Here is a 255448-nt window from a genome sequence, read left to right on the forward strand (position 1 = left end):
TGCTGGTGGGTCTGGGGTTTGAGTACTGCTTGGGGTGCTTTGTGATGGACTGGTGTCCTGTCCTGGGTGTGTCCCCTCCCCCTCCAGCCTTGCACCCTGTGCTGCTGGGTTAGGCTCTGGCTTGCTGCAACCCTGCTTGGGACAAGCAGTTTCAGTCAGTGTGTGTATCAGACTGTGCTATTTGATAACACAGTGCTACATGATGTCTTGCTTTTAAGCAAGCGGCTCACTTTTGAAGGTGCTGGACGCAGAAATGCCTGAAAAGGGAACCAACAATACCAAAGACCACACCAGGCTGTTGGTAAAGCACACGAATGCGAGTGCTGACCCGGACACCGATACACCCCGACACAGCCAGATGGAGCTGTCTCTCAAGAAAACTGTGTGTTGACTGGAAGTCCTGACATATCACCCTTCAGCCTGGTTAAGATATTAGAACTTCAAAGTTAAACTGAATTCTTTTCTAACCATTGGGTTCTTGGCAGGATACTTTGCATTTTTTTAATACAATAATAAAAACCAGAACAAGACGAGCAGGAAAAAATAGTAACACTTGTTGTAATGTAACATTGCTAAATAAAATGAGCATAAAGGTATGGTAGGAATGAAAAGAAAGGGCAGAACAGAAAAAAACATCTCCTAGTTCTATCTGGAGTTATACCTCCAAGGGACTGTAATCAAACTGAAGACCCCAGATGAGGCCTGAAGCAAGGTAGATTACTGTAGATTACTGTAGCTCTGACTACCTTTAGACACAGAGAAAGATTACAAGGCTACACTCTTATTTGCATTGCTAAATGTTAGTTGAGATTTTCTTTTTTATTGACAAAAGAAGTCTGCCAAGGCCTGGAGATGCTTTAGATGAAGCTCTGGGATGAGCAATTGACAGATACCCGAAACACCAGGTGATTTGACATGCCAATTCAAAAAATTGCTTTAGAAAAGCATTTAAGATCTGAACATCTTCACCCCCCAGAAGTCAGTTAGCATGATGATGGGCCTGCCTCTGGACAGCCAGTGTGGTAGAGGGGTTGGCGCTGCACCTGAACACCATCCGAGAGTCGCAGACAATGACAAAGCCTGGTGAATCATGATGGTGTCACTGTGTCAATGCCTTGGATTGAGGGAGAAAGTTCAATTAAAACTTTACATCAGAAATGTTTTATAATTATAACTGACCTCAGAGAAGAAATGAGACAAAAAAATGTAAGTTTGTAAAAAAAAAAAAAGCAATGAGCAGTTTAAGAGCACTAGGTTCCCAGTGGCAGACTGTATACCATAGTTAATATTGCAAAATGCCAGACGCAGGGCAAGCGGTTAAAGAACTCCATTTTTGACTTGCATTCACTCAGTCTCAATGAATAATGCATTTAACTAAGACAGAGCAATTTCCGCAAGCTACAATTAGCACAGCCAAAGCGAAACATTGTAATATTTATAAGTTATTTTGTAGCAATGCCACTTTACAAAGACAATGTATTTAAGAAAAGAACATATTTTCAAAAGGATGAAAGCTTAATTAAAAAACAAAAAAATGCTTTCACATTAATTTCATTCATCCAACTCTGAGGATTTGACCTATTTATACAGCTGGGTATTTTCATTTGGGTAATTCAGGATTTGCATTGTACAAAAGAATACTGTACCAGTAGTAGGGAGTGCTGCTCATACCCGAAGCCTTCAAATTTCAGGTCCATATCCGTTAACCACTACATTACCCGCTGCGCCAATTTTTTTGTTGCAATATGTTTTATTACGATATTTTCTTGCAATATTTTTATTTAACATTGAGCACAGACGTTTTGCATACCATCAATAGCTAATGCCCCCAGTTTCCAGCTTTTTCATTACTTTGACTCACAATAATTTTCAGTTAATATGTTTTTGCAGTTAAAAATGTCTCGTAATGATAGATACCGTATATCTTGTAAAGTGTAAAGAACATATTTTTATTCAGATCAGTATTATACCCTGTATTTCAAAAGACAACAGTAAGGGCCTGAATGTGACAGAGTTACAGCACGAAAGGTCAAACTTTCCATAATTTCAGATCAGCCACAGATCAGATTGGAGATAGCAAAAGGTAAGAAAAGATACGATACTTTATTGTCATTGTATCCAATACAATGAAATTTTGTGTGGTATCCCTCAGAAAACAGCAGCAGAAGATGGACTCGGGTCATCTTATTCACGTTAGATTGATCACAAGCCTATTGGGCAGTACAGCAGTACGTATACCCTAACCAACATGACTCAGAAGACAGCTTTGCACACACAGATTGCGTTGTAAATATTAAATTAAATATTACTTTAAAATTAATACAAGTTAAATTCTCATATCAATTGTGAAAAGGGTAACCTAGCATCCAAATTCTGTTTTGCATTCCTATTTATTATTCAGGAACAGTAACATGGTGCATTGTTGAAAATGAAAGGATCATTGTTAGAAAACACCTTGCGATGGACTGGCGTCTTGTCCTGGGGGTGTTCCCTCCCCCTTCGGCCTTGCGCCCTGTGTTGCCGGGTAGGCTTCGGCTTGCCGCGACCCCACTCGGGACAAGCGGTTGTTGACAATGATTGACTGATTGATGGACTGATTGATTGTTAAAAAATAGTGACATGGCTTAAATTATGCTCCAATACATCAAAAGCACAAGAAACTTGACACGGCTCAAATACTACATTTAAGACTCCAATGGAATTAGATCACCATTATGTAAATCTTTAAGTATGAGATAAAATTGTCAAACATGAATATTTTCTAGTAACTTTAGTTTCAGTACAGGCAGTCCCCAGGTTACGAATCTCCAACTTACGTACAACCTGTAGTTACGACCACCCCCCCCACCCCCGTAAAGCCTGTTATATTAAAAATTCAAGCTACATACAGTGTAAGTGAATGGTAATAACAAATGAGCGCTACTTTGCAACATGCATCAAAACATTGCGTGTCTAAGGCGGTTTGTTGGCTTGTGGGCGTGTGAGCCCGAGGGAAGACAAAGACTTCCTTCTTTTCAGACGGACCACATTGCTGTTAAGTGTCTCGTGTGTGTTACTGTATTTGGCTTGAATTTTTTTTTTGTTTTTAACTTCCTAACCATGGCACCAAAGCATAAATGTGATGCAAGTGATGGTGATGCATCAAAGAATAGGAAAATAATCACAACTGAAACTAAAGTTGAAATAAGGCGATCAGAAAAAGGTGAAAAGCCGATGAAGATTAGGGTACAGTCGGTCGATGATCAGGACAATTTACAGGACAGAGCGAAAATAATGGCGCATGTAATGGCTCTGTCCCGATGAAATCTACAATTATCTGACTTGCGTAGAAATTTGATTTAAGAGACAGGCTTAGGAACGGAACTCGTTCGTAATCCAGGGACTGCTTGTATTACAGCACACATTTGGGAGGGAATATGCTAGCCTCACCTATACCACTGCATAACGGATATAGATGGCTTTGTTGTTAAAATATAAATAGACAGGCTGGTTGAAATGTGGTTAAATAGAAAAGTGACGTAAATCCTTAAAGATATAAAACATAGTTGACCACAGACTTCAGCTTCAAGGATTTAAATGATCAGTTGTAATTAACACTTGCTCTAATGACATTCCTACAACAGGCTTTAAGAGAAATTATGACAGCAAAACTAGAATTTCAGGCATATCACAAGATCACTTCTGCTCCAAAGCTTGTATTGAACTGCTGCCACGTGTTTATGTAGTTAACTTTTTGGCACTTGTGAACCCTGCTCTCCAGATAATACCACAACTTTCTCAAGCCTGCTGTGTCTCTGTGCTGCGCATGCGCAGGCCGTCTGAGTCACGCGAAAGCCGCGTCACCATAAACGACATCACTCCACCTTGGGAAAACAGTAAACAGTTTCGAACAACATGGAATTCTAAAAAGTTGTACAACTTATAAATGAAAGCAAAAATCAGATAATTAAACTAAGAAAAAATACAGCCACATGCATCTTGCGATTAAATTGCTTCTCGCTGACAGGGAAGTAAAATTGGACGCGTGGGGATTATTTTGGCGTTGCGGCGGCGGAGGAGGACGGCAGCGAGAGGAGTGGCAAGGCGTCCAAGATGGCGGCGCCCTGTGGAGTGCAGCTATTCTAATGGGTAAACAGGTATATTTAATTAATGCGTTTCGTGTTAACGCTTTATATTTTGCCAGACAGAGCAAATTCAGAGGTTTTCCCATTGTCTCTTTTAATGCGTTTATTATTGTTGCAAAGACAAGAGTTACCTTGATTTATAACCACCTTTGCCTTGAGTGGAGCCAGGATAGCATCGAACTGCAAAAACAAGTTGGGTGAGGTTGCAACTAACCATGTTGGTTATTGTGTCAATACGGTGTATATATTTTAAAATAATTTCTCTGCTTCTCACGCCTTGCGTCGGCTGTGTGTTGGTGTGTATCCATGGCTTACCAATTGCAAACAAACTAGTAACTAGGCACTTATCAAATGAAAGAAAAACTCACTAAAACTTTGTTGCTGAGTGACTGGAGGGTATTTACTTGTAGCTTTAGCATCACTACGAAGTTTGTGATTCTTAATAGGAAGGTTTTGCTGTTTGGATGGGTTAGAATGACTATAGCTAAAGTCTAAGTGAGTTTGCTTTGAAATTAAAGCAAATTGGTCATAATAGCTGCTTTGTCTTTATGTTAAAACATGTTTAAGATACCACTAGTGTAGAAATGCATTTCTTCCCTCCTTATGAACCCAGACCTGTTACAAGTGAGAGGTCAGTTGCTGGCTTAACCGAGAGTTTTCTTTTTATCAAGTCATTTATGACGAGGACTGTGTGGATAATGGTTTCTACACACATTTTTCTGCAGAAAAGTTTCCAAAGCAACCTATAAAATTACTCTTTTGGAAGTGGAGCCTTTTACATAGAGTGAGTGCCTGTGCACATTAATAACCATTATCGGTTATACCTGATGATGAGGTGTAAACTGACCTGACCTCAGCAGTTATGTGTTTGAAATGCAGCACTTGCTTGTTCTGTTTGTTGCAAACTGCATTAGATTGCATGTATATTGCAGATAAAACCATTCCAACATCTGATAATGTTGGGAGAAACTCTCTATCTGCATCATGCTGACAAGAACTGCGTTTTGGAGGGGTGTGCAACATAGGATCTTTTAGGCCATTTCAGAAGCCTTAAGTGCTTTCACCCTCTGTTTCATATAAGTTCAGTACTAATTAACATTAGTATTTTAAAGCTGTCGGGACTCCTGCCATGTGCCGTTATATATGAGCACCTGGGCCATAAGGACAGTCAAATTCAAGCTGTTTGGGTCCTATGGTTTTATCAACTTTAATTGTGATACAGAGGAGGGGTCTGTAGTGTGTCTTTATTGCCAGCCCTGTTGGCCATTAATGTTTCCGTGGTTGTGTTTATCAAGTACATGATTGAAGCATTTGAAGTTCCCTCTCAGAGAAAGCTGACCAACTTGTTCGGATTGTAGTCTGCCAGGGCAAGGAATGTACAGATAGGACTAATACTCTGCGTGTGAATTTATGTATAGCAGGGCCCCAGCCTTTTTTGAGCCAGTTATTAAATACTAAGAGACCTCAGCCTTTTCAGGTATCACTTGGATGCATTTAAAATTGTCTTCTAAAATGTGTATGAAAATTGTTTAAATGTTTTCTCGTCTACCATAAATATCCCTGTGTCCATCCAGTTTCTGTCGTTTAGTTTTTTTTTCTTTTTCTCTCAGTGGTTTCATTGATCTATGAAGCTTCCAGGAATTTGGTTTCATTCTCTGAGCTGTATAAGCATCAATGACCTTTAATATTAATGTGCTTGAATACATTTTTGGTTGAACAATTTACTTCATAAATGCAGGAACTCATTTGCATATAAAAATGCGTTTACCTCCAAAATGATAAGTTTATATGTTTGATCCTTCTGTAGATGTATTCAAAAGAGAACTGCTGGAAGTTAGTGAAGGGTGCCACTGTTGCAGTGTGCAACACAAAGGCTCAGTTCTGCCCCTTATGTAAGCTGTACTGTCAGAGTCCAGGAGGTTTTAGCTAGATCTTCGCTCAATGCATTATTTAAAACGGGTGAGGGGGACCGTTTGGTAAATCAGTCGAGTTGCTTAAGACATGCTTTTTGCAGGGGGCACGGTGGCGCAGCGGGTTTGGCCGGTTCCTGCTCTGATGGGTCTGGGGTTCAAGTCCAGCTTGGGGCACCCTGTGACAGACTGGCGTCCCCTCCCCCTCTTGCTTTGTACCCTGTGTTGCCAGGCTAGGCTCCGGTTTGCCACAACCCTGCTTGGGACAGTCAATATGTGTGATACTTTTTGCATGTTTAATTCTTTAAAGTTGTTGCTCTTACACTTAGTGCATAGGTCAGAGGTTTTGTTATTTTTTGCGGTCATGCTCATAAGCTGAGGTAAATTTATTTTTCTGACATTCAGGTTCAGTGGCTTAACTGTAACCCATTCTTTTGTTTTTGTAAAATCACAATTTAACATTGGTATCTTGACATGGTCTTCAGCGGGTTTATATATTTACTGTTCAATTTAGATGTCAACAGTGATTAATATTCAGCATTTCATTATTCTGGAATGTGTAGAGCTCAAATTTGCAACAAACCTTTGGACACAATAGTAAGACATTGGAGTTGGAGTGTGAATTGCTTTACTACAGATGGGTACTAATAATCAGTATATAGGATATCCTTTGTGTAAAGCTGTCTCTCTTTGAAGAAAATAGTCGTGCACACCTACAGATTGGCAATACTGTCGTTGTAGCCTATGAACCAAGTGTGTTGTATGATTCAAGTCATAATCTTTCCTGGGTATGAGCTACATTTCCTCTCCCAGCAGTGATGCCTGGCCCTGGGACCTCGCCCCAGCCAGACAGGACACTGTGAGACCCCATCCCCACCCCCTTTCCTGTGACGACACAGGCCTTTCCTCCCACCCCTGGGAGCCATGGCTCGGGAACAGTCCAGTATTGGGGAACTCCTTCCTCTCCTGGATTCCTCAGATTTGCACCAACTGGATGAGGTCAAGGGCTTAATTAATGAGCAGCTCAGCACAGGTCAGCCTTCCTCACATCCCCCTTTTTAGCATGGCTTACAGTTCACTCACAGACCAACACACACAGCACAAAATACTTTGACCATGATGTAAATGTGGAGACTTAACATAGTTAGACACCATTTTGCAATATTCATTTTCCCAAATGCTTTTTTCCAAAGTGAAGTGCAAAAGTATATAAAAGCTATACACAGCTATATGTATACAAAATGTACACAGTGCACAAAAGCGTGTTGCATTTTTCAATAATCCTCCTTCACTACATGATATAGTTCTGCTCTCTGCTTTACATAGTAGGGGCTCTGCACCTTTTAGCTAATTTCAGTGACGTACAGGCATTTCCAGATATGTTTTTTTAATGTAGATTTTGCTCAATGTTTATGTGAATTTCTGAAGGTTACAATAGCAGTTTGCATGCTCAGATTTGATCCTGCAGTCTTTGCTCATAATTCTAGTACATTAACTACTGGACTTCCTTATCCCCACAATGTCTTCTGAGGGTTTTTTATATATATATATTTTTTTTAATGCTGTACTTTTCTCTTTATGTGGAAGAGCGTGGTTCTGCTCTACTGAACAGCCTGGTGGACTATTACCTGGAGACCAGCTCCTCCCAGGCTCTGAGTATCCTGTCTTCAGTGAGGGAGCCCCATGACAAGGTGATACACCATCAGCAACAGCTGGCTGTACTGCACCTCCTTCACATCACCTGAGCAAGTGCCTGAAGTAACTGATGGGTTTGTCACCCAGTTCCTGTAAAACAAACGTTTTTGACATGTTCATTTCTGTTTATTTGTTCACTGATCTTACCATGAAAGAACAGATTCTTCTGTGAAATGGAAAAGCTCTGTGTCTGTTAAATTTAAAGAATGGTTTGTGGTTGAAACAGCCACCTTTTCCACAGACTTGTAGTGGTGTTTTGTGTTCTTCTCTAGCACCTCCTGGACAAGATGAGCGAGTGTATGACCAAGCAGTCCTGTCGGCTGCACACGCTCACCCTGCTGGGCCATGTTGTCCGTAGACAGCCCCCCTGGATCCACAAGATCTCCAGATTCTCCCTTCTGCCCTCGCTGCTCAAATGCCTCAAGGTAAGTTGTGGAAGTCATGGTACAGTAGGACTCTGGCTGCATGAACTTAAGATTGCATTCATTACACTGCTTACTTTGCCATAATTTTTTCCATTTGCAGAGTTTAAACAGAAAATTGATATTTTTTCCAAAACTTTAATGTTCTCATTCCTTGGTGTTTCCTGTAGAAGCACTTGTTGCCATGACAGTGTTTTGATTAGAGAGCTGCTTTACTGGCTGTTCATTGCATTTCTTTTCACGTGGCCTAAACAGACAGACTCCGATGTGGTCATGCTCATAACTGGAGTCCTGGTCTTGGTCACCTTGCTGCCCGTAATACCACAGGTCAGCAAACAGCACCTTCATGAATTCTTCGACATCTTTGGACGGCTGGCAGCCTGGAACCCTAAAAATGCAGGTTTGCCACTCAAATGGTGAACATGGAAGTATAACATCATACATAGCCTATGTGGTGTTGCCTAAATATTCTGTAGCATGTTGGCAAATTTCCTTGCTGTGCACATGCATCAAACAAATGTTAATACTGCATTATCATAGGTGTTTGCAGTGTCAGTATTGCATTCAATATTACAATGTCAGTTTTTCAATAAATCATTCAGCCCTTTTATAGCAAGGAAAAAGAGGTTTGCGTATGTAGTCCATGTAATGAAGCTAGTATTAAGAAAGGAATTACACACTTTAATTCAATTTTATCTGCCAAGCTAGCAGCATTCTGATCTTTTATCTCTCTGACCCTTTCTTCGTTGACCACGCACAGGACATGTGCCAGAAGTGTTCCTGATCCACCTCCATGCCAGCGTGTATTCTCTTTTTCACCGGCTCTATGGCATGTACCCATGCAACTTTGTCTCCTACCTGCGCTCTCATTACAGCACAAAGGAGAACATGGACACATTTGAGGAAGTAGTTAAGGTACACACTGGATTTGTAGCACAGTAAGATGTTGCATGACTGAGTTTGTTTCATGAAGGATGGTGGTCAATGTCAGTGGTATTGAAATTCAGCTTTATAAAACTGCTTCCTGACACTTTCTCTTTAAAAGGAGAATGGATAATGTTGCTGATCTTTACTCTGAATGTATTTTCCATGTGTGTTTCCTTGGTAGCCAATGCTACAACATGTTCGGATTCACCCTGAATTGGTGTCTGGGACCAAGGACCATGAGTTAGACCCCACTAGGTAGCAGGTTGTTTTCTCTAGAATAGTTTACAATGATCAATGTGCATCTCAACTAGTTAAATAGTATTTTCCTTCCTGGTTCTTCCCTGCTACAGATGGAAGAGGTATGAGATCCATGACATTGTCATTGAATGTGCCAAAGTGTCTCTGGACCCCAAGGAGGCATCCTGCGAGGAGGATTACTCCACTGTGCCAGAGCATTTTTTGTCCCATCTGCAACTCCGCCCCCTAGAATGCACTGCAAGCTCCTTTACTGACCTGCACAGCAGCTACGGTCAGACCTGTTCATCATGTATTATTTGCATAGATGGAGCTGTAGCCTTGCGATCAAAGGATCTGGGTTCAAATCCCCATTCCTACAGTAATACCCTTGAGCAAATTACCCTGAATTGCTCTAGTAAGAATTACTCAGCTGTGTAAAAGGGTAACTGATTGATTGTAAATGGCTTACAATATAAATGTTACATTCCAAGTTGCCTTGGACAAAGGTGTCACCTAAATAATTATTAGTAATTAACTGCTTTAACAATTTTTTTCCTTCAATTTCTGTATCACTACTTATAGATTAAAATATACAAAAACATCATTTTTAATACACTAAGTTTGTTTCAATGCAATGGTATTTTTACCCTAAATTTTACTTCCACAACGGGTGGAAAAAGTTGATACAAGATCACCGGTCACCTTTGTTTTTCCTGTTTCAGCCAGTTGCAGATTTTAATTTTTTTTTTTTTTTAAATTTTAACCAATGAAGTCCCATTACAACATAGTTGCTGCACATCTTTCAGGCTAGTGCAAACTGGTATAAGGACATTTCCACAAAGTCAAAACATTAGAAATGCACTTCATAAACATTTAAGATTCCCTTTGGAATTTTTCACTGATTCTGTGTGCTTGCTCTCATGAGTTTTTCCAGTGCTGTTTAAATACCTCACTCCCCTCTAATGGCATCTCAAAGGTTAAAAACTCCTTAAAATGCTTAAAAGCAGACAAAGCAGTGTAAAACCAAGCTAAAATATGCTCCTCACCTGATTCAGGAAAGGAGTCTTGTAATATTAATTCAGAAAGTGAAATGGAACATTAACAGGCAAAGCTCTTCAAAATAAAAACCACTCAGCTGCAAAGACCAGCTCTGCAGGAATAGGTTAAAACAATGGTTTTCTTCAAAACAGAGATGTAAAGAGCCTAAGATTCCACCACTTTCCACTGTTGTTGGTAAGGAGTTTCCCCAGCAGGGGGAAAAAAACCTCCATACTTGTTTGTTCAGCTAGTGTTCCAACCACATTTAAGATATGAGTATCTATGAGCTGAATAGTCAATGCACTGGACAAGTGGTTATTCCTGCAATGGACTGGCATCCTGTTAAGGGTGTACCCTTACTAGGCAGCTTGAAAATCTTTGTTTTGCTAGTTTTTTTTTGCGCATCCCCCCCCCCCCCCCCCCCCCCCCCAAAAAAAGAAATTATTGTAGTTCAACCCCCTCACAACAAAAAAAAATCTCCTGACAAGGGGAGTTTACAGACCAAATTGACCTCATTAAGTGAGCAATGGCTATACTGGTGGAAAAAATGGTTGGTTTTGTTTTTACTCTCTCCTTCCTCAGGGAGCTGCTCTTCAACCCCCTTCTTAACTCCCCGCCAACCTTTCCCGTTACCTCTAACCAGCTCGCAGCCCACCTACCGTAGCCCTCAGAGCACCCTTTGGCAGGTACAGCCACAATCATAATTTATCTTCTCAAATCATAACTTATACATCCCTAGTGTTATTTCTTTAAATGACTCTCCTGTCATGTTTTTGTTTTGTGTAGAGAAGTATTGCATAACTTAGTCCCGGTAAGTATGCATTGTATAAGTGCAGTTTTTCAGTCATTGTCATTTGAAAATTCTTGGAAGTGGTTTTTAAATATTTCCACAGAGAGAGTTTACTTTACCAAAGGTCTGTTTTGATTCAGTTTGTGTGTGGCAAAAATTTTCTTGTAGTATGTAGCTACAAATAAGTTTTAAAATTGAGTACCTTTACCAAACTTTTTGTAAAATTTTTGAAAATGGTACACTGTTGGGTTCCTTTCTGCACAGCATAGAGCTATGGCCCAGAGTTACCCCTTTTTTTTTTTTAAAAAAAGTAATTTTGGAAGACTTGCTTTTGATGCAGAGAAGTTGATGCACAATCTTATATAATGAAAGCTGCATAGGCGTGACCCCTTTTGTTATAAACTAATCTTCACTAAATGACAATGAGTTACTTGGTGTGGTTAAAACAATTGAGTCAGAAAATATGCGAAAAGTCACTTATAGTGAAACTAGTTATCAGGAGTTATTTAATGTCCATTATGCAGACCAATGCTCAGTATTTCTACATTCGTTTCCCTTTTACATCTTTCTGCTCCTTTGTTTCTTGTGGGATCAAGACTCGGAATCAGAATGGTGAAGTGGGCTCTTCCTGTGTAGTGAAGGACATCATCTGGAGCCCCTCCTCTGTCTGCAGCATGACCACACCCCCTTCCTCACGCGGCATATCCCCTGTCTCTGAGCTTTCTCATAGTGCCCCTCACTTTCTGAGTCGTGTCCACACTTCGTTGGGTGAGCTCTCCTTTGGTCACTTCGGTGAATGTGTGTGTGTGAGGAAGTGAGATTCTAGCCACTATTGTCCCCACCACCTATGTTCTTGGGGGTCTTCTCGCAGCAGGTGGGAAACGCACCCCATCCTCCAGCACCCCTGGTACATCTTCCTCCACTCCAACTTTTTCTGAAGATTATGTACACATTTCTCTGCCCACCAGCACATCAACCCCTCCGTGCAAGGTACTGAAAAGGTTTTGCTTATAAAAGTCAGTGTGTGCAGAAGAGTGTTTAGTTCACTACAGTTTCCTGAAGGGATTATCTGAGTGCTGCTCTTGAGAGCTGCAGTGTAGCAAGCTCTAACCATGAGGGCTCATGCTTCTGGCAGAGTTTCAGCATTCCCTGTTCTAAAGCCTCTGGTTCATCTGCAGGATACCCGGCCCACAGAACATGTCAAGCCCAGCATGGTACGACAGGAGCCAGTCAGTGAGCTGGAAAGGAACAAAGCTGAGCTGTCCCATGCTGGAGGTCTGCAGCAGAGTGCATGTTTACTCCTACTGAGATTCCATGTTCTAATCAGAGTTTTGTCTGCTTCTGCATGAAATGCAGAGCAGAAAATATGGCTCTTGTGTATTGTGGGTGATTCCAACTACAGTCCTGAGGGTCAGTTCTAGTAGTATGTGTTTTCTTCCCCCTCCTCCTGCTCTCTGAACCACAGTAAACAAATTAGTTTTAATTGGGTAAGTAACTGGCTGTTTAGAACAAACTTCTGAACTCAGCCCTTTGGGACCATGGGGTTTTTTTAAAAAACCCTTATGTGAAAACTGGTGTATAGATTTCTCAGAGCTGCAAGTCAGTACAGTCCATCTAGGATCATACCCATTTTCAGATCCACACACCTCTACCTTCTTACTTTCAGATAGTGAGAGTTCAAAGGCTATGACCCTGCCAGAGTTGTCCATTTTCATCAGGAAACAGGAACTGGAGCAGCATGAGCACACAGAGAAGGAACAGGAAGAGGGTGAGTAGCAAAGACCTGGAGGAGTCTGGATGTAGGGCATCTTTGTAGTGGGTGGATTTCAGTGCCTGTGGAACTGACTTGCAGAGCTGTAAATTCTCCCACTAAATGAACAGTTGCAGAAGCTGTCGCCAGTATTTGTGCTGCTAGTATTTTCAGTCCTTCCTTTGTACTGTATCACAATCTATGTTGCTTTCTCTAGATGCCATCAGGGAGGAGTTGCGAAAGATAGCAGAGGAGCAGCAGGATCTCTCAGCTCTCTGTGGGTTTCACTCTCCATTTTGCCATGCCACTGAGACACTGACCGAGAAGCAGGAAAAGGTGCTCGTTGGCTCAACTCCAAACCTCCACAGTGAGCCATATCAGGCTGTGTCTACGCCAGACCAGACTGCCAGGCCAGTTCTGGGCACTAGTGCAAGGACCCTGGAGCAGCAGATGTTCACCCCCATTGACCACACCCCCTCAAGACATATCCGTCTCAGCCCGTTAGTCCCAGATGAAGAGATTTCTGGCCTGGCCAAGCATGGTTTTTGCCCCCTCAGCACCTGCAGGGAGGCAGCCCCAGCCTATGAGGATCTCTTTGGCCCGGCACTTCCGAGGGCAGCATCTCTGTTTGTGGCAAAGAAGACTTCTGAAGCAAGGTGGGCAGCTTCTACAGAGATGGAAGAGAAGGAGAGTGAAGGTGTGGCTGCTGCATCCCCACTAGAGGTGCTTGATCGCCTTATTCAGCAGGGCAGTGATGCTCACGACAAGGTGCTGAGGAGGTGAGCTGGAGAACTGTACTCTTTTCTCCCTCCCCCCCATGTGTTGGTGGAACTGGGTCAGCACTCTAGGCTCATGCCTGCAGAGGTTGGGTGGAACAGCAGTCTTTGTCCAGATTTCCCACATTGCTGCCAAAAAAATGTTTATTTACATCTTACAAGGTTCACAACCCAAAAGCATGGGCACTTTTGAAGTATGTATCTGACTATTTCCCCACAAATATTGTCTTGCAAAAGGCAGAACTATAGCATGTCGTGCTTTAAAGATGAAATTTAAATGCAACAAGGTGTTGAGGAGAGGTATGTATAATCTCCATCTTTGTGGAGAAACTAAGTACCATATGGATGCCGGTGTAAGGGACTTCATCTACATTAGTGTACATTTTATTTTTTATTGTCCGTCAGACTCCTTTCAAATGTCTCTTTACTTCTTTGCAGATTACCTTTGCCTAGCAAGTCAGCTGACTGGACGCACTTTGGAGGTAAACAACAGAATATTAAAACAAAAGGTATTGCAAAATTTGTGAAAAGCACATTTACTTTGAGAAGTGTAAATGTATTAATATGCAAATTTACACGTGGTGATGTAAAATTTAAGTTTTCACTCTGAAGGGTTTTTGAAAAGGTTTTTTGGTATATTTAAATCGTCACAAAATGTATTCCCTGTGTAAACTGCATATCTGAATGAGTGTCGTCTTTCAGCCTCGCCTTTCCTGGCCACTTTCTCCTTGATTCTCCACCTTGTCTTCTTGCATGAGTTGAACCTCTTCCTTGTGTCGCCAGCAGGCTCCACTCCTCCTGATGAGCTGCACACCCTGCGTAGTCAGCTACTCCTGCTGCACAACCAGGTGCTATATGAGCGCTACAAGAGAGAGCAGCATGCCATCCGCAACCGTAGGCTGCTGAGGCGGATCATCAATGCCACAGCACTGGAGGAGCAGAATAACGCAATGGTATACCTGGCTAATGTGGAACTACTTCATAACAATAGGGTACCATGTTGCAGCCTCTTCGGCATTGGTTAGAGTTGTTTCATTTCAGTTGTTGAAAAAATTTTTTTTCTTTCATTTCTTGAGAGATTTTGTACTTGTTGGGGACAGTCAACTGCAGAGGAAATGGTCCCAGTAGTGAACCACTGTGATGTTGATGTCAAGCTCTGACTTGAGTGTGTCATTGTTCCTTTGTTCTCCTTGTGCAGAAGGACCAACTGAAGCTGCAGGATATTGAAATCCAGTCCCTTCAAGTGAGCTTGCAGGAGGAGCAGCAGTGCTACAGGCAGCTGTGGGAAGACAGGGAGTCTGCAGTGATGCAACTGCGCAGCCAGATCCTCCAGCTGCAGCAGGGCCGTGATGAGTACTATACCAAGTATCAAGAGCTGCAGGTACGCATCGCATGTCTGAACAAATGCACTCGCCTACATTTTGTGTGTGTACCTACCTACACCTGCGTATGGGTTTAAATTTCATTCTGTGAACTGCACCCAAATGAAGTTTCTTTGAAACCCCACTGCATCAAAACTTGCAACTTTTTTTTTTTTTTTTTTTTTTTGCGCACCTTTGTTTAAGCACCATGTCACTTTTTAAATAGCAGTTTAAGTTCTTAGGTATATCCTCATTATGACAAGTCCTCTCAAGGTTAGAAAAATGTGTATACAAATCCCACTACTTGAAAAGCTGCTGCCTCCAAATCTGGTCCAAAGGAATTAAGGTTTTCATTTTGTCTTGCATCTAAGGTCACAAAGTATAACTTCAATGTAAATATGTTTATGATGGCTGATTTAAACAGGCTTGCTGCAGCTCTGATTAACTTTTGACATGTATTCAGAGCAAACTGCTGGAGTCTCAGAAGAGGATGGGTGAGTTGGAGGCCAAGCTCCAGAAGGCCAATAACAAGATTTGCAACACAGGGCACCAGCTGAGCCAGTTGTCCATCAAGGTGAGGTCTATTGGCCAGGTCCAAGGTACAGCTGTTAAGCCTTAGCTGATCTTCAATAGATCCTGAAGACATAGCATTTTTTGTGAAAAGTTTGAATTTTCACAAAAACTGTTTCTGGGGATCAAATGAAAGTCACCTTTTGCATGTGTTTTCAAACTATGTAGTAGTCCAGATCAGAACAGTTACTGCATGATTTCTACATTGGCTCTGCTGTTAACCCAGTTTGATAAAGGTTAAGTATACTCCTTCAGGAAGCTGTTTGTTTATTACCCTAACTTTGTACTTTATCAGTCACTGGGTTGCTCTGAATTGATAAAGTACAAACTTGAGGTACTTAAATCAACGTTCTGATAGAGCATACTTGTTGCGTTTTGTTAAATTTTATTTTAAGCCTAATTTGCATCTTATATTAAAACTATGCATTTTAAGCTGGGTTCTATGAGGCTACTGGGTAAAAAGTGTGTGTGTGTGTGTGTGTGTGTGTGTGTTCACACTTTCTGTATACTAGCTGACCAACAGCGAGACCCTCCAGCAGCAGATGGGCTTCCTGAACAAACAGCTGGTGCTGCTGAGTGAAGTCAACAAGTTATGTGTGGAAGAGCTGCAACACGTGGACCCTGTAAGCAGCAAGGTAAAGACCGTGAGGGTCAGGGGCTTTCAGCAGGAGCTGGAGCTGTGGAAAGAGGGCACAGCAGTCTGGCAGATGTGAGTGTGTCTCTAATATGGCTTGCCAGCTTTGGTGTGTTGAAGGGACTGTGTATCCTATCTTACATTTATAGCTATTTGCTTAGATGCTTTTCTCTAAAGTGACTACAATGGATACTATTTAGTATTAGTAGCCCACACACCTTATTCATCAAGGTGACTTACACTGCTAGATACACTAATTACACTGGGTCACTCATCCATACATCAGTGGAACACACACACACACACACACACTCTCTCTCTGTGTCACTCACACACTATGGGGGAACCTGAACAGCATGTCTTTGGACTGTGGGAGGAAACCAGAACACCTGGAGGAAACCCTCGCAGACAGGGGGAGAACATGCAAACTCCACACAGACTGAGCAGGGATTGAACCCCCATTCTCTCACACCACTCAGGTGCTGTGAGACAGCAGCACGACTCACTGTACCACCGTGCCACCCAATCTTGGGCATAAATGATGAACAGCTGGCGCAGGATAGTTGGTTTTTAATCGGAGTCGTCTTTGTTCTTGTCCAAAGTGTTAATACACAAATTCTAACAATGGAATTCTATAGTTATTTCAATCACTGTTTATTTTGAGTTGTTGATTGCATTAAATTTTGACTGTGCGTTAATATCTGGTGTGAATGCTGTCTGTGGCCCAGGAGGTGGACATGCTCCAGGTGTCTGCAGAAAAGGAACTGGAGAAGTTGCGGCAGAGCCTGACACAGCAGAGCCAGAGGTTGGATGCAGCACATCAGCGCATTGGGGAGCTAGAGGCACAGCTTATCAAGAAGGAGCACCTAATTGCAGAACAGAAGCTGTTCCTTGAAGACGTCAAGAGTCAGGCCAAGTAGGTCTATAGTTCTGACAGCCATAAAGTTCAGGGCAGGGTTTTATGATAAATATTTTGTCCTTTAGATTGAAACATGCGGAGTGTTTTATGTTCATTGCACTTTTGTGGGGCTAAAGGCATCTAACCATTGTTTGTATGTCCTATCTGTCAGGGAGCAGCTGCAAGCCTCAGAGAGTAGGTACCAGGCCCAAAAGCAAGTCTCCCAGATGCTACAGGCAGAGCTACTCCAGCTCTACAGCAAGCTGGAGCTTGAAAATCCTGTTGGTGGAAGTTTACCAACAGGTGGCACTCCTGAGTCATGCAAGCTCACTGACTCTAGGTGAATTTTTTTTTTTTTTTTTTTTTTTTTTTTTTTTTTTTTTTTCCCCAAAGAAATCCGAACTTTGTTTTGTTCCGGGGACAGGGGCAACCGCTATTAGTCAGTGAATTACTGCTGAATTTCCTTTAATGGGTTTTATTAAAGGCTATCTGTATACAATATTGCTTTATAGGCATTTCTTTTCCTTGTCTATTCCAGGCCAGACAGTGACTGCAGTCTATTGCAAAGAGGACAAGTGATAGAAGGCACCCAAGGTACAACAGGTGCTTCATCTGTGCCTCCAACAGACACTGGTTGCACTTTACCCACTGGGAGACTCCAGACCAGAACAGCAGCAAACATCAGTGATTGCCCACAGTCACCTGCAGCCCCACTGGAGTCATCCCCATCCCACCTGCCATTTCTCATGTCACGGCCCTCTGGCACCCCTCTGGCTGTGGGCTCTTACCCCAGTGCCAAAAGCTTCCTGGGATTGCACTCCAGGGAGCTGTTTCGCAACAAGAGCGAGAGTCATTGCGAAGAGGGATTTCAACCCTTGGCGGGGCTTTCCCAAGGCCTGAAGACTAAGTGTGTGGAACCCACAGAGGACATCCCCATGACTTGTTCCCTTCCAGGTATCATCCCTGCACAGGCCACAGTGGCCAACCAGATCCAGCCGGATGCAGAGCAAAGTGCCATAAGCGAGTGGGATTCAGGGTCCGAGCCTGGCAGTGCCAGGCAGAGACAGGAACGGCTGAAAATCATGGACTACAATGATCTCCATTAGTATGGAGATGCAGGTAGTGAAGAGGGCTGCAAGCCAAGAAGGAAGTAGTGAACTCATTTTCTCATTCCGTGAGTGGGCAGCAGGACTTCAGTTGAGTGTGTGCGCGTGCGCGCTCTAGGAAAGCAAAACAAAACGGTTTCTCAGAAAAACTGAAACATGCAGAGCAGATGTCCCCTACATGTTCTGTTTAGGTATTTAAAGATGTCTCATACAATGGTTCACTGTGTTGCAAAAGGGCTGCAGTCATAAGGCAGACACAAAAGGTTGAACTCTTCGCACTGCGTGATAGGCATATGATATCTCGCACTAAGTTTCATCTACAAGTTCATTTTTCTTTTGTCTTCCCTTCCCCCACTGGTGGAAATTCTCAACTGGGACACCTAAAGGTGAAAAATGTGTTGATCTGAATTTAATATAATGTAACAAATATATTTAAGCCCCAACGTAGTTTTAAGATGTGAGTAATGCATCTGGTTGTATGGTCTGTTCAAGTTCTAATAAATCCAAGCTCCAGACTGAGGTGCTCATCACATATATTTTAAACCTTTTTTTGCACCCTCAACTTTTTTTAGGATCCTTTTTTTTTCTCCTTCCTGGTGCTTAATACAATCTTTCTGCAGGGATTCAAAGAATAAGCCACAAGTGCAATGTATTTCACATGAGTTTTGTAAGATGAAAATGGTCACAGATTGGATATGGGTGATTTTTAAAAATTAAATGACTGAAGGATAAAGATTTAGCTTTCCTTTTGCTGCATGTTGAAGAACCCATTGCGGTGTTTAACAAAATTTTTGAACCATTTGATTCAGTTGGTCATTCCGCCCCCAAAAGCTTAACAGTGCCTCATATTTTAACATTGCATATCTGAAGGCCTGATGAAGTTCTTCCGCTTTGGTCTTAAATTTGACAGTGTGTGGTCATGATATGCTAAGAAATGTGTGAAGAATAGAGTAGCATGTGTTGGCCTGGGATAATTTCTTATGGGCAAACCACAAAAGTGAAAATTAAGACTACATATTTTGAAACTTAGTGTAACGGTCTCTTTTTACCAAAATCTTATTTCAGTATAGGGCATGCTATAAGATTTCTTAGAAGCAATGTCTGAATTGTTTACACAGTGGTCTGAAAGTATTTGAAATGATCAATAATGAATGCACTACACTGTGGAAGTACGTATTCCTAGTAGCTAGGTTAAATTAAGATTTCTACAGCCTATAATTAGTCTGTTTTGATGCAGTGAGAATGACTAAGTGCCATGAGTCTCAACGTGTGGTACTTGACTGCTTGTTTGGCCACATGCTACCTTTTCTGTATCTCTACACAGTGATCTCACAGTAAATTGCCCAGTCCTGTATTTTGACAATTAAGGATTTTTTTGGGGAGAAATTCCAGATAATTTAAAGAGCTATTAAGGAAATATCATACTCATGACACCCACAGCCTTTTTTTTTTTTTTTTGTATAAAACATCCCTTTTTCATGCAGTAGCCCAGAGAAACTTGTATTGACTTTTTTTTTTCCCCATCCCTCCCCCCCCCTTCCTCTCTAGACATCAATGAAGCATCCAAACTTTAAATAGTCCTGATTTAAAAATTTGCCTATTTTATGCTGTCTTTACAAAAGGGATGTTGCCTGGTATGGAGCTGTTTTATAATGAGAACTTTAAATGGAGTGAACCCCTCATTCTAGCTACTGAACCCTTTGTAATTCTAGTTTTTCTGTTCACTTTTCCCCTGCTCACACCTGTGTCTTTGTTATGAAGTGAACTATGAAAGTACAGATGTCCCTTTAAGAACTAAAATAAAGCTGTGTCAGATATCATTCAGCCCTTAATCTTTTTCTGAAATAGACCCAACAATTCTTAAGTGTCAAAGTTCATAATTAAACTTCCTTGTCACTCCCCCCCTCACCCCCCGAAGAGTATTTATTAATTCAGCTTGACAAACCTGTAAAAATTTGTATTTGTGTTTAATAGATTTAAAGGGAAAAAAGCAGTATTCCATAATCGTTAGATTAAAATATTCTTTTCTTAATACAAATCCTGTTGTCCACTGAACGTTTGCGGTTATACAGTCTGCCTTTCTATTCTAAGCATGCACAACAATTCACTTTTAATGCCAATAGAACTATGGTGAACCAAGGGACTATGGTACGGTACAATCTGAAATGATCATTAATGGGGATTCCTTCATGGGTGTGGCATAGTGAGTTCTGAACATTCTAGTTCTGAAAGCAGTTGCTTGTGTTTAACTGTGAATGATAAATAAAATAATCCAATGTTTTGCACTTGGTTTTTTCTTTTGGTATCTTTATTTTCCATTATTGCATTGTCATCTTTGATTTTTGTATTTTGGTTTGGCTGATAAATGGGTATTGGTTAAAGTGTTTTTTTATTCTGGAGCCATGATTCCTAATTTATTTACAATTCTTAGTTCACACTAGAGTGTGAACAGTCAGTAACTGTAAAGTTCCCTACTTCTAGCCTGTTATGAACAAATGAAAGAGGTTGAGAAATACTTTTAAATGAATGCCTATAAGAAAAACACATTTTGTGTCCAAGAATATGGTAGTTGTCACTATTACAAGGTTGCAAGTTTGCTTTTCTCAAGCACAAATAATACACTTATATCAACAATAGTAAATACACTTGGACTTAAACGGAATGACAAATTACTGGTCTGTTTCACTCTCACAGCTACAGCTTCTTTAACATTACATGCAAGGTAGCTCATGAAATAAAGCAATCATGAATGTAATAATCACATTTACATAAAATATGTAGAACTTTAGATCCTTGTTCGTCCTGGTGGTCTCCAGGCTGGTTTGCCCATGTGCCATCTTCCTAGCCTTTTGCTAACAGGTTTACTTGAATGATCACACTTGTTCCCTGTAGCTGTGGCTTCATCAGACACTTTCTCTCTTTCAAAGCTGCCAGAATGTTGCTGAGATGCAGTCTTTAGAAATTCAGATTTTGGGGTGCTGGCATGGATATCCTCCCAGTATTGGACAGTGTTGGAGCTGGCTGCCTTTGTCAGATGTTCCAGTGCTAAAGGAATCAGGCTCACCACTCCACCATAGTAGTTTCTCGCCTCATTGCAACTCAGCCGGTTCACCTCATCATGCAGGTAACTGCAAGTGAGAGAGGATCATGTATGTTTAAACCTTGATAAGTGTCTTTTGTAATGTTTTACACTTAATTGGCTCATCCAAAGCAGTTTCCAGCTCAGACCATTTATGACATCAAGGTGAATATTTTTATAAGAAAAGAGCAGTTCTTAAGGGAGGCATGCTGGCACAGCGGATAGCAATAATGCCTTACAGCGTCATTGCTGTAAGTTTGGAAGTATGTTCAAATCTGGCTCAGTATGTGTGGAGTTCTCCCCATCTTTGCATATGTTTCTTCTGGGTGCTCTGCTTTACCCCTAGGTGTAAATGGGGTAGCTGATGGAATAGCAGTTGGAGCTGCTGCCTTTGGACCCAAAGGTTGCAGGTTTGAGTCGCACCTCCAGCTGTAGTACCCTTGAGCAAGGTACTTGCCCTAAATTGCTCCATTAAAATTTCCAAGCTGTATAAATAAAGTTGCTTTGGAAAGAAGTGTCTGCTAAATTTTAGTAAATGCTTTTCTCCAAAGCAACTTCCAATGAACTCTGTGTAGTGTTATCAGCCCCCACACCTTATTCACCAAGGTGACTTACACTGCTAGATACACTATGGGGGAACCTGAACAGCATGTCTTTGGACTGTGGGAGGAAACCCACACAGATAGAGGGAGAACATGCAAACTCTACACAGACTGAGCAGGGATCAATCCCATATACTCCCGCACCATCCAGGCACTGTGAGACAGCAGCACTTCTCTCTGTGCCACTGTGCCATAAATTAATGGCTGAGTCATTAGCTGGTAAAGGATTGGTCCCCCATCCAGGGTGTGTCCTGCCTACCATCCTATGCTTCTGGGATAGACTCTGAACCACTGTAAGCCTGCTGAAGATGAGTGAGAAAGAAAATGAATCAGTTCAATCAGCTGAACAGGCAACCTTCCTTATTCACTATCCTATCTTCTACTCATGTAACAGGTGGAAGTTTTGTCGCCATGAGAGCATGTAATTTAACCCCATGAACCAATTAACTTTCACCCACCTAGCCCGAAGCTTGCTGATGTCAAAGCTGGGCCTGAGAAGTGCCTTGCATGCTTCCAGGCTGCTGCCAGCAGACTTGCTCCCTTGGGCTGCCAAAAGTTGCAGTAGCTCATCGAGTTCACCCACAATCTCCAGGAAGAGTGAGAAAATGCGGTGATCTGTAACATTACTGCAGTGGTGGTCCATGTAAGCCTGAACCTGTGGAAAAACAATGGATGGCAATCCTTTGCAAAGGTCCACATTTTTTAAAAAAAAAAAACAACATGAGACGCATGGTTGAAGACACCACCCCGCACCTGTGCAACAGAAGAGACTGGCTGGGTCTTGTGGCGCGCATGCTCCCGTGATCTCTCCAGAGCAGCAACGAAGATGAACTGCTGCTGCTTGAAGATCTTCACCTTGTGCTGGATGACCCTCAGCTTCTCCTTCACCTCCTCAGCCATGCCCATGGTGAACCAGTTCAGCTCAATCACACACTCCTGAACCCTTTAATGTGAGAAATCATACTTTTCTTTGCTGGTAAAATGTGTAATAAATACTAATATGAAGAGTGAATGAGATGAAAGGTCATTCGATTCTCCGAGAATTATACACGTTATTCCGGATCGAGTGAGTTCCACATTAAGCGCCACTGTTGTTTACCGTCGCTAGGCAGCGAGACGTGGCCTGGCAACGGTGAAACCCTTCGCCTGGCGGACAAATAAAGCGCCGGAAACCTGTTGCCCTTTCCTCAGAAGAGCCTTGCGCGAAAACTACAGCGAAAGAGCGGTTATGACGGTAAATGTGCGAAATGGCGCGCGGACTTGACACACGTCACGAGACGTTCGTTGGCAGCGCCGTGTTGTTAGAAACCCGCCCGTAACCCTCATAGCGCTAATAATGGTCTTTTTTGTGACCTTATCGTCAGTTACCCGACACATTGTGTCTAACGTCTCAGTCAGTGTCTAATGTCCTACCTTGACGTAAAGAAAACATTGAAAAAAACTGAAACCTAAAGAAAGTTGCATATACAACTGTTATGTATTGTACTAGTACGACTAATAAAATAAATATCGGTAGCCGACGAGTTGTTATGTTTATATTTTTTCCTGATTATGCTCCTATTTTTCTCTAATAAATACAGACGTGCTGAGCCGAAGACGAATTCCGGCTGAGTTTCTCCTCCTGTCACACTCTGTAACTCACGGTGAAGAAAAAGACGACGTTTGCTGTGATGGACGGGGCCGCGGAGCGCGTGAGGATCCCGCCAGAAATGGCACTTTATGCGGAGAAACATGAAATATTTGATTTGCTTCAGGTGAAAGAAATAACACGCAAGCTAACGAACTTCTACAAGTCAGAATTGTTCCACCTTTAACTTCTCTTCAACGTCTATTCACATTCGTTCGCTTAGCAACGTTGCCGTCTCGTCCATAGATTTACCTCAGCTGAGGTACTTATAAAATATTAAATAATCAAATAATGGTGGTTCTGGATTCGAATCTCAACCCTACTTGTACGCTGGATAAGGTATCCTGAACTGATGCAGTAAGAATACCCAGCTGTGTAAATACTAGGTGTATCATTGATTGTAAAGATGATAATGATATATCCAACACTGTAAGTAAGCCTGGAGAAAGTGTGAGGTAAAGATCAGCAATAATGTTTAAAAAAAATAAATAAAAATCCTGAAGAGATGCAGAGTTCATGCAGCTGTGTGCTTTTTTTTCCTGTAGTGCATGGTGAGGAGCCTCATGGTGGACAAGCCAGAAGAGCCCATTGAGTACCTGATCGAGCTGCTCAGCAGAGGCCGAACGGAGGGTGAGCTCAAATCCCGCCATTCCACACACTGTGTACACTGCACATTTCCCTCAGCGCGCCTTCTTTTCTGAGAATCGCATCCCGAAAGGGATTACATTTCATAATAGTCTGCTACATATAGAGTCTGTTAAGAAACCACTATGACTGTAAGTTTCTGTATGAATTTACATTTATTTATTTAGCAGATGCTTTTCTCCAAAGCAGTTTCCAATGAACTCTATGTAGTGTTATGAGCCCACACACCTTATTCACTAAGGTGACTTACACTGCTAGATACACTACTTACACTGGGTCACTCATCCATACATCAGTGGAACACACACACATTCTCTCTGTGACTCAAACACTATGGGGGAACCTGAACAGCATGTCTTTGGACTGTGGGAGGAAACCAGAGCATCCAGAAGAAACCCACACAGACACGGGGAGAACATGAAAACTCCACACAGACTGAGCAGGGATCAAACCCATGTCCTCTCGCACCACCCAGGCGCTATGAGACAGCAGCACTACTCACTGTGCCACCATGCCACCCAAAGCAACTTCTAGTGTTAAGCTACTTACAGTAAGTACCTTCCTCAGTGGCGCTACAGCTGAAGGCGAGATTGTAACCTGTAACCTTTGGGTCCAAAGGCAGCATCTCTAACCACTACAATACCAGGTGAATTTAAAGACTTGTCCACAGTCTGAGAAACACATATCATGGGGCTGGGGGTCTTCCTGAAAGTCGGAGCCTTGAACCAAAAGGGAAAGATCTGGTTGGACCGAGTTTGATGAAAACTTTTTACACTTCTGGGGAGTAGCTGAGAGATTACACTGTTACCAGACATGATAGTTTTGGTAAAATGGTATCAAAAATGGGATGGGTAAGATAATAGCAACAGAACAGTTATCGTGTGGTGGTGTGGTGGGTTCAGCTGGTGCCTGCTGTATGGTGGGTGTGCAGTTTGAGCCCTGCTTGGGGTGCCTTGCGACAGACTGGTGTCCTGGGTGTGTCCCTTTGACCTTCCGCCCTGTGTTGCTGGCTCTGGCTAGCTGCAACCCCGCTTGGGACAAGCAGTTGTTGATGGATGGAAAACAGTTATGCATAGATGTAAAAAGGGGAGTACATATCCTGGCAGTTTCAATCGCACCTATGTATACTACACCGAGCACTATTACTAGCCTTTTTCAAGCCGCCAATAGCTGACCAGTTGTTAGCCACCTGCTATAAGAGCTCTAAACTTGAAGTAGTGAAATCCCAATTAGAAAGGTAGCTGCACAAGGGAGTCTTTGAAATTTGAGTACCCATTAGCAGAATGTGTCAACAGTAAGAGAATTCTGACTCTCAGAGCTTTAATACATGAGTTTATAAAGCTCTCCAAGACAGCTAGTAGTTTGAGACAAAAATAATTCAGGTCTGCATTTCAGGTATATTAAAACTGCGAAACCGTTTAATGTGACAAGGGGAACAGTGTCACAAATCATGATCACAAATAACAAACAAGGAAAAACTGAAGCAGAAAAAGTGCGCAAGTTGGAGCTTTCCAGGAGGGACAGGCAGGCACTTAGCAGGATGGTTACTGGAAAATAGCAGCCTTGGAAGTCAGCACAACACTGAATAAATGCAAAGCTGGTACATGTGCTAGGGATGGCGGCACTGTGGTGCAGCAGATAATGCTGCTGCTTCAAAATGCTGTGCAGTCCCAGGTGTAGGTTTGAATCTAGTTCAGGGTGAGTGGACTTTGCGTGTTCTCCCAGTGTTTATAGTTTAAAGGCATGCATAGAAGACAGAAGACAGCAATGGAAAAATCACCATCCAACTCAGTGGCTCTTACCCCTCCTCCCCATGCTGTTCAGAAACCATGTGTATCCAAGAGCAATATGCAGAAATGTAAGCTGGAGTCAAATAAGCTGCCTGTTACTATCTTCACTATCTGGATAGCTTTATGTGTGAAGAAAATCAACATTGTCTGTTGTCAAACACACCGAATATGAGAGTGGAATGGGCAGGTATTTAACTTTCTCTGTCCAATGTTAGTTTTGTATACCAAGCAAGGAAACTATTTTAGGACATCAGATACTTTCTGTGGTAAGAACACAGTTTCCTTGCATTGCTCCCATATTCAAAGACCGCAAAAACCAAGTGTGAAATGCTGAACAGATTCAACACTGGTTTCATGAGCACCACCACAATAAAGAAAAATGCGTTTTCATAGCCTCTCCAATCACCAAATTTTAATATACACATAGATAATGGGAAACTATGGAGCCCAGTGTGCAAAAGTAAATTTCCACTTCCTTCATCCCACAAAAGATGAAGGGTTTCCATTATATCACTGTCATTATTCCAATACAACCCTGCAATGGACTGGCATCCCGTCCAGGATGTAACCACCCCTGTTCAGCCTTGCGTCTGGTGATTATGGGATGGGCTCCAGACCTCTGCAACCCTGACCAGGACATGTGGTTACTAAAGATGAATGGATGTAAAATCCCAATATAGACAATTGAAGACCTGCAGGGGGATTGTAAGGAACATTTTATCTTGCTTTGTAAACCTCCATGTATGTTCCACTATTTTCACAGTGAACAGCTTTGGAATAGCTGACTGTAGTAACACCACATGACCACTAGATGGCAATGTGCCTCTAAATAAGTCTATAAAGTCTATAGAGGAGCTCTCTGGCTCAACGCTGAAGCCCCAGCAGTGAAAACTATAGTAATTCACACCATCAGTGTCCTCAAAAGGCACATTTACCTTCATGTCAGACACTAAGCAATACTAAGTAATTTATTTCAATTCTCACTCTAGCCAGTAACTGAACTAAGATTAAACTTGATATAACTAATTCACAATAAAATTCTACATTCAGCTGCTGAAATACTTGACTTTTGATAAGTCTGAATTTGGCTTGAAAGAAACAGTTACACTTTAGTTGCCAGAAACATTTATGAAGTTATTTTCAGATTTTCAGTTAAAATGTGTGCCTTAGTTTTTGATACCTGTGTTTGTTGATAATATTGAATGTCTTACCTCTGCATTTATTGGAAACACTTTTATCCATAACTGAAGAGACAGGTTATAAAATAGTGAAAGAAAAAACACAGTTTGCACTATTTTTTTTCCCATTTATCATTTTTAACTCCCATGAGACTTGTGCAACATATCTTTAGATAAATAAGATTTATTGTGTAATACTGGGGGGGCGCGGTGGTGCAGCGGGCATGGCTTGGGTGCCGTACGACGGACTGGCTTGTTGTGCTGGCTGTGTCCCCTTCTCCAGCCTCGTGCTCTGTGTTGCCGGGTTAGGCTCTGGTTCGCTGCAACCCCGCTTGGGATGAGTGGCTTCAGACAGTGTGTGTGTGTGTGTGTGTGTGTGTGTGTGTGTGTGTGTGTGTGTGTGTGTGTTTGTAACACTGTACAAACACTTTCAGTAACTGCACTGTGGTATGTTTCTCAGTTATGCTCTTTCTATGAATACATACATTGTTTCTTTACGTTGTTGCTACATAGAAGAAACTGCCTTTACACAGCCACTACTCCTGTATTGTATGTAAATGTTTGTGTACCTTTTTTTAAAAAAAAAAAAAAAAAAGAAAAAAAGTAGCAAGGTGATCAGGATTCGTCAGTTCTGAGTTTTATGCACCTACTCGTGTGATGAACATCGGTGCATAAAGTGTAAAGAAACAAACTAGATTTACTTAAGAATCTCATGTCTGCAACTATGTTTCTCTTTCTCCTAATGTAATGCACGAATTGTTTTTTCTCTGAAATGTACCTCACTTCGGAGAAAAGCATCTGCTAAATGAATAAATGTAAATGTAGACTGGAAATATGGTGTCAAAATAAATTAAAACAACTTAGAACATTAAACACGTAACTTCATATTCTCATATTTTCTTCAATCTGTGAATTTTGAAAAAAAATGTTAGAGAGTCTCACTGCAGTTATAGTTCTCAGACAAAAAGAAAATCTAGCTTGAGAATGTCCATTTTTTATGGATAGTTATTATTCCTTTTCAGTTCCCCGGATTATGGTGTTGGGTCCTCCAGCATCAGGGAAAAGGACAATCGTGAGTATAATTTAACTTATCGTATAAGTTATCAAAAGGGTGCATATGTACTTAGTGACTAAGTCAAAGACTATGATTAATTTACAAGCGCATTCCAAGTGGTCAGAGAATTGATGTAAAATAATTGGGCATCAAGGGAATTCAGACTAATTTGTGATTTTGAGTGTTCTTGAGAATTGGATCTTGACACAAATGTAAAATTACTCTTCAGATTTCTCAAAGAAATGTATGAATTTTACATGTCTGTTATGAAAAGGAATTCATTTTCTCTTTCTACTTTAAAAAATATTTGGTAAAGTGATAACAGTTGATATAGTTATGTGGTTGCAGGAAGGGAGTTTCTCTTTGAGGATAATGTTTTGTCAGGGGAGGTGTGTATTTTAAGAAATATCTCTTAAATCTAATTTTTAGTGAACATTTTTAATGGAATGCTTTGGTAGTATACACGCCTACATGGTGTTTTTGTAGCTGAAGATTTGTAATGAAGATTCAAAAGATGAACAAATATGAATGCATACTGTAAAATAATGAAACTCTTAAGAAATGTTAAAAAGATAGCTAATGGAGCAGTCCCACAATAACATAATGTACTTTATATTTGGGTTTTTGTACATAACCTTAAAAATACCGCTTTTTCCCAGCGCGCATTCTTGTCATGTAGCTGTGCGGATAGACAGAAACAATGGATTCGTCTATTCTTCTATTCTGCATTTTATGCACCTACTCGTCTGATGAACATTGGTACATAAAGTGGAAAGAAACAAACTAAGTTTACTTAAGAATCACACGTCTGCAACTATGTCTCTCTTTCTCCTAATGAAATGCACAAATTGTATTTTCTCTGAGATGTAGGTCGCTTTGGAGAAAAGCATCTGCTGAATGAGTAAATGTAAATGTAAAATACAATGGTTACCAGCCTAACAGAAGTTGTCAAGGAAATGGCAACAAAATGCTGACAGCTGGTAGCATAGCATAGTTAGAGCTGCTGCCTTTGGACCCAAAGGTCGCAGGTTCATTTCCCACCTCTAGCTGTATAGTGCCCTTGAGCAAGGTACTTACTCTGAATTGCTCCTGTAAAATAATCCTGCTATATAAATGGGTAAATAATTGTAAGTAACATAATATTGTAAGTTGCTTTAGAGAGCTAGCGTGCACCATACTTGGGCCCTGCAGCCAAAGCTGCGATTAACACCCCTACTCTGCTGCTCCAGGCCGTCCAGCTGTGTGAGCACACCAAAGCCGTTCACATCACTGCCAGCAATGTGTTGAAGGAGGACACGAGACTGACCAGGGAGGCAAGGCACCTCAGAGACATCCAAAAGGTGAGGGCATACATGGGCCACAAAAACACACTCGAGCAGATTTACATGTCCTACAGGGATGCAAGCTAGACACCCACAAAGTGACATGCATACCTGGATGCGCCAGTGCATCTGTGTGATCCAAAAACAGTCTTTTCTTTTAGCCCTTTTAAAATTCTTTGAGCAATTATCAAGTTGGTTTGTTTAGTTAACTCTTTCTAGTCTTGATGTTGTTTTCACTGTATACACTTTTAACAAACTGTTCTTGGCAGAACTACACAAAAGCATGTCATTGTGTAATTGTGTATGGAAGCAGTTTTACGTTAGTTTTAAAGGTTGAAATGGGCGTTGACTCACACTGTAAGAAAAGTGCAAATACTGTGTTTGATTTCACTCTGCTTTGGCAAACGCTACAGAGAATACAAAACTTTTTTAGTAAGCATGCTTCCTGACAATCTTGAAAATTATTTAATTTGTCCTCATTAAAAGCTTAAAATGCATAAATAAATAATGGTTAAGTAGAAGATGTTTTCTTTTTTATCTGGCTGTATGTAAAATATGCTAAAGTAGACTTGATAAGTATTCTTTATAAAGCCTGTTTATACATTTGCCCTCCCCCAGTTTCTAATGTAGACAGTTAGATCAAGCTGAACATTGGCTGCTGATGAGGAGAAAAGAGGCTTGTTTAGTTGGACCTTTGAGAGGAGAGACACTGCAATTTAATGAGGGCGGTGTTGCACTCCATACTTTGAATCTGTACGGAAGCACAGCCAGAAAAAAGTGAGAAGAATCTGGAAATGCCAATCCCTGCGGTTTAATTATTTTAATTATCATCCACTGTCTGAGTTTTTTTTAAAAAAGGGCCATTAAAAGATGCCGATTTGGGGTAATCTGATTAAAAACTCTGATGGAAAGAAAGATGAAAGGCCATGAATGTCAGAGTTAATCAGCCAGGCTGAAATTGACATTTGTGATATAGAACTTTAATGGATTTTTTCCGCACTTTATGAATAGAACAGTTCTTTATGCTTTTTTGTGCTGTTTTTATACCTGTCACTGATACCTCTAATTCTTAAAGAATTTGATAAAATGCGAGAAAGATGCTTTAGTTTGGAGAATCCTTTCTGCCTGGTGTATGCTCTTTGTGTTTGGGAAGGGACCTTTTTGGTCAGTTATGGACCAGTTTATATCAGGTTATATATAAAACCTAAATGTTTTTTAAACAAGATTCTGTTGGAATTGCATGTAAATGCAGGATGTTGTTATATTTAATACATCTGCACAAGTACTTTAAAGTACAGGACTGACAAAATTGAATTTAATGGAGAGTTATTAAATGACACAGTAGCGAAGTACAGACTGATTTGAGAGTGGTGTAAAGTCTGTGAATGAGAGGTGCGCTGTGAGGAGAGGGAGCGATGTGAAGCGACAGGGAGAGTTCCGGCCGCCGGCTCCTTTCTCAAGGTGATACTTCAAAGCGGGCCTGGCAGCCGACACTGAGCCCCCTCTCTCCCATCTCGCCCTGCCCCACTCCACCTCAGACACGCTCTGTGCACCCCACTGAGCACGGTCAGCGCCAAGATCCACGTCGCCGACCCTGTGGGACCGCCTGTCAAAACAAACCCTTCACCCCTAATATAGAAAATCCCACTCACGTTACCCAATAAAGCTTGCACACCCGAGTTGCTGTATTTTACACTGGTGTGTGTGTGTGTGTGTGTGTGTGCGCAGTAATCTGTTCCCATGTGTAGGGAGGCAAAGAAGGGTATGATGGCAGGGGGTGCAGAAAGAGGAATTTCTTTTGATGTGAGAATATGAATATTAAAATTCTAATGTCCCCTCTTTTCTTATTTGACCCCCCCTCCACCCTCCGTTGCACTCTATCTCTTGCCCTTCCATTAGGAAATCCCTTGTGAGCTCTGGATCAAGCTGATTCAACAATGCCTCTCAAAGGTGGATTGCATCAGACAAGTAAGGTCTCTTTTGTCTTTTCAAACCCTTAACCGTAAATTACATTACACTCTCAAAGACAAACATATGCAAACAAGCACATGTAATTACATCATTGTTTTGAAGTTCAGTCACAAACACTGGTTTGTCTAACATCCTGCTTATTTCGGAGTAGAGATAGGTTGAAAAGACATGATGAGTGTTTCTCTTCATCAGTTTGAGGTGTAACGCTGATGTCTGAGGTTTATGTGCCCTCTTTTTTTTGTGCAAGGAAATGTGCAATCATCCATCCATCTATCCATATCAGTGTTGCTCTAATTTTTGTGTGACACCATCTGGTCTTGTTTTACATTATCAGCTGAGAAGCAAGTTAAAACTGTGGAGACAATAAATTGGATTCATCTTGCTAAGGGGAAGCACATTTAACCAGTCAGGGTATGTCAGAAGGTTGGAGGAGCAGGTGGAAGTTCTTCATTGGTCTCTGTTTTATAGCTGTTGTGCTCTTGATCTAACTGACCCTCCTTTTCATACTAATTGCATGTATTAATACTAAATTACTTGTAATTAATAGGAGGAAGGAATATTTAAATATATACAATTATTTGAGTTCTGGTTCTTTAGGTGTAATAGCAGCTGTTACACATCAAATATCTGTCAAAGTGGCTTAGATGTTTGTTTTGGTTCATATTTTGTTCTGAGTAATTGTACAGTATAATATTTTATGAGGAAACTGATGTCAGTAAAAAAAGTTCTTTGTGACAACAGTATTTGTGAGTGTGGTAAGCATTTGTGAGGAATCAGGTATTGCAGGTGTTAAGAGCTGTGCAATCGAAAGGCCTGAGATCAAGTCTCCACTCCTGCTGTTCTTAGTCTGAACTGGTACAGTAAAAAATACAAGGCTGTGTAAATTGGTAAATAATTGTAAGTTGTTTAGTACAGAAACATGGGAGGGAAGGGTACATTATGAGATGTACATCGCTTTGGAGAAAAGCATCTACTAAATGAATACATGTAATGAATAAACATAACATTTTAAGTTTCTTCGGACAAAGGTGTCTGATAAATAACAGTTACATGAAACCATATAGGGTGTGTTGTTGGTGTTCAAAGCAGTGTGTCTGTGGTCTTGTGCTGACAGAAGAGAGCAGTGTCCTGGTGACAGAGGTAAGAAGTAGCGTGGGAATGGTACACTGTTTGTTATTCATTCACTGGCCAGCACTCAGCACTTGGAAAGGTGCTTTTTATTTATCGTCAGGAGAGCTTGGCTGTCGACTTTTCAGCAGACAGAAGGGCAAGCAGAGGAAGAGAGTGTGCATATGCTAATATACCAGCTGAACGATGATCAAAGAGTGCAACAAGCCAAGCCCTGCTGCTTTGCCTCGGGGCTAACAGTGGGCTTCAGCGGTCATGGGAGCCTATAATGGAAGTAAACACATAGTTAGAAAACCAATATGTCAAATCTGGGTTCTGTTTGGGAGGGAGGGTGATACGTGGGTGTAGAGTCACCTAGAGCCTGGGTTGCCCATTGGTGGAGATATTAGTGGAGGATATTTTCTTTGTTACCATGTAAGACGTTCTACAAATATTTCTTCACACCTCTTTTGGTAAAATCACTGAACTGGATCTACCTGCTACTTTTCTGTTACCCTAAAATTACCTATCTGGACCCACCCCTGAAAGATATGATGTCAAAATGATGGCGGCAAAAATTTTTTTTTCTGTGAGAACTACACAGGTGGTCCTTCACTTACGACGGGACCATTCCAGTGACCCCGTGTTTACTTAACTTTGTTGTTTGTTGAAAATGTCCTTATGCTGTATAACATGAACCGCAAGGATATGTAAACAATTAACATGCATGGCTATGTTGTCTATATATCAGGACTTTGGTATATGTCACTATTGCACAAATTTTTCACGTTAAAATACTGACTGAGACCCTAACAATAATAATGTGTCCTCATACTTCATGATGTGTCATGCATGCTACTACACTTTGGACATTGGGATAGAAAAACGAACCTGTGAACTTGCATATGCTGCAGGATGGCGGTAACCTTGGGAAGTAAACTAGTTTCAATTTCAAGATGAGCAGAATTAGAAGCAACGCGTGCATTTTTTTATTTGATCGGTTTGTGTATGTTTTCTTTAATAGGCCCAGTTGCATATGTACACCTGCATTCCCTGTGGGGCACCTACCCCTGTCCCAGAGGATCGAGTCCATTTCTGATGAACATGATGACTCTTTGAGAGGTTCCTCAAGCTGCCATTGCCCCTCCTCCACCTCCCACTGATCGTAGCAGCAGTGTCACAGAAATACCCCACACTGATTCCTCCATAGCAAAAAAAGCAAGTCTTTCATCCTGCCATCTTACTCCACAATTAATATGCCTGCAATCAAAACACACAGCATCAATTTTCTTGATGGGTATCTTCTTTCTGAAGTGTCAGCTTCTGTGTTGCTAGAGAAAAAAATATGTATTTCATTAAACTGAAAGCAGCTTTTTTTCCTTTCTAAACTCTGCAAATTGCTTTGCTTGAGCTGAATAAATTACTAAACTTTTTCACTTGGCATCCTTTAACTCTCACCTTTTAAGCTTAGTAGTTTATGATTATTATTTCCTTTAATCTGGTAATGGATGTTTATCCCCTCAGGCTAAGTGTCTGATGATATTTATCAATTTATTTCTTGTTAATGTAGATAAATGCAGGGAATTCAGCCTGGAATAGAGGCTATTTCTCTGTAGCTGCAGGGCGCTTTCACCCACCAGACAAAGCTGCTCAGACTGCTTCAGCTTCAGGCGGAAGTCGCTCCGTCAGAGACGAGGGCTCCTTCATCTCGTAGGCTGCCTTCTCGTGTGCATGTTAGTGTGCTAACAAGTGAGTGATTGACACATCGCATCAGAGCCTGTGTCAAGACTCCTCGGCTTAATTACTGCGCCGTTAGCATACCTGCGTGCGTGCGTGCGTGTGTGTGAGTGTGTATGTGTATGTGTATGCGCATGCGCACTGATACGCGTTCTCTGTCTACCTGTTCTTCAAATTAAACAACTTTGAATGTTAATCATTTGTAATCTAGGTCGCTGGGTTCATCTGTCTGGCAGCACTTTCCCAACTTTTATGTCTCTTTTCCTCTCTCATGAGGCTCCTGTTTGTAAAACTTTGGACTGGTATTCTATCGGGAAATCACAGAGGGGAAAAAAATGAGAGGAAGTATTATAATGAACTAAGCAGTAAAGTGAAATAACAACTACATTAATACTGAGGTAGACTCAAATTAGGAAGAACTTAATAAAAAATAGCAAGGGACTTGTGTCAGTCACTCGTCTAATGAGATTTTACATAAAACAGTGCTTTGAGGTAGTGAAGGCTGTCTGTAATTCTATTTTTAAGTTGGAAAAATATGCTTATTGGTACACAGTTGTGCGTAGTGCAAACAAGAGCTTAAATTTTTTTTTTACATTTATGAACACTGCCTACAGTCACACATATATACAACACACAACATACAGTTTATACATGTGGATGTATGTGTGTGTATGGTTAAATATACATACACATATGTATACACAAATTTGACAAACACAGAAGATTCTTGTTTTTCCCGTTTTAGAATTTTTATAACCATTTACCTTAAGATTTTACATTTGAACTCATTATATTAGCATTATTCAGTGTAAAGTATTATATAATATCTTTACGGTCAAAATACACAATGAATTCTATTAATTCTCTTTTTACTGTCATTCTTTTAGAAAAAGGAGACAAGCTGGTTTTGCCTAAAGCGGCACTTTTGTTAGCTGTTTTTTTTGAGACACTTTGTTATCAAAACACTTCACTGAACTTCTAAATGATGCAGTGCAAAAATGTATTAATATTTTATTATACAGGCCAAATCAAAAACAGGACAAAATTTTGCGTATCCTATTTGGATTTCTTTAAAAAAGAGTAGATTTTGTGATTTAAATTTATACTCTGGATAATTCTTTTTGTATATTTTTTTTTGCCCGTGGTAATTTTTCCCCTTGCCTGTATGCCTCCCTGTATTCTGGTTTGCAATTACTGCATGGAGACATTGTTCACGGAGAGAAAAAGGTTGAAATTGAATAACAGGGAAAGAAGGCTCCTCAGAGACCGCCCATGGAGGACATGCCTTTTTAATAGAAAAAACACACAGACAATGATGAGCTGATTAGCGGCAGGGTGACTAATTGCCTAATTGTGGAGTGGAAAGGGGGGCCGCAGCAGGCCGTGGGTCTGGGCTCACAGCTCTCTGCGCAGGAGGAGCAGCAGGCTGCACGGGGATCTCTTCAGCTTGTCGAGCGCTACTCCCCGTGGCCTTGCCAGCCTGCTGTTCAGCGCCCTGCGACATCTGCTCCACGCATGTCCCTCCTGTGATACGGCCCCCCGCTGCAGATGTTACAGTCTCCAGGTCCTGTCTGAGCTGAGGGCCGTGGGCCCTTTTGATGTGTGATGAAACGGAGTGGAGTGAGCCACTGTGGGCTCTGGAGGCTGAAGGGCTATGGGTGTGTGTGTGTGTGTGTGTGTGCTCGCATGGGTCAGTTAGAGCTTGGGATCATGGCTATGATTCATTAGAATTTCACGTAGGCCTGGGCTCCGTGCCATGACTCGCCACTTTGACACCACATTTTGGGGTGGGCTTTTTCAAGAGAGCACAACAGAGGTACAGAGATCAGACCCCAAATTCTTGATTCACACTGATGCTCCTGTTCACTAGCGCATTTAAATGCTCATGCTGACCTCTCTCCTCCTCTCTTCTCCTCCCCCCCTCCGTTTTCCTTCTAAATCTAGATCACTGGCTCTGACTGATTCTGTGACCCTTAATGTTATCATAACCATGCACACCACTGTACTGCTTACATGCACTGCTACTACACATTCACTATTTAATAGTTCCTTTCTCACCTCCTCGCAGTCATACATTGCATACAAATCTCCACACGTATCTTGTAGCTGCTGTAACATTTTGAATACTAATAGGGCATAGCTCTTTCTCTTTCTCAATCTGAAGATGGGCTTTCATAGTACTAATAATTGGGACGCTAGGGAGCTAGATTATAAGAATTACCCAGCAACGATTATAACACCCTGTAGCTCTGAGAGGATGACCACTTGGATGCAGGGTGCTCACTCTTACACACTATAGCATTGTCAACATTTCTAAGTCCCTCTTTACCTGGTTTCTTATTAAGGCAGGTCAGTGCCTTGTGCATATGTGACATATTGCAGCCCCCCCAGGCACAGTGTGGGCAGCTCCAGTGTGGAGGGAAATGTGCACTGGGAAAGTAAGTGGGAGACAGCTGTGGGGGATCAGGTAAAGCAGTGGATAGGTTAACAGCTCAAGATCAAAGCAGAAAACAAAGGCAGATTTCAAACAGGCCGCGGAGGCTGAGCAACCAACCCGCTATTCCTCTGATAATACTTAGATCTATAAATGTTTGTTTTAGATATTTATTTATTTCTAAGATTATTCATTGCAATAATAAGTTGGCCCTAACAAGCACTTGAGGGAAATGGTTTCTTTGCCTTCCTTCTCTTTTTTTTTTTACTTTCCCGCTCCATTGCGCAGTAAGCTCTGGGATTTGGGGGACTATTAGAGAGAATTTCTTTTATTTGTAGCTAATGAATGATATGCATTCTGTATTCCTTCTTCTTATGTTCTTTTTATGGCTAAGTGAGAATTGAGAATAGGAACTGGAAAATTAGGCACATTTTCAAGGCTTTATTAATTTAACCCTCCGCAAGCCATGCTGTGTGCAAATCTGAAACTTCAAGCTGTTTCTTCCTCATATTTCTTTCCTTAGTTATCATAGAGTCCAACTGTAAATAAAAAAAATACGTATACCATACATTTATTATTTTAATGTGTGATTGTAAGGAGGAAAAATGAAATGATCCTAAGGATATAATGTAGGTGTATTTGGTTTTTTTTTTTTTTTTTTTTGCAGCTATGTATGGTTAATGCATAATTACAGTGTTTTTTCCACAAAAGCATGTTCATGTTATATTTTTAACCTTGCCGATATAGTGTTTACTTATTTTTGTTGCTTTAGTTAATTCCCTCCTTTTTGCTTTTTTTTAACACTCATTTTATTTTTATTTTTGCAAGAAGCTGTGCTTTTATAATTATAGAAAGCAACTTATTTTTGTTGCTTTAGTTAATTCCCTCCTTTTTGCTTTTTTTTAACACTCATTTTATTTTTATTTTTGCAAGAAGCTGTGCTTTTATAATTATAGAAAGCAGAGAAAATGTATTTTAGGTGCTGCGTTCTTACCCTCTGTCAACCCAGGGTACTTAACAAATTTCTTATTGTTGCATCCCCACAATTCACTGCTGTAGCATTCCTGCACAAATGTTTATGATGTACATTGTGTACAGAAGGATGTACAATCGGGTTTGCCAGAGCTGCTCTTTCACAGCTATAGGTTCTTGGCTTTTGTTTGATGCCCATCCTTGATACCTTGTAGATGCTTCAATACTTTTATTTAGATGGTCACCAAGCCTTGTATTTCAGACACTAACCTCTCGTTTCTGTCAAACCTACGGCATTGATGTTGCAGTCACCACTGGCCTACTAGCCTTCTAAAATTTACCAAGTAACCGTTTACATAACCTATTGGAAATTATTACACCCCTTTTGTGTGCTGATATTGTTAGTGTGTCCACACTCCGTACTGCATCTACAGGGCTGGGTGCTGGAGGGGATACCCCATACTCGACAAGAGGCCTTGCTCTTACAGGAAGTTGGCATCTTCCCCGAACACGTAGGTAGGGGCCATACACCCCATCACTGTCCCCTGTGTCTTACAACTGCCTAAATTTTCAGGAAGGTTCCCCACAATGCTCTGCCTGAACTGTAAATGTTTTCTTAATGTCCACTATTCTTTGTCAAATTTTAAAGAGCATAACTGCAGCTGTCGCTTACTACACTTCAGTTTTTTCTAAACTGACTTAGTTTTCTTTTTCAAGTGACCCTGTGACACTGCTTTTTAGAAACAAGAATTCAGTTACTGCAGGAATATATTTTTGTGTGACAAAGGGACTTCTTCATCTCTCTCAGTGATGTTGGAGGCTCCTGATGAAATCCTGATTAAGAGGAGCCTGGCTAAGAGAATGGATCCAGCCTCAGAAGGTAAAAACCTGGGTCCTGTCAGTAACAAGATGGCGGTCTTTTCCAAGAGGATGTAGAAGCCAGAGACTAGCTTGTATCGCCCTTGTATGCTTAAAGTACACCCTTGTTATAATGCATTTCATTATTACCAACCCTCTGAAATATTGAACATTTTTGCTGAATCCCAACTAAGGTTCTGTATAAAAAAAGTCCTTTGGGTATAGCAAAGCCTGGCTATAATGAACAAAAGCCTTGGGTCCCAGCAGATTTGTTATGGTGAGGTTGTGCTGTATCCTATAATTGCCATCTCAGTTTCCATTGTTCAAGTGTCTCACTTTGCCTGTTTCTGTAGATGGCTGCACATAGTCTCAGTATATCAGAAATGAAAATATTTCTTTTCTATGAGCTCCTCAGGTATATGGAGATTTAAAAATACAAATTCATACCAGCAATAAACAAAGCAATACCCACAGTCAGATTATGACACATTATGACAGTACAGCAGTTTTGTAGTTTCATTGACTCATATTTTCTACCCCACCCTTCTCGTTTCATCTCCCCTTGTCATGTTCTGGAGCCCAGTGGATATGAAGTTAGAGCAGCAGCAGGGGTTTCTATCAGAAGACGACATTGCCTCCCAGCTAATAAAGTACCACCAGGAGGCACACGCCTTGCAGAGGACGTACAAGAACTGTCTTAAGGTTGTTAAATCTGACCAATCCCAGGATGAGGTGTTTGCACAAGGTAAAGTTGTTGTTGTACCTGGATGTTGAGTAACATGGAGTTAGTAAAAAAATAAATAAATAAAAAATGCACACACACACACACACACACACACACACACACACACAGAAACTAGCAGCCTGTCATTTTAGAGATATTGTCTTATGTAAGAAGACAAAGGCGTAAGAAGACGTAATTGAGTGCCAGGTACAACTGCCAAACTTCACAAGCATCAGCAAGCCTCTTTCGCCAGGTTTGCAGCACCATCTGTTGGTGGGAGGCCAGTGTTGCGGTAGGCCCACTGGGAGGCCAGATTTACCCTCCTTGTCAGCCTTCCTGACGGCTGAGGGGGATTGCCCAAGGCAGAGCCACAGGCAAGGAGCGCCCCGTGTGGCCCTCCACTAGGATGAACAGTCGTCAACAAGGCCATTAGAGCCATCTGAATACAACCTGTCTCTGTATTATTCTGCCTCACTTGACAAAATAATTCTGTCACTTGTTCCGCTCTCGTCTCCGCTGTTATAAGATTAGACAGGTGTTGGCTCTAGAATCTTTAGGTGTATAGTTCTATAATGCTAGCTGTGCTATATTCCTGAATTTCCATCTGTGGTCAAATCTCAGGTGTATGATTTTCTTAGTGGGTGCTTTGTCAGTTTTCCTGTGCGTCAGGGATTCCTTTTGGTCGACTGTAAATCCTAACAGGTTTCAGTCACTTTTTGCTTTTTGTTTTTTGTGGTTACAGTGTCATTCCTGTTATGCTCAGTTGAAAGGTGTAAAAGAAATTATGATGGGTGTCATTTTGCTTTTTTCATTATCTGACATCAGTACCCTCGCTCCTTTAATGGATATAATTTAGGCTGAATGGAAATGCAGGACTCCAACAGGCTCTGCATGAGAATCAGCTGTGGATTGCACTTTAGAGAATCACAAGGGCAAATGTGTAATTTTTTTTTAGAAAATTTGTGTTTTGGGGTTTGAGACGCAAATGTGAGGTTTGGGGGTATGCTGTAATAGCTTAATTTATAATTAATAACGTGATTTCCTTGATTGCCTTAAACAGAGGGAATAAAAATATTCGTGGATATTTTTTAGAATTAAGTATTCATGGATCTTGATTGAAATACAAATTGTGATAAAACTGTCTCCTTGAATATTGATTATAGCTAATTAAAAATGCACTTTGAAGTTGACATTACTTACAACTTCAGATTCACCTATTTTATTTTATTTTATTTTATTTTATTTTATTTTCCATGTTGATCATTTATCACTGCTTTTGGTTTGGCATACCACTTAGCTGTAAAGAGCATGGAAACGGAGTCATTAGTTCTAATTAGGCTGTGGTTAATTACTGTACATTAGACTACTAAACCCATCATATTGAATAACGGCATTGTTGTGGCGAAACCCAACTGAAAACAGCTGTTGGCTTCCTTGAGAGGGTCACGCTACAAACAAATGCTCCCACGGACCTGAGAGGCCAGGGCTCATGATTTATTGATCTCTTCTTTAACTTCCAGATTAGCCAGCCACATGTATTATGTCAGCAGCTAGGATTTTGGAGGCTCATGCACACCTTACGAACACTGATTTATTTCTTGTTCATTTTCTCATTTCCGTATTTGCTTGCTAGCTTCCCTGGCTGCCTTTACATTTTCAGACACTGCACTGATAAGCATCCCCATTTACAGTGAAATGAGGAACACTTGTTTTGTCCTGAGCTTTGTTGCATTCTGCAGGCCCTTTTTTTTCTTGTTTTTTTGGACTCTGCAAAATGGGAATGGGATGTGAAAATGTTTGTCAGAAATTATTTTGGTAAGGAGTAGCAAAAATAGAAATTGGCAAACTACAATCTGCTTTTGATGCTTTTTTGTTTGCTTTTGACATGGAAAATTATACAGACACATAATATTTTGCCCTCAGAGAACTGCCTTTTTTCCTTGTAATAAAGAGGAGGAAGGCAAAAGCAGTTCACTGCTGAGATCGTGGAAAAAAGAAGAGAAGCTGCAGCTTGTTGCTGTTCTAACAGATGTGGAGCTGAACAAATGTACAGCTTTAAAATGAAGTAGATCGTCTTCAGTGAGCTGAGACTCATGCCTGTTCTGTTAGAACATCACCGGGCACTGCAATTTCATCAATCAGGGAGACTGCTTCTACAGGCAGCCTGCGGATGCATTTCTGACAGGAGCTATAGTTACCCCATGCTCATTTACTCTTCATTACTCTTCATTGTTAATTTTACAGCATTTAACTTTGATTATACTGATGTTATCTGTTTGCACAGTGCTGAGCCATGTCCAGTGCAAGCCTCGGTCCATGGCCCCCCACACACCCAGGGTCCTCCTCTTTGGGCCCCCAGGCTCTGGGAAGAGTCTGCAGGCTGCATTGATCGCTCAGAAGTACAACCTTGTCAACAGTGAGCTCTCAATTACATTGATATTATGTCTCTCTTACTGTCTCTCTGTCCTCCCACAGCTATTTCTCCCTGTAGCCAGCTTCTCCACTGTTCTCTGCTGATAAACTGTTGCACTGTGCTACTTTGTTGTTTTGAATGTCTTTTCAGTTTTATTTTCCTTTTGTACATATCTTCATCATTTACGTTTCTTAGTTGTTCCATATTATTTACAGTTTGTTAGCCCAGCTCTTTCCCCCATTCCCCACCCTCTATCTTCCTCTTCTCTGAAAAGAGAGAGAGATTATGCCATATTGCAGCTTGGTTGCTGCAGTATCTCAAAGGACAGGTGGACAATGATGAAACTAGTTAATATTACATATCATGCCTCCGCAAATGTCATGCTTACAATTAATTCCCTACTTTCGGTTTCATATATTTAAAAAACACAAAGCCCATTTAGACTTTATTCTGACTTTATCATTTATTCAAAAACTATAGATTTTATTTTGAGTCTCAGAGGTTTGGAGATCATTGTCCAAAATTGTGCCAATTATTTTTATTCTCCTTCATTTTCTTGTGTATCAGCTACCTTTTTTGTTACTCTAGTCTGGTAACAAGTGTAGAATGTATTTTTTCCTATTCTGTTTACTTTCACAGTCTGAAAGGTTACATTACATATTCTGTTTATTTAAACTTTTATATCCTACTTTCACTCAATCTTAACCTCTCTCTCTTTTATTCCCTTGTAGTTTGCTGTGGAGAGCTTCTGAGGGCAGTTTCTGCAGACGAGACAAGTATGGGAGAACTCATTAAACCTTACCTAGCATCTGGAGAGCCAGGTATATCTGCAAGGGGAGTCAGGCCGGGTGGCAGAAAGGGAAGTGCTTGGGGAGTGAGCACTGGAGGAGATCATTGTATGGAGAGATAAGAATGTGTTGTTTTCTTAACATCAGCTGAGAGCCTTCTGATACCCTAACTTTACTAAGTAGTGGATTGCTGAGGAGTTTTTTTGTATTACAGCGAATATGAAAAACCATATGGTTCCCATCTCAATTTGAACCTAAAGTACATACCGTTTTAGGTAATGGTCTTGATAACTGACCTAAAATGCTATAGTCCTCACTGATCTCAGCTATTCAGTGCTTTATTCAGTGCTCCACCAATGAAAAATTCACAGTTGCTAAAGCCGCTTGTCCCAAGCGGGGTCGCGGTGAGCCGGAGCCTAACCCAGCAACACAGGGCGCAAGGCTGGAGAGGACACACTCAGGACAGGATGACAGTCCATCACAAGGTACCCCAAGCGGGACTGGAACCCCAGACCCTCCAGAGAGCAGGACCTGGCCAAACCCACTGTGCCACTGCGCCTCCTCTCCAGTGAAAAATCTCAAAAATAAGATTTGAAAACAAAATTAACCAACTGATGCAGAAATCCATACATGTAATGATCTATGAGATTAATCACATTACTGTCCACTTTTATAGAAGGTAAAATCTTATTTTTAGTAGCTACCTATTTAGGGCTTTGTGTGTCTTTTGTAAGATTTCCAAATAGATACTGCTGTTTGTCTGCAGATAAATGTTAAACTGCTGATTTCTCATTTTATGGGAAAATGGCTATTTTATGTAAAGCATAAAAAATAATCATGTATTTACATAACAGGTTATAGGAGCATTCTTCTTGTGCCCCTGCTTCCTTCTTGAAGGCATCTGTTTCCAGGCATTCACATATTCTCAAAGTTCCATAACTGCTTGACTAGCACTTTAAGTGAAGTAGCCAAGAAGCTTTCATTTTATATCCAAATTAGCTCATGGGATGGCAAACCTGATGTTTAGAACCAGCATTTTGTGCATTCTTAACAGTTAGCCCTTTAGGCTCCTTGTTTCCCTGCTTTACATGACATCACAGCTTCGGTGTAAGCAGCATTGCAGGGGGCCAGAGTTGCTTAGTGTCTGTAGAGGCAGTGGGCAGAGCATGTGACCAAATGACAGTGTCTCTATACTGATGAAATAATAATGAACAGCTTTGGCATGGTTGTAATTTGCACATGAAAATCGGCGCTACTTGCTTCTCCCCATTGAATGTACCGCAGATGACAATCCTTCCTCTCAGTCTACATGTTAATGACTAGTCAAGGCTTCCCTCTCTGATATTCTGTAGCTGGGAAAGAGCGGCGTTTTTGTCTTGTTTTGTTTTTGTTTATGTTTATTTTAAAGTTTATGTTTTAATCATGCAGCTTCCTTTTTTGTATGTACTATGGTAAAGCAAATTTTTTTCATTGGAATTCAGTTTCCTGAAAGTAAACATTTGGTTACAGAATAAGTGCTGTTTCCTCTCGACCCCACACTTTCATATTGTGCAGCTCACATTAGTATTTTTCATACAAATATATTCACTAAATGAGAAATAGAATTCACTAATTAACATGGAATATTTTACCATCTTGTTTGATGTCATTTTTATCATTGTGATCACAGTAATATGCATTGTAAATGCAGTTTTCAAAGTCAGTCCATAGTAAAAATAAATATGGCTTTGATGTAGCAGCCAATGGGGTCAGTCAGCATAGGCATCTCTAGTCAATAGGGTAACTGTAGCTTATATGGCACAACTTGTAGAATAAAAATACCATAGATTATTAAATAAAAATAGCCATGAGTTACTTATATATAGACTTTCAAATAATTGGCATGGAGTGTGTATATACACACACACTCATTTCCCATTATTTACTTTCCCGATACTCGATTTTTCACGTTTGTTTATTAACTGGTCTTTATTTTCACTTAACCAGTCTGCAACATTCTGTCCAGTCCTGCAACACTGAGTTGCATTGAGGGAACCGGGTACCTGCACTCTAAGCTGTGTTTGTATCCTCTATTATTCACCATTGCACTTTAATTTAGTATTTATTCATGTATTTAAATGTGGGATAGCCTTCATCTTACTCAAGCCAGTCAATGCACACTATCACAATAAGCTTACTGTATGAAATAATTATTTTTTAAAACATATTTTTATACATTAGACCCTTCATGTTCACCCATCATGAGAATTTTTAGGAATAGTCCATTTTTACCCTATAGACCTTGAAGACCTTAAAATATCGCAACTATAAAATAACATCTTTAATATTTGCATTTATTTACGTTAGCATAGAAGAAAAAGGAAGCTATAAAATTATAAAATATATTATAAAATTCATTGTTCTCACCTCTGTTCTAAATAATGATGTTGTTTATACATCGGCAATGTTTGCTGCCATAATCATATGCGTGATTCAAAAAAGCTTTGCAGACAAATGTGATTCAGAAAAGCTTCACATTAAGCAATAAATTAATTACAAAATATATAAAGCCCATTTTTCAGAACAAACAGTGAAAAAGTAAAACTATTTTTAAAAAACACAAACATGAAGGGCTAAGTGTATAATGTTGTCATTCTCCATCCAAAACAGCAATATTTCACAAATAAGCAAAAATGTTTCAATGAATACTCTTCATTAAACCACAGATTTCTCATCTGTATTGTATACATCTCACAGATTTCTCCCATTCCAGGCATTCTGGTACCCCTGTCATGATCAGACCCTTTCACCCACATAATGTAAGGCTTTCGCAGCAGAGATGAGTAGATGAGGAGGAGGACTTGTGGAAGGAAGGAGCGAAGTACTGTGTTATCCTGTAGTCCTTGGTCACCGCCAGTGTGCTCAAGCAAACAAAGTCGCCCCTGAGACCCCTCAGCTCTACCACAGGTGCCAATCACCTGGTGTGTCCGGGGTCTTAGTGTGTGCCACTAGCCTTAAGCAACTTTTTATTAATTTAATAAACATCCCTCAGAGACCTGCCACTCTGTGGTGTGCACTGCTGTCTTGCCTCAGACACATGTGAAGCTGAACTTTAATGAGAGGCCTGAATGCAGAGGCACAGAAAGACACTCAGGTACACAGAAGAAATGAGGTGCAACTCTAGAACTGGACAGAGCCAAACTGTACCCAGGGAGAGCCTTAGTGGTTTCTGAACCCTGAACTCCGAACTCAACGTAAGGTCAGCCTTTCCCAAAGCCCATGAGTCTGAGGGGGACACTGGCTGATGTGCCCGGCTGTGAAAATTCATTTGAACAGTATTATATGATACACAACTGACACTACATGTCATTGTAAACAAATTTCCACGTATCTCTTTGTTACCTAAAAGCTCTCCAGAGATAATATTAGCAGATGTTTTTACATGCGCTTTTATATCCTCTTTGATTAACACTTAATTCAAAGGACCTTTAAAGAGGCACATCCTTTCGTGTCAATGAAAGGAAGTACAACACACAGTAATTCTTATGCAAGATGGAACTTCACTGAACCTCCAAGGGCTTAAACAATGAAAGAACAAAGGGATGGACAAGATGATAATCTGTCAGTGGGTTATTAAAATATAATGGTAAAGAGTAATTAAACCATTACAATAGAGCCAAACAACAGCAAATATATGCCACAAGATCATTTTTTAAAAATTTGTTTTGCAGTCATTATAAGAAAATTAGCTTTACTGTAATTTATGTGTATTATAATTAAGGAGGAACAATTCAGAAAAATAAGTAGAACTTTATGGGGAATCTTTGAGAGACCAGTCTTAAGAGTTGTAGACCTTTAGGCTGGCTAGTAGCTGAAAGTAAGAAAAAAACAGTTGAGATTCAGGGTACTAACAATTAAAGTCCTTCCTACACAGGGGAGCCAAGTTGGCTTAAGTGTGAAACACACTAAAACATTGCCTGCATACCTGTAATAAGATACCTATCTATCAATCATGTCGCCACATTGCTGGATGTATTTATGGATTCATATTATCGAAAAATGTTATGCGCAAAAAACAGAAATAAATTTTGACTGAGTTCTGTCTCACTTGGGTGTTGAAACAGTAGCAGCGGGCGGTTCTGAGGGACCTGACAGTGTTGTTTGAAGGCCCTTCGTTCTCTGTCTTCCTCCCTTTCACGCTCCCTCCCTCCCTCCTTGCCAGTGTCAGCGCGAGTTGCAGGGAGAGGAGCTCTGCCTTAAATAATTTACAAGTTGATTAATAGACTCACAAGGGTATAATTAGGCAGGGGAGAGACAGTGGCTACTGTAACCAGTACAGTGCTTTGGGGATTTGGAGAGCAGGATTATTAAGGAAATAGAAAGATAGTGTTGCGAATAGAGGCGGCGTGGGGGAAGAGTAAGGAACCCTTTCCAGAGCCCATGGTGTTTGAAGGCGCCTCGGCAGGAGCAGAGAGCCCCGCTTTGTTTGATGTGGAAATTGGACAGTTTGAATCCGTCTCCGTTAATTTTTCACAAGCTTCAGGCACCCCCTGGGTGCTGCTCACTTTCCTTCTAGAAAATGAATTATTTTCTCCTTCACCGCCATTCTTCCCCCTTGTTTTTATTATACCTCTCCTTCCATATTATATATTTCTGCCCCTCTGCTGACTGAATTTTCTGTTTGTAAAGAGCCACTGACCCTCCCATGTTCCGCAGTCCCTTTTCCAGCATTCAGTTTTCTTATGGAGCCTATAAGGGTGCAATTTGTTGCATTTATTTACAACATTAACGCACAGTAGTAAACTTTTAAAGTAAATGTGTGTTTAAATGAATAAGACTGCCCTGGTTTTTCTTTTTTGAAGGTTATTGATTTCATTAAGCATTTGTGTGTATAGTGATGTGGTGCCAATGTGGTGTGGTGTGTGGTGTTAATGGGCCAGGGGTAATAGGACCATCATATGATGGAGCAAATATGTAACAAAACTTCGCCCAAGATCCAGCTCATGTATGCTGTAGATGTTCATGCACCGTTACTTTATGATCATCCCCAGATAAGTCTTTACACAACCGCTACTCCTGTTTTGTATGTAAATGTTTGTGTATCTTATTTTTTTTTTTTTAAAATTGTAGGAAGGTTATCAGGATTCTTCTATCCTGCGTTTTATGCACCTACTCAAGCGATAAACATCGGTGCATCAAGTGGAAAGTAACAAACTAGGTTTACTTAAGAATCACATCTCTGCAACTATGTCTTTCCTAATGTAATTCACAAATTTATATTTTCGCTGAGATGTACATCGTTTTGGAGAAAAGCGTCTGTTAAATGAGTAAATGTAAATGTAAAACTTTATCTAACCCTTTGCTGTAAAAGTTTCATTGTTTTCATACGTTTTCCCGTGTATCTACATTTATTGTTTCGCATTCTCTCACCCATTTGATTTCAGACCATCTCCATTCCCAAAAATAGTAAAAAAATACTAAAGATGACGTACTGAAATGAGTCCAGTGTGTCTGTAGATGTAAGCTGGTTGTTGTAGTGAATGTCTACCTGTGTACAGGCTTGTCACCTTTAATTAATTCTCTGGTTCTTTCTGTTTTCTGCTGTCTTGTGTTTCGCAGATGCTGCACCCTGTGTCAAAATGTTCCTTGACTCAGAAAAACCTAAAATCTCTGTTTGTTCAAGCTGATGCATTTTGGAATTCAATTCCATTTTGTGGCACCACATGACCTGAAAAGAAGGAAATTGAATTCACAAGAACCTGATCTCAAATTTTTGACTGTGTTTGCGACTGTGTGTTATCAGACTGCGGAGAATGTATTCATTTAACAGGAGGCAGAAAATAATCTTTTTTCTTTTCTCTGTCTTTGATGAAATTATAAAAAGGACCAAGACAAATATGTTTGTCTGTGTGGGCACGTGTCTTTGTGTATGCTGTGGCGCGCTTGTGGTGAATGTGTGTCTGTGTGTGAGGCTCGGTGTAATTGATTGCTCACTTTGAAATCTCTAGGTAGTGATTTTTCACCAGCCAAGCAGCCTGTGCCCTGCCCTCCCTCCTCTATTACTCCCCACCGCCAGATGGAACCAGAGCAGCCAGTAACCGTAGTGCTGATTTATTTATCTCCGCCAAAGCAGACCAATGAGGGGAAAAAAAGGATGGGGGGTTTGACAACTGGGGTAGCAGGGTTTATGCAATTCAGCTGGTGCTCTAATTAAAAGTGCACGTGGCACCTTTGATGTCTGTCAGATGAGACTCCAGGACTCTCAACAGTTTCCTCCCAGATAATCCTATGGCAGGTGCACTCAGTTCTTTTTGTGATCAAACTTTAATTTGTTTTCTTCTGTTTTTAATGCAAGCCATTCACACAAAGAATACCTAAATTCTGAGCTGTTTTTGTCAGACATCTCTCCATTTAAGGACATTTGAGGAAGCAAATGCATTTCGAGAAATACGGCGTGACGTGATGGCACGGGCATCAACTACCCCCTACTGCCCAAATAAAGTAAATAAATAAATGAATAACCACAGGTGCTGTCTACAAACTGAAGAGGAGAGAGAATAAGTCTTTGGTTTTGAGGACGAATGAGATTTCTCTTCCAGTTCGAGGTCTATGCCACTGATGTGGTTTCCCTGTGGCTCTTCCAGTGCCCGACAGCATGGTGCTCCAGATTATGACAGAGCGACTCAGCAGGCTGGACTGCACCGCCCGTGGCTGGGTGCTGCATGGATTCCCCCGCGACATCAAACAAGCCAAGATGCTCTATGAGGCCAACTTCATCCCCAGCAGGTACCTTCAGAATGGCCCAGCATGCATCATGTACAATACAACAGCTCCCACACCTCTGTCAGTCAGACTCATTTCTGATTATCAGGGCTGTGGCCACACCCAGCTTCTCATGGCTTTTGCATAGTGTTAGAAGTAAAGCTCTGAATCCTGGTCAACAGACGAATGTCTCTGTACCTGAGACCAAGCCAGCGCTTGGCTTTCCATAACATGGTAAAGGGAACAGCAGGTAGCATAGCGGTTTGTGCCACTTCCTTGTACCAGGATTTGAATCTTCCCATCCAATTTATTCCCCTTCAGCCAAAGTACTTGTAATGAAGTGCTCAGTGAAAATTACCCTGCTGTATAAATCAGTAAAAAATTGAAAGTAGCTTGTTATACAAACCTAATGTTGTAAGTTTTCTTGGACAAAGGTGTAAGCTAAATATATACATGTAAATGTAATCATGACTCCTTAACACGTAACCGTCTTACCCAGTGAAGCACAAGCATGGAAAAGAAATGAGACCCTGAGTTTAATCCTGAAAAAACAGAGTATCAAACTGTTTTATGCAGTGTACAGTTTACATTTCCATTTCCATTTACATTTAAGTTAAGTGAAACTTGTTATAAACCAAGAGAAATTGTTACAACACAAAGGTGTTGCTACATGCTTAAAATACTTTGAATACAAACAGTTCACCAGATCTGACCCACCTTATTAATTCTACCTTTGTATTAATATTGTGCTGACAGTTTTATTCCTTTGTATTTTTTATGTTACGGCATCTATGTAAGCATTTCGAGCTTTTTAGTTTACCTGTTTATATGGCTAGGCACTGTATTCAAGTATCTTTCTTGGGTACGATAATACTTCATTCCACCTGATAAGAACTAGTGTTTTTTGCTTTGTTCTGTTCTGTGTTTAGTGGGACAATATAAAACCCTTTATAGAAGTGCATTTATATGGTTCTCTCTATATTATGCTCAGTGTGCAGAAATATCGACCTAGTGCATGAGATACCTTAGATGGAACCATTAAACACAATACCCCATCCGGAAAAAAATGCCAAATCCAAAGGATGACTTATAAAGACTACATTACATGTGGAACCTCTCATGACTGCTTGGTGCTTTCTGCCAGCATGAAGACAATCACAGTCATAAAACAGGCAGTCAGTCCCATCATAGCTCTAATTGGATTCTGGGTAGATGTGAAATTATTGTCCCACAGGGATCATTGTAGACGAGCAAGTGCAAACAAATCACTCTCAAGCACACCTGCTAAAAAATATGAGGAAAACAAAGTGTGGAAGAATAACACATCCATTGCAGCAAAGAATGCTCCGTGAGAGACGGTAGGCTCTTTGCTAAGAGTATGTGTCCAAATAAACTAAACACGACAGTAGTTCAGATGTGGTAAAACCTGTTCTGCTGAAACACCTTTTATATGAAGTGCTTGAGATGTGTTGTATTAAAATTTTGGTTTATTGTTGTGATATTATAGGGGGTGCGGTGGCGCCGTGGGTTGGACCGCAGTCCTGCTCTCCGGTGGGTCTGGGGTTCGAGTCCCGCTTGGGGTGCCTTGTGATGGACTGGCATCCCGTCCTGGGTATGTCCCCTCCCCCTCCGGCCTTATGCCCTGTGTTGCCGGGTTAAGCTCCGGCTCCCCGTGACCCCGTATGGGACAAGCGGTTCTGAAAATGTGTGTGTGTGTGTGTGTGTGTGTGTGTGTGTGTGTGTGTGTGTTGTGATATTATTGTTTCCTTTTTTGGGTATTTGTTAGGAGACATTTGATAAAATTTTTAGCACCTCATGAAAATTTTCCCAAACAGAAATGGGTTTGTGTTCTTACCAAAGTGTTAATTATTTTTTATATCTTTGATGTTACTGTTACTGAACTTTAGACTTTGTTGGTGCTTCCATGCCAGAGTGCAATGATCCTAGCCATCAAGGACTCTATTTCCAATTGTGATGGTCAGAGCTGAGATTTAGACCAGCGGAAAGACAATTACTTTCTTAGGAAGAAAGCTGCCCTCCTAGGAAGGAAGTCTCTCTCCTTCTGGTTCTCATTCCTGTTCGTTCCTCGTTTGGAAGAGTTAGCAAAGACAGAAGGATTTATATTGTGAAGGAGCAGCAGCAGTTGGAGAGTAAAGTATGAAAGTGCGCAGGGGTTAATTACTCTATTACTGGGCAGCTCAGCTAGGAGCTGTTTAAACATGGTGGTGTCAGCGGGGGATTAGGTCTCATTACACCAGATAAAGTAACACCAGCACCCCCATCCACTGCCTTTTACTGCACGTTTGTTAAGCGTGCTGAAGAATATTCATACAGCACAGCACCAGAGGAAGCGGGAACAAGAGATGAGAGGGAAGAAGCTACAAGAAGGGGATTCTTGAGGCTTAGCGCTCTTGATCTGTCACATCATCACCTGAGCTCGGCAAGACTGCAATTATCCCAAATACATGAGTACAGGTAGACTCAGATCTCTGACTCAGATTACCCTAAAGCATACCATCCCCCTGGGGATCTGATGGCACTCTCAGATTATGCAGCCCATTGCTTATGAGCAGTGTTGGGTGCTGTGTGGAAACAGGTATGAGGTCATCAGCAAAAGCAGCTTCCAGGATATTTAATATTGTTTGTCCCCATTTAAACCTATCAGTTTTCACAGGCCAGTAGGCTATGGACTTTCTCCAGTCTTTACCGTTTTAACTCCAGGTCTTTAAAACACATTATTCCTCTTCAGTATGACTGAGTGCCACATGAGAAAAGACAGTAGTGATTCCCCTCTGAATTGGTCTGAAGTAGGGCTCTTTTCATACATCCTTTTCTCAGAATGATGAGTAAATTTCAGTTGGAGACTAAGCATATGTCCCAGTCTATGTGATTGTGGTCTTGGATGGTAATGTTTAAATAGAACCTGATGAGAGGGACATACCAGTAAATCACAGCAGACTGCAGAGTAGATCATGTTTGACTAGTTGTGGAACCCTTTCAGTTTTAAATTCAAATAGCTTTAATGAAGGGATCCGTGGCGAGTCCGAGTCTGTGTCATAGATACTTATTTTACTGATATCCTGTACTAAGCTATTTATTCCGGTTAGTCATGATAAAATTGTCATACCTTTGGATATGGCTATTAAGTTACTTCCACAATATGGATTTTGAGCAGTTTTTCTCAATTGTTTTTAATCAAATCGAAAGTTTTTCACTCACTCTCTCACCCCCTTTTGCTAACCACTTGTCCTGCTTATGGTTGTCATAGTGCGAAGCCTGTCCCTGGGCACAAGGCCTGGTGGAGGGGTACACCCCAGACAGAACACCAATCCTTAGCAGTTGAAAGTTTCTATAAAGTCAAAATATATGGTATACATACCCCTGGGGCATTTGAATCTTTTAGTTACCCTTAAAAAGAGTCAGAGTTTACAATGTAATATAATTAAGAATCAGTTATGACTGAAATTATCCACCCTATTGCAAAATGTAGACTAAGGAGCGCCATCAAGAGGCAATCACACTGTCTAAGAGTATAGACACAGTTTTCCAGCTGTGTCTTTCACTATAGTTGTGATTCAACTCCATTACATGGGATGTATTCATCAGATACATTTACATTGCATACATTGATTTACCAGACACTTTTCGCCAAAGAACTCTATGTAGTGTTATCAGCTCATACACCTTATTCACCAAGGTGACTTACACTGCTAGATACACTACTTACACTGGGTCACTCATCCATACATCAGCGGAGCACACACTCTCTGTCACTCATGCGATGGGTGAACCTGAACAGCATGTCTTTGGACTGTGGGAGGAAACCCACACCGATAGAACATGCAAATTCCAGACAGACTGAGCAGGCATTGAACCCATGTCCTCTTGCACCACCCGGGTGCTGGGAGACAGCAGTGCTACTCACTGTGCCACCATGCCCCCCAATAACACTGATAACACTGTGGCTTCATGAGCTGGATGAAAAAAATGTTTACACAACACTGTTCACCTCCTTAACTATGTCTTCTATTTCTTACCTTAATACTCCATTAAAGTTACTAAAGTAATTGATGGTTCATATTCCATCAAGCAGAGACTTCACTCATTCCAAGGGCAGACATGGAGAGAATGAACTAGGGTTTAATAAGAAGTTAATAGAAAACAATCATCATCCAGAAATATCAGTGGCAGTTGAAAAGTATTGTCAGTTGGATAATAGTGGGATTCACTCAGATTTTTAAGAGCCATAATAAATAATAACAAAGCACATGATAGTTAATCCCAAGACTGCTTTGGTTTCTGGTATGTTGCTTGTTGGGGAATGAGATTTTAAAAATCACATCTTCATGCAGATCAAACATAATAAGTGTTACCTATAAGAACCTTCAAGTGCAGACTGATGTCTTCACTATTATAGTTTCTTTTCTATTAATTCCTAAAACACAAAAATTGTGGTAAGAATTTCAAACTCAATTATACATTTGCATGAATTATTGTACTTATTGAAGACAGTGCAACACATTTAAATTCCATTCCTTAATCGTTGCATATTTTATAGCTAGAATGCCATGAAATTCGTATTATCAACATCTGTAGGTTTCAGCATCTTTTCACGGAACAATAGTTCTCTGAAAAAGATCTGAGAAGTTCTTGGGGTTTACAGTTAATAACATGTGAGAGGATGGATGACATGTTTTTCTTTTGGATTTCATATACAAAGTTCCATTTTACAGTTATGTATTTGAAACCCTCTGAAACCTGCAGAGCGTGTAACATAAAAATGTGTATTTTAGCTGTATGTCTTTTGAGTGTCACTCAGTGTGTTTGCTATTTCCACTTTTTATCACTTTCCTTTTTTACCTGTAAACTGATTGTTAGTGTTCATTGAACTTACGTGGATCAATTTTGAGAAATGAATAGATAACTTAGCATAAAGGGTTATCAAAATCAAGTTCACAAAAACAGATAAACATGCAGGTACTTTATTTCTTAGCGGCATTTGTGGTTACTACGGAAGGAAAATCACTGGGGGGTGCTGATCCTACCTGTTTTCACAGTAGCACTTCTACAAATATAGGTAGACTTGTTATTGATTAATATGAAATTATTCATGAGGGTCACTGTTTGATTCTAGTTTCTTTCAGTGGTTCTATTATATCACAGAAGAAAATCAATAACACCATCTGGATCTGAGTGCACTGAGCAGGGACACATTAATATTGAAAGTGTGCAGGTCAGATCTCTCTATGGGATTCGCTCAGCTTATCCGCTCCAATCACACAGATCTTGTCTACACTGTGTGGCCATAGTCCGTCAGCACTGAAACCACAAGAACGCAAGCTTAAAACTGCCCTTGCTGAGCGCGGTGTAGAGAAAAGAGCTCTCTTTGCAAATGGCATGTGATGTGCTTTTCAGATTGGTAAAACTGCACAGGAGGAGGCTTTTTTCACAATGTGATGCCATTGACAAGTCCAAAAAGAATAAGCATTTTGTTTTACTGCCATTAAGTGCTGTAATCGTTTTATACAGGATAATTATTTTCCTCATCTATGTAATAGATGAATTATCTTATGTGTCAGAGAGGGGTGGAACTCTTGTTTTGATTACAGGTGAGCTGGATGGTCACCTGTACCTCAGAATTATTCGTATTTTAGATACATTAGATACGTTATGTTCATCTTTTGGACCCTCACCATCTGTTATTAACAGCATTTAGAAATGTTGGTTAATAGCAAGAGTGCCCTCTTATACTGGCATCCGGAAAAGCTCAATTACTCTGTAAACAGCCTCTGGCGTTGAAGCTAATAGCAAGAGACCTCATTTACATAACATTATCTTAATTGAGCTGGAGGCCCATGGCTGGACCTAGCGTGAAAAAATGGAGAGATAATGTTACTGATGGGATGGTGATGGTCGAATGGCAACAATTTACCTGACAGATTTATTAATTAACAGCTATCCAGTTACACAGGCTTTAGAACAGATAAGTCAGTCATTGACGCAGTGGCATGCTAGTGCAATTGCTTTTAATGGGGTGCCTTTCACAAGGTCGGAACTATGAGCCGGCACACGCTGCAGGGACTCATCTGGATCCCTTTCCCCGTTTCCTAGAAGGGTTCCTCTGACTGTCCCAATGACATGCCTGGCACATTCAGTATAACAAGACCTTTGTCACAGCATCTGCTTTTTAAGAAAGAGCAGTAGGCTGTATTCAAATCGGGGAGAAGATGCCAGAGTTGGGACTAAATAACGACTTTGTTATTGACTATGATTTGGATAGTATTAGGCTGACATGAAATACATGGTTAACAGGGGCTCGGTAGTTCAATGGAAGGTGGGCGCTCAAAAAAATTGTTACAGACACAAATAGTGTTGTTTTCCTTTTTTACTTTCACTTTTTTCATTTGACAAACTAATGTGTCGTAACAGCGAACACTGATATTTCAATCCCATTCTTGACCCTTTCTTTTTCTCTGCATCTCATTCATTTTCTTTTTCCATCTCCTCCCCTTTGTGTTTGAGGTTGTCGTTAAGCTGAAAGATTCAGTTCCATGCAGTTCTATGGACTAGGAGGGGACTGGAGTAACTTAGACTTTGGTCAGGAATGATCACAGTGACTTGGGAGAGTTGTCTACTGTTTATGGAACAGCTGCATCTATTCCCCTGGTTCTAAATAACTGTGAAAGAGAAAAGTCAAATGTAATATTTCTTTGGTCCTAAGCAGACATGGAAACCATGAGATTAATGGGTCCAAAAAAGATGTGTTTTCAAACCTTTATTGAATACTTGACAGGGATTCTGCAGTTCTGAGGGAGAGGGGGCGCTTATCCTGGCAAATCAGAGCCAAAACCAAGAGCTTACTGACTTTCAATTTTGTACCTCTCATGACTGGATGGTGGAGGAAAATAGCACTCTTGCTGTGGTGTAAGGAATGGTCAGGATCATTTCAATTTCTTTTCAAACAACATAAAAATTGGTTCATAAAGTCCTAAGCAAGTTACTGTTTAAATGTGTCACTAAAATAATTTAGAAAGATGACTGAAATATTTATCATCTTTCATGTTAAAATGTTCTAGGCAAATGGACATGCAGAATTCATTTGCAGTTCAAACAGTAACAGTAAAATAACATGGAAATCCCATATTTAAATCCAAATGCAATTTTTTTTTTTGCAATTGCTACAACTGCTTGTCCCAAGTGGGGTCACGGAGAGCCAGAGCCTACCCAGCAACACAGGGCACAAGGTCGAAGGGAGAGGGGACACAACCGTGGACGGGATGCCAGTCCACCGCAAGTCACCCCAAGCGTGGCTCGAACCCCGGACCCACCACAGAACAGGCACACACCAAACCCGCCACACCACTGTGCACCCCCTTAAATTCAAATGCTCTGACTTTATTTTTTTAGAAATTCAGTTCCTATGACATGTTTGCTTTTTTGGACAATGTCGCTTGACTGCTTTGAAATGCTCCGTTTTACTTTGTATGGTCAGTGTATTAGTGATAAGTGTTTGCTGTTAATGAATGTGTAGTGTCTGCTGGGAAGTACTAGGCCAATACAGATTCAGTTTCCTAGTGGTAATCCAGCCTTTGGCCCCACTTCACCAGGCATTGCCTTAATAAGGGGTAACTGTGGTGTGTGCGCCCCCTTACTCATCCCCTGACTGCCGTCATCTCTCTCTCCAGCCCCGCCTGCTGCCAGTCTTTAACTATACTCCAGCTTGGCTGGTCTTCTGCTTGTTACAGCCGCAACACGAGTGCAGACAATCAAAGTCTTTGGGAACAATGAAATATGCATGGGCATCCGTGACAGGCAGATAAAGCAGGGCAATTAGCCACGTAATACTAGAGAGTTGTGGGCAATCGTCAGGTTCATCCGTCCTCTGGTCTCTCTCGCTCTCTCTGCCTCTCTCCACTTGCATAGTACTCTCCTGCTCTCTATTAGTTAAATGTATCTTGTGTGTCCGCTCCCCATCAAATCAAGCAACACTTCCTCTAATTGGCTTATAAATAATACAACAGGGCCTGCATTATAATTTAATCAGCGGTAAACATTGGAGGGGCCTTCTGTAAAGAATCTATCCCTCATTAATTTCTTAATTTGGGTAGATGGAACGGGAGGGAAAAGAAGGAGAGGACGGGTGGGGGGGAGATTAACAGAGCATTTCGGATTCACCTTAGCCAATGAGGCACAGGTAAAAAAGCACGAGGGGGGAAAGTGCCTCCGGCACACTGAATTGAAGTCGGTGCCCCCCACTACTCACTCACACGGACACATCTCCGGCAGCAGCGGTGTCACTTCATGCAGTGGTCATTGCTGAGAGACGACAGACTGCTGCAAGTTATCACATGTCAGTTGTCTAAAAATCAAACTGTTGAGTAAACCTCAGCCGGTGTAAATGAATTCCTTTCATGCAACCCCCCAACTATAACACACCATAACGCACATACGGCACCCCCCAACAACCCGGCAGTCCCCTTCCTCATCATCTTTTTTCCTATCAGCTTTATGAATATTTCATAATAAGGCATAAATATTAATTCTAATAGCTTTGCACAGTAGTTATTATTTATTTTTAAGACAAATATTCATTAAAATTTCAGGATATTCTTTCTCTTGAAATAATTACATATGCTCACACTGCAGTTATGGGGTTACCTAAAAAACCAAATATAAACATTTATGCTGTGAAAACACTGGAAGCGCAGAAATCCCCAGAGTTGCAGTGCTACATTTAGGTCTTTTTAAGAAGCCAGTCAGCTGTCATTCAAACATGCCTCAACATAAAGGACCGGAAAACAAGGATATAGCAGTCAAAATATACAAACAGATTGAAAGTCTAAAACAATTGTAACTATAACTAATTATGTTATAATCAATTAATAATTAAGAATAAATACTGTCAGTTCTGAATACAGTCCTGTCGTTTATAATCCACAACTTATATTTGTTTTTGAGCTCTTGCGAAGTAATTTTGGTTTTAAAGTTTGAATGAGATCACAGTGAGAATGCACTTCAAGTGATGTCCAAACAGCCCACATTAGAGGCAACAGCAGCAGTCAGATTACTCCTCCTGACCATCACATAAGAGCCACCCCATGTCGAGCATCTTTTGTCTTGCAGCATAAGCCTTTCGTGTTCATGTAGCCACCTATACATGGAGTGATATACTCTTGCTCTGCTAATTATTTCAGCTTATATGATATTTAGCCATGAAGATTATTGTTCTCAAAGGATATTTTGCAGCTTGTACCATGCATGTATGGTATATAGGTGTTTGAAGCCAGACTCTTTATTGTTAAAAGGAACATATTAAAGCTGACCTTGAAATGATGAGGTTCTTCCTCCTTTACGGTCTAAATATAAAATAGTGGCAAGTGTCATCTCAGTCTTTGCCATCTCTCATCTTTGGGGAAAAGAAAAATGAAAAGACGTTGAAGTGTCTCATGAAAGATTTTCTTATGACGTCTTATGAAAGATTCTCAGAAAACCAAAGGTATTCCCATACTGCTATGACGTACTTTGTGTTTAACATTGTCATTATTAAAGAAATTTTGCTCTTGTTTGGACTCAACATCATGTTCTACATGAAGAAAGAAAAAAACAGGACTCTGGAATATTTTTTGTTTCTTCTGATGTGTCCAGGAAACTCACATGAATCTTCTCTTGGGCCTGAATATGATGGTAGCCAAATCCTACTGGACAGAGCCATCAAGCAGGATATATTGCAGGAACAGCCATGACTAACTGCATATAAATTATTTTTTGTGCCTGATCAATGGTTAAATTAAAATGCCCATCATACATTAAGCAATCTATTATAATTACTCACGAGGCTTAGTCGACTAAAGGATGATTTTTGGTGGGACACTGAAGGGGCAACTGATGACAGACTGATTCTGGGAAATGTGAAAACATGACACCTTTGCTTGACCATGATGTTTTACAGTGTTCCTGTACTTGAAAGCAACCCGGTTTATGCCATTTAGAGTTTTGGTTACAGGAAGACTCACTTCTCACTCCTTAAAGAGTATTGTATTAAAACAGTATTGTTTAGCTCTTTGTTTTAGTTGAAATAAAGATGCTGAGGAAACTACATACAATGAGGTCTTTGTATCTTGGAGATGTTAGGGATGTACAACTGGCACATAGCCTCACTGATTGTTTTGATGTCTCTCTTTCTTCAGGGTCTTTTTCCTGGAGGTGACTGATGAAGTTGCAAGTGAAGTAGTTACTTTAAGGGCAGTCGATCCCATCACTGGTGAGAGGTAAGCAATCATACTGTGATGTGTCCGACTTGTATGTAATGTCAGCATACTATACCTCTCCCTGGTTTTCCCATTATGTGCTTATGGATGGTTCATCTTTGCTTCCTCTAGGTACCATTCATTGTATAAACCAGCCCCCAGCCCAGAAATAGAAGCCCGTTTGCAGCACAACCCACGGGACTCAGAGGACCGGCTGCGGAGCCAACTGAAACAATACTCGGCCAGTGTCCCGGCTTTGAAGGCCATGTACCCTGGCGCTCTGAGCATCAACGTTGACCAGGACCCCCACGCTGTGTTTGAGACCCTGGAGAGCTGGCTAGTACAGCGTGTGACCACCGCAGGACTGCCTGGTGTTGTGATGGATGTCAAGGAGGGAGGAAGCTTGTAACTTGTACATAACATAATGCACTGCAGACCACATTACAGTTAGCCCTGAAGAGTTTTTTTATACGGATCAATTCTCTACATGCTTCTGTGTGGGCATGTAGAGAGGGCAGCTGGTGCCTTTAGACCCAAAGGTTACAGGTTTGATTCCCCCTCCTGCTGTAGTACCCTTAAGCAAGATACTTACTGTAATTTACTCCAGTAAAATTACCCAGAAGTATAAACAGGGAAATAATTGTAAGGGACTTGCATTGTAAGTCACTTTGAAAAACAAGATCAGCAAACTGAATAAGTGTATGTGGATTACACTGGCTTTTATGTTACAAATTTTCATAGATACATCTAATTTATTTGGTTAGTTGTATTTTTTTTTTTTAACTATTCTCTTCACTTTTCTAAAATTTCTGTCTGTAGTGGAGTTGATGTAATCTGTGTTTACTAACTGAGCTGAGAGATGTCATTAAAACAAAGTTAATAAAGTAAAAATAAGTGTTTTTATTAGAGGCTTATTTCATAATTGTTAACAGAACAGACACATTTTGACACAACTGACCTCATAAATAAATTTGGGACATCTTAAGCTTTATTGTCTTAGTACAGTGACCAGATTTATGAACAAAAATTACAAACAGACTCCTGCTCCCAATTTTAAGTGGAGTAGCCAGTGTGTTTTAATTTTGTACAAGGTTAAATTAGTCTTTTCCAATTTTGGCTTGTTTCACATAGTTTAAGGTTTATTTTGTTTATTTTATGTCTGTAAATCTGACATGCAGTGCCCCTTGAGAGTATGTAAACCATCTAGGGATGGTCATTATTCTTCTATGAAATGTTAAAATAAACTTATAAAATGAATAATTATGAGTTACATTACATGTAATTATTTAGCAGATGCTTTTCTCCAAAGCGACTTCCAATGAACTCTTATGTAGTGTTACCAGCCCACACACCTTATTCACCAAGGTGACTTACACTGCTAGATACACTACTTAACACACCTGAGTCTACTAACCTACTTGGTTTGACCAATGTAACTTGGGGTTCACTTATTTTTGCAGCTGCCCTACTTTCCACTGCGCACAATTTCCTCTAAAGCAACATACGGAATCCGGGGTCATTACACACCTCTTGTGACAGATAAAGAGTTTTTCATTAAATAATCATTTAGGGGTAAAACTGAAGGACACAAGGGTTTTCCAAACTTTCAAGTAGAATTAAGGGTCTGAATATGTCTTTGTCTGATTGGCACGATACATTACTCATTTTTTTTGTCCACTCCACTTCATTAATCGATACATTTTTCTTGCCAGTTTAAAGTATAACGTTCAACATGAAAACAATTGCAAGCTAAGTGTGTGCACTATGTGGTGATCTGTTACAGAAGTGAGCAGGACAGAGTCTTATTTCTCTAGACCACTTTATAATTCCCCATCGTCTCACAGCAGCCAGTAAACATCAGGGAATAGGCAAAAAAAGGCCCCTATTCTGCATACACACAAAGCCCCTTGACCCACTCCTGTCACGGGGCAGACAGGATGCTCGTTAATTCTGAGTTTGTTTAATTAATGTAGCAGTAAAATACAGTCTGTTTGGGCCTGTGTGCAGGGAGGTATTAGTTGCGCTTCAGTGGCCACACGCCGAGAACGAGCAACGCGCTGGTTATTGACATCTCCTGCTGGCGTTCCTCTCACTTGCTAGGCCGTCACGGGTCAATGGCTCTCTTCCATTGGGACAAGCGAGCTAAGTATAACAGTTAGGAAAAACATGTTAACAGACACATTTTAAAACTCCCCTCAGATGCATCTCCATGACAGTCCAAGACTGACTTAATTACAGCATACGCAGTCTGGGACACGAAGCTCTTTTGCATACTCCAACATGGGTAAATGTATCTTCATTAAAGAGAGGAGGGGGAGGGTGTTACGTTTATGAAAGTTTAGCCATTTCCCCCCCCCAACTCTCTTTATATTTACAGTCTCGATTTCCCTTGCCTGTTCAGATCCCGGATTCACTGATTTATTTAGTAGGCAGGGCTTGGTATCAATGTGGGGAATTGCATGTTTGATAATTATATGGAATAAAACGTAGTAATGGGGTAAACCTGAAAAAAGATATCACTGTCAACATGTGAGAAAATTAAGTTGATAATTACAGAAGAATTGTGTTTCCTCAATCCACATATAAAATGGGTTTAGAAATTCAGGGTAGCCATACTGAATCATTTTAGATTTTAAAGAGCTTTTAGAACCCTAAAAAGAATTTAACAAGACAAATTTAATACTGTCAAATGAAGAAAATTGTTAAAGTGCCATACAGCAATACTGTACCTTAAATCTGCTCCATGTCTATTTTGGGGAGACTTTACATATGAAAGACAAGTATGTTCAATGTCTATTTATAAATTGATCACAAAATAAAATAATTTCTGCTGTATTACTCATATTTAACACAAGTAGTAAACATGGGCAAAAGGAACCCCTGATAATTTAACAAACAATTTCAAACAGTGCCTTGGCAGACAGCATCACTGACATTGTAGTTGAAAGGTTGAACGTCAAACCAGGGACACTTGAAATCACAGATGTTCATTTTTGATAATGACACGGAATCGCATATAATTAACTATAAAATTGTGGAGAGCGGAATGTTTGCTAGGAGACCATGAGCATCCTGGAAGAGTCACAATAATGCTCTGCGTTATGCATATGGTGCTGGACTACAGAAATGGGCATCATCTAGTGTGATGTATATTTAGTTTCTAAACTGCTGTGCTCTACAGTAGGCATCCAGGTTCAAGTACCCACCTCACCATACTAGCCCTCTGCAGCACAGAGGACAGGGGAACGAAAGGTGTCCCCTTTAACTCTGTGGGTGAGATGACTGGGGACCTCTTCCCTTCATTGCCACAGCAGCGGTCAGCCAGGCACCTAGAGGGCTGAGGTAAACTGGAGGAATACTACGCTCACCGCCAAGCATCTTCGTTACACAAGAGAAGCGTACAGCCCACTTAGTAAAAACCGGGCAGCTGACAAAGGGCACAACCGTGGAGCCGTTCCTGCGTTCGTCCGCCCAGAGTTACCTTACGTGTGCGTATCAACGGAAATATAAGGTTTCAATTAAGTGGCGTAATAATGGTGGGAAAAAAAAAATGGCAAAAAGTCTCATTGAATAATTATATTTTTAAATTGTCCGTGAAATTCAAGTTCAGTCTTATGTGTTGCGCATGATGCCGTGTGTGGCTAAGTTGATACACGCTATAAGTAACGACTGCATACGAATAGCCGATACTGACAAGAATAACTTTTAAAGCACAATGATTTTGAAGGGTCTCTTTGGAGTAAAATGGAATTATTTACTGGAAGGATGCAAATCAAATTAGTACAGGACACATTTACATTACGACCGTCCCACCGAAAAGGCAACGCTCTTTAGCCGGGGCTTCGAGAAGGCAACGATGTAGCCATCCAAATGAGGTATCACCGTTTGAATTCCACAGCACTCCTTGCCCCTTTGGCCCTAAGCGGAAAGAGAGCTCCCCTCTCTGCCTGCTGTCAAGAGTGTAAGTGGAAACAGAGCAAATGAACACACATGATGGGGACGCCCAGGATCACAGCAGGTCTCCAAAGTGTCCCCGGCTCTTTGATCAGCCGCGGTTCACCTCCGTGTTGGGCAGCAGCGGCCAGGGGAATATGTGTCACGTGGTTGGGGAAGATCTTGCCCAACCCTTGTTCTCAAAAAAGGGTTAATCATATTTAACAATATGCACTCTAACCCCATTAATTAAAATTAGTTTCACATCTGCCAGCAGGGTCTGTCCCTCATTACTGTGGAATCTTATTAGAGGGCATACCCTTGGGATGGCCGCAGCATACTTTTTTTTTTTTTTTTTTATTCCCCGTCTCTAGCCTCATCTATATGAAGTCCTTGTCTTAGTTCTTCAAGTGAACGGTTGCATGACTAAGGAAGTGCCTGTTCAACACAAAATTTTCTCAAGCCAATTAAGTCAAATGTGCATTTAAATAATTTGGCACTTGAAAATTACAGTTATCAAAGGCATACAGACAAGAAAGACAACTTTTTTTTTTTTTTTTGCAAATGTGAAAATAGGGGTAGAAGAAGAAATAAAGACGGGGGGAGGGGTGAGCTTACTTTGTTCTGGCCATCAACCCCAAAAAAATTATACAGTAACAAAGACTTGAGGTGAAGATGAGCCAAGTGTCCATTTCCAGGGTTAGTGAAATTCTGTACATTAAGAAAAAGGCTCTGTAGTATTTATCTCACAGTCTTCCTCAAAATGAGGAAAGATCCTAAAACTCAATAATAAAATTCATAATAAAAAGCATAACTACATTTACATAATAAAGTGTACTGTCCGTGGAGTCTAGATAGGCTTGTGTCACGATGCCTGAGACGATGCAGCCGTAGCGTGGTACGCGAGCTGGCTAGAAGAGAGGCGAGTCACAGAAGGTACAAGGCCCCTGCAATATGCGCTTGATCCAGTCTGGGTCTGGGAAAGGTTAGAGACAAGAATTTCAGTTAGTTGTGCCTTCCTGACTTAGTACCAGGAAGAGAAAAAAAAGAAAAGAAAAAAAAACTGCTCGTCTCCACAAACTTAAGTGCTTCAAGAACATCCATCCAAGGAAAACTAAGTCAATTAATTATCCGCTTCCTGCTTTTACAGAGCATTTGAATTTAGTGACGCTGCAAACAGCAATCCAAACACTTTTGACACAATGAAAGCTCGTCCTTTACAATCTGAAAGCCTGCCTTGGAGCACAGAGGATTAGCTCCCTACCGCTCCCAGTTCAAACAGGCATCAAACGGAGGTAGCGCCAAAGCCGTAGGAGGGGAGGAGGATGCGCACCTTCAGGCACGGGGTGTCTGGCAATGCTGTCTTGCAGAAGGCAGCGTCTGAACGTGAGCGTTTGACAGGCCTGGTATGACAGCACGCACCTAGAAGAGAGAGCGCACACTTCACACTCGCGGTATCATTGGAGCTGTAAAAGAGCATAAAGCACCTGACTACAGAGCACAGGGGGTGGGGGCTGAAGGGGCGGTGGGGGGGCTGGAAATATCAAGGGTGGGAAAAAAGTGAAAGAGAAGCGAGATCCTGCACAGCCATTAATACACATTACAAACAAACAAAAAACAAGACATCTGGCGTCAAAATGCTGCAGGTTCCTGATCATCTGAAATGTGAACAAAGCCTGTAGACGACTGCAGTTGTGTGTGTTCCAACACTTAAACGACAAGCATGAGAGAATGGGAAGGAGAGAGGCGGCAAAGTCTGGAAAAGGGGCAAAAAATAAGAACCGAAATAATACAGCAAAGCAGCAGATGAAGCAGATGAACAGTTTACCGGCTGAAAAATAAGTGGGCAACATATGCATCCAGCTGATTATAACAAAAGCAATTACAGTCACACTGTACAAAAAAAAAAAATGCATAAATAATTTAATTGGCGCTTTGACACATTTCTAACAGATAGAAGCACCAAATCCTGATAATTAATTTCCCTGCCTTGACTGCTTCGTTATTTTGGCCGCTCATATCAAACTAAGTTTCTGGCACAGTGCACGTTTGTCGCCTCTGCTGTCCAGTAGTGAAGTATATATCATTTAAATATTTGTATTGCATGAACATAGGCCAAAAATTGGTAAAGAACACATGGAGTTTTGAGCAATCACAAAGCTGCCAACATGTAGAAATTAATTTTCTTCTGAAGCGCCGGAGAGAAAATGTCACATGTGGCCATTCAGGAACCGACTGTCCTGGACTGTAACTCTTACCTGAACTAATGATTTCCTTAAATCAAATGATAAGGTTTCGCTACCAGTTATGAAGTTATTCAGCAAGCGCACAACAGGCCTGGGCCACATCTGGAATTCCTGCTATAAAAGACCACAACGTACCACAACGGTTAGAGTTGTCACTTCAAAAGGTCATGTGTTTGAATCCCTACTCCTGCTATAGTACCTGCTGTGAATTTATACAGTAATACTGTAAAACCCCTATTTAACGCCCCCGGGGCATTACATTTTCCAAAAGGGGGCGTTTATTAGAGGTCATATGGACTGCAATTACCCCAGATATGATTCTGAAGTCTTTCAAAAAAGTGCGGGATAACAGCAGCCGTGGATGGGTGAGAGGACCACTTGTTCGGACAACTTTCAGACGGCGAAAGCGAAGAATCGGTGGCAGACTTCAATGGTTTTGACCCAGATGAACTTCACGTGAGTGAAATGTGCTTGAGAACGTTGCCGGGGGTAGTACTGGTCTTGCCGGGTGTGAAATTTCGGACTCTGAATCTGACCACTCGCATGCGACGGATGTCGGGGAGGTGTCGGATTACGACAGTCCCGGACATAAAAAACCAGCGGACTATCTTTGTTGTTTACAGTGTGTAAATGTGTTAATACGGTTAAACAGTTGTCAATGTCAGTGTTTTTCACGGAAGTTTGACATGTTCACATAGTTATTAATGTGTTTGTGGATTGTTTCATGTTATGGACTACGGAAGAGAATGCGATTTAAAACTTGGTACTGGTAAGTTTTTCCCCCCCCCATACTTTTCTGCCAACTCGAAAAAAAATATACCGGTATTTTCAAAAATGGGTGGGGGCGTTAATTAGGGATTTTACGGTACTCTCCTGTATAAATGTTTAAATCATTGTAAGTAATACAGGAACCCAGCAGAGTTGCCTTGGTCAAAGGTGTCAGCTAATTTATGGTTATTAATAAGAATAATAATAATGAGGTCACTTAGCAAACCCCTTGGTGTTTCACAGAGAATAACCAGGGCAGTAATAACAGCGTAAAAGTGTTTATAACCGTTGAGGATGCAAGTGAGGGAGAGGTACCTTAGCCACATGTGTCCGTTGCTACACACTGCTTGTCTGCGGTCAGTGAAAGGAAGCACCTCCTTGCAAAGACTGCAGTATTCTGGAAAGGTCTGCTTGTTCATCTTCTTTAAGATGTGTCCAATGAGGACCTAAGAAAGAAAAAGATCTCAAATGTCACCTTAAAACACACAAGCTCTTCGGGCACATCACATGCCGTCTTGGACCCAGCCAGGTCTTGCAGAGCGCAGTTGGACAAATTCTCATGAACCCACTCACATCCACCATACCAAGTCAACAAACGTCTCGGTCCAGTTTCTCACAATCATCTCAGACGCACCATTGGAACCAGGTGTGTCTTTAACATCCCAGCATCCCCGAGAACTACTCGGACCTTAACCATTTCAAGCAATTCCATTACCCTCCCCTCACTGCTTCGTGGTTCAACACCTGCTCCTATACTTTCTTCCTTTTCTGAAACTGACCCTAACCCCACCAAAGAGAAGAGGCCCAAATTTTCTGAGCCGTTTCATCGATTAACGGCGTGCTCATACCGATTACGCTCAATACGCTTTACGTTTATTTTTGTTGCAAAAAAACCAACACCAGAACGGTACAGGAGTCTTGAAATATGTTGTGCAGTCACTTTTTGAATCATGCTTGAACTTACAGTTAATTATTCTCTAATTACGATTTGGCTGTAGGCTCTTGACACTCATTTGCTGGAAGAGCAGCCTTACCCTGGCAGCCCGGTCCTCATAGGTGGGGTCACTCATAAGGAAGTCACACACACCACGGGTGGGGATGCTGGTATTCTGAGTGATCCAGGTGTGCAGGTAAACCTCCCCCAGCACCCTCTTCATATGCTCACGTGTCAGGTGAGACTCCACCGCCTCAATCCAAGCAATGACCTCACTCATCTGCTCCTCCGAGGCCTCGCTCTCGGCACCCCGTAGTAGTCCCGTTCCCTCCGACGTCCCGGCGGCGGAGTCTTCTCCGTCCTCCTCGCTGTCCTCATCCACAACGAACACCTTGATGTCATCGTGCGACGGCAGCCAACGTGCCCCCGCTGGGGGTTTCTGCAGAGACTGGTACAACACGCGGAACAGGAAGAGCTTGAAACGCCACAGGTAGGTGGAACCCGTGCTGTGCACTTTGTCGTCCAGTTCCTCCAGTAACATGGGGGGGATTCGCCTGTCACGCAGCACCTTCCAGCGCACCAGATCCAGCAGGTCCGTCTGCTTGAACAGATTTTGGATAGCGGACTCCAGCAGCTCGGCCGCCGCGTCGTCCGGAGTCTTAAGCGTGACGAACTGCACCTGATACGTCCGAGCGACCAGATGCTGGCCGTTAGTCACCCCCTCCGTGGTGACCATGGCCAGATAAGCCCCGTTCGGGCTGACGGCAATTCCATGCGTCCTGCAGCCCTCCACACCCCTGGGCAAGTTGATTTGCTCCTGTTTGAACATGACAGCCACGTCGGTGAATATTGGCGTGAGCTTCTTGACGACGCCGTTCGCCGAACACGTGAAAATGGAGCCCCCGTAGCGACTGGCGGTCATGGAAGTGATGGGCGTGCAGTGCAGTCCGGTGACGTGCGAGTTGTGCACGTTCAGGCCGGCCTTGGTTATGAGCAGAAGGCACCAGAAGAGGTGGCAGCCGCGCGCCGCGACCACCAGGCTGCAGTTGCACTTCTGGTACGGGTGGAAGAGCGAGACGCACTTGATGTTGTGCACCGGGATCTGGTCCGTCTCCTGCCACAGCACCACGGGCTGCCTCAGGGTGAAATAGCCCTTGACGGCCTTGACGTTGACGGGAAGGATCTTGACGGGCCCCACCGAGCTGCCCACGATCAGGCCGTTCATCCTTCGCCCGCTGTGCTCGTACTCCCACCAAGCGAGCACGCTGGGCGCGGATACGCCCGACTGGATGGTGTTGCACGAGAGCACCGAGTCTCTGCCCTGGAAGGGAAGTTTAAACTGCCAGATGGCCAAGTCCCCGTTCTCCATGAGCACGGCGAGCAGAACCGTACCCACATCTTTGCACTCGTTGTTCTTCTGGACCTGCTGCGTGGAGCACATGCTGGACCACTCCATGCGCACGGGGTTCTGCATGCGACGGCGCCGCTGCAGCTCCGACGCGTCCTCCGCCGAGCCCGACGCCGAGCAGTTCTTCTCTTCCAGCATCTCGCGGTACAGCTCGGTGAGGTCCGCCAAAGCCACCCACTGCAGCCGGTTCAGATTCCCGTAGACGGTGAGGCGGCCGTCTAAAGTGAGCGAGGCGAGCAGGCAGCGGCCGTTGGCGTCGCAGCCCAAAGGAGACCAGCTGGTGTACCTGAAGCCAGTCTGGGGCAGCTGGCCTCCGGCACCGGGATTTCTGTCCCCATCCTTGTCACTGGACAGTTTTCCCTCATCCTCCAGTCCGTCTTCGTCCAGGCCCACCTTAGCGAAGGGCAGATTGAAAGAGAATAGAAATGCAAGAAAAAGGTTAGAAACATCTCAGACACACTCAGCCACTGGTGAAGTTACAAAGATCTGCAACAACAATACATATACACACACACACACACACACAGACTGTCTCTCTAGCAAGTCAGATCGCGTACCGTGAGCTCACACACACCGTCCGGCACGGGGATGGAGGTCCACTGCATGATGAGCTCCTGGCTGCAGCTGTGCACGTCGCACAGAATCTCCATTAGAGAGATGTTACTGGTGCTGGAGGCCGACAGCCGGTGGTCTTCAGACCACGAAAGCGGCTCCAAGCCGCTCACCGGACTGGGAAGCTTCACCGCCGGCTCCCTCTTCACGATGGGTCCCTGTCCGAGCCAAGGGTCTGACTCGTGCTCGGACTCGGTGCCGGGTTCGGCCTCGTCTCCGTCGGTGGAGCGCCGCGGGCTCGAAGCCGCCATTTCCATTGGAACATAAGAACGAACGCATCCAGGAAGTTGCGTCACGGTGGGCGGGACCTCGCTGCTCCTCGCGAGGGCACGAGACGGCGGGCGCCGTACTAGTCAGTAAGTGGCCGTTCGCTTTTCCGTCTGATCGAAGGAGTTACGTGGAGTGAAAAAATGGTATTTTGCGCGACACGCGGACGGCTCTGTTCACTGATATGCTCCATGTATTTGAAATACTGCTGTTAGACCCCACTGGAAACCTCAGTGAGCCTCATGTTACTGCTGTGTGGTGGCTAAGGCTAAGATGATCATCATGTGTGGGGAACTACTGGACCATGATAAGTGTCCACAGACTGTCCACGGCACTGTATGCGAAATGATACCGTTGTCACGCAGATATGGTGATTTAAGGAGGCCCGGGGCACATGGCCAGCGCTCGCACGTGCGGTGCAGTTGTGTGTGTGTGTGTGACTGCCTCCTCCATCCGGTTCCTACTTACACACGTTCACGGGAATCCCGCACGTCTGGGTTTCCGTTCTCTACCCTCAGCTCTCTCCTGTGTGTCAGCTTGTACAGGTCTCGAGCTCTTTGTTTGTGTGAATATTTAGACATCATTCATTCTGTTGAAATATTACCGATATCAGACCCCCCCCCCAATCGCCGCTCACCGACGTATCATCATGTGTGTTTTTACAGGAAAATGTCCGAAGACACGTTGATTCTGAATGTGGCGACAGTCCCATCGTTCCACTCGGGGAAGCGGCCGAGGACACCATACAAACCTTCAGACAAATGGGTACTTTACACACTTTCATCACATTATTCGACTAGCGTATTATATATTATTAGTCCTAAAAAGCTCGTTCATGATGTAAATTGCATAACTTGCAGCTATAATTATATTGCTGTGGTGTATCTTCTCTGGAATGTCTGCTAAGATCGAAGACTGCGATACATTGGTATTTTTTTGAGTGTCGTAAAAGCGGAAAACTTGAGATAATATATGAGGGAGTTGTGCGAATGTCGGTTGGGGGCGGAGCCGAGTGCGTGGGGGCGGAGCCGAGTGCGTGGGGGCGGGGTCAACTGTGTAGGGGGGGCGTGGTCCGTCGTTTGATTGACAGTAGCCACGCGCGACTTTTTGGTTACTGTTGGGGCAGGAGGGTTCCTCGTAAATCCCTGCCGGGGAATTCGCGCACGCAGCGTCTGAGCACGTTATCTGGCCACGCTTGTGTGAAATACAGCTTCCCTGACCTAATTATTCAACTTAGCCGTGACGCTGATTGTGTCTGAAGTATTACGTCAAGCAGGAGGGTGCGCACGTGCGCGCGTTCGAATGGAGCGGCGTGGCGCGCGCGGGGTCCGGCCGCAGGCAGCGTCTCTTTGAGCTCTTTTCCATCGCTGGGGATACAGATATACATTTACATTACTTACTGTCCAGTACAGTATTGCCCTGTGACCACGTGAGCAATAGGTGTCCAAGCTGTGTTACAGCACAAATAATAATTTAGCCTGAAAGCTTTCGTGATACGTTTCAACAATGTATCTGGCTGTTATTTTCATGTTTTTGCGTTAAATGTAGCTGCTTGGACATGCACAGTTTTTGTGTTACTAGTCTTTACTTTAATTTTGCCATAAGTACAGAGAGAGATGATTTGTTTACGCAGGATCCACTTGCTGAAACCACACTGCCCCTGCTCTACGTTTTACGAAACGTCCTTCCCCCGGTATCCTGCACATGCTTGCGAGTTTTGATCACTCCTACTAGTGTAGACTGTAGTCCAGTTTTGCCACCTTTGGGATGGACATTACTCAGCAACACACCTTTTAGCAGCGTTTCCCAAGTCCCGACTTCTCTTGTACCCGCAACAGCAAAACTCCCTCTGTTTTCGTTTCTATGATTCTTGTTGCTTCCTGGATTTATTGGGGCCAGTGCAAATGTATAACATAGAGACAGCTGGTAGTTAGTGGCAGGGGCGTAGCTACATGGTGGCCACGGATGGCCAGTGCCCCCCCTGACTGAAGCTTGGCCACCCCTGTTGTGCGAAACACTCTGACCACGCTGACGGGTGACTTTTTTTCGTCGCTCAAACTTGTAAGACGCGCACAGTGTGCGGCGCTATTAGGCTGAAGAGCTGCGAACCGCCCGCACGGCGCAAACCTCTGTGTAGGAGGGAGGAGTAGGAGCGGGAAAATTCAATTTCGGTACCGTTACTGCAGCCAAGCCCAGCGCAAGTGCGCAACGCAAAGGGATACGGTGTTCAGGAGGGTAAAATCAGTATACGCTTATATTATGAGCCTGTCACTGTTTTTTGTAAGTAGCTATTCAAATTAATAATAATAAAAGTGTTTCTTGATAGGTGTGTTTGTCTGAAAACTGTGTAGAGAGCATGCAAAGGAAAGTACTTTGCTTTTTTTTTTTTTTTTTTTACAGATTGAGGGCCATACCCACACACACACACACACACACACACACACACACTTTCTGAACCGCTTGTCCCATACGGGGTCAAGGGGAACCGGAGCCTAACCCGGCAACACAGGGCCAGAGGGGGAGGGGACACACCCAGGATGGGATGCTAGTCCGTCACAAGGCACCCCAAGCAGGACTCGAACCCCAGACCCACCAGAGAGCAGGACCCGGTCAACCCCGCTGCGCCACTGTGCCCCCCCTTAGACCCTCTTAGGCTTTTCCTTTTCCTCTTCCTCACCCTGGCCAACGGACACTCACCCCTTATATTCCGTGTGAGCCCCCATAGCAGTTGAACACTTAAATCACATTTTACCCACAATTCTCAACTATTTACAATAAACCCATTTTCCCACTCAAATATGGCACTTCCCAGTAATGCAGGTCGTTGCAATACATTGTTACATTCTAAGATGGAAAAATATTTGTTGTACTGTTATTCCCACACAGTGGGTGGTATATGATTAGGGCTGGAGTTGAGATACTGTACAATAATACTACGAAAACCTTTATTTTTCAGCTTTGAGATGTGTCCCATTTGTATAAATTATGAAGTGAACTGAGGCTTGCCATATCTATAAAACAGTTCTAACATGGATATTACACCATCCTGTAGGGGGCGATATACAGTTTTGTTTATTAAGACATAAGTTCTCAGGTTTTTAAAAAAATGTACTGTATATAACATTATTAACAGGTATTCAGTCATTCAGCATTTGTTTGATTATTGAAAATTATAACTGCCACTAACTTCAGTAAGTCATCTCACCAATTTTTTAAACATAAATTCATGTTATATACCTCTCTCAAGTGTGCAGAAGCAATATCCTCCCAGGGACTTCAGTGTTGATCATATTGGTCAGATTTCATTTAAAAATTGCTCCTGCAGTTGCATGTGATTTTCGTAATTCATTTTACAGCAATTACATAATATAGCAATAATAAACCAGTAGGTAGCAGAAGTGTAGAAGCATTCAGGGTTTTGTTTGGAGCTGCTGCCTCTGGACTCAGAGGTCCTAGGTTCAAATTTCACTTGTTTCTGTAGCACCTTTGAGCAAGGTACTTACTCTAAATTGCTCCAGTAAAAAAAAAAAAAAAAAAAAAATATACAGCTGTATAAATGGGTAAGGCATTGTAGGGAGCTTAATATTAAGTCACACTAAAGACAAGCGTCAGCTGTTATGAATGAATGTGAAAATGTCTGGGTAACGTGTGGCTTAATCCTTTTCCTTGAAAATTAAAGCTGCTATATTGGACATTTGTATTTGCAATCCTGCTTGCTTATTAATTTTTTTTGCCATTTCCAACTCCATCCATCCATCCATCCATCTTCCTCCGCTATCCGGGGCCGGGTCGCGAGGGCAGCAGTCCGAGCAGAGTCCTCCAGACTTCCCTCTCCCCGCACACCTCCTCCAGTTCCTCTGGGGAAACCCCAAGGCGTTCCCAGGCCAGCCGGGAGACGTAGTCTCTCCAACGTGTCCTGGGTCTGCCCCGAGGCCTCCTCCCAGTGGGACATGCCCGGAACACCTCCCCAGGGATGCGTCCAGGAGGCATCCGGAACAGATGCCCGAGCCACCTCAACTGGCTCCTCTCGATGCGGAGGAGCAGCGGCTCTACTCCGAGCTCCTCCCGGGTGGCTAAGCTCCTCACCCTATCCCTAAGGGTGCGCCCAGCCACTCTGCGGAGGAAACTCATTTCTGCCGCTTGTATCCGCGATCTCATTCTTTCGGTCATGATCCAGAGTTCATGACCATAGGTGAGGGTAGGAACGTAGATTGACCGGTAAATTGAGAGCTTCTCCTTACGACTCAGCTCCCTCTCCACCACAACAGACCGGTACAATGACCGCATTACTGTGGGCGCCGCACCGATCCGTCCGTCAACCTGCCGCTCCATTTTCCCCTCACTCATGAACAAGACCCCGAGATACTTAAACTCCTCCACTTGAGGGAGCAACTCCCCCCTAACCCGGAGGGGGCAATCCACCTTTTTCCGACTGAGAACCATGGTCTCGGATTTGGAGGTGCCATTTCCATCTCATATTGTGATATGAATTGTGTCATAGTGCCATGTGCTACTAACAAATTTGTAAGCTGTTCTTGTTGTACTTTTCAGAGGTGAATTTGCCTGCGTGGTTCTAAACTAGCCATTGTATGTGACCTTTTTTTTTTTTTTTTTCCAGAAAAAGAGAAAAGCTCAGAAAAGAAAAGCAGCACAGCTAACGCCAAAGGGTCCTTCTGCCAAAAAGGTGGCACACATCCCTGAGAACACCTCTGATCATGTCCACCAGACCCTACAACATGATCGAGCCCCCAAACTCACTACCAAGGACAAAGACATCAGCAAAGGGACTTTACCAGTTTCAGCCAGGAAGCCAGGGAGTACAGAGAAACCCAGCTCAAAATCAGAAGGAACCCCAGAACTCCATAAGAAGAGCCAGCAAGAAGACAGAAAAGGAGAGGATAGGCCTTTCATCAAGACCTCTTCCCTGTTCAAAAATAACCCAGATATCCCAGACATTCACAAGTAGGTTGTTTAATGCATATTAATTTATATCCAACTGCTTAGTCATCACTGAATTCCAGAGCAAGATTTAAACTGCTGGATATTTTTTACTGGAGATGAACTAAACATTAAGGTTTAGGCTAAATGCTGAGCTCAAGGGTGTTACAGCAGGACATCTCCAGGGACTCAAACCAATAACCTTCAGGTTGCAAGTCCATGGGATTACTCATTAAGCTACCTGCTGCCCAAAAACAGGCTGTAAATACAGTGGCCAGGCCGTCAGAAGATCTTTAATAGTCCTGCACCAGGCCTGCTCGTCGGCTGTGCAGCAGAAGGAGCAGTCCTTTCTGTTTGCTGATTGTTGAAATAATTTTAGACAATCCCAGTTATTTGGGGAAGATTATTTTGGAATCTTCCAGGAGGAGGTGCTGGGAGGGAGGAGGAATGCTGTTGATACCATGTGGATTTCGTTACCTTCTGTTGCTGGCTCTGACTTCAGGCCTGCGGTGACCCAGCTGAAGGAGACAATGTTCACAAGTGACTCCTTTGCAGATCTGGAGCTACATCCACATTTGGTGAGTGATGCACTGCTTCTCTCCCCTTGCTGTCTGAGGGAGTTCAGCACAGGTTTTCAGTACAGGTCTGGTTGACAGTTTCTGTCATTAGTAGTACGAGGGTTTAATCCGCTATGCTGTTCCTTAAAGGTGTAATCCTTCATTTTCTCTTCCCACTTTTTGTTCCTTCCTTTTTGGATTTCACAGTTACTGAGCTCATTTACATTTGGTAATTTGGCTGGCACTTTTCTTCAAAGCAACTTACAATGTTAAGATATCTATAATTATTTACCCATTTACAGTAAACAGCTGGGACTTTTTTTTACTGGAGCAATTTTTGGGGTATATACCTTGCTCAGGGGTACTACAGCTGGAGGTGAGATTCGAACCTGCAACCTTTTGGTCCAAAAGCAGAAGCTCCAACCACTATGTCACCAGCTGCCTCCTGTATTTCAAGCTATTTATTTATCAGAAATGCACAGTTGTTATTAATGCCTGTGTAAAGAGAATTAATGTCAAAGATATATTGGCATACTGAAACTGCTATTTGCTTAGAGGCAAATCTAAATGCAATGTAGTGAAGAATTTATTATCAGTACTTAAAGTATTACAGTATTAAAAGTTTTATGTAATAATGCTGGGAAAACATATGCAAGAAAATTGTTTGCTCACTTACAGAAAGACTTTAAAGTATCTATCCTCCAAATACATACAAACTGAAAGATATTGCCAGTATAAAGTAAGCAAAGTACCAACTCATAAACTGAAATGTTAAAATTGTTATTGTTTGTCGAGAAGATGAACAATATGCTTACTATAGCTAAAGGACACTAGTGCTTTACTATGGTAGTTTCATCTAATTCTTTATTTCACTTTACATAATTCCTTGCTCATTGTCTGTCTTTTGGCTCCCTTCCCAGGTGTCTACTCTTAACAATGTCTTGAAGGTGACGAGTATGACAAGGTACATTATTACTCCATGAAGCATTATGTAAACCTGTTCCGTATGAAATTTTGTCCTGTTCAGTTATTCTGGGAACACAGAAATAAAGTAGCACGCTTTAGCTTATGTGCATCACACAACTGTGTGTTTTGGATCATCAACTGGAAATTGTTTTATAAAGGTTGACCACTGATGGAAATAACCTAGTTCATTTTAACCAAATTTCCACCTTCCTGCTCGGCTTGCTTACCTGCAGTGTCCAGAAACGGACCATTCCTGTACTCCTGGCTGGAAGGGACGCGGTGGTGCGCTCCCAGACTGGCTCAGGTAGGTTTGGACCATACCGAGATTAATCCAGGGGTTGTGCAGATTTTTCATCTCTGATCATTGCTCCCAGTAGTTAATCTTTTCCTGCTTCAGAAAAAGGCAAACAGGAAGGAAAATACTGTTTAAAATTATTTGACGTCAGAGGAGGATTGTTCTTTGTTCTTTCCCTCTTTGTGCTGTTCTAGGCAAGACCTTGGCTTATGGGATTCCACTGGTTCAGTCTCTACAGGCAATACAGCCAAAAATCAAGGTAAGGCAGTCCTTTGAATTAAATGTACGTGTGCCTCTTGTGTGTTCTCGTGCGCTGTTGGTTTGAGCACAGTCTGTTTATTCAAACTTCGTGATGAACGCGACGCATTATTAACCATTCTTACGTATAGTAGTGGTCTACCTCTGAAGTCCCCCCCCCACCTGACATTCAGCATCTGTTGATGCCAAACTCAGTCTTATTAACAGTAGGTAATTTAAGAACTGTGGGGCGGGGGGACAGATGATCGTTTCTGTTGACTGCGTCTTTCCATACTAGTGAGCCACAATGCAAAAGGCTCCTTGTTGCAGGGAGAAGAGAACACTACTTTGATTAAACCGAACAGCAGTATCAGCTCTGCCCAAGTAACCAGAGACACCCAGACCTGCTCGCTGGACGAGCAGCAAGAAAACAATGCTTTTAAAAGGCTTGAATTATTCACCTGCCCCATGTCTTTTGTATGTTTTTTATAAATAGTGACAGTGCATCACTAAATAAAGCTAAATACCCAGTGGGGCTGGATTGGCGGGCTGTAATAAAGAACACTGACAGATCTATTGTCGTCTCCTGAAGCAGCCTGTCCCCAGTGAAGCAGCGTTGAAGTACTGACAGCTGTCTGGCCCACCGAAAGGCAGACAAGCCTGCGTCGCTTGCGTCTGCTCTGAGGCCTTGCAGTGAGCTTTAACCCAAATGAAGAGATGGCGCGTTTTCATGTCAGCACAATTGTTGCACGGCTGAGCTGAGATTCGCAAACAAATAGGAATAACACGCATCAAAAAATATTTGTAGAATAAATCATTTTTTGCACAATGTTATTTTCTTTTGCCGCTAATCTAATTAATAAATGAATGAAGGCATTATGTCGCATTGTTAATGATCCATGTAGGCTATTAATATTTTAGAAATGTGTAGCGTATCACTTTTTTTTTCCCCCTGTTGTTTTTTTTTCTAGCGAGCAGACGGTCCATTTGCAGTCATTGTTGTCCCCACCAGAGAGGTATGAGAATTGGGAATGATCTTACCCTCCCCCTTTGCATTTCTGTTGCACATTTCAGAAGACACAACTGGACAGCACCTAATTTCAGCACGCAAAAGTCTTTGAAATGATTCTTACAATTTTTGTAATTGGTTCCTGGGGAAGGTTTTCTCCTCATTTATTAATATGTTGGGAACACTAGGAACACTATACCTAAAGGCACCATCTGTACATATTATTGGTGTTCCTTCCTTTATTTGAAGCCCCAGCATTGCAAGCACAGTGTTCAGTGTGTCATGCTTTTTTCTTTGTGCAGGGGCACTAGGTGGTCTAGCAGGATGTTAGTGTATGTTCCCTTATGACAGAATGCAGTGGGTTTGCTGCCCACAGCTCATGAGTTTATCGTTGTGTTCTGTAGCTGCTTCTTTAACGTTCATTCATTCCTTCCTGAACACTTAACAGCTAGCACAACAGAGCTTTCAGATCATCCAGAAGCTACTGAAGGTGAGCCTGCATGTTGTGCCCATCTCAGTGACTTGGTTAGATCTGGCTTTAGACCAGGATTTCCCTTCTGTTTTGGACCATCGAATGTTTTTGTCTCATTTTATCCATCTTTGTTCTTGTGGGGTGTTTTTGTGCTGGACCAGCCCTTCACATGGATTGTACCTGGAGTTCTGATGGGTGGGGAGAAAAGGAAATCGGAGAAAGCCAGGTCAGGTCCATCACTGGATGAATTTCAAAATGGTTTCGCTATATAGCACTTGGTCTCCACTAAACTTTGTTTCACGCTGTAACTAATACAGGTATGTTCATGTCATTTTCAGTGAACGCATGTTGTGTTTTTACATATCAAACTGAACTCATAACGAATTATTGGGCTCAGGTTACGCAAGGGGATCAACATCCTGATTGCCACGCCAGGCCGACTGGTCGACCACATCAATAACACCCTGAGTATTGCCTTCAGTGCTGTCCGCTGGCTTGTGCTAGATGAGGCAGACAGGTAGGTTCATGCCCCCAGGCTCTGCTCATGCTCCTTGTGATGCCATTGCTATGTAATTACACACAGCTTCATTAGCAACTTGACCTTCACTTCTGACGATCACCACTAGCATCAGAGTAGTCATTACCATGCTGGGCATATTTGCATATCAAGGAAGACCTTATCTGGTAAATAAACGGTTTACCACTTATGCATAACATTTTTTGGTGTCTTGCAGAAAGATGCAGAACACAAATGTTTTAGGTCTGTTCCATTAGTTGTAGAGTCTTTGAGCTGCAGTGACTGTGTGTCTGAACAGAACTCTGGACCTGGGGTTTGAAAAGGACCTGACGGTGATCCTGAACGCCATCAACACCACCAGCCCATGCAGGCAGAATGTGTTGCTGTCCGCCACACTTACTGAAGGCAAGTTGTCTTGGCGACTCTCGTGAAGGGTCGGTGCACGTGCCGGCTCCTACATCAAAGCCTTCCCAAGGGCTAATTTGTTCATGAGCTTCCCTGTAGGTTTGTTGCCTCCTCTCTTCACTATCCTCCCAGCTTGTTGTGTTCAAAATGGCACTTTGTTGTCAGATGGCTGTATGCGACGCTAATGTGCATTTCGTCAGACCTCTCCGGGGATCATCTGGCATGCACCTTTTCTTTTTTGATTTACTGGGATATGTGACCATAGAGAAATTCTCGGAAGCCTTTGTTGCTGCAGAACATGCAGTTGTTTTAAAAAGAGCCTGTTGGTATTCATGATAATGGCGAGGATGATGGTGATAGCAGCGATAGGGGTTTGTGCACCTTTGCGAGAGTGAACAGGCTCTCCTGCTGGCAGCTCCCCAGCAGCCTGGGGAGGACTACTAGTGCCCTCCAGGCTCCCAAGTCAGGGATTACAAGTGGTTACTACCTGTGCAGCGTGCTGTTAGCTGGGCATGCCTGATAGGCAGAGCTCTCCATCAGAGCGGGAGTGTGTTTCCGCGCTCAATACTTGCTCAGGGGCACTGAGGTTCGGGCAAGAGCTGGGACTTGCCCACAGAGACACCTCAATTTGCCTTCAGCAAGAAGGCAACGATTTTCTATGGGCAAGATAAACAACCTTCAGAAGACTATGCTTTAGAGTACTGTGGGTAAAGACCCCTGACGGTGCACGCTCCTTCTAAGAGACACAACAATTATCTCTTTTTGTCTCGCATTCTTTCTCAGAATTCTGCTGATTGCTTTGTTTGCTTGTGTTTTTGTTTTCCGATCGTGGGGGACACAGGTGTCTCAAGACTGGCTGGGATCAGCGTAAGGGACCCGGTCAGCATCCACGTGGGTGAGGGTACGGAGGAGTGTGCCGCTGCGGTGCCACAGGCCTCAGGCATACCTCATGGCTTTGCCGTTCCTGAGAAGCTCAAGCAGTACATGGTATTGGTGCCCAGCAAGCTGCGACTGGTGTGCCTGGGAGCGTTCATCTTGGGAAAGGCCAAGGTGGGAGATGTCCACAGTCACCCAGCTCTCTGTGTGCATTAGTATTTACTGTGTGCATTATTGGTGTTTACAATCAGAATGTTGTAAAGGCAGTGTTTTGTGAGTTTGTGTCAGAATATTTTAAGCATATAAAAACCGTTGATTTCTACCCTGGTGAAGAAACTGAATAAGACGGCAGAAGTTGGTTAAATTTTTGCCAGTCAAATTTTATTTTGTTTTATTTTCCTCTGTTTCCCAGTTTGAAAAAGGCCACAAGCTTATTGTGTTCCTGTCAAGCTGCGAAGCTGTGGAGTTCCTGCTGGCACTCTTCACCACAGTTCTGTGCAAGGAAGAAGACCTCTCTCCCTCATCCAGTCAGCCAGCGCCTCTCCTCTTCTACCAACTGCACGGCAACATGATGCAGGAGGTGAGTGTTTCTTTGTATGTACTTGTGTGTTTGGAGGGTGGTTTGAGATTTAGTGTGTCGCATGGGCAGCGTGGTCCGACTTACCACTGCTGAACCCACCGGTAGCTCCATGTGAGTACAGTTGCGGTTGGCTGGGTGCAAACGAGGTCTGGGAGTCCTGTTCTGCCAGCTGTTGGTAAGCAGGCCGTGCCCGGTGGCGGTGCCAAGGGAGGGCCGGTGGCTCAAGGACCAGGCCTCCAGTCACCCTTGCCTCGGGAGCACTAATGGGCCTGGACCAGGCCTGGCCATATGGCACTTCTGGGAGGCTGACCCAGGAGGCTGGCACATGCCGCTGGCCCCTTCTCCTTTGATATTGGAGAGGACGGGTCCGAATCAGGCCTGCCACATCGGGCAGCGAGGCGGCGTTATGGATGTGTTTGCTAATGGGACAGCGCAGGCCAGGCCTGGGATTTCTGCTCCAGTGAAGGGGTCTGCAGGAGATGTACAGCTGTTCCAGTTCGGAGCAGATTGCTCTTCACTAGTGCTGATACAGTTCATTGTGTGGCTGTTCTCCTCGCAGGGGGCATGCATCTTGTGGTCGTAATTGAATGTGCTTGAACAGTAACACCTTTAGTACAAATTTAGTTTTATTTTATTTAAATAGCACTGCTTTTTGATTTAACACAATGGAAAAATTATTGCAAGTGTTGCTGTTATGTGATTTGAAATGTGCTCTGTGTTCTAATCGCTACAGTCCATATGGTGTAAACCCTAACACCTTTGTGCACATCGAAAGTCCATGTTTGTGTGTGTGAGAGTGAGATTTGCTCTTAGTTCTAACCACTGACATACTGATTTTAAGTTATACACATTTTTATAGCTACATATGTGTTGCTGAGGCAAATTGGGTTATGGACTAGGTTTTACAGTTCTCCTGGGAATTTAACTATTAATATTTATCATAAGCTCCTTATCCTTAACTCCTACACCACCTGCTGTCACATTATTTGTTTCCAATTTTTATGGTAGAACAGTGTTAACAGGTACAAAGTTCAACTAAAATGATTATTGTATCGACTAGTTTGTATACTGGTCATATTCCTTTAAGATCATAGGGACTTGATGGTCTTTGACAGCTGTAATTTAGTCTTTTGAGTGTTTTTATTCATTGATATTTTTCAAAGAGATGTTAAATGCCAAGAAAGTCAGAACACAACTATCAAGGTAAATTTTTAGATTTTATTTGAAAATTTTTAAATGATACAGCTAAGTATATCAACAGTACTAAAGAACTTCAAGTCTGACTAAAAGGAAAATGTCTCCAGGATGATGTTTTAAGCACAAAGACTTGTTTGTATGGTTCAGGAACTCACACTACAAATTGTAACAGCATGAATGTTTGTCACAAGGGGATATAACCATGACAGCAATGGCATCATCACACATGCTTGTTGTAAGATCTTCATTCTTCATCGCGGCGATGCTCCTTTTTCCTATAGGAACGAATGGAGGTGTTCAAGGAATTTTCTCAGTGCAAGACTGGCATTCTCCTTTGCACGGTGAGTTTGCTCTAAAAAAAAAAAAAAAAAAGAGTGGGGGGCTGGGAAGGCAACAAAATCAAAACTGAGAGGACGTCCTTTCAGTGTAGGTCAAGGAAAAGGTGGTTGCCAGAATCCATCAGATGATGGCGCCATGTGAGGACCAGCGTGGTCCTGCGCAGGGGATGGGGTGCACGGGGGTAGCATTCTCCCACACCCTGGCACATGGCCCTGCTGGCTCCTCATCTAGCCCATACAGCCTTTGCTTTTTACGGCGTGCTCCTACGGGTGCTCGAAGGCTGCGCTGAAATCCCACACTAATACAATATGCTCTTCATCTGCCACTAAGAATGATGCCTTAAGATTAACACAAAGTCTTAAGTCATTTGTACAGCATCCACTGAAGTACAGTTAACATGGAAACCCCACAACGGAAGGAAGAAAATTTAGTATACATACCAGCATAGGGTAAGTATTCATTATGGCACTTAGACATTCGTACTGAAAACATTTTTAAAAAAATGCAGGCCTGGTGTGAACAAGTCATACTCTCCACAGCCTGAAAGTGGAACAAAGTCCCTGGCTGGCCCTTGTTCTTTGCCCTCCCCCAAAGTCCCCCTTTCACTAGTGACAGCTGCCGTGAAACAAACTCGCGGAGTAGAGGAATGATGTGTCAGTGAAAGGTCCTTTAGCGTGTGCTACTAATCTGTCACATGCGGCTTGTTTACCGCTCGCCCGCTCGCCCACTGGCCGTCACTGCAGCCGCACTGTAATGGCGACAGATGCTGACCCACACAAGTGTGAATCTTCCTGTTTTTTTTTTTTTTTTTTCCCCTGCCACCAACTTGTAAATTACAGTTTTCGAGAAAAATTAGACCTGATAAAAACCCTTCAGAGCTCCCTCGTTGTCACCTGGCCGCAGCGTGAACAATTGGAGGTTTGTTGGCGTTGATCTAACTTGGCACTAAGGTTTCATGAAAAAAAAAAAGTCTTCTTTCCTTCTAGCCTTTGTACATCGAGGTTGAGCTGGGAAAAGCTGGGGCCATTAGTCTTTCTTGAGAGATTTGGTGTTTTCACCCACTCTTACAGGTCTTACCTCACCTTGCAACAGTTAGGAGCACAACAGATATGTGTACAAACAGCTTTAACTTCACATATTACTAGCAAATGCTTGTTGCACAGAGTGTTTGTCGCTGTGCATGGTAACCCGTCCTGGATGATTCAAACGTGAAAATATATTCATTAATTTTTTAGGTTAATTCTAAATTGCATTCATTCATACATATTTGGAAACACCTCAGGGTTGCAGTGCTGTCTCTCTTTTGGAATCCACACATACAGGTAAGAACAATTAAGATTTGCCAGTTAATGCGAAACACATCTTTGGATTGCCGGAGGGAATCGGAGCATCAGAGTACATTGTGAAAAGTTATATATGTGTTAAGTATTTACCTAGAAGTTGTATCAAGACTTATGGTGGTTTTGTAGGAGCAGATTAGCCTGGAACTTAATCCGGTTTCACACTGAGAAAGTCATGAGTAAGAGGACTAAACTGAACTCTTTGAGATGCCTTGTGATTCGCTGCTTGTTGAAGGTTTTGTCAAGTCATCGGATATTACGGTAAAAGCTTCAGCACAGCAGGTTTTGTACCGGTAACCAGTGAGCAACGTCCTCATTGGATTGGTGCTATTCATCACGACAGTTGGTATGCCATGAGTCTGTGTTGCAAAAAAATAAGCAAATGTAGCAAAATTGCTGCATGCTGCTCTACCTCTCTCCTTTTTTCATGCTTGGGTTATAAAATGTACCATCAGTGCCATCATATTTTTTTTCCCATTGCATGTTAAGACACTGGTATTTGTAAATTTTGCATATTTTTACCTTTAGACAAATGTAAACATATTTGCTCTTTTGCTGGTGCTTTTATTAAGAATGATTTATGTAGAAAATATGCTTACATGTTCCCCATTTTTGTAGCTTGATATTTATAGTGAAGAGATTTGCGTTACGCATGTTGTTAAAGTGTGCTGGCGCATGTGAGGGTTGTAGTACTTTATGGGTTGTGTTACCAGCTGTCCTAAGACATAGAGATGAAGTAAGGTTGTATTTGTTCCTGCGAATGCTGTCTTAACATGCGGGCCACTGTATTATGATCATGCAGCAGGCTTCTTCCTCCTAAGCCCACGCTCTCCCTGTCCTCCTTCCATTGACTCCTTGTGAGCTTTTCCCCAGCCTAGGCTATGTTCCCACAGGACATCGAGCCCCCGGGACGTTGGGTTCGGCCCCCCGCCCCCACTCCCCAGTGCTTTGACATCTGTGGAAGTGCTGCTCGCATTGCAGAACCTGCCACTGTAAGGCACGCTCACCAAAATGTAGCAGTTGCCTCTTTAAGTAATTCACCTAATGCAAAAGGTCGCACAGCTAGTTCTTGTCATCATCCCTCTGTCTTCCTCCTGCTCCTGCTTCCTGGCCACCTGAGCCAATCGCCTTCCATTCTCACCTCCTTCGCCACCCATTTTGGTTTGCAATCTGTCGCCCAGGCACTGGGGGGCGCCACCCTGCTGCCAGTCTTCTGCTCGGCACCGTAATGACTTCTGGCAGTCCTGGAAGCGTGATGAAAGGCAAAAAGTGAAGCGGTGATATGATGGGGTAGTTTAACACCCTCCCGTTCTGCCCCCACCTCGTTCCCCCTTCACCCTCGTGTCTGGTCCAGTCGCTTTGCAAGATCCTTCAGTGAATAAATGAGTCGTTTTAATCCGACTGACAAGCTGGCATTGCCCAGGCCTGCCCTCCATCTGCACAAGCGGCCAGCGCAGCAGCAGACCCCAGGCAGCCTGACGCGCCAATCCAAGACTCGGCTTATCCTGGCTGCAGCTTCAGGGACAGAAGGGTTAGAGCTCCATGCAGCAGCTCCTTCACTCCACCAAGAGCTATTTATACAAAGCAGAGATTACCATCCACAAACTAATAAATGACCACAAGGAATATGCACAGCACGTAGCGCTTTCCTGCGATGGGTCTTTGCGCTTCAGTCTGCGCTGGCTCGCGTGCGGTTCATGTTAAACCGGCCTGTGCAAATAGTGGAGAAAAGTTAATGATTTTGTCGTTTATTACAGACATTTTACTTGACAGACTGTCAGTCTCCGTTGAAAGCGGCAGTTGCCACTGAATATGTCAAGGCCTCTGTCTCAGTGCTCTGTGTGTTTGACTCTTTGCTTTGAAGGACGTGGCTGCGAGAGGGCTGGATCTGCCTCAGGTGACCTGGATAGTGCAGGTGAGCTTTTCCATCAGTCACCTAATCTTCATAACCCAGCCTGGTTTAAGCCATCTGAGCCTAGTCGCTTCGCATTTCGGACTGAGAGACGTAAAGAGCTCGTGACATTGCCATATGGGTATATTAAACGACAAATGAGTAGCAGGCAGTATTAGCAAAGTCTGGAGAATATTACATTTGCTTACATGAAGTTCAGTGAAATTTCTTTTCTCTGCATCCCTGCATAATTGAAGCTCACCAATTTAACCTTGCTCATCCCTCTGTGTGTGTGTGTGTGTGTGTGTGTGTGTGTGTGTGTGTGTGTGTGCATGCACGCATTACACAGTACAACCCCCCAGCGTCTCCTGCAGAGTACGTGCACCGTGTGGGTCGCACTGCTCGAATCGGAGCTCAAGGCAGCAGCCTCCTCTTCCTCACTCCTTCTGAGACGGCTTACATCAACGTGTTGGCAGATCACAACATCAGGTCAGCTGACGACCTCACCACACACCTCCCTTTCAGGGTCTCTCTTCCGTTTAGTTCATTGATTGATATACAGTTGCAGTCATCACGTCCATAACCGCAAGGGTTAATTGTACTCGGTGTGTAATACGGCTTCGTAGTACTGTGATCTTCTCGCAAAACGCAGAAACGGGAGATGTAGTGAAGCCACATCGCCGATGGGCACTGTTTTCAGAGGGCCGTGGCATCGTGTGAAGCTCCCATTTCCTTCTGCCTTCTCGCTTCCTGTTCTGGCTCCTGTTTTGGCCTCCACTGCTGTGTAAGAGCGCAGTGGCTAGGTTGGCTGATCAGTGTCATTCGGTGGCACACAGTGCCTAATTAAGCACAAGCGCAGCAGTTTACGTAAGGGCCCCTCGCCGCCCCCTTCATCAGAGTCTCTGGTGCCATCGCGGGTGGGAGAAGTATTTCGCAGGCACTCCGCTCTGCTTCAGGCTCTGTTTGCTGCTCCCTGCACCCGTCGCTCTGTTTATAGGTCCCCCGCGGACCCCATTGCGGAACAGGAGGTTATGGCTGTTTGATCCAACGGTGCTAAAGCTGTGCCCGTTATCTGCTGTCAGCTCGCTAGTTTTTGATTTTGTGTATTCATACGAGAGAGACTATGAGAGAGAGAGAGCTGTTTTTACCCTTTTGGGTAAAATACATTGAGCTATTCTTAATGTTTCTTTACACATTTTCACCGATATGCATTTTTTTGTTGTAGTAAAAGTGAGACAGTACACAAAACTTGGAATACAGTAAAATAGAGAGCTACGGTAAAATGCGGAGAAATCACAATACGGGCACAATGCAATATGTTCCAGGAAAAAAAATTAACAGATGTATTATATTACCAGCATGCCTTGCATCATTATTTCAGTTGAATTAAAAGGGCAGTTAAATGTTGCAATTTTAAAAGGCCCCTGGACTATTGGGCAAATATGGCTCCCTCTGGTTACACCATTTGGCAATGATGACTCCAGAATTTTTAGTCTACAGAATGAATGATTGTAGTAGACCTATAATTTATTGTGTTGTACTGCTGAAATTATTACAGCAGCAATGGAAAAAAATTGAACGATGCAGTATTGTGATGACCTTGTAGTGTGTTAAGAGCAGCGTTCACCAACTGCGTACCTATAGCCATCAGTGTAAAACAGCTAAAGTTCAGGAAGACTGAATCCTTGTGTCGAGAGGAGTCGTTTCAGGGGCACCTCTGAGTTTAAGGCATAAACTTAGTGTGCTGCTTTTTCACATATGATGGCACTCACAAATATAGAATTGACATCGGTTCTTTAGAATAGTCTGCTTAAATGTAGCCTAATCGCCTGGAGAATTAAGGCCTCTCACAGGCAAGACATTTATGTGTTAAATCAGAGTTGTGTTTTTTTTTTTATATGTGTGTGTGTATATATATAGCAATCTCTTCTACGTTTCCATTTGGCAGTTTCTTTTTTTTTTCTTTTTCCATACCCCCATCACCATCCTAGCATCAGAATACACAGCTGAAGTGCTGTGCCCTATAAATGTGCAAAGTTGGGTGTTTGTCACTGTCCAGTTTGTTGCTCACTTACAAATTAACTTGTAAATTTACTAAGCTTAATTTTTCTGATGAGGGCAGGAAATGTGCAACTGTTTCTGGTTGTAACATAAAGTAATGACGCCTTACATCAAAAAGTCAGGGTATTACTGGTTTTCAAACCATTAAATTAATTTTTAAAAAATCAACATTTTTATAACAAATTCATTAAGTTCAAGTATCTCTTAATCTGATAAAATGGTTAGTTTCCCATATTTTATGCCCCTTTGTTATTGTCAATATTTTTTCCCTTTCTTGCGGTTTACATGGTACATTTCACCTCGCTTATACTTTAAGTCTTTTTTTATGTTACTTTATGTACAGTATGTTTTATGTGGAAATAACACTCCATCATTTTAGTATGCTCAGCAGTTACAATTTGGCAAGGTCAAAAGGGTTCTCAAATAAAATATGTAATAAATATCGCTTTTATCGCTTTGTTCTGAGAGAACCCTGGTTGACCATTTTCCTCCAAATGCCACGAAATATCTAACGAATAAGTTAACATATCAAAACGTGTTGTGGGTGCTTCTACATTTTAAACAAGAACACTACGGGGAGACCATTTCGAAGTGAAATTAACAAATCTGGGTGTGTACGGTGATGCTGCTGTGGCTTCCGAAAATGCGTAGCGTGACGGGTACAATAGAAAACGAGTTCTTTGTAAGTATGCCACCTTTATTTTTTTATTAGAAATAAATAGTTAAGCGCAGAAAGCTTGTTATCCCCCTGTTCAATTATGCACTTCGCTGCCCTTGTAATGTGTTCCTATGGCCCGTCTTTCCAGTACTGTTCTGGTGCCCTTCAGCGTTGCATCCTCTGAGAGGGTCACTGCAGTCCTGCGCGTGTCCCTTTCTCACTGCTCCGGTCTGTGGCTATTGGAGGTTGTTTCTAGCCCCTGGGGTTACAGCCTCTTGGAGTTACTGGCCCCTGGGTTACAGGCACAGGTGTTTTTAGTTCTCTCTCCAAGCGGGCAGCGGGTGGGAGACTCGTTCCAGTAGGGCCATCCTGTCTCCTCCATCCCCCACCAGGGCACGGAACCTCCGGCCTTGGCCTCGGGGTTGCCGGTGGGGCTGGACGGCCCAGCCGCTAGTCCTCTGCGGTACTTTTGGAAGGTGATCCAGTCTGCCTGGCCATCTCTCCAAACGAGCGGCGGAGAACAGACCTGATGAATTGCCGAAGAGATGCGGAGCGGCAGCCGTCGAGCGGCCCCTGTGAGCGCCGTCACGCAGGATTGCCGTCTGCCTCCGTGACAGGGAAAATCGAGGAGACAGCACTGACAACTTCATTTAACTCTAGAAGTACAGCACCACTCCACTCTGGATAATTGATAATGCTGCCAGTTCCACCACTTCAGAAGGGGGTGGACGAATACTCCAGAGTAAAGGGTTCCAACCCTCCCATTATACTTGTGCTGCCTCTTGCTGAAGCTTGAATCCCCTATACCGAGTCCTAATAAGCCATTATTTTATTAATCATATTTTCTCTTCTAAGCGTTGATTATAGCAGAAGTGAGGTTTTGTCTTTAACGTATGAACAGAGTGCCAGAGTCTCATCGCTCATCTGCCAGGAGCGTGGCTGAGTGGCAGCAGGGAGCAGCTGCTTTGTTTCCTACAGGAGCGTCTATCAGTTGCAACACATTAATTACCTAATTGCCACTCCGAGCAAAACTCATGACGATATATTTTCTTACGGGTTTAAAGAATAAATAGGGAGAAATAATTGGGTTGCCACAATGCTGTTTCTCGTATTTGTGTACATGGACAAAGCTGTGACCTGAAAGTGATGTGTTAAGAGTTCTTTGTGGTGCTTATTGCTTCTGCCTGTTGGTTACAGCATGTCAGAGATGAAGGTGCAGGATATTTTGGCCAACCTCATGTTGGATGACCAATTCAAAGGCAGGGGGAAGTGGGGCAACAAGGTAAGGAACAACACTGTTTACTCTTAATATAATAGCACTCAGTTAATAAAGGCATTTAACTGAAGATGTTGGACTTCCATTTAACAGCACAAATAATTTCACAAAGGATATTTGTATGTAGGACAGTTTGTAAATTCCCTTTAGGTAGAATTGAATAGGAGCCCCAAATTTTGCTACTAAAATTGAAAAATTTTCATCTTGGAAGAATTGATTTAAAAATCTTGCTTAATTGTAAAGAAAACATTTTATTAAGAAATTTAAGATCTGCTGCCTTGTTTTTCATGTAAACCTCATATAATGTCATTATCATTCCATGTCCTTGAAATGTTGCAACTTTGTAGGTAACATTTTCCAACTGTTAGTCTATGCAGTGGATAGTATGTGTTTGTTCCCTTTACAAATTTCAGTCTGGGTAATAAGTTTCGTTTTCAATCAATAAAGTATAAATTTGTGTGCTGTGCTTGTATAATCTTTACGTGTTAACAGTAATACATTGAAATACACTGATTTACATATTATTTTGTTTTCCCTTCATTGTCCATATGTATCTATATCTAAAAATAATTTGTTTTGTCTTGCCTAAGGGCTCCAAAACCACTAGCATCAACCCTGCTTTAGGACAAATTCACAGTCAACAATTGCCAGCGTGTGGTGTGTTAAGTCTTGGACAAGTAAACATTTGGCATCACATTCATACATCAGGAGACACTCTGCATGTGTAAACACTGAGCACTACCTGCTCCATTTGAGTATTTATTCAGATCTTTATTTAAATAAATTGCACAAAGTCTTAAGAGTCTCTCTACAATTCTGAAACCCAAGTGTATCAGGAAGGTTTTTACACCAAAAAGCTGGTAAAGCCATTCTTATGCCAATTTAATTGGGTTACACATTACCCTACGGTTAATGTAGTTACTGGTCTTTTTTGACATGTTGACCGTGGTGATGTTTTTAATAGAATGTTGCAGTGTGTTATTTCAAGATTATGTTCAGAATCTGTTCTAAGATAACATGTGCACTCTGTGTGTGCATTAGAACATCATAGCGGCGAGCGCCATACCTCGAAAAAGGACGTCCTCCAAAGCGTCAGCTAGCCCTAATCCTCCTTTAATTTCCTTTTCGTACTCACAGTGGGGATTTCTAATGCCTGCCGATGGCTGTATTGCAGCCCAGGAGTCAGGGTGTCAGTGAGGGGATTATAGTGAGTCCAGAGAGAAAGCGTATACAGTAACAAGACGGAACACAAGCGTCGCTTTACCTTTCACGTGCCAAACAACCCCATAACCCTCCGTCAATTCACATCCGTTGTATTGTATGTGATCACCTGCAGGAAGGTAAATGTATTTGTAGAAGTTACACGTCACCATACAGATGGTCCTTTCTGCATTTTTCTAAATTAGTCAAATCAATTGCATTTATATTTGTCTGGCAACCTTTCCACTATGACTGCCCCCGAATGCAAAAAAAAAAAAAAAAAAAAAAAACTTTACCTAAACTCTGAATCCTTAGTCTAGTCATCAATATTAAACAGCTCTGCCATATAGCATGTGTACGCATGTCTGTGCAGTCCTTTCTTGTTTATTTGTACGTCGTGCCATTTATGTGTGACTAGAAGGTCATAGGTTCGGATGCCAACGGGGTCACTGGTGTTTTCCCAGTAGAATTCATGAATAAAGAAAATGAAGTGCAGAAGTGTGTGTGTGTGTGTGTGTGTGTGTGTGTGTGTGTGTGTGTGTGTGCGTGCTGAAAAAAGATAGCCCTGCGTGAGGGAATTTGCTAAACAAATAAATAATGTGATGAATAATGTAATGTGCGGAAATGGCTAGATGGAGAGGGCTGCGCTCCCCTGTTTTGACAGATGGAACCTTTCGAGGGTAGCTGGCACCCTTCTCTGTTTATAAGCACCAGCAAAGTGTATTTTTGAATGTGCTAGCTTACTGTAGTGTGCATAATTAATGAGTGCCGATGGTAGAAATAATTAGCCGAAAGCTTGTTCACTTGTATTTCCTAGTTTTTTCGGTGATAATTGGAGCTGAATGTTGTTTTTGAGCATATTTTTAGTGAAATGCAAGATTTTTCCTGCCCCCCCCCATGAAGTTCTGAACTTGACTCTGAATTTTATACTGTTTATGTTTGCACGCAAGGTGGGACGGCATGTTTGTTCTTGCCATTCTGAAACACAAGTAACTTGGGATATAATTGCCTCAGTGGAACATGTCCCTTACTGGCCTACCCACCCCCACCACACACACACACACACACACACACACACACTCTCTCTCTTCCTATATGCTGCTTATTTTGAGTCTCATAATATTGAAAGGATTAGCCTTGTGACCTCCTACAGTTTCATTTTATTCTTGTTAGAACCTTATTAAAATTATTTCTTCAAGTGTGTGTGTGCATGTGTGTGCTTGTGTATGAGCGTGATTTGAAGTCGGTTATTTTGTGTCTAGGCTGTGCAGTTTCCCCCCCCCCCCCCAACATTCTCTTTCTCTGCATGCAGAAGTCTGCAGGGGCCATTGAGCAGGAAGTACGAGAAAGAGCCACGGTGTTGCAGACCGAATTTGAGAATGCTGTTCATGCCAACAAAAATTCTGTCCAATCTGCCAAGAAAGGTTTGCTCTCACCAGTGTTACCTTTGTTTAATCCAATTAATATGAATCATTCTAACATATGGTGTACAAATTGTAACATTTTCCAGATTTTAGGAGAAATGTTCTACCTTAGAGTAAGTTTCAATGGAGTATGGTCCTAAAGGTTTTCTCCCCAGAGTTAAGGTATTTATTTTTGCCCACATTTCATATATAGAATGTAAAACATATATAATTTATTTAAAATAAATAATTTTGTTTTGTCACAGCTCAGCCAGATAATTCCTGTAATGATAGTAATGTAGAGTAACATGTCTTGCAGTAACAGTCCTATACACCATACTACAGACTACACTTGGACCATGCATTATGTTGGATAGCTGCAGATTCCATAACCTTCCATCTTGTTCCAACAGATTGTGATCGGTGCCTCAATGAAGCAATAATGTTTGGTTTTTTTGCTGCTTATAGCACAGTTTTCTTTCCTCCTGGTTCCGGAAATATGAAATGTATAATGAGCGACATTATCCTGAAGATGTAGCTGTGTCCCAGGCCATGTAATGTGATGGGTAGCAGTGGCATTACTAGGGTTGGCGTCACCCAGTGCGGTAACTCATGGTGTGTCCCCCAATGGACCTCCTCCCATACCAGACCATACAGAATCCTTAGTAATGTTTTTTTGTACTAATGTTACTCATAAATTGTAATTCCCGTATTTCACTGAATGTAGTGGCTATAGTAGGGACATAAACAACTAACCAACCAATGTTTACAGCCGCTTGTCCTGAGCAGGGTCGCGGTGAGCCAGAACCTAACCCAGCAGCACGGCGCAAGGCCGAAGGAGGGGCGGACACACCCAGGATGGGATGCCAGTCCGCCGCAAGGCACCCCAAGCAGGGCTCGAACCCCAGACCTGCCACAAAGCGAGCACGGGCCAAACCTGCTGCACCACTGTGCCCCTACATAAACAACTAGCAAAATTAAAATTTTACGTTTAAATTACAATATCATATGCACAGCCTAACTGAACTGAAGACTTTGTCATTGTACTGCTGTGCAATACAACGAAATTATAGTGGTACTCCCTGAGTTCTTTATACAACAATATAAAACACAAACACTTAAGTATAAAAATAGAAAATGAAATAGTTTAAACAGATAATACAGTAAATAAATAGATAATACAGTATAATACAATAAAAATCAGGCCATGTTCAACTGTTTCACAGCTCTGCGGAAGAAGCTGTTTTTCTTTCTTGTGTGTGAGTGAATTGTTGTGTATCGCCTTGCAGAGGGACCAGTTTAAAGAGGTCGTTTGCAGGGTGAGCGGAGTATGTACGTTTACATAGTTTCATGTGGTTAAAGTGAAAATTCTGTAAGAAACCAATAGAATTTGAAGTAAAAACGTTTAAGAACTACATCAAAATTATGTTTATTTTAACATTATTGATATAAGTTCACAAATAGTAATTACCACAGTATTGTAGCTAAAACACGGGAAAATTTCATGCAATCACTGACTATTAAAACACCAGAAGCAACGAAAATAACAGCACGTGCAAACGGAACCACGTGATTCGAAGCGTCATTGTAATTGGGTAATAATGACAGCTCTGAGCAGAGCGCATTAGAAGGTTCAAAAAGTAAATGAGCATAGAGTTTTAGCCTTGTAGGTATATTGATACATGTAAGCTGGGCTTACGAAAAATGTTTTTGTTGTTATAACTAACTGCAGGGATTTATTAAAAAGAAAAAACAATACATTTCTGCTGAAACACTGCACAAAAATTTTATAGAAAATTATTTTGGTGTCACCCCCTCTGAAGGCGTCACCCGGTGCGGTCCTCACCCCTCTAGTGATGCAACTGGTCAGTGGCACAATGGCACAGCGGGTAGCGCTGATGCCTCACGCCTGTGACCTGCAGCTTTGGACATGGGTTCAAATCTGGCTTGGTCTGTGTGGAGTGTTCCTATGGGTTTCCTCCAGATGCTTTATTGTCATCTCACATTCTGAAGACATGTTTCAAGTGGATTCCTGATCCTAAATTGCCCCTATTGTGTCTGTGTGTGTAAATTAATTACTGTATAAACGAATGAATGATTGTAGACAGTTCAGTGTGGTGTAAGGTGCCTTTGACAAAAGTGTCAGCTAAATGCAAATTAATATATTGTTTAGAATTTGGAATGCTCTCTGCTGTGTAAATCCAGACATAAGGCGGGCACGGTGGTGCTCCACGTTCTTCTTTAGTCCCTGAGCTGAGCTGGTGCCTGTCTTTCCCCTCGCCCCCAGAGACAAAGCCCAGTCCCCCCACCATGACCCAGGTGCCGTTTGGTCAAAGTGTCATTATTACAGTTCGTAAACACTGCTGTCTTGTGTAAGCACATGAAGTCTGATCAAACCGATATTAACCTACAAGTTAAAACCACCTCTCCCTCTGCATAGAAAAAGTCATCATTCATTTGCTCGCTGGGAACATGGAGCCAATGCAAAGCTTATACCAAGGAAAGATAAAGTACCAAGAAGTGCTCACACCGCACTGTGTGTAATGCCTTTGCGGTGAACATTTGTACATCGGAGATGAAGATTGTGAGGTTAACTGGATGTGACTTGGCCGAGAATGCTGTCTGTGGTCGGGAGCGTAGCCAGTTCGCACATTTTGATGCTCAGTCGGAAGAAATTTCATTCAGCTGCAACAATGTGGTTTTCTTGACACAGATTTCTGCCGCTGGCCCTTTGCATAGTGGTCTCAGTAAAAGTCAGTGTTAGCTTGCAAAGGTGCGCTTCATAGCTGAGGATTGTCTTCTCTCTGAGAATGGCCATGAAGTCTCGGAGCAGATGAGCCGAGGGAAAAGTGTAGCCTCGCCTCGCTGCTTGGCCCCGGGAGCCTCTATGTCAGGCCCAGCATCGAGGCACCCTGCCCCTGGTGTTCTCAGTCTCTCAGTGGTCACGGTGGTGCCATGATGGAGTGGAGCTGGGAATACATTTAAACTCTTTAACAGTTTTTAACTCTTTCTGAAGAAAGGTGCGGCATCTTCGTGCTCTTGATATAATCATCAGCAACACACTGCAGCTTATAAAAATACTCCCCAAAATCTTCAATTTCCAGATTTCAAATATTTTAAGTTTTATTTTGAAAAGGCCTCCATGGCGGCATAATATTTAGTGCTAATGGCTCGTAACATTCTTCCCGTGTTTGTGTGGGTTTTGTCCAGGTGGTTTCCTCCCGCAATCCAAAGACATTTGTTTTAGCTGAACTGGTGACTCTAAATTAACTGTAGTGTGTGTGTGAGATTCTCCTGCTTCTGAGATATGCTTCAGACCGCCACAACCTTGCACTGGACAAGCATGTACTGATACAGGATGGGCGTTTGGTTTAAAAGCTGTAAACGTAGCATTTTTCATGACTCCAAAGTCTTCAGTAGCCTTCTAACAGTTTATCCATATTATGTGTCTTGATGGTGTTCTATAAAAAATACACTTTCGACCTTCATAACTCTCACCCTTGTTATGTATTTGAGGGCAGTAAAGTTAGTTTCTTTTAATGAGTTTGATCTTTTCTGTAGATTTTTGCCGTTTACTTTGCCTCCGTGTTTCACTGTGTGCAGCTTTGCAGTCCTTCCTGCGGGCCTACACCACCTACCCTGCCGGCCTGAAGCGCATTTTCCACATTCGCAGCCTGCACTTGGGCCACGCAGCCAAGAGTTTCGGACTGAGGGACGCGCCGCAAGGTCTGAGCACAGCTGCGGGGGGGTCGCAGAAAAGCCGGAAGGACGCTCCCAGGAAGACGTGGTAAGTCTGGGAAGGGGTGTGCTCTTGCCTACCAGGCGCAGGAGTTTTCCCTGCATCATCCACATGATGTAAAGTCTGTCGTGTCCATAAGGCCATTTTACTTGTATGCCAGTGTTCCTACGAGCAAGGGGCTAGAATGCGTCTTCCATAGTCATTCCCCCGACTTTCTGCAGCTAGTAGGGAAAGTTCCTGAGCCCTTTCCCGGAATCTCCTGCAGCTGCCAGCTTATTCAGACTGTTTCAAGAGGGCCGGTAACTCAAGGCACATGCAGAAATGTCTCAACCACGTGTCATGTGGTCACTGTAGGGTTTTCCTCCTCTTTCTGCACTTCTACCCCTTCTTGCTATGTGGCACCCCACCCCCAACTCTGAGAGGCAGTGACCTCCTCAGGCTCACCTGGCCCGGCGAGGGAGCATAATTGTAGGTAATCTTCATCGTACCTGCCGTAAGGCCTGTTATATAATGTATATGTTCTGATCGCATGCGTCTCTTATCTTGTGGTCTACCCTACTCCCTTGTCCTCACCTCCTCGGGCAAGGAGGAAGGGAGACATTTATGATTCTTTTCACTCTTCTGTTATTCCAACTAGATCTTGTTCTTTAGCATCTCCCTGTCTACAGTTTTCCATCATCTACTTTTCTATGAATCTCCTTGTCCTTCTAATTTTGGAATATCCTCACCGTAGGTCTGCTGTCCTGCTCTTCTGTGTCTCCTGTCCAAACACAGCCAGCAGTGCAGCTGGCCAGTGCTCGTTGGAAGGGGTGATGTTTGGTTGTCAGGAGGCTTGGCTAGTGTCCAACAGGGAGCCTGCTCTCTGGAGCAGGTTGAAGAGCCAGGGACAAGCAAGAGGAGATCCAACCTCACCCCACATTGCTTGGTCTAGCTCCTATTTGGCAACCAAAAACCATAAAGTTCCACACATTCATGTATGTTTTTTTTTTAATGGCTTTACATTGATACTCGTACCAATTATTTGTCTTTTTAATTTGGATTTGAGCAGACATGCTCTTTTCGTCAGATATTTTGCCTTCTGAGCTTCTAGTAGTTTAAATATTGAACACGTCAGTTGATGGGCGCTGAGGATCTCACATGATGGCCTCACTGAGTTCTCCCTTAAGGCTATGTGAAGGGGATACTGCTGAATGTTCTAGCAAGGGAGGGTAGTGTTTCATGGATACATATCTGTTGTAGGCGGTTGATCGGTTGCTAGGTGTCACTCTGTAATGAGTCTGCCACTGGACTTGCAGCCCCCCTTCGATTGCAGTTATTAGTGGACGTCTGGAGTGCCCCCAGGGGTCAGCGTGCAAGTCTTGACCTGGCCGCTGTTACCACCGCCTTCTTCCAGACTAGGTTCACTGCGCTTAGAGGGTCCATGTGCTCTGCAGGGAGGGGTCCGAGCGACACCTTTCTCCCCAAAATTAGCCCAGCAGTTGTCTGGAACACAAGTTCATGTAAGGAGCGCTGTAGGGCACTGTCACTGCAGGAGGCAGCAAGCGGAGAATTGCCAGCCCTAAATGAAAGTGGTAGCAAAACCACCCTGCTTCAGGTCCTTGGGAGTACTCGCACTCTCCTCATCACTGCCACTTACAGCGTTCTTTCTGTTCCTTTGCATTTCTCCACTGGCTTCCCATGCAGCCACTTCTTGTGGTGATTTCATCACTAAGGACTTTTCTTTGTCTTTGCTTCCCCCCCACCCACAATTCCCACAATCTCACCCACTTTCTCTTTGCTTAATAAAAGACGGGCATAAAAGCAGACGTGTACAAGCAATAACTGAGGAAAGATGTCTCATCCAGTTATGGGGACCCTTACAAGTCAAAGTAGTTTAGCTGTTCTACATGGCAAATGCAATTTAATTGATAACCATTTGAAGTCGCTTCCTCTTTTATTCTGTTACATATAGTCAAGCCGCTGGATCTTCATTCTTATTGCCACTGCTAACAAACGTCAACAAAGGAGAATGAAAGCACCCTTTTCTCCTTTCAGGGGCTGGGAAAGCAGCCACGTATTTTTCTTGCATTGCTTCAGTTCCATAAATCAGCGCTCTGATCTCTCCAGCAGAGTGTCTGCTGCTGACTCTTCCCTTTCTTCGGGACTTACGTGGAGAGGAAATTTTCAGTATCATTTCTCCAGTAATGAATTGCATATTAGTGCTTGAGATGCTTGACTGTTTCCGTGCCTGTTCTGCAAGTGAATTGGTCATCTTCTGCTTTCAAACACATACCAAGACTTTACCAGCCAGCAGTGGCTCATTTTATGCCTGCTTCCTTCGAGCTCCCTGCAGTCCTGTAACTTTATTGCCCTGCGCCTCTGTCTGTTGCACAATCCTCTCATTAGCTTTGGGTGACAGCTGTAGCTCATGCTCTAAGGTTCTCGGGTCCAGCTCAGTGGCCTGGCTGTCGGCGAAGCCCTGGGGCATTCCATGGCAAGTACAGAGTCAAAATATGGTCACTCACTTGTCACGCTCAGTGTGTCAGTTGATGGTCACTTGACCTTAGTGGCCCACCATTCGTACTGCGCTTCCAGTCATCCGCCCCTATGGCTTCACCCCCTGGCCAGTGCAGTATTGATCGCTAGAGGCAGTATGTGTGGTGTTTTTTTTTTTTTTCTTTTCTTTTCTTTAAAAAAAAAAAAAAAACACTGATAATTGGCCTGCTGACCTGGATTAAAGTCTGCAAATGGAGCCCTGGGGGCAGACGAATAACAGTGCCCATGTCCCCGAGGGGCACGTGAAGGGACAAATGTTGCAGTGGAGCAGGAGTGAGGTGTGCGAGGTGATGTCGCTCAGCTAATGTGACAGGAATTGCGACAAAGGTTATAGTCAGGTTGTCGGCTCAATGCTCCAGTAATGGGGCTGCACGTGTACTCCACCCTTGCTCCACCCAGGGCCTCCTGTGCATTCATCTTTGTAACTCCACTGTGATGCCTGCTGTGATATGTCCTGAGGGTCTGTTGAAAGGCACTCTCTCACACAGCTGGACTGTGACACCCAAGCTGTCAGCACATTGCCCAGGACTGAGCTTGCTCTTCTGTCAGTGGAGACTTCATTATCAACGTCTGTGCCATGAACTCTCCTGGTCCAGGCACACACCCTTTAATGAGCTAATTACACCCAGCAAGACATAATCAAAATCAGGGACACGTGAACACATCTTCTTCATGTGCAAGTCGTACACACACCCTCGGCACAATAGCACTGTAAATAACTGTGTACCACCACACTCTCTTCACATAGCGAGGTTTTCTCTCAGTCATTGGGTGGCCAAAAATGCTAAACTCCCGTTTTCCCCCTGTTGTTTTTAGTTCTAAAGGCTGAATTGGTAAGAATCCCTGTATTATATTTTTGAATGATCACTTAGCTTATATTTGCTAAGAACGAAAGATGTTTTTATGTGCCGTGTCACTAAAGCAACCCGATCGCATGACAAAACCGTAAACTATTTATGCTTGTAACATAGATTATTTATGTTTAACTACACTGTATTCTACAGCCAGAGGTACTACCAATACACATAAATTTCTGGTCAGTGAACACTGCCCTGATCCCTTGTGCTTTAAATGAAAAATTAAATACATATTTATCTTTTAAAAAGTATCAAACCATACACACATTCAGAAATGATTGGGGAGATGGAGTTGCCATAAAAGAAGGCTGTGGAAGAGTGTGCGCACATGTACCTCCCAGCCGCCAGGGGTTCCTCTAGAGTCCTGAGGGTATTAGAGACACAAATCTGGTTTACAGGGTTTGTTGGTTGGTGTCATTGCATTGGGTAAATGACTCATGTTCCTCATGCTCTTGGTTCCTCCAGGCTCCTCAAGGGAGGTTTGTTGTGGGGGAGAAGTGGGATGTGAGCAGATCTTATTCATCAGCCCCCAGGAGTTATAGATTAGATAAAGGAAACCTGCCTTATATTGTCTCCATCCACAGGGGGTATGTCTGTTATTACCTGCTGAGGGAATCCTTTTCACAGTGCCTTTCCTTCATGGGCCCTTCCTTTTCTTCCTTTCTCCCCATTTGTCTTGATATAGTCCTTTGACAATCATTAATTGTCAGCCGGAGCCGGTCACCCTGACACTCAGTTCAGTGTGTAATTCTCTTTCGTTGGGCAGCTGATTGCTGGATGCTCATTTCCTCACCCCTTCTATTCCTTCCTCATGTTTTCAGGCCAGGCAGAGATTTTTATGCACAGAAAAGAGCCTTAGGGAAGTCGCTCTTGACTGACTCGGGTCATTTAACTCACCACGCTGAACCATCCGTCCGTTTTGCAGCCCTTCCAAGACGCTGAGCCGTAAGGAGCGAGCGGCGAGCCTCCTGCACTCTGAGTATGCGAGCGGACTGGAGGGCATCTCCGCTCCCAGGAAGAAGAAGCCGAAGCAGATGGAGGAAGGGACGCAGAGGGTCAGCTAGCAGCCAGCCAAAAGCACCTCTGCCCTGTTCAACCGCAGGTGGAGCCAGGGGTCAAACACGTCACTGCGCGAGCGCTCTGAACAGGGCTGCGGCGTGCTCACCTTGACCTCGTCAGCTCATCCACGTACCAGACTTTGAGCGCTCTCACCACAGCCAGAATCATGGCAGCGCTGGAATCAATGGCCTGTCGGGGTTGTCTTCTGGTATACCATTTCTGTTGGGCTGTTGCTTAATGATGGCTATTCTCCAGGGAAACTGGGGTACATTAGACTATGTTGTATCTCTGAAATGATATGCTGAATACCAAAACGCATTCAGATCTCACAAAACTTGTTTCTGTTCTTCAGACGTTTAGTTACACAGAGAATGTCCGTTAGCCTTGTCTGTGGTTTTACTCATGTATCGAGGGTCTGTGGATTTGCACGGCAGACATTGTGCCAGGTGGGCTTGACTGCACATTGTGAGTCCGCAGGCTGTGTTTGCTGATGTTGATCACATGCAGTTTGCTTAATACCTTTTGTGTCTCCCCCCGCTCCGTTCTACAGTGGATATTGTCTGCATGGACTGTTTAGCCATTGCTAAACCTTTCTGCATCTTAAAGAAGTCGTCTCCCCCCCCCCCCCCCGTTTCTCACAGTCAACAATTAGCAGGCAAAAACAACATTAAGAAATGTGTACTATTCAATGTTGACAAGGTAAATAATATTCTAATGGTGATGGCTGTGTTCCTACTGCCTTCCACTGAAACAATGAAAATCATAACTGATTACAGAAATGTAAAATTGTTTACTACAGCATGTTTAATGGGCACTGGAATGACAGCGTAAACTGTTCTACCCCTTTCAACAAACCAGACAACAAGAAAGCTTGTTTCCCATTTGTTAAGCTCCCGAGAGATTGTGTCATATTTTTCTCATCCAGGAATAATTTGCATTGTTTTTAAAACTAAGAATTTTTGTTAGTTTGCAAGTTTTTTTTTTTTCTGTCATAACGAATATTATGAAACTTGAAATTTCTGAGCCTAAATCAAATTATTTCAATTTAGTACATTTTAAATGAGTTTTTTTTTTATTTTAATAGAAAAATATATGTATAAATGGTCTTACTAGAATGCAGTGCAATTGAACACAGAATTCATATTTATTTGGTTGTGCTTTCTCCGATTTGGATAGTACAGGCACAATTTAAAAGAAAAAAAAATAGGTTAAAGATGTCACAGGTAACTCGCTCATATGCTGCAGAAGTTTCTAACATTTGGAAAGCAGCGTATTAGAGAATAGAACATCCTGTGAAGTGTCCCCTTGTTTACATGGGCAGCCTAGATACTATGTCCTCTTATCTTTACTGTGATCACTGACATGGAGAGTAAACATCGGCTGCTTTGCAGTATACACTAGTGAGTCCAATGGTTAGAAGACCAGATTAAGGTTTACTCTGCTAAATCCAGAGGCCAAACTCTAGGAACATCCCGTCGCCAAGTGCATCTTGCTCTGGTGCCCGCGTCCTGGTGCCAACGAATGGTATGTCTTCAGAAGCGCTACCCTGCCAGAGCGCGCAGATCTGTGTTCTGAGTAATAGGTTTCCTGCGGTTTGATGAGCTCTGTAGCTTTCCATTCGAAAAAGTGCGTTCGTGCCGGAGTTTAATGAGTGCGCGGTGAGCTGAGTTCTGCTGGGCTAGCAATGTAAAAGTCTCCCCCTGGTTTCAGTGGCCTGACTTGGGGCTTCAACCCTCTACATTAGATTCACCTTCTGAAAATACTGGATGGCAGCCTCTAATATGTATCTGACAATGGTTTCACACCTCTCTTAATTTCTTCAGCGCTCGGCTGCTCTCTAGGACAGACGCTCTTTGGTCAAACTGCAGTGGGGGAAATAGGAACAGACAGTAACTGCTGATCACATGTTGGAGATGTTCTCATTGTGTCCAAACCCACGAGAGAACCAATGTAATTTGCAGGGCGCAGAGCACCAGCTAATATCCCCCCTCGGCCCTGTGTGCACATGTGCGCTGCAAAGTCGTCTGTCATCACACTCTTCGTCCGTCGCGATTTCTGTTTGCTTATCTGCTTTAAGGAGTCGGTCTGGGAATTATTCTCCCTTTTTCCCACGCAGCCTGGCTATCCGAGCCCTATGAAATACACACATGATTTCTGGATACTGATGACTGCTGATCGTTTCTTGATCGAGGAACTCTGCTAAAGTATTTCTTTTGCTTTCCACTCTGATTGCGCATTTTTTCCAAGAAATGCCATTAACGGAGTATAAAGCCATTAATGTACCCCGCGCAGACGCTGCTGCTGCTGTTTGAAGAGCTCTTCCTAATGAGGCTTGTTGGGATCGCTGCGCTGCGCTGCGCTCTTCTGAAATTGCTCTGTTGTGTAATTTGTGATATAGTAAAGGATTAAATCGCGTTGCTCCTTTTTTGGGGTCCTGTGAAAGAACACGGGCGTTTTTTTTTTTTTTTTTCTCTCTTTTTTTTTTGCGCGGACGCTCTCGGTCCGCCGTGCAAATTGCCCTTTGATTGACTCCTAATTCGACGTGAAGGCTGTTTTGTTTGGTTTTATTCCGAATCAATGAGATTAATGAGAGTCACTGATCCTCGGGCTCTCAGTCTCCCCGTGTTGTGTTTTGTTTGCCGGCGGCTCAGCGCGGCTCTGCGCGCACTTCATTAAGGCTGAGCCAGCCGCAATCCGCCCCGTGATCCCGGGTTCGAGCCGCTCTCCTTTCACATGCAAAAACCACCAATAACCCCGCTCATTCTCATTAATACCGAGAGGCAGTCATCCTCGCCGGCAGTGGACACAAATCCCTTTGATTGTGTCATTTTTCTGGTCCGAAGGAATACAAAAAAAAAAAAAAACGATACGCATTTTTTTTTTTTTTTGTTCAGCAGTATTTTATACGTGTGTGACTGCAGCTGAAATTGTTTATTTTATACAAAAGTGGATTTGATTGTGCGTTTATGGGGAATACGGCAAAAAGAGAGAGAAGTGAAGTACAACAGCAGGGGGCGCAGTGGTTAGAGCTCACAGTCTGCAGCTCTTCCGTTCCAGTCCCAAAATACCCTGCTCTTTCAGTGGGCAAATCACTGCGACCTCATTAGCGAACACTGTCGGCTAAATAAAGGTTGTTGATGATGACGACGATGATGGGTGCTGCTGGTGGAGGTGCAGTACCGACGATGGCTGGACAGCGCGGGCACTGGAGGCTGCAGGGACCGCGGGAACATGTGCGGGGCGAGGGCAGCAGCGGGGGGCAGCGATCATTCCCATCTATCGACTTCCCATTAAAAACCATTAATGTCTTTTGTTTAATCGCTCGAAAGCCTTTCATTTAGCTCTGTCAGCTTGACTCCTCAAGCCCAGATAGGAGGGCCTGATAGTGGGGCTCAGAGCACAGGCTAGGGGCGTCCTGCCGCACCGCCGACCAGCTGTCCCCCCCTCCTGATCCGGCCCGCTGCGGGTCCTGTCCGGCCACCAGCTGCTGGAGCCGTTGGCCAAGAGCGTCGAGGACACGGGTGCGAGAGAGAGCGTGCGAAGAGGTGGAGGCCATCCATCCCCAAACGGCGCAGTTTGAGGCACTTAAACAATTAGAGATCCATTAATATTTCATCGAGGAAATGTCTATGAAAGGAAGAAAAAAAAAAAAAAAAAACCCGAATAAAATGGCATAATTAAGCCAAATTCATTTTCTAAATGCATTGATTGTCAGTGCGCGATTGACTGCTTTATGGAAACTGTGCTGTTTGCGAAGTCGCTCAATTAACGGTGAAACAAAACTTGTGTCTTTACTCGCAGCTCTTCAGACGCGTTTAGTGGCGTTCGGCCGCCGATTACAATAAAATTGCAGTTTCAAAAATGTGCGGAATGCACGTCTTTCCAGTCGCCTCATAATCTGGATCCCATTTTTGACGTTTTGTGAAATTGCTACGATAATTAAAAGGGTATAAAGGAGTTTTTTCGTTTTTCGGGGTTTGTTCAAATGTATTTACAGTTGTTCATATTTATAGCGCCTATTAGGGTAAATACACGTCGATTTTTCTCTTTACGGGATGAATCCGACGCCCTTTGTTCTCGGTTATGCCTTGAAGTGGTACTAAAATTAATAGTTGGTATTAGAAATGATGAGCACGTTTCCTTTCCTTTGTTACCCTCTTTCCGTTATGTAGAACAGTCCATAACTTGTCGCAATATAAATAGTCAGTTGTGAACTTGAAGAACTCGCAACTAAATTTGAAATGGAATATAAATCGAGTATTTTGAACTGAGAGGAGAAAAAAAAAAAAACAGAAAAACGATACTTTCTGAAAGTGATAATTCTGTAACTCTACGTGAAACTTACGGTTTAAAATAACGACTTCTTGTATACAGTATTTTTTAACAACTTGTACCATTATTATATTACACTGACTAATACGTGTAGTGTAATAATATTATTAAGCAGTGATGTGATAAGTAAGAAACTTTAACACGATTTGCCCATTTAAGCAGCATGATGATGGTGTTCCGACCGTTTCAATTCAGATTAAGTACTTTGATCTGGGCTGCTTGTGTAGAAGTATTTTTAACAAACTGTGTTATTAAAAAAAAAAAAAAAAAAACGTTTTTTGAGGTAATTACTATTTTAGCTGAACGTTATTCAATGTGTTCTTTAATGACCGCTTCTTGACGATTTTTAGTTATTAGTCCGGCGCTGAACGGACTCGCGCTCCTGTCCTGTCCAGCTCTAGCGAGCGACCATAAAAGGAGTAGCGCGAGCTGTGCGAGGAGCGCTCCGGTTTCCGACGTCCTTTTCACGGCGTTGACGAGGCCACATCCGGGGCGGGTTTCGCCCGAGCGCAAACGATCGCACCCTGTAACTTTTCCGCACTCACTCGCTCATAACCCCACAGGTGCCTCCTGGTGTTCGGCGTCTTTCACGACACCTCCCATTTCCTTCGCGTTTGTCTATGAAAGAGTTTCATTCGTGCCTTGTGTGTTTTAAAGACGCTCTGGCTTCTCCGCATTTTGGCTTCAGACGATGAAAGGTGACACGTTGATGCGTGTCGGGGGTGGAGGGACGCGGAATAATATCCAGGAAAAGAGGAGCAGTTTCACAGTCAGAGGAGTCAGACTAAGCGCATCTGGCAGCCAAGGAGGAGAGGGAGCTGCTGGAACGAACGGTGTGTGTGTGTGTGTGTGTGTGTGTGTGTGAGAGCGATGTGACCCGCGACACACCTGCTGTTTCCACAGCACGCGGGCCATCCTTGCTATTCCAGTTTTCTCATAACAGCCATCGCGAACGAAATTAACACGCATGATGGAAGTTGGTGAACTAAAGCCACACGGAAACGATCTCCCCCCCCCACTCAAAACGTCCTTTTAACTGCAAAGTATCGGTTATACATCGTCGTGCGCGGCTTACTTAACCTGGAATGGGTTGCAAAATAAAGTTCTAGAAAATAAAACGGCAATTAAATGGCTTTTATTGGCAGATGACTTTTTTTTTTGCTTCTCTCAACTTTTGCAATTGAAGAAGCCTAATAATCCAAATGAGACACTGGACAATGATTCTGCTTCCGCTATAGTCAGTTTATTATTTTTGGGGGAATACAGTTATAAAACAGTCCTGTGTGTGTGTGTGTGTACCTGTTTACATGACTTGTCCTCCATCCTTTCAGCCCAACGAACAATTAAAAAGACAGAATATGCAATGCCGAGAAAGCGACCCGAAATCAGGATTTCTCTCTTGATATAACTGACTTTATTTACAGTGATTTATATGTCTGTAGAACATAAAGTCTGTACATTCTTTTAAAAATTACGTTAAAGATATTATAAGATGTACTTTTGGCTTTTTGATCATGTAAAACCGGGAGAAATGTGCGTTACTGTTTATTTGAATCACGTAGGCTTTGTTAGTACAGGTCCTCTAGTGACTCCTGGTGCAGGACTCCAGTGACTGTCAGTGCCGTTACCGCATTTTACCTCGACTCGTGTCACAAACTGCCACCGGTGCCACCGGTGGTGACGAGCGACAGGTCGCGGGAGCACCGGGCTGCACGAAATCCCACAGCCTTTTCGTGGTCTAATAATAAAAATGCTTTTCTGGCTCTTTTGCCGCCGTTCCCGTGTCGTCAAAGAACCAGGTCTGACATATAAATATATAAATACGTAAGGAAATAAATAAATAAATAAAAATAAATACATAAATAAACAGTGTCATATATTGACGCTCACATGAAAAAATTCTCAGTATATATATATATATACCGACCGCTGGAGTCCAGCGTGAGTTCCTGTTGTGTTTATGGGATGGCGTGTGTACGGGTCGTCATCACCATGGAAACCAAACCCTCTCCCGGCGCGGCCGCGGGTCCGAGGGCGCGGCTCACCGTGGCTGTGTCCCCCGGGGGAGAACCCCGGACAGCGGCGGAACTGGCTCGCTGCCTCCCTGCAGTCCGTGCAGCAGAATCCGCGGGACCAGGGGCCGCTGCAGGGGGGGCGGGGGGGCCGAGGGTCCGCGGTACAGATAGAGAGCAGCTCCCGGGTCCAGGTTCGACACCAGGTTCTGCGGGTAGAAGTAGGGCGACGGAAACATCCTCTGTAAGGCGGAGTAATTCCCAGCTTCGGCCAGGAGTTCGAGTCCCACCGCGGTCTGCCTCTTCCACTTGGTCCTTTCCCACGGCGGAAAATATAATACATACATATTATACAGTATATGCAATTACGTAGGAAAAAATAGCAAATATTATCGCTTCAAGTGTGCTTCTGCATGACCCGCTAAATGAATGTTTGCCAGCTATACATTTCAGGTTTGTATGTCAAAAAAAAATACAGAAATTCCTCATTAAGCAGTGCACAAGGTTATAGGTTGCTGCGTCGAATCCCCCTCTTCTTGTAGTACCGTTGGTCAAGGGGGTCTGCGAAATAAATTCCAGTCCAGCCCCACACACAGTAATTCTTCATCAATTCTGTAACCTGTTGAAGGGATTCCCGTTTCTCTCTATTTTTTTTTTTTTTGATTCTATTAAAAAAAAACGTACAAAATATCTTTAGCTGTGTCCAGGAAAAAAAAATATTTTTCCAACTGTGGAAACTTCAAAACCCTTCACAAAGCGCGAAGCTCAATTCACACTTTCATGAAAAACGTGTTGTAAGAGAGTAAACTGAAAGGTGTAGTGATTTAATGTTGTGCACCGCACACAACAGTCTTGTGCTTCCTTTAAAATAAAATGATATAAGAAATAAATGAGACGCTGAAGAAGGCGGAAGGCCGAAACGCGTTCGTGTTACAGCATAAATTCCGTGTTTTCACGAAATAAAAAGCATAAATGTATATAGTTACTACAAGTGCTGGCTTCATAACACTTTATTTCATGTAAAATAAATAAAACAATAAAACTGTGCAAGCTGCCATTCTACAAGCGCTCCTCCATTCATTTCAAACTAAGTTCTCAGTCAGATTTTTGTGGACAATAGAAACTCATTCCAATCGAGTGAATAATTAATAATTGTAATAATCGTGTAATTATGGCACTCTGGGTAAATAATTCATATGGCATGCTGTAATTTATTATTTACGAGGAAATGTGTTGTGCTGTATTTATTTTCTACTCTTTCAGCTCGTCTTAATGGAGTCGCCTGTATTAAGAAACCACATTTTTATTTCTAATTAATGCAACGCAAAATTATTTAGAAAGACTTAAATTCTTAGTTTTCACTTGTAAATCCCGAATCCCATTGATTAAGTATTACCATACCATTTAAATATCTATAAAATATAAAATATCACTATATGTAGTATAATGTTTTCTCGTATATTAAATTTCAGCGGATGCTTGACTTTAAGAAACCGTCGTTTAAAAAAATAAAAAGTCGGGTTTTAAATATGTTTAAACAGCAACATTTACTAATTTACTGAAATTTAACATGCAATGTGTACTTTGTCCAGGCGGCAAATGTAGTTTGTCCAGCAGGACATCACTAAATATATCGTTAGAGTGACTTTACCTGACCGATTCGAACAGAATAAAGTACACGGCTATTTGAAAATATGGGTTTTTAAATAAAAGAGTGGTTTTCTTAAAACTCTATGGCAACGTCATTTTGCCTTAACGTTTCTGCGCGTTTTTGTTAAAAAGAATTATATTAGTAAAGATGATAAAGTAAAGGTGAGAAGATGGTAAAGCTTTAACTGACCTGTAGCATCTTCCAGGTGATATATGCGTTTTTTTTTTTGTTTCTGTATCAATCATACATTCTACATCAGTCTTTTCCGTTAATGCACGAGACAATATCATATTTCATAATCGAAGCGTGTTAAACTGGGGCCAGCAGGCAGTGTACTACTATTCAGTGTTGTGTCTTTCCAATCTCAGCATTCTGGGATGAATCCCCCTCGCACCAGAGCAGAGTAACCTTCATCAAGGACCTTTTACCCTGAAATAATGCAGTAAGAACACCCTGCTGTATAAATTTGTAAATCTCTGCAAAGTTGATGGCTTCATACCGCAGGTCACCTTGGACAAATGCGTCAACGAAATAAAGAATAATGAGAGAAATGTTTGGCTACAAGTAACTTGCTATTAATAAAACAAAAGAAATTAAAAAAAAAAAACAAGCCTGCGTGTTCCGTGGGCTGAAGCTCACCTCCTGTTCTGGTACCACGTCTTGACCTGCGTGTCCGTGAGGCTGAGCGACGCCGCGAGCTCCATGCGGTCCTGCACGCTCAGGTACTTCTGGCGCTCGAAGCTGCGCTCGAGCTGCGCGAGCTGGTGGTCCGTGAAGGCGGTGCGCGCCTTGCGGGGCTTCTTGAGCCGGACGGGGGGACTGTCCCTGCTGCTCGAGATCTCCCTGTCGCCCTCCTCTTTCACTGAAACGCAAGGAGGAGAGGAGCCCGAGTGGCTTTTTACACACCGCACGCATGAACCACACAGCACCGTCGTCCCACTGCAGGTGTAGTGACTCAGCTAAAGTGTCACACCTCAGATGGACTGATATCACCCGAAAAAAAATCACAAACGTTTATCTCTTACGGTCGATTAATAATAATAATAATAATAATAATAATATTTACAATATTTAAACAACGCTTTTTTTGCATTTGGAAAAAAAGCGCATCTCCGTTAATTGGAAATTCTCCTTTATTTCAAGTAACTGCCATATTAAAGACACCATTAAATAAATCCCTGATCGTTATTAATTTAAGTATGCTTGCATATAAACGTTCTGACTGGCACTAAGTTTGATGTAAACTTTTAGTGTACGGAAAGTAATTTTCCAGGGAAAGCAATTATTTCAACGCGGAAATAATATTCCTAATAAGATTTTCAGAACTTTCTGTACATGATGTGAAAGTGAAAAGGAGCGACGTGCTGGAGCTGGACAGAGAACATGTAGATTGGACTCTGGAGGAGCACAATAAAGCGGTTTAATTGAGTCACAGGGGATGAGAAACCTTTCAAGCAGGACCGCTGAAAGAGCTCAGAGGCCGGGGATGAAGCCGAAATAAAGAGTTGAACACCCCCCCGTCCCCGTTTCCCCCCCCCCCCCCCCCCCCCCCCCTCCCCCGACACAAATCTGATTATCGGGAGACAAATTGCATCAAATCCTTAAAAAAGTGCAGTGGTAAAACCCAAGACCACAAATACTCAGATGAATAAAAGAGTGGTTTTGAGGAGGATTCATGCAGGACTCCAGTAGCGCACTTTGCGAGCAACAGTAGGATTTTTTAAAAACAGGATTACGATTTTTATGACAGTTGTATCAGTCAGTGTGTTAGATTGTTTACCTCGGTCACGCACGACGTCGTTTCCCACGCAAACCGTTCCGAAAGGGAGAGAAAAGGGTGGCGCCATTGTTTATCTACTGTTTTTTGGGGAGGATGCATTTTCTTAATTTATAAGTTTTAACTTCGCCAGATTTATTATTGTGTTTTCCATAGAAACGCTGCAACTAAATTCGATGTGATTACGAATCCATTCAGAGCATTATTTTCCCTTATATTTTTTATATTCTGCAAAACTGGTGAAATTTCTAATGGTTAAAAAATATGGCTTTTCAAAAGCGAGCGACAAAAGGTTGTTTATCTGTTTTTAATTTCATGAGTTATTCTTGCTCACTGGCAAATAATACCCGATGTTTAAAAAGACAAACGTTTTTTTTTAAAAAAAAAACAGAGGGCTGTTTACGCTGAAAATGCACATTTCTATCCAGATAAAACACAACTCGTACAATGTAACAATGTTTTTCATAAATAAATGTAAACCCAAAGTATGTGAGCAGTTTATTAAAATCACTGGTAGCGCAAAGGATGAAGTGATTCCAATTTAAAAGCGACTCAATGAAGTTGCAGCGAGTACAATAAATCACGCCTTGCACTGCAGGTGTGAGTCGAAATAATAAAAAAGTAAAAATTAATAATAACAGTTAAAATAACTATACCGCAATAATAATAATAATAATAATAATAATAATAATAATAATAATAAAAGTGATGTTTTCATAACATACTGGTGCGGTTATACTTTAAATGCGACACGTACGGTGCTAGATTGGTTCAGTATATATTATAAAAAGGCGAGCGCACACACCGTGTGTGGCGGCGGCACTCGCCGGGGACTTGCCGGGCACTTGCCGGGGCCACCGACCGACCGACCGGCCTGCTGTGGCTCTTACCCTTGTACTCGCTGTCAGAAGACGAGTTGCTGTGCATCTTCTCCATGAACTCGTCCGGGATCTTGGAGGCGAGTCGCTCGGCCTCCTGCGTGGGTTGCCCGTTGCTCGAGTAGGGCGCGCACGCGGCCAGCGGCTTGCAGTCCGCCAGGATGTCCCGGATCAGGAAGGAGGAGGTGACGGTCCGCGGCTGCCCGTGCTGCACGTGCGCCTCCAGCCCGAGGGGGCGGCCCGCTCTCTGCGCGGCCTCTTCCACGCAGTCCCGCCGCGGCGACGGCGGCGACGAGCAGCCGCTGCTTTCCGCGTCCGAGCCGGGGCTCAGCTCGAGGGGGGAGCCGCAGTCGCCCCCCACGCTGTCCCCCCTCGGGTGGATGGGGCTCCCGGGTCGGTGCGACAGCAAGGAGTCGATCCCAAAGCTGGAGCCCGTGGTGGAGCCCTCCATGGCCAGTGAGCGCGCGCTGCGGACCGACTGGGTTTCGCTCTAAAGCACCGGCATGTGGACCGCGGCGGAGCGCCGTGGAAGTGGGGCCAGGTCTCCAGTGGGAAATCCCGACATGCAGCCCCAAGGACGGCAGCGCTCCTTCCTCTTCTCCCGCTCGACCGCGTTGCTGCGCACGCAAGTGCCTGTCAGGTCTCCCAAAGGTGGGCAACGTCTCACTTTTCGTTTGTTCGACGAGGAGGGGAGGAAAAATCGAGAAGAATCCAAACAACCGCGTGCTTAGTTTTGTCTAAGTATTGGTGGCGGAGACCAAGAATCGATGTGTTCAATTTCACCGTTCGGCTCGACTGATTCTCCGACACTCAGGCTGACTTCGGACAACGAAAAAAGTTTTTCACAGAAAATTCTTTGTCGCGCCACAGCCAGTCTAGACACGCACACACACACGCACACGCGCGCACACACACACACACACACACACACACACACACGCGCACACACTGAGTAAGAGAGCTGGTAAGTGAGAGGCTGTTAAGAGCAGCCAAGGTGCCGCGGCCGAGTTTCAGCACCACGGAGAGCCGCAGCGCTCATGACCCGTTGCCTGACGGAGGAGGAGGAGGAGGACACGGAGCGCTGCAACCCGGACGAGGTTAAACCCACTTTACTATAGTAAACCGAACAAAGAGAGGAGGGCTGTCTGACACACGAGCATTCAGTGTGACAACGAAGAAAAACACAGGGAAAAAACTCCAAAAAAAAAACACCCAAACGGACGCCGGAGAGCGGAGTCGAAAGCCTTGGCGGGTCGGTCCGAACGCAGCCGTGACGAGTCCGCGGGAACTCAGCCACACCGACCGCCAGCGAAAACTCAACTCGCGCCACACGCAGGAACTACTTTTAAAGGTGTCCCGTCCGCGTGCGTCCCCGACACCGGGACCCCATTGGCTGAGCGCGCTTTTTTGGGCGATGCCCGCGCGCGCGAGGAGGCGGGAGCTGCACGCCCCCCGTCACGAGCACTCCTCCTCCGCTGCCCCCCCACCTTTCTTTACTTGGAATAAAAGAGACACGGAATTAATTAGCAGACCCAGATCCAAATATTTACAGGCCATATTCCCACTGTTTGTGCTAATTACAGTATTTTTGAGCTGATAATGGGGTTATGTGGAGACGGTGGCTCGTCTCATGCTGCACATTCCAAACTGTAATTATTGAGGCTTTATTTGTGTTCTCTCTGCTTACATTTATTTATGTGCAATTTTGTGGATGCAAGAAAGTTAACTGTTAAACACATTTCCCAGACACATAATTGCAGCGCGCATTCACTGGTTCCTTTTTTACATTTTGAAACTAGTTTGCATCCCGCTTCTTTTCTCATTTTCGCTGCCGTAGTCTTAAACATAAAAAGCATGCAGCAGTGATGTATTTAAAAGCTGAGAAACACATTAAAGCGGTACATGTGGAAGCATTTTTAAACAAAAAATGGTGGTGCCAAAAATGTGGCTGTGCAGTCAGTAGGCCTCCAATTTCACGTATCGTTAACACGGTTCACAACATGTGGATTTTCAACAAGCCCCGACAACTGAAGGCAAGACTGGGAATGTTTCACCTTGCTGCCCGCTCCCATGGGCCTCAGCGAGACTCCGTGCTGTCAGAGAGAGGAAGCCACACATGCGGAGAGTAAACCGTGCCATTTGCACTTGGATACTAGAATTAGTGTTCTCTGCATGCCCTTCCGCACAGAGCTGGCAAAAATGACTCCGTTGATCTTGGAGAAACTCCAGTAGCAACAGTCCATATATGCGGTGACGCAGCCTCCGATAGCACGTCTTGTGAGACTCGCAACAGTTCTTCTCTGTCTTGCGAAACAACTGCTTGCAGCAGACACACTGGAACGGTCGGGCTTCGTGAGGTTGCGGCGGACATCGTCATCAAATTGTTTTGCACACATATAGCATGCTTCATAAACCAACTTTGTACCCCTTTCTAGAACACATCTCAGCGTTACAGTATTTGTAGTTCAGTAGGAAGTCAATGATCATCAAAAGGTTAACATGGTTTTGGGAAATCGACCCACTGAAGGCAAACGACGACTTTTAAGACAGAACGGTGGTAGGAAAAACACAAATGCGGTATTTTACAATTGCATTCTTACACGTTTACATTGAAAAAAAACTTGGGGAAAAAAAACTACATGAAAATATGTCATTTTGAGAACAATCTAATTATTCCTATTTTACTGGATCTTATCATACCTCACCCACCCCTACAAAAAACTATATATATGTGCGTGAATTATTGATCTATTCTACAAAAAGTTTATACAAATATATTTGACCTCGTGTCCTCTTTCCCTGCCTTTCTCTCTGACTGCGCCGCTTTAATTGACATTGTAGGTGCCTTGGCCAAGCTGTCCCCGTCGTGCCACGGAATCTGAGAAGTGGGCTTTGAAGGCTCTCTTCCGAGCTTCAGGATCACGGAAGGTATCCAGCGCAGGTCCCACCTTCACAGTAAAGACACGGAGGACACTTTAGGATAGTGAAGCTTTCCACTGCCCAGGCACGGTGTTTAGCTGTCGGCTAAAATAAAATATCATTAACTGTTCTACAGTCATTACCTTCACACACCATTTGGATGTACATGCATGTGGACATAAGTAGTGACAATCTAACACTGGTGTTTATTTTACGCTTTGTTTGCCCTGCTGCTGTGCTCCTTCTCAGCGCTTACCTTTATTTACCATCAGACTCTTGGGGCACCGTTGAAACGGACCTGGCTGAGTTTGGAAGGCGTCTGTTATCGAGGCGTGTATTCCTTCGCAGGGGCTTGACGACAAGTGTGATATTGCCACGAGGTCATTGTGAACCAGTGGAAATGGAGCTGAGGTACTACAGACACTGTGTGTTTATGTGTATGTGTGCAGGTGTGTTAAATCTCAGCTGGGTCCGTGGACCCTGCACCTGCCTGAGGTGAGTGACTCCATCATGCACGTTCAGAGCCCCCTTGTGTTTCATCAGTACAGAATCAGTAGCAGCCCACACTCCTTTATGTAACATTACCCAGTCATCAGTCATGTATAATCTTTATGTACCACACACACACATTCTGAAACCCCTTGTACCGAGTGGGGTCACGGCGAGCCGGAGCCTAACCCAGTAACACAGGGCGCAAGGTTGGAGGGGGAGGGGACACACCCAGGACGGGACGCCAGTCCGCTGCAAAGCAGCCCAAGCAGGGCTCGAACCCCAGACCCACCACAGAGCAGGCCCCGGCCAAGCCTGCCGTGCCACCCCACCCCCCACGTACCACCCATCACCCAAAAAACATGGAAATAACATTCAAGAGCTGTGTGATGAATCCTATAACTTTAATAAGGTGTAAACTGAATAAAAATGTCAAGGAGTGTCCAGGACACATAAGCTGGGTTTCTGGGGGCAGAGACCAGACTGGTCCGGAAGCTGAGCTGTGCTGTGTGAGTGAACACTGTCGAAGGCAGCTCTGTCAGCTTATGTGTGCCACCTCCCGTATTTCTTCTCGCTCAGCTCTTCATTTTCCTTCAGGCATTCGGATTTGATATGACGCCTGGGAACGCATTTGACACAAAATCGTAAAATGTGTCTTGTGACAAAACTAACTTATAAATATATATAAAAGTTGTAGCCCACAGAAATCTCTGTCAAGGCACTCACTCCAGTGCGTTTGCTTACACACCGCCCCCCCCCCAACATTTAACATGTAGCAAAATACTTTTAGGACGCTTCAAAGATTGAGGAACAGTTTCGAACAGTTCATGCCACCCCATTCACGGGAAAAGGAAAAGCACAATGAATTTTGTGCCTTTTATTTATTTATTTAGATGTTTGTTAAATATATATTTTGTTTTGTAAGAAGCAACGTCGCCTTTGGAGGAATTTTGGCATCTCAATATCTTTTTGAAATAGAGAAGAAAAACATGCATTTCAACAAAGGGAAAACAGAGAAATGAGAAAAAAAATTGACTTCACAAACAAACAATGACGAGGAAAATGAAAGAGGCCCACTCCAGAGGAGTCAGGGATGCAAATGTCTAACCTACAGCCATCAGATATGGTACTTGACAGAAAATAATGAGAATTGCTAAATCTTTTATAAGGTTAACATTCGCCTTTCACAGTCAGCTGTCATACAAGAAAGAATTTAGCACATGCATGCAGCCAAAATAAACCTTCATCATCTCATTAAAGTTGACAGGCTTGGACGGCGGGCCTTGCCGGCAGCATGCCATCCCGTTTTGTGTTGGTAATTTGCAGAGGAGAGACATACAGAAAAAAGGAAAGATGGGAAAAATGGGGCAGGAAAAAATGTGAGGGGAAGACGACGGGATGCAGTCTGTGTGCCTGTGTGTGTGTGTGCGTGTGTGTGTGTGCGTGTGTGTGTGTGTGTGTGTGTGCGTGCGTGCACTTGAGGGAGGGTGGAAAGATCGTTAGCGCGCCAGGAGTCTGATTCTCCCCTAATTGGAAGCGTTGGGCATTGTCAATGGAGGATTTTCTGCAGCTCCCTGTCAGGTAGAGCCGTCAGGATGATAGCCCACTTGTCAGCGCAAAAGACCAATAAAAACAAACCGCTTTTGATTTAATTGGAGGCTTGTGCAAGCCACGGGGTGGATAGGCGAGGAAGGGGGTGGGGGGGGTGGGGGATCACTAGGAGAGGCAGAGGGCTTCGGAAGGAAATCATCACTTTCAATGGAAGCTATCTGCTAGAACCTCGGCTCACCTCCCACTCCACAGACACAACAAAGAGTGACGGGGAGACCGAAGCCACTCAAACCTACAGCTATGAGATTCCAAGCCTGGTCCTGCGGTATATCTCAGGCCCCTGGAAAGCTATGGTTGAGATCTGACTGTCTTACCTCAGATGCACTTTGGACAGGAGTGTCTTTGAGAGGAAAGGCGAGGAGAGCAACTGGCCCAGACTCACAAGATCGGACATCCATACCAGTACCTATCGGAGAACCTTGTGGTGGGTTATTGAACCTAGGGCATGCAACCTCGTGTGTGTGTGTGTGTGTGTGTGTGAAAGGGAACTCCTGTTGTTTCCTCATCGCTCTGCCCCCAGGTGTGTTTAAAGGCAGCTGTTTAATTGTTCTGGACAGAGTTCGTCTAAGGACACGTACTTAGGAGCAGGTGAGGCACAGTGAAGGCTGAAGGGGCCCAGAGCGAATGCAGGAGCTGAGGGGCGAAGACCACGCATTATGTGAACCGCGAGCTGGACAGCGGAGGTGAACGTGTCTGGCTATATGAAGCAAGCACCCAAAATGAGTCTCAGTCCTAGCGTCCCCGTGCTCCTGCGGCCGCCCCACCGGTGCTCTTCTTCGAGTTAAGCCGCTTGCTGCTCCACAAACACCACTCATGCACAAAGCTGTATTGATTGCTCAGTGGGAAGGAAACTTTTAATTTGTATGCCCCGTGTCGCTATGTCCAGTCTCTAATGTGCCCATGAGCCAGAGAAAAACAGGGAACCGCAGCAGTGACACCGCTGACTCTGGCTCACAATTTACGAGGCAACGGGGGGGGGCATGAAAACACCAGGTATTCTCAGAGCGCTCACACTCGGGCAGTGTCCGCAATTCCCAAAGCAAACGAAAACCTAAACTAACCAGAAATGAAAGTTACATTAGTAATTGACAAGGTGGCAAGGAGACAGAGAGGAAGCACCCCCACCACCACCATCAGCACCCACCCCCCCCCATAATGAGGGTTGAGGTTCAATGTGAATCCCTCTGCACAGACATTTCTGTCTGGAGAAGTGGGGTAGACTGAAAGCACTGGGGGTGGGTGGGCACAGACCTCTTCCAGCTGCTGCGGGGAGACCCACGCAAGCTGTCAGACAGCGCTGGGGCGACCCGACCCAACTACCCCCCAACTCTGACGGCCTGCAGTCGGAGGGGGCAAGCGCAACCGTAATAAATCAGCGCACAGACATAAGAGGGCGATGGACAGGAGCTGAACATCACATGCCGAGGAATTTCCACGCGGCGACTTTCCGGCAGATCCACTATTGTTACGACCACGATCTCCATCAACAGAGCACAGGGCGCCTGCAGTAACTATATCTATAGTTTTCAACATCCAGCTCATAACTGACAGCAAAAGTCCCTTATAACGAAGGCGGGAAATTGTCCTTGTACGTGCCGCACTGTTCCTGGCTCTTTACCTTCTGGAAGCGGGGTATCTTCCACAGGGCGGAGGGCTCGGCCGTGGGCTGACACTTTCTGAGCAGCGTGGTGCGTGTCTCGCGGATTTGACCCAGTTGGCTCTGTGGAAACATCACTGCGCGTCCTCACACACTGACCCAGCCCTACGCAAAGGGACCCAACCTCACACACTCACAGTGCTAAAGCAGCCAAAGCTGAGTGATAATATCTTGTGAAAATAAAAATGTTACCGTCCTCGTTTATTCGTACATGTCTAGTCACGTTCTGCATTATCTCATCATTTGCAGCCTTCATTAACTGCGCTGTCAGTCCGCTTAGATGAGTATGAGTGTACTAAATAAGCATAGTTTTAAAAAATAACACTATAAATATTATTATTATTATTATTATTGAAAGAATAATTGCAACAAGAATGATAACGTTGACACGAGCATGGTGCCTTCTCTCTACTGCGGTCCACTTCCCGCTGACACCTTTACATTCTCTCACCTTCTTGTGCCGTCTCTCTAGCAGCATCCTATCCTGTGCCTGCTGCTCCTCCAGCCAGCTTTGGGCAAACCTGTACTGCAGGAGCTCCCAGACTGGGTTGGAGGTGCTGAAAAAGAGGCAAGGGGTTGGCGGAGTTGGGGCGGGTTGGGAGGGTCAATTAACGGTTATGCACACCCAAATGAAAAGGAAGCAGCAGACATGTTCCTGCAGCGCAGACTGTGATGCCCCCATAAGACCAGGGGCTCTGTGACACTGGAAGAGCACTTTGCTATAAACCCAGCCATGTGCAGACAGGTTCCTCTGCCTGGCCTTTAATCTGTGCAATATGCAGGTAATATGTGGACCTGGAACGTCTCAATTATCACCCGGATCGTCACTGGTGACTTGGGCATCCCAGCCCGCACCCCCGCAGTGACTTTTATTGCTTCATTAGTACGTGCCACATGCCCCACTGCACGCTGCAGCCCGTTGCCACAATGCCTTAATGAGACTGGACAGGGGTGCTGGGTGAACATCGCTCTACCGCCCCTTCCTGAACCTCAACCGGAGACACCAGGGCCCGGTCAGGCAGAGTCGGCAGACTTGCGGCACTTGCCGTTCCGTCCAGTCTCCTCCAGACCCGACCCTGTCCGGCAGCCCCGCAGCATTCTGGGATGGCGACTTGACCACACCCAGTCAAAAAGAGGACTGGTCCATTTTCGCCCGGATGCCTCATGCCATCTAAAGGTAGTGTGCTTGAGAGGGGCCGTGCCAACTCGACATCTGAGAAGAGGACTGCAGTATCGCTGCTGTGTACATTTCCAGTTTGTCTACAGCTGGTGCGAAAAACTTAGTTTGACTTCATCAGAGAATGCATAACATAGCGTAGTCAGTAGTTAAATCCACTCTGAAGAAGCTCATATGAACATGAAGTTGAACTGATGATTTCACCGTGCTCTAGTACGTAAAGGGTTAGGGTTAGGGTGCAGCACTGTAAGGAATATATGACTCGTAAAAAGTACAGTGAGTTTCTACAACTGTCACACTGTTCTTGTGAAGGTGAGAACCCGGTGTGTTTTCGGTCAGATTTTTTGATAGCTTTATGTAAATTAAGGAATGTGTGTGGAACAGCTGGTAGCGTAGTAGTTAGAGCTATTGCCTTTGGACCCAAAGATTGCAGGTTTGAGTCCCACTTCTAGCTGTAGGACCCTTGAGCAAGGTACTTACCCTAAATTGCTCCAGTAAAAACTGCCCAGCTGTATAAACAGGTAAATGATTGCAAGCTGCTTCGGAAAGAAGCGTCTAACCTACCGTATGCATCGAAGTTCTTGTCGGTACAATTTTTTTTTTGGTTTGCATGTGATGTATGTAGGTGTACACACATATCTGGTGTTTTGCGTGCGTTTTTCCGTAGCAAACATGTAGGGGGATGGTCTGAGAGTTATATCCCGGCACATGCTCATTAGAGTTGACCTTGGCACCGGGAACCGGCGTTTGATGGATAGGGTGCAGGGCCAAACAAGTCCCTGGAGAGCCATGATCTTATCTCATATCGTACGCTCACCTCCCTCCTCCTGACCCTGTCCCTGCTCCCTCACACAGCCGCGCTCCACACGCGCTGCAGGCCGAATAAATCTACACCTGACACGTGGGCAGGGAGACAGAGAGAGGGTGAGAGGGAGGGAGAGCGAGAAAGAAGAACAAGGCAGAGAAAGAAAAACATACTGGTGCGGACAGAGACCAATTGCACACGGGGGTGTTATTGGCTAAGTCATTGAGCTCCATTTTCCAGCGTGCCACTGGCTACGAAAAATGAGCAAAGAGGGGAAACTAGATGAAGAATGAATAGGGAAGAGTCCAGTCTGCCCTGGCGTAAGCGGAATGCATCCGTGATGAACGCCGGCGCTCTTGCGGCTCTTCTGCAGACACGGAGGAGCTCACGATGAATAGGCTTCCTCCCTAATCTGTCCCTAAGCCACCTTTCTCCTGCTCCTTCACTAAATGCCAGCTATGATCGTGAGGGAGGCGAACTTTCGAGAACGTTTACGGATCCGTCCGAACGGCGGCGTACTTCCACGTATTCTCAAAAAAATGTTACATTTCCCCAGCTGCTGTGTCTCGGCCGAGTCGGCGTAAGAGCGTAACGCGGCGACGGCCGCTTTGCACGGCTACAAATTTCGTCTTGTCCGCCGGCAGCAGGTGCTGCCCGCCTATATTTATGTCTCGTGAAAATTGGTGTTAATTTTTCACCGTTGAGTTAATTTTGTGTTAAGATGCTGTTGAGGGGCTGCTAATTGCTTGATGAAAGTGCAGGTTGAACCTCGCCGCTGCATTGCTGCGCAGTGGATTGGGAGCGAGAGCGAGAGCGAGCTCCGTGTTTCGCTCAGCACCGGGGATTAAAAGCGCTTTGATTGCACTTGCCGGACTCTGGCTGTCACGGCTCGGAGAAACCTTGCTAATGGAGATGAACATCCTCCGCGGCGTCTGCGAACACAGAGTGTGAACCAGCACAGCCAGCAGCGTCCGATAAACTACGATGCCCGGTACGAACGCAGCCATTAAGCATCGCTTCAAAACCTACATGACAAATTTCCCCGCACAAAGCGTTGACATTCACTCTGGCTAAGGACTGTTTTCTGGATTAGCTCTTTAGCAATTAGACCCCTATCTGGATCTGGCTCCTTTGCGTAAGCCGAGAGCAGATCCCTCAGTAAGAAAAACAGAATCGGCGATGGCATTTCTTCATGTTGCTGTAGTTATGGTATTATTATTTCAATGACGGCTTCTTTCTTTAAATCTAAAAATACCACCCACCCTGTCACGGAACTGAAAGGGTTGCTCCCTGGAGACAGACACGGAGATGCCTGTGGCAATCGTCTTGTGTGCGGAACTGTACAAACTGTATTTTGTGTTCCCAGGCACATGATGCGAGCCTCTCCGAGGACCTTCCGCCCCCTGGTCCGCAGAGCCGAACCACGGAGCTGACACGCTGATGTCATTCTAACTTAAAAATTAATTAAATGTTTGAATTTAATTCCGCCACTAATTCCCTTTTCGTTCCCGTGCCAAGGAAACGGTACTAAAATTGGCGACGCCTCGCGAAACGTGCCGGCGACGGGTGGAAATGCGCCCCGGTGCGCGGCGCAGATGAGGACTCACCGTGTGGACATGCCAAAGGTCACGTCGGGGGGAAACCGTGGGTGAGCTGCACTCCGAGAACTCCCCTTGGAAGGGACGAGCCTGATGTCGTGGGTAGAGCGGTACTGGTAATGCTCTTTGGCTGTAACCAGGCCCGACTTGACCCCCTCCCGGTTCAATGCCACAAAATTCTTTTCCACGCGCCGGGTGCGAGCCCCCGAGCCGCTGCTGCGGGAGGCAGCCGTGCGCCAGTGGGAGATGGCTGTCAAGGGAGAGGCAGACGGGAGAGTGCAGACAGAGATGGGGGTTCAGTTTCGGTGCTCCTAAAAACACCTCACGACTCTCACCTGCTCGCCACCAGTTGGCATTCTGACTCATTCGAAGAAATTCTGTCCAGGAACCATCATTTCAGCACAGTGACGGAGAACTTGTTAACAAATATGCATTGTTATTACAGACAATACAGGCGGTGCGCTACGACTCTTCTTTTTTTTTTTTTTTTTTCCACTCGTATATATTTACCCACGATCTGGGGTAGCAAATCGAAGATACTCCATTTGAGACTAAACACGATTCATTCAAACAAACGAGTCTTCGGTTACGGGGGTTCGTGGAATTAAAGAATAAATTAAAAGGGTCATTGCGAAATTACATCCCGTCTGCACATTTTCATTAGCTGTGAAGCAGCGATGCTTTCAAACACATTCGACAGAGCTTCTCACAAATTCCCATCGTTCTGACAAGACGGAGGTGTGTTCCCCAGGTCTCATTAACACCGATGCCGCATGCAGTATTTGTCATTCATGTCACAATTATTGAAGTCCAACCTTTTTTTTTAAAAAAAAAAAAAAAAAGAATAGCTCTTGAGTTGTTTTTTCCCTCTCTAAAGTCAGTAGTGACAGATCTGAGGGGGGTTTAACTTCAGGAAGCAGGGTGTTTAAACAGTTAGAGTGGCTCACACTTGACAGTTCATCCTATTCTGGAAACATTCCCACTGGGTCTGGCTGGCACAAGCGCATGAGCTCACAGGGGTTCAGGGGAAAGCTTGACATTTTCAATGTCTGCTGGTTGTTGGCGATGTATAATTAAAACGGCGGTGAGAGGAGCGGGAACAGAAGGTGCGGCGGCCATGCGCTGCTCGTGCGAGTTAGGGTTAGCCAAAGGCGAGGGCCACATGCCTTCGGGAGTCGGTATGTGAAGGCACGGGAAGTGACATCATCCCTGGACAGGAAGTTTAGCGATCATCCCTATTGTTTGGTAGCTACGTCTGACGGAGGCGCGGAGCTGTTCATATTGCACCGATCTGGGTAACGGGTGCGTGAGCGCTCCAGAGTGAGGAACGGGTTTCCTACCTTCAGCGACCCCGCCATCGTTGACGGTTGTCACAGCTCCGTACACGAAGTCAGGTCCCGGAAACGACGACCCTTTCGATCGAGTCTTTCCCAGCGTGGGCTACAGACAAGGAACAAAAGCACCCAGTCATAAAAATACTCAGGGACTTCTGAGTACTCCTCACGGCCCTCATTCAAAATCTCCACGCACTTCGGTCTAGTACCTATACAGGGTCTGTTGTGAGGGCATCTCAAACGCTCTTAGAGCACATGTGGAAAAACTGTTGAAAACTCAACGCATCGGCAGCGGTTTGCGTTTTTGCCAGATGCATTCGTTTTGTTTACAAAGGATAGTGCCTCGAGAGACACGGGATAAAACAATCGCATTTACGGCATTTTTAATTATGCAAAAGTCTTAAAAAGCACTAATTGCAAATACAGTGGAAACATGACCTAAATTATTACTTTTTTTTAAGTGCTGATTGTCAGCAACACGACGCCACTGTAGATTTTGCGCACGAAACAGATGAATAATGGTGTAGAAGGTGAACCCAGAGGAGCTGTAACCGCAGTCGAAATGATCTTGAGGAAGTCGGCTTCGGTCTCTATTGCTTGCCTCATGTGATGTGAAATTTGTGTTTTATGAGTCATCACCAGAGAATGATTGACAGAGACAAGAGAACGAAGAATGTAGCTACGCTTTTCCTTTTGGGAGACAGGTTTCCCCAACTCTCAGTCATCTCCCTCTCTGGGTGATCCTAGGGGGGATGGCCCGGGAGCCGGGAATAGGTGCCACATAGCTTCCTCCTGGTTTCAAACCTCTAAACTGCACTGAGATGTTTCAAGGAGGAGTCATTGCAGTGATGGCGGAAAGTGGGAATCAAACGACAGCGAGGATGACACGAGAGGAAAGGGAACGCGAGCCACACGGCACTACCTGAATGCTAAAGAATACACCTTTGATCTGGAATCCCGTTTAATGAGTGAGGGAACACGGAGGTGCAGAGCCGGTGTGTCAGTTACAGAGCACCGCGCCCGCCACTGGCTCTCTTCATGTTGTCTTGTATGATTTACGGATAGAGATGAAACGGCGGAGGATGATCGCCTGTTTTGTCAGAAGGCAAGCTTTTGTGTTCTTTTATTAATCCAGCACAGGCACTTGTTCCACTTAAAGCACCAGGACTTCAGGTCTTCAATCATCGTTTTCCAGATTGATATGTTAAATCTCAAAATGTCTGAATTAAAGGAGCTCGTTCGCTCAGCTGGTTAAATATGACTCAGCTACGAGATATAATCGCTGCGCTCCGGATTGGTATCTCCAGCGGGGTGCAGGTCCAAACCGCTTCACCACGGACGGAGCAAGAACCCATCCCGGGGCTTGTCTTACCGGGATGGAAAAACACTTTGGAGACCACATGGAGTGTAATGTTCATCAGCTTTCATGATTGACCTCTAATGCAAGACCTTGGCAAGCATTAAAAAAATCGGGTGCGAAAAGGACAATCTTCTAGATTTGTGCTTCCGTGCATCCCGGTCCAGCTCTAATCCCCACTGCTGTTTTAATCTGCGGATCTGTTTCTAATGCACTATTTAGAGACGCTCGGAGAAATGTGGTGACCGCTGGCAAAACATTTCTCCCGACTCCGTCTGCCATTTTTGTGCTGCCCAGTTTCAATACGCGAGGAAAAACAGACAAAAATGTAAATGCCTTCCACACAAAAAGGAGATTATGTAAACCAAAAGCTCCTTTATGCTCTCATTTACTGATGACCTGTTCTTTTATTGTGCTTTAATTAACCAGCCATGGACTTGCTCAGAAAAGCTGGGCCCACCCAGAGAATGGGGCTGTTTCAGGCCTGTCCCAGGATGGGTCACCAGGAGCAGATTGTTCACACAGTCACAAAGCGTCCACGAATGAGGGAACATAATCATCCCTTGCATCACGATCTCCCTGTCCTCTCCTCTCCCTTTCTCTCGTCTCTCTTTTCACTTCTTCGCGCTTTTATTCCATTCTGGCCTTGTGTGCTTTTCGGATTTCCACAGTTGCTGAGATTAGCTGATCTGACCCCGGAGTTCATGTCTCTGTTACATCACTTCCCCTGTTCTCGCCCACACACACACACACACACACACACACACACACACACACACACGCACACACACACACACACACACACACACACACACACACACACACTTGCATTGGCTCCCGGTGCTAAAAGCGACTGAACGTAAATCACGTTATTTACTCTTCAGTTCTGTTTCGCTACTACAGGTACTTGCCATTGGTACTAATTACCCCTACGAGCACTTCATTATTGACTTGTGCTTGGTCCACCTTTAGGAAGGTCATATTTTGACACCGGCTTCGGGGATCTACATGCAATCTGCCAGCGAATGCAGGTCCTTTGCCTTGCAGCTGGTGGTGGAAGGGAGCTGTGGCTCACCCGGTGAATTCCACAGGGGAATCATTAATTAAAAGTCCATTACTTAAGGTTTGATGCACTTTGTTCACTCATTAGCTTTGTTCTGCATGGTCTTCTCCAAAACCCCTCCCCGTTCTGTGCTGTCAGATGGAGCAATTGCTTTCCCCTCGTACCCCCTCAGTGGCATTTAGCCTTTCTCATTTGCATCTACACACCCTTGCTGTGCAGCTCATAAACTGGGAGGATTGATCAACAACGCAACTGTGTCAAATTACACGTCAGTCCGGCACGCGGCGCACCGCGTACGTCCACGTCGTACCGCGCACGCGTGCGCGCTCCGCAACTGTAAAAGCGGCCTCTTTCAGGCCCCGAACATCTAGAAAGCGGAAAAAACCGAATTCGCAGGGGTGTTATCTTGATCTTTGTCAGGCCACACCAGACTGGCAGAAATCTCTACATGTACCGGATCGACCAGACATGGATGTCTTCATGCAGCGGGAAGCAGGGAAGCATCTAGAACTCTAAAGCACCTACACAGTACATCCAATTCAGCAGCGGATTCCCAGTCTGGGAACCTTTGACACCCACCAGTCTGCATCTCCATCTCAGCACAAATTTGTGCTCTCCCCGAAGAGAAGGCGCGTAATCCATTCTCTGAGAAAGAATGCTGAGCCAAGATAGCTGGCTCCCTCCACGCGGCTAACGGAGGCTCACCGTGCCATCATTTTACAGAAACTTAAGGATAAGCGCTTTGCCGGAGAGTAATTAGAAGATAATAGAAAGTAATGCTGCCCGATCTGTCTCGATTAATTATCTGCTGGCTCCACCAGCACTGCGCCATCTGGTGCCTGATCTGGGGACAGCAGGTCCACCATCATTTCAGAAATATGGGGCTTAAACCTAATCTTGCCTCCCTGCCCATTTGCAGACCCAGCATGGTGCTCGCCTGTGTGCCTCTGTTTGTGTGCGTGCCTCTGTGTGTGCCTGGTGTTGTTTTAAGGATGATGTGACTTTACATGGCCCTCTGCGGCTCTCCTGTCTACGTTTGGCGGGAGCTCTGCGGGCGGCGGGGTGGTCCGTCTTTTCTCGGTTCAGAGACACTTGTCCGCCTGAGTCAAATAAGCCACTCGACTTTCTGTGAGGCGCCGTGCGAATTCGGCGACATCAGCCACGGTGCGGAACCCGGGGTGGCGCCTGCCAGTGCGCTGTGTCAGAGCTCTCCGCGTTACACGCTCGTTGGCATTCTTCGAGGGTACTGTTCAGCCTTCTCGCATAAACCTCCAGATGTTCAAGTCGCCTAATTTCTCCGAAAGTACCAAAGTAGCTGGATTCCACGCACTGAACCGTGCAACTTTTTGAAGGGAACAGGCTCCTTTTTCGCCACAGTACAGTTAATTCAAACAGATAAGTATTGCCATCTCATAATCATTCCAGGAGATATTTTTCCACGAACAAAGTGCTAAATCAAAAAGTATAATTCTGCAGTGCACTGTCAGCTTATTCTGCAGCATACACATATTCATAAGGATTAGAGCAATTTGCAAGGTGGGGAGAACAAGGACCATCACCTTGGTTATTTATCACCATTTTCCTGTTATTTACAGGGACTCCGATGTGCTTTTGGCACTCAATTACTCTCCTCTACCTTCTCGCCCATCCCCTGCAAATCTGTCCCACCTCTCAATCACTCAGTCAAATGCAATTTGCTCCGGCACTTTCTGTACAAGTAAATTGTCACAAAGCGGCGAACCCCTTGCGACCAGCCTCACCGCGGTACCCTTTTACCCCTTGCCCATCGCCAGCCCACTGCCCCCACCCCTTTCCTTTGTCTAATTCGCACTCCCTGCTCAACCTGGCTGTTTATTGAGATGCTAACTCTCTTTATGAGAGCCTAATCCTGGAGCATTGGGGATAATTTATGAAGCATTTACATTAAGAAGGCCAGCTAATTGGGAGCATGTGTCTGGGTAAGCCTCAGCAACGCTGGTGCACTACAGATGAGCTGCCAGGACTCTCTGCCTCTCCTGCAGAAGGAAAGAGCAAACATGCACAAACATAAGAGCATGTGTCTTGCAGGGGTGGAATGGAAATGTCCTCCTGCTTTTAAAGCACAACATCTTGGCCAAACGAACGCTTGGGGTGAGTTGCAGAACTCACTGAGATGTGAGCCTTCTATCAGCTGTTTCGGCTACGTTTGAACACCGTCCTTTTGTGTACATGTTTTGCCATCCTTCCGGGGGACAATTTTGAGGAAAACATCCCCACGAGGCCAGAAAATCATGAAGACCTTGAAACGTATTATCCCATCTTATCTTGTCCCGAACTTGACTTTTCGGAGACGTGCCAACCAAACAAAATGCTTATTTAAAAAAAAAGGTTCGCTTTTTAAAAATCTAAAATTACACAAAGTTTTAAATCAGTTTTTATGGTTTTGAGTTTTGCTGGGGTCAGAATAGAAACCATTTCCTGCATTAAAGTGGGTCTGCGTGAATCCCACATTAAGAGACGTAAGACAACGTGAGTATGAGTGTCTACGCGCGTGACAGAGGGGAGGTGGTGGGCATCTGTGAAAGAGAAATGGTACGCAAATTTGAAGAAATCCTGGCTTGGCGCTTAACTGATTGTATTGGAGGCGACTCTCCAAACAGGAGAGGCCTCTGGGTAGCGATTCCCAGGCAAACGCACTCGTTCGTCAGTTCTGGAAATAAAACAAATATTTGGCGTGGGCTTTCTGCACAAAACACGGCACCGCATCGCTTGTTCGGTGCGGTACATTAGGCGGGAGAAGTCTCTAAGTCATTTGATTTACATTACTTCCAGGTTAAGCACTTCAACGCGGGTAGCAAATCCGGAGGCCACCTTTCCCGCCATAGAGAATCAATAAATCAATGTTGTGTAGCTGCAGTTTCTTTCACTGTGACTGATCTGCTTAGTAAGCTCCCAGCGCACCTTGCAGAGTACATTGCAAAAACGTACGTCTCCGTCCCCATGGTGTCGGTCCCTTTACTGTTGCCACGCCGACTGCCAAGTGCCCAGTGGTCCCCAGCACCTCGACGCGCACCCCTCATTTACATTATTATTCTGCAGTTGTATATTGTGCTTTGTCTGCCACTGTTTGTACCTGCGCTGGTCCCAGCTGGTTCTCATCAATAACAAGCCTGGACGTTCCTGCGCTGACAGGGGAAGATGAAGGAGCTTGTTACTGCCGTAGCGGGGAGCCGCACGGGTGCGAACGGGGTCTGCGGGGGGAATTCTGCGTTGTACAGAGCAGCCGCTAGAAACAAACGCAGCGCGGCCAGGCTTCACGTAACAATGCCATCCCTGTGTGCGCACACGTGTGTGTGTGTGTGTGTGTTTACATTTAAGTTTCTTTTCCATCACAGTCACAATGCCAGTCATGGACTGACGCAACAAGAAACTGTGCACTGAGACCAGAAGCTGCCATCAGTGGTGTGATGTCTTTCAACACTACACTTTTTCATTTCCTTCTCTGCACAAACGTATATATGAGGGAGTACACATTGGCACACGAGGGTCTTCATATGTTTCCCTGGCCATGTGAGGAGCAAAAGCACAAGGGTCCAGTGTGGACCTTGGACTGACGGCATGGGGGCCGCCTGCTAATGAGGCTGAATGGGAGACAGGGATGAGCGCAGACGGACCCCATTGTAGCACCACACAGGCTCAACGGCCCTAAATCTGCTCCCCTGATCTCTCGTTTAGGAGCCAGGAGGGAATAAAGGCATGAAAATGGGATTTATTTGGCATGCCTCATCAAAAGGGAATTAATAGAGTTTGGGGTGGGGGGCAGCAAAGGGGGATTCAGTGGAGCTTGGGGTATGGCTGGCAAAATCAAACTCAAACTCACCTCAAAAGGATGCTCACCCATAAATTTGATTAGAACCACCAACGCCTGGCTCAGTCCCAGGAGCCAATGCCTGGCTCATCCCTGTAACTCTACCAGATTATGACCATATGAAAATGTTTTGTGTCATAGGGTCACAGCTTCATGTACTAATTCTCACTCTCGACAAAGCCAACCTAAGGTACCGATACATCGTCCATGCGACCAACCAAATCGATTTTGTTTTTAAAGTAAACATTTAGCTTTTGCAAACAGATAAGAACTTGTATTGGCCCCATACAAAAAGCACTACAAGGATTGGATGCCTGACGTCACATGATGCCTCATCTGGCGAGTTTGAACGCTTTATTCTATTCTTCTTACCCGTACAACATAACAGTCGCTGTCAAGCATAATAAGGAAAGTCATGTTAACTAAAACAAATAGGTGCCTCTCCACATCTTGAAAGCTTCCTCTCCCCCAGCTGCCAGCTTGCAGCGCTGATAAAACCGTACAAAAGAAGGAACAAAGACGAACCGGGCGGTGACTGAAAGATTCTCCTCCAGAGGAGGTGCCGGAGCGCTGTCGTTATAATTAGCTGCCTGATATTAATCGCTCTCCCAGGTTACTCTGATCCAGACTCCTCGGGTCTGCTGAATGGCCCCCTCCGTGGATCTCATCCTGAGCCGAGAGGAATCGACTTAGCTCAAGAGCGGCACTCTTTCTGGAGTTAAAAACTACATCCAGCTGTAAGTGCGGTGGTTAAGCACAGACTTGCAACGCATGTTTGCTGGGCCCCTGCTGTGACACCCTTGAGTCACGTGCCTATGCTATATTGGTCCATGAAAACATCTACCTGTTTAAACAGGTAAAATTGTAAGTCACTTTGGATGAAACTGTCAGATGAGCAATGAAAGAATAACAATGAATAATGAGATCTGCGCCCTTAGAATTCAACACCAAAAGCCTGCAGGACTCGCTGCGCGGCCAGGATTTGACCCCCGCCTCTTGAAGTGCACAGCATGAAGCTGTGGTGATGGCCACGTCCGCGCAGCACGCGATCAAGGTGCCGTGGCTAAATAAACTCGGAGCGATTAGGTGAACCTAATAATTTGGCCTCATGCTGTTCAAGCTCACCTGTCAGTCATTTATAGTGTATTGGGGGTATTATCCACACTATTAACGGGGGGGGGGGGGAAGGCAGTTTGTATCTCCGCAGCATAAAACGCTCCATGTGCATCTGCACTACATCAGCTGTTGAAGGCTCTGTACCATTAATTTTTATCAATCAGCAGATGAATTAAAAGATCAGAAAAAGTCGCGTCACGCTGAGCCATGAAGTGCAATCTTTTTGCGACTACCTTATCATCCAACACAACCCTGTTCCTACCACATTCATCATCTGTTATATCAAGCAGAGGCTCTACTGAACGCCCGTGTCCGGCTCTGTTCTCCCGTGCTGCCTCCAGACACCCAACATCCACCAGAGATCCTTGATGGAGTTAAAAATGCTCACTGTAATGACCCAGGCAGAGGGAACGGGGTCTGCCGAGAGACGCCCTACTCACACCTCCCTGCCCTGCCCTTCCTCACGTGCACATGCACACCTGACTTCTGCCTGCTGGCTTCACACCATCCACCCTGTGCTCCGTGCTCCGTCACCACCCCACGCTTATGAAAACCAATCGATTCAAACAGCAACGGGGAAGACAGTAGAGTGTGTACTAACAGGAGGAGGAGGGCCGGCACTGGGGTGCCACGAAAGACCCACAGATGATCGAGTGCTGTGAGCAGGCCGTCTGCGGCAAATGTGCAATCACGCTGCCGCTCCCTTTCGCTCTGGTCCATCCATAACTTTCCCCGACACAGCCAGGACCGTATCTCGCTCTTTCTCCCAGCCAAGCAGGCCCAATGTTTATTCCATCCTGACACACTTACTCCTACAGACTGAGCTGCACACCGATGTGCAAAGGCTGTTATTGCCGATGAGGATGGATTCTGACTGCCATTCATTCACCAAAGATGCCCACTTCCTGCGCTATGCTGTCTCTCCTGAGCAACACCTGCTGCGTTAGCCTCCGAAGAGGAGAGCTCACCGTGTTCACCTTTGTCCGAGAGCGAAAGGTAAAACGTGATCTGAATGAGACTTCACAAGTCCATGCCATGCTGCCTTCTTACGTGCAGCAATACCTGGTTTCTGCTCACTTTGAGGGGGTCAGCTCCCCATACAGCTCTCCCTGAGCGGGTCTGATGGCCGAGCAGGTCCGAACGTGGCCCCTGCAGCTTGCGTCTGGAGTGCGGGTCAGAGTTCCGGCAAGGCTCTGCTATGCATAGGGGCTGCAGGGAAAGGAACCGGCACAGCGCTGGAAAAGATTGGGACAAAAAGAAAAGAGCCTTCCAGATGACACTGCCATTGTGCCGGGGCAGCACGAATGTGGCCAGCAAAACTGCAAACAATACCAAGAACGAAAAATCCTTTATCCTACCCATGTGTAGCCGTGTATGCGCTCTTTATTATCACGGTGATTTAAATACAGTAATCTCATTTTCTGCAACAGTCAAAGAAGCATGCAAAAGAACCCTAAAAAAGAGAGCGAGGCTACGGTTAGCGGAAGGGGGACACATGTTCCTGTTTTCTCTTTCTTCAAGGCACAAGGGGGGCTTGCTAGGGGTATATATTTCAGGAGGGGTGGGAGTGCAGAGGGAAATTAGAGAATTAAATCTGGCAACATAAAAGGGGAAGAAAATAATGTCACAATCTGGCTCATTCACCTCCTCTTCTGGTCCACTGGAAAAGTTGATGAAGTTTAAATGAAGCAGAATTAGGAGATAAAGAAAAGCCTGAGTGCTGCTGGAATCAACACAGCTTCTGCACGCCGGCCCGGCGGCCCCGCAGCATGGGGAATTGAACGGGAGGACAGAGAGAGACCGAGGGAGGGGGCACCCTAAATGTGATAATCTCCAATCACATCTAACATCAATTCTGACAAGGCTTCTGTTAATGAGCCCGGCCGACGAAGCGTGCACAGGGTCCCTTTCTGCTGTTGTTCTATGATTTAATCCCTCTCACTTCAGCTGGTTTTAGCTGGGGATCGAGGGGCGGAGAAAGCCCATTAAGTAGGCCTCTGCGCTCTCGCCTATCTAAATGCTAACGACATGAGGGGAGAGAGCCGCGGAGACACGGGGATATTACTACGATGCGAACGGCATGCTTATTTGCTGCAAAGGCTCATTTAAAAATGATGACTTCTGTCTCTTTGTACAGGTGAAGGTGGGGTAAGGTGCTACAGTTTGTGCCGAGGAAGCCGATCACTGATCCATGAGGGACGGAGAAGCTTTAGCAATGGCAGGCTAAGGGAGGATCAGACATCCTCCTTGTAATTGTGTTAGATTACTTTACACAGCTTCCCAAGGGCTCCAGTCTGCTAATGCTCTCTTCTATTCCGGAATCATAACTGTCTCACACTGCAGTCCAGCTCACCAGTTCTTCTTTTCCCCACCATTCAACTTTTTTAGACTCATAATGTTGTAAAGCTAGGACCACTGAAGCTCGACTTTCCCAACAAGTGGATTAAAAAAAAAAAAAACTTGACTTCTCATCAATGATTTGTAACGACACTGTTATGGGCTCATACGATTTAGGCATAAGTTCCACGAGTACTATATTTCATAATTAAGAGATTACTTACATACTGTTTTAATGATCTATTGATATTCATTCATGTGGAAGACTTGTTTATGGACATTATGTGATGCATTCATTTCCCCACACAGTATTCAGTTGATTAATGGCACAGAAATTCCAGGTTTCACAGTTACTAGTAACCTGGGCATACGCAATAACCTATTAGGGTACAAGAAGAGATCAGTTATGTTTTTATTTCACTCATCTCGTTGTGGAAAATACACCCCCCCTTTAGAAACCCGTAAATCAGGAGAAGATGAGATGTAAGCTATTTATCTTTGCAACTTTTAACTCCGTTACAAAAAATATTTTTCAATCTACCTCCATCCACAATTTATAGAAGACAGATCTGACTCGGTAGAGGTTGGGTAAGTAGCGCATGGTACTCCAGTGCAGACAACACTTTTATATATCTTGTACTTTTATGTCTCCGATACAACTATCCTAAGGGAGAGCTGTGCCAGAATCTATAACGACTGCGCAGACATTCAAACCCCTGGAAGACACAGACTTCATTTACTAGGATAAGATGAACAGAGTATAAAACCAAACGTGATCCAACGCAGTGGCTGTTGCAGAACTCCTTGTCACTGCAAACATGTGAACAGAATAACCAACATAACAACCATAAAACACACAAAATGAACAGCAGTCGCTTGCAAAGGTAAGTAAGAGAAATGTTAAATTATGTATTTAATTATATTCGCCTTCACACAATTAAATTGCCAGATAGATTTTCTGGGTACAATTTTTAATTTTCCTTCCGTAAAAATATGCAGAAAATGTTGCACGAAACATGCACGATACAATAACAGGTTAGGTTTGACTTCTTACAACAAGTACAAACGCTACAGCAAAGGCGCGCTGCATCCTGAGGGTACGGAAAGGCCGGAGAAGGCCTGCTTCGTTCTCCCTGGCTGGAAAACTTCACGCTCGAAACATTTCAGCCGCCGCAGACGAGGCCCTCGCCCTCGCTGCTGCAAAAATCCATAATGGATACAGGAAGTCTGTCTGAGGGAGAGATGGGCCACGGCAGCAGATGAAAGGTGAGGAGAGACACCACACAATGAGGAACAGGTGTGGCTGGCAGTGAAGGCAGAGCCCCCTGCCAGCACACACACACACACACACACACACACGTGCACGCACTCACACAGACACACATGCGCTTTGGTTTTATATATGGGTCTGACACGCAGTGCCACCACCAAGCGGGGCGTCCTCCGCCCGGCTCGGGTCATCGATTACCGCGCTTTCTGGGTCACGCAGCCACACCACGTTCCGAGCTGCACGCGGGCCCTCGGCCCCATCTGCCATACCGTGGCACTTTCGGTACGCACCGAGGGGCTCAGATACATTATGCATAATGATGCGTTGTCGTCGTCATCTGGTAGAAACTAGGCAAATGAAGATAATATTAATGATCTTGCACCGTGCTGACCGACAGTCCCCAATATTATACAGTGTTCGTACCTTGCGCTCCCAGGTAAAAAATGGATTCATGAATGGCACCTGTTCATTAACTCAGTTCATTTTTTACTGCTGTAAAGTTGTTTACGGTCAGGTAAATAGTGCTCGTGGGCTCAGACAGCGTGTCATGTCCAACATAACAGGTGGTCTCCCATTTCGAGAACAATACTGCCCCCTAGAGCTCGGCACTGCAATTATTCACTGTGGACGTGAAAATACAAGTGAACGATTTTTGCTTCCCGAAATACTCGGGCATTTGAAAACTCATCTGTACTGTGCTCCGTTACACATTTTACAGGGAATAATCACATCATTCCAGTCAACTGAGAAGGTTTCCTTCAATTGTTTGGTATCCTAGCAACAAGTGCAGACGCTTAGCTACGAGTTACACACTTGTGTTATGACGACGGGTTATTTTTTTTTAAATGAACGTGTTCGCCGAGCCTCAAAACACAAAATTCGGGTGGCAAGAAGTCTTTATGAACTCCTTTCATCACATTCGGGTGTAATGTATAAATGTGGCTGTTTTAAATCCATCAGATTTAACTGTTTCGGTTCAATTTCAGTTTCAACTGTCGGACCAAGAAGACAGTGAGTGTTACATAATGAAGACAAAACTGATTTTCATATTAATACTGTAAAATGCTTACACATCTCCGTTATACATCGGCACTGGGTTCGGCTGTGTACAATGTACTCAACTTAGTTTTGTCCTGCTCTGTGCTCATGAACCATTTTTGGCATCGAGCACCTGGAGAAACCCAGTATCTTACAAACAACTGTGTGTGTGTGTTGTATTGTCTCAATTTTGTTACACATCGGTTACAAGAACAGTTTTTAAGTGTCCAGGCAACAAACACCTCAAACACGGACAATTATAAAATAGAGGTTGAGAGAAGCGGAAAAAAATGAACAGTTAAGCTGGAGCTGTTCTGCTCCATATGTGACAAAAGCGCAGTGTGACAACAGTGACTAATTGTATTTCACTGCGCAGCAGTTATCGAGACTTCCGTCTTCCTTGCGCCATGCTTGCCGTGACAAGGGAAGAAAAGCGGCGAAATGAAACGCGGCCCTTCTCGGCGACTCGTTCTTGAGGGTCACCTGTGACCAGACGTCTCTTAGTAATTAAGGCGAAAGCTGCAGGAAGGGAAAGGATGGGAAAAGCCTTTTTTCTCGCATCATGATAACGTGTTATTATCCCTATCTGGCCCACGGCAGCTAAGACAGTATACTTGTCCCAGCTTGGTGCTTTGTCAATGTACTGTGACTAATCCAGGAGTACCCCCACATCCGTGCTCCTTACCCTAATTAAAAGAGGATTAACCCGCATGGAGTCCCTGACCACTCCGACTTGAGTAGCCTCCTCCATTTCCCTTGGTATCCGGGATAATCAGACCTCAAGGAATCACGGTGAAGAGCATTTGCTGGACCTAGGCCTAAAAATAATGCAAGAGTGAAAAGCGATAAAGTTTCAGCGAACTGAACCGAGCACAGACCTCCTCTTTTGGAATAGTGTGTTTTAATGAACTTTCAAGTGCATGCCACTTAAGTTCAATCATGCACACCTCAAGAGAAATGTATTATTACTTTTAACTTACCATTGCCATTCACCGACTGTGAATACAGTTTTGCCTGAGTATTTTTAATTAATTTTGTGCTTTAATTTTCCTTTGTCAGTCTATGTCACAGAACTGCATTCCAATAATTCCTGTTGTACCTCGCTGTACACACTGTAACACTTACTCCACTACGCAGTCATTGCCAGATACTTCAGATCAGTGAAATGCACATCAACTGCATTGTCATCTACATTTTGATCTTTTTGACATATAGCAAAATATGTTGCAATATCGGGGGGAAAAGCCTTAACTCACCTGAGCAAGACGTCCTCGGAGCGTAATGTTACTAGGGCTGGCAACACAAGCTCTTGGACCATAAAGAGGGAGAAACCAAGTATAAATTGATTTGTTCCTTCATGCATTTCTCATTTTACACGGCAAATACACATCCTTCACGAATATTTGTCTGTGCTTCAATTTTCTGTAGACTTTTCCCACACAACAGTAGAGTAAAATGTTTAAAACTACAGACTTATTTAGATGGGAGTCCCTGTGCCCCTGTCTGGTAGAGTCCGTTGTTATGGGACTGAGGCTCCCAACACCTAGTGAAACCAAGAGAGTCTGGTCACTGTCTGCACAATTTTCGAAATAATATAACATCATACTTCTATTTCAAGGATGATTGTTAGTTATTAAACGTTGCAAAATATTATGTTTACATTGTTGACAACGTACACGGTAATCTACATTTTATTTATATTCACACACATTTTTTTGCAGAAGTGTGAAGTGGAGATGAAGGAACAGGGTGTACATTTTCAGTCAATAAGTAAAATACCATATGGTCAAATATCAGCTCCATCTGTTATATTCCTGTTTGACGCACACAACGTGACTATTCTTGCAGACAATGTCCTGGACATTTTTTCCCCCATAACATTTGCAATCCCTCGTTTGTTGTATCTAGTTCCATAGCAACGAACTATTTCCGGTTGACCTTTTGAATATTTACTTCCGGGCGTTTCCCTTTCGTTTTCCCACGTGGTATACGGCGGGGAGAGTGTGAGTAAAGTACTATGACTATGCTGTTATATTTACCCACCGTTTTTGTCTAGAAAGAGTAAAATACTACATGGACTATGGATGAAAGGCACTGTTATTGTACGGGAGTCGTGCAGCGGCTAAGAGTTGGTCACAGTGTAATAATATTAATACGACTGGGTTGTAATTAGCAGCACTAGCTTGTAGTCTCTGCCACAGGGAGAGAGCAGCAGCCCAGACAGGAGCGTCGGCAAAAACGTTTCACATTTTGTTTTGAGCCGCTCTATAAGGTATTGTATGTATATCTGCACACGTAGATACGTAAAAAATATATATATATATAGATGTACAGATTATTATGAAGTAAAAAAGCAGTGAGTGAGTGGTCGCGCTACCGACATGATACGTCATCATCACTCAGCCAGCGCCACAACAAGCAGCTTGTTTTAGTCAGTTTATCAAATATTTACTCGTTCACATCATCGGCTCACTGACTCGCCTCATCATAATGTCGTTATAATAATAATAATAATAATAATAATAATAATAAATAATAATAAAATAAGAGGAGCTGTAAATACATAGCCTATGCTAGTATGTATGTCAGTCGCAGCGGCAGAGCATGCGCACTTGACAGTTGACGTGTTCGCCGCGTGGACAGGAGCTCGCAGTAAACGTCCGGTGTTACACTTCAAAGCGCTGCAGTGGTCTTTATTCTCTGATTTGTGGACTAAGATACATGTGTCATTCCTCATGTGTGTTTCCATGATGCGCCAACAGCTTGTATACATTTTAACGTTTGACTCATTCAAACTCATTATGAGTGGTCTTCTGAAGGTCTTAAACTCCAGTGAAGTATGTATTTTTTTTTTTTAAAATATAATCATATTGGAAAGTAGCTTCCAGAGGTTGGTTGTGGCAAAGAAAAATCAGCAAATTCTGTACGAGCATTTGTAAGGTCTTCATTTGTTTTAGTTGAACTCAAGGTTTTAAGTCAACCTTAGTTCTGTGTTCGTATTTTGTAGCCGGAAATGGGACTCCTTAATGATTAAAAGCAGTAAAAGGGATTTATAGAAAAAGGTGTTAATGAAAGCAATTTCTGATCATCAATTTCTTTTGATTGTAGTGTCCGAGATGGATGTTGTCGACTCAGGAGCATCGTTTGAGTCTGAAGAATACTCGCAGGAGCATCAGAAGATGATGACGAAGAAAAAGAAGAAAAAGAAAAAGCAGAAAGAGATGAACAACAGTGAATGTAGTCTTTTGGAGATCTGTTCATCGTCACTTGTTTTCCTTGAATCGCCAAATAATGATTTGCCAGGTAGTGCAGAGACACAAGAGGAGGAGCAAGGAAGGCATCTGAAGAAGAAGCAGAAAAAAACATATTTGACTGAGGTGACTGAAGAAGCCTTAGCGATGCCTGATGGGGAACCTTTAATGGCTGAAAAAGGGGTTCGAAAACAGAAGAAAAAAAGACATCGAGAGAACAGCATAAGGGAGAAAGGTGTTCATACAGAAGAAGAAGGGGTGAAGAAAAAGAAAAGGCTACGTGAGAAGGAAGCAAACAATGCCGATGAGGGTTTTGCAGTGGGGTCTTTTGAAGATCCGGAGGAGACAGGGGTTCAGAAGGGCAAGACGGCTCAAGGAGAACTGAACACAGGCAGCAAAGTTATCTCTTCATGTACTGAAGTGTGCAAGGTTGAAGCTGGCAATTGGACCAAGGAAATACAGCCAGAGAACCATGAAACCAATAGGTTAGTGCTCTGCTTGCTAACGGCCGTAATGGGGCTCCACGCTGTCTCTCAGCGCCTGGGTGGTGAACGAGAACGTGGGTTCAATCCCCGCTCAGTCTGTGTGGAGTTTGCATGTTCTCCTTGTATCTGCGTGGGTTTCCTCCCACGGTCCACAGACATGCTGTTCTAGGGGTGAGATTTAGGTGTTCATGAGGTAGATGGCCTGAGGAAAGAAACTTTTCTTATGCCTGGCTGTCCTGGTGCTCAGCGCTCTGTAGCGCCGGCCAGATGGCAAGGGTTCGAAGAGGAAGTGGCCTGGATGTGAGGGGTCTAGAATGATTTTGCTAGCCCTTTTACTGACTCTGGACGAGTGCAGTTCTTGAAGAGCTGGGGGGGATGTGCCGATGATTCTTCCAGCAGTCCGAACTATCCGCTGTAGTCTTCTGATGTCTGACTTCGTAGCTGAGCCGAACCAGACAGTTATAGAGGTGCAGAGGACGGACTCGATGACTGCGGAGTAGAATTGCATCAGTAGCTCCTGTGACAGGTTGAACTTCCTCAGCTGGCGAAGGAAGTACAACCTCCGCTGGGCCTTCTTCACAATGGAGTCTATGTGGGGCTCCCACTTCAGGTCCTGTGAGATGGTGGTGCCCAGGAACCTGAATGACTCCACTGTTGCCACAGTGCTGTTTATGATGGTGAGTGGGGATAATGCTGAGGTGTTTCTCCTGAAGTCTACGATCATCTCCACTGTTTTGAGCGTGTTCAGCTCCAGGTTGTTATGACTGCACCAGACAGCCAGCTCTTGGACCTCCTGTCTGTAAGCAGACTCGTCGCCATCCCGGATGAGGCCGATGAGTGTGGTGTCATCTGCAAACTTCAGGAGTTTGACAGAGGGGTCTTTTGCGGTGCAGTCGTTGGTGTACAGGGAGAAGAGCAGTGGGGAGAGCACACATCCCTGGGGGGCGCCAGTACTGATCGTGCGAGTATTGGATGAGAATTTTCCCAGCCTCACTATCTGCTGCCTGTCTGTCAGAAAATTGGTGATCCACCGACAGATGGAGGTGGGCACAGAGAGTTGGGTTAATTTGGACAGGAGGAGGTGTGGGATGATGGTGTTGAAGGCTGAGCTGAAGTCCACGAACAGGATTCTCGCATAAGTTCCTGGTTTGTCCAGATGTTGCAGGATGTAGTGCAGTCCCATGTTGACTGCATCATCCACAGACCTGTTTGCTCGGTAAGCAAACTGCTGGGGGTCCAGCAAGGGTCCAGTGATGTCCTTCAGGTAGTCCAACACCAGTTTTTCAAGTGACTTCATGACCACAGACGTTAAGGCGACAGGTCTATAGTCATTAAGTCCTGTGATTTTGGGTTTCTTTGGGATGGGGATGATGGTGGAGCGTTTGAAGCAGGAAGGAACTTCGCATATCTCCAGTGATCTGTTGAAGATCTTTGTGAAGATCGGGGCCAACTGGTCAGCACAGGTTTTTAGGCAGGCCGGTGAGACACCGTCTGTGCCTGGCTTTCCTTGTCTTCTGTTTGACGAAGACCCGACGCACCTCCTCTGCACAGATCAAAGGTGCAGGAGGGGGAAAGGTGGGGGTTACTGGAGGTGTTAATTGATTCGTGGAAAGAGGGTCTGAATGGGTGTGGGGTGTGAGACAGGGTTTATCAAACCTGCAATAAAACTCATTCAAATCGTCGGCTAGTTGTTGAGTTGACACGGTGCCGGGGGGTGGTGTCTTGTAATTTGTGATGTCTTTCATGCCTTTCCACACTGATGCAGGATCGTTGGCTGAAAACTGTTTCTTCAGCTTTTCAGAGTAGTTTCTCTTAGCCACTCTGATCTCTTTTGCCAGTGTGTTTTTGGCCTGTTTATACAAGACTCCGTCCCCGTTCTTGTAGGCGTCTTCTTTGGCCTGACGAAGCTGTCTGAGTTTTGCAGCGAACCACGGTTTGTCATTGTTGTATGTTAAACGAGTCCTGGTAGGGATGCACATATCCTCGCAGAAACTGACATATGATGTTAGAGTCTGTGAGCTCATCTAGATCGCTAGCAGCAGCCTCAAAAACACTCCAGTCAGTGCACTCGAAGCAGGCTTGTAAGTCGTGCTCTGCTTCCCCAGACCATCTTTTAACAGTCCTTATTACAGGTTTAGCTGATTTCAGTTTCTGCCTGTAGGTCGGTATAAGATGAACCAGGCAGTGATCAGAGAGCCCCAAAGCTGCCCGTGGAACAGAGTGATATGCATCCTTTACTGTGGTGTAGCAGTGGTCCAGTATATTACTGTCTCTGGTGGGACATGTAATATGCTGTCTGTATTTTGGCAGTTCACGGGAGAGATTTGCTTTATTAAAGTCCCCGAGAATGATTATAACAGAGTCCGGGTGTTGTTGCTCTGTGTCAGTGACCTGGTCGCCCAGCTGTTGCAGCGCTGCGTTCACGCACGCTTGCGGTGGAATGTAAACACTTACGAGGATGAACGAGGAAAACTCCCGCGGCGAGTAGAAAGGCTTGCAGTTGATGAAGAGCGCTTCTAGGTCGGGACAGCACATCTTCTTCAACGCTGTCACATCTGTACACCACCTTTCGTTGATGTAGAAGCATGTCCCACCGCCACGTGATTTCCCCGCTGATTCCGCGTCGCGATCCGCTCTGAACAGCTGGAAGCCCGGCAGATGTAGCGCGCTGTCCGGGATGGCTTCATTCAGCCAGGGTTCCGTGAAGCACAGAGCAGCAGAGTTTAAAAAGTCCTTGTTTCTTTGGAACAGGAGGAAAAGTTCGTCCATTTTGTTGGGTAAGGAGCGGAGGTTCGCCAGATGGATACTAGGCAGCGCTGTCCTAAAGCCGGGCTTTCGGAGCTTGACAAGCGCGCCGGCTCGCTTTCCGCGCTTGCGCGTCTTGGAGCGCTTGAGTAGCGCCGTTGCACCTCCGACTACAATGTCCAGCAAAACGTCAGAATAGTCGAAAACCGGTAAAATGTCGGGTGGTGTGTACTGCCGAATGTTCAGCAGTTCTTCCCTGGTAAAACTGATTGTCGGAGTATAACTAAAGACAGGGTAAACTAACAAAAACAGTAAAACAACTATGGAGCTCCACACCGAGGCGGCCGTTCGCGGCGCCATCATGATAGCGACATTGCGTGTCTACAGCGGTTCGTCGGCTCGTGGGCGCATGAGCCCGAGGTAGGACAAACGCCTCCTTTTCAGTTGGACCACGTTGCTGTTAAGTGTCTTGTGTGTGTTACTGTATTTGACTTTACAAAAAATTAAAGCGAAACACATTAACGCACATGAAAACGATCAGGATTGAAACTAAAGTGGAAATAATAAAGCAACTGGAAAAAGGTGAAACACCAACGAACATTGGAAAAGCGAACATTAAAGCTTCTTTAATGTTTTTTATATCTACATGCACATTCTCTTTCTCCTCTCTCTCTCTGTTATAAATGCTGTAGTAACTATCTTTCTATATGTCTATTATAAATACTGTAGTTACATTTATTATAATTGTTGTTGTTTTACATTTTTTCATTCATATTATAATTTTGTTAAAGATGTTTAGTGTATGCGGAAGTGTTTCTTTAATGTTTTTTATGCATAGAAAGGTACACAATATACTATACAGGCAGTCCCCAGATTACGAACGAGTTCCGTGTCCTCAGTCTGTCTTTCAATCGGATTTTGACGTAAGTCGGAACAGGTAGGTGTGGTGGGTATCTAACGTCAGTTTGTCAAATGTTTGTCTCAGTATATAGTATATCATGTACCTTTTTATGCATTAAAAACATTAAAGAAACACTTCCGCATACACTAAAACATCTTTAATATAACAAAATTATAATAATAAAATGTAATGATAATCATAATAATTAATGTAACTACAGTATTTATAATAACGAGAGGAGTAGAGAGTGAATGTGTGTCTGTAGGTACAAAAAAATAAAGAAACTTTAATGTTTGCTTTTCCAGTGTTTGTTGGCGGTTCACCTTTTTTCCATCACTTTATTATTTCCACTTTAGTTTCAGTTGTGATCGTTTTTATGTATTACTGTATTTCGCATACATTTTTTTGTAGAAAAAGAAGATGCAGCCAAATATAGTAACACACATGAGAGACTTAACAGCAATGTGGTCTGTGTCATACTGAGCGGGCAGGAGCTTGAAATAGGTGTATGGACCCAATTGCCGGATCTTTATTGTCGGTACACATGGGAGCAGGTGAGATTGGTGGTCGGGAACAGGTGTGGGTCGGTAAATGTACAAACTTAGGTGTTGGGGAGAATCCCATATCGTAGTCAAGGAGGCGATCCAAGTGTTGGGAGCCGTGGACGACAGGAGCGGGGACGAGGGATTGAGGAGGACGAGGGATTTGGAAGTACTGGTAGGTTGTCGTGGGTTCACTCGAGAGCACTGGAGAGACAGGTTTCTCAAATGAGATTCCGCAATCAGGGTGTGTGGGTGTGGCTTCTTTATACCTCGTTGCTCTCATTTTGGGCAGATGCGGACGTTCGGGGCGAGGTTGTGGGCATGACAGTCCGACTGAAAAGAACGAAATCTGTCCTACCTCAAGCTTACGCGCCCACGGGCCAACGAACCGCCTTTCTACTATAAGTTTCTAGATATTAATTTATTGGAATGTAACATACATCCTTTGTCTTCCTCAAGCTAAACCTCAGTTATCACAGTTAGTTAATATTATGGAATTTTTTTAAAAATTTCTTATTTACATAATCCTTCATGAATTTTCCGAGAATTTTTTTAAATTCTAAATAATTTTATTGTTATTGATTTTTAATGTGCTACACTACTTTTTCCTTATGACATAAGGTATCATTAAGGGTGATTTTGGGCTGATTATGGGCTGGGCTTAGTGTGAATGGGAAGCAAATCAGGGCCAGTCAACAGGGAATAAGGGTATTTGTGAACTTCAAACCTGAGTGTGATTGTGAAAGCTATGTTTAAGTATACTGGGTTAAGATAATTGAAAATATTAAAGTGGGTACAAAAAACTGTTGCAGAGTAGAAAATGGATCGGCTCATTCCGGAGCTGTTGAAAGGATAGTTATCAGTGTTAGATACTGTTCTTAAGAGCTGAATTTTCTGTGGGAAAAATTCTGAGTGAATGAGAGATACTCAGCTTGTCTAAATGTGAAGTCTTGCAAGCGGTTTCGGTTTTGACTGCTTTATATTTGTTCAATTTCTTCCTTCTCTGTATCATTCTCTAGTATGAAGAAAGCTGTGGAGGCTGGCATGGAGTCGGCAATAGAAGAGCTAAAGGAGTTTATTCCAGAAGTGGACAAAAAAGCTTTTTCAGTCGTCAGCCACATGATTAAATATGACCTGCCGAGATTTAAGGCTTTTAAACAAGAAGGTAAAAAATTGCATATCTGATCCAGTCACAATTTAATGTGCTAAAGAACCATTTATGGTGGCCACACATTTTATTATTGTAACAAGCATAAAATCTAATTGCATGTATCCACATACACTTCATGCATCATACAACGTACTGGAAATGGAATTTGCAGAGTTTAATGTTTAGCGGGCAACTTTGTCCAAGGTGACTTGAAATATTAGGTATACTGTACTAAGCTGCCTACAGTCGTTTACCCTATCATGCCACAGATCAGTGTAATTCACTCATACGTGCACACACGAACAGCTATTTGGATTGACCAGTTCGCTTGAAACCAAACAATTAAAAGGAACTTTAGGCTGTTTTTTTTAATCAAACTGACTGAAAATGACTACCTTAACCCCTTTGTTTTAACCAGGTCTTAGTCTTAGACGTGGGAGGTTCACAGCAGAAGAAAACGAAAGATTAGTCCAGAATGTTAGTGACTTCCTGGCTCTGACAGGCATAGACAATGCTACCAAGCTCTTCTTTCCCCAACGATATCCTGAAGAAAAGCAGCATATTACAAAGATGAAAGCCCAGTATGGATTCCATTCAGAACTTGGTGAGTATTTCTGAGACACCTCCCTGAGATTGTCTTTTCTTGGCATGTGCTTGTATCTAGGTCATGTAGTTCAGGTGATGTGAGCGACATGAATTTAATAGGTAACACCCTCCCCCAACCCCAGCTGTTTTTCGTAACCAGAGGGTGATCATCTCTGCTGATGAAAAATAGGAATTAAGTGTATGCTTCTGTTTAAATTGTTTCAGCTGCTGGCATTCCCAGGCCATGGCATGATGTTTATAGTCGAGGAAGGAAGTTGTTCAATAACTTTCAGCACCAGGGAAGGTGAGTCTCCTGAGTGTGCTTTAACTTTTGGATTGATGGAGTTAACAGCCCTTGTCACATTTACCTGCCTTCAGCACTGTAAGTTACATTTCTTCGTGGAAGAGTTTTAGGAGTCTTGAAAAGGTGATTTTTCTTCCCTTAAGGGAAAACTCCTATGGTGCATAAAAGAGAGCCAGTACTTTCTATGTATATTTCTTTTTAGTGTATAAATGGGTTGGTTGCGCAATGAAACTAACTTCACTTATATTGTAAAATGTTCATTGGACATAATTGGATTGCCATGTATCCTTTCAGTTGCTCACGCCGAAGTTGATTGAGTGGAGATCTACAGGATATTGTCAACAATGACTTAACCATATAAAGTAAACTTGCTTTGACTGATTTTTAATATTTAAAATTACAGGTAATGTTTTTGTTTCCCAAATCAAATAATTTACTGAATCACAGTGGTTATAGGATGAAAGTTGTCCTTGTTTCTGTAATAAATATACATTTGCTAGAAAGCCCCCCCCCCCCTCCTCCTCTCCCCCAAACCAGTTTTTTAATCCAGATTGTCCCCATATATTGATCTGGATTCAGAATATTGTTAAGATAGACTAGCAGGAGATAGCAAGGTACAACAGTACAATTACATTTACAGTCAGAAATACTTTGATTTTACATGACTTCTTTAACATAGGTACACAGAGGATGACCTGAAATCCCTGCTGAAGTTTCATACGCTGTATGGTCCCAACTGGATGAAGATTTCCGAGATCACTGGCCGGAGTAATCTGTCCTTAGAGAAACGCTTCTCTCACCTTGGTTAGTTGGCATGAAGCACTGGCAGTTAAACCCCTTAACAAAAGTATTCTTGGAAACTCCTTGGATTGTGGTAAAAATGGGTCTCAAGGATTTGTGGGTACCTTGTTCAAATTAAAAAAAAAAAAAAAAATTGCTGACATTTAGTTCCAATCTCAGCCTGTCTGGTACTAAGACATAAAGAGCAATAAACAAAAGAAGAGGTCAAATTCTGTCATGCAGTGTTTGCCTTTTGTGTATTTGTGCATACTTTCTAATGTTCATGTGAAACTTGTTTTAATGCCTGGTTTTTATGAGAGTTTGCATGCATTTGACATTCTACTACTTTGTTTTGTACAGTGTTTTGGTTTGCTCCAAATGTACTCTTAGTAATACTGCCTAATATAAAAATTCAAAATGTTAGCTGCTTTATTGCAGACTGAATTGTGTTTTTTAGTGGTTTTCACTGACTGCTGACAAGTACTAACTTTTAACTGCTGGTGTATCTGTTGTAGCTTATAGCAAGGGGAAGTGGTCTGAGGAAGAGGAGAAGAAGCTAGTCAGAATTATCAGGAAACACTTGCTAAAACAGGTAGAGCCTGGGAGTGCCGAAGATGGTCAGGGGGCCACTATAAGGAAGGAGAAGCTCTACAGCAAGCTGCCATGGATAGAGGTGGCCCAGGAAATGGAGACTCGCAGTTGGAGTCAGTGCAGAGTAAAGTGGTAAGTACTCACCTCAACTGAAAGCAGTTCCTACTGGCTTTATGATGGTGATAGTGAAATTGATTAAAATTCTTGAGAGGCAGAAGGAGCCTTGAAATGTGTGCAACAATTTTTTTTTTTTCTTTCTCCATAAATATAAACTTTTCAGGATGGGAATTCTTAAGAAGAAGATGACATCAGGACAAAAGGTGTATGAGGGAAGAAAGTCCCTGAAGGCCAAAATTAAGTTGATTGAAGCGTAAGTAAACATTTTGAAAAGGTATTTCAGATGTCATGTATTTCTTGCACACACAATAGTATAACTGGTAGGCAGTAACATTGTTTTTTCCATCCCGCAACTATGATATTTGTCAATGAAAAAGATTAAGATGTAAGGTACGCTTGAAGGCATTTGAAAGATCCCATAATCCAGTAAACTGAAAGTGAACTAAGAGAAAATAAATGAGGCTTCACTTCAGTGGGAATTTATCTAATTTCTTTCAGGTTGTATTCGATGAACGTTGAAGATGTAGCAGATGTGGATTGGGAGAAACTCACTGGCGCAATTGGGTATCACAAAGACCTCTATTTACATATTTATGTTAAAGCAAAACTTATTGTGATTGCACATTTTAAATAACCCAGGGAAATGACATATAGTGGCATCTGCTAAAAAGGCTGGTGTTCTAATAAATGTGAAACTTTTCAGTTGTCTTATTACAGTTCTCTGTGTATTCAAGAGTCTTCAAAAATGAAAAATAGAGATCATCATATGATGGATTGTCTGATTGCTCCAACCAATCCCACTCATAGTCATAGCCTAGTTTATTTCTGAAGTGCAGACACACACACACATTTTCAGAACCGCTTGTCCCATACGGGGTCACAGGGAACCGGAGCCAACCCGGTAACACAGGGCATAAGGCCGGAGGGGGAGGGGACACACCCAGGAGGGGACGTCAGTCCGTCGCAAGGCACCCCAAGCAGGACTCGAACCCTAGACCCACCGGAGAGCAGGACTGTGGTCCAACCCACTGCGCCACCGCACCCCCTGAAGTGCAAACAGTCTTGTTTAATTTAAGTAACGTTTTAAATAGGATGTGTAATTAAAATTAACACTGAAAATGTTTAGTGAAAAACTGGGTTCGTTAAGTAAGTACCATCTCAGCCTAGCAAGCAGTCCGCTCTCTGTAAGTAATCCTGAATGTATTCTTATTTCTATAAAATATAAAGGTAATGTACTTTTTAGGGCTGTTGCCTTGTCTCCAGTTTGAATCTCACTCCTGCTGTAGTCCTTGATCAAAGTACTTCCATGAATTGATACAGTAAGAATGCCCTGTTGTATAAGTGGGTAGATCACTGTAAAGTTTCACATCTACCGCTGTAAATCACCTTAGATAAAGGTGTCACCTATGAAACTATTAGCATTAATTTTAATTTTCTGGTCTTAATTGGCATGCCTTTTTAAAGCTGAGATTTAGTATTCTAGTGATATGATTACTGCTCTGATGTTGAATATTGTCAATTAGTGTAAAATGGCAAAAGGTTTAAAATATCAAGCGATACTGTGTACAACATAACAAAGCAGATTTAGTACATCCTGTTAAAGGTTAAAAGTTGTAACTCAGCTTAGTCTCTTCCGCATTAGTTATGTAACAGTATGTTTTCCATGTTATATTTTTGAAGGAACGTTCCTCCTGCCTACGTGCAAGCAAGGTTCTACAAGCTGAAGGTCACTACGGTGCCAAAGTGGCAGAATATGGATTTTGCTGGTATGGGACTTCCTTACAACTAGCAATTGTGTTCCATATGCATGTCCCTCGTAACTTGCAGATCACTTACCTTGGTCTTTTCACAATTCTAAAAGCAGGGTGATAGATGTGTATGTAAAATGGCGGCATGGTGGCACAGCGAGTAGCGCTGCTGCCTCACAGCGCCTGGGTGATGCGAGAGAACGTGGGTTTGATCCCCGCTCAGTCTGTGTGAAGTTTGCATGTTCTCCCCGTGTCTGTGTGGGATTCCTCTGAGTGCTCTGGTTTCCTCCCACGCTCCCAAGACATGCTGTTCAGGTTCCCCCATAGTGTGTGAGTGGGAGAGAGAGAATGTTTGTGTTTCACTGATGTATGGATGAGTGACCCAGTGTAAGTAGTGTATCTAGCCGTGTAAGTCACCTTGGTGAATAAGGTGTGTGGGCTAGTAACACTACATAGTATCCATTGTAAGTTGCTTTGGAGAAAAAGTGTCTGCTAAGTGAATAAATGTAAAAGAATTTCCAGAAGCACCACTGAATATTAACTTCTGTTTCATTGTTTCAGATATAATTGATTTTCTGTACAAGAGCATCAAACCTAAACTTGAGGAGGAGCTACGCTGTTGTAAAACAGAAGATGAGGAAGAGTCAATGGACTTGAAAGAAGTGTTCAATTTTTCTGACATTTTTGATGTCGATGATGAGCAGACAGAAACCAACACCCAACAGCTGGACTGATCGAAAACACTCTTGATTATCAGATTTTTTTGATGTGGAGAAAAATGGGTAACGACTGAAAAAAGCTGTATTCGTTTTAGCTTTTAAAAATTCTCAGGATCCTCAAAAGAGTGTTTATATATATATATATATATATATATATTTCTATAAAAGCACAGGTTGTCTTTTCAGCCATGACCATGTACATCATTTATAGTTTGTAAAAATATTGTGCAGTTTAAATTAAATAGCCTCATGTGAATCGCTGGGATTAGACAGCTGTTTACTTTGCAGACCCCTTAATGTTTACCTGCTAATTTGTTGAAATTTTTTTTGTTACACAGATAAGCATTTGTGTCCTGTTTTTTTTTTTTTCCCCTTTTTCTTTTTTTCTTATATTTTTGTGTGGCCTTTCCACATGCCTTACCGCAGCAACACAACGTGAACCCAGAAGGTGGCGTGTAAAGAAGCAGAGCACATTTCCAGCCTGAAAGGCGGTGTGTTTGTGATGTTGCGGGACATTTATTCCCTCTGTTGTGTTTTCCCTATATGGTCTCCAGTTGAAGGGCCAGCAGCAGACCGCGTTTGTTGGAGGAGGTTTCCCCTCTCCCCTTCTCCCCCTCTCCCCCTCCCGGGGGATACAATGGCAGTTTCCCGCAACCGTGATGCGGCGACCGTAGTTCCATTTCCGGGTCACTGGGGACGCGAGGAGGGGGCTGCGGGGGTCAGAGTGGGTGTGGGTGTGGGTGTGGGGAAAGTAGTGAAACGCAGGGGGAGGGACGGAGAGACAACGCCACACTGGGCCGAGTGACTGTCGGGGGACTTTAAACGGTATCGCCAATCGCTTTTAACTGTGTTTATGTTTGATTTATGTACTTTGTGTAACGATTTGACTCGTGTGTGAAAGGGGATGTATTCGCCTGTGTGTGGCTATTTTATTTTTTCCCAGAATTGCAATCCCATGTAATTGTCATTTATTATATGTAAATATATACGTGCACACTGAACGAAGGCGTGGTCGTAGATGCTGCGTGTGACAGGAGGCGTCAATCTTCAAACTCGTGCTGAGACACAAACGGCTCATTCTTTCCCTTGCTTTTGGCCCTCCTCGCATGCTGCTCCTTGGACGTACTTGGTGAAAAGAAATACTGAATTTTTGACTGCGGTTAGACTAAGCCATGGAAGGCGACAGAGAAACGACCGAAATGAGAGCGACGAAGCGAAGGGAACGTCAGAACGGTAAGCGATGAAAAGAGCGTTTTGGAGGAGACCTGTTGTGGGGACACATGCATGGCATGGAAACCCAGGTCGCCTTCGATCTGCAACAGACAGAAAATTAAAAAAAAAAAAAAAAAATCACTGAAAAATATTTGTAAAAAGATGACCCGGTATAGATAGATTGTATTAATTTCTGGTGAAGTTACCCATAATTTACATTTTACATTTATTCACTTAGCAGACGCTTTTCTCCACGGCGACTTACAATGAATGAATACTATGTATGTAGTGTTATCAGCCCCACACACCTTATTCACCGTGGTGACTTACACTGCTAGATATTATGGGTCACTCATCCATGCATCATGATTAAATACTTTATTATTATGGTCCTTTCTGTTGTTTGCATTCTCATTCTTTTTATATTGCTCGATAAACGTGTACGTGTTTAATAATTTTTAATTGTTTGTTTAATAACGGAGAAGCCTATGCACCTGCTCTATTGTACGCTGGACTGGTTCATTTTCCGAGTGAACAGAAGCGCATTCGGAAACAGCTTCGGATGCGGAGTTCAAGTGTCAATACGTTATTTTTTTTTAAATTGTGGTCTGTATCTATTTATTGCCCCGTTTCCTGGAGATCCTGCCCGTTGTCCTGTGGGCCGAGACACTTTTTTTTACTTGGCGCCCTCAGACTTTTCCCAGACAGTCACCCCATCATTTCCCCTAGAATTGCTCCTGCTGGTTACACACGCTATTTACAAGTTACCCATAATGCAACTATTTACATTGAACAGGTTTCCCATGTAGAACAGTCACGCGGGTCGTTACAATACCTTCTCACTTCAGTGTTATTTTCCCCATGTTTGGGAATAACTGTGATATAAACAGTAACTGCCCTACACAATGGCTTGTTCACAGTGAGTGCATGAGGAGGATGGGCTACAGGACCAGGACCGGGACGAAAGGGGGCCACGTTACTCGTGCTGCAGCAGTGTTTCACTCTCTCGTTGCCCCGAAAACACAAATCATGTGTAATATAACATGCAGTTACATTCACTTTCGCTCATGGCGCTTCCTAAATGACTAATATTTTGAGCAATGCTTTGCCCACTTCACTTGTATTAAATGGTAAGTAATGTAGGTAGTTTAACAGTGTTAAGTTGCTTTAGAGAAAAGCGTCTGCCAGTAGTGAAATGTAAATGTTTTGCGGTTTTGCTTCCGCAGTACTTGTTATCCTGCTACTTTACATTTTTATATAATTTTCATGTCATTTTATGTGATTGTGAAACACGAGTGTGAAGCGGCTGTGTGTTGTCTAGTCATTGTTTTCCCTGCTCCAAATACTCTAGTAAGACATTATACTCTGGAGAACTGCCCTATATTAATATTTTACTACCCGTTTAAAAAGGTCTTTCTAGTTCAAATGGTAATTTTTAATAGTTTTTTTTTTTTTTTAATTCAGCTTAAATAAAACATTTAAACACCCAGTACATATCCACAAATACAAAAGAAGAATCAAATACCAGCTGAAATGTTAAAATCAAGTAACCTTTTTTTCCGAAAATAATAGAAAATGTAAAATTCCCTCATGGTATGAGGAAAACTTTAAATTCACTCCATCCCCTCGGAGCTCGAAGACAGAATATTACAATACATACAAAAACCATTCACAAACAAATCCCACCATACACCAAAACTGACATTACAAACAGTGGAAACCTGTCTGCAACTATTATCCATTAAAAAAGTGTGAAACATTTGTGAAAGGGGGTGCGGTGGCGCAGTGGGTTGAACCACGGTCCTGCTCTTGGGTGGGTCTGGGGTTCGAGTCCTGCTTGGGGTGCCTTGTGATGGACTGGTGTCCCGTCCTGGGTGTGTCCCCTCCCCCTCCGGCCTTATGCCCTGTGTTGCCGGGTAGGCTCTGGTTCCCCGTGACCCCGTATGGGACAAGCGGTTCTGAAAATGTGTGTGTGTGTGAAACATTTGTATTTTCCATCTGCTATAAAAGATGCACTACAATTTGAAACTTCCTGCTTCGTCTTGCTCGGCCAGTAAGATGGAGCTAAATTTCACCCCTCCAAATAATGCTGCTATAGCCTATACCTCTGTTACAAATGTAGTTATTCAGTTCTGAAACCATTTGTTGTGAGGTGTGTTCAGCATCCAGGCACTGGTTTCTTACGGCATATGAAGTCAAACCCCACAAAGGAGTGGTAATATTTATATATTTATTGTATCCGTTGTGATCTTTTTTGGAAACACTGAAACACAAAGGTGAGTAAAAAGTATCCACAATGATCTGCCTTTTTAAAAAAATCCAGATAATTGAGAATTTTTTGTCACTCGCCCTCGAAAATCAAATTCTAAGGTATAGTATTTTTTGATTTTAATAGAACTTTAGTAAAATAGTGTGTGTTACTTCAGCTCATTTATGAGTTAAGGCTCCTGCTAAAATCAGAAACCTGTTTAGGAAAATGCAAAATCCTTGGAAAAAGAAATGGAGTTGATTCATAAAGGACACAATATAAATAGAGTCACTGTGAAATGGTTTAATGCATTTTTATTAGCTATGTCGATTTGACATTTTCTGCCATTATTTCAGGTAAATTTACAATAATATATAAACAATGTTTAAAGTTTTTAGTTTTATTGTCACGTGTATTCGATAAATGCAGGGAAATTTTTGTGCTACAGTTCTATTTTTCGACAATACAGAATGTTGAGGGCTGGGGTGGTGGAGGGTTATAACCAACAGGAAATAAAAATGCAAAGACAATACAATCATGCAATTCACAGGGATATAGGAAATGGATCTTTATATCTTAGAGTATGTGGTATAAAAATACAAGGCAGCAGTGAGCAAACTGACAGCAGAAAGAAACTATTAAAGTGCAAATGGAAGTACGGTTTGGCAGTAACAAGGTTTGTAAGTCTATCTTGAACTGACAACTATACGCTGTTTAGTTTTCTAAACCTTGTTCTAACCTTTGAATGTTAAGCTGATTATTAACAGCCAGGCCTGCAAAAAGGAGCTGTGTCTATGTAGTATGTTTGGTCTTTTTTTGTTCATTCATTCATCCATCGTTCAGAAGAGGACAGTCAAATATGTTGTGTTGCCTTTGGATTTTCTTCCGCGTTGTGTTTATGTGTTGCTGTGTGTCTTGCAGCTCTCGAGCATCCTGACGGTGACATGGGGTTTTGTGGATGGGTTCTGGTGATATTTTCCATTTTGTTGCTCCTGATCACTTTACCCATTTCTATATGGATGTGCATAAAGGTACAGATTTTATTTGCACTTGTAATATTGTATCCCACAGTACAGTCACACATTTGTTCAACTGGTGTACCTATAGAACTGCTGATGATAAGTGTGTAAGAAAGCAACGCTCAGTCTCTCTTCTCGTCATTAGTGGAAGGGATGTGCTTGCACACTGAAGCTCTTCTGTTCTGTTTTTTTCAAGCAGCATGCTAGAAACTGCACTTTACATGTCTTGTTCTGTTGAATATTCATCTGCTGATCGTAGCTTATACAGTTTATAAACAAATGCATAACATCTGCCTTACTTCAAGTCAGATTATTCATATTACAAATTATCTTCAGTGCCTCCGCCCATGTTGCCATTTCATTAGTTGTTCTGTGTTTTGGTATGGTGCAGATCGTGAAGGAGTACGAGCGGGCCATAATTTTTCGGTTGGGACGCATCGTACGAGGTGGAGCTAAAGGTCCAGGTAAGCCATGATCTGACTGGTCTTTGATTTCCATCCACGCTGATGTGAAGGCTCTTGTGAAGTGACCGGTCTGAGAAACCTTGCAACAGTTGAATTCACCAGATAATGGACAGGTTGTATTGACTTTTACTTTCTCTCAAGAGTTTACAGTAAATGGGTTAGCATTGTAAATCACCTTGGGTGAACAAGGTGTGGGCTGATAACACTACATAGTGTTCACTGGAAGTCTCTGGAGAAAAGCATTTGCTAAATTAATAAGTGTAAAAATGAATTTTTCTCCTGTGCTTTTCAGTGGCAGTTTTGTTTTCTATAAAACATACTGCTGTCTTTTTACATCTTGAATGATTTAAGTGATGAAATCCATACAATGTTGGGAAGCAACACCTCTATAATTTAAAATGTAATAATTGGAAATTTGTTTGAATCACATTTAAGGCCAGTGCCACCTTTATTACTGTAGTGGTATGAAAATCTGTTGGATGGAGACAGTGGGTGCTGGAACCTGTGGCTCATTCATAGGAATATATGTGGATTGTTTTTCTCTAGCTCCTCAGAATGACTGACACTGTTAAAAAGTATTTAGTAATGTAAGGTTGCAAAAGTGACAAGTGACAAATTGTAGCTCCACACTTGCTGTACATTTTAATAACTGTAAGAATGTAAGTTTTAAAGGATGTTGTTTTAAAGAAATCCTATAAAGTGTCTTAAGTCACAGAAATTTTCCACAGTCCATTTTTAGTCATACGAACAAAGGGACTGTGTTTGTTTGCGTAGCGCACAAAATCCTGCTGACTGGCAGAAGGAGAAGTTTCTTTTGCTGATGACGCCTATTGTTTTGGCTGCGAGTGGGAAATCTTAACAAAGAAGTTTATAGAGGCTCAATGTATTTATTGACTGTATAAATGGAATATCAAATTGGAAAAGGGAAACACAACAGAGAAAACTATAAGCATAGTTTGAACGCTGCCGGAGTGGGGACTTGGGGTATGATGTAGTGAAGTTAAGTAGGAAACATCAATGAAAAGGATGTCCACTGAGAATACAAAAGCACTGTTTCATGAAAATACAAACTGGTTGCGTCTGAATTGATGGACGCTGCTCTCAGTGTGTTCATCTGCTGAAACTAGTTACTAATCTGAGCGTCTGGCTTTTTGTATTAAATTGGTTAGGGACACTATCACTGTCACACAGTCACTTTTTGGTGCGCTTATGGATACAAGTCTGCATAATCAGGCATGGAGACCTTCGACTAGGAGGGTTGGTGTAAGTAGTTGAAGTTGTGTTGCATGTAGGTCTGTATACCTGTCCGTGTATGCCTTAGTTTCTGGGTATGGGTGCATGTATAAAAAACTTCAGATACTTATAGCATTTTAAGAATATGCATTTTTTTTTTATAACTAGTGATTAAAATTCCGTAATGTTTGTACAGTTGGCGCAATTCAGAATATTTTGTTCACCTTTATAATATTGTTTGTGTGTCATTCTGTTCTGCAGGTATCTTCTTCATCCTTCCCTGCACTGACAGTTTCATCAATGTGGACATGCGCACAATCACCTTTGACATCCCACCACAGGAGGTAAAACAGACATGGAGATTATTTCTCCCGAGAGGGAACATTCCCATTTTTCTAAAGCTGTCATGCTGTATACCTCTTCTCCGGTGTAGTCGATTTCCCCTGGCTGCTCTGGTTTCCTCCTGCAGTCCAAAGACATATATTTTATTGGTGAATTATGTGTCTGTCTATTACATTGCTCTGGTGTATAGATGGGTGAGTGAAAGAATATAGGGAGTTTGCTGTAGTGGCTTTAGAAGTATAAGTAACCTGGGTAAAGATATCAGTTAAATACTAAATAATAGTCAATGAATGTTAGTTTGTAGAAAAAGCATGTGCTAAAAAAAGTAACTGAGGATGTTTTTTTTTTTCATAATGTGTAAATTTTATTTTGTTTGTTCAGTGGCCCTAATAGCACTTATTTTTCTCCACTGGAACATTTTCCTGTTACTGCTTCATATAAAAGGTCTTAATGGTTTGACTAATTTATGTTATCTAAGCACTAGATAAAGGCAAGCTTGACAATATATTGTGACAGTACCTCTCATCTCTCTTATATGAATAATCCAAAAAAAAAAAGATGGCATATCTGTCAGTTTCTTTTTTCCTGAGTTTCCTGCTCTCTGCTCTGTTTGTTACTGGTCAGGTTTTGACCAAGGACTCCGTGACCATCAGCGTGGATGGGGTTGTTTATTACCGGGTGCAAAATGCCACTCTGGCAGTGGCCAACATCACAAATGCCGATGCGGCCACGCGCCTGCTGGCCCAAACCACATTGCGCAACGTGCTGGGCACCAAAAACCTGTCTGAGATTCTGTCTGATCGTGAGGAGATTGCTCACAGTATGCAGGTGAACCTCTGGGAGATTTGTGCCTCTTTTGCTTTTTATGCTTTCACCCAGTTTAGTATTTGCATAATTATGTATGCGCTCATGTATATACTTATTTCTTTTCCTTGGCCTCTACAGTCTAGTTTGGATGATGCTACTGATGACTGGGGTATCAAGGTGGAGCGAGTGGAGATCAAAGATGTCAAACTGCCACAGCAGCTCCAGAGGGCCATGGCGGCCGAGGCAGAAGCTACTCGTGAGGCTCGGGCTAAGGTATTCATCCACTGGCCTGCTAATGTAACATGATAGGAGACAAAGGAGGGAAGACTGGAGACAGTATACACTTCATAAAAGTGGAATACCTTGTGCAGCGTTTCCGTGAACAACACAAAATCACACAGAAATTGGTAAAAGGTAATTACGTTTTGTTGTAGGAAAAGATTAGGGTCAATCACACAATTGAGCCGCACCAACTATTTCTAGATTCACTTCATAAACTCTTGATTTTGTTGTGATACGAAAAGGGAATGGTGAAAATTAAAGATTTATTTTTATTTCAAGTAGTTTTTATTGTCATTCCTCTATACAGCTTGCGCACCGTGGAACGAAATGTTGTTTTTTCGAAGACCATTGTGCGACACAGAACATAGCACAAGACAATAAATAAATACACAGGACATTACGTGGACGCGGGTATGGCTGCGAGCTGTAGGCAGTTGTGGAATAGCGTAGTAGTGTAGTGCTGAGTTAATTCCATGATTGTCTCAAATTTGTGTCTGTTGAGGCACAACTTTTTTCACTAGCTAAATGATACTGAAGAAAAGGAAGGTTACACAAGTTTTCCTACCCTTTAGCAAAAGGATCTCTCTCGCATTTCTCATCAGGGAGCCTTAACAAGGAGTCCTGCAAGGCCAGCAATAATGTTTTTTTGGGGAATTGATGAAATCAGGCAAGCTGCTCAGTCCATTATAATCCCAGTAATTGATGAGTTCTTATGTGCCTAATATGTTTGAATATTTCCTTTCAGTTTTCAGATTGCTTAAATGGGATGTAAGGCATCACTAATGAAAGGATTAAATCGCTTAATTTTTAGCGGAACAGAAGGTCAATGAAGCTCATAACTACATCCATTGGCTTTCTAAAAATCACACCTGCAGATTAGCTGCTTGGTTGTACAGAATGTTTTGCGTCATCAGAATGATTTATCTTTGTGAGCATTCTCTGTGCACCAGTCAAAGAATGCTAAAAATCCATTGTGGTTAAATACTTCAAAATTTCTTAAAATGCTTTATTAAAAATACACTACTAGGATGATAATGGCTAAACAAAAGGCTTCTATACCATATACACTTTTCGCAAAGCAGCATCATTTCAAGTTTTATGTTAAATATTTATAAACTCATTTTGCCCTATTTATAACCATATAATGAAATTGCATATAACCTTCTAAAACTGCCATGCCCAGACCACCTGAATGGCTCTACATTCTCTATCAGAATGTCTTTCCCAACTCTTTAAAAGCAGCAGGTTGTGTGAAACCCTCGAAGGAGAGCTGGTACGCATTGTAGAGAGGGAGCGATGTCATACTGCTGTACTGTAGGCAGCAGTCTGCAGCAGAGCAAATAGTTATATGTTCTTCTGTAAAACTGCCCGTGGCAATTGGTGCATGTAGTAATAGCCCAGCCTTGCACAGCAGTTACACAGGTTCAGCTGCAGTCTAGCCAAGGACCAGTACTGCTTAACACCATAAGTAAAGTCAACAGTGATCTCTGTGGTATCAGTCACAAATCCACTTCACTACATCTCACTCTGCCTGCTGCTCTGACTTTGTCTCCCATCACTACCCTGTCTCCTCCCGTCCCTCCTTCAATGTCCCCTTCAGGTGATAGCAGCAGAAGGGGAGATGAATGCCTCACGAGCGCTGAAGGAAGCCTCCATGGTCATCGCAGAGTCACCTTCTGCCCTTCAGTTGCGCTATCTGCAGACCCTCAACACCATTGCTGCAGAGAAAAACTCCACCATCATATTCCCACTGCCCATAGACATGATGCAAAGCTTCCTGAAGCACTGAGGTCTGCTTTATTCCTCCTCCGTGGTCAGGCCTGGCTGTAGTCAGCAACTAGCAGCTTCTCTTTTGATAGGATCAGCCTTGTGTGTTGTGTTTCATGAAATGTTATCTAACCATGCAATTTACTCACATAGACCTTAACACTGTACAGGTAATTCTAACATACTAACACGTGTCCTAATTGTGTAGCATGAGCATGGTCAAGGATGGATCAGCAGCCTGTTGACATTGGATCACCTGAGGTTTTTTCCTCTTGTACCAAGGTTAGGAGTTTGATTTCCTCTCCTCCACTGCCTTCTGGGTTTTTTTATTCCTCTCCACACTTGTTTTCCACTACTTATCGTCACTACTAAGTAAAGTCATTCCATGCTGTTGTATTTTTTGCTTTGCGTTAGCTGCTATTAGGCAATATGCTTGTAAGTCTGTTATACAAATTCAGTATTAATTGAACTGAATAAGTAGAGGTCCAGTTGTGCCTGTATTAGATTTAACAGTTTGTTTTCATTTGTAACTTTGACGTTATGCTGAATACTGTTAACACCCAAGTGTCCATAACAACATAACATGTAACCCTACAAGTGTGGGTGAAGTTGCAGCTCTTTAATAATGAATGTTTTGCAATTGCCAAAATGGCATATCCGTATATTTTTGCCATTAAACTGCAGAGTTTAATGGCAAAACACAAACTACATGCATATTGCTAGACCTCAGGACTTAAACTAAGTGCTATTATGTCATACCTTGACCTTAGATATTGTTAAAGTATCAATATTTGTAGTAATTTCATGGAATCAAAACGAGCTCTGTTAACATAAATGCTAGGAGAGTTTGAGATCGTTGTTTCAAGGCCCATTTCCAAGATATATATCAAACTTGTACAGATATAGATTAAGATGGTGGATAAACATACACAGTCTAGTATCTAGCTTTTATTCAGTGAAATTATTGATTAGTACTGTATAAATACCCAGAAATTAGGCCATAAACAAATGTCATGCTGTTTTCTCTCTGTATGTCAGTCAGTCGTGCACTTGGCACAGTAACACTATGGATGTTGCTTTTGATTGTCATTACTGTAGATACAGCTGAAGAAGGGGAAGGGTGTGTAGAAACTGGTTTGTTCCATGCATAATATGACCTGTTTTACTTTGTCTTTTTGTTTCTCTATGCAGTAGTTTGTACCGTTACAGTACACAATTATTGTAGCAGATGCTCAGGCTAATCTGTGGTATGCACTATATCGCATCTTTAAATTCCTAATGTTGAATGTTGCCAAAGAACATCTGATCTGAATTGCTGCTAAAGGTAGAAACATTTTATTCATTATCATTTATCATTGTCTGTTACCTTTTATGATTATAAATACATATATTTCAGACATTTCTACTAACTATTGAAAAATTTAGCCTTCTGTACATTTCTGTAGTTTGGAATTTGGTTTCAAGAATTGAAAGCATGTTTTGCTTGCTGTTACTGAATGATTTAATACATTTTAAATCAAAATATGTTGCAATGTGTTTATTGGTTTCTAAGGAGAACTCTGACAAATGTAGTACAGCAAACACAAAATGAAATTGAACATTGTAGAGCTACACATTCGCTAAATTTATAAGTGACAGTATACTATAACAACATGCTTTTCTGAAGAAATGAAATTTCTTTTTAACAGGTTGGCTCCTAACATTTCCCGCCACTTTATTATATTTAATATATTGCCTGGTAACAGTTCTCGAAAAATATTTAAGGCAGATAGCCACTTTATTACTATGCATTTCTGAAAAATTTCACAGTTGCATACTACCATGATGAGTAACAGTCAAAGCCATATTTTGATAGATTAGTCTCTTTTTATGTAGAATTTCCACCATTTACTAAGCAGACCTTCAGAGAATAAAGCCCTTTGAGTTACCATAAGAAGGGGAACCATTTAAGCGATGTTAACCAACATACACCTCTACCTATAAGATCATCCCCACTCAAAATAAAACGTCTAGTGCAATTTAACGACAAACAGCATCTTAACGCTATCATTTGGGTTGTTCTGAGTTGTGATGTGTTGTATGAAGCAAGGCGGATGTTTATCAGTCTACATCATTCTGGATAAGAGGATCAGTGGAAGGTTGAAGATCAGATGCAACACCTCACATGTCCAGCTCAGCAACAGCTCGTTCCAGTGGGTCAGTACTCCAGTACTCGTAGTCCCACTCAAGAAACCAACCAGTAAAGGTGGGTGGCTCGAATCCCTGTTTGACCTGCACAATGGGCGTTCTGCAGTCCCGGTTGGCAGGGTCTGTTTCAATGTAACGGGCCGCTAAAGAAAACAACAACAGGATCAAGTTATTAAATGCAGGGCTCCCCCAATGACTTCTTTTGTTCATCCTGCCTGAGCTACTGGCATGGGAAACTTCTGTCCTCAACCACTGTCCTCAACAGAATGCAAAACCCGCATGCCCTGGTTTAGGAGGCCTTATGTAATAGCCCAACAAATACAGTGTGGTGATGGAATTCTACCTGCCCTTCATAGTTTCAAACTCTGTCAACCATAAATGTTGCAGAAAATTTTCAGTCACCTGAGGCCATTGCCTCACTCTTCTCCTCCTCACTGGCCTCATTTCCAATCCAGACAAACACCTTCAACAAAGAAAAATATCAAGGCTTAGTTTATTTCAAGCAGTATTTCAAGAAGCTTTGATTTAAGTAGAGGAATATATAGTAATCAAAGTATAAAACATGCATTACTATTTACCGTATATCTGTACTCTTTGTAGAACTTTTGGTAAATACCACTGCTACAGTAATTATTATTATTCTTTTAATGCTCTAGTCAAAGGCCTAGGTCCTTAGTCATGATGATTATATGGTAAATACAGACTATATTTAGCAATACAATTGTCACGCACTGAATATACTGTGCTTTACCTGTTCCCAAGTGTCCAGGATCATTACATCATCAGTTGCCAGATCTTCTTGGGTCATCTCACCTGGTACCTCCTCAATCTGAGAATTTGACATTATAGAAGAAAGACAGGGAGCAAATACTGATGACACAACTTCTTTGTTGTCCTATGTCAAGATAAGGATTTAGTGTAATCAAAAGATATGATTATTCTATCTGAAAATAATTAGCATTGTTTGCAGTTGTGTCCTTTAATTTCACATTTCTTTTCCACTGTGGATGCACTATGTTAGAGTAGGATACACTTCAGTGTACTTGACCTTCTTTTGTCTGTACTCTCCCCCCCCCCCCCCCCTCTTGTGTGAGCCTATTCACTTTATCTACAGCTCTTAAACTAGGGATCAGCAATGTGTCCAACAAGTAACAAACACCTTGCAAATTAGATTTTAAAGTCAGTGATACTAAATTAAATTTTTATGCAGCTGTACTGTATTCAGTGTTGAGATCAAAAATGAAAATTATGCTAAATTATTATAGAGAAAAGCACTGAAAACACATTTTCTGAAGAAAACACTAAGACAGAATACTTCATAACACATTTCATCCCTTCCACCACTTTACATATAGCGACACAGATGTGTTTCAGCTCGTTTCACGGTACCAGCACTTCAAAATTTAGCAAGCAAATATGTGTACAGCTGGTAGTGTAGTGCTTAAAGCTGCTGGTTTGAATCCCAAAATTGTGCAGCTGTATAAATGGGTAAATACAATGTTAAGCTACACTTACTGTAAATTGCTTTGGAGAAAATTGTCAGCTAAATTTACGTTTATTTATTTAGCAGATGTTTTTCTCCAAAGCAACTTCCAATGAACTCTATGTAGTGTTATCAGCCCACACACCTTATTCACCACAGTGACTTACACTGCTAGATATACTACTTACAATGGGTCACTCATCCATACATCAGTGAAACACAAACATTCTCTCTCTAACTCACACACTATGGGGGAACCTGAACAGCATGTCTTTGGAATGTGGGAGGAAACTCACACAGACATGGGGAGAAGATGCAAAGTCCACACAGACTGAGCAGGGGATCAAACCCATGTCCTCTCACACCACCCAGGTACTATGAGACAGCAGTGCTACTCACTGTGCCACCGTGCCACCCCATTTATTTATTACATTAAATTAATGTAATAAGTGATTCTATAGTTAAGGATACTTGGAGGCTGGAGCTGTAAACCACTTTGGAGAAAATCATCAGCCAAATGACCAAATGTCTAGATGCAGAACAAAGCGCAGTACCAGTGAACTGTAACACACTAAGGGGGTAGCGCCACCTTTTGGGCAGCAGACCACAGTGACACGTGACCAGTGTTACTCACTATGAAGCGTCCTGTCTTGTTGGAGCAGGCAAACAGGCGAGGCGGATGAGTGTCCATCTTGTCCTTCAGCCTAGGGGAGGTACGATACTGGGCCTTTCCTCCCAGAGCATCCCAGAAATCATCTGAGCCCGCAGAATACACACACAGAAGCACGGATACAGGTCAAGTCACAGTTTTAAATTCACACCGAGTAGCAGCTGTCATTATAACACTATTCACAGCGCACTGTGCAAAAGCAAACCAAACCGAACTGATGTGGACCCATAAGCAGAGTATTCTTTCCAGTTCTGAGAGTAGTACTTCTTAAGTTATCCTGGGTTTTCCTGAACACACCTGGAGGTGAAAACTGAGCAAAACTCCACAGAGTTTTAACAACTGTCAGGGTACTGATGGTAAATATAATAAAAAGACATTGCATCATTTTCGTTGTGGATGGGAAGCAAAATGACACATAAGGTCAGGCCCTCTGTGAAAACAGGCACACGCACGTGCACCCGTGTAAGACAATCCAAAATGCATTAATACATCCACTGTTCATAATGCACCTAAAATTCTAAGAGAATGATGTGCAGCAAAGTTATCTGTGATTTGAACATGTGCCAACGGCTGGCTCAGTAGTACCTCAAGAGCACTAAACACTTCCATGAATTTCACCTGTCTTTGTGAAAGCTGACCGTTATACGTTATATTTCGCCACATATACTGAGACTTTCATTTTGTAATGTGCATAAATTCAGAGATGACTGCATTGCATTTTGAAATTCCTCAATAACACAGCACATGCAGGCAGACTTTTTTTTTTTTCCCTTTTGTTTTTGTTTTTTTTTTTTACCTGCTTCACCTCCTTCCTGCAGCTCAGAAGGAGACACCCCCAGCAGGTCACACAGCTGCTGGGCTCCCTGCTTCTCTGTGTCACTGGAACCCTGGCCCAGCCAAAGGAAGGAGGCTGAGGGGGTCACTACGACAAAGGCATCGTTGGAATTGAGGTCGGAGGCTATAGCGTCGACCTTTGAGAAGTGAACATGTGGGCAGAAGACGCAACAACGTGAGGAGTGGGATGGGACAAATGACCACAGCAGTGAAACATGAAGCAAACACCCTGCCTGCAGCCACAATCTGAGAGCCATAAACCTTTGCAACCTAATCGACTCCCTCGGCCATGGTTTCCCTGCCATCCCACTATGTTCCTGTCGCTTACCTCCACAACACGTGTGCACCCGGCGGAGGTGGAGCGCGACTGGAAGAGCCGAATTTCTTCAGAGGCCGACTGGCCCCCTCTTCTGGAAGTGCCACCCTTGTGTACCACCATAGGCTGCCCCCCAAAGAGGCTTATGAGGTGTGCTGGTTCCTTCCCCTGGACCACCCGCACCTTCCCCAAGGCAAAAAGACCACAGGCCATTTAGTTCACATGGTAGCATCAGTTTACAATAAAATCTGCCTATCTGCAACTATCCCAAGCGGGACCCGAACCCCAGACCCACTGGAGAGGAGGACCCGGTCCAACCCACTGCGCACTGCAACTATCCAATATACACACACATACACACACACGCTGAAACCACTTGTTCCAAGTGGGGGTCGCGACGAACCGGAGCCTAACCCAGCAACACAGGGTGCAAGGCTGGAGGGGGAGGGGACACACCCAGGATGGGATGTCAGTCCGTCGCAAGGCACCCGAAACAGGACTCGAACCCCAGACCCACCGGAGAGCAAGACCCGGCCAAAGTTGCTGCAACACTATGCCCCCCTATCCAGTATACGCTCACAGGAATTAATAAGTATCTTACAGAAACAAGGTTCTTTCAGTCACCTCAGAAGTGCTGAATTCCTTCCAGCAGTGATGAAACAAGTCTTTTGGACCCACCTCTCTCCTCACCTTAAACTCGAGTAATGTGCTCCGCTAAAAATGGTACTGTCAAACAAACCATCTGTGCTTTGATAATCACGTGTCTATATCTAAACCTCTCCGTCTGTTGTGTAATGGACTTTTGTTTACTCTGGGTTGTAGGTCAAATTGGAGAAAAGCATTTGCTATATGAATAAATGTAAACATAATGTACTTTGACCAAGATCACTGACTCTCGCACCTTCCTTAACCACTTGTCCAAGTCAGGGTCGCAGTGGTTCAGAGCCTATCTTGAAAGCATGGGGTGCAACACTGAGTAGGGCAAACCCTGGACAGGACATTAATCCATCACAAACTAGTCTCTCTCTCAACAGGCAATTTAGCCACTAATTAATCTCAAATGCATGACAGTGGGAGGAAACCAGAGAACCCAGAGGAAGCCCACACAGACACGAGCAACACATCGAAACTCTACAGAGACTGAGTGGGATTCAAACCTACATCCAGATGCTATACAGCAGCAGTGATACCACCACTGCATCACCTTGCATCTCCCTTCACCAAGACAAGATCCTTTTAGAAAATTTGTGCTCCTATACACTGGGGGGGGGAAATCCAGCAAATTCCCATTGTGAGGGAACTGAATCAGCATTATTTTTTATGGAAAAAGGAGAGGGAAAAACTTCCTAGAGAAAAACGTGTCACGTAAAATTGATTAAAAAATCAAAATAAAAGGCGTTTTTTTGCATGAGGACAGGAACATATTTTAGAATGTTTGTAACAATCATATTGTTTCTAGTTTACCTATTAAAGGTATAATTTCATTCATTTATTTACTAACAACTGTTTGACTCTAGATAATCTTCATTTGATCATGAGATAAAGACTTTATTTACACTAATTAAAGGGTGTTCATGTTATTCAAGCTGCTCATACTGTACAGTCGTCTGAGTGTGGGCACAGCAGCATGAAGCTAGAAGGGAGGTCCGGTCTTTCACCGTTATCCCTCAGCAATCACAGTTTCAGTAAACAGCATAAATAAAAGCACAGGTGTGACACGCACTTTGAGTCCATCCTCAGTGCTGTTCCCTGATTTAAGTAAAGTTCATAGTTACATGTTTATAGTTTATTTCTATAAGGACTCAATAATGAATCCAGGTGCAAATCTCACCTCTTGCTGTAGTACCCTTGATCAAGGTGTTATGCTATCCAAGGTTCCATCCTCAGGACTGTGGGTCAGTGACCATTCGAGCACTTCACCTGACATCAACATCATGGTTACGTGCTTTCACAATTCACCTGGATAGAGAAACCACCGGAGGGACCCAACCCTCATCTGCTGAGAGGCTATTAAACTATCACTTACGGGCAATGTTTAGCATTGCCAATTCACCTGAACTGCATTTTTATGAGTGTGGGAGGAAACCGGAGCACCCAGAGAAAACCCATGCTAACATGAAGAAAACATGCAAACTCCACACAGAATGAGCTTACATCGAACCCACATTCTCTCGTACCATTCAGGCGCTAGAGGTACTCGCTGCGCAGCCACCCTGCTCCTTGATTAAGGTACTTACACTTAATTGCTCCAGTATAAGTTAACCAGCTGTATAAACTGTTAAATAAAATGTAAGCAGCTTAACACCATAAGTCTCTCGGGAGAAAATCACAAGCTAAAAACAAAATAATAATAATAATAAATTTGCTGTCACAACTACCATATAGTCAAAGTTTCCTTTGGAACCTTAAATGTCCTAAAAATATATACTATACATACACATATATATATATATATTTTCTATTCTGGCCCCTCAATTTACAAACAAATTGGGTTGTGAAATCTGTTAGTAAATTGATTTATTCTTACTCACTATTACCACTATTAAGTCAAAAAAGTTTAAGCAAACAGCCCTCAGTTTAAATAAAAAGACATTTACATAATTTTCAGTAAGTTCAAAAAAACAATGAAATTAATGTAATATAAAACTACTCAAAATGAAAAATTTGTCATCTCCACAACCTTTTATTCTATCCTAATTGCTGAGCCGTTCAGCTCACAGGCATGTGTAGGTTTGGTTAGCTTCTGGCCACTTGCATTTTTCTTATTATCTATGCAATCAGTATAACGATAATACTGAAGTACCTTGATTTATTTGCTGGTCATATTCTGTGAAAGTCTCAGCTATAGCTATGATAAATTAAAAAATGCATTTTTAAGACTTAACATTTTTAGTAACTGTGTTCTATGAAAAAACTAATTTATAATGACTAAAAATAAAAATACCTAGTCTCCACAAATTCCTATTCAGTACTGTTTGTTCAGCAATTCATCACGTGAATCTGTGCAATGCTCCTTGTGCTAGTGATTGTCAGTATTCAGGAACGTTAGACATATGCTGTAAACACTTGTGGTCCTATTTTTGTTCAGCGTACTTTACGAATTTTCATATAACACAAGGAGCCAGTGTGTAAGATAACATGAAACTTCAAATGCAAATACAACACTAATCTTTATACCGGTGACAGACTAATGGAGAACATAAGGATGCAACTCCAGAACCTAGGGCAGATGGGTAGTTAGAGAATTTACAGAAAAAAGGAAAGCAAGTAAAGAAGATAAAAAAGGAAAAAGAAAAAAGTACTTGGCTGAGGAGAAGAGGGTAAAATATAAAAATGGTGCCTACATACTACTTCTTTAGGAAATAGAGTGAGCTGCGCAGACTTGTGGTTATAACTCAGCAAAATTTACAAACAATAGTGTATCAATGTAGTGTATATGAATCCATGTCACCTGTACTGGACTCCCTCCCATTTCCTCATCGAGCTGTGCAGCCAAAATAGCAGACATTCCAACTTCATCTTGAGTAGAATCCAAACCCTGCCTATGAAAAATTTCTTATTGTAAGATCATCTGCTAGACAAGTAATTAATGCAACAATTACCATTTGTTTTTGACATGAGCGATCAGAGACAGAAAGACATCACAGACACCAAAGTCATCTATGTATCCATTTCCATTTCCTCTTTTCAGTTGTATACTTTAAAAATTATGATTTGCTAAGACTTTTAAATCCAGGAAAGGGCACATCTCTTACCAGATGTAGATGATTTGACCCTGTCGCCCTCCATGCTGGTAGTTGTAAAGGATGATGTAACTGTCTCCCCCGTAGAACTGTCCATAGGTGGAGGGTTCCACAGGCACCTTGTCTGTACCCTCAATACGCCAGATCTACTGATATAAGGACACAGGTGAGTCCTGGGCCCCTCCTTAGTAAATATGGGAAATGTGAAACCAGGGTCAAGAAATGCATGACTGCACTCTCTATTGACACACACCTTTTTCTAAGCTGCCTCTGTAATTCCATCTGCCGTTTCGGGCTGTGAGCACTGACGTGACTATTGTGTACCTGGACTCTAAATACCTTGCCCCCCAGGGATGGAACCGATCACTGTACCTCCTTTTCTCCTTGTCCGTCATCTACCATCCCATGCTGAGCAGCCATGGCAGCGCAGTTGTGCAGTGTGGAAGCATCAAAAGGCACCTTTTCTATCTTGGCCACCTTGTTGGACACACGGACTGAGCCCAGGTCAACTGTCTGGTCAACGTCTCGCCACTGCTTGAAGAACTGCTTGAACAGAGCGGTTTCCCCACTGTCGGGCAGGATTTGGACCTGGGTGTGTTTTGGGTAGCCCATCTTCTTGATGAACTCATCTGCAGCCTTCATCGCTGCTTGCCTCTCCTCTCTGTTGGCCTCCTTACCTGCAGATAAAAATGTCATTCCTGTAATCACAATGAGGACTATCCCAAGTAAACTACTAAACAGTTCACAATTAAAACTAAGCAGAGCAAAGCTTCCATTTCAAAGCTGTGTGGATTTTTGTGCTGAATAAAAGCAGGTGGTCAATGCTCCACTCATGCAGATTACCCTTTCAGCTATTTTCCTGACTATAGTGCCCATGGGAACTCCACTGACCTTTCCACACAAAGATCCTGCCATCAGAGCCATGATCCAGAATGAAGCAGTCACTTGACTCCAGTGCACTCTGGGAAAATGGGTTTTCTGCAGCTACCATGGCAATGGTCATGTCTCCAGTGGCATTGGATACCTAAGTTTGGAGAAGAGTATGAAATTACATTTACCATTAAATCAAAAAAAAGCAATAATTGTTATGAGATACACTGGTATTTACTGCAAGTATTGAATAGTTTCAGATTTTTAAAAAATGTGTTAATTTCATGCTTTTCAGTGAAAATACCAGTTGACCATCATTCTCATGCCTTGTATAACTTTGCCAACTTTCTGTTCGAAGCATCAGCTTTGACATCATCAGCCTGTCCATCAGGCAAATCTGGTTTTGGTCCAAGAATCTGAGAACACATCAGACACTGGTTTTGCCAAAATGTAAACAGTCCCATAAAATACATGACGCAACAACATCAAATAAATAACAATCCCGTCCAGTACATGTCTAAAAAGAAACTTGTCAATTTATTTATATGTGAACCTTATTAGTGTCTTCATACATTGCCAGGTTTTTTAATTTTCTTCTACTGTACTGACCTATTGAACTACGTATCTTAGACAACATCTGAAAGTAATTTATTCATATACACTGGCTGAGCACTTTATTAGGAACACCTGTACACCAGTTTATTCATGTAATTATCTAATCAGCCAATCATGTGGCAGGTGTACAATGCATAAAATCATGCATGGAGCAGGGTTTACTCAGAATGGTGCAGAAAAAACATAAAACATCCAGTGAGCAGCAGTTCTGCACATGGAAACACCTTGTTGATGGGAGAGGTCAGAGGAGAATGGCCAGACTGCTTTAAGATGACAGAGAGGCTACAGTAACTCAGATAAGCACTCTTTACAACTGTGGTGAGCAGAAAAGCATCTCAGAATGCACATGTCGAACCTTGAGGAGGATAGGCTACAACAGCAGAAGACCATGTCGGGTTTCATTTCTGTCAGCCAAGAACAGAAAGCTGAGGCCACAGTGGGGCACAAGCTCAACAAAACTGGACAGTTGAAGACTAGAAAATCAAAGCCTGGTCTGATGAATCTCGATTTCTGCTGAGGCACACAGATGGTAGGGTCAGAATTTGGCATCAACAGCAATAATCCATGAACCCAGCCTACCTTGTGTCAGGAGTCCAGGGTGGTGGTGGTGGTGGTGGCGTAATGGTGTGGGGAATGTTTTCTCAGCACATTTTGAGCCCGTTAATACCAATCAATCGTCGCTTGAATGCCACAGTCTATCTGAGTATTGCTGCTGACCATGTGTATCCCTTAATGGCCACAATTTACCCTTCTTCTAAAGGCTACTTCCAGCATGATAATACAACATATCACAAAGCAAAAGTCATCTCAAACTGGTTTCATGAACATGACAATGAGTTCAGTGTTCTTCAACACCTTTTGGATCCGGTAGAATGGGACCTTCGCAGCATGAATGTGCAGCTGACAAATCTGCAAATCTGTGCGATGCAGTCATGTCAACATGGACCAGAATATGAAAGGAATGTTTCCAACATCTTGTGGAATCCATGCCATGAAGGACTGAGGCTGTTTTGAGAGCAAAAGGAGACCCTACCCAATATTAATATAGTGTTCTCAATAAATTGCTCAGTGAGTATATATTCATATTAAATGTATCCATTAGTAAACAGTCATCGATTGATCAGTATTAAGAGCGTTTTCTATTAATATATAGTAGTAAAAATACTTCCTCAAGATCATAGACTGCCAATAGATATTTTTACCTCCAGAATTTTCTCCTTCTCTCCTCCCTCATCACAGATATACAACTGGGCCCGTCCACTTCGCTCGTTGTCACGGATTCCCTTGGCAACTTGTGTGGCTTTTAGCTTCTCAAAGCTGTTGCTCTGAGAGCCACACCACTGGTAGATTTCCTTTCATGAGGATGGAGATCATTGCAGACCACAAGTACAGCAACAGACATCAGTCAAGATCACAATAAAATACATGAACAGCTAAAGATTCCACACTGTATTCCATAACCTTAATTCCCCACCGGTCCAAGCATTGAACCAGCTTTGGAAAATATCATATGCAATTGTAGCCTACACTGTATTGATAAAGTAAGTGTCCCTATATGTCTGTCCTCTGTACTCACAGAGCCCAGGTCAAGGATGAAGCAGTCTCCGTGGTTGAAGCTGTCCCAGCTCACTGGCACCTCTGTCGCCCTGACCACACGACGCCCCTTTACCTGCAGCAACCGCTGCACTTCAGATTCGTTCGGCACTGTGTGTCTGAACCCTGACGCCACACCCCCTTCCTGAGACACAGGGGCAGAAGATATACAAGATGAGAGATACAATATTTTATTCACTTTCTGGGAAATTAGTCATTGGTGCCATTGACTACAAAATTCTCACCATATACTTGATTCCAGACTTGAAATAACCTAGGAAAGTGTGTGACTCGTGGCCCTGGACCTCACGGTATTGGACAGGTTTGCCTCCCAAATGGTCATCCATCTGCACCGCAAAAATGGCTGCCGCCCCGCTCTCATCCGAGGAGCAGAAATCACCTGTGAGGGAGACAGCAAGCAAGGACACCGACTGCAGGTCTTTCCACTCTGTTTTAGCGGTTTTAAAAACACGTGCAAAAAGGCAGCGGGGTAAAGAACAGGACAGAGAGGACGGAAACACAACGAAGCCAGCAGACCTCACTGTTGGGGAGGAGCACTTCCATTCTTTCCCGGTCGGCCCCAGTCTTACCCAGCCAGAAGTGAAGGTCGTACTGGAGGTTCCCAGAGCGCTGCTTGATGGTGTTGAGGACGATGTAGGCATCCCCTGTGTAGAAGCCTCCACAAAGATTCTCAGGCACTTCCACCAGATCCATCTTTTCAACCCTCCACACCTGGAGGCCCGGCACCTGGCCGGCCTGTTCGAACACCGGGTGGTACACCATGACTCCTAGGCACAGAAACACGGGGATCGAAACGGGAATCGAAACGTAACTATAATGCTCTTTTGCCTCCTAATATTCACCAAGCTGCCCTCTTCTGCTATTTTCACACACTGACCTTCTTTCACGGACATACCAACAGAACAAGTCATGTTATCGTTTGTTTTTTACAACTAGAAATTGTTTTGATCTCCTGAAATACCGAGAAACCACTTTTCACATTATATATACACAAGTATTCGTTGACGTAACGCACTCATCGTATTGTTCTCTGAGATGTACGTTGCTTTACAGAAAAGCGTGTGCTAAACGAATAAATGTAAATTTGAAGAATGTAACATTAATGTTTCCCACCAGACATTTCATTTAGCGGTCATCCCACCACCGGTAAATATAATTCCCCCTGCACATATGTGCACTTTTTTTTTTTTTCCAGTAACGCTCTTGATCGATAACCTTCCCGCCACGCTGCAGGCCCTGGAGACGCACAGCATCTGCCCCGAACGTGTCGGTGCATCTGCATAAGGGAACAAGGCAGCGTTTTCAGATCCCAGGGACTCGGCCCACTGGTGGGTACATCAAGTGACTGCGATCTGCTGAGCCCCTTGGCGCTCCCGCCTCCGCCTGCCCGACCTTGTGGACAAACAGCAGCTCAGTCTGGGCCGCTTTCCTCTTGTTTACCACTTGCCTGAGTGCCAAACAGAGCTGGGGGAACAGAGGCATGGGACCCGACCCGCCGGGCAACAATGGCCAATTGTCACGGACGCATACAGCATTGCTGACCCAGTGTGCTTCCGACCAGGAGTCGAACACATGCACAGGGGGTTGTTCATTAGATCGGAGGCTGCTCCCACACTCCTACCCTTGGGAGGACATCTTGTTTACAGAACAGAAGTGAGGCAATTTACAGGCTCACCGCCAAATGGCTCGTCTCTTCTAAGGGATAGAAGTCAGAGTTTATTTCAGCAATAAGTTCCGATTTTCTTTGAAAAGGCAAAAAAAGAAAAAAGAAAGACAAAAATTGTACTGTACGTGCCACACACAGCTGCTCTCTACATTTGAAACCGACAAAAAAAATCCATTATACGCAAGTACCCTCTGGGTTGTTTACTGGCTGTTTCGGGTCCTTGGAAATTACTCTCGATGGTACCTAGATTTCCAAAGGGAGTCATTTTAGCTACATCAAGCTGTTATATTAATTATATTCCAAGGTAGTTTCACTGTTAAAAGAGAATCAATACGGAGAATGTGAAATGTAGCTATTATGAAGCACAAAGCTGCCGCAAACAACTTTATCACGTACACTATGTGGTGAAGAAAAAAAAAATTACCCAAAAATTACATGAAATCAATTCTGCGACCTCCAGAGAATAAATAATAGAAATAATTTTTAAAAATTACATGTGAGAGCAAGGAGTGCTGGCACACACCTCAAAGGTTTCACACTTTACATCAGAAGGCAAACAAAGTGTAATGAAAGTATGCTGTGACAAAGAAAAGACAGTGTTCTTTACATTCTTTTCCTTCATAGATTTTACCCATTTGTACACATTTATACACATTTATACAATTGGTACTGGGAAGAGTTCAGGGTAGGTACCTTACTTAAAGACACTCCAACAATGAGATGCAACCTAGAAACTTTCAGGTAAAAAAAAGTCTATGCCCGTGACCACTCTACGTTCCCCACTTCCCCACATGCATCATCCTTGGGCCAGGATTTTTCAGTCATGGACCTGGGAGACCCATTCTTTTCTATCTGATCTCACAGATTTTTTTCTGCATAAAACAAGAAAGAAATTTTTGATCATTTTGAAATACAATACAGTATCTTGGCCATTCTAAATTATGTATATGAGATTTTTAGGCGTGTGGATGTTTGCATTTTTAAAAATAATTACTTGGGAAAAATGGGAAATATTTTATTTATAATTATATTTCATTTATATTTTCTTTTAAAAATCATTACTATTTTACACTGAACAGAAATTTACAAACTAAATACTTTTAAGTCCCATGAACATCTGCACAAACGAATAAACTATTTTTTTGTAATTACAGTTAAAACGAAACTTTGAATACATCCTTTGGAGAGCAGAAACAAATCACACCAAGAACTCATTTTTAATACGTTACGCAGAAACTTTAAGACTGTAGCTTGTAAACATAAGACGTGGTATCCGTATCACTGAGTTACCGCAAACCAGTCCAACAGGGCAAAGCTGACTCAACAGCATCTGACAAGAATGAGAGCAGCATGCAGAGGTCCCCTGAGACCAGGATGGGCGAACTGCAGTGACGCACTTATGTGCTGCAGAACAGCCCTTTCCTTGTAGCGCACACCTGTTTACCCTGCCAGCTCCACTCCATAATGAATAAAAGTGCAGTTGTTGCAGAAGGTCAAAAAAGTGGACAAAGTCTTACACTCGTAACAAATTCACATACATTATACGTAGCAAATTTCTGTGTTAAACAGCAATTGCACAATAGAATATATTCCTCTCTCTTAAAAACATTTTGTAATATTTTCACCTTCACTTTTCTGGATAAGAGTTGGACTTTAATGAAATATTTTTTCTGGGTTACCGAAGTTGTATGCTGAATAAATTGCCGAAATTCACATTTAGTATTTATAACGTAAGAATAAAAAAAGATAAGTGCAGAGGGAGATAATTTGTCAGGTATTGGGGGACCAAAAAATATTAGCAGTACTACTCAATGGTGTTATACACAGGCTTGACTGAGCAAGGGGGGGACACCCCCTTGTTACTCCTATGGTATTTAATATACAGTTTTCATACAGACAGAGCTGGGGTGGACTGAAATCCAAAACCTCGGAGAAGTGGTCTTCAAAAACACAAAGAAAGATGCCCATATGTTCACACGTTAGGCTTTACACATTATGTACCTTTGACGGAGATATTAAGCCAGAAGTACTTTGTTGTTATTCTACACAAAGAGGAAAATACAGAACCAGATCCCCACAGCGAGGTAATGAATAACAGACGTCCCAAGGGCAGATCCCCAGGCAAATCATCAGTACCATCCACAGGACATGTGAAGGAGTCACTTGTCACCCAAAAAAACAAAATGCAAGAGACCGAGGACTGTTCCGGGGGGGACGCCCCTCTGAGACAGGTGCTTCAAGACGAAAGGTCACACCATCTCACTGGGACGCTTACAAGTCACACTATTTCTGAGTCCCCAACAGCTCTGAAGAAACATCTAAGAAGTCAGTGCTGTCAAACTGCTATTAGAGCAAAGCAGCACATTACAAAAGTGGCACAACACAATACAATAATAATCACAAAAGTTAAATACAATGGTCGACAATTTGAGATGGTTTTATTGCGTTACTAATTAGAAACGGCACGGATCACTAAGAGAAAACTATATGCTAAAACATATCCTGCAGCTAGTATTTTCCCTAACACTCAGCCCTTCAGTGTTGATATATTCACTTTTCACTGATGTGAAATAGTACCAGCGCCATTCTTACCTTGTTTTCCATGAGAGGGAATAAAAGACGAACCTTTCTATTCACAATCACATACTGTACTGATGATCATGTGGATTCGATGGCACAGGCCTTTGGTGGTTTTTATGACTAAATCAATACCAGGGATAGATATTTACATTTTCAATCATTTATTCGAAAACACACAAATCGGTCGCTTCATTATATATTATACGCAACTGCGATTTTTTTAGAGCAATTTGCTTATTGAATAAAAACAGCACTGAATAAGAGCAAATGAGGTGTGGCTACCCTTAGCGACACGCAATGCAGAAGCATTTTAAATGATTTAATTTTACACACATGTATGTTTGCAACACACAAACAATAATAAAGACATGATGATGTAAAAGGGAGCGATTAAGATGTGAGAGGTTTCCATAGAAAAGCAGAGGCTGAGTGAATGACGGAACGATGCTCGATGTGTCAGTATGTGCGCCACTGTACCTGGCGGCCTGATGCGCTGTTTGGCAACCGATCGACGGGGGGTCTGCTCGTGCACAGCTCGTCTATAAGCGCGCGGGTGCGCTTCTTTTCACCGGGCGGATCTCAGAATTCCTGGGCGGGGCCAAAGAAAATACGAGCTTGATTGACAGCTTGGCTGCCCAATAGCGAGCGATAAACATGACACGAGCGCAACAAAATTTATAGTCAACACATACAAGGCAGCCATTCTCAGAGGCCCATGGAAAAGCTCATTGTCACATGGGTGGCGTTCTATAAAAATCAAACTTTGAAAGGTTTTTACTCCTTAATCCACTCACTGAGGTAAACAGATGGTGTTTAACAGGAATGGTTAGGGCCACTCTGTCAAAATCAGAATATCCCTGGTTTAAATCGCACTCTTTCCCCAATACACACAATCAAGGTACTTACCCTAAATTTCTCCAGTAAAAACAGCGTGCTTTAAAACGGATTAATTCTTCTAAAGTTGATTATTTAATATTATTAGTCTCCTTGGACACAAGGGTCAGCTACATTCACATTTACATTTATTTAGCAGATAGGGGGGCGCAGTGGTGCAGCAGGCTTGGCTGGGTCTGGTGGGTCTGGGGTTCGAGTCCTGCTTGGGGTGTCTTGCGATGGACTGGCATCCTGTCTCGGGTGTGTCCCCTCCCCCTCCCCCTCCCCCTCCAGCCTTGCACCCTGTGTTGCTGGGTTAGGCTCCTGTTTGCTGCAACCCCGCTCTGGACAAGTGGTTTCAGCCAGTGTGTGTGTGTGTGTGTGTACTTAGCAGATGCTTTTCTCCAAAGCAACTTCCAACAAACTCTATGTAGTGTTATCAGCCCACACACCTTATTCACCGCGGTGACTTACACTGCTAGATAGACTACTTACAAGGATTCACTCATCCATACATCAGTGGAACACACTCTCTCTGACACACACACTTTGAGTATGAGCTAATTAAAGAATGACTGTACTCCAAAACTTCCCATAAACATTGTCATTCATTACATAGGTTAAAGTTTTATTCAAGGGGACTTGTGATGTAGCTGTAGTTTGCAGTTATGTTCAAATGTGGTGTTTGGAAGTGCTCGTAGAAGGCACCTGACAATTCTGGTGATCATAAAACAAGTTTTGAATTCATCTGAATGTATGTAAGAGTTCATACAAGGGAGTTAAGGTTTTGGAAGAGAGGAACACAGAGTAGAAACAGTTTTACCACCATAAAGTGAACACAGTCATCTAATATGGCATCATATGGCCGTTACAGAGCCATGCAGAGCAGTCTCCGGGAGCCAGTGATTCCAACCAGATGGCTGCCCCTATCAGCCACCATCCTGAGAGCTGGCAGCAGACAGTGTGGATTACTGTCAGCCTTTGGCTTCCTCCAGACATAAACCTATTTGGATGGAGGAAAAAGGCAAATCGGTACACCACATTTCTTTTATCCAATATAAATGGGTACAGGCTTTACGCTCATTACAGGGATGCTTGAAAGTATATGCAAACCCTATAGGGATGGTCATTATTCTTGTATAAACCATTGAAATAAACTTATAAAATTAGTAAATGATAATGATTTACATCTGATTCTACTGACCTACTTGGTTTGACCAGTGCAACTTAGGGTTCACTTATTTTTGCACCTACGCTGCTTCCGTCTTTCTACTGCACACATGATTTCCTCTAAAGCAACACATGGAATTGGTCATTACACACCTATTACCGTATGTCAGATGAGAAAGATTGCTTCTCATTAAATAACCATTTTGTGGTAAAACTAATGGACACAAGGGGTTCACAAAGTTTAAAGCTGCGCTGTATGTGTTTTTGTGTGACTTTGATAAGTTTTCCAAGAAGAAGCCCTGTCTCTTCACAACACTTGTGAAGACCAGATCACAGCGGTGTTCATTCAGTTCAATGCTCATTTTGAGGCCTTTGTTTTGTGTGTTTAGCAGCTATGCTGGGCCCACTTTAAGACCACTACAGTATGATCCCAATGTATATGAATTTTACACTGTTCTCCGTACAAAATTAAATAAATTGGACTGATTGGGGTTCGAGTCCTGCCTGGGGTGCCTTGCGATGGATTGGCGTCCCGTCCTGGGTGTGTCCCCTCCCCCTCCGGCCTTACGCCCTGTGTTACCGGGTAGGCTCCGGTTCCCCGCGACCCCATATAGGACAAGCGGTTCTGAAAATGTGTGTGTGTATGTGTGGACTGATTCAATTCAGTCACCATTTAGCCTCTGTCATAGTGTGTGAGCTGCGCTGTTTTTACAAAGTGCTGGTTGCCAGAGTTCTTTGATAAGATGCATATTGATAATCTGTGTCCATTTTAATATTATTTATCTGTGTAGCATCTTTTGCCTTTATGAATTTGACTTATCTGTACTGAAGTTCTTTTTCATGTGGTGTTTCCAATATTATATCCATCTCAAAACATGACTTCCCTAGCAGCATAACCTAACAACAAATTTATCTTTCAGTTGTTTGAGAGCTGGGGGGCACGGTGGCGCAGTGGGTTGGACTGCAGTCCTGCTCTCCAGTGGGTCTGGGGTTCGAGTCCCGCTTGGGGTGCCTTGCGGCGGACTGGCGTCCCGTCCTGGGTGTGTCCCCTCCCCCTCCGGCCTTACGCCCTGCGTTGCCGGTTAGGCTCCGGTTCCCTGTGACCCCGTATGGGACAAGCGGTTCAGAAAATGTGTGTTTAAGACCTTGTTTTCAGACTTTTGTGTCTTGGTACTGAATTATTAACCCTTCAGGCACTGTGATATTGCATGCAGAAGAACCCATGAATGAGTCCCTGTACTGTAATGTACTCCATATCACTTGCCTTGTGTCTCCCCCTACAGACTCATAGAGGAACTTAGACGTGACAACATAAACGACTTTTCATAAATGGCTCTGATTTCTAAGAAAAACACTCTCGTGACATTCAGATAATGTAATTTGCTTAATGCAGAACGCTGAAGGAATTATTATTATAATCTACGATGTGCGAATTTAATTTTCCAGTTAAGACTATACATTTTGACATTATTTATTTGCTAAGGAAGATTGACGTTTTTATCTTAAGGAACAAATGGATTTTTCCAAGCAAGCAAATTGGAATAGCTAATCATTAGTGGGCAAACATGATTAATCTGTACAAAAAGCAAAGGTGTATACGTAAATGTAGCGTTGCCCTGCACAGAAAAAAGTACAGCACCCGCGTTTGCTGAATGTGAATCTGAAACATTTACAAGCATTTAAGTTAGTTTGGAAAGTTTAAATTATTTCGGTTGTAATACCATCATTAGTACTATCGATGCGGGTTGATCCCGGGTTTCTCAGCGGCGCCCCGCTTGGCGTTTGACGCGCGTGCGGTGAGTTCCGGCGTGCACGTGCCCATTGTCTTACGGAAGGCCCGTGGAGCGCATTCATACGGCGGAGGAAGCGCAGCGCTGGCCGCCATCTTGGACAGACGGACACTTCGCCGGGGGCAGCAGTCTGATCTGCTGGCAGAGCTGACGGGAACAATTGCTGTCAAACCTAGAAACACGGTAAGTGACTTAGTCTGGGGGATGTTTAAATCGCTTATAAAAGCGACGTCAGTGGGTGTGCGCGCGTCATCTTTGACTTTGTGATAAAATAACCGCAAACGGGCCAGGGACTACTAGCGAGCCGGGCGGGCGGTAGCTGCTGACGAGCAGGTCGGACTCGGTGTGGACGAAAACCGGTGGAAGAGCAGCTGGGGAGCTGAATGAGGCAGCGACTGGACGCATATCGGAAACATATGCAGCGTGAATAATAGAGCGTCAAGTGTGTTTATTTTGTTACTGCATGATTATAACGGTGGCGGTAACGCCTGTTCAGTCCTGAGGTGAGGTGTCGTGTCGTACTGCTGTGTGACCACTTCTCTTCCGTATTCGTTAGCATCGCGGTCATAATATAATTTTTTAGTCACTGCTGTCGATAGCATCATGCAGTGCAGTAACTGCGGTAGTTGCCCGCGGTTGGCCGCACGGGACGGGTGCCCGCTTGCTCTTGGTTTCGTTTCGCCGACGCTGTGGCCGCATCTCGCCGCCGGCACTGAGTGAGTGACTGGAGCCCCGCTGTCTCTCTCTCTGCACGCGGCAGGACGCTCATTATCGTCCGATGAGCCGATCGATCGATCGCCTCTTCAACCATGCTTAGTTTGTAAAGCTGGCCGTGGGTTAAGGCTGGAGACACGTCAAGGCCTGTCTCTTATTCTCTCGCACACACACAGAGTAGCAGCCTCCTCTTATTCACGTTTTACTGAGTAACCCCTCTGACGTGAGCTCTTGACCCCCAGGGTAACTGGCTACAGTAGCAGGCCACAGTTTTATTATCCTGCGCGTGTCCAGCATTAGCCATATTATAATAATATTCACCAAAGAGTCTGGTGTGTTCAGTCTTACTTGTTTACTAGCCTACTAGGCCACTGTGATTGTTACCCCTCCCTCGGTATGTAAAGTCTGCACTGGGTCCAGAGCTCTGTGCTTCATCATCACAGGCTTTCCACTTATCATTCCATGATTGCTCCCCTGCCCTATAAATATTTCCCTAATGATCATATAATTAGGTTCATGAGTTAACCAGGTTGCGTAATGTAATTTGTGTTTTATGTGTACTTGGTATAGGGAAGAGGCCACATGTGGTACAGCTGGTAGAGTAGTGGTTACAGCTGCTGCCCTTTGGACCCAAAGGTTCAATTCTCACCTCCAGCTGTACCCTTGAACAAGGTACTTATTAAAGCAATTTACGGTAAAAATTGCCCAGCTCTATAAATGGATAAATAACTGTAAGTAGCTTAACGTTGTATGCTGCTTTGGCGAAAAGCTTAAGCTAAATGAATTTAAAAAATAAAGGACTTTTCCTGCTGGTGAGGCATTGGTGAATCTCACTGGCATTTTAACACTGGTATGAATTTAGTGAAAGTACATTTGAAAGTGGGGGGGAGCAGTGGGTTGGACCGGGTCCTGCTCTCCGGTGGGTCTGGGGTTCGAGTCCCACTTGGGGTGCCTTGCGACGGACTGGCGTCTCGTCCCGTCCTGGGTGCGTCCCCTCCCCCTCCAGCCTTACGCCCTGTGTTGCCGGGTTAGGCTCCGGCTCACCGCGACCCGTATGGGACAAGCGGTTCAGACGGTGTGTACATTTGAAAGGTTGCTCACTCTGTCTGGTCCTCAGATGACACAACATTCATGTCCTCATGACAGTATTTTTTTTTTTAATGGGCTCTTTTTTATTAATCTTTCAGCCGATGCCATGGCCCAAGGTGACTTGCAGCACTAGCTCCGTACACTCGGTGGCAAACAATAATTTACTCATTTATTCAGCAGGGTATTTTTACTGTGCAGTTCACAGTAAGTGCCTTGGTCAGAGGTACCACAAGAGGTGACCTCTGCCTTGAACCTTCAGATTACAAGATGAGAGCCCTGACCGGGACATTGCCTAATGTCCCTTTTGTCACACACTGAAATCACATTGTTCTAGGTAAGAACCACACTTTCAGCTTTTAGAAAAATCATTCTATTAGTTGTTCCATGTATCTGCATATCTGAACACTGTTTGCAGCATTTGTTTTGTGGAAAGAACTAATTGATGCAAATATTTAACTTGAACATTTTTGTGTAACAATTGCAGAGCAGCATTTGCCATTTAATGTTCATTCACGTAGCAGGCATTATATTCAATATCTTATTAATTATTTTTAATTATAAACAGTATGAAAAGCAGATTGTTTTCCCCATTTTAAGAACTTGAGCTTGCAAAAAATGCAGCCATATTATACATTTTGAATGATAGTAATTGAACAATATTCGAGGTGTCATAGGAAACATCGACATTTGAGAAAGACTAAATTTGTTGTTTTCTGGTGTATAGTGTGTTGCAAAAGCAGTGTAATCGTTTTACAGGATGCCTTGCCCTTAGGTGTGAAAGAAGGGCCAGACTGCATTATAGAAATGGTTCCGTTGCTGCACACTTAGGAAGTGCGGCAGGAGAACTCAGAAGTGCTGAGATGGCAGCCAGGTCACATGCTCTCGTTGCCTTTCTGCTCCACAGCTTCCTTTGGCCCCATTTTAGAGGAAATTTTTCTCCGTTTATGAATGCAAGGATGGTTCGCTATTTGGCAGTTGTACAGTGTCATGGCCATTGAGGAGGGCCGCTTGTAATCGTAATCACGCTGAAAGTGCTGGGGTTAACTGCCTGAGAAGCAGACGTGCAGCACGATATACATTTCATTGCTCAAGTCACTTTCCATTTTAATTTTTGTGTTTTGTGTGTAATGAAGCATGAATATTTGATTTGGGCAGAATTATGCATCTCTTTAGATGGTTGTGATGTAGATGTTATTACTTCTTGCTAAGTGCATTATTTTGAGAAGCGCGTTCTTAGAATGTCCAGAACATTGAATTCCCCTTTTTTTTATTTTTTAAATGTTACTCTGTTTGCTGTATTATTTCAGGTTTGGCTAAATGATGCTGTCAGAGTTTTGTGGAAATGGTGATCGTAAGTAGCTGTTCAGACTTGAGCGTTTGGTGAAAACTGAGGTTACTGCATGAGTTTAAAAAGGACCATCCAAGTCATTTTGCTGCAGCTTGTCTTAATTTCTTCTTTTGACAGTTCCATAAGATATTCACAATAGTTCTACTCTTGTTTCCCTGAGAGAAACTTGATATAATAAGCAGTTCAGTTTAAATTAATCTCTATTAGATTTCAGAGCTACTGTTCGGTTAGATTAGTTTGATTTAATACTGATGTCTTTCATTTTGACTACAGAATTATTAATAGAAAGCATCCTAAAAGCAGGATTTTTTGACTCTTGTGGGTGTCTAAGGTGTAAGAAGCTCTTTTTAGTGCAGAATGCATCCCATCTTTCCATTGTATTTTAATAGTTTGACATGTCACAAGTTGGTTATCTGGGACGGTGTGTTTCTCAGTAGTTAATTGTTTTAGAATGATTCCCCTGTTTGTATTGCTGCGAACAGAGTACAGATTTTTTTGGGGTGCTATTGAAGGAAATGTAATTTAAAAATATGTAAGTAAGTAAATTGGGGGGGCGTGGTGGCGCAGTGGGCTTGACCGAGTCCTGCTTTCTGGCAGGTCTGAGGTTAGAGTCCCGCTTAGGGTGCCTTGCGACGGACTGGTGTCCCATCCTGGGTGTCCCTTCCCCCTCCAGCCTTACGCCCTGTGTTGCCAGGTTAGGTTCCGGCTTGCCACGACCCCACTCGGGACAAGCGGCTTCAGCCAACGTGTGTGTGAGTGTGTGTGAGTGTGTGTGTGTGTGTGTGTGAGTGAGTGTGAGAAGTACAATGTCTGTTCTTGAATTGAATGTCATGTGACAGGGGGATGATGCCTAGCTCAACTTGTTCCATCTTCACTTTCTTTTCACTATCTGAAATTTGACACGCTATCGTTTTGTAGTATTGCTTTCAATGTAGGCGAAGATCAGTCTGTTTAAAAATAGTTTTTTAATTTTTGTTTTTGTGGTTAATTCTGTTTTACCTATTAATGTCTAACATCTGTCATAACAGACATGCAGTTTTTTATGTTGGCAGAAAGTGTATTCCAGGAATCTGCAATGGTGTTCAGAATGACTTATGTCCATAGTATATCAGATAATTAATTTGCTTATCCAAAGCCATTGACAGTGGAATGCTAAAAGATTTTTGAATGGTAAAAAATTAGTACGTAAATGAACTTTCCTAAGTGAACATCTTCTGTATTTGTCTCCCAAATGTGCCCCACTGGCTGCCGTAACACTAGTTGAATAATGATGTTTATACATGATGGTTTCACTAAATCTAGTCTTATTTGACTTTTTCCACTATGTTATCATTGGTTAGTGTACATTTACTGCACTGGAGTTAGGAGCAGTGTCTCATTTTTGCGTCATTCACCAAAAACATACAGTTTGCAGCAGATCTCTGTGCAGATGGATACCAGAGTTGTACTAAACGTTTAATTAAAAGCAAGTGAGACGCAGTGAGACAGCTTATGGAACACACACAACCATCTTCTAATTTCAGTATTGATATGAACATTCAAAGGTTTGTTGCTGTGTTTACTCTTAGTTTGTAAAGGATTTGCAGCATGCCTTGTGATTTAACATAGTAGTAATGTAGGGCTTGGGATTTTTTCTGTTTGGTTATCCACAGGACAAGTACATTTTGCTTGTCCCATCGGAACACAGCAGAAGAACCAAAAAAATTAATGCCTAGGTTTATTATATTCTTTAACGTGCAGAAACTCACCACAAACATTTATTGTTCACACTCTGACCAGTTACAATTTTTTTAATCTTGTAATGCAATTTATATCCATAAATAAATTTTTATTGCAATTTCAGTGACTAAATGTAAATTTAATTGAAGAACTACAATAGAAACAATGGAGTTTTAACAGTATTTCCGTAAAAATGATTGCTCAAAATAGCCAAATATAAGGTTTGTTCATTTTATTTTTGACAAATTTGGCCTTTCCTTTGAGGAAAAAGGTTGAGGAGGAAAATTCCACTGCCATGTGTTGCATGAATTTTCTTAATTTCTTTCTTAATTTATTGTGCACCTGTTCATTGGACAAGTATCGGAATGTTTTATTTAGTCGACTATGAAGTTTAAGCAAATTATTTGTCTCAGACAGTTCGACAGCCATTTAATGTCAGACTTTGTAATTATGTCCAGGATACATGTATTGCCTAGTTGTGCCCTGATGAATTTGGTACAACATACCTTTGCAAGTTTTCCAAACATCATAGTTTTGAAACATCTGTTGAATAGTTTCTAATTTAACTCCTTGCTGTGAGGTCTAGTATGACTTCTAATTTACATTTCCTCCCCAGAGCCACGATGGCCACTGCTCCATACAACTATTCCTATATTTTCAAATACATCATCATTGGTAAGTGTGAAATGTCTTGGACGTGCGAGCGTCACACTTTGCTGAGATGGTGAGAAGTAGTGGCTGGCTTGCTATCAAGCGCTGAGGACATTAAAATAAAGCACTCCAGAGTGCTTCAGGAGGGGGTGTGTGAGATACCCTGCATGTTTTTACATGCACACACTCCTGTAGCAAGTTTTCACCTTCAGTGTCGCACTAAAGGCAGTTTAGATTCATTTACTCCTTGAACAGAATGTCTTTATGTGGGTGGAAACTGGGTTCCTGTTCCTGAGATGGAACTTGCAAATTCCACAGTGAACTGCTGACAGCCTTACGACCGTGAGGTTGTGCACCACCACATACCCATCATACGCCACATCACACCTGAAAACTAATGCATTGTTCTGTCTCTGAAAGCTCTGAACAGCTACTACTTAATGTACTATAGTGAAGTAAAATGCAGCTGCCTTTGCTGTTACATTGTTTCACTAAGTTGACTGCAGTGCAATTGCACAATCAGAGCTGAAACTGCAGAACTTACTGAACTCAGCACGTCTACTTCCACTGGAGAAAATATCACATAGTTCTTTACCCTACTGGCCCTGTTTAGAGTACATGGTCAAAAGCCAAAACACTTGTGTTTTTTATGAACTTGCCATTAAATGCTTCTGAGGTTTCATTTGGCTAGTTGACTAGTTTCTCATTGGTTAGTGTACATTTACTGCGGTTTTATGCTTCATTAAATTCCAAGCTTTTTCCAGCATATGTTGGCAGACTCTTAATTGGTTTTAGCTAATGTGTTTTTTTTTTTTATTATTATTATTTTTTATAAAAGTACTTATACCACTTTTTCTCAACAGGAGACATGGGTGTAGGCAAATCATGTTTGCTTCATCAGTTTACGGAAAAGAAATGTAAGTACATATACGCTGCCGGATTATAACCGTCCTGACCCATCACACTAAATCTAGTGCCAAGAATATTTTGTATTCTGATGGGAAGATAGACTGCACAAATTAATCGATGGGCCGTTTGAGTACATACTCGCTGTTGTGAATGTCCAATAATGTAGTTCACTGGGATATTTTATTATTGGAAGATACGCTCAAGAAATGTCTGGTGTGTTGTTACAATCATTTCACTTATACTGCATTTCTTTCAGGGAACATATTTAGGGCCTCGTATTTGTATTACGATCTCTGTATCTTTTTCAATGTTTGTCAGTTATGGCCGACTGTCCGCACACGATTGGTGTAGAGTTTGGCACAAGAATAATTGAGGTGAGCGGCCAGAAAATCAAGCTGCAGATCTGGGACACGGCGGGTCAGGAGCGCTTTCGGGCCGTCACACGCAGTTACTACAGGGGTGCTGCTGGTGCGCTCATGGTCTATGATATCACCAGGTAATTCCCAGACTCCACTTCCCAGTTACAATCTGCCACAGAGGTTGAAAAGAAATCTCAATAACTGAGATTTCAAAGATTGGGTTTAAAAATAGAAAAATTACGCCAAGCAGGTTCTTATGGAGACCTTTGAAGTAAGGGGATAATGCACAACACATTTGTTTAAATAGAAACGTTATACTTGTTTTCAGGATCCTGAGCGGAAATCTTGTTTTGTGCTCTGCAGGAGAAGCACATACAACCACCTTAGCAGCTGGCTAACTGATGCCCGGAACCTCACCAACCCCAACACTGTGAGTGACTCTACTGTAATTTCCTCTGAAGAGCATGGCTATGAGTAGTACCAAAGAAGGGCCTGCATCACACAGTCGTTGAGGGCCCTGACTTCCCCATCTGAGACCTGGCTAGCTGACAGAATAGTTTGTTGAATGGTATTTGTATGTGTCTAACCACACAATTTTGAGAGGTGTGTATGTGTTGTGCAGTGGTTATTTGTCTTGTGTGCTTTTGTCAGAACACATAGCCTTTCCCTGAAATTCTTTAATGGGGCAATAGTACAAGTTATCAAAAGTTTCTGAGGTCTTGTTCTTTTTTTCCCAGTCTTGTATGCAAGACTGTTGTGTGTGTGTGTGTGTGTGTGTGTGTGTGTGTGTGTGTGTGTGTGTGTGTGTGTATGTGTGTGTATATATATATATTTTTTTTTAGGTTACTATACGTTGTTTTCCTCCCCCCATCTCTATTTGGAATTTAGTAGCCTGAGGATGTAGGAGGGTATAATACCATAGTCAGAAGCAGTTGGATTGAGATCTTCAAAGCCCTTATTTCTGTCTTACTTGTGTATGTGCTAATGTGAATAGCTGAGTCCTAATGCAGTTTTGACACCCCCTACCTCCACCTAGGTGATCATTCTCATAGGTAACAAGGCTGACCTAGAAGCCCAGCGGGATGTGACATATGAGGAGGCCAAACAGTTTGCAGAGGAAAATGGTGAGAAGTGGGTTATGTAAATGGACTCTATCCATTCATCCACTTTTCCTCCTTATCCCTGATATATTATAAAGAGTGTAAGGATTTGCAAGGTTTGGTAATTGTTGGGTGAGGAGGTTGAAATGTCATAGTGGAACTTCTGGAGCAGTAATGCCCTGCCTGCTTCAGAAAACTGGTCTGTGCTGCTGATGCAAATGCTTACAGTTCAACAAACCAATTTGTGGAAAATTTCAGAGATGCAGAAATTTGATTAAATCAAGTTGTGTGCACCGACCATAAATCACTGAGCTGTGTATTTTGTCCTTGCTATAGGTTTAAGATAGTGTGGAACTGATAATTCTTTCTTGTGTAGGTCTTTTATTCCTTGAAGCCAGTGCAAAAACGTAAGTTTTTGTCTTATTCATTAGGTACTCTAATGAATAGCTGTGTATTACCACAGTCTGGCTCAAAGTTTCTGACCTACTTCCACAGAGGAGAAAATGTGGAAGATGCATTCCTGGAAGCAGCAAAGAAGATCTATCAGAACATTCAGGATGGCAGCCTTGACCTGAACGCAGCTGAGTCCGGCGTACAGCATAAGCCCTCAGCCCCCCAGGGTGGACGCCTAACCAGCGAACCACAGCCCCAGAAGGAAGGGTGCGGCTGTTAATGATGGCCACTAACATCCCCTCGCAGCGTCCCCCTCTGTCCGGGTGTCTCCCCCCTCCGTTTTGGGGGGGCTGGCGGACGTGAGCGAGGGACAGCTTGGGCCGTGGGGTCCCACTGCTTCCATTCTGCCCCTTTTACTAGACCTCACCCCTCTCACTCTGTACCCCATCTGTTCTGAGCACCCATGCCAGTCACTGCTCCTTGCACCACTCAGTCCAGGTGTTTTCCATGGGTCCCAGATGTAACTAACATAACATTAACAAAGCCACTGAAAAATCAGCGCTGGTGACAAGGAAGGAATTTTTTTAATCTTGAAAATCTGAGAAGTAACAGCCCACACAGATCTTAAAATGGCTTTTTCTTTGTCCCTCATGTACGGTTTAAACATAGCACTTGAAATTAAATTGAACAAGATTCTATACTGCATGACACTTTTCTTGCTCTTGTGCTGCAGGTAAGAAAATAAGGTGTTTCACTGAGGTCCACATTGGTTCATGGAAGCCCTTGGGTTGCGTGTGTAGTGTTTGGACACAACCAGGTTGTGTATGAGGCTGATGTGCCGAATGGGTCATGCTTTGGAAAGCAGTTCTTACCTTGCAGTTCTCACGTAAACTACCATTTGGCAAGCTAACAAAACCAGGGAATTTGTCCACTGTTACGGTGCTGACAGCTGTACTTTTAAATGTCATGTTGATGAAGTTGTTCATGAAACTTCTTGGGGATGCTCAGTTTTTCATAGTACTTCAAAATGAGCTATCAATATCAAATTTAAAAAGTCATCATTGAAATGTGCACTTGGAAATGTTTGGACGCACTAGTGCGGTGTGTGATCAGTTGTGTTTGCTGAGGATTCTTCCACTTCTGTACTTCTGTCATTCAGACCATGTGTGTGAACCCTCACAGATCCACTTCATGCAGTAGTTCACCAAGAACACTGATCATATCAGTTCTTATTCTTTCCTGAAATATAGTTTTGTTGCCTTATCACTTCTATCTTTGCTGCTTGTTCTCCATAGGCAATGGACACATTCCTCATTATTAATTTGTACTCTTACTTTACTCATTGTTTCTGTACTGGTGGTAGAATCTGTTGAAAGGTGGAGCAGCAGTCAGACTTGCTGAAAAGAGTCTGGTATCACTGAAGCGATTGTTGCTCAGGCTTTTTTGTATTGGACTCGTACTGTTTTTCTGGATACAAAATATACTCCGCCAAACTAATCGCTGAGGAAATATGTTGTAGTTAAACAGTACAAGTAGGATGGAAATACTAAAGACTTTGCAGCTGTGTATTACTTGCTAACCTTTTAGTCAGTGACTATGGACTGTAAAACATGTTGGCCTCTGGGTAGGTTTTTGTGTGTTTTTCAGACACTTGCGGTAATGCTTCAGCAGGCCGTTACGGCAGCGACCAAGGAGTGAGATCACTAGGAAGCTTTGAAATGCAATTAATGGTAGTGTAGATGAATGAATGAATGAATGAATGCAGATGGACGCACTCTTGAGACAGAGCAGTGTGACTGCTGGACCCCTCTTGGGTACATTTAAAAAGGGTGGAACAAAGGAGCTGAAGAGGGTCTCTACTAGACCAGCTCTGGGGTTGCAAAGGGTGCTTGTCTCAGCCCCAGTCATCTGAGTCCATTCTACTTGTGCGATAGTAGTAAAGCCTTTCATTTCACACATCATGGCAGCTCCTTTTCTGGGGCCAGCAGTCGCTTGCAGTCCGGTCTTAATTCCAAGGTACTGAGTGTGGGGGGGGCGCTGTGTCCGCTCCAGGTGCCAACTAGGTAATAGAAGGTAAACTGCGCTACATGAAGTAATGATACTAACAGTTGAATGTTTTGTATGCATGAGTTTTAAAGTGACAACTTTTGACAATTAACAAATATCTGTGGCTTTACATTTACGGATGCAGAATTACACTTAAATTTAGAACACTAATATGCCACTTTTTAAAAGCACTTTGAGTTTCTGTTGATCAGTATTGCTTTGTTTTCAACTTCATGTGTTAGTCACGGCTACAGGCTCCTCTTATCTACCGCTCGTTTCCGGTACAGCTCATGGGAGACACATCTCTGCAAAACTTCTGAAGGTTCCAAGAATTACTGCAGTTTGGTTTATGTGGTTTCAGGGTGAGTTATTTTATATAAAATCTTAGTGGTAAATGGGTTTGAAGACTGGATTAACAACTCATTGGGAGCAAATTGACAAAACTAATCTAACCGGTATGTTGGTTAGAGCATTTAAGGTATTGTGATGGGGAAACTGTTTAATCCAATGTGGGACATTCTCAATCCTGCTGCAGTGGTCCTCTCTCAAGGTGTGGCCGCTGTGTGCCGTTCCTCAGAGGGAAATGGCCGATCAGGGATACTCTGCAGCAGGTAGAACTGCGTACAGAATGTATTTGAACAGTTCCCCTGTTTCACATATTGGCATAGTCTTCAGCAAGGCCGTGGTACAAAGCACGCCACCAAAAAGGGCACAACTGGAATATCAGTGAGGTAATAACTTGTGAATAGTGAAATACTTTATTAACCCCCCCCCATATTGTCAACAGCTGTTAAATCATGGTTTATTTGAGAATATTAAATCTCTTGTCTTACTTTGTACATAAACAATAGGCTTGCATCATGGGACCACCTTCTGCTGACACTGGTGTATAATATTTATAAATACTGAGCTCTGGCCAAAACAAAATTAAATTGGCTTTAACTTTTGCTTGGTTAATCTTTTCCTGGCTCTCCCTTATTTTTTTCTGTATGAAAGCCTAACTTCATACAACTGGGTCTTGTTATTTATATCTGTGAGAATGGTTTGCTGTACTTTCCATTTTATGGCACAATACTATTGATCTGAATATTTGTAAATAAAGTACATATGTAGAATTCTCTGCATCTTTAATTTAAGGTATTTGCAGAAAGATAAAAATTGAAGGCTATGTTTACAACAACATTTTTATATAGCAGTTTTACACATAGCTTATTAAAGCTTTGGTTCTTCAAGCTGTACATTTATGGTAGCAACAGTAGAAAAAAGCCATTTTTATATGAAATGTCAAATCATAAGCTCTCCCTGTCCTGTCATGAAATTAAAAAACTTCTGGCATGATATTACATTCATAAATATCTACCAGAAAGATACCCCCAAGGGGGAGAAAGTGATTTTACAGAAGCTCTCTGTGATGACTGAAGTATTTTCATAATTTCCAATCCAACAACCCCCTACACAAAGTTCACCTGAGTGTCACTGTAGAAAGGAGTGCACATACAGGGGCTCTGAATTCAGTCCTACAAGTTGAGGTCACCAGCTTCTGTCTGCTTTTGGATGAGAGAGGGAAGAGGGAAATCACAAGAAATGACATGACAGCCGTTATAGAACATTTTCTTTCTCCAAATGTTATCCTGCTTACCCGGGCCCTTCTCCGGCAGAGCGGGGTCCAAACGAACTGGGCTGCTCTCTAAACTCCAGTTCTGAGAAGTGCTGGGCTGAGCAGAACACATTTCGTACAAAATCAGAACCATTGATGAAGTCACATAAGTGCGAAAGCGGCATGACGTGACCCTGTGACCCAGACCCCCACCTACACGGCCATGCTTGAGGGGAGGCTCACTGTGGTTCAGAGACATGCTGTCTGGGGACGAGTTGAGAAGCAGTTCATCCAATCTGTCCACGTGCCTGCGCAGACCCTGGAGAGTGCCTTCCGTCTGCTGCCTGCGCTGGCTCAATGCCGCCTCCTGAGACCACATGCTCCTTCGCAGCTGCGCCTGGGGCCGCACAGGGGGCACAAGACACTGTCCTGCTGCTCAGTAACATGGTCACCCTTGCTATTATAATTATTGCTATTACCATTAGTATGTTTCGTTTAACAGATACCTTTACCCGAGGTGACTCGGAGCAAAGAAGGGATCTTTCAAAAGCTGCTCAAATATGGTGAATCATCTTCATTTCCACCTCTTACTACAAGGAAAATGAGCATTCAGTGTCAACCTTGCCCCACACACCTTTAGGTGGTCCTCCTGCTGTCTGAGTTTCTCCCTCAGCACATCCCCACACCACTGTTCGTCCTGCATATACACATACACACACAGAGGTTACTGACATAAGAGCGCTGTATTTTTAATTAAATTTTCCTTTAAGGACACTAAATTCCATTTTTATCTGAGTTTATCAGAAGACTATAAGGGAGACAGTCCCCCCCCGACCTGTAATTTATCATGGTTGTGGGCACTTCTAATACAACCTTGACTCTGACATTAAGGGTACAGTAATGGATCCTTTCTCAGATTTAAGGATCTGATATCATGTGACTGGGCAGTATTTATTCTGGGCAGATTTTTCTGGATCAGAGGGTTAACTTCACACACCTTGGCACTGAAGGCAGCTCTCCTTAAAGTGGAGAAATGTGGGTAGTTCTCCTTGTGGCTCTCTGTGTCCGAGGCATCACTTGAAGGCATCTCCAGCTCCCTGATTCCATTGCTGAGCTCCGCCTTCACCTCCGTCTTGAGGGATCGCACGGTGTCCTTGATCTCTCGGAGACGGCTCTCGCCCTCCCGGTGACTGCGCAACTGGGTAGTGCCACAGAAACACGACTGAGTCACACACAGCTCTGGAAAGCCCGCTTCATACTGAGGCACATGCTGCCATGTATGGTTGTAGAGGGAAACCTTGTCCTTGAGGCTCCGCTGTTCCTGGGACATTGAGCTGAGCTCCTTCTGGAGTCTCCTCACTCGCTGGTGGCTCTCCTGAGCTTCCTGCTCCGCTGTGGCCAGATTCCCCTGCAGCTTTGCCAGCTCCTGATTCAAGAACCACATCCTTTTGAAACTGCACGATCTCACTCACATACACACTCTTTGCAGAGGTAATTCTGATTCAAACATTTGCATACAAAACCCAGTGTCTTAACCAACCAAAAGCGTGTACAGTGAGTAGAACAGGTAAACACACACACACACACACACACACACACACACACACAGTCTACAACCGCTTGTCCCAAGCGGGGTGCCAGCGAACCAGAGTCTAATCCGGTAACACAGGGCACAAGGCTGGAGGGGGAGAGAACACACCCAGGATGGAAAGCCAGTCCACCGCAAGGCACCCCAAGCAGGACTCAAACCCCTGACCCACCACAGAGCAGGACCCAGCCTATGACAGGGCTGCCTCAGCTGTGTGTGACCTGAATCCCACCATCGCCGCATCTCCCACCTGCTCCGCCTCCATAGCTCGCGCCTCGGCTGCCTGGCTGTGAGCTCTGAGCTCAGCCTGGCTCCTCCTCTCTGTGAGCAGATCCTCCTGTAGGCGCTGCAGCTCTTTGCGACACTCTTCTAGCTCATGCCTCAGGGCCCTGGACTCCCCTGCCTGGACCCGCAGCTGCCTCTCCCGCTCTGCACACAAACAGGGTGTGGTGTCACATGTGTCCAGCTTCCTTCTAACACATCATGTTTCATGTGAGGCACAGCGGTGCAGCGGACAGCAGAAGTGCTTCAGAGGAGCGGAACTGAGAGTTTGGACATGGGTTCAAATGTGGAGTTTAGAGGTTCTTTCCATGTTTGCGTGGCAGTTTCCTCCCACATGTTTCAGGTGAACCGGCAAATCTAAATTGCCGCGTGCGTGCGTGTTACATTGCTGTGCTCCATAAATGGGTGAATAACTGTAGGTACTTAGTAAGCCCAACGCTGAAAGAACCCTGGACAAAGCTGTCAACTAAATGCTGGTTAATAACTATGTTGCTTTGCAGAAAAGCATCTGCTAAATGAATAAATGTCACAATTATGAGCTGTTCATTACTGCGACTCTCCATACACCCTCAAAGTGGAGGAACGGTATGGAGCTCACCAGTCTGCTCCAGATGGTTCTTGAGCTGGGTCCACTGCTCCTGGTCTCTCCGCAGTCTTCTGCTCTGCTCCTCCAGCTCCGCAACACTGCCTGTCACCCTTTCCAGCTTCTCACGCCGCTCGGCCAAAGCGCCCTCCAGCGCCCGAACCTGAGCCTGCAGCTTGAGCAGTTTCTGCTGCTGCCGCTCTTCCACCTCCACTGCCTCCTGCTTTAGTGTCTGCAAACGCTGAACACAGCGACAGATGAGGAACACTAAACATGTGTCCCCTATTATCACTCCCGCTTCTTTCATGCTCTTCCTCACTTTTTGCTGAGCTTTTGTAGCACAGCTGCCCTGAACTGATCTGGTCCATTCCAATTCTGCAGCATTACGACACTGGTAACCGTGGTACTGACAGCAAAGAGGGTGAATCATCACAGACCTGTAGATTGTCACACTGCAGACCAACTGCAGCAGCCAATTGTTTTTCATGGACTTACAGGCTGTGCTGTGATCACAGGTACCGTACTAACCTGATCCTCCTGCTCCACGCCGGCCTGACGTTTGAGCAGCTCGTCCTCCAGCTCTTGAAGCTTCTGGCTCAGCAAGACCGCCTTGCGCTTGCTCTCCTGAAAGCTGTCTGCTGCTTCCTGTAGCTCCTCCTTCTGCCGCCGCAGCTCCTCACATCTCTCGGTGGCAGCTTTCACGTCCTAGACCGATGGAAACACATTCACCGGTGAACAGACAGATGTGGCAATACTTAGGTACAACCACAGGCACAGGCTGATCCTGCCCGATAGACTCTAAGGGACCCCACCTCTTCCAGTAGCTCCAGTTCGTTCTTAGTGCCGTCCAGCTGGTTCTTCAGGCTGTTCAGCTCCTGTGTTTTCTCTGAAACAAGAAGCTTAATGACCACCACCATAATAGGTCCCCACTTCAGGACTGTCGTGTCCATGCTGGTTTTTCTCATTTGGCTGAACACCCTATGATTCAAAATAAACAGGTCTATTTGAAATGTAATGCTTTAAGATTTCACTGTACCAGCAGAAGGAAAAATCCGGTGTTTTGTAACAACTAACAATGGGTCAGCTGACGTGATGCACTCTGGTACCTTCAAGCTGTTGCTGAGCAGCTGCAGCATCCCTGTTCATCTCCCGTTTCAATTTATGAGCAAGTCGCTGCTCTTGCTTAATGCGCTCCATCTCCCCTTCCAGCCTGGTCAGTTCCACCTCTGCCACACGGGCTCCTTCCTCTGCCACTGCCAGGCACCTGAAAACCAGGGTTCGGAGGGTGTAAGTCAACTGGCCAGATGTCGCTACCCCAGACGGAAGGCATGAACACAGATACACCAAACGAGTTGGGAAGGCAGAGCTGAAATTTGAATGGAAAACTGCTACTTTGGCCACATGAAAGAATGAGAGCTCATTGTGAGCGTAACTCCTCAAATGACATACAGTGCCAGTGGAAAACGTGTACATGTGGCCGCTACTGATGGGATGAACTGGACAGAATAGTGAGAGCAAAGTAACACACAAGTGTCCCACATCCCTGGGAAGTGCAGCGGAAGTGCTGGGAAGCCATGTTGACTCGGTCCCTGATCAAACTAGTAAACCGGAAACCTCGGGGTAAATCTATTTTCCAGCAAGTGAACTCACTCTTTTGACAGCTATTGTACAGGTGGTCCCCGATTTCCGATGGGTTCGACTTACGATTTTTTTCAACTTTACGATGGTGAGCTGCCAATAGACATTCAGTAGAAGCCGTACTTCAAATTTTTATTTTTTTCCCGGACAAGCGAGATGCGACACTCTCTCGCGATACTGGGCAGCGACAGCGATCCGCATCTCCCAGTCTGTCACGCAGAGGTGTGTACTGGGTGTATAAAATGCATTTTAGGGTTATGATATTTTCAGCTTCCGATGGCTTTCATGGAACGTAATCCCATCATACATTGGGGACCACCTGTATATTGGTGTAACGTGAGAGCCCACAGGTTCCTGGTGCGTACTTTTCCGCATGGACACGTCTGGCTTCCAGGTTCCTGCACTGCTCTTTGAGTGCATTCCTGTGTTTCTCCAGAGCCTGCGTCTGCTGCTTAAGGCCCTGCATCTCATCGCTCAGGGCCTTCAGGTGTTTTTGCTCCTGCCCCAGCAACTGTCTTTGCCTCTCATCCTGGGCTTCACGCTGCTGCACAGCTTGCTGCAGGTCCTGCAGCTCCACATGCACCTGACAGGGGGGACAATGATCTGGTCATTAAAATTCAGTCAGTCACTCAAGGATACCCACATTTTCATACTTCATGTGTGTCTCTCAGGAACCTTCACACTTTCTCACCAATTACTGTAGGATAGTCACTTCCATGCCACTCACTGAGTTTTCATATTATCACAATGTATCTTATAACTATCAAAAATTATAGTTTAGCCCCAGAGAAAGGGCACATGGTAGAGTAAAAATGTAACTAGGTAATGACAAAAGCAAGGCCAAAGTGAAGATCTGAACAATGCACATCAACAGGCCCTCATCCTTATTCACAGAAAGAAACATCAGTATTAACGGTAATTTTCAGAATCACATGACAGGAATACGGAAGGGCACAAACATAATCAGATTCTACACTCTCACTTTTACCCAAGTACAGCTCCACATGAACCCCTCCATTTTCCCTGCTGGCCCTCTCACCTGCACCAGGGACTTCTGGCTCTTTTCCAGCTGGTCCTGATGTTCCTCCTCCTGCTGCCTGATGCTCTGCAGCTTGTCATTCTCTAGCTGGATCATCTCCTGTATGTGCTTCATCTCTGAGGAGAGACAGCAATGACTTCCCACTTTTTTCATTCATATTCACTTAGCTTCCAGAACAAAACAGCAGTCTGTAGATTTTTCCCTGAAACTGCATAAATGCACTATTTAAGACTATAGTCTTAAAAACTTTTACGCACATAATATAAAACTATTTTGACACTCAGTTTATGGGCTCTCCAGGAGGACAATGCAAGCACACAGTAACACAGCTGCAGCTCCTTTCTACAAGGGGCTGCCCGATTTCGCACTAAGCTTGTAACCTGTTTTGTGCTTGTCGATCTGCGCCAGAGTGCTGTGCAGGGCCTGCTCCTCACGCAGCGCCTCCTCACTGAGGAGAGACACTTCAGCTCTTCTCTCTGCCAGTTGGGAGCCCAGCTCCAATTTCTGGGCACTGAGGGCATCGAGGTCCACTCGCAGCTCCTGGGGAAGAAATGGCCAAAACATAGTGGCTATCCTGGACAATCCTACAACAAGTTGTCCATGCTGGATGTCACAGGTCAAGTGACTCAAATTGCTATTTCTGAATTTCTAATTGTAACACACACATTGCTACTTTCCAATGTTGTATTTCACAAGACTTAAAATGTACCATGTATAGATTCTTTAGCTCAAGATATTGTCCTGAAGAAAATACTTGTGTAAGGCTTTCAGAATTAAATAAACTAACAGTATTAAATATTACCATGTTGGTGTATCAGTACTCAGCTCAACAGAAAGATTCTTAGTTGTAATACTCAGCAACCAAAAGTGGCCTTTTATGGGTCACCTTGATGCAGCTCCGCAGGTCCTGTGCTTCCTCCTCGCCTTGTTGCAGCACTTCTGCCAGACTCTGCCTCTGCTGCTCCACACTATCCTGCAGGAGGCGCTCATCCTCTCGCAGCTGGCCCAGCTTCCTGTCCAGAGAATCCACTTCCTGTTGCTGAAGTGCCACCTGCCCCAGCAGCACAATGACAGCATAAGACTAAAAATGTGTGGGACACTAACAGCGACGATATCAGCCAATACAATTACTGACAGTAAAAATTTAACCTCTTCTGACTCCATACTATCAACAATTAGTGAGAAATTAAACAGCATCCCAGCTATGTAATAAAGGATATGGTGAGGAAAAAGCCTGGTTTTACCTACCAGGAAAAAAACAGCAAATAGACCTACAGAAATCCAGTAAACAAATGAAGCCCAATGAACAAAGGTATCACCTAGGGGTGAACAAGTAACAGTGGGGGGAGGCAAATAGTTTACCTCAACACTGAGCCCATCAAGTTTGCTCCTGCGCTGGCTTAACATGCTTTCCAGTTCTTGGAGAGTGCCCAGGTAAACTGCTTCTCTGTGTTGGGCCTCCTGGATGCTGTTCATGAGGGCTTCCAGTCTGGAGGGAGAAGGAGCCTGAGTGACCTCCCTGCGGTTCCCTCTACCATAACCACTGGACAAGCTATGGTGTTGCACCACTTTAAGGGCTTATAACAATATAATAGTAATTTGTAGAAGAAAAGATTAGACATGCCTAAATATTATACTTAGTGCACATGTTTAATACACTGCCTGGCCCAAAAAAAAAAAAAAAAAAAAAAAAAAAAAAAATCACCACCTGGATTTAACTTAGCAAACAGGTAAGAGTCTTCCATTGAATGATTACTGTAGTGATTAATATGTCTCAGCTGGCAACAACTTATTTAACCCTAACTGATGCAGTGAGTAGCTCCTCGTTTCTGAAACAACCATGTCGGAAGACATATCTTGTGGTCGTGGAAAAGATGTTACTCTGTTTCAGAAGGGTCAAATTCCTGGCCTGCATCAAGCAAAGAAAACAACTAAGGAGATTGCTGAAACTACTAAAATTGGGTTAAGAACTGCCCAACGCATTATTAAAACCTGGAAGGATAGTGGTAAACCATCATCTTCGAGGAAGAAATGTGGTCGGAAAAAAAAAATCTTGAATGATCGTGATGGGAGATCACTTAAACGTATGTTGAAATCAAATCGTGAAAAAACAACAGAAGAACTCACGGCTATGTTTAATAGTGAAAGTAAGAGCATTTCCACATGCAAAATGCGAAGAGAGCTCAAGGGATTGAGACTAAACTGTGTAACTGTGAAAACCACTTATCAGTGAGGCTAACTGGGGAAAAAAAAGGCTTCAGTTTGCTAGGGAGCATAAAGATTGGACTCCGTAGCAATGGAAAAAGGTCATGTGGTCTGAGTCCAGATTTACCCTGTTCCAGGGTGATGGGTGCATCAGGGTAAGAAGAGAGGCGGATGAAGTGATGCACCCATCATACCTAGTGCCTACCGTACAAGCCTGTGGGGGCAGTCTTATGATCTGGGGTTGCTTCAGTTGGTCAGGTCTAGGTTCAGCAACGTTATGAACCCAAAAAATGAGGTCGCCTGACTACCTGAATATACTGAATGACCAGGTTTTTCCATCAATGGATTTTTTTTCTTCCCTGATAGCATGGGCATATTCCAAGATGACAAGGCCAGGATTCATCGGGCTCAAATTGTGAAGGAGTGGTTCAGGGAGCATGAGACATTTTCACACATGGATTGGCCACCACAGAGTCCAGACCTTAACCCCACTGAGAATCTTTGGGATGTGCTGGAGAAGACTACGCAGTGGTCCGACTCTCCCATCATCAATACAAGATCTTGGCAAGAAATTAATGCAACTCTGGAGGGAAACAAATGTTGTGACATTGCATAAGCTTATCGAAACGATGCCACGGCGAATGCGTGTCATAATCAAAGCAAAAAGCGGTCCAACAAAATATTAGTGTGTGACTTTTTTTGGCCAGGCAGTGTATATAAGTGGAGGCAGAAGGTAGTATACTGGTTAGAGCTGCCAAATTCCACTCAAAGAACTTAGGTTTAACTCTGCACCTGGATCTTTACTGAACAAATGGTTTAGACAATCAAGGTCATTGATGGAAAAAGTATGCAGAACCTCAAACACTTTCTGTAGCTGCTGATCAGACCTGTGCAGCAGTTAGGACATATTTTGGGCCATTTCTCTATACAAAACTGTTTCTGTTCATGTATATCTTTGGGATGTCTTGGTTGAATAGCCTGCTTCAGATCTTGATTCTCACTTGATCATTCTAAAATATGGAAATTCTTTTTCAGTCACTGTTCTTACATTTACATTTATTCATTTAGCTGATGCTTTTCTCCAAAGCCACTTGTTAGGTACAACCAAGTTCAAGTGGCTTTTATTGTCATTCCTCTATATAGCTTGTATACAGCGCAACGAATGTCGTTTCTCCGGAGACCATGGTGCAACACGGAACAGGAGTACAAAACAGTAAATAAATACACAGGACAGGACGTGGACACGGATATGGGCTGTGAACTGTAGGCAGTTTTTAGCGTATGGAGTCATGCTGGGTTTGCTGTTTGACTGTGCCAGGTGAGTGTTGGGAGGCAGCAGGATGTTGAATAATCTGACTGCCCCAGGGAAGAAACTGTTGTGGAGTCTGCTGGTGGTGGCATGGATGCTCCTGTACCTTCTGCCAGATGGCAAAAAGGCAAAGAGTCCATGAGAGGGGTGAGAAGGCTTGTCCACAGTACTAGTGGCTTTGCAGATGCAGCGGTTGTTGTATGAAGTGTTGATGGTGGGTAGAGAGACTCCGATGGTCTTTTCAGCTGTTCTCACAACTCACTGTAGGGTCTTGTGGTCAGAGACTGTGCAGTTCCCATACCACATGGTGAGACAGCTGGTTAGGATGCTCTCTATCATCCCTCTGTAGAAGGTGGTGAGGATGGGAGGGGGGAGTTTAGCTTGCTTCAGCCTCTGAAAGAAGTGGAGGTGCTGCTAGGCCTTCTTGGTTAGGCAGGTGGTGGAGTCTTCCGCCATGCGCACACCATGAAACTTGCAGTTTTTGACTCTTTCCACAGTTGATTCATTGATGTGCAGTGGTGAGTGGTCTACTCGGGTCCTCCTGAAGTCAACAATCATCTCTTTAGTCTTATCAGCATTAAGAGATAGACTGTTGTCTTTACACCATTCTGCGAGCTGGTTCGCTTCCTCTCTGCATGCTGACTCATCATTGTTGCTGATGAGGCCCACAACTGTAGTGTCGTCAGCAACCTTGATGATATTATTTGAACCGTACTTTGCAGAACAGTCATGAGTCAGTAGGGTAAACAGCAGTGGACTGAGCACACAGCCCTGGGGAGCGCCGGTGTTCAGTGTGGTGGTGCTGGAGGTGGAGTTTCCGGTCCTGATGGACTGAGGTCTCCCAGTCAAAAAGTCCAGGATCCAGTTGCAGAGGGAGGTGGTCAGACTCAGCAGGCTCAGCTTAGTTATCAGTTTCTGAGGGATGTGTTGAATGCTGAACTGAAGTAAATGAACAGCATCCTCACATAGTTGTCCTTTTTTGTCCAGATGGGTCAGAGAAAGGTGGATGGTAGCAGATATGGCATCTTCTGTTGAACAGTTGGGACGGTAGGCATACCGGAATGAGTCCAGTGTGGTGGGAAGATTGCTCTTTATATGTTTTGTGACTAGCCACTCGAAGCGCTTCATGATGACAGGTGTGAGTGCAACTGGTCGGTAGTCATTCAGGCAGGACACAGACTTCTTCAGCTCATTGATGATGGTGGTTGTCTTGAAGCACACAGGGACAACTGCCTGGCTCAGGAAAATGTTGAAGATGTCTGAAAGCTGAACGGCACATTCCCCGAGTACCCGGTCAGGTATGTTGTCAGGACCTGCAGCTTTCTATGGGTTAACCCTGAACAGAGTCTTCCTGACATTTACTGCAGACAGGCAAAGTACCTGGTCGGTGGGAGTTGGGGTGGTCTTACCTCCTGGCATGTTGTTCTGTGCTTCAAACTGTGCGTAGAAATCATTCAATGTGTCTGGGAGCGAGGCATCACCATCACAGACAAGTGATGTAGCTTTGTAGTCTGTGATGGCCTGAATGCCTTGTCACATGGGCTTTGTGTCTTTGGAATTTAGGAAATGATGGTGGATTCTTCACGTGTAGTTGCGTGTCGCCTCTTTGATAGCCCGGGACAGATTGGCCCTTGCTGTGCGGTAGACTGCCTTTTTGCCAGACCTGAAGGCAGTGTCTTGGGTTTTCAGCAGCGAGCGCACCTCAGCAGTCATCCATGGTTTCCAGTTTGCACGTGTGGTGATGGTCTTGAAGGAAGTCACGTCATCCATGCACTTGCTGATATAGCCAGTCACTAATTCTGTGCATTCCTCCAAATCTGTGGTGTCACGGTATGTAGCAGCCTCTCTGAACATCTTCCAGTCTGTGTGTTCAAAGCAGTCTCGAGTGCTGAGATGGTTCCCTCAGACCAGGTTCTCACCAGTTTCAGGACAGGTCTGTATGCTTGGATTAGCTATGCTAATCCAATAACAGTGATGTGGTCCGAGTAACCGAGGTGGGAGCGAGGTGCAGCCTTGTAAGCACCGTGAATGTTTGCGTAAACAAGGTCTAAAGTGTTTGTACCACAGGTTGCAAAATCAACATGCTGGTGGAGTTTTGGCAGCATTGATTTTAGATTCGCATGCTTAAAGTCCCCGGCAACAATGAAAAATCCATCAGGATGTGATGTCTGTAAGTTGCTTACGGCCCCGTAAAGTTCGCTTAGCGCTTCCCTTGTGTTTGTGCCAGGTGGAATGTACACCGCGACAATGAGCACGGCGGTAAACTCTCTGGGCCGGTAGTATGGCCAGCACTTAACGATCAAACTCCACTAGCGACGAACAGTAGCTAGAGACCACAAAAGCATTCCTGCACCATTTGTTGTTTGTAGAAACACACAGATCACCGCCGCAAGTCTTACCAAACAGTGCTGCTATCCTGTCGGCACAATGTGCAGTTAGCCCGGCAAGCTGAATGCCAGCAGTCCCTGACTTCGCGCTGGGTAGTTAGCTGTAGTCTGAGGAAGTGCAGTTTATTGTCGAGAGAGAGCAAACACTGGAGAGGAGAATGGATAGTAGAGCCGGGCAGCTAGGGTTAGCCTTTAGCCTAGCACGAATGCTGCCTCACTTACCACGCTTCCGCTGCCTTGCACACTGTTTCCAGCGCCCTCTATCCTGTCCTAGGGCCCGGTTCACGTAGCAGCCCGAGGTCGCGTAGCTCTTGTCAGGGTACTTATTGTTATTTAGTCATTTGTACAGCTGGGCAGTTTTACTGGAGAATTCAGGGTAAGCACCTTACTCAAGGGTACCACAGCTGGAGGTGGAAATCAAACCCATGACCTGGTCTGAATGCAGCAGCTCTAACCACTACACTGCCAGCTGTTCAAGCTGTTCTTGATTTAATGCTGTACTTTTGATCATTGTCATGTTGCTTTACCCAACTTCATTTGAGTTTTAGATTATGATCACTGTGACATTCTGCTATAGAATTTCCTGATACAACTTTAAATTCAATGGTCCCTCGATGACTGTAAGCTGTGCAGGCCCTGAATGAGGAAAACAACCCCTCATCATTATACTCACTTCACAGATGGAATCAGGTTATGGTGCTGATATATTGTTTTCTCCAAACATAACAGTGTATTTTTATTTAAAGTTTAAATTTTGTTGGATCTGTCCACACAGTATTGTTCCAGTAGTGCTGAGGAACATCGATAGGTGGTCTTTTGCAAACTTGAGACAGGCAGCAATGTTTTTTTTGTAGAGGTTTCCTCCATGGTAACCTCCATAAACATCACTTTTGTTTTCAGTGTTTTTCTCATGGTAGACTCATGAGCACAGGCATCATCAAGTGCAAGATATGCCTATAAATCCTTAGCTGTCACCACAGAGATATTAGTCACTTGTCTGAGGATTGTACAGCGTGTCCTTGCAGTGATCTTTGTAGGATTCCCACCTCTGAAGAGAGCAGTAACAGTGTTGAATTTCTTACATTTTTAAACTATCTGCTTGACTGTATACTGATGGAGGCACAAGTTTTTAGAAATCCTTTTGTAAACCCTTATAGTCTTAAGAGCTTCAACTCTTCTGTTGAGTTTCTCTGAAATCTCTTGATTGGGCCATATTGCACTTTCACTGAATTCTGTTGTTAAGAGCAGGTAAGCAAAACCATTTTTATAACATGGCAGGGTAGAACAAACCAGAACTGACGAATACCTGTCTCACTGGTTATAACACCTGACCCCAATTACCCTCTTTCAAGATGTTGTTATATTAGATTATACTTCTTTCATCAATAACCTTTTCAAAACCATGTCTTTAAAATAAAGATACAGAAATGTTGCGTGCGCCATTTGTTAAATAAGGGTGTCTATTATTATGACTCAACCATCCTTAGCTCAAATTACTGGAGTAACAAATGAAATGGCTGAATTAATGGGTAAACTACTGTGAACAGCTTAACACAGTATGTCACTTGGAGAAAATCTTCAAGAAAATAACTTTAAAAAAGAAAACTTAAGTTGTTTTTTGCTGCCAAACTGGCACATTTTCATTCCTTCTTAGGGCCAAAGTGGGTTTCTCACCTCTCAGTGGCTTGATTCACCTGGCTGCAAAGGTCCTGGAACTTCATGTCTTGTGAGGAGACCATATCCTTCATATCCAGCAGGGTCTGTTCCTGCTCTTCCCTGTGTCTTTGCAAGACCTGCAGCTCCCCTTGAACAGCCCTGTATAATGGAAAGGTCAGAGAAACACTCAGGACCTTCACTTCCATGTCAATCCATCAGGAAATTTACATACGGCTACTGAAACAGGAAATAAAAAAAACAAAAAAATTACATGGTAAAAATAAAAAAAATACATAAAGCATTTGACACCTCAGCATCTTGATAAAAGCAACAGATTGTATGTTAGATCTGTATCTGTAAAGAATTGTGGTCTGAGACAAGGTACGGACAGGATGAAGAGGAGACATTTTGAAGAAGAGAAAGGGAGAGGCAGACATGGAGTGAGGTGGAGACAAAGTGAAGACAAGATATGGTGAGGCAGAGACACATCACAGTGGATGAGCTTTACCTGAGCGTCTGACTGGCCTGTACCAGCTGGGTAGCGGTGTCCTGGGCACGGGCTTCCATCTCCTCCAGCTCCCGTTCTGTGTCTTCCAGGTGTTTCTGGGCCTCAGTGTGGCGCTGCAATGTCTGTCTGGTCTGTGACATCAGTTAGATGTACCTGTCATCACCCAGACCTAACACAGGTGTCTCTATTCAACCATCACCAAAGCATATGACGCCATGTAGGGTGGAATGGGTGACCTTTTCCCGAGCGTCTTTCAGTTCACTCTCGGCCTCCATCAGTAATCGGTCAGCTTCTCTCAGCTCTGCCCTGCGGTGCATCAGTGTCTTCTCCACACATTGTACCTCTTCAAGAACCTCTTCATGCTGCCACAGTGACTTTTCAAGCTCTAACTCCCCAACCAAAGAGGTCAGGTCACCCTGGAGAGCTTCTCTGAAAGAAACGCACACACAAAACACATATGCTTACAAATGTGTATACAAATGCACAGAAGAGCTATCGCTGAGGTATCAGAAGATTACTGAAACAAAATGTACTATTGTGGAATGAACACTTCTAATTATTTTGCTTACTGCAGAAAACACCAGGCTGTTCAATCTGGGCCTATAAACCACATAATACTATTTTTATGGGTTAATAAAGCTAATCCTAATGCAATAAATATCTAAAGAATAAAATAATTTTTTAGATAAATGTGCTATTCTGATTCCTGGAAAGATTAGCTATTTGTGAATCAAATATAGTAATGCAAAAATATTTCTAATTTTCTGTATATAAAATAATTATCTGATACAAAAACTTATATTTACTTTAGTCTTTGTGAAAGCAGTCCAATAAAAGGATTTGTGGGAGGCCAAAGGATGGGCATGCTCACTCCATAAGATTGAAAGGTACACCAGGGAACAAGCCCCAGTGCAGCCAATGAGCAGAAAGACTTAAGAGCACAGATTGGAATCGAGGAAGGTCTGATCTGGTGGTTGATACAATGTGGTGGATTAAGTTCAGCTTAAGTATGTTTTGTGCTGCTGGTACTCCTTTGGTGTCAATAGGCTCTTGTAAACTCCTGTCATTATACTTGTGTGTTATATTTTGGTTTAAAATGGGATGTAAGAATAAAAACTTCTAAAACCACCCACACTCCCTGGACCTGGCACGCACTGGCATGCCATATGATGGAACAGGACACACATTTAGTGGCAGTTTGAAGTTCAGAGCTCAAGGATGTCACCTGCGAAAGCTGAGGCGGCTCACAGCTCGACGCAGTTCCTGCACCTCTTGCTCCAAGTCCGTCCGCTGCTCTATCAACCTCTGTACATTTGCACCTACACGCTCCTCACTTCTTTGCTTCCTTCTGAGCTCCCTTGCCTGCTCCTGCAGTGTGCGAAGCTCCTTCTCCTGCAGGGGAGATCATCTTTAATACTGGAATAAAGATATGAGCAAAAGTGTAATCTGTAACACAGCTAAACCGGATTCTCTACTTTCTCTCCATGTAACGTTCTTTTGGGTCACCCACCATCTGCTGATGGCCTGGCATGTTGCAGAGCAGGACACCAGTATGGACAAGGGGCACCATGAGGCTTGAAGGAGGAGGGCCAAACACCAGCGGGGCTCCAGTTGGTGGTGGCCCACAGACGACTGTCCCAGGGCTGACAGATAGCCCTACAGCTGGAGGCGCATAGACCGCTGTCCCAGGGGGGAGTGGGGAACCATCAGGCAGCACAGTGTAAATAGCAGAGCCTGATGGAGGTATGAAGTGATGTTCTGAAGCACTGCTGCCAGCATCACTTTCCCCTTCACTGTCATGCTTTTCACCTATGGATATAGCAAACATAATTTATTCTGTCAGAAGAATAGCAATAAAAGATATAACTTTTTAATTGCCCCCCTTTAGGCTAACAGAACAGCTGACATGGTGCAGTTATGTTATCACACAAGGTACCATATTCATTAATCCAGATGAGGTTCAATACTAATTTATTCATTTAGCAGATGCTTTTCTCCAAAGTGACTTCCAACAAACTCTGTGTAGTGTTACTAGCCCATACCTTATTCATCAAGTGAATTTATTCAGTTTTAATTAAGTTTATTGAAGTTTGGCTAAGAGGCAGCAGGTACAACACTGGTCTGCACCACAGCAGGGAACTAATCCTACATTGCTGCAATAAAGAATAGACAGCTTTATAAATGGGTAAATTATTGTAAGCAGCTTTACACTGTAAGATGCTTTGGAGAAAAGCATCAGCTAAAAGTTAATAAATCACAGATTTAATACTTTTGTTGTTTTTTTACATCTACTTAATGGCTGTGATAGGCTGACACTGAATGTGATGGAAAGTAAGAAATAAATACAGTAGTTGGTTTTGTCAGCTGAATTAATATACAATAATGAAGTAAGGGCAAATTCAGCAGAAGCAGAGAAGCAACAAAAACCAATCAATCACTGGAGCTTCATCAGGACTAGGTTTGGAACCAGGCAGTTAAGAGCTCACCTCTTCTACTAGTCCCTGAATGTCCATGGTGGGGTGGGCAGTAGAGCCAGTAGCCTCTAGCAGGGGGTGCTGCAGGCTGTCCGCGTTCTGTCCTCCCTCTCTGTCCCCTGTTTGGTGAAGGTGGATACTGCAGGCCGAGGCCCGAGTCCTGTGTGCCATGTGAACCAACACTAGGGGGCTGGTGGAATCAGAATAAAGTGTTTGGCGGATTTGCCACATTGGGTTTAAAGATAATTTCAAAAAAGAAAAAAAATCTAGCTCCAACTCCTGCTGTTGATTTTTTCCATTACTAATAGGCACATGCTGTTAATTTTAGCCCATCACTGCCTTACATTGGGTGGTGATGGTACATAGTACCAGCAGCCTCTGCCTCCATGAGGCTCCTGCAGGGTGGACATGAAGCTGGTCTGCTGGGCAAGGCTGTTTTTCAGAGCCTCAGTTTCCCTGATCAGTTCATCTAGGTTCCCAATCTTATCTGCACAGACATGCAACAAACATAAAATGCACAAGTCTTCTTTTTACTGAAGGTTCCATTTCCTAGACTCAAAGATGGAGCAGCTCTTATGTTATAAAAGTTTTGTGCTCTTAAGCAGTCTATTTTCGTTTGAATTAATGGTTTAGTAAGAGCCTTCAAAATTATCTTTAACAGTGGTCAGTACTGTTTAACATAATTTAACATTAAGTCTTCCAAAAATTGTGACCTGGATCATTTTGAACCATATTATCTGGTAACTGTGATATCCCTACCATATGTAGACACAGACAGGCGACTTTGCGCTGGTAATAGATACTTATGCATCCCACCTGAGAGAGTGGCTGCAGGGAATGCTCACCTTGCTGTGCCTGAGTCAGTTGCTCCCATAGCCGCTTGGTCTGCGCTTGCTGTCGGCTCAAAGCCTGATGCAGGCGCTCCAACTCCTGCTGTTGCTGGTCACTGCCATCAGCCTGGTGTTCCTGCTTCATACAAATGCAAACATTCAGACTGGGCTCAGGAACATGGGTTCAGGTTTGAGGTCTACACAGAGGCAGTTTTGAAGGACTCCTCTCACCTGCAGCTCTCTGTCCCTCAGGAGCCTCTGCAGGTGCTGGATCTCAGCCTCAGCTTCAGCCAGTGCCTGTGCTGCAGCTGCTGCCTGTTTACGGGACTTTTCCAGCTCTTCTGCATCCTGGAAAAGACACCACCACAAAGTACTCCTTCATTAGTCAATTGGTATTGAATGTCAAAGGTTATACACAGTCAATCATTACTTGCATACAAAGTTACAACTGGACAGCCCTGGATCACGAAATATTAATATCCACTACGTCCCATGCCACGAACCTCGGACCACACCCATGAGGCAAACCCACCTCAGATCTCTCCTTGTTGATCTTGCGTACAGTACCATGCATGGAGTACAGCTGATCTTTGGCATCACTGAGCTGGAGGGCAGCAACCTTATCTGCAGCTGCCACGGACCTCTTCAGGTCCCTCAGTTCTTTATCTAAGGACTGGAGCTGCTGCTGCGTGCGACAGTCCTCTGACCCCTGCTGTGAACCAGTTAGACAGACAAGAGAGACCCATTAATTAAGGCAGAAAACAAGCACAAATCAACTACTTATTAAGGCACTGGGCAGCTACTGACCTTGCGATCTCGAGCCTCCAGCTCAGCATACAAACGATCTCGCTCTTCCTCAGCTTCCTGCACCCGCTGCTGCGCCAGGGTCTGCAGCTCTTGTGCCTCCTGCAGCTCCTCCCTGAGTATTTTCATCTCACTCTTACGTTTCTCAGCAACCTGAGGAGGACAACAAGGCAAAGCTTAACCTCACTGTATACAAACCATCATGAAAGACAGGGTACTGACCATGAACCAGTCTGTCGTGCCTCCAGCAATCACATACCTTGGCCTTGGCTGCCTTGTGCTCCTCCTGGGCCTGTTGCAGCTGCTCCCTCAGAGAAGCAGCCTCCTCCCTGTCCGCCAGTGCAGCTGAGACCACGGAGCCCAGCTCTGCCTGCAGTCGCCTCAGGCTGGGCCCCAGCGCACCCTCCTCCCTGCTCAGCCTGTGGACACATTATAGGCTTTAAACTGGATGTGGTTATTCTAGTAAGAGAGCCACTATAAGCCAGAGAAGAGCCTGCTCACAAAAGGCAAAACACAGCTGGAAAGTCATGGAGTGTTTTTCTGAACTGAAGTGTCTTTCCATGCAAGGCAGCTGCTGCTGGTTATGGGATCAGCTTAAAGTTGAGACTAAAATGAACAAAATCCCTCCTGGAACCTAGAAGTATCATAGCCAAAGTCCCAATCTGGATCTAGAATTTCACCTGATCTCCCCTGCTCCTGAAGCAATGCTCCTAATGAGTTCTTCCAGATGATGGGTCACTTCCTGTGGGCAGAGCGACGTGGCTCTGGCCTCTTTTAGCTGTCTCTGCAGAGTGTGAATCTGCCTCCTAAGGGAGCCGTTCTCCTCCTTCAGGTACAGGGAGAGGCAATTGCCCAATCACAAGTAAACAAGACAGCTTTCTTTGAAATAAACTGATATGCAAGTAAGCACACCAACACATAAACATCATATGACACCATCCTATGATGCCCTGAGGACTATATGGAATACAGAGGTCTCATTAGGCCTCTGTTCCAATGACAGTGCATAAGACCCACTCGTAACATGCGGAGCTGATCCTGCAGCTCCTGACGCTCCTTGTCCTTCTCCACTGCCAGCTCCACCTGTGCCAAGGCGTTCTCTCTTCCATGTCGCTCTTTCTCCAGCTCTGCTTGCAGCACCCCCTGCTCATTCTAAAAGAAAGCAGCGTCCAGAGGTCTGCACAAGTACTCTCCAGCTGCCGATGCTAAATAAGGCTCAATGCTATCGTCAATGTCGTCACAGCCTCTACACAAGCATCCACAGCACCCATACATAGCCAGGTCTGGCAGGCCTGTCTGAAGGTTGTGTTACATGCCAAACATCTTATCAGTCCCTTGAAAAGCTAACAAAACAGATATACGGTGAACTACAAGACAGTGCAAGGATGGAGTCCTTACACAAGGTTGAAATATGCAGTCATTATATTTTTACACTACATAACTATTTTTATGCTACGTGTCACTTAACATCATTCAGTGAAAGAGCAAGATTCCAGCAGACCCGTCTTCCTAAAGCAAATAACCATTTTCAAGCTGTTGTGTGTAATTGTATTGCTGGAACAGGATTTTATACCTCAGAGACACTGGAATGCAGCAACCCTAAGACAAATCTCTCTTGTGTCCCTTCTCCCCCTTTAATGTCCCTTTTCATCTTCAGAGTTTACATCAGTGATCATCAGCATCCTGAATTGTAGTCACAATGAGGACCAGGTGAGCATAACTGAACCGACTCCATCTGTGTGTGCATACCTGACTGAACCTGCGCATTCGTCCCAGCTCCTCCTTCAGACGCTCCACCTCTGCGTTATGCTCCTGCAGCTGGGCCTCCAGCTTGGCCTTGTATGCACTTATCTGACCCTGAGACTGACGCAGCTCTGCATTCTCCACCCGGAGGTCACGGAGCTCCCTCTGCAACTGTGTCTTCTCCTAAAAACGAGAAACATGACACAAGCTGACACCCTCACTTACTCACTAACTTTTGTTAATCACTTGTCCTGGTCAGGGTTGCGACGGTCCGGTGCCCACAACGGAACCACTAAGCACCAAGCTGGGGGGGGGGGGGTACTCCCTGTACGGGATTCCAGTCCTTCGCAGACTAGCCCTTCACGCATACACTCAGACACACTAAGAGCACCCAATTCATCTGACATGCATGTCTTTGGACTGTGGGAGCAAACTCCCGCTGACATCAAAAGAACATGTAAACTCCACAAAGACCAGGTGGGATCGAAAGCTAAGCCCAAACAGAACAGGTGCTGCGAGGCAGCAGTGCTACCCGCTGTGCCACCGTTACTGTCTGATTTTTATGACAGATTTAATTTCCTTCAGCGTTACCAAACGTGCTCGCAGTTTGTACTGAAAATGAAAGTGGGATTTAAGTAGAAACATATGACACTTGTCTTACAATGATTTTTTTTTTGGCTTTGGAAATATTTCTTACTGTATCTTAAGGTATGCTTTCTCACTAACCTCTTTGTCACCTTCTGCATCCATAATAATCATTTCCAACTGGTTGCGTTGCTCCTCGCTGTCCTGTAGGTGGCGCTGTAGGGCCTCCTTCTCCCTTTGAAGTTGGCGGCATTCTGTCTCAGCACGGAATGCCTGACCTTTAACCCCCTCTAGGTACTCTTGAAGTCCTGCGATGATGCCCTCCAGGTCCCGCTTCAAAGCCTCATTCGCTGCAATCTGGCCTTGGTGGACATTACACACTCATTTCCACAACCAAGAAGCTAAAACACACAAGAGTTTTAACAAACAGTTTCCAGCACGATCGGAGTTACAACTGACAATGTTTAGTACGGTTTGAGTTCTGCTGGTAGTCCTGAGGTCCAGTCACTTTAAAGTAAGGAAACAGAAGGAAATTTGCTATGACTTGTGGAAACACATGATCAAACACAAGACAAAGAAAAACAAGTAGAACTCGAGGTCTATTGCAGCTGGAAAGGCAGTCAGAGGAGAAGTTTGCTTGCAGAAGCATCCTCCCTTACCATCAGTGAGCTGCTGCTCCAGGTCCTTGATTTCCTCGGTTTCTTTGGCAATGCGGGAGAGCATGTGGTCCAGCCTGGCCTCCAGCTCATGGTGCCTCTTGCTTAACATGTCCAGTAGCTGGCTTTTACTGGACACTTGGGCCTTGACATGGGCCTGTGGGATGGCAGACACTGGGTCAGGTCTCTTCCAAACACTGAGCGCACAGAGAGGCCAGAGAACGGCTAATGATCGGGGTTTAACTCTTTTCAAAGACTGTGATTCCCTCTGTGATGGTGTCATGAGCAGGCATGTCAAACCGTGTTTATCTAGAGTGACTCACTCTGAGGCCTTTGGAGAAAGACAGTAGAGCTGCACCATTCAAAGGGCACACTTCACTGGCAGTGCTCATTGCATTCCTTCTGCATATTCAACACTAATGTACTTTACATTAGTTTCCATCTACATTTCAGTATGCTGACCACACAAGCAAAATTGGTTGGTTTGCAAGTTCTTCTTTTCATTGTGAATACACATCTTAGAATAGCAATGCAATATTACTAAAAGGATAACACTGTTGTATCAGTGAGCAATTATTGAACCATAAACTTGACCTTCAGAGAAACCGAAAAATGCGGCTGTCATTGTCCTCGTAGCATAGCCTCAGAACATCTGTCTCATCGTCAGTTAACGCTGCAATACCCTATTCTACACAGAACTCCTTTAGTATCTGGTAACCTATTCATACCCTCAGTGCTCATCAAAGCTTTAGTGTTACTTTTTTGCAAATGAGAAAAGAACAATATCCTCAGCACACAAATTATTTCTAGCACTGGCAAATGCACACCAAATTTATTTAATATCCTGTGTGGTCACTGAAATATGCTGAAATATTGCTGAATATTGAAATATTCCAAAAAGGCAGAAAGATACAAGACTAATACTTTCTATAGCACTCAATACTGCTGCACATATTTCACTGAATATTTGTTCTTATTCCACTGAAAACCTTATGAGGTAGGAGGTTCTATTTAAAGATCATATTCAGCCTAGATTATTATACAAATACTAAAGGCATGGCGCATTACTAAGACCCTAGGGAACAATTATAAACTGCAAAACAGAAACAGATGTCAAGAAATTATCAAGGAACAAAACCAGTGGTTTCAGATCCACAGCCAACTACAGAATGAGCGCATGGCAGCGTCTGGTATACACAAACATTCACATATAACCTCTTAAAAAGTGTAAGAGCACAAAACTCAGTCTTAGACTATTACTATAGTGCTAAAACTGATGAAGCAAGTATGGAAGGAAAGCAAATAAAATCTAACAAGCTTTGACCTTCAGAAGTTACATTTGAAAAAACTGAAATGAAAACATGTGAAAAAACTTTGTAGCACAAGTGGAAAGGCAGCCCTTCCCAAACCCTGGGCTCCTTACCCCACTGGCGGGCATACTCACTCACTAAATCAGTGCATGTCCACACTTTGCCTGTCTGCCTCCAAGGCTCAGCAGCTTGCGGCCCCACAAAGAGCCTTACAACTGGGCAGAGACATGGCGCTTCCTCATTTCCTCCTGCTCGCACACAGGAAGACTGTTGCAGAGCACCAGCGCTGTCCCTGCCTTAAACTTCACTCTCCCTGCTCACTGCTTTGCCCTCACCCTCCCCTTCCCTCCAGCTTGGAGCCCTTTGAAACAACACAGGAAGCTGCCACCTCAGCCAATCAGCACGAGGCCTGAGCTGCGCACAATGGCCGAGGCATGTGAGAGCGAGGCCCATCCATGACTCCGCCTGTTAAGAGGAGACTTCCCTCAAGGAGGATGCCGACTTCTTAAAGGCACAGCTGCTTGCTGCTTACTTGTTGCTCTGGGGTGTTTGCACCCTCTGACATCTCTAGGACGCAGACTAATGTGCTCCCATGAGATGCTACCGATAATGATGCTGTTCCTAGCAATGGCCTTGTTGTCAGTTGGTGCTATAGCAACAGGGTGTACCACAGAACTCATTATCTTATCTGTGATACACAGAAATAGGAAAAAGAAAAATCATGAAAAAGATTAAGTGCCCCTGTGACCATAATGTCAGTAGTGAAAGCATCCATTTATTTTCTGGTGGTGGTGGGCACAGTGGGTTTGACTGGGTCCTGCTCTCCGGTGGGTCTGGGGTTCGAGTCCCGCTGGGGGTGCCTTGTGATGGACTGGCATCCCATCCTGGGTGTGTCCCCTCCCACTCCAGCCTTGTGCCCTGTGTTGTCAGGTTAGGCTCCAGCTCCCCAGGACCCCGAATGGAACAAGTGGTTTCAGATTACGTGTGTGCATGTGCGCTTGTCCTGGTTAGGCGCAAAGGTCCAGAGCCCAACCCGGAACGACAGGGCACATGGCTGGGGGGGGGGTACACTTTGGACAGGATGCCGACCCATCGGAGCTAAGAAAGAGGGGAGCGCGAGACAGACGGACAGAATCACTCACTCAGTACAGGAAACGCAGCATCGCCAATTCACCTGAAGTGCAAATGTTTGCAACGTGGGAGGAAACGCAGAAATAACACAAGGAGAACATGGTCCATTGGTTCAAACCTGTGCCTGAATAGTCCAGCCACTATGAGGTGCCAGTGCTACCTACTGTACCACCATTCTGCCAGTCAGTAATGAAATAATGTCATTTCTTCTCTTTAAAACACCTTAATAAAATGTCTTTCAAGAAAAATATCTAAGAAGTCAGTTCACTTGCAAATTATAATCTAACTATAAAATAACAGTTGAAGAGTAGAAAATTTGAAAAATTCTTTTGGAAGATGCTTTTAAGAGGAAGCAAAGTCAAACCAAAATACCTTTCAAGGGTATCACTACGATCATTTTCATAGTTTAAAAAAGCTGCATTTGTAAAGGAAGATGAGAAATCACAAAGCATGTAAATATTAGAGATAATACTGCAAGTACTGTAGGGGAAGGAAACAGTTCTGAGAGCCCTGAAAATCATCGCTGTCACTGAAAGTTTGTAACCAGGCACACACAGGAAAGCATTTAGCATGCGAAACACTAAATTTGACCCGTTGTTCTTTTGACACAAAGCCCAAAAGTACCGCAGTTTACCAGCGTACTAATGAGCACAGCGCAGGAGTGATGGGACTTCACTGACATGTTGTGGATCACTAGGATCCAGGGTTCCCAGCAGGCTCTGCAGGTGATCCATCTCCCCTTGTGCTTGGCTCATCTGGGCCACTTGTTTCTCAAGCTGCCCTTCCAGCCCCTGGGCCTCGCCACTCAGCTGGTCCACCTGCTGCATCTTCCTGCGCAGCTGCTGCCTTAGCTGCTCCTTTTCAGCCTCCAAGATCTGGACACATTGAGACAGGTAACAAAGGGGCCTTGAGATGCGACTCCCCAATGAGTTGTAGGTACAATGGTGGGTTAGGATGCAGACTTACAGTCTCAAAGAGCTGCAGTTCAAGGCTTACAATGAGTGCTGCTGTAGTATAATTTCTTAATCAGAACTTCACCAGCACACTTTCACCTAACTATTTAGATTGGTAAAATTGTCAATTCTCATTAAATTACAGCTACAACATAACAATAATAATGATGATGATAATAATGTTCCCTACAGGCTGACCACAGCACAAACAGTGGTTTTACATTATACTTTCAAATTAGCAAAAATCCTTTTCATCAGCATAATGCCGCTACTATTAATACTACTACGGTACTTTCAATTAGCACAGAAGACCCAAAACCCCCATCTCTCCCAAGGTGCTCAGGCTCACCCGTTTCTGGGAGACAGCCTCCTCCAGCTGGTGGAGCTCTGTGCTCGCCCTCAGGATCTGCTTTTCAGCACTTTCAATCTCTTGATGCAATTGGCGTAGTCGGTCCTCTGCTGCAGGAATCAGAGGGAGAGAGGCACACTCATCCAATTATACTCTGTGACAAGCCCCCAACACACAGGCACTATTGTACAAGGTCACATCACAGTGTCAGAGATGGCTGTACAACACTTCCCCTGCAGTTTCCCCTGCGTTAAATCATTTGAGAAATGTAGCTACATCTACTGTCCTCTGTTCGCTGTTGTGCTGACCATACACCACCTAGACTTTACCTTGTGCCTGGGCGTGGTAAACATTCTGACGGTCTGGTGTGTGCATCTCAGGGGCATCTATGCTCGTGTCACCCAGTGAGGTCAGATGTGGTCCTTCTGGCCCCAATGGCTGTGGAGTAAACTTGTTCCTCTTGTGGCGTGCCTTGCCAATGTAGGGGCTCTCCCCAGGTGAGTCCACCTCCCCCAGCTCCTGTCAGAGCGGGAAAAGAGTGAGCACTGCCTAGCAGAGGGGTCCACGGTCATGTCTCTCATTACCACCTAAGAAGGACACATGTCCACGTTCAATAAAAGTTGGTTTTTGTTACACTGATCCTATCAACTGTATAGTCTTCATTTAAATGTCGCTGAGCATTTTATCTTACGTTGTCATTATATGATTCTTACAAAAACTAGCGAAATGTACAATCTCGCAACTGTAAATTGACTTCGGACAAAAGTTTTAACTAAATATAAAGAAAAAAAAACTAGTTTTTAGCAAACTTTGAAATGTTATTGTATTTTTAATCATTTCTGAAAATTATTCACACAATCTTACTCATACATTCATGTTGGCTTATCCTAAAGCACAAGTTCAAAGAAATCATTTTCACACACTCAAAGTGTCTCAAGCAGATGAATCTAAGGTCTGCTACTCTACGTTAAATGACATTCTGTAGCTGCCTTGTTACAAACCTTTCAGTTACAGCCATGATTTTCAGAGCTCTCAGAACTACTCTGTTCCTCTACAGTGTTTCCTCAGTATGGTGCCTAATGCTCACGTATCACAATGTTCACACACTGTTATATCTTCCTTTACCCATGCAGGTTTTTGCAGTGAAAATGACAGTAATGAAACCCATGAAATATTTTCTTTTAAACCACAAGAAGCTCACCTGATCGGGATAGTAAGGCAGTGGTTCAAACTTGGCATCTATTTTATGGAAGGCCAGCTCCTGCTCCAGTTCGTATTGCTTCTGACAGGCCCGTGTCAGTTCCATCGTCTTCCTCTTCAGCTATCACACAAGGCAGTACGTCAGAGGGCTCCTCACAGAGAGAGGCCCCCCAGCAGCCCCATACAAGCAAGAGACAGGGAAGGGCGGCACACCACAAACACCTCACTACCTGTCAATGGTCCTTGCACTTGCATTAGTTGAACACAAGGTGCAAAGAGTTATTTAAATGATATCCTTTGTCATCGACAGGGTAAGAAACCACTGACCCTGCAACTCCTTAGCATATGGGCATAAACATTGCACGAAGCGAATAAAATTATTTTAGGATTGAAACATCTGAGAAAGTCTTGCAGACCAAACATGCTGAGACAATAAAACATGCAGTGGGGCCATACCATTACATAGCTCTTTAACCAAGCGCCTAGAAGAACAGGAGAAGGTTGTACATTTAAGAACATGTACAAAATACTGTACAGACAAGGGTTCAAACTATACTTATGAGGGAAGGGGACTAGAAACAGGCTTCAGTGTACCTCACATACAGCGTCCAACATAGGGGCAGACAGAGGAGGCTGAAACATTGCAGAGGTAATGCAGAGATGGAAAAGACAGGAAACAGAACCAAAAGTTCAGGCAAAGGCTTCAAATCAATCATGGAACAAACTCAAAAATAAAGGACTGATTGACAGAACCAGTGAGAAGAATGTGAAGAGCTACCGAGCGGCATTTCTTATTTAAAAGCAAAGTAGGCTATATAAAATGACTTCTAACATTTAAAACAGTTGTCGTGTTAATTTAGCTTTCTTGAAAAGGAGGCACAATTGATCTAAAAAAATCCAAAGTAGAGTTCAACTCACTCCTTGAAAATGGCCTTCTTTCTATAGGCCAAGGATCTGTATTCAAAAGAGTGTTTTTATAAAAAAAAAAAAAGCTGTGCATTCTGAAGATTAAAAAAAAATAATAAATAAAATTGAATTGAGACCTTTAATTACACGGGGAAAAATGTGCTAAAAATACAGAAACCTTAAAACAGAAAAGAAAACAATGTATCTTTCATAAAAGTACAAACTGAATATACATTTAGAGTTTTCTCCAAAGCAACAAACAACTAGGATATACAACACATACAATGTTACGTGGTAAAAGCAAGTAGTCAAAGTACACGTCTAAGCTGGGTAACATTATTACAAGGCTGTCACAGCTAAATCAGCGCGAGTTTTCAGAACAGGAACTTATAACAGCACAGTAAGTGCGGCTCCTCTGCATGGTTACATGGCTGCTATAGAGGCAGGAATTTCACCGATTCCAGGAGTCCCAGAGAAAGCCAGAGAGCGTGTGTACCTGTACACGGGTTAAGGCAGCGCTCTTGTTACTGCTATGTGGATAAACTCAGTCACAGAGCACAAGTTGCGATCGGGGGAAAAAAAAATTTTAGCTTTAACCAATTTGCTTCACTTTCAAAAGTGGTAGAAGAAAGACATGACGTATCGGTAAGGAATGCAGCTCAGTTCACCAAAACAGCCTGGAAAAATGGACTCATCTTTTGTATTAAAAACAAATAATGACAAAAAAAAAATACATACTGTTTCAACAAACATACATGCACATCGATCCATGTATACGGACACCATTCCAAGAGCTGAACAATACTACCTGAAGCAGAGGAGAAAAAAAACTGATGGATAGGGTACTATTAGTAGCCAGGAGAGCAGCTAAAGGTGAGAAAAGGGAAGCAGAGACATAAATATCACGGCATGAAGTTAGCGCTACTGAATAAGACAACATTATTGTCCAGCCCACTGAATCTAATAGCAATGGAAAAAATTACTTTCTTTTAACCAAATTATGAATAACATCACAAGGATCCTGTGTTTCATCATTATCTATCAGGCTCATGTCATACAATGAACATTTCATGCATACTGTATACCACACAAGAATTATATATAAAACAGAAGTCTATATGAATATCTTGTGTGTGTCTGCACTTGTGTGCCTCTGCTCCTTTGTGACTGCATGTAATTGTCTACGCATGAATCTCGTATGTGGAAAATTATCCCACCAGCTCGTTCTTGGTCTCCAGTTCCCTCTCTAGCTGAGCCTGGCAGCTCTGCTGCTCACGATTCTGGAGCTGCAGATTCCGGTTGAGGGTCTCCTGCTTTTCCAGCTCCTGTAACGTAGCCGTCTGCTCCTCCCTGAGCTTCTCGATCACTGCCAGCTGACTCTCCAATTCTTGCTCGAGATGCTCAACCTCCTCTACAAAAAAAGCATGTAGAAGTTTATCAGACCCGAGAGCCATACGCAGAGCTCATGAGCGCATAGTAGCAACAACTGTTTTTTACTCCGATGACGCCTTTATCCAAAGTGACGGACAATTATTTACCCATTTATACAGCAGGGAATTGTTATTAGCAAAGTTCAGTGCAAGTACCTTGCTCCAGGGCACTATAGCAAGACTGAAGGAGTCAAACTGGGATCCTACCCAACCCACCGCACCCAAAAATGAGTCCATTTGTTGAGTGGATCATATGTACCCATATGGAAGCGCTGATGGGCTATGTTTCGCTCCTGCACGCTGACTGGCAGCCCATCTAGCTTCTCTAGAGCCCTCAAGTGGAAGACCAAGAAGAGCCTGTAGTGGGGCAGGTTGGACACAGGGTTCTCCGCTAGCACCAGCTCAGTCAGGTTCTTCAGTGACTTCAGCTTGACAATTTCATGTAGCTGCACAAGCCAAACGAAAACCTGCATACATTACAGATGTGCCTGCAAAGCTATTCAGAGAAAGCAGCTCACAGTCTTGGAATAAATTAGGTGGTGACCATGCACATTCACTTACATCAGCAAGTGAGCATCGATACACTGATTCAAACTTTGAAAACGCACCGAAAAGATGTTGTTATGTTGCAGGTTTAGACACTGAAGTGATCTAAGTTTTCTCGACAGCCAAGGAGGCACATGTTCAATGTTGTTGTTGGCCAAGTTAAGCAGCTGAAGGCTACCCATGTGCTCCAAACCTTCAATTTTCCTACAGAGACAAACCGAAACAAAATTAAAGGATTCATGGAATTAAACTTATTTACTGAAAGACAATCTTGTGCTGGAAATATCAAAAACTTATTTTACCAAAACATGGTTTCCTGAACATGTGTATCTGAGATTTTGTCTCTGTTTACCTTATTCTGTTGTGGGAAAGGTTGAGTTCATGCAGTTTATGCAGTTTTTCAAGTTTTTCAATTTTCTCAATGAGATTGTGACTGAGGTTGAGGACCTGCAGTCGTTCACATTTGTCCAGGTTTTCAATGAACTAAAATGGAGAAACACAGGATAAAAGCAAGAGTCTTTAAATGTATCAATAAATGTACTATTGTTTAGTAATACACCCATTTGCTAATTTGACAGCTTTTCTAAGTGGCAGGTACAGATCACACAGACACACACACACACACATTTTCTGAAACTGCTTGTCCCGAGCGGGATCGCGGCGAGCCGGAGCCTAACGCGGCAACACAGGGCGCAAGGCTGGAGGGGACACACCCAGGATGGGACGCCAGTCCGTTAGAAGGCACCCGAAGCGGGACTCGAACCCCAGACCCACCAGAGAGCAGGCACAGGCCAAACCCGCTGCGCCACTGCACCCCTTCCAGGTGCAGATTATACACATTAAATATGTGCTGTAATTAGTGTCGTTTTCTTAACAATGATGACGAAACCTGTGGAAAATCTTAAAGGCGTTAGGTATATAGTATATATCTGTATCAAATGCCCATATCTGTGTTCTGCAGTACTACTGTGGCCATCTATTGCTTTGCTGAGTAGCTTTCACCTACCTTAAACTTCTTGCCACTGCTCTTTGAGAGCGACAGGTTTAGGGACCGCACAAAGGCCAGGTTCTCCTGTTGTGTTAACTTCTTCACCAGGGCTTCTGTAATATAGCGTGTGCCAGCACTTTTCGGTTCCCCTGCATTCAGACAGAAAAGCAAACACAATGCGCCACGGCAAAAGCTGTACAATTTCCGACTCGGCATAACCAGCAAATCACATTCCGTTCCAGTGCTGAACTGCATCCTCATGCTGGCCAACCTCTGTTGCGGAGCGCTCCTGTGTCACAGTCCTCGGGTGCTTCGATGCGAGAAGAGCTCCCTAAACTCGAATTGGTTATTGGCACGCGTGGGCTCTGGGAGGGTGATGGAGTCCTGCTCCGAAGGTCTGGACTCAGGATACCGGACACAGGTGCTCCAGCTGTTGCCTTCTGTGCCGCTGCGGTCGTCATTATAAACCTGCCAAAAAACGGAGGAAACCAAAACCATTTCTCATCACATCATCACGCGCCAGTGCTTTCAAAACCACACTTACTAACGAACGAAAAAGTCATCTGACTGGTTTTAACGTACATTAGCGGAGCACAGCTTACTGCTGTCATTAACATGCGCTGTTTTGTGTTCAAACTCGGGTTTGACTTTGCGCAACAATAGAAAAATCACACCACCTGGCATCTCAGAATTGACCCTACACCTCTGCTCTATACCATGGTCACTCCCACACCAATAGCAAGCTTTGCAACTTTATGTTTTCACTGCGGATTGTTAAACACACTTATTGTAGTTTAAGCGTGATTAAAAAAAACGGAACTTCTGTGGAATGTTTAAGTTAACATCAATCTGTACGTAGGAACCTGGCTGAACTCAACTGGATTACGTGAAAAGAAACCAAACAACAGATCATCATACTGTTCAAACAGTGTCCTCTCTCTGTTCACCGGCGTTACCTGAGGCTGAGGTAAAATCAAACGCGTCGATGACAAGTACCTCACATTCCCACATTCACTGAAAGACCTGACTGTCTCCAATAATTCAAGAACACATCATGCACTAAACCAAGCGTTCCCAAAAGTTGGCTGACGACTGATATTTACCATTTATTAATATCGCTGACGAAAAAAAGCTCGACTCAGACGAGTTGGGAATCTTTTACCACCGCCGGCGCCAGACTGAGACTGTGCAAGTTTCCATAGCAACCTCTCTCTCTCTGCTCTCACACGGGAAACGAGATGCACCTTGTCCCTGGACTAGTTTTAGAAACAGAATAATGCGTCGCTCAAATGAAAGCGAAGTTCGAAATGTAAACACAGCGCCTCGAGACTGTAATTTCACACACGAACAGTTACAAGTACCGACACCGCAAACGGGAAGTTAGAGACAGTAACAACCATCGGCCGTGTTTGATGACGTCACCGCACCTGACTGCAAGTCTCGTCTGCAGCTGCGCAGCCGTTTCGAATGAGAAAGTGAATTCGACAGACCGTGGCGCCTGCAGCAACTGCGCAGTTTGCAGCAGACAGGTGCAACTACCGCGTTTCAAGAATCCCGCTTTCTGAAGAAAATTGGCGGGTGTTTTCTTTTTTGTAATAGGTCGTGTGTTTTCCGGATTTTTAACCGTCTGTGTATTTGCGTTAACACAGAAGACTGGAGTGTAGAAAGAAATCGGATATGGATTTTTGTAATAACCCGAGTAATTATAGTATAGACCCAACATCTCCATGTACTGTTTTTATCCAGAATTTTAGAAAAGATCTTAAGCTTCCCAAATTGGAAAGTAGCTTAATCATTATAATATATTTGAATAATTTCAGTCTGGTTTCTGCCCTGGTCACAACACTGAAATTGCCCTCACCTTTGTTGTTATTGATACTCTCCTCCCCTCCGATGCTTGCCATATCTCTGTTGTTATGTTACTGGATTTGAATGCTGCATTTGATACTGTTGACCACAGTATCCTACTCAGTAGACTTAGAAACCTGGTTGGACTAAGGGGCGCTGTTCTGAAGTGGTTCCATTCGTATTTAGCTAACCATAAACAGTTTGTACTGAAATCTGATGACTGCATCCATTCATTCTCATCTGTGGTTCAATATGGTGTGCCTCAGGCTCTGTGCTGGGTCCATTATTGTTCTCAGTCTATATGTTACCTTTGGATGTTATTCTCAAACATGATGTAAATTTCCATTCATTCTGATGACACACAGCTGTGTGTTTTGTTTAAGCCTGATGACCCATTACATGTGGTGTCTTTAGCAAATTGTTTTACCAGTATAAAACTATGGATAAGTAAAAATCTTTTGTCTCTAAGTGATCTCTATAGAGCACCTAAACTGTGGAACAGTCTACCAGTTACTGTCAGAACTGCCCTGCCTGTCTCGGTCTTCAAATCAAGACTAAAGACATGTTCACTTGGGCATATCACCATGACATTTAATTCCACTTGGCTGTGTTTGTTTATCCCACCTCTGTATCAAAACATATTAAACTTATTTCTTCATTATAAATTACAATTTCTTCTTGTTGAGCATCGTTTCCCTACAATAAGACCTGAGGAAGCCGGCTGGCTGTTACACAAGTACCCCAGGCTGAGTAATACCCGAGTAATCAATCACCAAGGTCATTTGTACCGCCCTTCAGGAGAATTCTGTGTGGTTTACCAAACCATTGACTAAGGTTTTCCGTTTCCTTTTTACCTTTTCAATCTTTTTACGGGGTGCGGTCACACAGCGGGCTTGGCTGGGTCCTGCTTTCTGGCAGGTCTGGGGTTTGAGTCCCGCTTGGGGTGCTTTGCGATAGACTGGCGTCCCGTCCTGGGTGTGTCCCCTCCCTCTCCAACCTTGCGCCCTGTGTTGCCGGGTTAGGCTCCGGCTCGCTGCGGCTTCAGCCAACGTGAGTTTATGTGAACATTTTTAACACAGCTTTAGGGATTATTATGACAGATGACTGTTTTACAATATGAAGCTACTTTTCAGACTTTGATTTTTGTACTCATTTTATTTCTTCTAGACAAATGTATGCATTACCTATATTTACACATGCACAGACAATGTAGCATATTTGTATTATGGCACAACTGCAGGAGGAACTGGGCAGAAAAATGACTCTAAATGAAGAGTGTACATTACAGAATCCAAATTAAGGGCAACCCATTAGTAAGAAATCCTCTGCAAAGTCCTCCATGATATTTAAGAAGTCAGAGCAGGGTTTCCCTTTGCAGTCACTTGCTGTGGGCCATTTCTCCACCCAGGCCTCTGAGTCCAGGGGGAATTTATACCTGAAACATAAAGGCTTTGTTTAGATCAATCTTTTCTTCTACCATGAGGTCAAAATGCATAAAATATATTGCTATATTCCTTATAAACAGTAATGGTTCATATATGATGAATGAAACTTTTTTATGGTAAACGAAATCCTGCTGTCTTATTCTTGTTAAGCTAACAGTCTTCTACAGATCACCTTCTTATGCCAGCAGTCATGAATATTAAACCTATGCAACACTGATTGACTTTATAATCAAACATTTTGAGCTAAATTAGCCAGACTACTTACTTGTATCTCCTGTTGTGTAGTATCTGCATGCCCTCTGCTCCCATGATCAGATAGTGCGCTCCATCCTGCAGCTTGACATCTGTACATGTTGCCTTCTTTACAAAAGTCACCTCCGTGTTTCTCTGAACATTTTCAGTACCTGTAACAGTACAAAGAACACATGGGATCAGTGAAAAAAGTAATTTATCACACTGTATAAACAATTCATGGTTGACTTGTGACTGTTTAATGTGGTTACTTTTGTAGATGGACTGCATGCATACAGTTCCTCTCCTTACCCTTTTTAAATACATCTTCTATTTTGGCAACATAATTCACAAAATCTCCTTCTCCCTTTGAATATTCAATCTGTACTTTAAATGCTGAAGAAAAAGAAAAGTAGAAGGTCACATTGTTTCCAATAAATCATTGTTTATAAACATAAAAATATCATACTGTCTAAGCAACACTAGGCCATATTGTTCTGAAAAATTATTCTGAAAAGCTCCACAAAATGGCAAAATTTTGAACCAGAGTAAAGTGTGGAAAGAAGTAAAATTAAAATCTTACCATATCTTATTTTATCCTGGCAAGCTGTATCTAAACGCTTCTGGGCCGTGATGGAGAGATCCATCTCAGTTACAAAACTGCACGAGGCTGCGGTCAAAAACAAGTGGGTCACAGAGCAAATGAAGCGTTTGGATGAACAACCAGAGCCTACCTTGATTTTCTTGAGTCTCCACACTTCTCATGTCTTTAACCAACACCTGCCAGATTTTGCCCAGCCTACCTGTCATACACTGACACTGATCACCCTCACACAGCTGCAGCAACTTGCGTTCCTCGTGTGCATGGTAAAGCTTGGAGCACTGGCTATCTGTAACGTACCAGAAGCAGACGGTCACTCAGCACAGTGACAAACAGAGCACTTGCACGTAGGCCATGGAGGGCCCAGCATTGGGACCGTGAGGGTAGAATTATGCTCAGGGAGACGAGGGGCCATACCTGGGTCACGGTACTCATACACCTTGAAAAGGGAGGAGCTGACCATGCCAGTACGGAAGAGCTCCTGCATCCGAAAGCCCACACACAGGAATGTATCTGAGGGAATCTGTGGACATTAAGGAAATAGTGTGTTATGTGGGCGGCATGGCGGTGCAGCGAGTAGCGCTGCTGTCTCAGAGCACCTGGGTGGTGCGAGAGGACGTGGGTTTGACCCCTGCTCAGTCTGTGTGGAGTTTGCATGTTCTCCCCGTGTCTACGTGGGTTTCCTCCGGGTCCCTCCCACAGTCCAAAGACATGCTGTTCAGGGTCCCCCACAGTGTGTGAGCGACAGAGAGAGTGTGTGTGTGTGTGTTCCACTGATGTATGGATGAGTGACCCAGTGTAAGTAGTGTATCTAGCAGTGTAAGTCACCTCGGTGAATAAGGTGTGTGGGCTGATAACACCACATAGGGTTCACTGGAAGTCGTTTTGGAGAAAAGCGTCTGCTAAATAAATAAATGTAAAATGTAAATCACAGGTAGCAAGAAGAAAGATGAACCAAAACCAGTATTTCTTTTCACCTGGAATTAGCAAAACAGTCACTAAAATACGTGCAGGAAAGTAGTACTCACAGTGTCCAGCTGGAGAATGACCTGGTCTTCTTTAATCTCATAGTGAGAGACTACAGATTCTAGTCCATTCTGCATCTGTGGAGCAACACAGTCATCAATGACTTCATCACTCTATGACCCTTTGTTACAGGACAGAACTATACTGAAGAGTGCAGGGTGAATGCAGGGTGAACGGCGAAAACAGCAAGAGAAAAGGAATTCAAAAGGTAAACTGGACATGGCCTTGTGGAAAGCTCTTATAATGGGTGTCGTCTGCAAATTAAGAAGGCAGAACTCCTTACAAGTCTGCTGACCCTTACCATTTCGAGGTCCTCCTGGAAAGGCTGCATGCCTGTGGGCAGATGGATCTCCATGACTGTATGTGCTGACTCTGTATACACCTCATTGTCTCGAGGATTGTACCTGCCCAAAACACAGACATGCAGACAGAAAAAGGAGGGAAAACACTATCTTGTGGCATCACACAAATAATATCTGTGTTGCTGCTTGCTATAAAAAAAAATCTAAAGTATATATCAGAGGTTCAGTGAACATATCTGCTTTTGTCGAAACAGTTGTAATAAATAAAGTGGAGCAGCTAAAATTTTATGCAGCTGTTCAGTTGCAGTGAAAGGGATATAACTCCTTGAAGAGATCACAAAGAAACTGCGACTCACTTAGCACAGGCAACAAGTCGGGGGGCCAGAAGCATGGGATCTAAAGGAACATCAGCATGAAAATTACTGAACCATCTCACAGACTGGAAAGAAGCTCTTCATATGCTATGCTACCTGAGGAACTCGGAACAGGTGGATGAACCTCAATGGTCAGGTGGAAGTGGCAGTTGTCATTACTCTGTGTTGTGGTATAGTACACAGTTTTCATCTGTAGTGACAGATTATAAGATGTCATTTCAGATGGAAGAAACAACAACAACAACAACAACAACAACAACAACGAGAACATCAAAACTAATCTTTCACATGCAGTTGTTCAGCAACCTCGCATCTAACAAATTGAAAATAATCAAGTTTAAGCTCATCTGACCTGCATAAAAAATGCACATCTTTGACATGAAAGATTCAGTTTCTTTCTAGACAAAAGAAAAGTAGAGCATCTGAAAATAAACTCACATTGGCAACTGATACCCCGGTACTACTGCCTGTGATCAGGACAACGTCATCATCCTTGTTGACCTGTTAAAAAGACAGTTACTCATTTTATATATAGAACATATATAGGCTTTTTAGATAAAATGAACTTAGCATCTTTCTCAATAACTGCCAAAAATTGTTGTTTTTTCCCCAGCTTTTCTAGAAATAAAAATTCAATTACAGAAATGTACATTAATTTCATTGTATGGTGTAACAAACTGTTTACTGTACATATGACAATAAACTCTTGAATCTTGAATTACTTACATAAAAATACCATCACATAACTTTTTCATTTTATCATTATTAAACTGCATGAACATTTATAAACGATTCGCAAGTTCTCAGAGACTTCTACTTTCATTCATAGAAAATTTGAAAGAACAACAGGAATTCCAAAAGTATTTGCAATAATGTTTTTTTATAAATATATTACGGACACTTTTTGACTTATCCTGTACAAATAGAACCGTAGCAAGAAAACAGAACCCATAACATTCTGTTGCAGACATTTTAATGAAAAATTAAAAGTAACTGCATATGAAGGTAGCAGATAATATAGTGGCTAAAGGTACAGACTTTTGCAGGTATTGCTTTAAGGTTCGGTTAAGGTCGTGGTCTCACTGACTTGAATGGGGTTCCTGATTTGACCCATTTAAAAAAAAATTTAAAAAAAAATTTAAAAAAAAAATCAGAAATGGGAAAGAGTCTTGCCTGGATTGCTTTGCCCACCGGTTTCCTCTGGGAGAGCTTTATTATTTCTAGTTCTCCTTTGTTTCTGTAGGAGGCACGGATCTCCATGTCAAGCTTGGCATGTTTGACCAACGTACTGTATTTGGTTAGGGCTTCCAGAGTGAGAACCGTGTCCTAGGATGAGGAGGAAAGGGGAGAATTTCCAGGTTTGTGGCACTGTGCACTGATGTATAATATACAGTAAAATAGCTAAACGGAGCAATGTGATTAATAGTCTGGCCATGTGATCGGCAACGGGTCAACATATTCAAGAGAACAGTTGAGGACTGTTATATGATCAGTGACTAAAAGGCAGACTATCTTGTGTCCCATAACAGGCAATGCCCAGTGACCTGCGTTGACTGAAATCCTCCTCCATAGCGCTGGTCTTGTGAGAGCCATCTGATGATGGGGGCTGCATATTCACTGTCCCCATACAGCAATGCCATGAGCAGGACATACACTGTAGTCTCCACGCTCTGTGCTGATGCCTTATTAGGTGCTGATGGATTCGGAGATGTGGACTGCTCCTGCCAGAACCGGACCACGGGTGGATTTCCTGCACCACCACAAATGAGATGACTGGATGTCAATTCAAGGAGATACCCACACTTCAGAGGCTACGTTTAAACTGCTTTGTTATTAAGCAGTGTAGACATTTCACAACCGTTAATGTATTTCCTACTATATGCGACATCACGCTGTGTAGTACCAACAACATGTTCATTCATTTATATTTAAAAGTGACTCATTTTCCACTTAGTAATACATCAGTAACCACTTCAGAAGATACCTTTCACTTGTGCATAATTCTGAAGTGTTTCATATAGTTCCCGAGCTGGTATGCTGCTTTTATCCAATAACGCCAGGGAATAAGCAGTAATTGCTCGCACATACATGTTCTTCAGGGACTTGATGTTGTCGAACAAGAACCTCTCTGCATTTTTAAGTAATTTGTTAAATTCCTGCGAAGAACATGACAGAGTTTAATCAAACTGTTCATAGTCACTGCTACACAGTATCATCACACTGACACGGAATTCTAAAAAAAGAAAAAGAAAAAAAATGCAGTCATATGTTACCTTCTCCATTTAAGAATAAGGAAGCAATATGTAAAAATCACAGCATAGCTCTCAAAGAGGCTCGCCCAGCAAAAGCGTTCTTCCTCCATCCTACATTTCACAAAAACTTTGAGAGATTCAGTTTGCCATGGATTTGCCTTGTACTATGAGCAAAGTTTTCCTACTTCTAACCAGATATGGCTCAGATTTTGTTTATCTTGGATATATCCTAAATACAGTAGTGTATATCGGTGTAAGACATCGTACCTCCAGGGAGCACTCTGGGACTGCCATGGCATTCTTGATGCCAATTATTACAAAGGATGTGAGATAGGCTGCCTGCTCCTTCACGTTTGCTCCAGCACCCTGTTACAAGGCAGACAACGCAGACACAGAAAAGCTTTTAATGCGTTTAAAAAATACTTGATGCACAAGCCATATTGTCTTTATCGCTAAAAAAGCGAAGTACCATGAGTTTCAATGGCTTGTAGTCAGCGAGCTCCTTGAATGAGCCGTCCGCATTCTGACGACTAGACTGCAGCCAGAAGAGCGAGTTGCACAAAGACCTTCTGTCCACTGTTACATACTTGTCCACTTGTCCAAAAGTCTTCACTACGAGAGCTGTCAGCCTAGAAAAGAAACCAGTCTTCAATAAACTGTGTCGGGTGGTGCGGACTAGGTCTTTACCATTTTTTGCCCCACTGATCTGGGGCAGCTGGTAGTGTACTGGTTAGAGCAGCTGCCTTTTGACCCAAAGGTCACAGGTTCAAATCCCACCTCCAGCTATAGTACCCTTGAGTAAGGTACTAACCCCAAATTGCGCTAGTAAAATAACCCAAGTGATAAATAATTGTAGATAGCGTAAAACTGTAAGGTGCTTTGGAGAAAAGGGAAGACTCACCATGTGCTGGCCTCTCTGTCCTTCCACATGCTGTAACCATACTCAAGTTTTTTTCTGAATGACATCACACTGGTGATCCCTGTATTAGTCACGACAGGAAAGCAGAAAAAACAAGAATGTGCTCACTTAGAGCAATGTGTCACCAACTGCAGCACAGCATGCCACTTCACTGGCTTCCATGTCCGGTGAGTGTGTGATGTGCCCACCTTCCTTCAGCTTTCTCTTGAGCGCTACTCTGTGGCTGGTGGTATCATCGCCCAGCAGGTCCCACCTCTCTGTCTCTTCCAGGTAGTGGAAGACATAGTAGATGGGGAGGATGCCCATAATTTCTACTTCAGCAGAACCACGTGGTAAATTAGTCAACTGGTACAGCCCTTTGGGGTCAGTCATAATAAACATGATGTCTCCCAGCAGCTCACCTACACAGAGAGATCAGGGGCAAAGCAGAACAACAGTGAAAGGATTTTGGGCTCTTTCCTATATAACTGCATATCATTGCTTTTTGTTTCGAAAGTGCACATAGGTCATATGTTGCAAAGATGATTCTGCGGAGATCATACGCTACTTGAACAGAAAACAAATTCTCCATATACCTTCGTCATGAGTTGTTCCATGTTTGAGTGCTCCAAAACCAAAAATGTGTTTGGAAACTCATTGTGTGTTACTTAAATTAATTTCACTAGACATTTCAGAGGCTTAAAATTACTTTTTTTTTTTTTAAATTTTTTATTTTTAAAAATCAAAGGACTGTACCACTGACAGTGAGGAGACGCTCCACATTAGACTTGGGTACCAAATTTAGAGGAATGCTGTTGTTGAATTCTAGGCTCATTCTCAGGTTTCCTAGGGAGAACAGAAATGTTTAAAAAGTATACAGTGGTCAGGTTTGAATTAAATAACCTAATTTGGACAAACAATGTGAATACAACATAAAAATAAAGTCTGAAAAACATACCCTTATTTTCAGGATCTATGAAAAACTAAGTTTTATGCTCTGAAATCTCAGTGTTTTAGCAACAAGAAAAATTTAACAGTTTTAGAATTTCACTTGAAGGTTCTATGGTCACAGAAGTATGACTTATTTGCTATGATAAGTCAGTTTGTTTAAATTATTTTTCCATTTCAGAAAATCTATTTAAATTTTCCAGCTGGAAATAACAACTATATACGACATTACTGTCTAGTTGAAGCTTTCATTCAGAGTGATTAGTTTTATTTCACACATTTGTACAGGAGGGTATGGTTTTAGCAGAGCAGTTCAGTATATGTGTTTTATCAGAGGCACCACAGCAAAAGGGGCTTGATGTGAAAGCCTTCTGGTTACACGTGCGTGTTTTAAGCCACTGCAGTGTCTTCTTTGTATGAGTTGACATTCCTGGATTATCTATTCTCACAAATTTGGATTTTAGCCATAGTTTTTGGTGCCTTATTTTTGACAGTTCAAAGCTTACATTTTATGTGTAGTTATATTAATTCTGTGTTGCATAAATCAAACTCTTTAGTTTTACATGAGTGTTTTTTTAAAATATATTTCAAACATAAAGGTGAAAGCAATGGCCATCTTCCCTCCCTCCAGGAGATCTACAATAGGCGGTGTGTGAGGAAGGCACAAAGGATCATTAACGATCCCAGCCACCCTAGTCACGGACTGTTCCACCTACTCCCCTCAGGTAGACGGCACCGGAGCATCCGGGCCCGCACAAGTCGGCTAAGGGACAGTTTCTTTCCTCAGGCCATTAGACTGTTAAATACGCAGGGCAAAGACTAAAATTCAAATCCGCTGCTTTATTTCCCTGTATTCTCTGTTTTGTTTTTTACTTCTCTATTTTTCTTAATTATTTATTTATTTATTTTTAATCTATTTTTATTTATTTTTTATTCTTCTTATGACATACTTTTAATACTGCACTTTCTGGAGCTGCACTCAAGATTTTTCACTCTTCTCTACATGTTATGTTGATGATGATGTGACAATAAAGCTTGTATTGTAATTATACATGTAAGACTGCGCAAAGTTAAGTCTGACCTGAAGTAAAATGCTAAAGGAACACATTGCTCAAAATCAAATTCCTCTGGAATGGTTAAAGATGAAAAAATACTTGAACATATGGCAATAATTATCACAGAGAGTGATAGCATCTGAGTAATACATGTATGCAGGAGCCTTAATAGCTCACCATAGACACCCTGGGGATCCAAAGTGCCTCCAGTGTTCAATTCTGTCCTGATGCCCTCTGGCTGTAAGAAGCAAGAGAGAATCATTCCCATGATTGTGACCATCCCAACATCATGAGCTCCATCTTCTCTTTAAATTGCGCATGCAGTTCTTTGTTGTTTCAATTTCTTTTTTAAAGCATAATTGCATGGCTCTTGATTTATAGTGATGATCTTGTATCAAACAATGGTGACCTTGCCTGTTAGGATTAGCACAACTAAGAGTATCAACAGTTTACCACCACACGAAGGGTCTTGATGAGGGTCTCCGAGCCAAGAGGTGATTTTAGAGTGAACCGAAGTGTGTGTGAGCCAGCTTCCAAAGCCATGAGTGTGAAAGAAACCAAATTCACCAATTCCTCCTTCAAAGAAGTTTTGATACAAGGCGTACTTTGCGCTTGCCCATCTTCAGTTTGCCTGCCCTGAAGTAGGCACACCCCTTTGGGCACAGTAAGTGTCACACAAAACTAGCCACACACACAGATTGACAGACACGGACAGAGGAGAAACAAGTCAGCATGCAAATACACACCATATTTGTGAGAAAGTTCTAGGTAAGGTACATTCATGGATTTCCATCAGAGTCAACAGGGTAAGGTGGATGTGACACTCATTGACTTGAGCGGAACATAAAAATAATAAAAGTGGAAATGTCTGTACTGGGTCTAACTTCTCATGAATTTCAGTGACTATATCATACATACTCCGATTTTAAATCATTCTTTATTTCTCTTACAACGTATCTGTTTCTACATCGAAACCTCCAAAACTGGAAAAGAAACAAAGCATGAGACTCAAGAGTGATGGGCAAGAATGACAGTGCATATTACCCAGGAGCCTGTGAAATACTGGCTGTAGACGGAACCACGGAGCTCCACTTGCTCCCCACGGACCATAGAGTAGGGTAGGGGCACATCCAAGCTCACTTTCTGGGTTACTTGGACCCTTAGGGCATCTGCCACACATATTCCTGCAGACCAAGGAGCAGGTAAATGGGCTGCACTCACAGGACAGGAGCACAGAGAGGTGACTTGTATTCCAGGATGCTGAATCTACACTGCCTGCTGTACCTTTCACTGCATGCAAATGAGTACAATAACAGCATGAAACACTGGGCTTGGGGCTTGAGGTGATGATGCTTGTGATGTTGCCACCTTTGTCCTTTTCCTGGGCCACCATAAGGGTGACGGTCAGTGGCTTGTTTTGCTTTCCCTCTATTGCACTTACCCTCACTGAACATCCCCACAGCTTTTATTTCCCACGTGGTGAGTGAGTCTGGTAAAGGTTTGGACAAGGAAAACAGCCCTGACCTGTGAAACCAATTGAATGAGGTTTAAAACGGTCCTGAGAAGCCACTACGTTCAGCACAACACAGAGCATAATGCTCTAACTAAAGAGTGAAACACCTGAAGAAGTGCAGTACAAAAAGCTCAGATCAGTTTTGCAAAGTTTTTAAGTGTTTATTGTTTTCAGTGAAAATTCTGTAGCGGTAACATTTTTTTCAATCTCACAGATGTAAATACTTGAACTAAAAACAGACTTAAAACAGCACTCTCAGTACAAATCATTAAGCCATTTTTACTTGTCATCTGTTGTAAAGAGGATGAAGCTTATAATTTAATTTGGTCTTTAATACTGACTGGTTTTTGACACAGATAAATGGCATAAGTCCTCTTTTAATCTTGGCAATATTTGCATTTTCGCATTTGCATTGCATCATGTTTGTATTTTTGGGTGAATAATGGAATATGGAATGATCTGTTCACCTATCTGAGATGCGGTGAGTCTCCCAGAGCCAGCTCTCTGGGAAGTAACTGCGCACACGTGGAGCTTCCAGTCCAAACTCCAATTCAATCTCTGAAAGAAGACAATGATGACCTCTAAAGTCAAAGTGCCTTTATTGTCATTTCAACCATATACAGCTGGTAGAAGTATACAGTGAAACGAAACAATGCTCCTCCAGGACCATGGTGCTACATAAAAAGCAACACAAAGCTACCTACACACAACAAAATCAATGAACAGAAAAAAAACAGAAGATATTACAATATAATAAATACTACATATATAAACATACTAATTAGCAGCAAAAAATACAGCTGGTCAATAACCACTCAAGGATTAAAACAATTTTACAGAACAAACCTTCATGGTAATTCACTAGATAAACTGTAGATAAACAGCTCAGAAAAGTATTGTGCTGACTCACCCATACGTGCCAGTTGAAGTTCGTTTTTGTTCTGGTGTTCTAGCTTCAGGCGAAACTCGCAACACTCTCTAAAGGCCTTCTTGCACTCCTCTGAATTGGAGAGGCGTCTTGCACGTGCAGAACATGTATCCAGAGTTGGAATAGTCTTTATCCCCGCCAGGCAGCAATTTTTAAGGTGCTTATATGACCTGACTGTGGGCAAGGACTATCAGTTACCAAAGACCTACCCCGCCACCTACTCGACCAATGTCTCCTGATGTTTAAATGCCTGGGAACAGGCTGGCATCTTAAAGCTGAACACCAATGTCCTCATCCATCTTTATCTACACCTTCTTAAACATGTCAAAAGCAACAAAAGACAGGACACAGTCAACTTGCCTTTTTTTTGCATCTGGGGCGTAAGGCCTGCTTGTCGCTTTGGACGAGTAATTGCTGAACACGTTTCATCTGAATAAGAAATCATTCAAGTGAGCCAAAAGCAGTGAGGCTCATGAATGATGGATTTTATAGACTGGAATTATTTAAATACAATGGCAATTCAAAAAGAAATATCAAAATACATTTTAAAAGTTTTTGACTTGCTTCTGGAAAATCCATACCAGATGAATTTGTCACATATCAATAATTTACAGTCTCAGCAGAAAACATGTACCCCGTTTTCTGATATTTCCCATGACAATATACCTTCAAGCTGCGCAGCTTTAGCATTGGCATTGGTCATGAAGGTGAGACCAGCAAGACGGAAAACATCAGCGTTGTCTTTTCCCCCACCTCCCCCACAGCCGTGGTCACTCTGCTCAATGTGGCGCAGCACCTACAAGCAGAGGGAGAAAAAAAAAAACACAGTAATATATCCATTGTGTTATACGATGTCTTCTAAAAGTCAAATTAATTATTTGAGAATAAACCATGTTGATTAAAATGCATGAAATGTCTGTTTTGTGATTAACTGAAACAAGTTTCTTCCCTCCTCGCATTTGAGGCAAATGGAGCTCAGCGGCGATGTCCGATTGCGTTAGTGAGGTGTTGCCATCTGTGGCTTGGGTGGGAGACTCACTCTGGTCATTGGGTCTTTTCTGAAAGCTTTGAGATTGTAAATAGCAGTGTCGATTGAGGAAAGGGCCACAAGGGAGTTATGCTTGGCCTTCACCGTCAGTGCCAAGTTGTCCTTAGGACTGTATTCCTTTGTAGGTGCAGAAAGCCTCATCTGGCCCACAGCGAAGAAGACAAAGAAGGGTGACCATAATGGTCTGTAAGGGTTTTTGTATTGTGTGATAGAAATACAATTTAGAAGTACAGAAGACATGGAACAACATTTCATCACAGGCAACCTACCTGGAGATCATTGACACATTTCCCTTTAACATTAATCCATACCGAGTCCGCCACTAACTCAGTTATGTTCTCCCCAGTCATTATGTAATAGACCAGCAGACGGGCAGATGGCACCATGTCAGGTGTCACCTGAAAGTTGATGGCCTGGTAATTGGATCTTCCATAACGGTTGACCGTGTCAAACTTTACAATTTTCCCCTTAGAAATGACCTTGGAAGGAAAGTGTAAACAGGAATAATTAAATATCATGGTGGGAGGTGGGAGTGTTATGGAATTCAGTCCAGTGCATAGTGTTAATTACCTGATAACTGAATGTTTGGAGAGAAATATTGCTGTAGTGCTGGAAGTAGACACTGATGGTGAGATATTCACCCGCATTTAGCTCTTGATAGTGGGAAGCCCAGTCTATGTACAGATAACGCTTGTCGATGGAGTAGTAGGCAGTAGTTTCATGCCTTAGCATGGCCTGGTTACTAGGAGACAGGCTCTTATCTGCCGTCTCCAGCTAAAACAAGAGAAACATACAGGATCACTTGATTACTTTGTCCGTTATGATTTCATATAGAATTTGATCAAAATTTTAACACACACCAAAAGTACATTTTTTCCCCCCCAAGATCATGATACAGTGATGCACTTTACTAGCCAGGCAAAATGAAACTGGATTTCAGAAGTGCATGCCTGCAAATGCCAACACTTTTTAAGTACTGTATACACTCATGAATGTAAAGGAGGGAAGAGTAGAGGAGTAGTAACAGAGGTATATCTTTGAAGGCACAGGCAACGGACAGACTGGGCCGTTCACAAAGGGCTGTGTAGAGAAACAGGTACAAAGAAGGGAAAGAACTGAGGGTTATCACATGTAAACATGTTACTTCCTCACAGTAAAAACAGCAGCCTTAGAGTCGGAGGGCATGTTGTAGATGAAGATTGCTGTGCCGTCGTTACGGCTGGTCTGAGCGTAACCCTCTGTTGTTCCAGAGTAATCCAGCAGTGACTCCTCTCCGTTATTGTTGGTCATAGTTGCACGCACCTTCACTGGCACCTGACCCACAGGCTGCCCTAGAGGGTCCTTCACTAAAACCTTTAGGCGTGGAAAAATGCAGGATAAATAATCACACAGTGAGAACGCATGTCCAGTTTACATCTGCATGGACAAAGGTGAAAATCTGGGCATGAAACACATAAATCGGTGAAGGCATCAGACTCAAAGGTGGCCTACCCTGAGAGAGTATGGCAGTCCAGGCTTGATAAATGGCGGAGTGGCAACCAGTGCCATCGTAAATGGTGACTGGAGAAATTTTACTGTAGCGAGCTCTGCCTCTTGAGAAATACCCCCTGATATAGAATGAAGGCAGCAGAAATCAATGAAGGAGCAGCTGCCGTTAATTTTTTTTCTAACAGTAAATAAAACCAAGAGCATTAATTGGTTTATTTAGATGGCCTCCTATACAGTGAAATATTTGCCATGAAAGAGTTGCTAGAGTAATTTCGAGAAGTACTCTGGCGTAGCTTCTGCAAAGGATTTGCTCTCATAGGAGTCGCTGTCAAGGAGAGATGTCAAGGAGCTGCTAGTGTGGTTTCTTACCGTCAGTTTCACGCAGGGATACAGCAACGTACAAGAACTTCCCATCCATGTCCTGCAGGGTTCTGGGCCCACTGTCTTCCAGCAGTTTCAGGGCCTCTTCCACGTTGATGGAAACTTCTAGGAATCCATCAATCAGCTAATCAGAATGCACACAAAACAATGCTACATCACCCAAAACCTGTCAGGCCACCGAGCAAAACACAAGAATGACTATTACTCCAGCTCCTACACACAAACCCGCAAAACAAGCACCACTGCTTCAAAATGGGCTAATACAGCCCATATAACAAACAATGATATGAACGGACATGGATCAAGAGCTGCGTTCTTGATGGGTTCCAAAAAGAGTGCGGCATTTCACAGAAATGCATTTGGTACCTCTTGTTTTGTTACTGTGTTTGGAATTATGGTGGTCTGGCTGCCCTCGGTATAACCAAATCTCAGGAACACCTGCGCAGAGGAAACTGGAGACCCATGGACGTACCTAGCAAACAAACCAGCCCAAGATCAAAATATGTCTAATGCGACTACTATGTTCTTGGTAAGTAATTTTCAAATATTATTACATTATTGCAGTCTCTAGCAATTCTGTGCAAACAAACTTTGTACCTGGCTGTCACCGTAAGCTTGAATGAGTGAAAGGTGACAGAACTGATGTAGCTGGCCTCCGGCTGGATTTGGACGGATATGCTGGGTAAAACTGAAAGGCAAAATAAGGTGGGTAGGATGGAGAAGAAGTGGTTGCTGGGTAACTGGGTAAAAGCACAAGTTGCTATGGAGGAGTCAAAAAAGATCCTGAGGTTCACAGGTGAAAGGCAAGTGACAGATATGAGTCTTGAGAAGACATTCATTGTGGAACACCTGATTTTCAGATCACAGACAAAGCATGTACATGTGGTATAACTTTTTCTGTGTGAGACCCTAGATGAAGGTCATTTCCACCAACCATCAAACCTTTACTCACAACAGGACCTGATCTGTAAACACAGTTTCTAGCAAAAATGGTCATGGATTGGAACCGTTTCAATATTACTTAGGTAGCCCAAGGATAACATATGGTAAAAGGGCAGCCAATTTAGACATTAGTCACTTCTCATTTACCGTATTCCTTGACTTCAAATTCAGCTGTTGCTTGAGTGCTGAAGTCATCAGTGTAGGTGGCCTCAATTCTCCAGACACCACACCTGCAATGAAAAGCATGTACGAAAAGACAAGCTCAGTGCTAGAACCTTTTCGCACATTTCATCCTCCGCTGGTTAAACAGCTATTTGGTATCAAATTAAGGAAACCAAGAAGGCCGCTGTGTTGTAAACCTTGACAACAAACTGCAATATTTATACACAAAACCACACAACACCGGCTGTGCATCACAAACACCTACTTTGGCTTAAGGGGGATTTTAAAAGGCGTCTGCATTGAGAGAACCCCACTGACATCTCTTAGCTCCACAATATCCATCTTTACAGCATCTGGATCCTGTGATAGTCATGTGAGGGAACAGTGTCAGCAGACCACTGTCTCCTTGGTCAAAAGAAAGACTTCAAGATGTAATATTTCAATGTACAATGAGACCCTGAAGTAACAACTGCACTCAGATATACAGTACACCATGTAAGAAAACGTAAGCTTTACTTTACTACATCTGTGAGCAAGGCATGATGAAAACCACATGTATAAATCATCAGGAAAAATAAAACCGCACAATTAAAATATTTAATATGAAGGTCACCATTCAGTGTCCACTGTAATTATAATCATGGTGCTGTACTAGACTAAGTATACTGACTAAGGCGGTTATAAACCACTGGTACTTACTACGAAGGTGAGCGTAACAGGTCTGAGTGCTGGCCTCAGCTCTTCATCGAGGGAAAATACTCGCACCTTCACTACAGGAAGATCCAGGATGTAAAGGAGGAGTGCAAATATTAAATTATAGGTATACATACTGGAGTTGTTCCTCCCTGTTACAGGTTGCTTTGGCGCGTTCCCACACCTGACTGTTCGGGGTTGTACAACGGCTTGTCTGTCTGGATGAAGAAGAAGCCGTTCTCACGAGTGACCTCCACTTTCTCCTCCCTAGTGAAGTTGGTGGACATCGCCTCCAGGTATACATAGGAAGCCTCCTTCGGGAAATCTTTGGGCAACAGCTGCAGTCAAGGAAAGGGGTAGATTTAACAACACAGAAAAGTTCATGATATTCTGAAACCAGTGAATCAACCTTGATTGTGAATCGCTAAAAACATTACCGTAACAAAATATCTCACAAAATATTCGACTGAGTTAATCTGTTTATTAATTTGTGAAGGACAAGCAATTAATTTATGTGGAGTATTATGCGGGAAAAAAAGAAAAAAAGCTATATGATGAACAGTGGCTGCCAGACAGGGGACCTTCGAGGCACTAGAGACATGTTTCATTCATACCGAGTTACTCGCTGCAAAAGGATTATTTTACAAGAATCTGATTATCATTAAACAGCTCAATCATTCAAGAAATGATGCAGCTGACAATGAATTAAAATAAGAAAAATACAATGTAAAAATAATCCGTCTTCAACGTACTCTCTGAATTCCTGTTTAAATGACATTTAAACATTATTTTTGTTTTTGACAGCACTGTGTTTCTGACATAGGATACATTGTGAGCTGTCCTATATCGTAAGAAGTGAAGATGGGATTTCTGTACTGAAATACTAATGATTTTATTTGCCTGTACAGTATCAGTACCAGTTGGATATAACACATGTTATTTTTAATTCACAGTCTTCCACAACTTACAAAAGCAATGTGTTCCAGAAAAATCCTTCATAACGCAAACATTCATAACTGGAAGATGTAATTACCACTAGTTTCAGTGGTTAAAGTTTTCATCTGTTCCTGAGCCCCCAAAAGTGATAGCAGTTTATGCAATCATCAAACCCCATTAAAATGGACAGTTAATTCTGCAATTAACAGTTTCCCATCAACTTCCCTTCATTACTTACTGCTATACTTTATGGCTCATATTGTTATGAAAATATTACTGTATATCTACTTCCTGCGCTCTTTCATAGTTACTGCATACTTTAGGCTTAAACATGCAGAAATACAACAGACATACATATAAAGTGTTTATGTATTAATTCATCCTTTTAAAAAAAAAAAAAAAAAAAAAAACGCAAAAAAGTTTATGAGAGCAATACCCATGAATTTGCACTTGCTTTAAAAAAAAAAAAAAAAAAAAAAAAAACCCACACACAGCGCCTGTGTGTCATACTGCTGGGCAATTTTTACAGGAGCGAAGTGTTATAAGGCAAACACTCACAGTGGTAACTATACATATATACACTTTTTATTCAGTGTAAATACAACGTGATGATGTAACAAAAAACATGTTTCGTCCATGGACCTTCTTCAGCATTGCCTCATAACACCTTATTTCAGTTTTTTTTGTGGGCTTCAGCACCTGTTGTAACAGCTTCTCCTGCATTTTGGTGAGCGTGTGTTCAATTTTCTACACGAGTAATTTAAGCCAGGTAAGTACCTTGCTCAAAGGTTTTTCTTTCCACTTGACAAAGTTATGATGCGCTAAAGAGTTAGAAAAAGAACCGCATGGACGGGACGGTAAGCAAAGCGATGCTGACTAAACATACTACCACGCTGTAAGTGCCTCACCCATGAGCATAATGGAGCGTTTTGAAGGATAACTGATTCCCCCTCCCCAAAGGGGGGTTGCTACTAGGCCACAGTGCTTTTCTTAACTGCAGTTTTTTAAAATGTTAATAGAATAATGGTATTAAACAACGTTCCTCATAAATGGCAGTTTTCTTAAGTCAAACGTTCGTATCTCGGGGGTGACTGAAGTTAATGTTTCAGACGCAGGGAAAAGAATAGGCGACTTACCCTAAGAGTGGCCACATCTTGGAAGCGATTTGCAGAGGAGAGCGTCACAGACTGAGTGGCAAATGTCTGCCGCTTGTCTGGGTAGCTCTTCAGTGACACAATGAAAGTGGACTCCTCGTTGTAGCCAAAGAGCTGAACAACCACCGTCTCGCTTGCATCCAGTCGCAGGACTTTAGGTGCCGTGATGAGGTACCTGGAAAACCAGGAGAAAAGGGAATAACAATAGTATTTTTATCCAGCTGATGCTTTTCTCCAAAACGACTTACACTGTTAAGCTTCTTGCAGTGATTTCTGCCTTTATATAGCTGGACAATTTTTACTGGAGCAATAAATAGAGTAACTCCACCGTTGCCAGTCCCAAGCCCGGATGAGAAAGGAGGAGGGTTGGGCGACGGGCTTGGAACTAAAAACGGCGAATATCTCCTCAGCTACTATTCCTGCGAGCAAATCGGGTCCTTGCCAGATGACGGCGTCGGAGCAAACCAGCGATGGGGTCCAACGCCTGAAGAAGGATGCGATTTTCTCGGTAAAAATGATTACTAGACTTGGCACCTGGAATGTTTGCACACTTTACCAAGCCGGCCAGCTTGCCCAACTCCTCCGGGAATTTGATAATTATCGTCTCGATGCACTGGGAATTAGCGAGGTACGGTGGATCAGCAGTGGACAACTGGTCAGTAACGGTAAGATCTTCCTGTTCTCCGGTCCTACAGAGTGCCATGAACGAGGTGTTGGTATCGTTCTGAGCAAACGAGCGGCTGAATCCCTCATCGGATGGAAACCTGTGAGTGACAGGGTAATCACCGCACGCCTCCGGACCAAGAGCATCCGAATTACTATCGTTCAAATCTATGCACGGACTGACAGCGCCGATGACGCTGAGAAGGATGAGTTTTACAGCCAACTACAAGATACTCTCAACGAAATACCTCGTCGTGACTTGAAGATCGTCCTTGGTGATTTCAACGCACAGCTGGGTGGTGATTGAAACGGATTTGAGTCTATCGTTGGTCCTTTTGTATCATCGGAACGTCTGAGTGACAACGGCGAGCGGCTGATCTCGTTCTGCGACCATAACGACCTTTGTATTGGTAACACCTTCTTTCAACATCGTCTTATTCACAAGAAGACGTGGCGTGCGCTGGACGGCGTCACCTTTAATGAGATCTATCACATCTGCATCAGTCGACGATGGCGGACATCTCTCTGCGATGGGCAGGTGTACAGGGCAGTGGATGTTGGCTCTGATCATTATCTAGTCCGGGCGAATCTCAAGCTCAAACTCAAACGCCAAAGACAAGTCGTGGTCAAGTGTCCATTTGTCTTAGAAAAGCTTAAAGACCAAGATACCACGAAAGGGTTTGCACTTGACCTCCGAAATCAGTTCGAGACCATTGCTGATATTGCCGACATCGAATACAGTTGGATGATGATGAAGACCATCATCCGGAGTTGTGCAGACAAGAAGATTGAGCACCGACGGGGAAAGATTAAAGAACGATGGATCCAAGACAGGACATGGCAACTGATCGATGAAAGACGAAGAGCGAAACAGTGTAGGGATCAGGCTGACGCTGGGAATGAACAAGCACTTGCGACTACACTATACGCCGACCTCGACCGTCAAGTCAAACGATCATGTCGTCGAGACAAGAAAGACTGGCTCTTACGAAAGGGGGCGGAGGCCCAGGACGCGGCGGATCGCGGCGACTCCAGAACGCTTTACTGAATCGTTAGAGAGCTCACAAGATCGCGGAGCTATTCGAACATCCCAATTAAAGATAAACATGGAAAGCTTCTCCTGACCAAAGCTGAACAGGACAAAAGGTGGATGGAACATTTCAGACATCTTCAACCAGCCTGACCCACCTGCCACGTATGATTTCACCGTAGAAGAGGCGCATAACGACCTAGATGTCAACATGGGCGATATTTCGATCGAAGAGACGAAGATGGCCATCAAAGGGCTCAGGAACAATAAGGCAGCTGGACTCGATGAGATCAACCCAGAGCTCCTGAAAGCGGGTGGTCAGCTCATGGCCGTGCAGCTGACTCGCCTATTCAACATCTGCTGGTGCCAGGGGAAAGTCCCCGAGGATTGGAGAAAAGGCGTCATCGTTCGGTTCCCCAAGAAAGGCAATGTCACCAACTGTGCAAACTGATGAGGCATCACGCTCCTTTCGGTTCCAGGGAAGGCTTTCTGCGCTCTTCTTTTACGTAGTCTGTGCAGGACCATCGACCAACGGCTGCGAGAAGAGCAGGCGGGTTTCCGTAATGACCGCTCCTGCTGCGAGCAGATCTTCACCCTACGAAATATCATCGAGCAATGTGTCAAATATCGCCATCCAATTTATATCAACTTGATCGACTTCAAAAAGGCATTCGACAGTATCCATCGAGACTCGTTGTGGGCGATCCTCCGGGTCTATGGCATCCCAGAAGCCTTCGTCACCATCTTTAAGGATCTGTATCTAAACTCCTCATGCTGCGTAAGGACCGACGCAGGGCACGCAGCTTTTTTCGAGATCACTATCGGCGTCCGCCAGGGCTGTATCCTTTCACCGATCCTCTTTCTCGTTGCCCTTGACTTCATCATGAAAAAGGCAACTGCGTATGTTGAAGCAGGCATCCCTTGGATGGATCAAGATCGCTTGACAGATCTAGATTTTGCAGACGACGTGGCCCTGCTCGCCGAAGACGAAACCCAGCTCCAAAACGCAACCGAGAGACTCATCCATGAAGCCAGTAAGATCGGCCTGCGTATCAGCTTGGAAAAATCAAAGATCATGAAGACCAGACCCGTAGGCGTGCCATCCAACATCACTGTTGACGCGATACGACTGGAGACAGTGGAGAAATTCACCTACTTGGGGAGCATTGTTTGTCACGATGGTGACACCGAGACTGATGTCCGGTGCTGGATCGGGAAAGTTTTGGCCGTGTTCCGTCACCTCCAGCACATCTGGACATCAGCTTCAATCTCCCTCAAGATTAAGTTACGACTATACGCCTCCATTGTCGTCCCGACCGCAATCTACGCATGCGAAACTTGGAAGCTAACGGTGAACACTGTTTGCAGGATAAACGCATTCCACCAACGATGTCTCCGGCGGATTCTCAAGATCCAGTACATCGACCACATTACCAACAAAGAAGTCTTGCGCCGGGGAAATTCCAGCAGCCTTCAAGTTACAATCACGCAACGACGACTCAGGCTAGCTGGGCATATTTTACGAATGCAACGACATCGCATTCCCTGGGTGGCAATGCACCGGTGCCCCCCGGGGCCCAGGCGTGGCCGGGGCTGTCCCTGCACCACCTGGCGTCAAACTTTCATCAATGATCTTAAGTTAGCTGGCGTATCCTGGAACGAAGCTGAAGCGCTGGCAGAGGACCGGCAGAGGTGGAGACACTTCGTCTCCCGATGTGCCCAACAGCACGGGAGGATCTAAGAAGAATAAATAGAGTAAGTATCTTGCTCAAGGGTACTACAGCAAGAGGTGGGATGTGAACTCCGCCTCTGGACCCAAGCATATTAGCAATTACTCGCCAGTATTTAGCGGACACATTTCTCCTAGGTGACTTACAGTGTTAGATATAGAGTAGTGAACTACATAAAATCAATCACCTATTGATACAGCTGAACAATGTAACACACCTAACATAAAAAAGGTCATTTAGAGTCCCCAGTTTACCTCAAACATGCTTTGACTGTGGGAAGAAACCCAGTTAAATATGGGGAGAACATGTGAACTCTAGATAGGTTCAAATCCAGCTCAGTCTATGTCAGAATGCAGAGCCCAGGAGTAATAAGGCACCAATGCTACCTGCTATGCCACAGCGTTACCTGATGTACCATAGAGGTACTATCTAGCATGTTCAACACTTACATCTTGTCCTGTGCCTCTGTCCTCCAGCACAAGCACAGGAAACCGAGTAGCAGTGGAAGTTCCCTCATCTCTCACAGGAACGAGAGCACGACAGAACACCTCCACTCCAAAAAAAACTGCAGTGCTCTGCCTGCCTTGCCTGCTTCACTGAGAAAAATCAAATCTCCACGCTGTTTATTTACAGGTAATCATTATCCCCTGTCTCTAACAAACATAGATGAAAGTTCAGTAAATCCTTAACTAAGAATGTCTTCCAGTCACTGAATAATTTAAATTAAAAAAAAAAACTGCACTCAGAGGGAGATGGTGATTGTGGGTATTAATGATCATGGCTCACTTGAGCATTGAAATATTACAATTTATGATGGAGGACAAGCAATGAAACAGCTTAAACCTGTAATAACATGTTCTGCAGGTTTCTTAACCATGAAGACCAAGTGAAGGAGGTCATAATCACTAATAACCTATTTTCCAAGTTTTTGTATTCAAAAGGGAACGTTTGTGTTGAATATCAAATAATGGGTAGTTGTTGGCTCAGCTTCACAATACACAAGCGTAGACTAAGTCCCTGACTGAACTAAACCAGTCCTGGTAAATGGACAGTTAGAACTCTGCTGTGGTCTGCACTGATTTAAGTTTTTGTCCTGGCAAATAGAAGTGGCAGTAACAAAGAGGAACAAGAACATGATCTCCCATGCAGAGGAAAGCTAAACATCTGGCAGAATTTCTCTTTCTCAACAAAAACAAACCCCTGCCATCATTTCCCAGCAAATATTACCGGACTCCTGCACTTTGGAAACTAATTCACAGCGAGGTGCCTACACTGAAACAAATCCAATGTAAATCGTAGCTGAAGGCTGAGAGGTCGTCATTAGGAAACATGGGAATTTTAGCACTATTTACAGGGAGAGAAAGTTAAACAAAAAAGGGCTGCATTTGGACAAATAGCGGACTTTGACTCCTTACTGCATTTCAGACAGGAGGCCAGTCGGTAGTTCTAGTCTTCATCGAAATCAAAGTAAAGCAGCAGCCAGGTTAATGCTCTGAGCTAAGAGCCATGGTGATCAATTAGTGCCATGTATCCTTGCCCTTATCTACCTATAAAGTCTAAAAAAAAAGGGTTTGGATGGTGTCAGACACAATAACACCAACTGACGTTTTCTAGTTGTTTCCAATGTCCTCTCAGTTGTGCTAAGAGGCAATGAATAGCTTTGCTTTAAGCTGGATGCTAGAATGTGCTTTGGAATCTCTCTAAATGACTTAATTGCTACAAAAAACAATTTGGACAGCTATTTTCCACCAGTGGGGTAGCTAAGGGAGAGCGTCACAACTGATCTGCCAAGAACTTTCTAGTCATTAACTGTTGTATCCAGTCACCCGTTCATACTCTCAGTGCTCATCAAAGCTTTAGAATTACTTTTTTGCAAATGAGAAAAGAACAATATCCTCAGCACACAAATTATTTCTAGCACTAGCAAATACACACCAAATTTATTTAACATCCTGTGTGGTCACTGAAATATGCTGAAATATTGCTGAATATTGAAATATTCCAAAAAGGCAGAAAAATACAAGACTAATACTTTCTATAGCACTCAATACTGCTGCACATATTTCACTGAATATTTGTTCTTATTCCACTGAAAACCTTATGAGGTAGGAGGTTCTATTTAAAGATCATATTCAGCCTAGATTATTATACAAATACTGAAGGCATGGCGCATGACTAAGACCCTAGGGAGCAATTATAAACTGCAAAACAGAAACAGATGTCAAGAAATTATCAGGGAACAAAACCAGTGGTTTCAGATCCACAGCCAACTACAGAATGAGTGCATGGCAGCGTCTGGTATACACAAACATTCAAGTATAACCTCTTAAAAAGTGTAAGAGCACAAAACTCAGTCTTAGACTATTACTATAGTGCTAAAACTGATGAAGCAAGTATGGAAGGAAAGCAAATAAAATCTAACAAGCTTTGACCTTCAGAAGTTACATTTGAAAAAACTGAAATGAAAACATGTGCAAACACTTTGTAGCACAAGTGGAAAGGCAGCCCTTCCCGAACCCTGGGCTCCTTGCCCCACTGGCGGGCGTACTCACTCACTAAATCATTGCATGTCCACACTTTGCCTGTCTGCCTCCAAGGCTCAGCAGCTGGCGGCCCCACAAAGAGCCTTACAGCTGGGCGGAGACATGGTGCTTCCTCATTTCCTCCTGCTTGCACACAGGAAGACTGTTGCAGAGCACCAGCGCTGTCCCTGCCTCAAACTTCACTCTCCCTGCTCACTGCTTTGCCCTCACCCTCCCCTTCCCTCCAGCTTGGAGCCCTTTGAAACAACATAGGAAGCTGCCACCTCAGCCAATCAGCACGAGGCCTGGGCTGCGCACAATGGCCGTGGAATGCGAGAGTGAGCCCCAACCGTGACTCCGCCTGTTAAGAGGAGACTTCCCTCAAGGAGCATGCCAACTTCTTAAAGGCACAGCTACTTGCTGCTTACTTGTTGCTCTGGGGTGTTTGCATCCTTTGACATCTCTAGGTGTCATGCCCCCGGGAACAAGCAAAGCAGCAACACCTAGGACCAATTAAGACGACCTGGGATAAAAGAAGCTCCGTGGACACGTCCAGATGTGGATTCTTGCAATTGCCCTAGTGGTCTTGTAACTTCAACCTCGTTGCCTTGCTTGTTGTGTTCTGTCTGTTCCACTGTTCCCGGTTCTGACCATTGCCTGTTCTTTGACCACTGAGTTTGGATTGCCTGCTTTGTCACATTCATGCCTGGAAAGACCCACGCTTGTTCCTGACCCTGATTGTGCCTTGTCCCTTGAACCTGATTTGCGAGAATAAAGACTAACCAGCAATTGGGTCCACAACTCGCCTGTCTTCGGTCCTCGTGCTTGACAGAAGAATCCGCCACTCAACGTGGACCCAACTGATTTGGAGCACCTGCTAAAGGCGGTGTTTGCTCAGGGTGTGCTGTTCGGGTCGCATGAGCAGACCCTGCAGCAAATGCTGGAAGCGCTCCAGACCCGAGGCCAACGACCCCGGAACCGCAAGCCGCTGCGGCGTCCCCGCCAGCCATCGCAGAAGCACCCACGACTGCCGGCGTTGCCACTCCTGCGTCATCAACAATCATCCTGGTCCTGCCAGCGATGGACCCCTGACCGGCCACGTCCAAGAGGTATGATGGGGTGCCTGAAAAATTCCGGGGGTTTATTCTCCAGTGCGAGCTAGTGTTCGCGAGCCAGTCGCAGATTTACCAGACCGATATGAGTCGGATTACTTACATGATTTCCCTGCTGACGGGAACCGCGTTAGACTGGGCTACGGCGGTGTGGTACAAAAAAAAAAAAGAGAATACCACTTATGAGCGCTTCCTCGAGCGATTTTGGGCGGTGTTTGACCACCCATTGACGGCACACTGCCAGCGACCGCTTGATGGTAATGCAGCAGGGGAACCGGATGGTAGCCGTCTACTCGCTGGAGTTCCAGATGCTGACTGAGAAGAGCGGCTGGGACCAAAGGGCCCTCCTAGCTCATTTCGCCACGATCTGAACCCCCGGATTGAAGCAGAGCTAGCGTTCCGTGGGGAGGATTGGAACCTGGACCGCTTCATAGAAAACGCCATCCTCGTGGACAACCTCGCTCAGGAGCATCTGCCCCGTCCATGGCTGCCCCCAGCAGAGACTGTGATGCCATCGGAAGCCCCGGAACCCATGCAGCTGGGCCAGGGGCACCTCTCTCCAGAGGAGCGTATGCGGCTGACCCCGGGCCAGCTGTGCCTGTATTGTGGAGGAGCAGGGCATTACCAAGCTAACTGCCCTGTGAAGCCTCCCAGTCAGCCCTGACAGGGAGCCGAGGTGAGTGCCACCCACCATCTTGAATCCCAACTAACGGTACCGTTAGAGGCGAGCTTGGGGTCCTCCCACATACAAACCCACGCGTTGCTTGATTCAGGGGCTGCGAGCTGTTTTAAGGATATTAATTTCGCGCAGCTCCACAGGATACCGTTATGCAAGCGTGAGGTCGTTTACCGGATCAAGGCCCTGGATGGACAGCCGCTGGGTACGGGTGTAGTGGAAAGACAGACCGTACCATTACGGGTCCGAGTTGGGGCTTGTCACACAGAGGACCTTGCGTTTTATCTGATCAAGTCACCAGAAACACTCATAATTTTGGGGTTCAGGTGGTTGACGAAGCATGACCCTGTCTTTTCGTAGAGTAAGGGGGAACTGGTAGCCTGGGGATCACAATGTCACATTATGTGTCTAGCCTTGCCCTGCCAGGCCACTTCCGTTGAAAGCCCAGACATGTCCGACCCTTTTATCGTCCCCCGGGAATATCAGGACCTGGCAGAGGTCTTTAGCAAGAGCAAGGCGCCCATCCTGCCACCACATAGGCCGTGGGACTGCGCTATCGATTTACTACCAGGCGCATCCCCGCTGAGGGGGCATGTATATCCCGTCCCTATCCGAAAAATGGGCGTTCCAAGATTGTGCCAAGGAGACCCTAGCTTCAGGATTCATTTGGCCATCCACCTCCCCTGCGTCCGCCGGGTTCTTTTTTGTTGAAGAAGGATGGAGGGCTACGCCCTTGTATCCATTATCGGGGGCTCAACGGGGTTACGGTCAAATACCCACACCCCTTGCCACTTATCACCACGTCGCTGGAGCAGGTCCACGGGGCCAGGATGCTCACAAAATTAGACCTGCGCAGTGCTTACAATCTAATCCGTATCAGGGAAGGTGAAGAGTGGAAGACCGCGTTCAGCACCTCACTGGGTCATTATGAATACCTCATTATGCCATTCGGGCTGGCGAATGCACCTTCCGCGTTCCAGGCTTATGTAAACCATGTATTGGGAGATCTCGTGAACCAGGGAGTCACTGTGTACCCTGATGATATACTAATCTATTTGCACACAATGGAACAACACACCTGTCTGACCCGATTACTGGAGAACCATCTGTATGTGAAAGGGGAAAAGTGTTTGTTTCAGCAGCAGCGGGTCACCTTCCTTGGCTTTATACTGAGCAGGGAAGGGGTGGCAATAGACCCAAAGAAGCTGCAAGCAGTTCTTGAATGGCCTCAACCCACTTCTGTCAAGTCCCTGCAGAGGTTCCTGGGGTTCGCAAATTTCTATCGACGGTTCATTTGGGGGTTCAGCTCTGTGGCCGCCCACTCACAGCCCTCATACGGGGAGAGAAAAAGAGGCTGGAGTGGACCGTGGATGCGCAGAGAGCCTTCCAAACTCTGAAGGAGAGGTTCACCACAGCCCCAATTTTGCGACACCCCGACCCTTCGCTCCCATGTGTGGTGGAGGTGGATGCCTCGGAGATCGGGGTAGGGGATGTTCTATCCCAGAGGCAGGGTAACCCTCCTAAGATTTAACCCTGTGCTTACTTCTCCAAAAAGCTGACACCGGTGGAACTGAACTATAATATCAGTAACAGAGAACTCCTGGCAATTAAGGTAGCCTTGGAGGAATGGCAGCACTGGCTTGAGGGGGCGGCGCACCCATTCCTCGTGTTGACAGACCATAGAAACCTAGAGTACTTGCAGAAAACGTGGCGCCCGAACCTCCGGCAGGCGCGCTGGGCCCTGTTTTTCACCCAGTTTCGATTAACAGTGAACTACCAACCAGGATTGAAAAACGGTAAGGCCGACGCTCTGTCAAGGATGCACAGCAGGGATCCAGACCCAGCAATAACCACCCCGATCTTGCCAAAACAATGGGTGGTGGCCCCAGTTCGATGGCATCTCCATCAGGAGCTTCAGGAAGCCCGTGAGGAGGATCCCGGACCACCTGATCAACTGGAGGGTAAGGAATATGTCCCAGTCAGGCTCCGACTGATCCTCCTACAGTGGGCACATGACTCCCCAGCAGCAGGACATTCCGGCACTCGACAAACCCTGTCCCTCCTTCATGGCTGCTATTGGTGGCCGTCTATGAAGGAGGATGTACAGGAGTACGTTGAGGCCTGTGAGACGTGTGCCCAAGCCAGGACCCCAATCAGAAGCCTGCCGGCCTGTTGGAACCACTGCCCATCCCAGCGGATCCCTGGTCACATGTGTTGATAAATTTCCTGGTGGACCTGCCCCCATCACAAGGTAATACCGTTATACTCACCGTCCTCGACAGGTTTTCTAAGGCCTGTCGCCTGATACCCCTGACGCAGCTCCCATCAGCGTTGGAAACCGCAAAGGCCTTGTTCCAACATGTGTTTCGCCTGTACGACCTTCCGGAGGATAGCTCTGACCGAGGCCTACAGCTCACCTCGCAGCTCTGGAAGGCCTTCTAGCAGAAGCTAGGAGCTGCGGTAAGCCTTACATCAGGGTATCATCCACAGGCTAACGGCCAGGTCGAGAGGCTACATCAAGACCTTGGACGGTACCTCAGGTCCTACTGCAGTCAAAAGCAGCACCAGTGGGCCCAATATCTGCCCTGGGCGGAGTACGCACATAACTCCCTACCTCATTTCTCCACTGAGATCACTCCTTTCCAATGTGTTCTAGAGTACCAGCCTCCCGTTTCCCTGGCATCCGGAGCGTACTGAGATCCCGGCCGTCGACGAATGGTACCGGAACAGCAAGGAGACCTGGAAGACAGTCACTACCCGGCTACATCGCAGTGCACAATATTACAAGCAGCAAGCAGATCATCACCGGCGTCTGGTCTCCTTTTGCCCCAGGCAGTGGGTCTGGCTGTCTACCCGGAACCTGAAAGTACGCCTCCCGTCTCGTAAGCTCAGCCGCCGCTTCATAGGTCCTTATCGGATTGTACGTCAGATAATTCCTGTCGCGTACCGCTTGCGTCTGCCCCCGTCCCTCCGGGTCCATCCATCGTTCCATGTGTCCCTGCTCAAACCATATAAAGCATACCAAGACAAGGAGCTCCTAGATTCCCGACAACGTCGCGGTCAACTACAGTATCTGGTCGACTGGGAGGGATACGGCCCAGAGGAGCGCAGTTAGGTACTTGTGTCCAATATCCTAGATCCAGACCTAACTGCCTCTTTCCACAGAGACCACCCGGATCGCCTGGTGCCTCGGCCTTGGGAACATCTAACAAGCAAAGCAGCAACACCTGCGAACAACTGAAAAGACCTGGAATAAAAGAAGCTTTGCGTCTACGCCCAGACGCGAATTCTTGCAATGGCCCTAGTGGTCTTGCAGCTTCAGCCTCGTTGCCTTGCTCGTCATGTTCCGTCTGTTCCACTGTTCCCGGTTCTGACCATTGCGTGTTCTTTGACCACCGAGTTCGGATTGTCTGCTTTGTCAGGTTCGCGCCTGGAAAGACCCATGATTTGTTCCTGACTCCAATCGTGCCATGTCCCACGAACCTGATTTGCAAGAATAAAGGCTAACCTGCGACCGGGTCCACAACTCACCTGTCTTCAGTCCTCGTGCTTGACACTACAACGCAGACTAAAGTGCTCTCACGAGATGCTACCGATAACGATGCTGTCCTTAGCAATGGCCTTGTTGTCAGTTGGTGCTATAGCAACAGGGTGTACCACAGAACTCATTATCTTATCTGTGATACACAGAAACAGGAAAAAAAAATTGTCAGGTGCATGGCTTTACTATGCTGCATGTCTTTACGTAGAACTACGTGTGGGCGGTGAGCCCCAACCCACTCGGCTCAGATATCAGGTTGGTCGCTGCTGCATCCACATCCACGGGCTCGTGCTGCACGGCCATGTCGCGTGTGCAAAAAGTCGATGGTTGTGGCTCCGAAGCCGCTTGAGACAATTTTGCAGTCTCCCGCAAGTCCCGGAGGCCGCCGCTTGCTCCCTAAGAGCAGCTTGTCGGGCGCGATACTATTTCGCCTTGTGTTTGTTGGGCATCTTTGAAATGTTTAATTCGCTGATCCGCTTTGCGCCCCATACCTCGATCTAAATGAAGGTTTTCCTGTCGGCGCAATACGTGTTAGATAGCACAGCGCTCCAGCGACGAACTGAGGTGCTCATGTCAACGCTTGGTGACATGGTTCGAACGTGATGACATGTAGCGAGTCAAATGTGGAACATTTTCGCAACATTGTCAGCTTGCTCAGGCTGAACTGACAGCGGCAGTTGATATCTCGTTTGATGCGGTGTTCCTTCCTCTGTCCAACGGTATATGCACTATCTCTCTGTGTCTATTCATTTGCAAGCAGTAGCGGCGAGAGGGGTTGCATTTTTTCATGACACTCAATTCCCAACCTACCCCCCACCTAGTGAGGAGAAAGACGTAGTACTATGTCAAAAAAACCATGAAAAAGATTAAGTGCCCCTGTGACCATAACGCCAATAGTGAAAGCATTCATTTATTTTCATTAACTGCTTGTCCTGGTTAGGCGCAAAGGTCCGGAGCCCATCCCGGAACGACAGGGCGCATGGCTGGGTGGTATTCCCTGGACGGGATGCCAACCCATCGGAGCTAAGAGAGATGGGAGCGCGAGACAGACAGAGTCACTCACTCAGTACAGGAAACGCAGCATCACCAATTCACCTGAAGTACAAATGTTTGCAACGTGGGAAGAAACGCACAGAAATAACACGAGGAGAACATGGTCCATTGGTTCAAACCTGGGCCTGAATAGTCCAGCCACTATGAGGTGCCAGTGCTACCTACTGTACCACCATGCTGCCAGTCAGTAATGAAATAATATGATGTCATTTCTTCTGTTTAAAACACCTCAATAAAATGTCTTTCAGGGAAAATATCTAAGAAGTCAGTTTACTTGTAAATTATAATCTAACTATAAAATAACAGTTGAAGAGTAGAAAATTAGAAAAATTCTTTTGGAAGATACTCTTAAGAGGAAGCGAAGTCAAACCAAAATACCTTTCAAGGGTATCACTACGATCATTTTCATGGTTTAAAAAAAGCTGCATTTGTAAAGAAAGATGAGAAATCACAAAGCATGTAAATATTAGAGATAATACTGCGAGTACTGTAAGGGAAGGAAACAGTTCTGAGAGCCCTGAGAATCATCGCTGTCACTGAAAGTTTGTAACCAGGCACATACAGGAAAGCATTTAGCATGCGAAACACTAAATTTGACCCGTTGTTCTTTTGACACAAAGCCCAGAAGTACCGCAGTTTACCAGCGTACTAATAAGCATAGCGCAAGAGAGATGGGACCTCACTGATATGTTGTAGATAACTAGGATCCATGGTTCCCAGCAGGCTCTGCAGGTGGTCCATCTCCCCTTGTGCTTGGCTCATCTGGGCTACATGTTTCTCAAGCTGCCCTTCCAGCCCCAGAGAAAGCCAGAGAGCGTGTGTACCTGTACACGGGTTAAAGCAGCGCTCTTGTTACTGCTATGTGGATAAACTCAGTCACAGAGCACAAGTTGCGATCGGGGGAAAAAAAAATTTTAGCTTTAACCAATTTGCTTCACTTTCAAAAGTGGTAGAAGAAAGACATGACGTATCGGTAAGGAATGCAGCTCAGTTCACCAAAACAGCCTGGAAAAATTGACTCATCTTTTGTATTAAAACAAATAATGACAAAAAAAAAAATACATTTCAACAAACATACATGCACACCGATCCATGTATACGGACACCATTCCAAGGGCTGAACAATACTACCTGAAGCTTAGGAGAAAAAAAACTGATGGATAGGGTACTATAGTATTAGTAGCCAGGAGAGCAGCTAAAGGTGAGAAAAGGGAAGCAGAGACATAAATATCATGGCATGAAGTTAGCGCTACTGAATAAGACAACATTATTGTTCAGCCCACTGAATTTAATAGCAATGGAAAAAATTACTTTCTTTTAACCAAATTACGAATAACATCACAAGGATCCCGTGTTTCATCATTATCTATCAGGCTCATGTCATACAATGAACATTTCATGCATACTGTATAGCAGACAAGAATTATATATAAAACAGAAGTCTATATGAATATCTTGTGTGTGTCTGCACTTGTGTGCCTCTGCTCCTTTGTGACTGCATGTAATTGTCTACGCATGAATCTCGTATGTGGAAAATTATCCCACCAGCTCGTTCTTGGTCTCCAGTTCCCTCTCTAGCTGAGCCTGGCAGCTCTGCTGCTCACGATTCTGGAGCTGCAGATTCCGGTTGAGGGTCTCCTGCTTTTCCAGCTCCTGTAACGTAGCCGTCTGCTCCTCCCTGAGCTTCTCGATCACTGCCAGCTGACTCTCCAATTCTTGCTCGAGATGCTCAACCTCCTCTACAAAAAAAGTATGTAGAAGTTTATCAGACCCGAGAGCCATACGCAGAGCTCGTGAGCGCATAGTAGCAACAACTGTTTTTTACTCCGATGACGCCTTTATCCAAAGTGACGGACAATTATTTACCCATTTATACAGCAGGGAATTGTTATTAGCAAAGTTCAGTGCAAGTACCTTGCTCCAGGGCACTATAGCAAGACTGAAGGAGTCAAACTGGGATCCTACCCAACCCACCGCACCCAAAAATGAGTCCATTTGTTGAGTGGATCATATGTACCCATATGGAAGCGCTGATGGGCTATGTTTCGCTCCTGCACGCTGACTGGCAGCCCATCTAGCTTCTCTAGAGCCCTCAAGTGGAAGACCAAGAAGAGCCTGTAGTGGGGCAGGTTGGACACAGGGTTCTCTGCTAGCACCAGCTCAGTCAGGTTCTTCAAGACTTCAGCTCCTTTTCCTCCTGCTGACCCGTCACATTCCCACATTCACACTGAAACACATACTGTCTCCAATATAATTCCAAGAACACATCATCATGCACTAAACCAAGCGTTCCCAAAAGTTGGCTGACGACTGATATTTACCATTTATTAATATCGCTGACGAAAAAAGCTCGACTCAGACGAGTTGGGAATCTTTTACCACCGCCGGCGCCAGACTGTGCAAGTTTCCATAGCAACCTCTCTCTCTCTGCTCTCACACGGGAAACGAGATGCACCTTGTCCCTGGACTAGTTTTAGAAACAGAATAATGCGTCGCTCAAATGAAAGCGAAGTTCGAAATGTAAACACAGCGCCTCGAGACTGTAATTTCACACGAACAGTTACAAGTACCGACACCGCAAACGGGAAGTTAGAGACAGTAACAACCATCGGCCGTGTTTGATGACGTCACCGCACCTGACTGCAAGTCTCGTCTGCAGCTGCGCAGCCGTTTCGAATGAGAAAGTGAATTCGACAGACCGTGGCGCCTGCAGCAACTGCGCAGTTTGCAGCAGACAGGTGCAACTACCGCGTTTCAAGAATCCCGCTTTCTGAAGAAAATTGGCGGGTGTTTTCTTTTTTGTAATAGGTCGTGTGTTTTCCGGATTTTTAACCGTCTGTGTATTTGCGTTAACACAGAAGACTGGAGTGTAGAAAGAAATCGGATATGGATTTTTGTAATAACCCGAGTAATTATAGTATAGACCCAACATCTCCATGTACTGTTTTTATCCAGAATTTTAGAAAAGATCTTAAGCTTCCCAAATTGGAAAGTAGCTTAATCATTATAATATATTTGAATAATTTCAGTCTGGTTTCTGCCCTGGTCACAACACTGAAATTGCCCTCACCTTTGTTGTTATTGATACTCTCCTCCCCTCCGATGCTTGCCATATCTCTGTTGTTATGTTACTGGATTTGAATGCTGCATTTGATACTGTTGACCACAGTATCCTACTCAGTAGACTTAGAAACCTGGTTGGACTAAGGGGCGCTGTTCTGAAGTGGTTCCATTCGTATTTAGCTAACCATAAACAGTTTGTACTGAAATCTGATGACTGCGTCCATTCATTCTCATCTGTGGTTCAATATGGTGCGCCTCAGGCTCTGTGCTGGGTCCATTATTGTTCTCAGTCTATATGTTACCTTTGGATGTTATTCTCAAACATGATGTAAGTTTCCATTCATTCTGATGACACACAGCTGTGTGTTTTGTTTAAGCCTGATGACCCATTACATGTGGTGTCTTTAGCAAATTGTTTTACCAGTATAAAACTATGGATAAGTGAAAATCTTTTGTCTCTAAGTGATCTCTATAGAGCACCTAAACTGTGGAACAGTCTACCAGTTACTGTCAGAACTGCCCTGCCTGTCTCGGTCTTCAAATCAAGACTAAAGACATGTTCACTTGGGCATATCACCATGACATTTAATTCCACTTGGCTGTGTTTGTTTATCCCACCTCTGTATCAAAACATATTAAACTTATTTCTTCATTATAAATTACAATTTCTTCTTGTTGAGCATCGTTTCCCTACAATAAGACCTGAGGAAGCCGGCTGGCTGTTACACAAGTACC

At 43.6% G+C, this 255448-nt stretch overlaps 14 protein-coding genes across 30 annotated transcripts; 6 read left to right on the top strand and 8 right to left on the bottom strand.

Moving 5' to 3' along the window:
* The first annotated feature begins 3863 nt into the window (after window positions 1-3863).
* tsc1a (TSC complex subunit 1a) lies at window positions 3864-20188 on the top strand. 8 transcript variants are annotated; one of them, XM_029259458.1, is made up of 22 exons: window positions 3864-4136; window positions 6848-7067; window positions 7622-7725; window positions 8002-8154; window positions 8407-8551; window positions 8912-9066; window positions 9260-9333; window positions 9429-9607; window positions 10936-11039; window positions 11740-11911; window positions 12015-12133; window positions 12322-12418; window positions 12810-12911; window positions 13111-13672; window positions 14108-14178; window positions 14453-14622; window positions 14868-15050; window positions 15494-15604; window positions 16113-16235; window positions 16963-17150; window positions 17305-17472; window positions 17671-20188. In XM_029259458.1, exons 2-22 carry the CDS (start codon window positions 6959-6961, stop codon window positions 18236-18238), a joined length of 3657 nt encoding a protein of 1218 aa, XP_029115291.1. In that variant the 5' UTR covers window positions 3864-4136; window positions 6848-6958; the 3' UTR covers window positions 18239-20188. The 8 variants fall into 8 exon arrangements, with proteins under 8 accessions (XP_029115291.1, XP_029115295.1, XP_029115297.1 ...); XM_029259462.1 differs by having other exon boundaries at window positions 14456-14622; XM_029259464.1 differs by having other exon boundaries at window positions 14108-14151.
* Window positions 20189-20205: 17 nt separating this feature from the next.
* Window positions 20206-22843, bottom strand: spaca9 (sperm acrosome associated 9). Its single transcript, XM_018759371.1, has 3 exons — window positions 22673-22843; window positions 22378-22574; window positions 20206-21366 (listed from the first exon to the last, which is right to left on the bottom strand). Exons 1-3 carry the CDS (start codon window positions 22823-22825, stop codon window positions 21024-21026), a joined length of 693 nt encoding a protein of 230 aa, XP_018614887.1. The 5' UTR covers window positions 22826-22843; the 3' UTR covers window positions 20206-21023.
* Window positions 22844-23063: 220 nt separating this feature from the next.
* ak8 (adenylate kinase 8) lies at window positions 23064-60102 on the top strand. 4 transcript variants are annotated; one of them, XM_018759370.2, is made up of 14 exons: window positions 23064-23153; window positions 23500-23610; window positions 24092-24176; window positions 28182-28231; window positions 29443-29553; window positions 31435-31503; window positions 38191-38272; window positions 38565-38636; window positions 39198-39359; window positions 41623-41754; window positions 42483-42572; window positions 49163-49304; window positions 59468-59548; window positions 59660-60102. In XM_018759370.2, the coding sequence occupies exons 2-14, from the start codon at window positions 23590-23592 to the stop codon at window positions 59934-59936; spliced, it is 1374 nt and encodes a 457-aa protein (XP_018614886.1). In that variant the 5' UTR covers window positions 23064-23153; window positions 23500-23589; the 3' UTR covers window positions 59937-60102. The 4 variants fall into 4 exon arrangements, with proteins under 4 accessions (XP_018614886.1, XP_018614883.1, XP_018614885.1 ...); XM_018759367.1 differs by having other exon boundaries at window positions 23065-23153; window positions 23500-23673; XM_018759369.1 differs by lacking the exon at window positions 23064-23153 and adding an exon at window positions 23273-23312 and having other exon boundaries at window positions 23500-23673.
* A 776-nt stretch (window positions 60103-60878) lies between these two features.
* Window positions 60879-69691, bottom strand: LOC108938668 (general transcription factor 3C polypeptide 4-like). Of its 2 annotated transcripts, XR_003798282.1 has the most exons (6): window positions 69374-69691; window positions 67509-69209; window positions 66790-66920; window positions 64794-64882; window positions 62734-64436; window positions 60879-61669 (listed from the first exon to the last, which is right to left on the bottom strand). XR_003798282.1 is itself a non-coding variant. In XM_018759485.2 (5 exons), the coding sequence occupies exons 1-5, from the start codon at window positions 69683-69685 to the stop codon at window positions 64372-64374; spliced, it is 2298 nt and encodes a 765-aa protein (XP_018615001.2). In that variant the 5' UTR covers window positions 69686-69691; the 3' UTR covers window positions 62361-64371. The 2 variants fall into 2 exon arrangements, 1 of the variants encoding a protein (XP_018615001.2); XM_018759485.2 differs by lacking the exon at window positions 60879-61669 and having other exon boundaries at window positions 62361-64436.
* A 29-nt stretch (window positions 69692-69720) lies between these two features.
* ddx31 (DEAD (Asp-Glu-Ala-Asp) box polypeptide 31) lies at window positions 69721-101038 on the top strand. 3 transcript variants are annotated; one of them, XM_018759310.2, is made up of 21 exons: window positions 69721-69784; window positions 70361-70460; window positions 74314-74657; window positions 75136-75211; window positions 76111-76154; window positions 76390-76460; window positions 76646-76710; window positions 77660-77704; window positions 78146-78187; window positions 78331-78395; window positions 78567-78686; window positions 78985-79091; window positions 79933-80141; window positions 80380-80547; window positions 82026-82085; window positions 85288-85338; window positions 85664-85803; window positions 89231-89315; window positions 91822-91933; window positions 95516-95699; window positions 99969-101038. In XM_018759310.2, exons 2-21 carry the CDS (start codon window positions 70365-70367, stop codon window positions 100105-100107), a joined length of 2223 nt encoding a protein of 740 aa, XP_018614826.1. In that variant the 5' UTR covers window positions 69721-69784; window positions 70361-70364; the 3' UTR covers window positions 100108-101038. The 3 variants fall into 3 exon arrangements, with proteins under 3 accessions (XP_018614826.1, XP_018614827.1, XP_018614829.2); XM_018759311.2 differs by having other exon boundaries at window positions 69770-69841; XM_018759313.2 differs by lacking the exon at window positions 69721-69784 and adding an exon at window positions 69954-70240.
* Window positions 101039-104713: 3675 nt separating this feature from the next.
* On the bottom strand, window positions 104714-112058 carry barhl1a (BarH-like homeobox 1a). The gene is made up of 3 exons (XM_029259670.1): window positions 110765-112058; window positions 108737-108959; window positions 104714-106761 (listed from the first exon to the last, which is right to left on the bottom strand). The coding sequence occupies exons 1-3, from the start codon at window positions 111201-111203 to the stop codon at window positions 106476-106478; spliced, it is 948 nt and encodes a 315-aa protein (XP_029115503.1). The 5' UTR covers window positions 111204-112058; the 3' UTR covers window positions 104714-106475.
* A 1435-nt stretch (window positions 112059-113493) lies between these two features.
* Window positions 113494-136258, bottom strand: cfap77 (cilia and flagella associated protein 77). Of its 2 annotated transcripts, XM_018759085.2 has the most exons (9): window positions 136150-136258; window positions 135844-135913; window positions 135627-135678; window positions 135056-135188; window positions 122349-122448; window positions 121018-121258; window positions 117880-117985; window positions 117390-117491; window positions 113494-113700 (listed from the first exon to the last, which is right to left on the bottom strand). In XM_018759085.2, the coding sequence occupies exons 4-9, from the start codon at window positions 135119-135121 to the stop codon at window positions 113578-113580; spliced, it is 738 nt and encodes a 245-aa protein (XP_018614601.1). In that variant the 5' UTR covers window positions 135122-135188; window positions 135627-135678; window positions 135844-135913; window positions 136150-136258; the 3' UTR covers window positions 113494-113577. The 2 variants fall into 2 exon arrangements, with proteins under 2 accessions (XP_018614601.1, XP_029115505.1); XM_029259672.1 differs by having other exon boundaries at window positions 135627-135913.
* A 78-nt stretch (window positions 136259-136336) lies between these two features.
* Window positions 136337-148432, top strand: LOC108938564 (transcription termination factor 1-like). Its single transcript, XM_018759192.2, has 11 exons — window positions 136337-136373; window positions 137479-138106; window positions 143314-143459; window positions 143863-144048; window positions 144255-144333; window positions 145013-145137; window positions 145629-145836; window positions 145985-146074; window positions 146320-146385; window positions 147502-147587; window positions 148131-148432. The coding sequence occupies exons 2-11, from the start codon at window positions 137487-137489 to the stop codon at window positions 148301-148303; spliced, it is 1779 nt and encodes a 592-aa protein (XP_018614708.2). The 5' UTR covers window positions 136337-136373; window positions 137479-137486; the 3' UTR covers window positions 148304-148432.
* A 99-nt stretch (window positions 148433-148531) lies between these two features.
* Window positions 148532-159154, top strand: stom (stomatin). Of its 2 annotated transcripts, XM_018759195.2 has the most exons (8): window positions 148532-149113; window positions 149426-149521; window positions 152670-152779; window positions 153159-153231; window positions 154726-154808; window positions 155431-155634; window positions 155752-155886; window positions 157496-157684. In XM_018759195.2, the coding sequence occupies exons 2-8, from the start codon at window positions 149461-149463 to the stop codon at window positions 157682-157684; spliced, it is 855 nt and encodes a 284-aa protein (XP_018614711.2). In that variant the 5' UTR covers window positions 148532-149113; window positions 149426-149460. The 2 variants fall into 2 exon arrangements, with proteins under 2 accessions (XP_018614711.2, XP_018614710.2); XM_018759194.2 differs by having other exon boundaries at window positions 148532-149521; window positions 157496-159154.
* Window positions 159155-159214: 60 nt separating this feature from the next.
* On the bottom strand, window positions 159215-174816 carry LOC108938563 (gelsolin-like). Its single transcript, XM_018759191.2, has 16 exons — window positions 174718-174816; window positions 170564-170761; window positions 170219-170373; window positions 169957-170118; window positions 169583-169732; window positions 168092-168181; window positions 167787-167919; window positions 167268-167572; window positions 166908-167041; window positions 166604-166694; window positions 163165-163335; window positions 162799-162973; window positions 161967-162088; window positions 160601-160678; window positions 160252-160312; window positions 159215-159992 (listed from the first exon to the last, which is right to left on the bottom strand). The coding sequence occupies exons 2-16, from the start codon at window positions 170754-170756 to the stop codon at window positions 159823-159825; spliced, it is 2190 nt and encodes a 729-aa protein (XP_018614707.1). The 5' UTR covers window positions 170757-170761; window positions 174718-174816; the 3' UTR covers window positions 159215-159822.
* A 3332-nt stretch (window positions 174817-178148) lies between these two features.
* On the top strand, window positions 178149-188784 carry LOC108938536 (ras-related protein Rab-14). Its single transcript, XM_018759122.2, has 8 exons — window positions 178149-178256; window positions 183560-183618; window positions 184458-184511; window positions 184822-184999; window positions 185226-185292; window positions 185899-185986; window positions 186339-186369; window positions 186458-188784. Exons 2-8 carry the CDS (start codon window positions 183567-183569, stop codon window positions 186633-186635), a joined length of 648 nt encoding a protein of 215 aa, XP_018614638.1. The 5' UTR covers window positions 178149-178256; window positions 183560-183566; the 3' UTR covers window positions 186636-188784.
* cntrl (centriolin) lies at window positions 187485-220275 on the bottom strand. Of its 2 annotated transcripts, none has more exons than XM_018759121.2 (44): window positions 220202-220275; window positions 219370-219566; window positions 219117-219247; window positions 218463-218593; window positions 218173-218314; window positions 217824-218010; window positions 217352-217545; window positions 215230-215349; window positions 214358-214547; window positions 214029-214138; window positions 213407-213601; window positions 210289-210442; window positions 209771-209991; window positions 209051-209227; window positions 208319-208453; window positions 207982-208127; window positions 207561-207720; window positions 207305-207454; window positions 207030-207209; window positions 206729-206845; window positions 206513-206636; window positions 206012-206154; window positions 205680-205857; window positions 204704-205002; window positions 204419-204585; window positions 203430-203622; window positions 203194-203324; window positions 202704-202844; window positions 196491-196617; window positions 196015-196179; window positions 195509-195668; window positions 195129-195244; window positions 194455-194672; window positions 193558-193715; window positions 193264-193337; window positions 192980-193156; window positions 192467-192692; window positions 191837-192015; window positions 191296-191424; window positions 190996-191196; window positions 190633-190695; window positions 190216-190395; window positions 190041-190116; window positions 187485-189945 (listed from the first exon to the last, which is right to left on the bottom strand). In XM_018759121.2, exons 2-44 carry the CDS (start codon window positions 219557-219559, stop codon window positions 189932-189934), a joined length of 6669 nt encoding a protein of 2222 aa, XP_018614637.2. In that variant the 5' UTR covers window positions 219560-219566; window positions 220202-220275; the 3' UTR covers window positions 187485-189931. The 2 variants fall into 2 exon arrangements, with proteins under 2 accessions (XP_018614637.2, XP_018614636.2); XM_018759120.2 differs by having other exon boundaries at window positions 187485-189948.
* Window positions 220276-222086: 1811 nt separating this feature from the next.
* On the bottom strand, window positions 222087-243374 carry LOC108938447 (complement C5-like). Its single transcript, XM_029259391.1, has 41 exons — window positions 243196-243374; window positions 239306-239498; window positions 237418-237571; window positions 237240-237310; window positions 236806-236900; window positions 236526-236608; window positions 236034-236124; window positions 235803-235908; window positions 235425-235560; window positions 235059-235174; window positions 234720-234920; window positions 234138-234341; window positions 233837-234046; window positions 233559-233708; window positions 233186-233315; window positions 232880-232948; window positions 232502-232693; window positions 232059-232149; window positions 231520-231602; window positions 231123-231262; window positions 230532-230759; window positions 230256-230316; window positions 228832-228921; window positions 228285-228497; window positions 228079-228157; window positions 227647-227806; window positions 227445-227543; window positions 226910-227081; window positions 226470-226675; window positions 226099-226251; window positions 225364-225426; window positions 225022-225115; window positions 224908-224947; window positions 224551-224653; window positions 224252-224326; window positions 223641-223746; window positions 223426-223512; window positions 223206-223292; window positions 222935-223018; window positions 222657-222795; window positions 222087-222381 (listed from the first exon to the last, which is right to left on the bottom strand). Exons 1-41 carry the CDS (start codon window positions 243261-243263, stop codon window positions 222243-222245), a joined length of 5061 nt encoding a protein of 1686 aa, XP_029115224.1. The 5' UTR covers window positions 243264-243374; the 3' UTR covers window positions 222087-222242.
* An 8706-nt stretch (window positions 243375-252080) lies between these two features.
* LOC108938537 (centriolin-like) lies at window positions 252081-253872 on the bottom strand. The gene is made up of 3 exons (XM_029259715.1): window positions 253668-253872; window positions 253196-253389; window positions 252081-252474 (listed from the first exon to the last, which is right to left on the bottom strand). The coding sequence occupies exons 1-3, from the start codon at window positions 253870-253872 to the stop codon at window positions 252418-252420; spliced, it is 456 nt and encodes a 151-aa protein (XP_029115548.1). The 3' UTR covers window positions 252081-252417.
* Window positions 253873-255448: the final 1576 nt, after the last annotated feature.

Source organism: Scleropages formosus, chromosome 17 (genome assembly GCF_900964775.1).
Source record: "Scleropages formosus chromosome 17, fSclFor1.1, whole genome shotgun sequence".
Lineage (NCBI taxonomy): Eukaryota > Metazoa > Chordata > Actinopteri > Osteoglossiformes > Osteoglossidae > Scleropages > Scleropages formosus.

Coding starts and splice junctions, on each gene's coding strand:
- tsc1a (XM_029259458.1), top strand. CDS start 6,959: ATGGCTCGGGAACAGTCCAGTATTGGGGAACTCCTTCCTCTCCTGGAT. Junction 11,912..12,014: donor TCGTGTCCACACTTCGTTGG/GTGAGCTCTCCT, acceptor GTCTTCTCGCAG/CAGGTGGGAAACGCACCCCA. Junction 14,179..14,452: donor ACAGAATATTAAAACAAAAG/GTATTGCAAAAT, acceptor TTGTGTCGCCAG/CAGGCTCCACTCCTCCTGAT.
- spaca9 (XM_018759371.1), bottom strand. CDS start 22,825: ATGGGCATGGCTGAGGAGGTGAAGGAGAAGCTGAGGGTCATCCAGCAC. Junction 22,575..22,672: donor CAGTCTCTTCTGTTGCACAG/GTGCGGGGTGGT, acceptor GTTTTTCCACAG/GTTCAGGCTTACATGGACCA. Junction 21,367..22,377: donor ATCAGCAAGCTTCGGGCTAG/GTGGGTGAAAGT, acceptor TCTCACTTGCAG/TTACCTGCATGATGAGGTGA.
- ak8 (XM_018759367.1), top strand. CDS start 23,590: ATGGACGGGGCCGCGGAGCGCGTGAGGATCCCGCCAGAAATGGCACTT. Junction 24,177..28,181: donor CAGCAGAGGCCGAACGGAGG/GTGAGCTCAAAT, acceptor ATTCCTTTTCAG/TTCCCCGGATTATGGTGTTG. Junction 31,504..38,190: donor AGGTGGATTGCATCAGACAA/GTAAGGTCTCTT, acceptor CTGCATCTACAG/GGCTGGGTGCTGGAGGGGAT.
- LOC108938668 (XM_018759485.2), bottom strand. CDS start 69,685: ATGGAAATGGCGGCTTCGAGCCCGCGGCGCTCCACCGACGGAGACGAG. Junction 69,210..69,373: donor ACGGTGTGTGTGAGCTCACG/GTACGCGATCTG, acceptor CCCTTCGCTAAG/GTGGGCCTGGACGAAGACGG. Junction 66,921..67,508: donor ATGAGGACCGGGCTGCCAGG/GTAAGGCTGCTC, acceptor TTTCTTTCTTAG/GTCCTCATTGGACACATCTT.
- ddx31 (XM_018759313.2), top strand. CDS start 69,969: ATGATCATCATGTGTGGGGAACTACTGGACCATGATAAGTGTCCACAG. Junction 78,188..78,330: donor TCATCCAGAAGCTACTGAAG/GTGAGCCTGCAT, acceptor GTGCTGGACCAG/CCCTTCACATGGATTGTACC. Junction 78,396..78,566: donor AGGAAATCGGAGAAAGCCAG/GTCAGGTCCATC, acceptor TATTGGGCTCAG/GTTACGCAAGGGGATCAACA.
- barhl1a (XM_029259670.1), bottom strand. CDS start 111,203: ATGGAGGGCTCCACCACGGGCTCCAGCTTTGGGATCGACTCCTTGCTG. Junction 108,960..110,764: donor TTCTGACAGCGAGTACAAGG/GTAAGAGCCACA, acceptor CTTGCGTTTCAG/TGAAAGAGGAGGGCGACAGG. Junction 106,762..108,736: donor ACGTGGTACCAGAACAGGAG/GTGAGCTTCAGC, acceptor GCCGTGGGAAAG/GACCAAGTGGAAGAGGCAGA.
- cfap77 (XM_018759085.2), bottom strand. CDS start 135,121: ATGGAGGAGGCTACTCAAGTCGGAGTGGTCAGGGACTCCATGCGGGTT. Junction 122,449..135,055: donor TTAATCCTCTTTTAATTAGG/GTAAGGAGCACG, acceptor CCTTGTCTGTAG/CCCACGCTGGGAAAGACTCG. Junction 121,259..122,348: donor CGATGGCGGGGTCGCTGAAG/GTAGGAAACCCG, acceptor CTCCCTTGACAG/CCATCTCCCACTGGCGCACG.
- LOC108938564 (XM_018759192.2), top strand. CDS start 137,487: ATGGATGTTGTCGACTCAGGAGCATCGTTTGAGTCTGAAGAATACTCG. Junction 138,107..143,313: donor GAGAACCATGAAACCAATAG/GTTAGTGCTCTG, acceptor ATCATTCTCTAG/TATGAAGAAAGCTGTGGAGG. Junction 147,588..148,130: donor GCAGAATATGGATTTTGCTG/GTATGGGACTTC, acceptor TCATTGTTTCAG/ATATAATTGATTTTCTGTAC.
- stom (XM_018759194.2), top strand. CDS start 149,461: ATGGAAGGCGACAGAGAAACGACCGAAATGAGAGCGACGAAGCGAAGG. Junction 152,780..153,158: donor CTATATGGATGTGCATAAAG/GTACAGATTTTA, acceptor GGTATGGTGCAG/ATCGTGAAGGAGTACGAGCG. Junction 155,635..155,751: donor AGATTGCTCACAGTATGCAG/GTGAACCTCTGG, acceptor TGGCCTCTACAG/TCTAGTTTGGATGATGCTAC.
- LOC108938563 (XM_018759191.2), bottom strand. CDS start 170,756: ATGGTGTACCACCCGGTGTTCGAACAGGCCGGCCAGGTGCCGGGCCTC. Junction 162,974..163,164: donor GGTGCACACGTGTTGTGGAG/GTAAGCGACAGG, acceptor CACTTCTCAAAG/GTCGACGCTATAGCCTCCGA. Junction 160,679..161,966: donor ACAAGACAGGACGCTTCATA/GTGAGTAACACT, acceptor TCAAATTCTCAG/ATTGAGGAGGTACCAGGTGA.
- LOC108938536 (XM_018759122.2), top strand. CDS start 183,567: ATGGCCACTGCTCCATACAACTATTCCTATATTTTCAAATACATCATC. Junction 183,619..184,457: donor TTTCAAATACATCATCATTG/GTAAGTGTGAAA, acceptor TTTTCTCAACAG/GAGACATGGGTGTAGGCAAA. Junction 185,293..185,898: donor ACCTCACCAACCCCAACACT/GTGAGTGACTCT, acceptor ACCTCCACCTAG/GTGATCATTCTCATAGGTAA.
- cntrl (XM_018759120.2), bottom strand. CDS start 219,559: ATGACGACCGCAGCGGCACAGAAGGCAACAGCTGGAGCACCTGTGTCC. Junction 213,602..214,028: donor AGGCTGTCTCCCAGAAACGG/GTGAGCCTGAGC, acceptor CAATGTGTCCAG/ATCTTGGAGGCTGAAAAGGA. Junction 206,155..206,512: donor ACTGACTCAGGCACAGCAAG/GTGAGCATTCCC, acceptor ATGTCTGTGCAG/ATAAGATTGGGAACCTAGAT.
- LOC108938447 (XM_029259391.1), bottom strand. CDS start 243,263: ATGAGGGAACTTCCACTGCTACTCGGTTTCCTGTGCTTGTGCTGGAGG. Junction 234,047..234,137: donor TCCAAACATTCAGTTATCAG/GTAATTAACACT, acceptor TTTCCTTCCAAG/GTCATTTCTAAGGGGAAAAT. Junction 226,676..226,909: donor GAATTATGCACAAGTGAAAG/GTATCTTCTGAA, acceptor GTGGTGGTGCAG/GAAATCCACCCGTGGTCCGG.
- LOC108938537 (XM_029259715.1), bottom strand. CDS start 253,872: ATGTGGGAATGTGACGGGTCAGCAGGAGGAAAAGGAGCTGAAGTCTTG. Junction 253,390..253,667: donor CCATCAGCGCTTCCATATGG/GTACATATGATC, acceptor CTTTTTTTGTAG/AGGAGGTTGAGCATCTCGAG. Junction 252,475..253,195: donor TGGAGACCAAGAACGAGCTG/GTGGGATAATTT, acceptor ACCCGTGTACAG/GTACACACGCTCTCTGGCTT.